Below are 228,264 nucleotides of genomic sequence, written 5' to 3'. Positions count from 1 at the left end.
GAGTGTATACGGATGTTCTTTTGGGAGAGTCCGTTGGTTTGGTGACATACCTGAAGAGATCCGTGCGGAAAAGTTAAAAGGCTTTGCCTGGGTGGTCCTTGGAAGCCAAATTGGTGGAAGTCCTTCCTAGGATTTACTGTGTAATTTCTGTGGGGTGCGGGCCAACTGAAGTGATGGAAAACAAGGGATGCTTCTTCCATCCATGCCTCGCTGCCACATTTATCAGCACTCACTCTCTGCCAAGTTCATGGGGGTCCAGCTTGGGAACAAACAAGATGCCCTTCTTCCTAAGCTTACAGTCTCTTGTGGGACAACAAATAATAAATAAATAATAATAATTTGAAATAATAATTATAAAGTACGATGAGCATTAAGTAGGTGAAGAGATTATAAGGAGGTTAAGTGCAAATGGCTAGGATAGGCTCGGGGAAAGCCACATTCATTGAGCTGGGGGTGGGGGTGCGCAGGAAAGGCTGAGCCTGGGGCAGTGACGGAGGACCTGAAGGTGAGAAGCCAGTGCTCAGAAGGAAAAGAAAAGAGATTTGTCATTTTCAAAGACCCTAAAGCAGGCCTCTCTGTCTAGACCTAGGTGACAGGAGATCAGAAGGCAGGGAAGGGTCTTCCCTACACCTGATGTAAGTGCCTCAGCCTAGACAGCCTCAGTTCTCAAAAAGCTCACCTCAAAGTTGCTACGCACCTCCTGTTGGCTTCCACCCCAGGGTGCATGTTCCAGAGGGCTCTGAAGAGGTTACTTAACAATTAAACCCCAGTCAATGGGGTGAGTTTGCCTCTGGACAGAGGAGTCACAGAGCTGCTTTCTAAACTTCTAATTGTCACCCCAGGGTGTGTTTTCTCCCTATCTCTGGCCTTTCGACTTTACTCAATTCAACCCTAACCTTTGTGTCTTTTTCTTTCTGACTTCAGGGCAAAGCCCAGCCCTGACTCACCTGTCTTGCCAAGCCTATGAAAAGCACCCAGGGCACTCTCTGCTTTAAGGGTTTTTTCCCTAGTGCAAACAGCCGGGGGACTAAAGGTGTGCTTGGAAACTAAAGAAATCTCAGTGCTCTTGCCAGGACGGTTACATACAATTCCCTTATAGGATGGCCAAATGAGAGGAGTCTTGCTGTGATGGGCAGTGGAAGCTCTCCTGGGCTTCTGCCCTCAATCTTCTTCCCTCCAGATTCTCCCATTGCACCCAGATCCTCCCTCCCCTAACCAGAGCTGGACACTTCACAGAGGTTATCTTATCTGGCTGTCAAAACAGCTTGTAGAGAAGGGGGTGCTGTGCCCATCACCCAGGCGAGAGCCTAAGACTGAGAGGAAGTGAGGCCAAGGCAGGCACAGACAGCTCAGGGGCAGAGCACGTCTGGTGTCACGGCACCAAGGCTCAGGCTGATTCCCCTCGAAGCCTCATGTGAGACAGACCCACTCAGTTCACCACAGTGGGTGCTGGGCAGTGTTTATGTAGAATGCCTGCATGTCCCAGAGGAGTGACTTGCATTTTTGAGTCTTCACTCCCCTCTCCCATCTTTATTCCCTTCTGAACTCCACAGCAAGTCTACCAAGGATGAAGCTGACCCCTGGGGGGAACCCAGAGGCCCTGGAGCTCAAGATGTTCCACTGTAAAAAGGGACTTCCTGGTCCCATCCCGAGGGGGGATTTAGATTCAGAATCTGCTGTCCTAGGCAGAGACCGGTGTACACAGTGTGCTACGTGTTTCAGATGAGGTCGCGAGCTGGAGTAGCGATTCTGTGTGTGTGCATTTACTCCCCACACGATGCCTGTAATAGAACAACTCAAAATAGGAGCTTCGCTTCTCAAGATGGTTCCAGAACCGCCAGGTAACAGAAGAGAGGGTGAAAGCCACCACCAACCATGGAGGTTGGGGAGGTGGAAAAATTAGGGACCTGATGATAAAGTAAAACTATGATGTCAATAAACCAAAATACTACCTTTCTAGAAATTAGGAGAGGTCAAGCCACAAGTTTTAAAAATAAAATAAGTAGGGGCACTTGGGTGGCTCAGTGGGTTTAGCCTCTGCTTTCAGCTCAGGTCATGATCTTAGGGTCCTGGGATCAAGCCCTAAATCTTTATTTAAAAAAATAATAATAATAAAAATAGAAGAAGTAAAAGAGAGGCCCACTTCCAAGCCATCTTATGTAATGGCTCCACAGCAATACACACATCCTTGATTGAAACCTGATCCTCCCATTCCCCAGCGCCTTCCTCTTAACATCCAAGCCCAAGGAAATGGGGTCTAGAGGTGGAGAGGCAATCAGATAAATCTGGTGATTTCTTCCTGAATCAAGCCTGAAACTAACCTCAGGTTTTGCGGCTAACTGAACTAGTTTGGATTGTCACAGTTTGGGGTAATTAAGATGATTGGGGATGTAAAGGTTTTCCTGAGGCTAGGAGGTGCAAGGTGAGATCTGAGGATGGAATCGGAGTTAAGCAGGCTTGGACCAGGAGGGAGGTGAGAAGCACAACTGAAGCAGGAGTAGCATGCACCTGGCCAAGGGGCCTAGAGCAGCAGAAGCTGGACAATGTTGGAACAGGAAAGCTTGGGTGTGGGAAGGGACAGATCACGTAGAGTCTTGGAGGTCATTTCAAGGGTTTGAAATATGAGATCAAGAAATGAGAAACCATTGAAAGCTTATAAGCAGAGAATTATCCAGGTTATATTTTAAATGTGTTTAGAATAAATACCTTTGTGTGCAGCATGGAACACAGCACTGGAGGCAGGTGGGAGAGAACATAGGGAGATTTGCTTATGAACCTTCGCAATATTTCAAGTGAGAGATGATATTGTGACTTCGACCAGGATGGTTATAATGGATTTTTTAATGATTGATTGATTGATTGATTGATCTGATACACATTGAGAGAGAGGTAGTGAGAGAGAAAGAGAGAGAAAGCACAAGCAGGGGTTGCTGCAGGCAGAGGGAGAGAGAGAAGCAGGCTCTCCACTGAGCAAGGAGCCTGACATGGGGTTTGATTCCAAGACCGTGGAATCATGACCGGAGCCAAAGGCAAATGCTTAACAAACTGAGCCATCGAGGCACCGTATAATGGATTTTTTTTTTACTTCATATTATTTTGTGAGAACTTCTCAACATCAATTTCTAATTTTTTTAAAAAAATGATACTTAGAGGACACAGAAATAGCCCATTCTTGGGCTAGTCATTTTATTTCCTTATAACTGATATATAATGAAATTCTTAGAGTCTTAAAGTCCCTACAACAAAATAGTGAGATTGCTACTGGTTTTTATTGGATTAATATCACAATGGAAATCTTGTACATATAGTTTTGGTCTAAGCTTCTGATAATATCAGGATCAATCCATAAGTTTCAAATGGCTGGTTAAAAGAGTAAACTGTTTTCTAGCCTGTCTCTATATAGGCCCGTCCATCTAGAAAGGTTGTACTAATTTACACTGATACACATTCCCAGCAGTAATAAACAACCTGTGTAACTTTTGAATTAAGAATATGCATTTCAGGAGAAAGGGGAAACCTCCTACACTGTTGGTGGAAATGCAAGCTGGTGCAACCACTCTGGAAAATAGTATGGAGGTTCCTCGAAATGTTGAAAATAGAACTTCCCTATGACCCAGCAATTGCACTACTGGGTATTTACCCTAAAGATACAAACCTAGTGATCCGAAGGGGCACGTGCACCCGAATGTTTATAGAAGCAATGTCCACAATAGCCAAACTATGGAAAGAACCTAGATGTCCATCAACGGATGAATGGATCAAGAAGATGTGGTATATATACACAATGGAATACTATGCAGCCATCAAAAGAAACGCAATCTTGCCATTTGTGACAACATGGATGGAACTAGAGCGTATTATGCTTAGCAAAATAAGTCAAGCGGAGAAAGACAACTATCATATGATCTCCCTGATATGAGGAAGTGGAGATGCAACATGGGGACTTAAGTGGGTAGGAGAAGAATCAATGAAACAAGATGGGATTGGGAGGGAGACAAACCATAAGTAACTCTTAATCTCACAAAACAAACTGAGGGTTGCTGGGAGGATGGGGGTTGGGAGAAGGGGGGTGGGGTTATGGACATTGGGGAGGGTATGTGCTTTGGTGAGTGCTGTGAAGTGTGTAAACCTGGCGATTCACAGACCTGTACCCCTGGGGATAAAAATATATGTTTATACAAAATAAGAAATTAAAAAAATATATATATGCATTTCACTACTGGGTATTTACCCCAAAGATACAGAGTGAAAAGAAGGGCTATATGTACCCCAATGTTTATAGCAGCAATGGCCACGGTCGCCAAACTGTGGAAAGAACCAAGATGCCCTTCAACAGACGAATGGATAAGGAAGATGTGGTCCATATACGCTATGGAGTATTATGCCTCCATCAGAAAGGATGAATACCCAACTTTTGTAGCAACAGGGATGGGACTGGAAGAGATTATGCTGAGTGAAATCAGTCAAACAGAGAGAGTCAATTTTCATATGGTTTCACTTATTTGTGGAGCATAACAAATAGCATGGAGGACCAGGGGAGATGGAGAGGAGAAGGGAGTTGAGGGAAATTGGAAGGGGAGGTGAACCATGAGAGACTATGGGCTCTGAAAAACAATCTGAGGGTTTTGAAGGAGCGGGGGGGTGGGAGGTCGGGGTAGCAGGTGGTGGGTATTATAGAGGGCACAGATTGCATGGAGCACTGGGTGTGGTACAAAAACAATGAATATTGTTATGATGAAAAAAATAAATTAATTTTTTAAAAAAAGAATATGCATTTCAATATAAACAGAGTTCCTGTTGACTTTAGTCGGAGAAAACTCACCACTTGGCTGGCCGGTCTCACTTTACATTTGTGCCCACAGATTTAAATAGGCCTTTTGGCCCACAGGCAGGCTCCCCAGTCACCTTGGGGCTCTCTCCTGGAGGAAGGATTTTCCACCTTCCCTTATCCTTCAACATCTCCTCCCCTTGCCTCCCTCTCAGCTTCTACTGTGCTGAGAAAATGGAAGCAATCAGAACAGAACTTCCTCATCCTTAAAACACCAAATGACTTCCTACTTCCAACACCTCTGCCACATGCTCGTCCCTCCTGTGACCACTGTGCCAGCCAGCCTGGCTAGTCCCCTTGGGCACAAGTACTCCTGCCCCACAGAGCGAAGGTCTTGTTCTGCACTGACCAGCCTCTTCTGTGTCCCTCCCCTCCTCCCCTTCCACAGGAGCACTCCCCTGCTACATGTACATGTGCAGTAATTCCAGAAAAACCCAAAACTTCCTTCAGCATCCCATTCCCTTCCAGCCTCCACCTGTGACTTGGCTCCCCTTGTTGGTCATCCTTGAACAGTTTGCTGTTACTCTGTCTTCATATCTACTCGTCCCACGTTCTTCTGAACCTCCTTCCATTTGTTTTTGGTCCTGCCAAGCCAAATTGATCCAGATCACCAATGAGCTCATCGTGCTCAACCCAGTGGAGGAGTTCTGATCAGCGTTCCGTTCCATCCATGCGCTGGATCAAACTGCTCTTGACCTCCTCCCAGAAACTGTGTCCTTGGCTTCCAGTACACCACTTTCTCGGCTCTTCTAACTCATTGGCCATGTCCTTTTTTGCCTTCACTAAATTGCCCCCACCTGCCAGTCCTCTGAGCATTGGCCTACTTGCCTTCACACTCACTCCCCAGTTTAGCTGAGATGTGGCATGAGTTCAGACAGTGGGGGTTTTAAAGCTGCTGATGGACCAAGTTTTGAAGGGCACTAGTGCCACTCAGCTAATTTATGCCTTACTTTTATTTATTTTTTTTAAAGACTTTATTTATTTATCTGACAGACAGAGATCATAAGTAGGCAGAGAGGCAGGCAGAGAGAGAGAGAGAGAGAAGCAGGCTCTCTGCTGAGCAGAGAGCCCAATATGGGGTTCTATCCCAGGACCCTGAGATCATGACCCAAGCCAAAGGCAGAGGCTTTAACCCCCGGAACCACCCAGGTGCCCCAATGCCTTACTTTTAGACAATGAAAAGTTACTGGGTTTTTTTTCCAGGTAGGTGAGAACATTGGGGCTGGGGAGTGTGGTGGGAAGGGTTAGTGTGTGTGGCTGGAACACAGCTGGGCTTGAAGGAAATTGACTTGAAAAAGTGTTTGGCTGCAGGGCATGGGGCAGGCCGCGCGCAGGAACTGTTCTAATAGCTCCATGCTCAATCAGGTGGGACCTTCAATATGCCTTTGAAGATTTGAGAGAGACAAGTAATTCTGGCCAAGAAATTTAGAGTGTATGTGTAACGTAATTCACACACATGTATGGGTGCCACATGCACACACACATAAAAAGACATGCCCACACACTCCTGCACACTCTCTCAGTTCCTTCAGGTTCTGGATTTTACCGCTTCTTGGAATCAATCTCCAGGGAAGGCAGTCCACAGCTGTCAAATTGTTTCCATTTCTACATGAACGTATTTCCAGCATGGCTTCCATGCAATGCGGATTTATGGAAAGAGGAGTGCAAACTGCAGAGCCAGAGCTGTACTGTGGGATAGAGACAGATCCTTAAAAAGGTGAGGGGTTGGGGAGCCAGCAAGTCAGATGCTGAAGATTTACTGTCACCCCCACATGTTCTTCTAGGCAGATACCTTGAGTAGGTCCCTGCCTCTTCAGGTAAGTCCCAGAATGCCAAGCCCTTTTTGGTCCATCCTTAAGCTAATTATGTCCATGGTCTCTAGAGACCACAAATTGGTTTTAAAAGCATCACTACATGGGGCGCCTGGGTAGCTCAGTCATTAAGCAGCTGCCTTCCGCCCAGGTCCTGAACCCAGGGTGCTGGGATCGAGCCTTGCATCGGGCTCCCTGCTCTGTGGGAAGCCTGCTTCTCTCTCTCCTACTCCCCTACTTGAGTTCCCTCTCTCTCGCTGTGTGTCTCTCTGTCGAATAAATAAATAAAATCCTAAAAAAAAAAAAAAAAAAAAGAAAGAAAGAAAAGCATCACTACATGCATAGTACCAAGAGTGGTCGGCCTGGCATCTCTTTGGGACATACCAAAGGATGCGTGCATACATGTCAAACCCTGAAGAAAGTGGAATAATCCCAGAATGAGACAAATATCCCTGCAGTGACCTGCTTGTCTGCCTTAGAGTTTCAACCATCTACCCAGATGACATATACACCAATTAACATGATTCAAATGTTATTTTATCACATGGTAGATGCCAGATTTTCTTTAGAAAAGACAAAGGTGTAAAGTATGCCGTTTTCTGTGTGATTGTGCAAAATGCTTCCTGGTGGCTATTGAATTCTGAACCATAATCTCTGTAAATAAATAAGACTCACTGATACCAAACAACATGGGTCAGGAAATGAACAAGGTCTTTCTTTCCATTCATAATGGTAATCTGGTTAAAGGCTAACTAAACTAAAGATAAAGAGGATGGGGAAGAGCAGCTCCCTGGGTGTCTCTTTTGATGAGTCCTGTCAAATACAAGCTACTTCAACAAAACAGGCTTGATGGTTAGCATTGCTACACCAAGAAAAAAGTGGAATGTGGAGGCATCCTGATGTTGGCTGGCAGTTACAATCACCACTAAAAACACAGAATAGGGAGCACCTGGGTGGATCAGTGGATTAAGTGTCTGACTCAAACTCAGCTCAGGTCTTGATCTCAGCGTCATGAGTTCAAATCCTGTGTTGGGATCCACACTGGGCATGGAGACTACTTTAAATTAATTAATGAATTAATTAACATAAAACAAAATAAAAATAAAAACATAGATTTTGTCGGTGTCATGGATAAGACTGAGTACCTCTGAAGCAACCAAAACATTTCATATGTAAGAAGTAGCCTTTGATTTGATCAGTCCTGTCCAGTCCAGTCGCTTTCCCCACTCTGGGTCCTGGTTTAAAAGGGTTGGCATCATTCCTGACAGCTGCATTCCACTTTTGTCTGATTTTTGCTACATTTCCTCACTACATGTATCCACCCACCTTTGGAATTCTGCAGATTCAAACAATAGCCACACCCCAGGCTCCTCAGCAGATCCAGGGATGATAGCAATGAATTCCCTAAGACACAGACATGATATTGAAGGCCCAGTTTAATAGGTGGGAAGGAGACATTCTTCCTGTGCAAGGGGCCTTCAGTTTGGCCTGAAACTTGATGCCACCTTGGTGTCTTACATTGCCAGCCCCTTATGGAATATGGTGAAGTCCCTGGTTGATATTTAAATTGCAACATCAACTAGAAAACTGTTGGCGCTGGTTCTCGGGATGAACAGCTGTCTTTGATTCTGTAGCTTTTAGCTGTGAGCTCCCCATATAATCTTGACGGTGCATTAGCTGAGCATAGAACAGAATCCTTCAGGGCGCCTGGGTGGCTCAGTGGGTTAAAGCCTCTGCTTTTGGCTCAGGTCATGATTCCGGGGTCCTGGGATCGAGCCCTGCATCAGGCTCTCTGCTCAGCGGGGAACCTGCTTCCCTTCCTCTCTCTTTGCCTGCCTCTCTGCCTACTTGTGATCTCTGTCCATCAAATAAATAAATAAAATCTTAAAAAAAAAAAAAAAAGAACAGAGTCCCTATTAAATGTTATTAAATGTAGATGGTGGGCAAGGAACTGGGCTTCTAGGCCAGTGATTCAAAATCTGGGACAGGAAGTGGGGAGGGTGATGAAGAACAGAATCCCCTAGCCCTCAAGTGAGTTGGGACAAGAAAAGGTGGAGACCAGACCTACCTGAGTGGTGGGATTGCCTCCTAAGAGGAGGTGATTCTGCAGTCAGAAGCTCTGAGGGCTTCTCCTATCCATCAGCCATGTGACTTTGGGCAAGATGCTTAACCTCATTGTGCCTCGGTGTCCTCATATGTAAAGTGAAGATGACCATTCTTATGCTCCTAAAGATGCTGCCAGGATTTAAAGTCAGTACTCAATAATTCTAGCCAGTCTTACTACCAGTAGTAAGTTTTCATTTGTGTTAACTTTATTAAAAAGGAGCCTTGTATACTCATGGACCAAAATACTTTTTCCAAAGCATATTAAAATGTGACTTCTTGTGCCTGTTTCAAAGCAATGGAGAGAGTGAGTGGGATGGGAGGGTAGCTTCATGGCCCCAGCAATCCTGTTCCCAGTAGTGCAAGCCACATGCCAGGTGAGGTGCACGAGACTCACGAAATAAGCAGAATAGTGATCTGCACACACACCCGGGGTGTGGGTGACCGCACGGCCTCGACGTTCTTTACGGTGAGTACCTTGAATGCATATGGCTGTTGGCTAAATCTGCAAAGGCAGAGATTGTCACCTGAGAAAACATCAGCAAGCCGTCTCCTACATTCAGAATTTTGGGTGGGAGAGTACTTTCTCTTCTTCTGTTGAGAGAGACGCAGAACATTGACTTCCATGTTTGTCCTTACAATATGGCACCATCATAAATATCCACTTACTTATTGGCTTTTCTCTAGTATGGGTCAGTATTCTAAAAACAGCATTCATAGGTAATCGATACTAGCTGTTAATCTTATCTCTTAAGACAAGCATTCTGCCCTTCTGATCTAGTATTCTGAGTTGAGTGACGCAAACAAGCACCAGGAATCCATTCCGCAGTGGGGGTTTTCCGAGCAAGTTCATCCCCCGCTTTATTTTTTTCAAGCACATTCTTTTCCTCTCTTAACTCTTGTTTCCTCTCTGGTCACACGTTTTGGGAAGAGATACTCCAGATGCATGGTGTAAGTCCTCACCCCTGTTGTATCGATGAGGAAACTGAGGCTCAGAACGGTTAAGCTTACGAAGGTTTCCTCACTTGTAAGGTGCAGAGCTGGGATTCAGATGGGTGACCTTGACTCCAGAGTCCACTGTCTTTACACTATGGTTATCTTTCAGCCCCCGCATGCTTTAGTTAGACTTTGACCTTTCCTTTATCTCGTCCTCATCCTTCCCAACTCTCTTTCCGCTGCATTTATTCTAGCCAACCCTCTCGGGATTTGTGAGTAAGATTCTAAAGACGGCTCTCTCTCCCGCGCACAGCAGTGCTCACGCTTCTCGACATGGGATGGGGTCCCTGTGATTAGAAAGGAAGACTCACACACCTACAAGAAAAGTCCTGCTGAGACTGTGGAAGCCATCAGAACCTCTAGACCCCCCTCACGAGAGCCGGTGGACCTCAAACTTTGGTGTGCACAGAATCGCTCAGAACATGCTAACGACAGGCACACCCAGCCCTGCCCAGAGAAATGCTGATTCAGAAGATCTCTTCAAGGGCTTCTAATGAGGGAGTTGCAAGTTCAGATCTACTACACGGCTCTGATTTAATAAGTGACCTCACTATTTCTTAAGTCTGCAACCTTGGACTGATTGTGCCTCAGTTTCCTTGACTGTAAATGGAGATGGTATCAACATGCAACTCATGGGGCTGTTGTGAGAATTAAACACAATGATAATACCCACAGATATTTACATGGCCCCTGTAGTAGTAAGTGCTTGATAAGGGTGAGCTGTTTTTGCTGATACCAAAGTTCAAGAACCTCTGCCATAGGCAAAAACAAACATCTCACTCAGACTATGTCTCCCCCAGGACAAGTAGAAGAGTAGTAAATGCAGATGATGTTAGTACACAACTCATAGGGTTTTTTTTTTTTTTTTTAAGATTTTATTTATTTATTTGACAGAGCGAGGGAGGAGGAGAGAGCATGCAAGCAAGAGTAGAGGCTGAGGAAGAGGGAGAAGCAGGCTCCCCGCTGAGCAGGGAGCCTCATGTGGCACTCTGTCCCAGGACGCTGGGATCATGGCCTGAGCCGAAGGCAGACGCTCAACAAACTGAGCCACCCAGGTGTCCCCACAACTCATAGTTTTGTGATGAGAATTAAAAAAGCATAAACCAGCACACCAACAAAAGCAGTAATAAAGCGTACCTGGAAACTGTAATGGGTTCCACAGTAGGTAGTACCAGGGACCAGGGATAAAGAAGGGTGGGGGATACACTTAGAAGGGGATAAAGGAAGGAACATTAAATCTGAAGGTTGAAGGGGATTGGGAGGATTGGACTAGATTCATCCAAGGAAGAGGATGGGAGAGGACAGGTAAGCAGGTGAGCGGCTGGCAGAGTAGAATGAATGCGGGTGAGGCAGGAGCGTAGCAGGGACCAGACCCCTCAAGGAGATCTTGGTTCTAGATGGGGCAGACCTTGCCGGCTCTGATAAAGACATGGTACTTTATTAGAAAAAGAACCTCCTTTTTTTAGCTTTCTGAGCAAAATGGCACTCATTAGTTCCCACTGTTAAAGAATTCATGAACAGAACACTGGTTCCCCTCTCGGAATCCTATGTTCCGCGGTGTTGTGCTTCCCCGGTCATGTCGGAGTGGCATCCACTTACCCGAGCGCCCCTGTGCCACACAAGAAGTCATTTGTCGTGGAATGGGGTGATGGAGAGCATTCCACATTTTTCACTGTTCCCACTGAGTAGTACTCAACATGTGCCTAGACAGTCCTCTCGCAGAGCAGTAAGTAACCCTTTCTATCCCTGCCAGGGTTAGAGACTAGATTCTAACCGTCTTAAGGGAGGTGTGATACGGCTTTCAAGGAAGACCAGAAAACTGAGCTAATTGAAGGCCAAGACATGGCAGTGGAGACCCCCTGTGTTCATTCTGAGTAATAACTACCTGCGTCAACACTTTTTTTCTCCCACCCAAAGAAAATTAAAGGTGTTAAGTGGAAAAATGTCCTTTCTGTACCAGGGTCGTTCTTAGGAATTTATTTATTCTCTGCCACCTTTCCAAAATCAAGTTCACCAACAAGAAGTCAGGTTACATTCAGTGGAAACAGCAAGCAGTGTCTTTTAATGTCACTGAGCCTGAGCGTTATCATCTGCAAAAATATGAAGTTTGTGGGTGCCTAGGTGGCTCAGTAAATTAGGTGTCTGCCTTTGGCTTAGGTCATGATCCCAGGGTCCTGGGATCAAGTCCTGCATTGGGCTCCCTGCTCAGGGGGAGGCCTGCTTCTCCCTCCCCTGCTCCCCCTGCTTGTGCGCTCGCTCTCTCTCTCTCTTTGTCAAATAAATAAGTAAAATCTTTAAATAAATAAAAAATATATATATGTATATATAACACAAAAAGTACGATCCAAAGTTTATACATATATGTATATGTATACATATACATGTGTACGTGTATATATATACATATGTATGTACATATATGCATGTATACATATACATATATACATGTATATGTGTATATACATATACACATATATGTGTATATCTATATATACATGTATATATACACACATATATATAGGTACATATATACCTGTATATATACGTACACATGTATATGTATACATATACATATATGTATAAACTTTGGATCGTACCTTTTGTGTACAAAAGTTTATACATATATATTATATATATTATATTATATATATACATGTATATATAATATATACATATACATATATGTATAAACTTTGGACATATATGTCCAAACTTTGGGCATATATGTATACATATGGACATACGTATAAACTTTGGGCCGTACCTTTTGTGTTCCAAAATCCTGGCAGCCTGTGATGAGACCTGGCGACCCAGGTTCTAACCTTGCTTTCACCTTACCTTTGGCTTGGGTGGTCAAATTCCAGGGTCCCAGAAGAGGTGCAGGATAGGATTCAGTGCTCTCTACTCTCTTCGGCTACTCGAAATGTGTAGCTTTCAAAACGTCCACCCAACTTCACAAGCTTGAAAGAGTCACCACTGCAACTTGTCTAAGCCTGTGGGCTCCCCAAAGCTTGGCTCTCAGGCTACAGTAGCTCCCCCACAGGCAGTCTCTGCCCCCAGAAGAAAGGACGTGAATGATAAAAACCGGTCAGGAACCAGAGAAGAACCAGAAACCATGGCAGGCAGGCTTTTCTTTTTCTTTCTTTTTTTTTTTTAAAGATTTTATTTTATTTATTTGACAGACAGAAATCACAAGTAGGCAGAGAGACAGGCAGAGAGAGAGGAGGAAGCAGGCTCCCCGCCGAGCAGAAAGCCCAATGTGGGGCTTGATCCCAAGACCCTGGGATCATGACTTGAGCTGAAGGCAGAGGCTTTAACCCGCTGAGCCACCCAGGCGCACCCCAGGCAGGCTTTTCAACAGCACCTTATCCCAAGCAGGGCTTGGAACTGGGTCTGGAAGCTGCTGAACACCCTCTTTGCCTTACAAGGATACCCAGACTCCACCTGCTGGGATGAGGGGCCTCTAAGTGCCTTGCAGCCCTCTGAGACTTCATTAGTCTTTGAAATTCCGATCTTCTGGCCCCTCTTGACATATGAAAATAGCTAAAATTTACCGGACATTGGATATGTGGCAGACAGAGTTCAAGATGCTTTGTACAGGGCTTCTGGGGGGGCTCAGTAGGTTAAGTGTTCGATTCTCGGTTTCTGCTCAGTTCATGATCTCAGGGTCCTGAGACTGAGCCCCCCTACTGGGCTCCCCACTCTGCAGGGAATCTGCTTCTCCTCTCTCTCCTTCTTCCCCTCCCCCTGCTCATGCACAGTCTCTCTCTCTCTTTAAAATAAATAAATAAATAAATAAATAAATAAATGTTTTTTTAAAACCACTGTGTACATATTAACTCATTTAATATTCACTACCACACTGTCTAGAGGTAATTACTCTACCTTGCTGGTAAGGAAATCTGAATCCGGAGATTAAATACCTGGTCTGGGACCACACAGCTCTTAGGTGGGATTTCAGTCCAGGTGGCCATTACCAAAGCCCATGCTCTTGGTCCTCCTCCAACACCCGTCAAACCCTATAGCAGCCGCTGCACGGTAGGTGCTCCGTGAATACACACCGAATGAACCAATGTCCAGCGAAGGTCTGAATGCATCAAAATAGAACTCATTTCAAATTCCCAGTGAGAAATGTTCCTAGGCAATAGATTCTCCTAGCACCTCGCCTTCCTTTCTAGACCTTCGGGGATTCTCAGCCAGCAGCTCTAAGTTCTTTTTTTAACTGGTAACAAGCGCCCAAGGAGCTGGGCCAGAGAACACTTGCATGGCACTGCCCAGTATCAGCCTTTCTTAAAAGCCGTGAACCAGAAACCCCAGATGGAATCAACCCACACATTTCAATGCCACCCAAAGTGAGCTTTACCTCAAGGGGCACATCCCACACAGTATTCTCTTGTCCATCAACTTCCCCAAAGCAGGTTCAATCCCTGCTTCATGTCTAACATTTCTAATTGACGGGAGGGAGAAGAAAGGTAGTACTCTTTATTATCTGCTATGGATATTAGTAGTAGATATAGTTACTACTATATTATATAATAAATTTTTAAAAAGATTAAATGCCTTAATCTTTTTTTTGAGATCAAGCCAGCAGGGTGGGGAGGGGCAGAGGGAGAGGAGGAGAGAGAATCTCAAGCAGGCTTCACACCCAGCTCAGAGCCCGAAGCAGGGATCTAACTCATGACCCTGAGATCATGACCTGAGCTGAAATCAAGAGTCAAACACTTAACTAAGTGAGCCACCCAGGCGCCCCTAAACGCCTTAATTTTTATACACCCGATATAATTGTGCTCATTTGACAGGTAATGAAAGCAATGAATGCCCAGAATGTTTGCATAACTTGCAAGTGTTAACTTGGCCCATGAGTAGCAGCCCTGGAATTCAAACCCAGATAAGTCTGGAGCCAAAGTCCACGCTCTTTCTACCTGATGCTGTCCTGAAGGTGGTTATTAGCACTTCCTGTTGGCCTCCTCCCAGGTTCTATGATCACTGTCTAGGGAGGGAGTGAGGGGGTGTGTTTTAGAAGCAGAAAATCTGGAAGCTGAGGACCATTTCTATAGAGAATTCTTAAAAAGATTAAATCAAGTAAGCCAGGTGAAGAATTTAGCACGTGGCTAGAACGGGTAAGTAATCGTCCTGATCAACCCGGGCCAGAACCAAGAATGTTCCAGAAGATATTCAAATGAAGACATAAATGAACAAATAAATGACTATTTATTCTTTTAGAAGTGGTTCTTCGATCCCCTACCTTTTAGTTTGACTTTGTCGAAATAACCAACTGGCTCTAAGAAACAACCTAATTTTCCTAAATTTCATCAGAGATAGCTAGAAAAATAATGAGACATATATTTTCATTGAATTAACTCTAATAAAGTTCCTGAGGCCAAAAGCTGGGCAAAGGCTGCCAGACTTATTCGAGGCACACACACTTTCGATATTTGATCTTCAGACACTAAGTGCAAATGCCGACATCCAGTCTCTAATGGTATATGATGTCCTGAGATGTACATGGCCCTCTGGATCCTGCTGTGAGTTGGTTTGGAGACTTAGGCCAAAATAAAACCAGCACCATGCACGTAATTAGAAGCTTCCAGTGCATTCATTAGGAGGCAGATAAATAGTTTAAATAGGAGATCAAGGAGCCATTAAAATGATTATAGGAGCACAGAAACAACTTTGCAACTAGGGGACTAGGTCCCCTAATGTTCCCTAAATGTGCAACTGCATTTTCAACATAACTAGGTACTTAATTGTGTACTACTCTCAGTTAATACATTTTAACACATAAAACATTGGATTTTTTTTAAAAAGCTACTTTTACTCACTGCTTTTGGAAATTAGAAAAGAATGTATGACATTTCCTTCTTACCCCCTACCCAACAAGTTGCTAAAGTTTTCATTGGTTCAAATTCACAAGTGTAATTTGCTTAAGTTGTAAACAGTTGTTTAAGTCCCTGTAAGAAATTTATAAAGAGCCATGTGAAAAAGTATACTTCACAAATTGGACTTGGCTCCATAATTAGGACTTTGAACTTTTTTTTTTTTTAAGATTTTATTTATTTGACAGAGAGAGATCACAAGTAGGCAGAGAGGCAGGCAGAGAGAGAAGGGGAAGCAGGCTCCCTGCTGAGCAGAGAACCTGATGTGGGGCTCAATCCCAGGACCCTGAGATCCTGACCTGAGCTGAAGGCAGAGTTTTAACCCTCTAAGCCACCCAGGTGCCCCAGGACTTTGAACTTTTTAATCAAAATTAAATATGAAGATTTGAGATAACATGCTGTAAATAGGTACACTTCTTCATTTCCCTTTAAGCACTTTCACCAATGGTGGCTTAAGTGTGGCCCAAAAAAGTCTTCAAATAATTCATGATAACCGAGCCACCGACGTCCAGGTTTCATGAATGTAGTTTTTCAGGGAGAGAGAAACACAAAATTGTTAGAGCACTCAGCACTCAAACAATAAAAGAATTCAGTCAAGAAGCAGGATATAATTTCCAAAGGCAAAATAAATAAATAAATAAATAAATAAATAAAACCACAAAACAAAACCCAATATCCTTCATCTGTACAATTTCCAATTAAAGGATATAATAGCAGGCAGACCTCCATTTACCACAGCAACAAAAATTTTAAAAAAACGAAAATTACCTGGGAATAAATTTAACACAAAATGTTAGAAACCTTATTTGAGAAAAACGAACATTTTCCTGAGAACCCAAGAGCAGACTTCAACAAAAGGGCACACATTCTCTATTTTGCATAGGATTACTCAACAGTATAAAAGAATCAGTTCCAATAAAATGAGAAGTCATCGTTTATGGAGCAGGACAAGTAGGAATCAAGTTGTTATGAAAAAATAAATGTGCAAGAACAACAGTCAGGAAACATTTAAAATGAAGAGCTGCAGCGTGGGACCAGGCCTATGGGACACGGCCAGGTACTGTAAGGTCTTTACAACTGTGGCAGCTTAGCAGGCCCAGAGGCGACCAGACCAGCAGAAGGGCGCACAAACTCTAGAAATAGACCCAAGTTCATTGGCACCTTCATGACAAAGCTGGTATCTCAAATATGGACAAGGCAAGGAGGGGGGTTTTAAAAAATGATGCTGGGATATTGATTTACTATTTGGAAAAAGATAAAATTAGATCTCTACCTCATACCACATAGATAGATGGTGTGAAACTCCACATGAATCAGGGATCTAAATCATGTGGTTTTTGAATGTGGGTGAAGTCCAGAGCCAACGGCCAAGAAAGACGTTTTTGATGCAAACAGTTGGTTTTATGAAAGCACAGGGACAGGACCTGTGGGCAAAAAGAGCTGTTGACCAGGGTTGTGAGGAGCTACTAATTACATATTTGGGAATGAGGGCGGGGTAAGGAAAAAGGGAGCCGTCTAAAAGGGCTTTGATATGCTGAAGACTCCCAGGATCCTGGAGGCCTATTGTCAAGCTAAGGTTGTTTAACATTCAGACATTTGGGAGTTTCCTGGAGGAAAGTTATACTTTGCCTGGCTCAAGTATTTGTTAATGGGCTGCTTGTTATAAGGAAATTTAATTTTATCTACATTTCCTTCTACATTTGTTTCCCACATCACTATGGATGGGTGGGTGATGTTCAGACTCCGGGCAATTGTGGCTATGGGTTTCTGGAAGTTAGGCTACGAATAAGAAAGCTTTTAACTTGTGAATCACTAAGATGTTTGTAAACTCCTGTCCCACAGGACCATGACCTCTATTATTTAACCATTTGTTTTCTTTCCTTAACTTTTACGGCAGCTGGGAGTGCCTGAGGAAGGTCACACATATCCCACCTGGGTGTGTGTGTGTGTGTGTGTGTGTGTGTGTGTGTGTGTATTGGGGGGACTGTTGCTCCATGTCAGCTTGTGCTTTGCCCTTAGCTTGCTTTCTCCTCCCTCATCACAAATGTTAAAAAAAAAAAAAAAAGGAAGTGAAGAAAATCATGTAAGTACTAGAAGAAAACATAAGTTCCTCTTCACCTGTGTCTAGGGAAGGGATTTCTAAAAACAGCTAGACTCAATCAGAGATTGATACATTTGACTCCATAATGTTTTTTTAATGTTATTACAGGAAAACAAACACCCTATGTCAAAGTCAGAAGGCAAATGAAAAAAGGGACAAAATATTTGCAACATTGGCCATAGATAAAGGGCTAGTTCTCTAACATACAAAGAACACCTTGGAATTAAGGAGGAAGAGGTCAAAATACCTGCTAGAAATATGAGCAAAAGGCACAGAGACACAGGTACAGGTGCACGCACAGGCGTGTACACCTGCACGCGAACGTTTTAAATGACCCTTAAACATATGAAAAGATGGGCGCCTGGGTGGCTCAGTGGGTTAAGCCGCTACCTTCGGCTTGGGTCATGATCTCGGGGTCCCGCATCGGGCTCTCTGCTCAGCGGGGAGCCTGCTTCCCTCTCTCTCTCTGCCTGCCTCTCTGCCTACTTGTGATCTCTCTCTGTCAAATAAATAAATAAAATCTTTAAAAAAAAAAAACATACGAAAAGATGTTCAACTTCACTCATAATGTGAGAAGTGCAAATTAAAATTACAGAGATACCATTTCTCACCTTTTCTGGTTAACAAGAATTAAGCAGTACGACAACAAAAATTAAACGGTGTAACCAAAATTAAACAGTATGAAAATAGCATTTCTGATTTTTAAAAGAACTTAAAATTCAGACAACTGCGTGAGCCCCTGCAAGTGTCGTCATGTTCCGTAGGCGCCGTGCTTTCTAAAACTACTGGATTAGCAAGCCCTGTTCATGGTAAGAGTTTACATTTTCATGGAGCTTTTTATATATAGTGTGATGGGAGAGGGGACTATTTCACGTTATTCACCTCGGTAAATAAATGAAGAAGATAGTTTCGATTATGAAAATACCAAGACAGTCTGGGTAATGTGACTCGGGATGGGGTTAGGGTGCAGCCTGTGAGTCTCTGAGGGCAGAAAATTTAAGGAGTCAGGCCACGCAAGTATCAATTTAATTAAATCATGATCAATTTTAATTTAAATTATAATTGGAAACAGGGAGCCAAGATTAAAAAGCCTTGAGGCAGAGTCGGAAGCAGCCGAGGTTTTGCATGCATCCCACAAACCAAAGAGCTTACACTACCAGCTGATGATGATAATGAGAAAGGAACCATGGATCGAAAATGGTGTTTGGAATGGCTCTTTCACAATGGGACAATAAAACACCTGCAGCCCCCTCTTCTCAGATGAAGGACCTAGGCATCTAACAAAATAGCCCGGAGAAGTCCCCACCCCCCACATCTTGCCTAGGGCTGGACATTCCAAGAGGCACAGGCATTTACACAACAGTTAACAATGATGCTCACTTTTTCCCATTTCACCAATTTCCTCCTTCTAAGGATTATCTGCATGTGACAGAAGTCTAGCGAGATGTCAAAATATAGTCATATCAAGCATTCCTAATTAACAGATCATTTGGCATCAGGTGAATCCACAGTATTTCAGAAATAAAATGATTCCCAAGTCAGCACAACAAAGATACAGAGAAACCATAGGTAACTCACATACCTATGTTTGGAAGCCATAAATACTTATCAATAATTAAAAATTGTGTATCAATAATTAGAAGACTATAGGTGGGACCAAAAGCAATCTGCCTTCAACAGACTTTGGCATCAATATGTTCAAGCCGTTTCAGATCATAAAAAAACAGAGGGCGATTCAGACCGAATAAACAGGGTAAAGGAAGTCTAATGGATTTGTAGGTAAAATACACTGAAGTATCTACAGACGCAGGAGAGGGGAGGTTTAGAAGGCAGTGATGCCCTTTGATCAAGAATTAATTTTGTCTTATACAACTGGGCAGTTAAGGAACATATTGTGAAAACAAACAAGCAAATAGTAACGAGTAACAAGAGAGAGGAACAAGTCTTGGGGATGAGATGGGGTTGCGTCCCATACCCTGCTTCTTCACTAGGCTGGGCAAGTTCAAACTTTTCTAAACCTCATCGACCTTTCGTCTCCACTGTGAAACCCAGATCCTGCCTCATTTGTGGAAGTGGTGTGAAATAAAGAAAAAAAATCATGTGGAGTAGCGGAGTATTGGCTTGGCCCTTGGTCGGTTCTGAATACGCTGTGTTATTTTTCTAGCGCAAATTTAGACCAGAGTTCACAGCATCGACAGGAGTAATTCTGAGCTAGATATACAACACTTCCTCCCTTCCAGGTGCTTGGGGCCAACCTTGGAGTCCCTGTTCCCTTGACGATTTCCCTCATACCTCCTCCCCTCCAAGGCAGGAGGAAGTCATGCTGGCTCCCATATGTCCAGAACATGACCACTTCTTACCCACTTCATCACTGCCCCTGGGGGAGCTGCTGTCATTTGTCCTGGGTTACCCCACAGCCTCTCCAGCAGCCTCCATGCTTCTATTCTCACCTCCACAGGGTACGCCCAGCAGAGCAGCCAGAGTGAGCTTCCCAGGGTGCAAATCAGATAATACAGCCTTCTGATGGCTGCCACCTCACTCTTAGTTAAAGCCAATGTCTTTGCAAAGGCCCGCCAAACCTCCATGACCCCGCCCCCACTGAGCTCTCTCACACCTGTGCTAAAACTCTCACTTTCCCTCACTCTGCATAGTTGCTCTGGGCTCATTGCTTTTCCTCGGACACACCCTAGCTCACTCCTGTCTTGCAGCATTTTGTGTAGCTGTTTTCTCTAACTGGGACCTCTTTCCTTGATTTTCACTCTATCTTCTTCAACTTTTTCAAATTCTTTGAGCTTGTATCACCCCACTCTAGCTGGCAAACTTGCCCCTACCCACGTGCCTTCTCCATCTGCAGAAACCTGCTTTTTCTTGTCTCCATGGCACTCTTAATACTGTAGTAGAATTTTATTTATTTATTTATTTATAAGATTTTATTTATTGGGCTGCCTGGGTGACTCAGTGGGTTAAAGCCTCTGCTTTCGGCTCAGGTCGTGGTTCCAGGATCCTGGGATGGAGCCCTGCATCAGACTCTCTGCTCACCGGGGAACCTGCTTCCTTTCCTCTCCTTCTGCCTGTCTCTCTGCCTACTTGTGATCTTGATCTCTCTCTGTCAAATAACTAAATAAATAAATCTTAAAAAAAAAAAAAGATTATCAAATAAATATTATCAAATAAAATCCTTTTTAAAAAAGATTTTATTTGACAGAGAACGACACAGCAAGACAGGGAACACAAGCAGGGGGAGTGGGAGAGGGAGAAGCAGGCTTCCCACTGAGCAGGGAGCCCGATGCAGGGCTCGATCCCAGGATCCCTGGGATCATGACCTGAACTGAAGACAGATGCTTAATGACTGAGCCACCCAGGCACCCCAATAAGGAAAATCTTAAAAACAAAAAAGGCTAATGGAATCATCCAGATAACACTGTACTGGACCATGGTAATAGCAGCTCAGTGGTGCAAAGGGGTCATGCTGTGATACATTTTGAAGGTAGAGCCCATAGGCTCATACCGAGGTTTGTATCCGCAAGCCCGCCCATGTTTTCAGCACACATGTGCAACTTGAGATCCATTTCATACAGTAACAGCTGCTAGGACTCCTGCAGCAAGATATTAGATGTCATGGCTGTCAGAGTTCTACTGGAACTCTTGGGTGTGCGAAAATACACCACACTGCCTTGCTAATGCTGTAATGAAATGTCTATCACTGTGGCTTTCTCCAGAAAATCAAAACTCAGGATCTAAAACTCTTCAAATATTAATGAGCCAGATCGGGTAAAACAAAAAGGAGCATGGGCCTTGACGTCAGAAAGAACAATCTTGAACCTTCAGTCTCCCACGTGGGTTTGACCTGCAAGGTTGTCTCAGTCCCTGCTTCTACACTATAGATGACAGCACTGAAGGTAGACCCAGAATGTGTTTCTCTGCTTTCATGAGAAATTGCATGTACCAATATGTAATGGGCTTTGTGAGAGATAGTTTGCATGTACAGTGCAAAGACTTAGAGAGAGAGAGATCTAACGTATAGCCAAGGAGATTCGGAAACTAAGGAGTGAAGAGAAGGAAGGCTGGAACTCTTAATACTTGAACTGCTCATCTGAGCATGTGTTTTACAAATCAGTGGTAAGTTGGGTGAAGTCTACAAAGGGAAGTCCAGAAACAACTTGCTCATGTGTTTCCACTGTTCAGAAACCTTGGCAATGAGCACATCAGACTGTCACGATGGCATCAGTCATCCAGCCAACTTTTCTGTGATCTTGGCTGCTAAGCAACCTTCCAATGGTGATTTGGGTTCTATGTGGACTGTCCTAAAGGTATGTGGCCTGGGGGCACCTGGTGGTGCAGCAGGTTAAGCGTCCAACTCTTGGTTTCTGCTCAGGTCAGAAACCTTTGGGTCATAATCTTGGGCCCCACATCAGGCTCTTCCCTCAGTGCAGAGCCTACTTGATATTCTATTTCCCTCTGCCCTCTTGCTTGTGCCCTCTAAGAACTAAAAAAATCTTAAAAAAAAAAAAAAAAAAGAAAGAAAGAAAAAAAAATGATCTGCTTGGCAGATAGAATTCTTACGGTAAATTAATAAACTGGAATTCCACATGTTAAGACATTAAGAGGTGCCTTTTTATTCCCTAGTCAAAGGAAGAAAATTCAAGTGTTGGCAATAGGGTGAAGATTCTAGCAGTAAGAATAAAAAACTTAAAATATGCATATTCTTTGACCTAGTAATTCCCACGTTGAAGTATTTATCCTATGAAAATAATCGGAAAAGTGGGCAAAGATGAACATACAGGCATGCTGAATTTAGCATTTCTGAAAGTATTTTAATTAAAATTACATATATTCTAAAAATATATGGTCTAGTTTTAACATGTTACTTGTAAAATAACTGACAGTTGAGCCACGTAATAGAACAATAAGATACCGCGGTCCAGACTAGGTGATGCCAGTGTGCGCGCGCGTGCACACACACACACATACACACACACACAGAGGAACACGTACACACACACACCAACCTCAGTGGATCAGAACAACAAAGATTTATTGATCTCCCACGCAAAGTCCACTGCAGGTCCAGGGCAGTCAGGCTTCTGATCTTCTCTATCAACATGCACTTCTGTGTTCCCTGTGGGAAACCCATGGAGGTTAAGCCTGTCCCCAGCCATTAAACGCTTCTGCCCGCACTTCACTGACTAAAGCAAGTCACGTAGCCTCGCTGACCCTCAAAGCCCGCAGCACAGTTCCTGCTGCACAGCGCTCGCATCCACAACTGTGAATGCTCCTGTGGAGCTCTATTTGTTGATGTGGGCAAAGGATCCATAGTACCTTGGCAGGGGTAAAAGTATGGCACTTTAACACTCTATCCAGAGGGGTCTTGTTACATATGCCTGCATGCATTTAACGAAAACACTGAAAGACAAACAGCCCAGGTTTAACAGTGTTTTCTCTGGGGGGTTCGGACAGAGGGCTTAAAGCACATCTTTTTAACACTTTTTGGTATTATCTTTTTATTTTCACTTTTTAAACTACATATTGTTTTATTACATATTATTTACTAAATAAAGCTATATGTCTTTGAAGACACACAGTGAACTGCCATGCTGGTTTCTAAGAAATCAACTTCCTATCACTGAAGCAGAGGAATCAGCTCTCCTGGGTCAGAAGCACCCCGTGTTTATTCACAAGATGGAGCTGCTTGCTGATGTGGAGAACTAAGGCACGGATGCCGGTGTGTCCCCATGCACCTCGGGGAGCCTAGACATCCAGAGCATTTGGACTCTGGGCCTTCACAAACTTGGAGAGAGATGATAATACCTAACCCCGAGCCCTTACAGGAAACACCCATGACAAGCTAGCACGTGTATTATGGAGAAGGCAGGTGCTTTCAAGTCAGACTGACAGGATCTTCTTAGCTTCTCCTGTGTAAAACAGGGACAGGAACACCCCTGAAGTGTCTCCAGGATGGAACAGCAAAATGCTGGCAGAGCAGCAACATATTGTGCTAAATACAGGCTGGCTAGTATTACTGCCCTGGGTCCGTATCAAACATAACAAAAGCTAAATTAAGCAAGAGAGTAACAAGCAAGGAACATTTTATTATGTATATTCTCAAAAAAAAAAAAAAAAAAAAACCAAACCCACAAAAACAGAACCCACAAACAGGAGCAAAGAACAAAGTTTTCTAACTCTCTGGGATTCACTGGGGCACCATATCTTATAGAAACACAGCTAGTACAAGACAAAATGTACTAATTGACACTGCCCTCTGCTTCCCCAGTCAAAAAGGCTATAGAGTAAAACACTTTAAATTGTATTCTAATATAAACTCATTGCACAAGGAGTTACTGTATAGTAAACTGCAGAAAATAGAGTAGGCATTCAATAATCTGCTCACAATTAACAATTAAGCAATAGACACTTGAATAAATAGAGCATGTATTACTTATTTGTTAAACCTCAGGTTTATAATGAGCAGATGGTTTATCATTAATAACTGGTTAACTGGTTCCTTACACTTTAGAAGACACCAGATCCAGTAACGGAAGTAGGAAGTAACTGAATGAAACCCAATTCAGAAAGTTATTTCCTTGGATCTGGGCCACCATGGAATTTATAACATATTTAGGCCAGTTGCAACAGTTTAAAAATGTAGGTACTAGTAAATTGAATTCTTTAGGGGAGAACCAAGTGACATGTTCTAGAGAGCTATTTTTTGTTCAGATCCTCCAGGCAGCAGGACAGAAAGTAGGACATTGTAAACAGAGATTTACAGTATAATGAATAATCTGTTTCCAGCTAATGCCATGGGGGTGTTTCTGTCATTTGCAGTTAAAAAAAAAAAAAAAAAAAAAGGAGGGCAATTTGAGAATACGTCTCAAATGAAGAACTGACATTTCCTTATCACAGACATACTAGATCTAAAACACAAGGATCTTCTCTAACATTCTGTACTTCTTAATCCCTAATTATAGGAATTAGCGTGAGTATTCAGGAATGGAAAAACCATGAACTGTTACTTGAAGAGCTATTTTAAATGACCCGTTTAAGAGTAACGCAGTCAAAATAAGGCAATAACTAGAAACCTAGTTGGATCTTCCTTCTGTGTCCGGTCAGCAGAACTGTGAAAATAATTTTTGCTAACCTCTATAAAAAATATTACCCATTTGCTCCCTAGTGTGCAGTAGAGACAAGACAAGCCTGCTATGTGTGTCCCTAAAATGAAAAGTGCTAATAGGCTCTGGTGGAGAGAAAAGTTAACTGAAACGTTCTTTCCTTTTGCCGTTACCCCTCTCTAATTGTCCCCTACATAATGCCTTTCCTCTTTGATTTACATTAGCTTAATCCCTTAAGAGGTGCTCTCACAACCTTATATATTCTCCATAGAACACTGTGTTTTTTATTCAGTTTTTAAAATAAAAGAAGGTTGAAAGCTACAGCATGATATTGTGCTCAGTCTACCACAGACATTATAAAATCACATTTTACAGAAGTTAAAGGCAAACAAAAACCACAGTTCGGTACTTGTCAAAATGGCAAGAAACAGATCATATCCTATTTTCCTTTCAGGACTTCATGAAATCCCCAGGATAGCACCTTTGTATGAGCTGGACCATTAACTGAACAAGAGCTAACATTCGAAACTGCCCTGTAAGAGCCCATCCCTCTAGTTTCCTTCTGTCTTAGTATCATACATTTTGCAAAGAGCTCACAAAAAGTTTTAAAAAAGCAAACACCTTTTCAGGTGATAGAACACAAAAATCATATGGAGCAACAAAACCCTTCAGTCTTATTTGTGAAAGCAAGTCAATTTTTAATGCAGACTATTCTAAATAATGAGGTACCTGATCTCCTTTCCCTATTATGTGTGTCACTTGGCCATAAGACATCTTAACTACCTGTCTTCAATATTACAGTCCCTCTCAGCTGTTAAAAAAAAGATTTAATCCCTTCCTCATATCACAGCAAACCACCATGCTGTCTTGATATGATCCCAACACAGTGACGCAGTATTGAGTTTTTAATCAATATCCACTAGAAGACTAACAAAAATACTGTTGCTGTCTACTTAAAATTTGTCTTTAAGAAAAGGAGGCCTCTCTCCACTCATCTGCATAGCCCTAAAGTAATAGGTACTGTACTATTGTTAAAAACAATCAAAGAAATAAATATTGGAATATTAAAAGACAGGCTCTCCCTTTCCCTCTCTCTTCCCCATCCTGATCCTAAGTGGCCAAAAACTTTTAAAATGCCATTTGATACAAGAGAATTCTCTAGTTGCTATGAAAGCAATTTACAAGTTAGGAATTACTGTGCAGGACCTGGTTAACAATTCCTGCTCTGGGTTAGTAATTTCCTTCTATGAGATGCTGATAGTATTCCTTACAACGAAAAGTCAACATAGTTTAAAAAGCTTTGGAGTTCTTTTCTGAGGTGTATTATTATTAAACTGCCACAGTATCGCAGGGGCCCATCTTGGGACTAGAAATAGAAAGTGTCTTTTTAGGAGGACTGGGCTGTTCCATGGAGCAGATGATCATCTCCCTTCATCCTCAAGCTGCCGGCAGGGCTGTTCTTCCATTTTCCGAGAGTCGTTACTGACAGCAGTATCAGGCGGCTTGTGTGACTCCCACATTAACAGCACCATTAAAAACGTTTTGTCTTCAGGGCACATTTGGGGGAAAGGGAAGGATGTGGGCTGCCTAGGTTAATACAGAAATTGCACAGCTCACTTGGTAACAACGGGGAAGGTTGGCACACCGGCTGGCTGGGAAGAGGAAACGGAGCGCTCCCGACACCGAGTGCAGGTAAGGGTGCTACCTGGCGAGAACAGAGATCTTTAAGAAGAATCACTACGTGCAGAGAATATTCACATACTGCCAGTGAGGAAGGAGAGATCTCTGGGTTCTTGGGGTCCTCCTGCACCCCTCAAGAGGGAGACAGCAAGTCCTCCTCTCCTAATCCCTGCTCTAACAACAGAGCCACAGGAGCCCGTGGAGGGCCGGCAAGTCTTACGGGAAGGGTGTTTGCACTTGGAACTGCTTAAACGCTTTTGTTCAATGGTTTTTCCTCTAAAACTCTCATTTGCCGAATGACTCCTTCAGCACACGTGAGCTCACGGCTCATGAGGAAGTCTCACTGAAGTCATTCCTTTCCTCAGGGAACCACAACAGATGAACTTTTTTTCCATATTTGTCCCTACAGGTAGTTCCGCAAAGGCCCCCAAACAGACCTTACATTTTTTTCTCTTTAAAAATGTTGCTTTGTTTTTTAGTGGCTACTATCCATTCACGTGACTGTGACCACGGAGCCACAGGGAAGGGCTGTGTTGGTGAAGGGTGCCGCGGGGAAGGTGCAGACCTTGACCAGCTCCTGGATCAACGTGGAGCAAAGCCAGTTGCCAGACTGCAGCCCACCACAGGTGTCATGTCCCATATCTGCAAGAGAAAGAACATGCTAGAGAAGGCTGCACTCATCACAGGGCCCAGAAACAGAGCTCACACCAAACAGTTATTAACCTGGAAAAGGGGAAACTCAATCTGTCATTCTTTTTTTTTTTTTAAAGATTTTATTTATTTATTTGAGAGAGAGACAGTGAGAGAGGACATGAGCGAGGAGAAGGTCAGAGGGAGAAGCAGACTTCCCATGGAGCTGGGAGTCTGATGTGGGACTCGATCCTGGGACTCCAGGATCATGACCTGAGCTGAAGGCAGTCGTCCAACCAACTGAGCCACCCAGGCACCCCTCAATCTGTCATTCTTTCACTACAAAACCTTCTCAAGATCTATAGATGAAACCCCTCAGTGCACTAAAATTTGAAAAAAGCTTGTGTTGAGATCCGAAAATGACATAATAATGATGTTTTATTATAAATCTAATTTCACTTTTTAATAAAAAGCCCATTGGGAAAATTCCCTATTTTTTTTTTTTTTTAAAGATTATGAAATAAAGTGTGTCATGGTTTCACAGCTCTGGAGTGGTAATCAGTATGAAACACTGGCTTTTAGTTTCTGTGTTAGTGACCTGAGGGATCTAGTGAAAGAACATCTGGTTATTTCCTACAACTAGGAAACCTGTCTGGGCCAAGGGGAACACCAGCTGGGGAAGGATGACCAAGCAGAGGGGCTGGCTAAGCCCTGACTGACTGGGGAGGCCAGAAACCCCCCCGGAAGGAGGGGCCACTGCATGCGGGACACTTGCAACCATGCAGTTTGTTCCTCAGGGTTGCACGGCTGCTACCGGCTGCACGGCTACAGGCTGCACGGCTGCTCATGAAAAGGGAAGGCAAGCCCACTGACGAGAGAGTGAAACCAGCCCAGCAGCTATCTGTCCACAGCACAGCCACTGAGCACTCCACACACAGACGCTCCTTGGGACACTTGAGCAGGCTACCTTTACGACGCGGTCGGTCCCACAGGTCACCATCAGTCCCCGAGCAATGTCCATGGACATGTGGGAAATGTTATGTTTTCCTTCATGAAAGGTTGCTAGAGAAGTCCGACTAACAAAGAGAAGAGAGAAAAGAGACCGCTGAAAGCTCACCTGTTTCCAGAGCTAAGGGAAGAGGTTTTTGTTGCAACGTAACAATGATAGTGTTAAAATTTATTCCTAAAAATGTGGCTACAGTTTGGAAAACTGTTTATAATTAGAGGACAAAAGGCAGGATAAGCTGACGATTATTTTACATAAGGTCTGACAAAACTCTCCAGATAACTGATTTTATTTTTTTAGTGGAAAGGCTAGTATACTCCTAGACATAGAACGAGGGCCTTAACTGTGCAGAGGAACTGCACGACGGGAGATCCTACCCCGTGGACAAGACCGTCATAGGGAGGCGGCAGGCCCCTGAAGACTCTGGGTCCTCCAGGAGCAGCTCGGGGCACCGGCTCTCACTCTGCTCCTGCACCCAAACCCCGGCCTCGTCACGAGCACACAGGGACTGACCCCAGTGATGCTGACTAGCCTTTCCACTTGGGCCTTGGCCAAGGTCTGCCAATGTAGCACTTTCTAAGATGATTCAAAGAGAAGGCAAAGGAAACGAAATTCCCAGACCCATGCAAGCCAGGGTTGGGACACTGGAGGGACAGCAACCTCTGCCACCACACTGGTGTGTGCTGGCCTTGACCCGGAGGGGCCTCAGGGATGTCCTGCCGCTCAGCAGCCCCACTCGTCTGAACAACACTATGCCTCAGAGTGCTGGGGAGAAATTTGTCTAAGGTCATACAGCGAGGACAGAACGCCCTCCCCAGGAACATTTAGGGAGCTGGGAAGAGACGAACGGAGGGCATCATTTCTCAGTCCTCCCCCTGCAGGTGCCTAGTAAGACGGAGACCCACAAACACTCACTCCTCGTCCTTGATGGAGTCGTAGCAGGAGTCGCACACCCGGACCTGGAACTCGAAGCCCATGACAGGGTAGCTGGAGCGCTTGCTGCTGCACTTCCCACATACCGCCTGCCCACATTTCCGGCAGTGATGCTTCAGGACCACCCGAGGGAGGAAAAGGAGGAGTTTAACTTTCGCTCCTGTTCCGCTTCAGGGCAGGAGGGTGGGAGTGGGGAAGATTCGCCCTGAATTATAATTGCCCAGTTCAACGTACCGTACCATTAACACAATGGGCAGACAGTGTCAACATTGGTCAAGGATTTCCAAAGATCCTTGTTTTATTGGTCAAATACTGCTTTTTATTCATTCATATTATCTGTCTAGAGGTCCACAAACAACACTATTAAAACCAACTTCAAGTTCATTTAGGAGCTTAAATGACTAGAGGTTTCAGGAAAAAAAAAAATCTATACCTATGTCAGAGAAAAGGTTTCAAATAAAGTAATATGACCTCATTAAGAAATAAATATTCATAATCATATGTTTTACCATCTCTTTTAATCCTTCAAACTGTGATTCTGGAAATAAGCTTTACGAACATTCAAAACAGTCTGGTTATTAATTGTGTCATATTTTTTTACCACTAAAAATTTAGTAACCCATACCTTTCCTCTCTCTTCTAGTAGTTAATTCGTAAGATGGAAATTAATGTCTTCACGTTTAGAGGTAGGGATTATCTCGCCCACCAACTACAATGCACTAGTTACCAGCAGACATGCATTGCAGGAAGCAGTCTAACCATGGAACTCAGAACTCGAGTTCCATTTCTGAGCATCAGAATGTTATAGGAATGCTAAGATCACCCCTGCACTGCCTGCCAGTCTCATAGCAGACCTTGTGGGGAGTAGCTTTGTAAGTGACACTAAAGAAAGTTTATTAACACACACAAACTTTAGGCCAATCCCTCACAGAGGCACAAAGAAATAAAATCAGCATTCTTCATTACTTACCTGCATCAATTCATAATGAATTCATATTCAATCTGAGTGGACTACCTTCAAGGTTGCTGTAGAAATATGTTTTTTGTAGAACTTTAGAATGAATACCTAGTGATAAGGGAGTCTTTGAAATCTATAGGCTATTTGGGACATGTTTCTCTTATCCAAAAAAAAAAAAAAAAGGAGAGAGAGAGAGTGTACCAGAAACATGCTTAATAAAAATGTTCCAGGTACACCAGGCACCCTTATATGGAACAATCTGTGAATAATTTAAAATTCTTAAGTGTCACAGTACTCCAGTGAGGGCCAAATTGTTACATTTTTAACAAACAGTGAAAGCGTAAGGTTTACAACCACATGACCTGCTTCATTCTCATTCTGAGCGTGGTTAGCACCGAACACTGACTTGAACAAGCCACACTCCTAGACTGAAGGATCTTTCATGTATTTGCAAATAGGCTCTCAGTGTTTTCCGTGCATCCATGCTTTTCCAACACTGGACAAGTGACGGAACACTTGGGTAATAATCTTGCTGCACCGGGAGAGCCCCACTCATGGTCTGTTACACAGAGATCGTGATCTCAGAAATGTAGGAGTTCATAGCACTTACAGAATAAAGTATGATTGCAAACAAAATGACAAATTAGTACCACAAAGAACAAGATACATGATTAATCCAGTAAGAGTTCAACACTGGCTACTCACCTGTCTCAACCCCAGTGTCTTTGTATCCCACATCTGCTTTATATTCCAGAAAAAGGGCTGCTCGCATTTCTGGCAAGAATCACTCTCTAACCACTGAGGAGCCTGGGGGAGAAGTCAAAGCCATCATTGGAACATCTCCTTGTTTATTAGGATTTCTCAGGGTTAATACCACAGTTTCAGACCTTGCTGGGTTGTTAGCATTTTTTTTAAAACTTCCTCATTTTAGCTTTTGTCATATTCAATATTATGTATTTTCCATAATATCTATCATTTTAGCAATGTTGACAAGATTGTTCCATTTTTGGGGCATCTCGGTGGTTCAGTGGGTTAAGGCCTCTGTCTTTGGCTCAGTCATGATCCCAGAGTTGTGGGATTGAGCCCCGCATCAGGCTCTCTGCTCAGCGGGGAGCCTGCTTCCCCCTCTCTCTATGCCTGCCTCTCTGCCTACTTGTGATCTCTGTCTGTCGAATAAATTAAAAAAAAAAAAAAGATTGTTCCATTTTTAATGTATATACACAGGAAGGAGTAATTCAGTTTTCACTGTGAACTCCTAAGGGTTGTCTTCATATAGAGACATGTGACAGATATTGTTTAATATCTATATCCAGTTGAGTGAAAGCCCCTTTCTTACAGAATCTAGTGAACTACCACTTGGGAAGTCTTGCGAGGTCACAGGGTGGCCAACAGGAGCGTTCTTCCGGGTATATCTTGTGTCAGACAGATTTGCCACCCCTACCCCTCCCCCCCGCCTGCCCCCAGCTCCTGGGAGCTCCTGTGTCTCACACCACCCTCAGACCTCTGCTCCAGCACTGGCCTCTCTGTGCTGTCATCCCTTCTGCCCATTTCCTTTCTGCCACTAACCTGTTATTCACCGGGCTCACCCATCTTTGTGTAGGGACAGCCTGTCACAGACTAGGTTCCTGATGAATTTTTATTAAAAGAGGATGACTAAAGTCTCAGCATTACTTTAAAAAGAGCTGAGAAAATATTTCTCTAAACAAACCATTACAAATTGTACCCGATTAGGGGCACCTGGGTGGCTCAGTTAGTTAAGCATCTGCCTTGGGCTCAGGTCATGATCTCAGGGTCCTGGGATCCAGCCCCACGTCATTCAATGGCGAGTCTGCTTCTACCGCTCCCCCACTCCTGCTTTCTCTCTCTCTCTCCCTCAAATAAATAAAATCTTTAAAAAAAAACAAAAAACCCCAAAACCAAATTGTACCCTATTACAAGATGAAACCATTCAAAGTTACTATTCAACCTCAATCACTTATCATTCTATAGGTGCACAAACAGAAAAACAAGCATTTCTATCAATTAAACCAAAGACTATGACAAAATAATCCTTTTTTGATCTTGAAATCGGGACACAAAAGAAAAATATCCGCGGTAAGGGGAGACAATGCTGGGAGAGCACACACACCGCATCACACCGACCCTTCTAACACAGGCAGGAGAGACAGAGGGCTTTCAACACTCAAACCCGGACTTCTGGGGGCTTCAAGGACCGGTGCCCTTACTTCCCTATTTTGCTTCCTATTGCATCAGAACTTTTGGCTTTCCTACTTCTTATTTTAGCGATGTCACCAGAAAGATTTCTACACATGACAGCCATGACAAAGGGGCTTCTTAGTGGGGGACAGGGGGAACACTCACAAATCACAGGAAATGTGCTGAGACAGAAGAGAGGTCCCTTTCAACAACGGAGGCGTGCTGGCAGGACGGACAGAGCAACAGGGACGGGAACCTCGGCGAGGAAGAGCACCGTCCGGCTGCAGAACCACCTCTGCTTCTATGGTCCGTGGAAGGCGGATGGAGGTCTGGGAACCGTGCTTGAGCACCCCGGCCCCCACGGAGGGCCCTGCCGCCAGCGGCACAGGGGAGGGCACGCAGGGGCCGTGGCCTGGTCTCATGGCTGGGACCCCCGCCGGCCGGACGCCCACAGCAGCACACGCGCGTGCAACAGAGCACGAGACGTGTTCAGGGCGGCGGGATCCAAGCAGGAGCAGCCCCGGGTGAGGGCGTGAGGAAGGTGTGAGTGAACCCTGGTGAAGTGCTCACAGGGCGCCCGGTAAGTGAAGCGTCACGCACGTGCCGGCCGGGTGCGGAGATCGGCTGTGCCTTATTTCTCCCGATTCTCCACACAACCGCAGGGCACACACGCAACACCGTCCTCACTGTGCCGCAGACGAACCGGGGCTCTGACCCCGGGAGACGCAGTGGCCGCAGCCTGAGCCCCGGTGCCTGTCGGCCGCACTCCACACAGCTGCCGCACGAGGGCCTCTGCTGGGGGGGCCTGTGAGGTCTCCACCCGCGGCTCTGGGGTGGCACCGCCATCGGAACCGGGTCCCTGCCCTCAGGAGCGTCGCTCTGTCTAGGGGTTTTGGAAAGAATATTACTACGCTGAGCTGCAGGAGAGAGCGGCTCGAAGGAAGAAGGGGAAGCCTGAAGTAGTCTGAGGTAACAAACCAAAAACATCAGAAAGAAACGGGCTTTCTGGAACAGTTTACTGCAAGAAATACCCATCACTGCTATGCTCTAGGCTGTCAGGAAGCAGCCGCTTATGCGCTTACTCCCTGCAGAGGAAAAACTCTTCTCCTAAGAAGAGCAAAAGGGAATATTACTCAGGAATTCTGCTCAAAGATGACACAAGAATAGTCCCTTGCACCACCATCACCGGCTGGGCAAGAATGCACACTGTACTAACGTATACCACACACACTAATGCGTGCCATCACACACCCTGGGATCTACTAGTTTAAAAGTTCTCTTTTAAAGAGGATCCATTCTAATGATTACTTGCTCATTTATATTTCATGCCTATCTCCAAAAAGGAGCCCTTCTAATTATGATCTGGCAGGGAAACAACTGCCCCAATCAGCATCTCCAGGTGACTCAGAAAGAGATTCCAAGCAAGCACTGTGGGCCTAGAGAATCTAGGACTAATTCTCTATGCCTTTGCCTAAGGAAGTCCTACAAATTATACAAACCCTAACTCAGAGCCAGAACCTTATAGATCACAGACTATTTCCCTTTGTGCCATACTAAGCTGCTTTAAAAAAAAAATACTAAAAATAATGCATTTTTAAAAGATTTATTGATTTACTTTAGAGAAAGACAGATATAGTGCATGGGGGAGGGGCAGAGGGAGAGGGAGAGAAAATCTCAAGCAGATTCCATACTAAGTATGGACCCTAATGTGGGGCTTGATCTCAGAACGCTGACATCATGACCTGAGCTGAAACCCAGGTGCCTGAATAATGCATCTTTTTGACATAATTTGGTTCCCCACCAACACTGTCAACTACTGGGAGAGAAGCTAGTCTAGCGCGATGTGCTACCAGCCAGCACGCAAGTGATCCTGGGTAATCTTCCATAAACAATTAAAGAGAGAACCACCTACACAGGAAGTGGCCTGAGTGATGGCACTGTATTTTCTTTCCCTAGACATACAGATAAACTCGATAATTGTGTAATCTTGAAGGGGAGGTGGAATCGTGCTTTATTTTGTCATTTTTTCCTAAAAGAATTTACTAAGGATAAGAACAGTGGATTGAAATCCAAGTGGGTAAGCCCTTAGGGTAACCACCAGCCACACTGGCCCCAGGGGGTATCTTCCCACGTGAACCAGGGAACACAGCTTCTGCGTTAGCTGTGTTCTCAACAAAATCAAAACAAAGAGACCAAGAGCTCAGGAAACCGAACAGTGTACTAGTTGTTCTTGACACCTGAATCTAGCAGCTATTGTAAAACACAGCGACAGTAAATCTTTGTAAGCAAAGTGTCCATAATTAATATTAAGCCAATGTTATATGATTTAATGAATTACCTTAAGACTTACCAAAATATCTTGCTGCACACAGGTAATCCAGATTTCCTACACTTATCTCCTCTTACAAAGTAACTAGAAAAGCTAGTGATCATTACTTCTCCACATATGGACTACATTTTATTATTTATGTATAGGTTAGTGTATTTCCTTCATGATATTACCAGCCTACAAAAAGCAGGCAAGAATCTGCGTAATGAGCATGGTAGCCATAAAACCTGAAAATGAGTAATGTCGCCTTGATTACTATTTCTGTGGTATGCCTAAGATGCAGGTTTATTTGGTGAAAACGAGACTCCCAAGTAATCAGGAGGCCCCACAAAGCAGACGGGTGCAGAGTGGGGTGGAAATGGTGCACCCATGCCCAGAGTCTGCTTCGAGGGGCACACGGGGCCTCTGCAGGACCTTGGTGACATCACACAGCCCGTGTGTAGTACCATGCAGTGCCACAATCCTCTATGAGGCAGATGCACCTGCCTCCAGACCTGTGAGCAACCCTGTAGGGGCTCAGAAGATGTCTGAAGTTCAACTGTAAGCCCTCATTCCTCACACTCTAAAATCTCTTCTGAGGCCACAAAGAGGCAACTCTTCTGCTATTTACATCCCAGGTTGGAAAAGACAGATAATAACCATGCTGGCAGACATGAGGATGGAAATCCTGCCTGGAAGTCAGCTGACACCATCTATAAAAAGCCTTAAGACATCTCCTTGTCCCAGAGGTCTATTTTCAGAAATCTGTCTGAAATAAATGAACAATCACACAATGACAAGGTCAAGAATGTTCACTGCAGCATTATGTAAAAGAGAAAAAACGACCAAGTTGCCCATGGATAAGAGAACCGACTGGTGGCTGCTAGAGGAGAAGTATGCAGGTGGGGGAAAGGGGTGAAGGGGTCAAAAGGGGACCCAAGAATCTGGGGGTCAAAGGGCCTACCCGCTTGGATTTCAATCCACTACTCTTACCCTTGATAAATTCTTTTAGAAAAAAAAATAAAAAAGGTTGCAAACTAAAAGCAAGATTCCCACCGTCAAGATTACACTGTTATGGAGTGCACGTTCTTCAATACAAGAAATTAAAGTTTTGAAATGAGGGGTGGTGCTGGATGCTAACCGGGCTCACCGTGGGATTACGGTCCAATACCTAAGAATGCCGAATTGCTATTTTCATACCTGAAGTTCACATAAAGATATATGTCAATTATTTCTCAATTTAAAAGAAGATGGCGAGGTTGTTTAGACAATCAGTGAATCTGCCTCAAGAACTAGAAGAGGCTTTGGAAATTGTGTCATTGAACGATCCTACTTGAAGGAGGGTGGAACTGACACTCAGAGAGACAATGACATTCCTCTGAACGAGGTCTCACAACTAGTTAGTGGCCCCAGCAAATTAGAACACAGGTCTCCTAAAAAGAATAATATGTCAACATGTGCTCACTGGAAAATAAAGCAGAGGACAGAGATATTCTTTCCCAGGAAAACATGAGGCTCCTGGCAAGGTCCCAGGCACTAGTCACAGCAGGCATCCCAGAGCATCGGGGAACAGGGATGCCGTGGGGCCGCCACAGTGCTTCCTGGGGCTGCACACCGTGCACCCCAGGCGACACGGGGAACGGTCTCTGGCGTGTTCTCAGTGCACGTCTGCAGACTGAAAACAGCCCACATCCTCAATCTGTGGGCAAGGCCTGTCACTGCGGAAACTCTCATGTGGGGAGAGGACAAGGGACAAACTGACAGGCAGGACCTTGTCAGATAATAATCCGTAAGTACAAGGGAGAGGGGCTGGGGCTGTCTGTGACCTGGTCAGCATCGAGAGCCCGCAGGGTGGGAAGCCAAGAAGCCAGGTCCTCGGGGACCTCTCCACATCAGCCTCGCCCTGCTCCTTCTCTTACCTCCTCTCTGCTAACATCCATGTTCCACACTGCAATCCCACCATCCGAGGAACAGGAGACCAGCTGCCTTGTGAGCTGAAGGTAACACAGCGACTGCACTCTGTCACTGTAAACAACACACATCGGTCACTTGTCTTAATGTGGAGAAACATAGATACTGTCTTCACTTAGGCACCAATCTCTCCCCTGGCTGGAACCAGCCACTGGCATTTTATCATTGACAATTTGGTATAATTTCCTAGCTTCTAGTCTAAACTTGGATCAGCGTTCTGTAACTTATTAAACAGCATAGTTGCTTCTATGAAATAAAAACTACTTTCAAGTCAGTCCCTCAGAACTGCAGGCCACAGATAGGACGATGGCTCTGTTTTCAGGACCAGTCGCTGTGGTCCATGCCTTTTCAGGTATACGAGACTCACCTACCTGCTCATAACAAAGAACAAAGGAGGGGTGACTCCCTTACTGGGACACAACCCATAAGAATAGGTGATGAGACGCCAGAGACAACGGACACACACACTTGCCCGTGTGCTCACTCATGCACACACATGCACACACAATGATGGAACGAAATCTGCCTCCTTCCCATGTGCTTGTCAGACTCCTTTCTGGATCCCCTACAAAGCAATCTCCTGCCCTGCAGACTTGTGTGAAGCATCTTTCTTGGGGCACCTGAGGGGCTTGGTCAGTTAAGACTCTGCCTTCGGCTGAGGTCATGATCCCAGGGTCCTGGGATCAAGCCTCGCATCAGGCTCCCTGCTCAGCAGGCAATCTGCCTCTCTCTCTCCCCGCCTCTGCACGCTCTCTCAATCTCTCTCTGTCTAATAAATAAAGAAAATCTAAAAAAAAAAAAAAAAAAAAAAAAATCTTTCCTTGGCTAATTTTCAATGTGATTCTGCTTACGGTAAGCAGCAACAGGCTAACCAATGGGGAGGAAAGGCCAGTGCCCCTTCCCTCTCAAAACCAGAAGGCAAGAGCCTGGGTATTATACTGTCCTAGCTCAGCTGACTGTGTCAAACCACACCCACATGTGACATTTCAGAATAAAAGAACAAATAGGGCCTCCAGTTCAAGACAGGCTCAGCACGGCATTCCACGCCATCTTCCACGGTCAAAGTCTCACCGGAACCTCCTCAACAGCCCCCCCCAGCAGGTAGTTCAACAGGGTGACTCCTTGGGAGAGGCAGGTGGCAAGTGCTCTTTGGACTAAGAAGGAAGATGACCCTGGGCTCTATTTTTGTTCTACAACATCAGTCAGTCAGGACTCACAGAAGAGCAGTTAAAAGGGACTGAGTGAGCCCCAGTAAATGGCTGTCTTAACAGATGGGGTTTGAGAAAGCAGGAGCAGACTACGAAAGCTGCCCTCCCGCCCCCGCAGACTCTGATTCTGTCCCCACCCCCACAAACAGTCACGCACTGATGGCCTTGCAGCAAGAGCGTGCGGCCCTTCCGTCCCCCGATGTCCCACATGATGATGCTGTTGTCAGAGGCTCCTGAGAAGAGTAACCGCTGAATAGGGTCCCACCAGAGGCAGGCGATGCTTCCTACAGGGCAGAGAGAGGGCGAGGTTAGGTACAGCCTTCCAGCTGCACAGCTGGACTGAACAAGGACCAGCTGAGCCCCGAAGTCAAAACGTCTCTTTGCTGTGTGAAAGGTCATTCAATACTTGATCATGAGTCACTGAGAAGACAGAGCACATCCATCCCCCAGACTTGTAAGATAATGATCTTTGGTTGGACATCAAACTACTTTGGACACAAAGATGTTCAAAGAAATATTTTTCATTCTGTATCAAAAAAAATTATACAATAGCCATATACATATATATATACACACACACACACACACACATATATATGTATATATATATAAAAACCTAACGCTATTTAATGAGAAAAGACGGTGAAGATTATTGTGGTCAACCTGGGTAATCTAAAAATCTAGATTATTCCAGGTCTCCAACCTTGCAGATGTTTTACCTTACGATGCATGTTTAAGAAAATTAAATTGAGGGTCTCAGAAAAAAAATAGTCTGTAGGTATACCACACAATTATGCCAAAGAATTTACGTAAAAAAGTCCAAACTTCACAATTTACATTCTCTGTTGGGCGAACTTATCAGATTCAATATCCTTGGGAAATCTTTCTTTCTACAGCTCTCTAATCTATTTCTCTCTCAACAGATTTCTCTCTTCATTATTCTACTGATTACTGCCTATCTTGAAAAATTATTAATAAACTTAATAAAACAGAACCCATCACACAAGTTAATAATATTTTTGGTGGTTATAGAGAAAACTGATGAAATCATATTCAAAAGCAAACAGTAACTAGTTTCTCACAGAAACTTAACGTACGTGAAAAGAAAAGTGTTCTGCAAAACTGCCTTCAGGGAACAATTATGCATAAATTTAAGCCTGTGCTCATACACTTCAGCGAGAGGCCTTACAGCAGATAAACATGGGGCTTTGCTATAAACACCATGAAGCAGTTACCAGAACCCGGTCTGTCCTTAGCAACACAGAATACTTGTGAGCCTGGGGATCATGAGATCATTAGTCATGAACATAAGTGGTTTCCTCAGGGGCTGTGCTTTCCTGCCCAAATACATTCTAATGTGCTATTCTCCTCTCTCCCCTTTGCTCAAAAAGGTCCCTGATCTGACACACTCGATTTCACCCAAACAGATCAGCTAGGAAGCACAGGGTACATTCAACTTGTTATACTAAAAACACTGTTTTCAAAAACAAGTTCATCATTAACTTTTTGAACAAATCCCCAATTCTTCGATCTAAACCAAACAGTGGCAAAACTTCTCATTTGTTATCCAATACAGCCAAATGAGTTTTAAAACCCTTCCACAGAACCTGGCCAACTGCGCTGGAAAAAGAGTAAAATTCCACCCATTCTTTCCCCTCAGTCCCTAACTGAGCAGAGGCAGAACCAGCACAGACATTTCTCCTAACTGTATTGCTCTATCAGGTCTTGTTCGGTATCCCAGAAACTGAACCCCACCTCAAAAAAATCTTCTAAAGTTCTCACCACTTACAAGAAATTTTCAAAGACCTTCTGAAAATAACTTAAAAAGGCAAACAAAAAGAAAGTATTACCCCCATGAGCAATCTGGAAAGGATTTTGATGACATGAAACCCAGCTCAACACCCTATCTTCACTTCGCTTTCAGTCTTTCAGATCCAAATCCCACATCTGGCCAATCAAACTGAAACTGTCAGGTCAGAAGAGTGGATCATTCACCAAGCTGCAGGGCTGAGAACTGAGTCTGGATGCCCAAATTAGGAGAAAAACCTGTGGGTGATCACAAAGCCTACCTTCATGACCTTTGAGGGTCGTAATGACTGAACAGGAGCTCTGTTCCAGCTTCAGAAGTGTGATCTGTCCGGAATAATCACCAACAAAAGCATACTGAGTATCAAAATCATATCTGTAGAGAAGCAGTCAAGGATATGCAACATAATCCATCTAGAAGTCATAAAACAGAAAAACGTGCATTTTAAAGACCTAAGCATAAAACTATGAGACAGGAAGTACCCAAATGAAATTCAGGCATTAGGTACATATTTAAGAAAACAAGCTTTCAAGCTGGTAAATTTTCTTGGGAAAATTAACATTCGTTCATTTAACAAGAATTCATGGAGTACCTACAACTATTGTAATCAATGCCCTAGGAATTAGGAGTAAAAAAGGTTAAGGAGTGACAGAGAAGTGAGACATGAAAACAAGTAATTATAATTGAATTATAACAGAGTTTAAAAAAGTAGGATAACAGCGAAAACAGCAAAAAAGAATTGGAACAAAATTGCTTTTTGTGAACGATCTCTGGAGATAATATAAAACTGATAGCAAATATGACATGCGCACCCATCTTTCTTTGGCCTAGATGATGCAGCTTTAAATGAAAAGCATGGTTTATTTTAAATTGCTGTGGAGAGTTTAATCATCCAAAAGACAGCTATTTGGGGCAGTGGTAAATTTAAATTTGAAAAATATACTAACTATTGATAACAACTCATTACTTTCTAAGTCACTTAATGGGCATAGATAGACCTTTATGGCCAGTGGCAATGTAAACACATCAGGATAACCACTGCTTTGATTCCAAGACACAGTTCAAAAGGAGCAACACAGGCTGGGCCATGACTCTGTGATTCTGTGCCATTTTCTATCAGTCCATATGAAAAGCCCAGCACATAACAGAAACACTTAATTAGCAAATTAAATATCTGAGTGTTTTTCCCTTATTTGATTCTGATTCTGATTTCCCTTATTTGATTCTGTTTTAATGCTTACTTTAAATATCTCATGCTGTGCATTGATTTGTAGCAAACATTTTTTTATAGAGGTTTTCAATGGAAAAAAAAAAAAAGAATTTACTATGCCAGACATCCAACTCTAAAAGAAACTAATGTGGGGCATCTACCTGTTGACAGCCTTGATCTTGCTGTCACTAAGATACATAGCTACCATGAGAAGTCCCTAGCAAGGGCAAATTCTACATGAAACAAATTCCATACAGTGGTAGAAAACTGTGAAAGCAGCAATTTAATTAACATTCTGGGGGATCCTGAGGCACTTCTGAGAATATGGAAAGGATTATGAACCCTTCCCACACATTCACACAAACTATGAAACTCCTATAATCCCATTTATGAACTCTAGGGTCACAAATCCTTACTATATTCTCTTTCAGGACCTGCCAATAAGCAAATAAAAGATCGGTTCCTTTCTATCTTTATTCAACAAAAAAGTCTTTTCTTTTACCTTGAAATGCAAAGGAATAAGGGGGTGGGGGTTTGCATTAATGAGGTTTAGGTTTCCAAGATTTTGTATTAAGAATGGATAGTATCTCCCAATAAGAACAGTAATTCACCTAATTCTTATTTTTAATACACCAATTTTATACCAAAGCAAAGCGGATACGGGAAGTCTTGCATTTCAAGTGAAATACACAGGAGTCACTCGGTCTTTGAATCTCAACGGACAGGTTATGAGCATACTCAAAGCCAACTACTGAGCCGAGGAGGTGCTGGGCAGGAGGAGGTCCAGCCCTTGGAAGGATACTGTAAGCACGAAGCCCAGGAGGTGAAGAAATGCCTCCCCAGCATGTTGCCACTGCGGGTGCACATCCAGCTGACACACTTGTCGTGGCCGGTGCTGATGACCCACTCGGCGGCCAGGCTGAAGATGATCGCAGACACCCGGTTCTGATGAGCTGCAGGGACAGAAAGGGAAGTCGGCACCCTTCGTGAAAGAACAGGACCTTCTGGATCAGAACCGAGCCCCACCTTCTCCAGCTGTTCAGCCGGGAGATTCAGTCTGAACAGAGGTACCAGGGAAACACCTGTGTGCTGAGAGCAGCGTTCAGCTAACTGCCCTAACTCACCTCACCAACAGGCTTTCCACGGCCCAGCCACCCTGTCTCCCCACCTGATGGACAATCGTGAGCTGCAGGTTACTAAAGACTGATGCTCAAGGGGGATTCCAATAACGCATCAAAGAGCAGACCTTTTTTCCCCTTTTTCTGTACTCGAGAACATTTTTACTTTGCTAGTACTATCAATAAGGTCCATATGGAAGGAGGTAGTATTTTCTTAAAGGAGCAATGTGTTTCTATAGCCTATCACTTCAGTACTTTGACCTTTTAGAAAACACTGGCATTGTAAGGGTGCCTGGGTGGCTCAGTTGGTTAAGCGACTGACTCTTGGTCTTGGCTCAGGTCATGATCTCAGGGTAGTGAGATGGAGCCCAGGTTGGGGAAGTGAGAGGTCTGCTTCTCTCCCTTGGCACGCCCCACCCCATGGCCCCAAACCCTGCTCAGGCACTGCTCTGAAATAAATAAATCTTAAAAAAAGAAAAGAAAAAGAAAACACCAGAACTGTAAACAAGAGAACTAAAATTTTCTGAAATTAAAAAAAATATAGTGTAAGCATTTTGTTTCTGGAATAATTTCTGCTTGTGTAACTTTTTATTATTTATAAAAACAAAGTACTTATAGAGTACTGTATTCCAAAATAATAGCTGAGAATGAGGAAAGTATTCTATTACTCCTGAAATGTTACATTTCCAGCTGACTGTAAACCACACTGGGACAGTGACCTGTCAGTCTACTTTATCTAGTGTAGGACCTGGCATGCAGCGAGTGTTTAATAAATGCCCAGTCTGATGAATGAAGTCAGAGGCTAAACAGAGAAACTTCTGACCTTGCTCTCAGCTGTACAGGTTGTTTTGGAAGAACCGAGGGACACTTTCTTATAAATTAATTAGGAAATACTACAACTCTGTGAGTACAGGGGTAAAATCATGAACAGACATTCATCAAACCTAACAAATGATCGCCATTAAGTAAAGCTTAAATAATTTATAAATTGAGAACTATTTTGATCATTAAACAGGCAAAAAACATTTGTAAGAGCAATGATGCACAGGCTGGATGAGCTAATACTCTCAACCACCACTCATGGGCCTGTAAAAGCTTACGCTAATGCAGGGAGAAGATTGCAAAATAAATCTGTGGAGCATTAAAACACTTTTTAATGTTCAACCCAGTTACTCCATTTTTAGGAATTTGTCTTAAATAGAAGCAACCAGGGTTACAGGATTAGAGTCAGAGTCAAGGACACGCACACACTATATATGTATATATGAAATATACACTCACACATATATACACACACACAGACACACACACATTGTCATATATATTAGTGTGTGTTATCAAAAAACGGAAGCAGTACATAAGCTCAAAAATAGAAGAATGGTTAAATTAAATCTGATAATGCACCCAATGGACTAGTAAATGCAAATTTAAACACTGATCAGCAGGTAAAGGATGGTAAATAACCCTGAAGAGTTGACAGCATCCTCTATAATTGGGGGAAACACATCTACAAAGTTAATGTGAAAACCTAATTCTGATCACAAGAGACAGAGCTCTCGTTTTGTGTCTATCTATATGCATGTGTATGCAAGTATGTGTTTGTATTATAATTACCTGGGTAGGTCTTGATAAAGTTCATTTTATTAAAATCCTCAGAAACATGAAATTCCTAAAAGTAAACATATGCAGTAAGAACACAGTTTTAAAAACAGGAACTTAACTTTCAAAATAAAGTAAAATCCAAGACTAGCTATCACCAGAGTAGGGACTCAAGATTAGCTGTAACAGAGTAATAGGGAATTGCTTCCTTCTTCAGACTCGTCCTCAGGCCACGATCTCTGTTGGGGGCCAGACGGAAGAAAGGTGTTGCCCATCAGCATGGCGTTTTTGTTCAGTTCTTCCTGCACAAGTGCAAGCTTTGTGGACCCTCTCCCTCTACTGCAAAGGAGGCATCTTGCTAATTCTGCTCCCTTGGCTACACTGAGTATTCCCAGGATGACACACATGAAGCAAGACTGCAAAGGTCCGTTAAGAGAATTCTCAGCTGCAGTGAAAATAAGGCATTGGGAACCTCAGCAACGTAAGGGGGAAATTATACACATGCCATAGAGAACACACACAAAAAAAGGGAAATTCAGAGACTGTGAGTGGCTTGCTTCTTTTAATATTCTTGTATTTTTCAAATACAAGTATTTGGAAATAAAGTATATAATACTTTATAAGTAGGAAAAAATAAAAGTATATGCTTTTTAATGAAAAAATCAGCTTCAAGATAAAAACCAAGAAGACAAAACTCTAAAGAAAAAACACTAAGAATTCTATTGATCAATGTTAACTGAAAAGTTCTTAAGACGCTAAGGAACATGGGCATTAAGAACTGTTATACACACACACACACACACACACACACACACACAGGAATACTGATTCCTTGCTCTCCATCTTGATATTGCGAAGTACAAAAATATGTAAGTATATGTAAGCATGTGTATATGTATGCATTAATATATACAGTATATTGTGTGTGTACATTTACACAGATATATACATACATACACACTGGGGACAGTATAAATGTATTATTATATAGATCATTGTACATTCGTACATATACTGATCTGTATTGGGTGGAAAATCGATAGATCAATTGTTAACAAATGACACACTGGGTTCGCACTGCCCCTTTGCACTGAACAGCTGTGAGTTTTTATACGCTGTTCTACAATCACAGAGTCTACCCTTGAACTGGGAGCCACAAAAAGCATCCCTAGAGAGACAAAGTGCAACCATTGGAGAAACTATTTGTGCTTTATGGTTTCTGGTTATAACCGTGTCTGCACACCACCATGATATACCTATAAAATTTCCAGAAGGAGGAATACGTGAACACTGACATCTACTCCTACTACGGTATTCAGAACAGTCCCCAGCTGATGGCAAAGACCTGGGAGAGCCCAACCCTGCCGCCCTCGCCATCTGCCTACTGCTGAGTGAACTGCTTGGGCAGAGAGCCCATCCTTTCCACCGGCTTTTTCCTTCCTGGCCCTTTAACACACACTCAAGGCTTCTTAGCCTTTAACTCTAAAACCAAAACAAGTAGACACAACAAAACACTTTTAGCAGTTCTACGACTTTCCTCAGATCCTTCTCTAAAAATCAGCCCACACTGATGACCCACCATGGCACACGGCATACGGCAAGGAAAGGGCTTCCCTTGCTCAGCACCAGCTGCTAACTGCTGCTTCCCAAGGTCATTCTCCAGGCCTGACCTCATCCTCTCCCCACTGCACCTGGCCCTGTGACTCACCCCTGCATGAAACTCACTGTCTCTCCGGCCTCCACGGTCACAGTGTCTTGGCTGGCTCTCCTCCCACTTTGCCCCTTCTGCCTCCGTCTCCCTCATGGGCTCCCAGTCTCTGAATCTCCCTTAAATACTGGTATTCCCAGGGAATATGACCTTGGCTCTCTGCTCTTCTCAGTCTACCTGCTCTCCCTAGTTGAGGCCGGTCACAGCCGTAGTTCCCACTAACACCTATGTCAGAGAACTCCCAACCCTACACTCCCACGAAACCCTGAGGTTTACGTCCATGTACCCAACTATAGTACTCACCTCATCACTTTTCCCTCTACATCACATCTTTCCTGTCTTAGAGCGTAGCTGACTACTCACCCCCATCATCCTGGCTAAAAATCTGGAAGCCACCTTCACCCCATTCTCTATAAAACACCCACATCCAACGAGACATCAAGTCTGCCACCCAGATAGCTGTCAAAGCCAACACCTCTTCTCCAGCGCTACCCCAGCATTTCAGTGTCACACTGGGGTCCTGAAACAGACTCTTAACTGGGACGCCTCAGTTTCAGCCTTGTCCCCTCAAACTCCACACAGTGGCACAGTAAGCTCAAAAAACCAGAAACCGACCATTCTATCCTCCGCTGCTTAATGCTCCTCAATGTCTCCCCCTCGTGCAGTGACTCCCTACTGCACCTGACCCTAAGGCTCACTTCTGAGAGAGGTCATGACCGCCAGCGGGCATGACCACCAGCCAGGCCCTGGCAGTCAGTTGTCCAAGGCTCCTCATCGCTTCCCCGTCTTTGGTATGTATGTCCCACTGCCTTCCCCATTCCAAAGGCTGTCCCAAGCGCAGAGACTGGATAGCGATGTGGTGTTAGGGCGATCAGGATGATATACAAGACTGAACCCAGCTCAGGCCTCTACATAAACTTTGAAGACCCTGGTGAGTGGGGACAGAGATTTACTCATCTTGCATCCACTCAAGACAAGCCTTGTACGTAAGCAACCCTGCTCATTAAAACTGCCACCCAGCAATGTGGAGTGACCTGCCTCTTTTTTCGGTCTCATCCGATTAGACCTACAAAAATATCTATCAATCTATAATAAACTGAATTTTTAACTATCTGGTCCTTCGCCAGGGTTAGCTTGAGAAGCACTGCCTTAAAGAGTTATAGGAATTGTCGGCTGGATAACTAGTCACTGACCTTGTTCTCGTCCCGCTCCGTTGTTGCTTATACTTTCACACACACACACACACACACACACAAACACACCAGCACCCACAGGCTCTCCACTGTGCCTGCCCTGCTTCCCTGTAGTTCAAGGACAGGGCTGCTGCAGACCATATATTCAGTGTATGAAGGCTGAGTACCAACCATTCTGAACTCCATGACTTGTGTAAAAAGAAGTACAAATGAAAATTAATCCATTTTTCAGCCTTGTATCTATACTGAATTAAACATTTTGTTATGCCAAACAATCAGGCATTCACTGTTCTTTATTAAAACTGTCCACAGGCATGAACACAGGGGGGTCAGTAGAACGAGAGCACTCTGCAAGCGACCTACCATTACGGCTCCATTGTCCTGACCCACAAACACCCGTCTGCTGTCGTGGTGGTAAGCCAGAGCAGAACAAGGAGCTGCCGGAAAGACAAAGACCATGTTACGAGCAAAGCTAGGCATTCTGAGTCATTGTTTAAAATACATTACTATATAATTTACATTTAAAACAAGAGGGTAAGACTGTTTTAGAGAAAATAATGATGTAAATGGAATATGTTATTCAAGTTCTTTCTGTTGTTTTAGCTTAAAATACCAATTCAAAAAATCTTCTACATTATTTTTCTGACTTTGAGGGCAGCGAGCCAGCATGAAGCTTCATCTGGTTGAAACTCCTACCTGGAGGCTGCAAGAGTGTGGGGGCCAGTGCTCAGAATGAGGAACCTGTTACCCAAACTCAGCAGGCCAACCTGGCCCCATGCCCCCTTCCCCATAACAGAGTGGTTACAGAGAGGCTGGATCTGTGGAAAAGGGCTTCCCAGCACCAGAATTCCTATCCCACTGTACATGGGAGCAAGCGGGGCAAGCCACTTTGGGATTATGTGCTCTCTTGAAGGGTCAAGAAAGGCTCCCCTTCCCGTGACATACACAACCTCAGTGTGTAGGAAGTGAGGTGTACATGGGAGGTATACATGTGAGTACACACATGTTCTTTGTCCGCAGCAGTGTTAAGTGCCTGGGACAGTACCTGCTTCTTCCCACGTCCATATCCCCCTCCAGGTTCTACCTGTCTTTCTTCCAGAAAGCTTGGGCCAGAGAATGAGTTTCAGAAAGGAGAAACTCTACAACATCTCCTTCTGCTCAAAATCAGACTGAAGTGATTTGGAAAATGGAACATGTGGAAAAAGAAATATCTGGGTTCATTTCAGCCTAAAGAAGTTTAACTGACCCCAGGAGAACCGCGAGGGAATACATACCATGAAACAAACCTGAGTTTACTTTAAGGTAACACTTCTTATAAAAAAGTACAAGAAAAAAAGGCTTATAAGTGACATGACCACTTGAAAACTGGTTCAAGTTTTCTCTCTACAAAGGGCTGACATTTTCTACTGAAGGACGAAGGTAAACTACAATGCTCCACTGCACCTGGAGGCAAAAACATGGTGAGCTGCACGATCAGATCACGGGAAGAGACTTTTTTCAGGTGCATTCAGAGAACTACCCCACTGGGAGGGAGGAGCTGCAGCTGTCTGCACACGAAGCAATTACACGTGACTGAAGCATGTACCCCTCACCCACCACACCGAAGCGGGAGCCTATAAAGAATCCGTGTCTGGGTGGCTCAGGAGGTTAAGCGTCCAACTCTTGATTTCAGCTCAGGTCATGATCTCGGGTCATGAGATAAAGCCCCGTGGGGGACTCCGCACTGGGTGTGGAGCCTGCTTAAAATTCTTTCTCTCCCTCTCCCTTTCTCTTTCTCTCTAAAAAAGAATGATCAAGTTTAAGAATTATAACCACAAAGGTGTAAGTATCTTTGTCATATAAAGTATTCTTTATTTTTATTTTTTAAAAAGATTTTATTTATTTATTTGACAGAGCTCACAAGTAGGCAGAGAGAAAGGTGGGGGGAAGCAGGCTCCCCACTGAGCAGAGAACCCGATGTGGGACTCCATCTCAGGACCCTGGGATCATGACCTGAGCCAAAGTCAGAGGCTTTAGCACACTAAGCCACCCAGGTGCCCCTAAAGTACTCTTTAATAACTATCATGAAAATATCTTTTGGGGGGGCCTGGCTGGCTCAGTTGGTGAAGCGTCTGCCTTCGGCTCAAGTCATGATCCCAGGTTCCTGGGATTGAGCCCCACATCGGGCTCCCTGCTCATGGGGGAGCTGCTTCTCCCTCTGCCTCCACCTCTCTCTCTCTCTGTTTCTCATGAATAAATAAATAAATTCTTTTAGAAAATAATAATAATAAAATTATCTTTGGCAAATAAACATGCATTGGTGATTTCTGATTCATTGTCACCATTTTGCTTACTTTTAGGTTGGTACAAAATCTTAATGCTTTAGTTTTAAGCTTCTCTTCAATTCTTTTTATGTCCAACCCTATAACAAACTATACATAAATATGTAACATCCTCTTGTGTAAAATTTACAATGTGCTGAGTAGTTTTATGAGGCTAGAGAATTCTCACATTGTGGGGGGAAGAAAAAGCTTCCCTAATTTATTTGCTGTGTATCCAAAGATGTCCTGGCATTTTTCCCTAGAAGGGAAGCTTCTAATGAGATAAGTGGTATTCATTAAAAAAAAAATTAGATATTCATAGTTGTATAAACACACAGAACACACATCATCTTTCAAATCAGTGACCTTTTAAAAAAGCATCATTGCAATCCAAAATCATAAGCTTAAAACTCGAGTTTCATAAATAAAGGTTATTTCTGTTTTTTTGGAATACAGCCAGGCTCCTTCGTTTATGTACTGTTTAAGGTTGCTTTCTCGCTATGATGGCAGAGTTGAGTGGTTGCCAAAGAGGCTGTTTGGCCCACAACGTCTAGATATTTACAGGTCGACCCTTTGCTGGCAGGCAGCACAGTTCTGGAGTCTGATGGGCATGGATAAAATTCCCACCACAAGCAACTGACTCAACCTCTGGCATCAGTTTCCTCACTCACCAAATGGTGAAAAAATCATCTACCTTGTAGAGCTGTGTGATTTCATAAAAATGGTATTATAAAAAATAGGCAGGAGTCATAACAGGAGATCACAGAAACTAGGGGTTACCATTTTTCTTCAGCTAAAGCATATTCTGGAATTTATTTTTGTTACAAGAAGTAAAGTTATGAAAAAACTCAATCACACAGAGCAGTACACTAAGGACTGGCTTAATGGTCATTCTATTAGATCACAAGAAAAAGTTTAAATTGGTAGACTGTCATTAAAATGTCCTCAACTGGATAATCTGCAGATAGTTTTTAGAACAGGTCACTTCGCATATTTTGAACTCATCTTCAATTAGAAGTCCCTGTAAAACAATCGTTCCTCATCATTCATTCACCCTGCTCTCTGCTGGAGGCATTCGTACAGTCCCAGCAGTGATGCAGTTCCAGATGGAGGGAAGCATCTGGAAGCCATAAGCTGAATATGTTCAGGTGCAAACATATGGAAGTCGGCCACTCACAGAGACGCTATGCCTGTTCTTTCCAGTTGTTGCTGGTCCTTCCAGACACAGCATTCGGGGAGCTGCCTTGGCTGGCGGGGGTGGGGAAGCATTTAAACCAAGTTAGCAAGGGACGGCAACTGAGATAGCCAAAGCCGTGAGCCCAAGACCTAAAAGCCATGGAAGAGTGCACACTTCTGCTAAATTCGGAGACAGCAAGTACAAAGCTGTACGAACTCTCTGGGATAAATATAAACCGAGGAGGAAGTGAACTGAACATAGGACAAAATCCATCTCTGTCTCTATTCCAGAAAGCCTGAACTCCAAGGTCGAGGACGCAAGGACATGAAGCTATGCCCAAAATGCGAAGTGCGGAGAAATGGAGGAAAAGGAGGAATACGAGCAGCAGTGTTAACAAGACTGTTCACAAAGATGACAGAACATTCCCCAACACTGGCAGCACTTCCTTTCCAGCTGTGAGACGCTTCCCTAGGCCGCTGAACGGAAGGGCTTATCAGTCTGAGAGGTGCTCTGCCCTGGTCCGAAACAATCAAACTCTGATTTGAAAATCTGTCCAACGGGCTCTATGAGTGCACATACTGAGACGTAGGGTCATCGTCATTGAGAGTTAGCAAGGTCACGCAGCTGCAGTCCACGTGGACGTGGGCAGCAAGTGCTACTGCTTGGCACAGTAAGTTGTGACTGGGTTTTCAGGGGGTCTTCTCAGAGGGGCCATACTGTAGAATTCTGGATCTTCCTTTGCAACAGTTATCGTTACAGCAGCAGCCCACAAAGTCTTCACATTCGTGGCGGAATTACCAAGACAGAGGTGCGCAGCCTGCCCAAGTTGTCCCGGGAAGGCAGGAAAAATCAAACTCCTGATCGACTTCTGATTTTTTCTGAGCGCGACCACAGGAGCCGAACAGTGCGCGCCCCGGGACAGATGCAGGAAGGAGAGCGTGCCGGCCGAGAAAGGAGGCGCTCCGAAGGACGACCCAGACGGATTCCTCGGAACTTGCTGAGGAACTGGCTGTTCTGTGTTTGTAACACACTCTACTGCCTCTGGAATGAACTCTTGAGAAAGCTGGGAACACTGTCCACAGTGTCTGCAAACAACGGCAAGAGCTCTTCCTCGGAGGATCTGACCACAGCCTTCAGAAGAACAAGCATCAAGCAGGCCCCAAATCCTTTCTCTTCCTCAGGGGTCTTCCGAACACCGAAACCATTAACGGAGGAAAATTCCTCATTAAGGACCAACATCACACGGGGGAGTGAGGAGCGATGATGCCTTCCATGTGGCCATTTGGGATAGCAGGGCCCAACTCCAGAGTGGGCCCAGGGGCATCCAGGACTCTGCCCAGGGCTTTCTTTCCAAGAAAGGAGGAAGAGAAGGAGGGGCAGGGACGGATGGCAAGGCTGCTCATATCCGCAGGAAGGGCTGGAACTTCGGTGTAATTTTATGTCACTGCCTCTCAGGGCTCTTTTAAAATCGCAGTGCAAAAGCTTTATCTTCTGGATTTATTTTGTGAACCTACTGAACTATTGAGAAAATTCTCCATGCAGAATGGATTATACTTCAGACGCAATCTCTCAGTATGGAAGTTTGTGAAAAGGGTGAGCAGAAGGCGGGTTATGAGGGCATGGGAGTACACAGCTCTTTTTTAGTGCTAGGCTCGGCCACGTCCAAGCACACAGTCATTCTGAACACAGGCTGGCAAAACAAAAACAAAGGAAAACCTGGGGGCGGTGAGGCAGGCCCCTCCCCGTGCCTCTCCTTGTTTTTCAGTTTTGCTCAAGTCAGCTTTAGGTAAGCCAGCAGACCTAACTTCCTTTGCAAAAGAAAAGGAGTCTTCCTGCAGCTTAGCACAGTCTGTTGGAGTATGAGGCAACTAAGAAACCCATTGTGAAATCTCGTAGCACTTTTTTAAAAAAAGATTTTATTCATTTATTTATTTTTGTTGGGGGGTGCAGGAGAGCAGAAGGGCATCTCAAGCAGACTCCCTGCTGAGCAGATCTCACAACCCTGATATAAAGACCTGAGCCGAAATCAAAAGTCAGAACCTTAACTGACAGCCACCCAGGCACCCCTCTAGTAGCACTTTTTAATCAAGCACTTTGAACTCTGAATCACCAAAGGCATTAGACATACTTCCCGCGAGTGGAACAGTTCTGCTACTCACAGGCCATGGTGTGGTAAATGCTGGGCCAGTACTGACCACTGTCTCTTTTCAGCCATACTCGGATGGTTCTGTAGAGAAAAGAATGGAAGAGCAGTCTTTAGCAACTTCATCCCATTTGTGCTCCAGGGAAATATAATTATTTACTTTATTTTCAATCCTGTTTCCCAACTGACCTTATAACATCGATCAGTTGGACAAATTAGGGACATACAGCAGCACCTGCAAGTACAGCACACAGTACCTTATATACAAACCATGCGTGCACGCACCTCACAGGCACACACACACGGACACACACACACCATATCTAGCTACACATCTATGCCCATATATGGCAAGTTACGTGGCAGCGATGAGTCAGAATTTCAAGTAATTTTAATAATATGGAAAATCTTATTATATAAAAATATACGATGAAAACTGCTGCTTTTCTTAGTAAAAAACAAACCATGCAAACTTGGTCGCCTGCCATCTGAGCCAAATAAGGGGAGCAGAAGACATAAACAGAAAGAGAACGCTTCTGGAGAACCGGGAGAGATGTGCAGAGCCCATACTGCTGCTGGTTCCCGATAATTCCTGGTCTTCCTGCCCCGGGGGAGGAAGTCATCCCACGCCAGGTCTCTGGGCCTTTCCTTTCATCAGAACCCGCATAGGGAGATGAGGAAATCCTGCACACAGGCAGGAAAATGACAAATGACCAAAATAGCCAAAGTTTAATATTCTGGCTTATCATGTCAGAAGAACAATAAGGAACACTAGGGCTCTTCCTACTCCACTCGCAGAAGCTCCTCAAAGCTCCAGGTCCCTTCCTCTTCCCAGTGCTGGGGATGCTCACTGCCTCTCCCCACACAGGCTGACTCTGCTTCTGTGCTGAGTCCCACCCATCCCAAGGCCCCTGACTGTTAGCTCCGTCACAGTCACGCTAGGATTTCTAACAGCAACGCAGATTCTCATACACAGTTGGCACTGATTAAATCTCCGCACCTTAAGTTAAAATACCCAAGTCTAAATGTTGACACGATCTGTCTTCATTTTGTTTGGCATTCAAGACAAGTGTGACTAGTCCATGAGGATAAAAATCAGAATGGTGTTGCTTCCAGGGGAGGAAGACAAAAGGGAATTGCAGCAACTTTCAGGGTAATGATAAGGGCTCTGGGGAGTTGGTTTCATGAGTACATGCATTTGTCAGGACTGACCCAACTACAGTTCAGATCTATACAGATTACTGTATATAATTAGATTGCAATAAAGACTAGATGTTGACCTTCATTCATCCAAATAAATAGGAGGACCTAGCAGCAGAGTGGGCAAATGACTACTTTGTATATGAACTGGATACAGGCCTCTGCGTAGGAGAAGCCATGTGTACAACACGCCAGCTGCCAGCCACTGCTGATTGGTCACAATGGAACCTTTACCAACTTTCTCCACATCCCACCCCTGATCACAACTGGCTAGACCAGAAATGGGGCGTCTGATCCTAGCTGGTCCAATCAGCTCCTCCCTGGGGAAACTGGGAACAGGGACAGAGAAAAATAGATCAGTATCTCTGATAGTTGAAACGACTGTTTCTCGTCACATACTGTTTTCTAATTTGGATGCAGAATGCTGCACATCAAAAAAAGGGAAAGAATGAAGTCAATCTATTAAAAGAAGCAGAAGCAATCTAAAGAGTGTCCAGGTAAAAGGCCCTCGTGCCCTAGACTGAGCTACTTCCCTAGTCTGCTGTTCTTTGAGGCAGATACCGCAGCATCCTTACCAGAAACACTCTCAATAGCTTAAGTCAGCCTGAGTTACTTCTGTTGTTGGCAATCAAGCAGATATTAATACAGGACATCTACCTGATGACACCAAGAATACCAAACCCAGTTTCTTCAGTTGAGCACCATTAAACAAGCTCCTATGTGTTGAGGTTCACAAGGCAGGATAATCAGGCAGACTTTCTTTCAAGGTACCTGTATTGTGACAGTAAGTTCTAAAAGTCTAAGTTCTAAAAGTCTAATTAAACGAGAGATAAGAAAAAAGCATATAGGAAGGGACCTTTAATTTTCGTAGTTTGTAATTTCATATCCTCACAAACACACAGGCAGCTCAAAGAAGGACTCAGTGGCACATGCTCTCTCCCTCATGGGAAGAAGAGCAAAACTCAGTAGCAGAGAAGCTGACCGTGAGTGCGAAACCCTAAAGGTCAGCTCTGCCATCCAGTCACCTAACCCTGAAAAGTCCAATTTTTATTTCATGAAGTTTAGAATGATATATAAAATAGCCCAAGGTCAACATAGAAACTACCCAGACACCAGCATCTTGGGAACACAGTATTACTTCCTTTGGAGGACAAACATTAGTACTACAATTTAGTCTGCGTCCAGCTGACACACCAGAAACTGGCAGGGCTTAAATTATCTCACATGATGTTTCGTTTGAAAATCGATTACACCCGGGCTGAGAGAAGACCATCCTTGCTTGAGAATCAAGTTCCAAAACTGGCACCTGACCTTGATAGTCCGCTCTACCTCTCCATATTCACATCTTTTACCTGGAATTCTGTCCCGTCTCTTTTCAAGCCTCGCTCTTCCCCCTCCTTCCACAACAACGCTAAAATCTCCCATTTCCAAGACTAAATCAAAACAATGTTAAGTTTAACACCTAACACTCCAGTACTCTACCCAGAACCAACGTATTAAACAAAGTTGTATAATTTCTACTAAATAATATAAGAATTTGTTTTGTATTGTGTTTAGAATGTCTCTTGATTGGGTAATAAATGGTTGTAATAGGCTTAAGTTGGGCTGCTTATTAAAAAAAAATCAACAAATTCGAAAGACAAAAAAAAATTACTATTCAGTAAACTGGAAGTAAAATCTAAGTTGAGAGCAACACAATAATATAGTTTAGTAACATTTACAGGACAAAACTATTAAAAACTCTAGTATGTTATTAATAGACTATATGATCACCAAGTATCAAGATCAGATTGTTTTATTTCTATTAAAAACCACTATTTTCTGCCTAGCTAAATGTCTAAACCAGTCTGAGTTAAATTAAAATATAACAGCTTAACTTTTCCTTTAATATTTTGACAAGTTTACACCCACTCACCTAAACTCGTTTTTTATGCTTTGCTTGCTGCTTATTTTAGCCATTTTTATAATGGATGGGTTTTTTTTGAGATTCTAAGACCATGCCAGTCTGAAAAAAAAGTCTTTCCTTAAAACCAAAACCTTAGAAACATGTTCACCTTTGCCAGGCTCTATTTTTAAGTTATTTTAAAACAATAGTCTGATAGTTTTCCAAAGGTACTTAGAAGGGAAATGTGTCATTTCTTTCAGAGCCTACATAAAATTTTTCCAGAGGTCTCCATGCTACTGTTACCTACACGGATCTCCTGTGCCCTCCTTGTTAGAGATCCTTGGGCTTACATGTAGCTGCAGTATTTCCCAAGGGTAGGTGAGAAAAGCTGTTTCTATGTGAGACGGTCATGTGATACATGTATGATCACGCCCGATGCCCACCGTGACCATCACTGTGGGCATCTGTCTGTCATCCTTCAGCTAGGTGGATGATCTGCTTGTTTTCCAGATAAAGGAGAAGCCAAAGCTGGATGGTAAATTTTTATTTTAGGTATTTCTGACTGAAATGTGTTTAAAATGTATCGCCATGGAGGGCTAAGCAAATGAACAAGTGAAATCAGTAACAGAAATGCCATTTCTAGGGCTCTCATAATTTTCTGCCAGCGCTGTAAATCAGAACTCACTCTTCGGCCAGAATTTGTTCCATATACTAAGAAAAACGATTCCTATCTAATACGGCTGCTACCACTCCTACTAATAGTAATGGCAACAGAAAGTGATTTAGGAATTCCACACTTGGCAAGTGAGTCTGAAGAAATTATTTAATAGGAAAAAAAGAATCACACATTACTAAAAAGTTCCTATGAGCATCATTCCAAGGAGTAAAAACTGGGGGAAAATGTTAAATAATGAAATGGATTAATGTCATATTAATTCAACAGTTGACATAACCATTACAATTAGTTCTGAAAACCATGAGTTCAGATAAGCTACTGAATTAGTATGCTTACGCAGTCATCAAAAATAGCTGCAAAGGGGTGCCTGGGTGGCTCAGTGGGTTAAAGCCTCTGCCTTCGGCTCAAGTCATGATCTCAGGGTCCTGGGATGGAGCCCCGCATCGGGCTCTCTGCTCAGCAGGGAGCCTGCTTCCTCCTCTCTCTCTGCCTGCCTCTCTGCCTACTTGTGATTTCTGTCTGTCAAATAAATAAATAAAATCTTAAAAAAAAAATAGCTGCAAAGACTATGAACCCATGAGAAAATGTTATGAAATGTTCATTTTTTTGTTAAAAAAAAAAGCATAATGTAAAATGATGTATCTAACTGTTGTAATTAGGCTGGGAACACGCCTTTGAAGCAGCCGATCGAGGCCTTCGGCTCCCTTTCGGGGAGAGGGGGAGGTCCTGGAGTTCGGAGAACTCGGAGAACTCCAGGGTCCCCAACCTCCACTCGGTAAGCAGAAGAACAAGCCAACCATTAAACAACTCTTCACGAGCCCTCAGGCACTCAAGGATGTTATCTGTTCAACTTCAAGGCAGCTATCTAAATGTGAAGACTGGGGACCCCTGGGGTGGCTCAGCCAGTTAAGCGTCTGCCTTTAGCTCTGGTCTTGATCCCAGGATTCTGGGATCAAGCCCTGAGTCAGGATCCCAGCTCAGCGGAGAGTCTGCTTCTCCCTCTGCCCCTCACCCCACTTGGGCTCTCTCTCTTTTAAGTAAATAAAATTTTAAAAATCAATCAATAAATAAACGCAAAGACTGTGCACTCCCTACGAATGCATCCGTTAAATCACTCCCAACAGGAGCTAACAAGGCTGAGGAGTGACACAGGCCTCGGACTGACGCTCCAGGGGGAGCGCAGGCTCTAGAATCCGAGGCATCTCCAAGCAGGCTACAGCCACTTCTCTTCAGTAAGGCAGAGCCTAAGAGGTTCTGGTCATCCCTCCCTGACAGTTCTTTTCTGAGGCGGATTCTGTCTTCAACAGACACTCCTGCCGCGGGTGAGGCCTTGAAGTCTGGAGCTTGTCGCACCCCCATCAAGTCTCGTCAGGGATCTGATGCCTGCAGGAGGTCCTTGCAGAGGGCCACACACACCCAGAGCTAAAAAGGAGACACGGACCCACGGACTGGGACTCAAGGACTAGAAGTGCTATGTGGACACAACCTTGAGAATGTCACCCCCCCCACCAGGAGAAGTGAGCAAGGGGCACAGGTGGGTGAAGGAATCAGACGCAGAAAGGCAGGAAAGAGAAGACCCCAAAAGACTCAGGGCCACAAGGCCTGAAAGACACAAGGCAACACACCGTGCCTCGTGATAAATGTGCCCCTGCTTGACTTCTTCTAAGTTCACAGCAAGTGAACTGTAATGGCAGATAAAGCTACTTCGTATATTCTAGAAACACATCGCGATCCAAGAAAGGCTACTGTCGGTTGAGAACACGATGTCATATCCTCACGGCAATGACGGCAGCTGAGACCTCCATTTTATACGTAGCAAAAGTAAGGAGAGTCAAAGTCCTAAAATCAAACAAACCAACATCCGTTTGTCTGGTTGTTTTGTCCAATTTTATTGCTCTTTTATCAGAGGATGATGAAAATTTCACATTTCAAAACATTACAAAAGTAAATAATTCAAAGCTGAGCAGCTTTTATATGGTAAATTAAGAACAATTTTTTTTTTAAAAAACCCTTTTTAGAAAATGCTACATTTTATCCTCCAAAGCAGTAACCTCTAAACAATAAGGAAACATGAAGAATTAAGTAACTTTTTCCCTCCAAGCAAATCTAGAGTGTGGAAAAGTCTAGGTCTAACTTTGAAGCTCTTATTTGGTACAAAGAAATCCTGACTTCCATGCTAAACAGGAACAGTGACTTAACAAAATTTCCCTTGACTAACACGTATTTTGGGTTTTGTTTCAAATTTTCATTTACATTCTAGCTAATATACAGCGCAATACTGGTTTCAGGAGAATTCATCCCTTACATACAACACCCAGGGCTCATCACAAGTGGGCCCCTTAATCCCCATCACTCATCTAGACCACCTCTCACCCCCTCCCTCCAGGCACCCTCAGTTTGTTTTCTATGGTTAAAAGTCTCTTACAGTTTGCTTCCCTCTCTTTTTTTTCCCTTTCCATATCTTCATCTGTTTTTTTCCTTAAATTCTACATATGAGTGAAATCATTCAGTATCGGCCTTTCTCTGACTTACTTTGCTCAGCGTAATATATTCTAGCTCCAACCATGTCATTGCAAATAGCAAGACTTCCTTCTTTGTAATGGCCAGTGTTCCGTTATATACATCATATGTATATAAAAAAATACACACACACACACACACACACACACCTTCTTTACCCATTCATCAGTCGATGGGCACTTATTTTTTAAGAGAAAAAGTTATTAAGAAAATCAAACTGGGGCGCCTGGGTGGCTCAGTGGGTTGGGCCGCTGCCTTCGGCTCAGGTCATGATCTCAGGGTCCTGGGATCGAGTCCCGCATTGGGCTCTCTGCTCAGCGGGGAGCCTGCTTCCTCCTCTCTCTCTCTGCCTGCCTCTCTGCCTACTTATAATCTCTCTCTGTCAAATAAATAAATAAAATCTTAAAAAAAAAAAAATCAAACTGAAAACACATTTAGTACTATACTATAAGAAATCCACACAGAAGTGGGCCTGCACAGTCCAAAGTCATGTTGTTCAAGAGTCAACTGTACTTGCTGTTTTAAGCCACTGAATTTTGAAGTGGTTTGTTTCATAGCAGTAACTTAGTGATACGATGCTATCTGTTCCAAAAATAGAATACCCTCCTTTTTTTTTTTTTTTTTAAAGATTTTATTTATTTATCTGACAGAGAGAGAGAGAGAGAGAAAGCAGGCACACACAAGCAGGGGGAGTGGCAGTCAGAAGGAGAAGCAGGCTCCCCACCGAGCCGAGAGCCTGACACAGGGCTGGATCCCAGGACCAGAGATCATGATCTGAGCCAAAGGCAGACGCTTACCTGACTGAGCCAACCAGGTGCCCCTAAATACTCTGAAGAATACTTAGGATTCTGACCTTAAAATGAAGGATAAAAATAGCATATGGCCTTTACTGAGTATCAAGGATTTAAAAGTACTGAATAAACACTCATTAAAAGCCAGTTGAAAATGTAGGAAATCACAAGCATTTATAAAACCTCATCTGCTTAAACTAGAAAGAGGAGGAATGAAGATAGATTCCAAGCAGGTTCTTGTGAAAAGCAATGGCTCTCCAACCCGAAAGCATCTTGTGGGAGTGCAGATTAGTATCACTTTTAAACCTAAAACTCCGTGAGATGGACATCTGGATTCAATACAGTTTATTTTCCAATATGATTACCCTGAAAATCAGGCCCACACTTTGATAAATAGATTGAAAAAGCACACCAGTGCTTTGGTAAAATCACAAGGCCAAATTCTGTCTAGACCGACACATCAGCATTTCTAAAACCAGTTGTTGTTTCATTTTGAAGTAGGCTTCGTACCCAGTGCTGTGCCCCAGGCATGATCTCATGACCCTGAGATCAAGACCCAGTCTAAACTCAGGCGTTGGACGCCCACATGACTGAGCCACCCAGGCGCCCCTTTTTAAATTTCTCAAAAAACACCCTAATTATCCCAAAACAGCTAAATGGAAGCAATTCAACCATTTTTACATTATAAACTGATAAACGAGGATTACTCAATTAACCAATTAAACACAGAATACAGAGGACAGCAAATGTTACAAATTAAGCCCAAGCCCTGATATTTTTAAACTCTTACACTAGTTACGTTTGAGGAAATCTGATTTCCCAGTCACTTTTAGGACTGCTGATACTATTTCATGTCTTGATAAATTACCAAACATTTCTGTTACTTTCAGCAAAGGATATTCTTCCCTACTCTAACTAAACTTCCAGGGCTACAGACACCAAATGTAACTCTGGAAGCCTCAGTGCTTTCTCTAACATCAGGATGCTAGCCTACAAGAGAAGGAAAAGGATATGGTCATCAGTGCAGTCTGCTTTTACCAAGTAAATAGCAGTTTCCTTTCAGCCAAGTCTCCTGAACTCTGCCCTCTTCATTCCTGCTGTGGAAAGAGGCCTTTCTCCTTTGGTAACAAAAAGGGGAAACACTAGATTTTTATTGAACTGACTATCTTAACAGAAAGGCAAGGAAACCACCTTCTCCCCCCCCCCCCAAGGAAAATTAGATTGGCTGAGAAAAATTTAAATTTCCATCTCCTTCTACAGTCTAGGAAAGGAATTCTGAACAGCTTTAACTCCCCGTGATGATGACGCTTGAACTCCTGACTTTGTCACAGGCAGATTTCTAATCCCAAGAGGAAGGCCACTTACATGGCACGTCCAGCAGCTCTTACATGAGGAATGCCTCTCCAGAAGTCAGACGGATGGTTTTCTACCTACACGTGTTTTCTTTTTTACTTGCGGAACCATTCCTGTCGTTATCTGCTCACTGTTAGCATCAAAATGATTGTTGGTGACCTCTGTGCTACCAAGAAGGCTAAAAAGCCATCAGAACCTCTAGCAGTAGAAGCGATCCAGGCAGGAGGCGTCAACAGAGGGTCCATTAAACACTTCAACTTAGGGGAAAAATAAAGTCCAAACTCTATCCAAACTCTATCCATTCTACACGTCTCGAAACACAAGGTTAAACTAACCCCCCAGGAGCAGAGTTTGAGGCACTCAGGAAGAGCAGCCTCATTTCCAATTCTGTTCCACGCTTCTTTCTTCCTACCAGGTCTGTTTATTGATTCCTTCAAACTAACAGCTGAGAGACCACTGCCCACTGGCTTTCCATCTGGGAGAAGTTTCTAAAAGCAGGGGTACAGAGTCGCTAATGAGCCTCCTGGGAGACAATACTTTACGTGTGTGGTCAGAAGTCAATGGTGGAGGAATGGAGCACTTTCTGCGTGACTCTACACAGGGTTAGGACTCCCAGAAGCTCAAGCCGCTTTTCTCTGGACTCCGCCCCTTACCTTTCCTTCACCTGTTCTATGTCCTTTCGCTGTAATAAACTATGGCCGTAAGGACGACCATATGCTAGCAGTCATCCTGATGAATCAATGAACTGATGGGTGGTCTTGGGGCCCCCGAACACAGCAGTGCAAAGATTTTATAACAGAAAACTCATGACTGAAATGACTCCTGACTAAGATGGAAATGATGAGAAGACATGACTCAAAGACAGTTACAAGAACTTGGGCTTGTAAGTGACTCCCCAAATTGTTATTGTGCTACTTCATATAGAATGTTTTTTATTTACACACATACACATGCAAAGCAAACTCTTTAGCTTTTGATGAGATTAAAATAATTCCATGGGAAATAATAACAGCCAACACATACACAGTGCCTTCCCTGCGCTGGCCACTGTTCAATGCACTTTGCATCTTAATTAACCCAGTTTCGAGGCAGATTCTACCCCCATTTTGCAGATGAGAAAACTATGGCACAGAAAGAATAAGCAACCCGCCCTGGGTCACACGGCTGGGATTCAATCTCAGGCATTCTGATCCAGAATCCGCTCTCGACTATGCTATAAAAAGAAAGTGATCCTCACAGTAAAGGGCCACCCTGACAACAGAGGAATAAATGCTTCCTGCCTTCTCGCTTCTTCATTTTATTTTCTAACACAAATCAAAGAGTCTACTTTTAGGCACTGTGTGACAACAAAAACACAGCAGTTAACACTCTGGGTTTCTGTAAAAGGCAACAGCTTCCAGCTATGCCAGGCTTTCTCTGAAGTGTAACGCTTAAAAATCAAGTTGTTGATTCAAAATTGCTTCCATGTGAACAGTCAGTAAATATGTAATTTTCCCCTCAAACTACCTTAATATGCTTAGAAGTTTCTAAAAGGAAGCAAGTACGTCAACATAACAGCAGTAAGAAACGTAGATGTACCCATATATGTTAAAAGTTGGATTTCTCTAATTGTTAGGGATTACCAGCCTAAGGGCAAAGTCCAAAACAGACGAGATCTGCCTTTGTTTGACTGTGGCCAGGAAACTGAGTTCCTAGCAGAAATCGATCATGGCCCCCAGACCCTGATGCAAGGGCATAAGCATGTCCATCCTCCAACTGTCTTCCAAATACGAACACGGCAGGACAGCAGCCTTGCCTTACTTCTAAGGCTTTATCATAAAGTTTTGTCTTTTAAAAATTCTACCCTTCCACTGACTCTTAAGAAATTTTTGGTGCAGTCCGTAGGAAAAGAAAAAGTTCAAAAGGCAAATGTGTCCAGGGAAAGCGTTTCTCGCCGTCTAACCACATTGCAGTTCTGTTCAGAAAGCTGAGTCTCGTTTTCTGTTCAGGAAAATGACTGCTGCAGTTCAAGTTCCTAAACTGACCACTCAGGTTAGTACTTTTACTTTCACAGTTTCCTGACTCGAGAGAGAGACAGTCCGTCCTATTTTACTGATTCAAGAATTTTTTTTATTATTATTTTTTTTTAAGCTTTACAAACGTAGCGTACTCGGCAAGCAGAAAAACAGCAGTTCCCAAGTTCAGGCCACTGCAAACGAAAGTTAAAAACACCAATTCAGGTCTAGTGTGACAAAGGAGTTTGGGGTAATTATGACTAACAAAATCTACATGAATGCACACAAGAGAGGAGGTCCCATTTTCTGTTAACCCTTTGTGGTACAGGAACTCCAACATTTCGGATCAGACCCCTAAGCTCACAGGCCAAACCATTTCCAGTGACTCCAGGTACAATGGAATTAGGCTCAGTGTTCCACATGAGTTTAACACTCTTTGAGGGGATTGTGTGTTTTCAGATTTGTTGTACATAGGTTGGTTTTATTTATTTTTTATTTTTTTAAAAGATTTTATTATTTGACAGACAGAGAGATCACAAGTAGGCAGAGAGGCAGGCAGAGAGAGGGGGAAGCAGGCTCCCTGCTGAGCAGAGAGCCTGATGCGGGACTCAATCCCAGGACCCTGGGATCATGACCTGAGTGGAAGGCAGAGGCCTAACCCACTAAACCACGCAGGTGCCCCCCCAGTTTGGTTTTAATGGGAAATCGATGGGTACATATAAATGACTCCAGGTAAATATAGCCCAGAAACTGACAGAAAAGAAGGCAAAGTATACAGTGCTCACCCCCAGTGGGCCTACACAGGCAAGCACCAGGACAAGTAACTCTGATAGAAAGTGGTTCTCAAAGTGGGGTTCCTGGACCAGCAGCATCAGCATCAACATCACAGGGAACTTGGAAAAAAGGCAAACTCTCAAGCCCCACCCCAGCCTCAGTGTCAGAATCTGATACAGGCTCAAGTTTGAGAACCACTGTCGAGAAAGACCAGATAAATAATTACACGAAGCCCAACCCAGGGTATCTCAAACACGGCACTACTGATATCTGGGGCTAGTAATTCTTTTCATGAGGTACCTGGTTTCCTGCGCTTTACAGGATGTTGTGCCCCATCTCTGGCCTCTACCCACTAGATGCCAGCAATACCCTCCTCCAGTTGCAACAACCAAAATGTCTCCAGACCCTGCCAAACTCCCCTGTGGGCCCAAACCGCCCTCTTTGAGAACCACTGGTCTAGTTTAGAAAACTGGACACTAACTTCACGTGACCCTCTCATCTTTCACTTTTCCTCTCAAAATGCTCTCAAGCCAGTTCCCGCTGCTTTCAGCATTTATAAAACGAATTAACTTTAGCTGGAACCTACTTTAAATGTTGAGTTAGTGTTCTGAGCATTAAAGCAGAAGTTATACAGAAAAGGTGTAAGCTTTGTCTAAAAAAAAAAATAATAAAAGAAGGAAGGATAATTGAATCATAGCAAAAGGTAGAATCCTAGCATTTTACACTTGCTGCTGGAACAGTCGATCCGTGACGGATACTGCCTGGATTCACTTTGCCCAAACACGCAGCTGGATGATGGCAGAAAGAACCAGAGCCTCCCAATCAAACCTGGGTTCAAATCTTCATCCAATCACTTACTAGCTATAAGGCCTTGGGGAGTGACTTCAGGATCCTTTATGTCTCCATTTCCTAAACGTTAAAGGCCCACCACAGTGGGATGCATAAACCCACTGTCTGTTCCAAAAACCCCCAGCAGGACCTGGGGACAACCCCTGAGGTTACATGCACGGCTGCTTCTGCAGGAGAACGCATGAGCACTCACACAGCATGGGATAAATAAAGAGTACAGTCTAGTCTCTTCAGGCCAAGTTTTTGCACCAGTGAGTTTTCAGGCCCAGTTTACAAACAAACAAACTAACCCACCTGTGACTTTTAGAATACACTGAATTTTGGAGCTACTGAAAAGGTTAAAAGGTTAGCCATTGTTATTTCCAAAGTATAAATTCTGATCACATCACTTGCTTTGCAATCTCATGGTTCCTCAATACCGGCAAACTGAAATCCAATTCCTAAGAGTGGAGCACAAGGAAGGCCCTTCCAAAACTGGACACTAGGCCCTCCAGCTCTCAGGACTCTCCCCTGCCATGGCTACTCATACACCTTTTGCTCTGGTCACCTAGATGTAACGGTGGTCCTTCATGGTGGTCCTGTTCTTTCCATCTGCCTGGTGCAGGGCTGTGCACCCTCTTTCCTTCACACAGCCCACTCCTCTATCCAGTGACATCTCTTCCGAGGCTTTCCTGGAACCCTGGCCCTCAAGGACACTCTTTCCTCGGTGTCTCCCCAGCACCCTGAAAGCTGAGAGCACAGGGCTACCTCCTCACCGGTCTGTCCAGCTCTTTGGAAACAGAGATTTTGGCATCACTGTCGCTCTACCCCACAGATCCAGCCCAATGTCTAATAAATGCTTGTTTGATGAATAAGGGTGGTCAGTATTCTGTTTCCCTAATATGCTGGTTCCATCAGGTCAAGGGCCATAAAAATCAATGAATAACAAGTCAGGAGGGCAGATGCTGTGACTTTTCACCCCTGCTCTACTACCCAAGCCTGGACTCAATAGGTACAGTATTTCCAAATCTATAAATCAATGAATATATGAATGTATGAATGAATGAATGAATGAACAGGATGGCACACATATATGACAATGTAAAGACGCAGCAGCACATCCAACAACAACAAAAACCCATAGCCAAGGGTTTTCATAAATTTGATAAAGTAAGGCACCTGCTCAAAAATGTCCTACCTTCAAGGAAGCTCCAGGGGGCCTGAAACACAAATGAAAAACACAAGACTCCAAGCATCATCTGGTCCAGTCATCAGCAAGGGCCCTGCTGTGCCCCAGTGAAAAAATGAGCTGATCTAAGGCTCCCCCAGAACATTTCAGTCCCAGAGCAGCTAAGTAATCACTTTCCATAAAACATTTATCAGCACTGCTCCTAGCCAGTAATCTCAAATATTCAGCAATTTATCCAACATGCATGAGTCACGATATTTTACTAAATAAGATAGCTAAGTTTTATAAAATGTTGTCTGCATCTAAGTTCATATCATGCAAATATCATTATTGTGTCCTTTGCCCCCCGCCCCACCACGTTCCCTTCTTCTCCCTCTGGCTCATGCTCCCACCCCCTTCTCCCTTTCCCTTACAGCTTCTGCACACCAACACCCAGGTCTTTCCACTGCTCCCCACCTCCTCTGAAGTTAGTTACGTGCATCTCCCTTTCCCTTACAGCTTCTGCACACCAACACCCAGGTCTTTCCACTGCTCCCCACCTCCTCTGAAGTTAGCTACGTGCAAATAAACTGGAGAGACTACTGCCTGCTTACAATAAAAGGCCTCAAAAAGCAAAATACAAAGGTCAAGTAGGCACTGGAGGCTTCAGGTTTTCTCTTCCCAATCAGGGCAGGCCTCTCAACAGTACTTCAAAAGCTATGACTGCAGAGGGCTGGACTATGCTGTTAGCTCTAAGGGGACAGCAAGTACCTCCCATCTTCCCGAAGGCCTTTATGACTTTTGAAATATCACCACTTAAGAGCACTCATTGTAGCAAGGAAACACAATTTCACTCTGCAAACATCTGTCATTTCCTCCAAATTCCCACCGTAAAGCCACAAACCTTTTAAACATTTAAGGTTTTAAAAACACTAAAGTTTTAATACAAATAATATGTCTTCAATCCAATCACACAGCCCTGGGCCGACCAATGAGCTGGAAAGAAGTGACTTGAGGTGCATAGAGACATGCTTTAGCTATGAGTTTAATTCTTTATGGCAAGTGATACTGGTTTTCCATTAACGGTGGAAAATAAATTTTTCCTTGAAATAAAAGCATCTAACCTTTTCAAAGATAAATCTCTTTTACAAAACAAAACAAAACAAAACAAAAACACCCAAAAAACTATGTAGTAAATAAGAGTTCAGATGGTAATAGCAGCTGTAAAAAAAAAAAGTAATAATAATTGATCTAGGGAGCTGGTGCTGTGCGAAAAGAGTTGTCAACCCCAGAGCAGAGAAGTAAGAGAGTGAAAGCCCCGGAGTTCTGCTGAGAGCAGGGAATCCCTGGCACTGCCGCCAGTGCTCCTGGCTCCAAGGCTTGGAACTGACCGCCGAGGTCCAAGCACCCCCCACCCCCACCCCATAGAGGTCGCGACGCTTTCGAGGAGCAAGCAAAACCCCACAAAGGAGAGCAGGAACGGGAGTCCCGCACTGGAAGGAGCGCGGTGGGACGGGGTTGCGAGGCTGGAAAGGGTGAGGATCCCGAGACAGACAGGCGAGGTGGGGGGGTCACTGACTGAAGGGGCTCAAGGGGACGAGGGTCCCGGGCTGGAGGGGCGGGTCCGGGGTCCGGGCTACAAGGGGGGGGAGGATCCCGGGCTGGGGGGTGCGGTGGGGGTTCCCGACTAAAGGGGCGCACCGGGACTGGGGTCCTGGGCTGGAAGGACGCCATAGGACCGCGGGGCGGTCGGGAGGAGCGCGGTGGGACCAGGGTCTGGAGCTAAAGGGTGAAGATCCCGGACTGGAGCGGCGCGGCGCAATCCCGGGGGTCGAGGACGCCCCCACGCGGAGAGGGAGACCGCCGACCCTTCTGCCCCCACACCCCGTCGCCTGCGGGAGTACGGGCCGCCCCGATCGCGTCTCGGCCGGCGCACCACCCGCCGGCCCTACCTGTCTTCGCTGGCGGTGATGACGCCGTCCTCCTTGGGGATGAGCAGCGCGGCCGTGACGGCGTCCTGGTGCCCCTCGATCTTGCTCAGCAGCACCGGACGGCTGCTCTGCGGCCTGGAGTGGATCTCGGCCGCCATGTTCGCGCGGCGGCGGCGGCCTCCCCGGCGGGCGGCCCATCAGCTGACGGCCGGGCGGGCGGGGACGCGCGGGTTCTGCTTTGGCTCCCGGGGCCGCGTGGGCGCTGCGCCGCCGTAAGCTCCCGAGTGCTGCCGCCCCGGCCCGTATTGCCTGGGGAAGCCGCGCAGCCCAAAACTCTCAAGGCCTGCGGAGCGCTCCAGACCGCGCCTCCTGCGGACGCGGGAAGTGATAAAGGTTGGAAAGTGAAGGCATTTACCCAGGAATGGATTGAGCAGTTGGAGGGGATGAGGAATTGTCTCCCAAACCAGAGTCTTCTGGAAATAATACTACTTTGTGTTTATTCTAAGAAGCCATTGTTTGGAAGACGTTCCAAGATACTGGAATTGTGAAAAAATATAGGGCAGTTTAGATTCCTTGAATGACAATAAGTGACACTCATTGAGTGGTGACTATATACCAGACACTATTCCAGTTTCTTTACACGGATTGTCTTACTTAATGCTGCTAATAAACTTTAAGAGATTGAGAGGTGAGTGTTCTTGTATTCTCATCTTAGAGACAAGAAAACTGGACCATGGAGAAGTTAAATCACTTGCTTAAACTCGCACAGTTATTAGAAAGAGGAAAGTAGCTAGCTCTAGAACTCCAGGAGTTGGCTTGGTACTCTGAGCCAGGCGCCTGCATTGCTGGAAGCTGGCCTGGTGCTCACAGCTGGTTCTTGCGGAACATAAACATTAGACAATGCCACTCTATAATCATATATAAACACAGCAAAACATGAAATTGTTCAAGCCATGAAAATGAACAAATATCCCTCTATTCTGGCCAATTAGAGCGACTCCTGTTTCTTTATCAATTACAGATTTAGCTTCTGCCTAGTCTTCCTCCCATTTGACCAAATTAAAACCTTCAATCATAGAATTATCCCCGTTTTTTAACAGCATCCAGCCCAGTCCAGAGGAAAACCCTTCTTCCTTAAACCCTCCCTGAAATCACCTAATACAAACCTAAGTCCCACAATAAGTTCTTTCATTCACCAATGCCTCATAGTTCTCATCATATGCCTTCTGCCAATTAGCAACCAACCCAACATGCTCAACTATAAGTGTGTTTCCGGTAGCTTTTGGCTGGAGTACATCAGTAGCTAAGTTAAAGGGTCATGATGGGGACCCAGAAAATCATTGACTCTGGAGACCTCCCCTCTTCAACCCACACTCCCCCCAACACTGTATTATTCTGACTAATGAATTGAAGAATTCCAATACAGTTGTGTGGTACACAGGGCTATCCAGCACTTACAATGTGACTAGTACAAATTGAGTTATGATATGGGGGCAAAATGCACACTGAATTTTAAAGACGCAGTATGAAACAGAACAAAAAGATATTTCATTAATAATTTTCCTATTGCCTACATGTTGAAATGATAGAATTTAGATATACTGAGTTAGATATTTTAAAAATTAATGTTACCTGTTTCTCACTATTTTTTTAAGATAGCTAATGAATTTTAAATTACATATGTTTCACAAAATAGTCATTCGTGGATTTATTCATTTATTCAACAAACATTTATTATACACCTACTAAGGACCATACGCTGGCAAGATTAATAAGACATGGTTCTTGCAAGGCTTTTACAGTATGATGATTAGACAGGCTACTAAACGACATTTTAAAACAACACGTATCTATTGAGTGCCTGCTATGAGCCAGGCACCATTCTGCATGCAGCTGTGCTCCGAAGACACAAAAATCACTTGTCCATTAGAACGTATACTCCAGTGAAAGAACCAGATAATAAAATAAATTACTAAGTTACATAGTATATTAAAAGGTGTTAAGTGCTGTGAAAAAATAAAACAGTGAAGGGTGATAAGGACGATTAAGGGTATTGCAATTTTAAACAGGGTGGTGTTGAAGATTTCAAGACACACTACACAGATTGCCTTCATAGAAGGGAGGCAGTCAGCAAACACTCTTGGCCTGCAGCTCACTCAGGGTCTGCTTCAGAAGAAGGGAGCCACCATGGCTTGGCCATGCCCTTCATGGCTCAGACAAAATTCAGTAACTAAAAGAGAAAGGATTATAAAGGCCTGGGCATGTTGGTATGGTGCAGGACACACTGATAGAGCTCTCTCCCAGGTTGGATGAGGTTTTGTCAGGCCTGTATTTCAGCAGACTTCTGCTGAATCCTGTTACATCTGCCTCTCTTCACAGCTATGAGAGCTTAATAAATATCCTGCACACCAATCTCTGTCTCAAAGCAGCTGGTGTGGCTGGAGCAGAGTGAGCGAGGAATACAGAGAGATGAGAAAGAAGGGTCACCAGATGGATCATGTTAAGCCCTGAGGTCATGGTAAGGACTTTTGCTTTTCCTTTAAGTGAATGCTTTTCCTTTAAGCCAGTGGAGGATTTTGAAGGCAGAAAACTGCCTTAATCTGCTTTTAGTCTTAAAAGGCAAGGATGTCAGTTGGGAGGCTAATAAAATAAGGCAGTTGAGAGTTGATGATGGTTTAGCACAGACTGCAGATGGTGAGAAGACAGCAGAGTCTATATATTTCTGGAAGGTGAAGCCAGTGAGCTTTGTTGGATGTGGGGTATGAAATAAAGAGGAGCCAGGATTTGTGGGATGACTAACCAGAGGAATGGAACAGTCTGGGGAAGGTATTTGGGCAAGAAGACAGGGAGTTTGGTTTTGGAGATATGAAGCTCGAAGGGCCTGTAGATGTCCAGGTGGAGGAGTTAGCGGATGATCAGGTACAGGAGTTTTGTACACACAACTGAAGAGCAGAGAGGCCTCTTCTGAACGTATAACATTGGAATTTGAAGGGGTGTAAATGAAGTGTACCAGGCCGCCCTAGGCGGGGTATGTTTCCTGGGCCTGGGTCCTAGAAACATGTAGTCTCATTTTGAATAACGGGACTATTATCCATTTATTGAATAAGTAAACAAATGAAAAAATAATAAACAAATTGAAAAAATAAATTCATGAATGAATTTTAAAAACTGGCTAATTCCTCAACTCTGTGACTTAGTGGTAAAAAGTCTCTGAGACCCTACATTTTTGGTTCCATAAACAATGTTCTCATTGTATTTACTGAGAAACTCTCCATACAGAGACAACTCATTTTAATATAAATTGTTTGCTTCAACTAGATTATTAGATTATTTCTCCCATTAAGTGGACCATTACAGAAATAAGTTTCCTTTGCTTATAATCCATTTATCTGATGAATGAATGTTCAGTGAACTTTTTTTTTAAAGATTTTATTTATTTGACAGAGAGAGATCACAAGTAGGCACACACAGAGAGAGAGTACAGAGAGAGAGAGAGAGAGAGAGGAGGAAGCAGGCTCCCTGCCGAGCAGAGAGCCCGATGCGGGACTAGATCCCAGAACTCTGAGATCATGACCTGAGCCGAAGGCAGAGGCTTAACCCACTGAGCCACCCAGGTGCCCTTCAGTGAACTTTTTTTTTTTTTAATTTTTTTATTTTTTATAAACATATATTTTTATCCCCAGGGGTACAGGTCTGTGAATCACCAGGTTTACACACTTCACAGCACTCACCAAAGCACATACCCTCCCCAATGTCCATAATCCCACCCCCTTCTCCCAAACCCCCTCCCCCCAGCAACCCTCAGTTTGTTTTGTGAGATTAAGAGTCACTTATGGTTTGTCTCCCTCCCAATTCCATCTTGTTTCATTGATTCTTCTTCTACCCACTTAAGCCCCCATGTTGCATCACCACTTCCTCATATCAGGGAGATCATATGATAGTTGTCTTTCTCTGCTTGACTTATTTCGCTAAGTATGATATGCTCTAGTTCCATCCATGTTGTCGCAAATGGCAAGATTTCATTTCTTTTGATGGCTGCATAGTATTCCATTGTGTATATATACCACATCTTCTTGATCCATTCATCTGTTGATGGACATCTAGGTTCTTTCCATAGTTTGGCTATTGTGGACATTGCTGCTATAAACATTCGGGTGCACGTGCCCCTTTGGATCACTACATTTGTATCTTTAGGGTAAATACCCAGTAGTGCAATTGCTGGGTCAATGGGAAGTTCTATTTTCAACATTTTGAGGAACCTCCATGCTGTTTTCCAGAGTGGCTGCACTAGCTTACATTGCCACCAACAGTGTATGAGGGTTCCCCTTTCTCCACATCCTCGCCAGCATCTGTCATTTCCTGACTTGTTGATTTTAGCCATTCTGACTGGTGTGAGGTGATATCTCATTGTGGTTTTGATTTGTATTTCCCTTATGCTGAGTGATATGGAGCACTTCAGTGAACTTTTTTAACATGCAGTGTACATTTATTGAAACACAAAGACCAGTCATGATCTTTTTTCATCCCTTCTTAGAGAATTTGCTTCACCCAGAAATCCATCAGCTCTGTTTTATGATATGTGCCAACCTGCTATTTCCTCCCTCCTTCCCCAAAGAGAACCTTTTTCTAGGCTAATGAACCATTCAGATGTTCCCTCTTGAAAGGTTAAGCTAAGAGACCGAATCAAGTTGTATGGTCTAGCAAAGAAAAACAAGAGCTAGACGATAGTTAAGAACAGATTTTATTCTGGAACTTCTGCGATAAGGGAAAAGAGACCTCTGTGTGGAACTGAGCTCAATTCCAAATACAACATGGACCAGGGCAAATTATAGCCATGGGGGCTGGGAGGTGTCCGAGAACACTGAACTAAGTGGAAGCATCAAAGGTAAGGGTGGGGGGCAGGATTCTAGCTAAACCAACAGGATTCTTCTGACGGCAGGCCAGGGTGATCAGGTATCACCAGGGGACAGTGGTGGGTGATGAATTTGGTTAGATATTAAGGGTAATCATATATTAAGGGTGGGGGAGCCTTTCTTTTTATTTTTTTCTTTTAGAGATTTTATTTATTTATCTGACAGAGATCACAAGTAGGCAGAGAGGCAGGCAGAGAGAGGAGGAAACAGGCTGCCTGCGGAGCAGAGAGCCCAATGCGGGCTTGATCCCAGGACCCCGGGATACCCTGAAGGCAGAGGCATAACCCACTGAGCTACCCAAGTGCCCCGTGGGGCAGCCTTTCTAAACTGACTTAGGGTTCTCGCTGAAAGCAGGCTATGCAGTCCCAACAGACACCAAAACCTAAGGTTGAAGCCTCGTTACAAAGAGGGCATAGGGGAGTCTGACTAAAGTTTGGTCAAGGGGAGAACCTTTGCCAGAGCCTAATATTAGAGATTCTTGAGCTAAGTAGTAACATCCATGGGTCTGCGTTCCAGGGAGATGAATGAAGATGAACAGAGTCTGGGGAAGAGAGGAAGGTGCAAGATGTGTTTGGAGGTCTGGCAAGGAGGTGAGGATCACCTCAGGTAGCCGACCGCTGCTAGATGTGACACCTAGACAAAAGTGGGTGTTTGTGGGAAAAGGAATAATTGAAGACATAGTAGTCCAAGCTGGGTAACTGTGGGGGGACACTGATGCCATGAACAAGTAGAGAGACCACAGAAACAGGTATCTTTGGGGGGCTAGATATTCAGCCTGCAACTCAAAATTGAAAATTCTGAGAAGCCCTCCTTTGTGAATTAATATTAGAGCAAAACATTTATATGAACAGTTGGGTAGGAAAGTTTCCACTAAAAAGTGGAATATAAAGGGGGGAAGAAACCCTTATAATCCCACTGTTCTCATTTTTATATATATTTTCAGATTTATTTTGGCGGGGGACGGGGGGATGCTTTAAAAAGTTTGTACTATTAGAAATCGAAATTTTGGTTAAGTCACTATCACTTCGTCTAGGGTTCCTGAAAAGAAGTTTTCTGGAGACATGTTGGGTAAATATTCGCTCCTAAATAGTGGCTGGGTTGAGGGTCTGTAACTCTTAAGACTAAATACACATACATTGACAAGAAGTGTTTTTATTTTTATTTACTCTTTATTTTTATTACTTTTATTAAGACTTTCACGTGTTTTCTTTAGACTGAGAGTGAAACAGGTTTTTGCGCTAATGAGAAAGGAAAGAACAAGAAAGCAACTGAGGGTGAAACAACTCCCACACATTTCCGGACCCAAACGCCCCTCACTCCCGGATCACCTGAAAGTAATCCCTGGGTTGGCAGGAACCAGAGCTCGCACATGCGTAGTAAAACTCTACGGCAGCCACCCCGCCTCCGGGTACTAGCCCCGCCCGGATCTCGCTCACCTCGCCCAATTCCGGGGGGACTGTGTTACCGAGACACTGGTCCGACTTCCTTCCTTCCGCCCTCCATTGCTTTTTTCCCGAGAAATGGCATCGGGCTTGGGGAGACTGCTTTTGCGGGGGCCTCGCTGCCTCCTGTCACCGGCCGCTCCCACACTCGTCCCGCCAGTTCGGGGCATGAAGAAGGGATTCCGTGCCGCCTTCCGCTTCCAGAAGGAGTTAGAGCGATGGCGCCTGCTCCGGTGCCCGCCGCCGCCCGTGCGCCGGTAGGAGGCTCCTCGGAAGGGGTCGGGGTGGTGGGCGTCGTGGACCAGGCGGCTGCCGGGACGGTTTTTCTCGTTAAAGCGCGCCTGGCTTGAGCCTCGGACGTTTGCCGTAGGGACACCGGTGGAACGTGGACGCGTGGGCTGAGGCCCAGGGAATGGGCCAGGGAATTCTGCCGCGGGGTGGAGCGCGGGGCTGTGCCCGACGCTTTGGAACTCTTACGTAGAGCCTGTCCACTGAGTTGTGAGAAACGACGCCTGCCGAGGCTAACCCACCTCTGTGTAGGCTTGGGGGTGTAGATTCTCTCGTCATGGCCGAGAGTTCCTGGGTCAGAGAGGGGAGAAACCGTCGCACAGCATTGCCAGAGCCAAAGGAAGTATGTGCAGCTCCACGTCTGTTTGCCAGAACAAAAGGAAAACGGTTGAGCTTTAGCCTTCTTGCCCCAGTTAATCTCGTTTCTTCTCAGTCTCGTTCCAGTAGTGTCTGGCATTAGCAGGCCAAGCCCAGTAGCGTGGCGTGAAGAGACCGCCGCGTAGCTCCCAGTGACGTCTGCTGTGCCTGCGGTCTTCAGTCTTGTTCTCTAACAATGTGACTTTGACGTGTAGTCGCGGCGATGTGAAATAGGACTCCTTCTGTAGGTGTCTGAGTGCCATGTTAGTGCTATTACAACCGATGGAACAGTGATTCGTTTTGAAGTTCTTACTCCTTGGGAAATGTAGTGTGACATTTTGATAACTACTTTAATATTGCTCCCCCCCCCCCCCGCAAGTTGAACCAACTTACACATCTGTCAGTAGGAATATAGATGTGTGCATATTCCTATACTCTTTCAAAACAATATTGTTATTTTCCTAATAGGCAGAAAATAGTATCTCTTAACTCCCGCTTCTTTGATTACTGAGAGCTTAGTCACTTTTGGCTTTTACAGTTGGGAGAAACTTAAGGATTGTGTAAGTTAATGTACATTTTAGGACATAACCAAGATCTTTACATTTTCTTATCCATTTTTACTTAAAAGAGTTTTATTTGGATTTCACGGTCTCTTTTTAGAAAGACCTTTTAGCATTCTTGGGAATGTTTATGAACTTTTAATCTACTTGTAATGATATTAGATTATTTAGATGCTAACTTAAGTGGGGGTTTTTAAAAGTTTTTAAAACTTAATAAAATATGGGAAGTATAGCATACTTACTGTTTAGAGTTTGAGCCTGTGAAGTTATAACTCCTATTTTTGTACCTACATATAAAGCACAATTCCATGGTTATAGCAGAAATAAAGACTCAAAAAGATAGGGTAATGGCTTAATTTCAGATGTTGAAGAACTTTAATTTGGCAGTTGGCTCAAAGGCAAAATGAATCCACCAATATATATAGCAAGGAACCAGGAGTAATCATCTGACTTCAATTTTAACTTTCAGAAAATCGAAGTGTGGTGTTAAAAGGAAACTCAGTCTTTTCTTTATTTCCTTTACGTAATCAATAAAGTTGCATCTCAGTTAAAGTTTTCACGTTATTGTAGCATCTTATTGCTCTCTTTACCATCTCTTACTGTCTCCTGTTTTACATTTTTAGTTCAGAGAAGCCCAACTGGGATTACCATGCTGAAATACAAGCATTTGGACATCGGTTACAAGAAACCTTTTCCTTAGATCTTCTCAAAACTGCATTTGTTAATACCTGCTATATTAAAAGTGAGGAGGCCAAACGCCAAAACCTTGGAATAGAGAAAGAAGCTGTTCTTCTGAATCTTAAAGACAATGAAGAACTCGCTGAACAGGGGACGTCTTTTTCAAAAACTTGCCTCACACAGTTTCTTGAGGATGCATATCCAGACTTGCCCACTGAAGGCATTAAAAGTCTTGTTGACTTTCTCACCGGTGAGGAAGTGGTATGTCACGTGGCCAGAAACTTGGCTGTGGAGCAGTTAACACTGAGTGCAGAATTTCCAGTTCCCCCACCTGTTTTACAGAAGACTTTCTTTGCAGTGATTGGAGCCCTGCTACAGAGCAGTGGCCCTGAGAGAACTGCTCTTTTCATCAGGGTAGGTAATGCTTAAAGTGCACATGCTAGGACCTGTTTGGGGTGAACAGTAAGGTTGTAATTCATTTCTTGAAGGTGATCTGTGGATTTTTCTCCCTACCAAATTCTGAGAAAGACCTAAAGCTTTTTTTTTTTTTTTTTTTTTAAATGTTTATTTGAGAAAAGAGAGTGTGCACATGTGTGCATGATAGGGGGTGGACAGAGGGAGAGAGTCCTAAGTAGACTCTGCTGAGCATGGAGCCTGGTGTGGAGCTCCATCTCATGATTCTGAGGTTACCTTGAGCTGAAACCAGGAGTCAGAGGCTTAACCGGCTGCACCACGCAGGCACCCCCCATATGTGCATTTTAGAAACTGTTCTAGGGAGATGGGATTAGAATAATTCAACTTGTGCTCCCACTGAAAGCTCTAATAATAAACTAAGAAGACCATTTTCCTGTGGGGAAAAATAGGAGGCATAGGTGATCACCCAAAAAAAATCTGGATTTCTTTTTATATTCCTACTAATATCTTAGGTATTCACATTGTTTTTCCTTTACCCTGCAGTTGGTTATTCTATATTGGAGGTAATCCAGTGATCCATACATAGTGTAACTAACTATATGTGTCTCATAAGACAACTCTAGATCTATATATTAGAAAATTCAAAGTCCCCTATTGAGGACCTATAAATTTAAATTTTTTTTAAAATTCCAGTATAATTAACATTCAGTGTTCTGTTAGTTTCAGTGATAAATATTATTTATTGACGAAGCTGAAATAGAGTTCTATTCCTTGGGCAGGTGTTGTAACGAAATTAACTATTTTGTGAACTAAGGTATTTTTCTTTTTAAAATTTCTCCCCTCATGTCTCCACATTCACCCATCCTTTATTATATGCTGGTTTTGTTAACATGAACTAATTGCAGTATATTGTGACAATTCATGTTCCCATATTTTCTGTCAACACTGGTAATTTTTTTTATTGGCAGATGAATTCTACCTTGAATGGTCATAATGTTTCTATTATTTTTAGTCTTATAAATTGAAAATATTATCATCTTTAATAGTTTTAAAAGAAAGTTATTGTGAAATTACTTAGATGATTTTTTTTTAAATCATGAATTTAGACAGTGAAGTACTATTATAGGAGTTTCTGTGAGAAGTTACCACTATTTATTCATTAATTCGTTTCTTTTAAAAATATTTTTCTTCCTGATAAAAATGTATTTCTAAGGTGTGAGATAATATTTTACCTTTATGAACTTCAGTGGTGTTTTTTTTTTTTCCAAGTTTTTATTTAAATTTCATTTAGTTAATGTGTAGTGTAATATTAGTTTCAAGAGTAGAATTTAGTAGGGGCGCCTGGGTGGCTCAGTGGGTTATGCCTCTGCCTTCGGCTCAGGTCATGATCCTAGGGTCCCGGAATCGAGCCCCATCGGGCTCTCTGCTCGGCAGGGAGCGCGCTTCCTCCTCTCTCTCTCTGCCTATTTGTCTGTCAAATAAATAAAATCTTAAAAAAAAAAAAGAGTAGAATTCAGTGATTTATCACTTACATATAACACATACTCATCACAAGTGTATTTGTTAATACCCATCACCCATTTAACCTACTCCCTTGCCTACCTCCTTTCCAGCAGCCCTGTTGGTTCTCTGTAGTTAAGAGTCTGTTTTATGGTTTGCCTCTCTTTTCCCCCTCCGGGTCCATCTGTTTCCTTTCTTAAATTCCACATATGAGTAAAATCATTTTGTATTTGTCTTTTTCTAGCTGACTTATTTCATTTAACATAATACTCTCTAGCTCTACCCATGCCATTGCAAATGGCAAGATTTCATTCTTTTTATGGCTAAGTAATGGTGTGTGTGTGTACACCACTTTATCCGTTCATCAGTTGATGGACATTTGAACTCTTTCTATAATTTGGCTACTGTTGATAATGCTGCTATAAACTTTGGGATGCATGTGTCCTTTTGAATCAGTATTTTTGTATGGTTTGGGTAAACACGTAGTAGTATAATTGCTAAATCACAGGGTAATTCTGTTTTGAGTAGCCTCCGTACTGTTCTCCAGAGTGGCTGTACCAGTTTGCATTCCCACCAGCAATGTAAGAGTGTTCCCCCTTTCTCCAAATCCTCGCCAACTTCTGTAGTTTACTGTGTTTTTAATTTTAACCATTCTGACTGGTGTGAGGTGGTATCTTACAGTTTTGATGTGTCTTTCTTGATGTTAGCATATGTTCATGTGTCTGTATGTCTTTGGAAAAATGCCTGTTAATGTGTTCTGCCCATTTCTTAAATGGATTATTTGTTTTTTATGTGCCGAGTTTGATAAGTTCTTTATAGATTCTGGATACCAACCCTTTATCAGATACATCATTTGCAAATGTCTTTCCCATTCTGAAGGTTGCCTTTTAGTTTTGTTGACTGTTTCCTTTGTTGTGCAGAAGCTTTTTGTTTTGATGAAGTCCTAGTAGTTCATTTTTGCTTTTGTTTCCCTTGCCTCTGGAGATGTGTCTAGTAAGAATTTGCTATAACCTATGTCAGAGAGGTTGCTACCTGTGTTCTCTTCTAGGATTTTGATGGTTTCCTGTTTCACAATTAGGCTTTTATCCATTTTGAATTTACTTTTGTATATGGTATAAGAAAGTGCCTCAGCTTCATTCTTTTGCATGTTGCTGTCCAATTTTCCCAAATTTATTGTCTTTTTTCCAGTGGACATTTTTTCCTGCTTTGTTGAAGATTAGTTGACTGACCATATCTTTTGGGTCCGTTTCTGAGTTTTCCATTCTGTTCCATGGATCTATATATGTTTCTGTGCCAGTATCCTACTCCTTTTAAAAATTTATTTATGTATTTATTTCATTATTATTTTTTAAATTTTTATTTAATTTTATTTTGGGGGTGAGGAGGGGCAGAGGGAAAGAGAGATAATCTGAGCTGAGCTGAGCTGAGCTTGATCTTACAACCCTGAGATCTTAACCTGAGCTGAAATCAAGAGTTGGGTGCTTAACTGACCACACCACCTAGGTGCCCCAGTACCATACTGCCTTGATCACTACAGCCTTGTAATAAAACTTCAAGTCCAGAGCTGTGATGCCTTCAGCTTTGATTTTCTTTTTCAAAACTGCTTTGGCTATCTAGGGTCTTTTGTGGCTCCATATAAATTTTAGGATTGTTTGTTTTAACTGAAAAATGCTGGTGGTATTTTGATAGGGATTACATTGAATGTGTAGATGGCTTTGGGTAGTATAGACATCTTAACAGTATTTGATCTTCCAGTCCATAAAATAGAATGTTTTTTTTTGTTTCTTTCTGTCATCTTCAGTTTCTTTCATAAGTGTTCTATAGTTTTCAAAGTACAGATCTTTTACCTCTTTGGTTAACTTTATTCCTAGATAGGGGATGTCTGGGTAGTTCAGTTGGTTATGCATCTGCCTTTGGCTCAGGTCATGATCCCAGTGTCCTAGGATCCAGTCCTACATTGGTGCTGCTCCCACTGCTTGTACATGTACTTGCTCTCTTCTTTCTCTCTCTCCGACAAATAAATAAAATCTTTTTAAAAAAAATGTTTATTCCTAGGTATCTTACGGGTTTTGGTGAAATTGTAAATGAGACCTATTCTTTGATTTCTCTTACTGCTGCTTCATTATTGGTGTATAAAAGTGCAACAGATTTCAGGACGTTGATTTTTCATCTTGAGACTTGACAACTTGTATTTCAGTTCTAGCAACTTTTTTGTGGAATCTTTGAGTACTGTTGTCAGAATATCATGTTGTCTGCAGCAACTATGACTTTTGTAAGAAAACTTACATGAAGAATTATATGGATATGAAAAGGAGTAATACATTTTGTCGTTTTCAATTCCCATTAAGTTTTAAATTCTGTTAAAAGTGTGCTTTGATTACAGTCCTTATTTTCTTTATACTACTTTAAATGTATAAATTGTATTTTTATATGCAGGACTTCCTAATTCCTCAGATGACTGGAAAAGAACTTTTTGAGATTTGGAAGATAATAAATCCCATGGGGCTACTGGTAGAAGAACTGAAGAAAAGGAATATTTCACCTCCTGAATCTAGACTTACCAGGCAGTCTGGAAGTACCACAGCTTTGCCAGTGTTTTTTGTTGGCTTATACTGGTTAGTAAAATTTTATTCTTAACTTTATAACATTGATTGGAAGCCTTACAACTGACTTTTCACAATTCTTAATACAAGCTCTAATTGCATTAACAGATTTAAAAAATCTCATTCCCATGATTTTTTTTTTTTTTTAAGATTTTGTTTCTTTATTTGACAGAGAGATCACAAGTAGGCAGAGAGGCAGGCAGAGACAGAGGGGGAAGCAGGCTCCCTGCTGAGCAGAGAGCCCAATGCGGGGCTTGATCCCAGGACCTTGAGATCAGGACCCTGAGATCATGACCTGAGCCGAAGGCAGAGGCTTCAACCCACTGAGCCACCGAGGCGCCCCACTCTCATTCCCACAATTATCTATTGATTACTTTCCTGCTGGTCAGTCTTAGGGGAAGGTAAATAATCTGTGGTTTGCTAATAGTTGCTTTTGTTAACCAACTGTACATTATAGAATTCCATTCATTTCAGTGAATAAGAATTTCATGTTAATTAAATATTTCTGTAGAAAAATAAAAATTCTGATTCATAAGTGTTAGAGATTTACCCTTAATCCACACTTGTAATAGCTTCAGCTGAGCCTAGGACTAGAAAAAGAAGGGACTAGTTATCCATCAAAATATATAAATCAGCCCACATTGAGAATGTTTTAGTTTTGTTAGTAAACAGTTGGCTTGCCTCACACTGATTGAATATTTAAGAAACCTAGATTAAAATTTAGGTCAGTATTTTTCTGATCTTTATATGATGTAGGATTTTATAGGTTAAAGGCATTGGGAGACATCACAAAGGAGAAAATGGACAATGTTGTAAAAAGTTTCAACTTTAGTTTTAATTGAAATACAAAGCAAAATAATGAGGTACTCTTGCTTATTAACTTGGTAAGTCTTAAGCATATCTTTTATCAGCAGTTCATATATCCCTAGTAGAAGAAAAGAGTGGTACAGTATTTCTGTCAGTAATTTTGACCAGACGCCAAGAGGTTTTAAATTCTTCATATCCTTTGACTTGGTATTCTCACTTTGGGTGTGTCTCTCCAGATTGCATCAAAAATTTGCATATTTGCAAGATATGCATTTGTTGTTTACTCTTCGTACCCCATGCCTAGAACAGTTCCTAGAACATGGTAGTCAGTAAACAGTTGTTGAACTAATATTATTTTTTTCAATTAGAAAATTAGAAATAACTTTGGAATCCAGTAAGAGAAGAATAATAAATGCACATGACAGAATATACTACAACTAGGACAGGTGATTTTTTTAAGAGACTTTTAGTGACATACAGAAATTTTGAAGAATGGCCTCTTATTTTTAAACAAAGCAGTTTGCCCTACTACTACCAGTGGTTGTCACTGGGTAGTAAAATTATTTAGTTTTTCCCTAGATGGTATTTTTAAAAAAATCATCAGTGATACACTAAGACCATCATTGGACCAGAAACATAATAAACATTTTGTAAAAGCTTGAAATTCACTCAGATGATTTTCTCATTCCATACTATTACAAATATGTATATGGAGAATTATTACTGTAAAGTTTAACTTATATGATTAATCTTTGTTTCATTTCAAATTACTACCATAGCAAATATTTCTTAGCAAATTCCTTCTGTATTGTTTTTCTTTTTCCTACATAGTTTTGCTCATTTTTCTTTAATTTGGTTCTATTCTTCCTTAGCTTTCAAGTCAACTTCTATTGAATCTGAGCTATTAAGTGGAATTGCTGCTCATGAGATTTTCAGAGATGCTTCTTTTATTTTAAAGGTTTTATTTATTTATTTGACAGAGACCACAAGTAGGCAGACAGGCAGGCAGAGAGAGGAGGAAGCAGGCTCGCTGCCGAGCAGAGAGCCCGATGCGGGGCTCCATCCCAGGACCCTGATATCATGACCTGAGCTGAAGGCAGAGGCTTTAAACCACTGAGCCACCCAGGCGCCCCCAGAGATGCTTCTTTAGTTAGTAAAGTTTGGGGTCAGGGAATTTCTAGGAAGTAGTTAAATGTTATTGAGAAGTAGCACATCCATGCCACACTTGTTCAGTGCACATCCTTTCCTCCTTGTAGGAACAGTTCTACATTTTTGGAGAAGAATTTGCCAGTTTTTTGTAATAGAAATATCAGTATAGCGGGAATACCCATTTTTGTTTAATTTGGCTTAACTAGAATACTGATACCCTTAAGTGTTCACTGTGTGACCTCAGTATCTTTTGGGAATAAATTAGAGTGGATTATAATATATAAAATAATGTTTTAAACCTTAGCAAGTTTTTAAGATCTAAAGCTCTTAATTTAAAGGACAGAACTGATTTCTTACTTGTTTTAAAGTTTAGATGAGAAACCAGAAAGGCAACAATTATTTTCCATAAAACTTTTCTCATATCACAGATTCAGGATGAATTAAAAATAATGTAGTTATATTTTCCATGAACATTTTTAATAGTTTCTTATAGCAACATTTGTATATATTCTTTAAATTCCTTCAACAACAACAACAACAGCAGCAGCAGCAGAACAAACTCATATTTACAATGTGCCTTGGTTTTTTTATTTGAAAAATACTGGATCCATCTTGTGAGTTGTTTGTATTTCTATGGAAATGTAAATATTTCTTTTCTAAATACTGCATATGATAAATTTGCAACAAAACTAGTTAATATCCAAAGCTCTTGTGTTATTTCTGGTAGATATTATTGCCAAAGTAAGATTTAGAAGCCATAACTGATTTGTGGACTGTCTTATGATCATGGGTAATTTCAGACTACTCTTGTTTTTTTTCCTAGTGATAAAAAGTTGATTGCAGAAGGACCTGGGGAAACAGTGCTGGTTGCAGAAGAAGAAGCGGCTCGAGTGGCACTTAGGAAACTCTATGGGTTCACTGAGAACAGACGGCCCTGGGACTATTCTAAGCCCAAAGAGAATTTAAGAGTAGAAAAGACTGTCACTGCCAGCTAACCTGTCAAAATTGTTGCAGCCTGAATTTTGTGAGCCAGAGAATGAGATAAATGTTGAAAATGTTCAAAGCTGGATATTTTTCCAAATTGTAAATAAATAGGTCTTATTTCTCATAATGAGTTCCTAAAAATAAATAATATTTATCAGGTCATTGATTTTTGGGGGCAGGTTCAGAAGTCTTAGATGTTTTTTCAGTAAGTTTTTTCTAAAGTCCTTGATTTTGTTATTTCATTTAACATGTGTAGTTAGATCTATTTTATTTTTGGCTATCTTTGCGGTATCACCATAATTTGAATATATGTTTTACATGAACTTTAATACCAACAAAAAAGGTACTCTTTCTCTAAAGATTTTATTATAGTTTAATTTGATATACCCACGTTGGTGAACTGTTTCCATAGTGGGATTTTAGCTAAAATAGTAATAACCCTCAACCCTTATAAATGTTAAAGTGCAGCTTATCACAATTAGACAGTTATTTACATGATCCCTAGAGTCTGTCTAGTTTTAAAATTCTGTATACCAATTCATAGTTATTCAATTTCTATAAAACAAATAAAAGATAAAGTTTATACTTTTAAAAGAAAAGGAAGTCAAAAGCAGCTAACTGAAAAAGTATGTATTTATCAATGTTATTGGAAAAACAAAGTATCAATTTAGTATTCCATAATTATAATCATAGCCACTGTGTACCAAACACTGTTTTTGGTTTTTTTTAAGTTTTATTTATTTATTTGACTGAGAGATTGAAATCACAAGTAGGCAGAGAGAGAAACAGGGAAGTAGGCTCTCCATTGAGCAGAGAGCCTGATGCGGGGCTCAGTCCCACGCTCCTGAGATCATGACCTGAGCAGAAGGCAGAGGTGTAACCCACTGAGCCACCCAGGCACCCCTCAAGCACTGTTCTAAATTTTATTTTAACACATTCAGTTTCTAGAGAACAAATCTTAACAGTATGCCCTTCTAGTTCTTCAGTCCTTCCTGTTGGATGCAGTATTTCTCCAGCTGCAATTTTTTGTTTGTTTCTTTGTTTCTTTGTTTCTTTTTAGCTTTTTGGCAATAGTGATCATTTTTAGTTTCAGTTTGTCAGTAGTCACTCCCAGGGGCTAATAAGAAAAATGGGACTTGGGAGTTGGGAATAGAAATGTTAGAACTGAGGGCCCTTGTGCTGTAAAATCTTTTTTTTTTTTTTTAATTGAAATATTTTTATGTTTGAAGAGCTAGCATTAAGCATATCCCGGATGACCCATTCAGGGAAGTTCATTTAATCCAACTTCCTGAAGCCTGCTTCCTTTTACTGATGGAGATGCTGGTGGTACTCACTGAGGCTGTATTTCCGGATCAGACCATGCTCCTTTGAGCAGGGGTGGCAAAAACAAGACCCCTGACTGAGTTTTCACAGATCCCAAAGAGCTGCTGGTGACCCATCTTGCTTTCTCAATGCAAGGAGGTGAAAGGCTTGCTGTAAAATCTTTTTAAGGGGAAATGAAGAGGACCTTTGGAACCCCTTTCCTGAAACTGGTCAGTTTTATCATATGTAAGGGGGCTTTCAATATCCCAAGTGAAGCAGAGGCTGTTTTTAGAGGGGGAAGTTTGAGAACGACCTAACTGGCCAAATTGGTAGGTTAAATGATTTCACCCTTTTTTTTTTTTTTTTTAAGATTTTATTTATTTATTTGACAGAGATCACAAGTAGGCAGGTGGCGGGGGGGGGGGCACCCCGCTGAGCAGAGAGCTTGATGAGGGGCTTGATCCCAGGACCCAGGGAGCATGACTTGAGCGGAAGGCAGAGGCCCAATCCTCTGAGCCACTCACGCACTCCAATTTTTGAGAGTTAACTTTCGAGAGTTAACTTTAACTCCTAACACTTGAACTCAGGGATAGAGGGCCAAACCCAGCAGTAAAAAACACCACACTTGTGTGTGTCATCCACAAGGAAACATGATTTGATTTCATGGATGCCAAAGAAGGGATGATACAAAGTTTCTGAGAAGCAAAAGACAGTAAATGTCCTCCAACCACTTACACATCCAGTATATGCAAAATGTCAGATTTCGCATTAGAGTATTACTCTAATTTTACTTTAGATGAACATTTTTTCCAAAGCTCTTGAGAGAATTCATTTGCAAACTTCCTGACAAGTAGTGCTGGTAACGTGATCCCAGGTTTCCCCTGTTCAAGGCATTTTGCAGGACCTTATCCTACAAGGTTGGAGGGGAACTGTCCTCATACTTTGTTTTTTAAGCTCCTGAACCTTGAATGATTCTAGATTTACATGTAGGACAGATCTAGCTCTAGTTCATAAAAGCTACTTTTTGCAAGTAGAGAGATCCAAATGCTTTATGGAGAATGGTTTCAACACATTTCTAAGTAAAGTCTTCTCTGAATTTAAGTTGTACTTTTAAAAAAGTACCCACTAAGCTATGATTGGCTGGAATGCAGAAAATGAAACACATATTTTCTCAGTTCCATATGAAATTGCTTGAAACTTGGAGCCAACCTCTAGGAAACCTTAATTTGCATTATAAGAACCAATAAATACTGTGTGAGTTTGATGTGCAGGCAAGAGGAATATAGGTGTAAGAATGTTGTCAAAGGGGTGTTGTGACCAAGAGCATTGAGTGACCCAGTGGAGCACTGCCTCTTGACTAACCTCTGGTTCATGTTGAGAAGACAGTCGTTATGACCATAAGGAAGTTGAAGAAATACAGTAGCACTAATACTTGAGCGTGGCCTCACATCACCGAAAGACGTTTAACTCTTTAATCTTTACTCTGAAATTGACATCCTTTCCCACCATTTCCCACTCACTTTCCCTAAGCCCAAAGTAGAACACTGAGCCAAAAATGCACGATAGATGTCTATAGACTCCATTACATAAACCTTATTCTTTTTAGTCCATACTGCTTTTTTATGATGTGCATATATAAAGCAGGAAACAATATTCTCAAAGTGTTTTATGTGGTCATGAGAAAGTGAATTATTACTAGAAAGTACCTTCCAAGTAAGAATGGGACAAATAAGGACTGTTTTCGTGTGTGTGAACCTGTTTTAATATTTGGCCACTAGATGGTGTGGTACTCCTACTCAATAGTTTAGTATGCAATGTGCCCATTGTGGGGAGCACTTTTCTCCCTATACAGGAAGGACAGACATTTAGGGCAAAGGATTACAGTGAAAAATGATTTCCTGAGGCCTGTTAGAGCTCTGACAGCCTATGAACGTGGGTGCAGAAACTAGCTCACCTTATCCCGTAAGATGTTGAGTCTGATATGTCAACAATTCACCGATGATGCCAAGGTATGGATGTTTGAGCTCTTTCATATTTTCTGAAAAGAGGGAAAGTTGTAGGGTTGCCATAGATTAAACTTTTAAAGACGTTATTGGCCCCTTCTTGCTATTCTTTCTTTCTTCCTTTCTTTTTTTTTTTTTTTTTGGTGATGGAGAAGATGCACTGCAGACTCAGGGCATCTTGAAGCTTTTAGCCAGCAGCCAGCAGTGGACATTTCTTCCCATGTGGGGGACCAGATCTCCCTGGCTGAGGGGTGCCCACTGAGAAGGCCCAGCTGGCAGCCTGTAAGCAACGTCTGTATCCCTAAGCCCACTTGGTTCTCTCCTCCCTTCAGTTGACTCTGGTGTCATCTACAAATCTAGTTTGTAAAGCCCCTCTACCATTGTCCCCGAGGACCCAAGCTGAGGCTTGTAAATTTGGTTGGCTATCAGAGCACTTGGAGGCCATGGTTCTCTCTGTAGAATACCAAGAATGATTGTTAGATTAAATCTCATCTGGCAAACTAGCAACAAGCCCCCCCACCCCCCAGGAGAAAATTCATGCAATCAAATATTGTAACCACAAGCACACATGCCCCTGAAAAAAGAGCAGTTTGACATTGGTAGAGGCTGTGCCTTCCATAGCATTCGTTTGTTCTTGATCAGGTCTCTCGTTGTCTGTTAGTGCTCACTCACAGCAAGACTAACAGTTTCAAGAAAACTTTCTGGGAGAAAAGCAATTAAGAGAATTAAAAACATTGATGTATTCTCCCTTCAACTGAGGAAGAACTCCATTATTTGATTGTTTGCGGAGTATCTTTTTTCCACATCTGTTATGTATCAGAATCATCAAATGAACTAATGAGTTTATACTAATGAGTTTTGCAGAAGAGATGAGTAATGAGGTCATTGAGTGCTAGAGAAGAATATTTCTAATCAGAGCAATTGCCTGACTTTCTGAAGACAATTCCTCTATGTACATTATTGATCAGCAAGACAACAAATCAGGGACAGAGATACTTATCAGTAGGCAATATAGTTAATAAGACAAATACAGTAAAATAAAATCAGCTGATCATCCTCAGATTAACCAACCGGATGATGTCTCTGGGGCTCCTGACAGCCTGCCTCCGGGACCGAGCTGTGCGTGCTGGCATTGTTCCCTGGTCTATGAAGGACAAGCACAAAGGCTGGCTACCCTTCTTTTCACCTTTGGTGGCTGGGATTAGAAACTTCAGATGAAGGGGAGGTATAGTGCTGAGAAATTTAAAAATTCACTTCCATTTCGGTACCTCCTATTCAGTAATTTAATCTGCAAACACTAATAATGTATCTGCTATTATATAAAAGCGATTTTTAAAAAAATTGTATTTATTTGACAGACACCCCGAGAGAGGGAATACAAACAAGGGGAGTAGGAGAGGGAGAAGCAGGCTCCCCCCTGAGCAGGGAGCCCGATGCTGGGCTTGATACCAGGACCTGGGATCATGACCTGAGCCAAAGGCAGCCGCTTAACGACTGAGCCACCCAGGCACCCCATAAACAGTGATTTCTCATAGCAAATTTTTCCTTTAAATCACATCTGTCTCCTTTTTTCTCCAAGATTTGGGAGAGGGTCAGAGGGGCAGTTGGGGAAACTCAGAATAAATGGGCTATAGAGCCAGTAGTGTCTTCCAATCTTGGGTGGCCTGAAGTGGGTTCTTGGTGGGACACGGGGTCTTTCAGTGGTCATGGGAGGCCAAGGCCTGAGACATCTTCTGCCAGTTAGTTGACTCCGTCGGTGCCTTTCCCCAGACAGCCACCAAAGACCAGCCCTCGGAAGTGGTGTTTGCTGCTCTGCTGGCTCAGGGCAAATCCCTGTTCCACTTCAATTTCTTAGACCCCTGAATGTGGAGCTCATGGGTCATTCAGTTTTTCACTTTCAGAAAAGCAGAGTTCCTGGGACAAAAGTCACTCCCTGTGTCTTAGGATTGGCATTATTTTCAAGTTATTTGTCATCTCCTTTTTAGGACAAAGACTCAAAGGCCAGTAAGACCTAGAGCTTTCGACTTATTTGGGTCAGTGCCTACTCTTTTTTGGGCAGAATGGAAGAATCCTCATTTCATTAAAGTGTCAAAAGAGTGATTTTACTGGTTGTTGGCCTCGGTTCTGTAAGTCTACCATTTTGTTACTTCTGGAAAATTGCAGCTTGTCTCCTACCCAAACTCAATGTGACATGTAATCTATGTGATAAATTGTTTGCTCAAATGTCTACATGCATAGCAAATAAAGATTCTGACACCCAATTCCAATGTGTGGGGTGCCCCCCACCTGCATCACCAATGCTCAGACACCAGCTGGATATCCTACAATTGAATTCAATTCTAACACCATCTACTGAGAGGGAGTATCACATCTCACTGGTTAAGGGCTCGGGCCCAAAAGGCTTCCCCTCCCCCACCTACTTCAGATGCCAGTTGGCACCCAGGTTGTCACCTCTCCTTCTGACCGTTAGGCTATAAATCAGAGGTTCCCAGGACCCCTCCTCAGCTTCTGTTAACTTGCTAGAGTGACTCACAGAACTCAGAGAAACATCTTGCTTACTGTATTGCTGGTTTGTAAAAGGATGTAACTCAGGAACAGCCAGATGGAAGAGATGCATAGGGCAAGGTCTGGGGAAGGGCGAGGAGCTTCCCTGCCCTCCTAGTGCACCACTCACACAAATCCCGGGGCGCTCATTGACCCAGAAGCTCTCAGAACCTGTCCTTTGGATTTTTATGAAGGCTTCATTACAAAGACAGTCGGTTAAATCATTTGGCCACAGGCCATGATTCAACTTAAAGCCGGTCTCCCCTCCCTAGGGGTCAGTAAGGGTGGAGCTGAAAGTTTCACATGGTGGGGTCTCCTAGCAACCAGCAACCAGCCTCCAATCTGTAGCCACCAAAGCTCTCAGGTCTCTCTTTGGAGGATACCCAGGCCAGCCCACCAGATCCAGCCTTGGCTGGCAGTCCAGATTACTGCAGGTCTGCCTTCTGCGGAAATAATGCACATTTGTGTAGGTTAGGGCTTAGAATTAGGTAGATGTCTTGTAACCTCAAGGGCTCCCTCCCATGACTCCACCTCTCTGGATGCTTGCATTATTTGGCCAAATGTTACTTCATTAACATAACAAAAGCTCTTTATAGCTATCACTTTGTAAATTCCAAGGGTTTGGGGAGCCCTGTGCCAGAAATGTGGATGAAAACCAAATATATATATCTCTTATTATAAATCACAGTGTCAGGGCACCTGGGTGGCCCAGTCAGTTAGGTATCTGACTTCAGCTCAGGTTATGGTCTCAGGGTCCTGGGATTAAGCCCAGTGTGTGGCTCTGTGCTCAGTGGGGAGTCAGCTTGTCCTTCTCCCTCTGTTCACCCCATCTTATGCTCTCTCTCAAATAAAATCTTTTTTTTTTTTCCAAGATTTTATTTATTTGACACAGAGAGAGAGTACAAGTAGAGGAAGCAACAGGGGGAGGGAGAAGTAGGCTCCCACCAAGCAAAGAGCCCGGCATGGGGCTCGATCCCAGGACCCTGGGTTAACAGATGCTTAACCCACTGAGCCACCCAGGCACCCTTCAAATAAATAAAATCTAAAAAAAAAAAAAAAGAAAGAAAGAAAAAAGAAAAAAATCACAGTATCAGAGGAAATGTGAACTTTATGACAGGTCTGCAGTTTTTTAAATTTATTTTTTATTATTTTTATTTTTTTAAAAGATTTTTATTTATTTATTTGACAGAGAGAGAGATCACAAGGAGGCAGGCAGAGAGAGAGGGGGAAGCAGGGAAGCAGGGGTAAGATTTGGTGGGCTGAGATCATGACCTGAGCTGAAGAGAGAGGCCCAACCCACTGAGTCACCCAGGTGCCCCAGGTCTGCAATTTTTTGTCTCCATATCTTAAATTTATTTCAGTTTCCCTCAAGTAAAGGAGTTTCTCTAAATTTTATCTTTTTGAAGATAAGACCTATAGACTCATTGACTGAAGTGTATCAAAAGATAAAAGTTGAATTCTGTAAAAGTAAGAAGTTGAGAACTTTCCTCTAGTCCAGAGATTATCAACAGGTTCTAGAGGCTACTAGAGTCAAGTCAGAATATGAGTGCTGATGGGTAAGAGAGGGTAAAGATGAGCAGGGAAGATCAAGTGAAACAGAAGAAACATAGTCTAGGAATCTTGATTCTACAATTCTTCCATGAGATTCTTCCAAGGTCTATATATCATAAATTTGAAACTTTACTATCTAAAATACTAAAGAGGCATTCAGAAATGGCACCAGATACTTCAAATTTTAATGTGCTCAGTAAAATGCGACCTGTTTCTATTTTGGAGGAGTAGACATATCTGTAACACATAACAGGGCCACACTCAACTAGGTGATATTAGAAAAGCAAACCCTTGGGGGTACCTGGGTGGCTCAGCCAGTTAGGTATCTGACTCTTGATCTCATAGCTCAAGTCTTATCTCAGGGTCACGAGTTTGAGCACTGCACTGGGCTCCACCCTGGGTGTGGAGCCTACTTGGGGTCAGGGGAAGCAAAGCAAACTCTCTGGTATTTTCCGTGGTGAGCACTGCGGAAGCCAAGAGCTTAGGGATCTAGTCTTGGTCCTGTAGCCACTTCTAGGCTTCTCTCTTATGGACTTATGCCCACTTGGTTCTACTTGTGTATCTTGTAAGTACACTTAATACAGGTTACGGATTTGGTCAAGCTAGAATTCACTCTCTCCCTTCCATGATTAACTTATCTATGGAAAGGACATATTTATCTCTGTACCCCCTAATGCTTGGTACCCCGTAGGTACCCAAATGAATAAATGTATAATTTATAAGTGTATATTTATAAGTGTATAATTCTTGGATTACTGCTAACACTATTTCTATCTTAAACTATTCAAAATAATGTAACAGAATGGGACAAGAAAATAAGTAAAACTGGTTGTAAAAGCATTAATAACTATACTAGCATGTTTCTAGAGTAAAAGTAGTTTGTGTTAACCCTTCAAAATAAATTTCTGGCATGTACCCTTTTAAAATAATTAATTAATTAGACAGAGAGAGAGCCCAAGTAGGCAGAGGGGCAGGCAGAGAGAGAGGAGGAAGCAGGCTCTTCATGGAGCAGAAAGCCTGATACGGGGCTCGATCCCAGGGTCCTGGGATCATGACCTGAGCCGAAGGCAGGGGCTTTAACTCACTGAGCCACCCAGGCGCCTCAGGCATTTACTCTTAATTAAGGAAAGCAATTCTCACCCTTTTTCTTTCTCTCTTGGCTAACCAAAGTATCCCCACTTAAATAGTTGCAAACAGCAGAGCTCAGCCCACTTGACAAATAAGAATCACCAACGGCAAATTGTTGGAGTGTTGGATGTAAAGTTTTAATGTATAAAGAAGGATGAGTAGAGCTCATGGATTTAAAAAAAAAGTTTTAAAATTTTGATACATATTTTAAACCAATTCTGGTATTAGGTGATTCAAGCCTTTAGGAGATTAGAAAAGTAACAAAAATGACAACAAACCAGGCAAATAAAAAATTATGAGGAGGTCTGCAAAAACAAAACAAAATAAAACAAAAAATCTTGCCCTATCAGGAAACAAACACTCCGGCCCATCACTGAAATTGTAACATGCACGGTTCACTCCGAGTTCAAAGTGTCTCAGGACCCAGCACCTTCCCTGTGCGCTTGCCATAGAAAAGCCTACTCTTTGCTGGGAATACTTGTGAATCCTGCCCTTAGCGAGCCACTGCTGAGATGAGGGCTGGGATTGCACCCTCTAGTGCTCAGCAGTGACTTAGAAGGGGTGGTGAAGCAAGGAACAGTGTCTGATTGCCAGGGTTAGAGGAAAAGAAAAGGTGGGAGGCTGTAGGTTTTCTGCTACTTGCCTGAGTACAAAGATTTAGTAGAAGAAGTTAAAGGATTTTTTTTAAATTAACATATAATGTATTATTTGCCCCAAGGGTACAGGTCTGTGAATCATCAGTCTTACACAATTCCCAGCACTCACCATAGCACACACCCTCCCCAGTGTCCACCACCCTGCCACCCTATCCTTACCCCTCAACCACCCAGGAACCTTTTGTTTCCTGAGATGAAGAGTCTCTAATGGTTTGTCTCCCTCTTGATCCCATCTTGTTTCATTTTCTTCCCCTTGAAGTTAAAGTATTTTTAAAAGGCTCTGTTTCTTTTGTTGTATTTTCAATCACAGAGAAACGGCATTTTTTTTTTTTTTTTTTACTACTCATAACACTTTATTTTTTACTTTGTACAAAATACAAAAATGCAAATCCAAAGAGTACAGAGCAGTAGTGACAGGCACACTGCAGAACAGCAAACCTTGTCTAGCAAGACATTCTTTTTTTAGACTTTATTTTAGTGAATACATGCATTATAGAAAAACAACAACGACAACAACAAAAACACCCAAAGAGGCTAGAGATTTTACTATTTCTACCCCCGAAATAATGCTTACTATCAAGACTTTGGATGAGACCAAAACAAAAGAATTTAAAAAGGCCAATAATATTTTTTTCATAAAAAAAGTAAAAGCTACCATAAAATGTGTTTTTGTGTTTTTTATTTTTTATTTTTTCCCCCATCACACTGATTCAATTTCTTCCGAAATGCCACACGTGTAAACAAAACAAAACTTCTGAACTGGACAGTAAATACTCAAGAGGGTTAGCTCAGTAGTTTAAAGGATTTTTTTTAGACATTTTGAAGCCTTTCTATTCACCTGTCAGTACAGTGCTCCAGCCATCCTGCCCCTTTTCCCTTTGATATACATCCCAGAACAGAAATGCTTGCATCATTGAGTCTCTGTTCCTAAGAACTAGTTTTGAAAAAGAAAGTAATGTACAAAAATATTTAACAGAACTATGAAAGATGTAGGAAAGGAGTCTTATTTTCATTGCAAAGGAACCTTAGCTTTGCCTGGTTTCTCCTGCACACTCTTCAGGGTTTGTGTATCTGCCCCATGAATAACACAGCACCTACAGAATTAGAAAGAAACAAGGCACAACTCTATAAAAAACATTTCTTAAAATAAGATATAAAGTGTGTTTAAGGGATAGTCCCTAGGCTGCGATTAATTGTTCTCAAGCAGTGCTATCCAATAGAATTTTCTGCAATGATGGAAACGTCTTTATTTCCATTGTTCGATAGAGTAGCCACTAGTCACATGTGGCCATGGAGCCCTTGAAACATGGCTAGTCTAGGAAACTGAATCTTAAATTATATTTCATTTTCATTATTGAAAGTTAAGGTTAAACAACCATGTGTGGTTTGAGGCTCCCATATTGGACTTTTGTGCAGGAGCACATGAATTATGACATTAAAGATACAAGACAAAAGGATAAGGAACTAGCCTGTGTTACTGATTAAAAAAAAAGAGTAAATGCTGAAATGTATGAGTTTCTACCCTGCACCAGTGTGAAGCCAACCTCTCCACAAAGACAATCTCACTTATTCTTCATAAGTGTACTGAAAGGTAAGAACTATTGTTGTCCACATTTTAAAGATGAAGCTAAAAAAACAGAGCTAACATTGAGCCCACGACTTGGGGAGCCAGTCTGTTATCAAATTAACAGCTCTCAGGCTATAGCAATAGAGGGGGCTTCCAGAGGTTGAGGACACATAGTTTCTTATAAAATTTAACTACTGTACTTACAAAAATGTGGACAAAAAATCAATAGCTGTCAAAAGTCCCCAAAAGGGCTGCTGTTTAAGAGATTCTATCACATTCTGTAAACACAGCCGAGGTTTTTTTAATCTCTTCAAGGTGGGTGGTCTATTACTCAAAGTGTTTGCAATTGTTGACACAAGGGAGACGGATTAAGAGAAGCAAGGCTGGGTTTCCCTATGATTCCGCATCCCTTTCTGAATTCTAACAGCTCGCGAAGGAGGAGGATGGAAGAGAAGAGTCGCTTACCTGTAGGATTATGTCGGATGAAAAACAGAAAAGGTCTGTCTACGATAAACCAGGGAGGCGACGACCTTGCAATTAGAATCGCAGCTACGGGGAGAAAAAGAAAATGTGTTGTACACCCCGCGTGAGGCCAGCAAGGATCCTAGATGCTGGAGTTCGAGGACACAATGCCTGTCCCATAGGCTGGCCGGGTCAGATTGGCCCAATGGTCCTCATTTATTGAACCCCTACCATGGGCCAGGCCCTTTCCACTCCATGTCTCATTCAGTCCATACAAATACCACCTTCTTTAATCAATGTACTCACACCATAGGGTTGTTAGGAGGATTAAATGACCTAAACATTATAAGCTTGGAGAATAGTGTTTGTCACTTAACACCTAGTGCATTCTCACTGTTATTATTAGCTGTTTTTTATTTATACCGTCTGCCTTGCCAATGAAGCCTCCCTGGTGCTTTTCGCTCAGCCAAAGCCTTCTTGTACATCAAGGCCCAGCTGTGTTTTCAACCATTTTGTCTGTGCCTTTTCCTTTGGTGGGTCCCCTCTGCACAGTAACGGAGACCTCTCCTCTGGGACCCCTACCCCACGCTGCTGTAGCCGCTGGACTCAGAAAGCAAACTTCCGTAGCCCACCGCCCTAGACATGCTTGCTCTGCCATGCTTCCCCATGGCGGCTTCAATTTCATAAGCCTGTGACAGGGCCTTGTGGGAAGGTAGGTGTTGGGATAAAACTACCACTCTTTCAGTAATGGCCCAGTTCTCTTCCTCAAACCCCAGGAAGTACCAATGACTCGGGCTTGATGTTGCAAAGGAACCATCTACAGCTAAACCTGGGGTTACTGAAAAGCAATCAGGAGTTAGCAGGTCAGGGCTAAACTGTACCCCCTCAAAATCCCTATGTTGAGGCCTTAAACCCCAAGGTATTTAAGTTTGAATGAGGGCACAAAGGCAGGGCCCTGATCCAATAGGACTGGTGTCCTTTTAAGGAGAGAAGAAGACACACGGGATATTGGTGCTCGGGGCGAAGGCCACGTGAGGACACGGGGAGAAAGCAACCCCTGGCAAGCCGCCGAGCAAGGCCTCAGGAGAAACCAGCCCTTGATCTTGGCCTTCCAGTCTCCAGAACTGATATAAACTTCTGCAGCATAAGCCCCCCTGCCCCATCTGTGGTCCCGTGCTACAAGCAGCCCTAGGAACTAAGCCAGCAGTGCTGGCTTCCTGGGCACATGGCCTGCTGGTCACACTCACGAGAGGCCCACCCTTGGTTCAGTGCTCGGCTACTGCTGTCTTCAAATTCTTAATAAGTATTCAGTGAGGGCTCCATCTCTATAGCGCCCTGCAAATTACGGAGCCAGTCCCGATAATTACACGAATTGGCAAAATTGGTCAATAATGGCAAAATCCAGCTCTCACTTACAAGTACCTCCTAGAAGAGACAAAAGGCATCTGAGAAATTTGAAGCGCTCATATTCTAGGTCTTTGTTTTTAATGTTATTTTAAAGGATTACAAATTAAATGTTTATTCTAGAAAGGCCATAAAGTGTCTATTTGGAGCATAAATGGTACTTTTTATGACCAGAAATATGTGACCCAGTTACAAGCAGAGCTGGGATATTCTCTTTATGAGTTCAGAGCTTGGCCAGATCCACCCAATCTCAGTTGGATAATTAGGGGCTACGAAAACCAACCTAAGATTGTTCTATTTTCTCCTTCGTTATGTAAACCACAAGGAGAAAGCAGATGTAGATGTTCTACTTATCAAAGGGGGTGGCCCAGCAATCCTGCCGTAATTCCACAGCTGCTCGCTCCTTCTTCGCTTTGTCCCAGATAGACCTGCCTAGTCCCTATCAGTAGTTGCTATTATTTTAGGTTGCAATCTGAAGATTGGGCTTTTCTGCCAATAAGAAGCGAGAATATGCTTTAACCTTCCGAGGGCAGGGGTCAGCAAACCCCTGCCTTCAGGCAGAGTCTGAGAGAGTCAGATCCTGCTTTTATAAATAAAGCTTTATTGGAACACAGCCACGTCCACTGGCTCCGATCAGCTCTGTGGCTTTCCCGCTACAGCGGCAGCTTTCCTGTTACAGTGGCAGAGTTGAGAAGCTCGGGTGGAGATAGTACCAGCCACAAAGCAGAAAATACACACTATTAACCTCTTTACAGAGAAAGCTTGCCAACTCTCGTCCTGGAGGAATGTCTCATACTGAGGGGCTTTGCTTAATGGAACAGACTCTGAGCCTTTAGAAGACATGTCCTCATTCTCTCTAAATTCACCCTTGTCACCCGGGGTGGGGCAATCCCCAGTTCCAGGCTGGGGGGTACTGGGTTTGCTACCAGTTGGCTAAGTGTCTGCGCAAGGGATAGCACACTCCCGCCCCCGCTACGTCAAGGACCGTCTGGCTCCTGACCCAGTTCTTACTTGTTGCTGCTGAAGCTTTGGTCCCATCTTCGCTGACTTCAATTTTTGCTTTCTGCAAGATGTGAGAAACATGCAGGTTTTCTGACCCTGTTTCCAGAAAATAAAACAAACACAGCATTTATCTGATACACAGGCCATCCATTTGGCTCAGAAAGTAACTTCAAATCCTTGGCAAATTCCAGTTCTTAAAAGGTGTCAGGAGAAGTGACCTCTTACAGTCCGGTGATTGAAGGCTGTTGGGTGACGGTCACCTGCCGTGAATTTCAGTCTCTGTTAAGTGAACTGTGATATCACTTCTGAGGAGGGATTCACCGACCCTGAATGTGTTAGTACCTCTATCAGTTCAACTCTCATCACTCAGCATTGCATAAAAAAATAAAAAGAGCAGAGCTTTAGTAAAGAAGTCCAGTTTTCCAGAAGAAGCAAGGCAACAATATGGTTTGTAAGGGACAAAATGTCAGATCCAGAAAGAATTTCAGATGGCATTTATGGAAGGGGAAACCGAGGCCCAGAGGGTTAAGAAATCTGCTCTCAGATCATATAGTTGGTGAGTGGTTTTTCACAGCAAAAGCCAGTATCTCACTGCCGTATTAGTGAGAAGAGTGCTGAGTGTAAGAAGAGTTCAGAACCAGACTCAGAATGGCAATTGTGTCTCTGGAACCTTCTAGTGAACCCATTTTCCTTCTCAGCAAAACCTTATCATTCCAGCAATACCCACTGGCCACAGCGTTGTAGGAGAATGCAAACAGAAGTGAACAGTAGCCTTGATCGGACACAGGTCTGGAAGCAAACTGAAAAAGTGCTCTCCAGGTCACCCGGTTTTCAACTGTCTGCACAGATGCTGGGCTCTAATATGACCAATGGAGAACGAGAGGGATGTCTGCAGGACAAAAGTCACCAGCAGGTTAACCATAACATCTAGGAGAATTTCAGGCACCTGGTTCTCCCTCTGAGCACCTGTGAACTACCCTGCCAGTGTAGACAGAGGGCCATAGAAGAGAACCCTGGAGGGGAACGTGCAGGCTCAAACAATGCCCTCTAATGTCACTGGACTGAAGAATCCTATTAAAATGATTCACCAGTATGTCTGGGTGAGATCCAAGACTGTGCCCCTCAGACAAGCTGTCAGGTGATACTCAGGCTGCTGTATCTGGGATGCATTGGGTTATCCAAGGATCAAAGGGCGTCAGAATATCCCTACAGCTGCAAGTTCACCAGGGATGTCATGTGTAGCCCCAGGACGGGCACCCAGGTGCTCACCTGCAGGCCATCGAGCTCAGTAATGAACTTCTCAAGGGGAAAAACACAAAAGGAGCATAAATAATGTTTAGGCCATGACTTCTCTTTGGAAGGAGGTTGCTGTGCTCCACATTAAAAGGACCAAGAGCGGAGTTATATTCAATAGGAATATAGCTCTAGGAAAAGGTACATATATTGGCAAATGTAGTGACAGAATACCAGCTGCGTCCTAGATGCTTTGGCAAAGAAAGGTTCCAGACAGACCCCTCTGAATTTATACTGTTTCGGATTAACGAGCATTAAATGCCAAAATACACATCTGCATATAGTGCATGCCTCTTGTTGCTAGATGGAAGCAAGGATCTGAGAGTTTAAAAATCTTCATTTTCCAAACACAGGGAGATAGTTTGCGTTTGAAAAAGAAAGACTGATATCTAATTAAGAGCTACATTTGAAAGGATTAAAGATGATACACGAAGGTCTTCTGGAACTGCAGAGTCACCTGGGCCTCCCATGAAATGTACGCATGAAACATGGGGATGGATGATTTCTGTTGATTTAGATGACTGACGATGAACAGCATCATTTGGTGATAAATCAGAGTAAATTGTGGGGAATTTCAGGGCAATACACTCCTAATTTTGATCTTTTCTTTTGTTCTTTTTTAAATTTTAAAGATGGATTTATTTATTTGAGAGAGAGAAAGAGAGAGCAGGGGGAGGGGCAGAGGGGGAGAGAGAGAATCCTAAGTAGACTCCCAGCTAAGTGCAGAGCCCAACACGGGGCTTGATCCCACGACCCTGAGATCATGACCTGAGTCAAAATCAAGAGCCAGGCACTTGGTGGACTGAGCCCCTCAAGCGCCCCTGATCTTTTCTTTCTGAACAAATCAGAGACCCAGTGTGTAACACAGTCTCCAAGTTTAAGAAGAAGTTTTAAATTGAACATACTTGTTATTTTTGCAAAATTTGCTTTCAATGGCTCGAACATCTCAGTGATGCCAAGAGCTTTCAGCGGCTCCTTCAGGTCTGTCTGTGCTACAGCTGTGAACCTGGCAGGAAAGGAGAAAATGAGGGGAAATCATCATACCATAAACGATGTAAAACGATATTATCAGTGCCGGTGCAGAAGGCTTGGTAAACGGATTCTTTGTGAAGTATGCTCTGGACACCAATCTAAACTGTATCTGAAACTATAGTTCCAAGATTGAAGCAGAGAACGACTCCTCTCTCAAACACCTAGCAGGCGAAAGGAGCAGGACCCCGTAGCGGCAAACGAGGGTGGTCTCACCCTCACGGGCTGCAGGCTCCCCCATTCCAGTTCTTAGGGAAGAAGCACTGCGGAAGCACTTTCCCTCACGCTCATGGGAGGATATCCATAATAGTGACAGGATTATCTACAGGTTTTCCCCATTTCCAACCAACCAGACGTCATGGTGGCTGCCGCACTGGGGATGGTCGAAAGAGAGGAGACACCTTCCTGCTCCTTCTTGAGGGGATTCTGAAAGCGTTTTACTAGGAAAATACGAACTAACAACAGGAATTGGTGACAAAGCATTCTATTTGGGTGTCACAAGAGTTTCTTGCGACCTGTCTGGCCTTAGAGTCACACTTACGTAAATATCAGCTATAAATCTATCATCAGAGGAAGGTTTTTTTTTTTTTAGGCTTTCTCCCATGTGGTGGAAGAGCAATCAGGGTAGGCGAGCAGATTTTCATCACAGATGGGCTCTAATGATAATTTACCATTATAATTGTGCTCTACCTATAATGTCATAAACCTTATTCATTTATAGCAAGCACTGCCTACATAGAGGCACCCTTCACATTAAAAAAATTCTTAGGAGGATTACTAATACTTATTATGAATGGACTCCTTGGATTATCCTTAACTCAGTGACCAGAGAAGTAAAAGCTATTAGAACTGGAAGGTGTCGTTCCCCCCCGAGACGTGGCTGCTAAAAAAGCTCCGGGAACTGGTGGCACGATCACAGACAAGGGAGGTTCACTGCCTCTTTCACAGGTCTGGGTATAAGGCATTCTCTCACCTGTTAGAAATTTGGGATTCAGGCAGAATTTGGGAGGATGGTGCAAGAAAGAACTGCCAATGTGTGATACTAATGTAAGAATTCTGCCTGGATGGTTTCAAAATGTTTCCTTACCACCTAGCTTTTGGACCTTGGTCTTCAGGAACTTCCAGCTAAAACTTAAAAAGACTAAAATGAAACTCCTTATCAAAACACGACCAACCTTTACTGTATGGTTACATGTGTTTTTCAGTCTTTTGGACAAAATTAAGTAAGTTAAAAGCCCTCAAAATGGTACTAAGGAGCTTGAGGTCTTCTGGAGACTCAGAGGTGAGGCTGCCTCCTTTGCTCCCCTCCTGATGATCATTATCCTGCCGCATGAGAGGCACAGGAACTGGAGGGGGGATGGGGAAGCTTCCGCAAAAGCAGAGCCTTGTATTTCCACCATGCAACTTCTGAAAAGTAAATCAGGCTTTAGGATTTAGGCTGTGCCATTTCCTAGCTTCATGCTGTCTGGTATTTGACACAACCACTCCAGGGACGGAGTACTCCCAATGTCTTCCCTTCAGGGAGAGGGACCACTTACTTGGGCAAGATGACCTGCACCCTCTTGGGCACCATGGTGCTCATCCAGCTGTCTATGGTCTTGGTGCTGATGTGAGGGATGATGGCCGACAACGGGGTAGAGCTCTCGGTTGGCAAGGCGATCAGCATGCTGATGCTTTCCCCGTGGTAGGGCAGTTCGATGAAGTTGTACCATAAATCATTGGGGGTGCTTGTAGACCCTAAAGAAATCAGAGGCAGGTTCAGGGTATCCCTGATGGCTTCTAGAAGTGGCCTGAATGTTTGCTGACCACATGGGTAGTAGCTTCAGAGGAAAGAGGTCAATTCAGTTTGAAAACTTCTCTTTTCTAAATATAGTTTCCTTAAAAGGACAAAGATAAAGACAATTATTTCTTCTTTCCCTGGTAAAGAATTCTTTCTTCAATTTAGACATGTCTTAACAAAATGCCTTTGGCGTCACTAAAATAACATTAATTCTGTTGAGTTGAATTGAACGAGATCATGAGGCACTTAGAATACAGTGCTTTGCAAGAAGCTGGCCCTTATCATGTGAATAAAGGAATGAATTTGAGCTGCCTGAGAATTGCTCTTTTGGCTGAGCCTATGTGAGCATGTGAAGAGAGGAGAAAGGGATGAACGGCTCCATTGTTTAGGGCCCACCCCAACCATTTCAACACATTCAGAAGCTGCAGCGCCCCACGAAGTAGTATTATAAGGGCCTATTTAGCCAGAGCGACTCCATCTTGGTTAAAAGCCATTTTGTTGTTTGTGCAGTAAAACTTAAACTGACCCTGCCCCACCCCCCACAGAGGAACTTACTTAGAAACAAGTCTGAGAAACCAGTAAAATATGGTCTGCCAGTTCCTAATAACAGAGCCCAGAATACAAGGAGGAGTTGGGCCAGGTGAAAACATCCAATCAGTAAAGCAAACATACTCTCTCCCTAACCACCAAAGAATGTAAATCCCCGCCTTTTGGGCGCCAAACTTGAGCGCCAATTCTGACCAGAGTAATAGGTTAGTTCAAACAGCTACTAAAGGGTAAATTGTAATTCGATTAGCTACCTGCGTGTGGCCTAACATGACTATGCAATGTTACAATCTCATTGGCCACCTATGTGTGGCCAGGCTTTTACTCTATAAAAGTTAGTCTGTGAGGCTGGGAGGGGTCGCTGACTTTGGAGGCGGCCCTGACCGGTCGGTCAGTCAATTCTTAAGCCTGAAAGCTGGGGGTGGTTGCTCTCTTTGGAGACGGCCCTGGCCGGTCAGGTTAGCATAGGATAAAGCTTAGCATAACTTTAACTTGTTTCAGTCTCGTTCCCCTGGCCAATCAGTCTGACTTCTAATACTTGGCATAAAATAAAGCAGTCCTATTTCATAGACCAGGAGGCTACAATTAGAGAAAGTAAGTAACTTGCCTAGAGACATGTGGGCTAAGAAGTGGAACACCAGGACTTGGATTTAGTATGTCTAACACCAACAATGACCTTCTGGGTCCACTACCCCAGTCCCTCCTCTCACTTCACCCACTCCAGTAACCGTCCTTACGGCTTTTAGATACCTTATAGTATCTGTACTTCCTAAAAAAACCTGACAACGCTTTAGACCTGCACTTCTCAAAATGGCGGCTGTCTGGAGAACAGATGCCCAGGAGACCTGCATGTCGCCCAGGAGACAAACAGATTCCATGCCCCAGTGAGTTTAGGAAACACTGGATTGATTCTTCTTGCAGATTCGTAATATATACCAGTGCTGTCAAGGCTCTGAGACGGTTCTGAAGGAAAGCTGTTTGGCTATCCCCAGGTTTCCTGAACTCATTTGATCCGAGAACCCTTTCATCCCATGTAAAACATTCAAAACATTCAGCAGCTGAGCAGCACAGCTGCGCACTGACTGATGGGAGCTGGTGTTACTGAGCTCAGGAAGGCACCAGCTGGAAGCCCAGCTCAGGGGCCCGGGGCCCACGGAGGCCACTGACTCCCCGGGAAAGAACCTCCCATGGAACATGCCTTAGGATCCCATGAAACCTTTACATCAGGCATGTAATGAGAGACTCATTAAAATTAACTATGTGAATGGAAAGCCAGCATTTCTAGATTTCTGGCGGATCTCTGAAATGGTTTATTAAGCACTTCAGACTTTTTAAGAACGGAGTGACCTTGGTGAGGCACTTAACCTCTGCATGCCACTTACTATGGAGAGTGGCGCTATCAGGGGCATTAAAAGTACGTCCCTCATAGGGTCGCCGTGATGATTAAATGAGAAAAAATATGTAAGGCGCTTGGCAGGGCCGGGCCCATGGCCGATGCCCACTGAACACGGGGCCCTCCACCTCCTCCCCCGGCTCTAGATGACCCAGAAGAATAATGCATTTAAGAAAAAGAGAAAAGAGAGTTTCTCTCATGATTTTCACTTGTCTTTTCTCTGGGGACGAACTCTGCCAGTCACCGAGTGTGAGACAGGGAACTTCAATGAGCCAGTTCTCCACAGGAGGGGGCTGGAAGGGCAGGAGAAAGGGAGAGACCTCGAACTTTCTTTGTCTTTGTTACATAATGAACACTTTTAGCTATAAAATATGATAAAGCATAGCAAAGCTATTAGAATATGTGACATGACAGGATGACATTCAAGTTTCTCCTTCAGGAAGAAAACTGTGGGCAATTCGGGAGGTGCTCAGGATATCCCCTGCCCATCCTGCTGCATTTGCTGGCGGGGCCGTTCAGCAACCTGTCTGGCTCCGGACGCCCGGGAACTGTCACTCAAGGCCAGTTCTGTCTCTGGGCTACCTAAGAACCAGAGATGGGATTCTTTAACTTTCCTTTTACCTTGAGTAATAAAATGGTCTCGACAGAACCTGGAAAATCAATGGGAGAGTCAGAAAAAAACCACCATTTCCTAATGAGCCCTTTAATCTTCAAAGAAAATACGAAGCCCTGATCTGGCAGAGCTCTTCTAGAAAGTGTGCGGTTTGGGGAGCAGTTAATGATCGCTTCAGGGCATGAAGTAAGGACCTGGAGGCATCCGCTAACCACTTCTAGAAACATTTACTGTTCTGATAAGAAGAATCAGGGTCACGCACGAATAAAGAAAAATTATGAGCTGGGGTGTGTTTTTCCAGCGGGGAGACGGCTTCTACCTCCACCAGTGAATCCAGCCTCCACTGGATACGTGTTTTGTTTTTAAGATGTTATTTATTTATGAGAGAGTGAGAGAAAGAGTGAGAGAGAGAGAGAGATCATGAGCAGGGGAAAGGGGCAGAGGGAGAAGCAGCCTCCATCCCAGGACCCCAGGATCATGACCTGAGCTGAAGGCAGATGCTTAACCGACTGAGCCACCCAAGCGCCCTCCACTGGATACACCAGTGACTGATCAGTTCTGTGAATAACCCCTAAGCATTCTGTACCCGGGCACTCACGTCCACCCAATGATTCCTTTCTCCCTGGCCCTGCTTCTGCTTCTGATCACAGATGCCTCTCTGCACACACCCCTTCCATGCTAATCTTTGCTTGGTGGCTTGAGGAGGTAGGGGACAAATTAACACCTCTCCTCTCCTCTCCTACCCTGATCACTCCAAGACTGCTTTCTCAGCATCGTCTTAGGGAGAACAAGGGCTGAGGTTAAACACATGAAATCTGGAGGTCTAGAATCTGGATTCAAATCCTGGCTCTTCTGACACGCTAGCTCTGCATCTTGGGCATGTGGCTTAATGCCAATCTTAGTTTCTTTATCTGTAAAATGGGATAGCAGTGCCTGGTTTATAGGATTGCTGGGAAGATTCAATCAGATGATACACGCAGCACAGCGCTGAGCACACAGGCTTGCTTGTACCCAGTAAAAACTTTCATCTACTGATGGAAGGAGCTTTATAAAATGCATTTCTTGTTGAGTGCTCGGTCACTGCCCAAAAAGCTGAAATGCAGCCTCAGTCCACCAAGAGCAACCACAGCGACTGCAGTGGGCGCAGCTCCAGGCCAGAAGGAATCAAGCAAGGAAGGGGAGCTGGAGCTTTGTGTCCTAGCAGGCAGCTTGTCTTTGTCCCAGAGCCTTTCTGTTAAAAAAGTCCCAGCCAGGCTCTCTGTGCTTTAACATCTGGGAAGTAGATGGAGTGTTCTCTAATGAGAACTGATGCTGGAGTGTAGAAAAATGTGAATGAAGCAGGTTCATTCATGCTGGAAAGGAGGAAACAGATTAGAAGGGAAGAGCAATCTTCTCTCTTCGATGAATGGGGATCAACAAAACCTTTAATGAGAAGTAACAAAGAACCAAGTATTAAAAACATAGAGATTTAGAACTTTCTGTAAATGGTATTTTGGGGATGATCCAGATATTCTGGAAAACCCCCAAAAGACTCTGATCCCTTCTTTAAATCCTACAAGGGAGGAAGTAACTAGGCTTGCTTGAAATGTTAAGAACTCCTCTTGGCCTCTATACTCAGAGAGAATATTTTAAATATTGAATATCAGGAAAACTTTATAGATGAAAATCCCTCCAATTACCTTCTACTACAAGCAGCTTTACGGATTTCCTGTGCTCTTGGGGAACTATTTCAGCTCTACTTCAGAGGAAACTGAAATACAGATCTGAAAGCAAAAAACAGAACCACTGAATGCAGCGTGGTCCATATTCTAGCTGAAATGCAAAGGTGGTCTGGGGAGAATTAATGGGGAAGAAAGTGTGGTTTAAGCAACTAGGTAAGTGCAGGTGACACTTGCTGAGCTAACGAACGTGGAGGGAGAACCAGATGGGGGAGGACAATAATATGTTTCATCTATGGAACTAAAACTTAATAGACAACCAGGTAGAGAGGTAAGGTGAATAGGTAGGTATGAGTTGGAAGCTTAGAGGAGAGTGAAAACGGGAAATATACTGTATATTCAAATATATTTATATATATACACATATATACATATATATTTGGAAATCTTTGTGGTCTTTTTTTTTTTTTCAAGATGAAGTCTTTAATGTCTAAATTCATAGCCATAAATCAAAAAAATTATAACAACTTTTGATTCAGCAATTCCTATCCAAGGAAAGTACCTTTATAAATTCTGACAGTTGCTAAGGATTTATGTACAAAAATTCTTGCTGAAGTGTTTACTACAGGAAAATGTAATAATATATACAATACTAATATCCATAGAATAGTATAATACATTTATGCCATGGAATATTATACAGCTGATTAAAGGATCAAGTAAAGCTATGTGAATTAACATAAAGTTTTCCACAATATACTATCTAATGTATAAAGCAGATTATAGAATAGAAATTACAGTATAATCTTATTATGCAAAAAAGTTTCATAAACATACTTTCTGTATCTCTAGAAAAGGCCTTAAATAATACACCTACCACTAAAGGGGTTCTTACGCTGGGAAACGGGATTATAGGAGAACATTTATTTTTTGCCTCATTGCAATGTTTTATTTATAGAGTTTTGCAATGAGCATGAAATACACTTCTTCTAAAAAAAAAGATTTCATGAACTTTTTTTTTAATTAGAAGAGTGTTTACCCTTAATGTGCTTCTACTCTGTGGGACATAGTCAGAAGGGGTCCCCTCATCTTTCATTATCCACCCTCTCTTCTTAATGTTACGAAGTGAATCTTCTCAGAGATCTTGATGGCGTCTTGGGCGGACGGTCCAGAGGGCCGATACATGGACTACCAATGTTTCTACAAAGTGATGGAGGGGGTGTGGTGAGACCCAGAACACCTGCGATGGGGGAGGGGGGGTGGTTTGCAGAGGTCATGTGAGTACGCAGGGCAGTCTCTGAGCTCAGCGGCAATGGCCCATCTCTGAGCACTGGCTGGTCGTGCCAGCCGGACTGGTGACAGGCAGCAAGGGGTGGCCAGCTAAGTGGTCTGTAGTCACGAAAACAAGTAGCTGCTGTGCTGTCTTCACAGATGTGACAAGTCTGCCCTGTGTCACCCCGAGAAGCAGCTGTGCTGGCCCAAGAGGGAAACCAGGGAACATAGGACCCCCGTGTGCTCTGTCACATGGCCCAGGAAGAGACTGGGTTCCACTTCCCGGTTACTCAGCAAACCCCCGTGAGAGGCACAGGGAGGAGGGCAGGGAGGACGGCGGCTGTCCACAGCGTTTACTGTGAGGGAGCGAGAATGGTGCAGAGGAAGCGGCTTTCCTTCTGCTCTGAATTCAGTGCGGATCAGTAAGGGTCTGAGAGGAAGAGACAAGATCACTGGGTCCCTGAAAAGGAGTTTAATGACAGGAGTATTTACAAAGCATGGGCAGAGAACAGAGAAGCCATTCCAGATAGTATCTTGGGCTACAAACTTTACCAAACGTAGGCTGGGGAGCGGGAGGGCAGCATGGTGACCCAGAGAGAACGCGCTCTTGGCCACACCCGCTGACAGGAGTAGAGACCTTTCTTACAGGGGAGCGGCCACCCTGGGGACCACAAGGAGGGCCTGGAAGTCAATGCCCCAAACCCTCTCCTCCTGCAACCCTACCACCTGCCAGTTTACCTCACAGCCAACGCAAGGGGAGGCAGGAGAGCCCCAGGGCAGCCTCCTGGGGCCTCAGAACAGGGGGGAAGAGGATAAGGAAGGGAAGGCATGACTCTCGGAAGGCGGAGAGAAGGCACCAGCTTACTGTGGTTCTATACGGTTAGAATCCTTGACAGCGAGAATGCATTTGTGCATTACTGTCTGTCATATACACACACTCTCAGACAAATCCGTTCTTAATGGAGAGGCTACCCGGATATGTAACTGCCTCTCTAGGAACATACTATATAATGAAGAAAAGATGTTCCATTCCTGTAAAAACAAGCATATTAGTGTTTCATGTGTCTTTCATATGGCTACAGGATCCCTGTGTTTTAATCTTTCACGACTGATATTTATTTTTCAGCAACAGAAACATACAATCATTGAAGGCCTTTCACTTTTAGCCTTTTTATTAGAACAGATAACGTGTATAAAGATTGACCTAAAATAAAACGGCTTTGCTTCGGATACAAGCTGGTGGCTTTGCTGGCGTTCCAGTGAGGTCTTCCCGGCAACAGCAGCAGGGAGTAGGGAGGGCTGGGCTACCACGAGAAAGAGGGGATGACTTTTGGGCAGAAAGAGCCTTTTATTATTCTCACTTGCTGAGCATGTTATCTTCCTGCAGGGCTTTTAAATACAAATTATCTTCTAAAAAAGAAAACATTTGAGGGAATGACAAAAATTCATCTAGAAGCTTCACGAAAGATAAGCAAGAAGGAAAGGGACTTTGTTCCTGTTCCCTTCTCGGGAGCCATTCCTTCACTTAGACAATTACGCAGATGGCGGACCCCGAGCAGCACCGGATGCTTTCAGCGACCGAATATGCAAAGGTCATACTCGGGGCCCATGTGTTCAGGTTCTGATGAGAGACACAAAGGCTAACTTACAGAGGAAAAAGATCAGTTTAAATTGGACGACAAATGCTTCCATGAAATCAGGATTAAAAAAAGAATCACCAGACTTCGTGTGTCAATGCTGTGGTAATGACAGCAGGGGCTGGTCACTGTTTCCTGGGTCGTGAAACTGACACAGGCTTGTTTTAAAAGACTTGCAGATTCAAACAAAGAAAAGTAATCATTTGAAGTAGTACCACTGTTCACATTTTATTGAACATCCTCCAAGACGTGTCTCTACAGATGGAGGAATATATAGAAAGTATTTTACGTAAATGAGATGAATCAGCATCTGCTGTTCTAGAACTTGTTTTCTGAAATCAACCGTATATTGTATCATCTTTCTACTTATGTAAATCTTAATCTATTTATCACATATGTTCCACTATACATACGTATCTGGGTTTTATTTATTTGCTAGGGTGAGAGGATCTTCAGAGCTTACGTTCCTTGGTGTGGGATCACTACGTGGGCTCCTAGGAAGTCCCCATCCCACAGCTTCTTCTGCCCACCACAATCGGGGTACCGACATCTCCTCCAGCCCCCACCAGAGCTACAACTGGGCTTTGTCGATCTTTGTAATGTTTGCAAATTGGTAAGTGGAAAGGAAATCAAATTTTTACTTTTATTTTTAATTTGGTAATGTAAGGTAGCTAATGATGATTTGATGAGGCTTTTGTAGGCTTAATGCCCGTTTATATTTCATATTTTATGAGCTGTCCTCTGTCTTTAAATGTCAACCTAAAAGCCTATATGTTATACATTAATACATAACCTCTGTGAACAATACAAAACTTTGCAGCTTTAAAAAAAGTCCTGCCCTCCTCTCTTCTGAGCTTTTTTTTTTTTTTTAAAAAAATCAGTCAGTTCTGTGCCTGGATGAAGTGAAGGTGCTGGCGGGGCGCACGGCCACGCGGACACTTACCGCATCGGAACACGGAGAGCTGGGCTAGCATGGGCACTTGATACGACTTCCCATCGGCTGCCACAAACGTACGTTTCTTCGTGTTCTCGGGTTGGAACCGTGATTTCCACAAACCCTTAAAATACACGGCATTGACCAGGACGAGTCTGGTGAGCGCACCATCGATGAGATCTGGGGAGAGCAGGCTGTCGATCATACCTAGAGGGTTGCAGAACAAGCACGGGAAGATCTCAGTATTGGCAGTCCACTGGAGGGCAAAAGGCAGTGTTGGAGCGCAGACAGTTTAAAAAAAAAAATGAAAAAAAATTTTAAAAGACTGAAAGGGAACTGTTTATAACACCCTTTTGGTCCTTTCTCATTTTTTTTTTCCTCACTATAAAATGAAAGCTGAGAAATTAAAGATAAAATCAGAGAATCCAAAAAGGACTTCAGACAGCCTCTATTTGAAGGTTACCAGAATTTTCATCAAAGTATTTTTATAACTGAAATGTCTGGGTGTGGCTCAGTCGATTAAGCATCTGCCTTCTGCTCAGGTAATGATCCCAGGGTCCGGGGATCGAGTCCTGCATTGAGCTCCCTGCTCAGGGGGGAGCCTGCTTCTTCCTGTCAGCCACTCCCCTTGCTTGTGCTCACACTCTCTCTGACAAATAAATAAATAAAATCTTAAAAAAAATAAAACAAAAAAGAAATTATTTTATAACTCATTGCCTGCAAACCCCATGTTTTAGAAAATCTTACTCATCTAAATAAGCTATACTTAATTAATGATGAATTTCCCTATCGCTGCTAATAACTGACAGGTGCGACTCCCAAGGAGGGTTTGCCATCAGCACGAGAGATGCAGTTGCTGTTTCAACCACCGAGTGGATTTAATCCTGGGCAAAAATGAAGCTCTTTGGCCTGCGCAATTTTATCAAGGATAAATGTTTAATTTCTCTGAAGGTTTTAGAAATGTCGGGCATTTGCTTGGCATTCCTGGTACCACAAGGCCTCACAGCTACTTACTGAAGGGCTGAAACCAAAAACTGGTGTATACATTTATGAGTTAGGGATCGAGCTAGGTGTAATATTATAGAGATAAAAAGAAATGGGGTCTGTCCTAGAAGCCCTCCGGAGTTGAAGGGACATTCGCTCCACAAAATGTCAAGAATGGTCCATCTTGTTTGTGTCAGGAGTGAAGGAGCAAACAACTGTGACAGTCTCAGAACATTCTCTGAGGCCACGAAGACCTTTCTCAAATGCAACCTGTGCTTGAAGGTTTGGGTTTTCATTAAGGTTCCTTTTGCTCGGTCTTTGAAGATTCAGCTCTATATGTGTTAAAAGAGGGATTACTAATACTCAAAGTGATAAAAAATTAGCTTACTAATTAATTAAACTAAAAATTAGTTTAACTATATAGCTTTTGACCCCAGCACTGAAAAAAGAAAATCATGGTGCCGTAATATAAACGTTAAGTTGTAATTCTTTAAATGGTTAGAGTACAATCAATAGTTTCTGAAGAAGCAAGACTGCTGAATTCAGGTGCGAGGGCTTTGAGTCCCTTTAGATGATGTTCAAGAAGTTGATGTCCAATAAACAAACGTTTGCCTACGTCATGGTCCGTCAAGACGCACACCCAGAGGTTGCTCAGACTCCAGTGTCCTCAGGAAGAGCTTCATCACTACTCCTTACTTACACAAGGGGGCACCAATGCCACCATCAGTCAGGGTCGGAAGGAAAATCCCCAAGCTTAAATGGCCATCATTCTAGGAAAGGGCAGCCCATGTCCTGTGTGCTTCAGCCATGGCAAATTCCTCACAGTTGGTTCCCGACAGTGGAGGTTGTGTCTTATCTTTGCTGGAAACATCACCCAATCCAACCCCTAGGTGCCTTTAAGACACAGGTCCACTCTCTATCTATAATAAACTTCCTCAGACCCTCCTCCCAAACTCCCGGAAGTTTCCATAAAGCTCAACACTCAGCACCACCATTATACATGTGGTTTTAGACCCATCTAATGTGTCTTTCTCTTCCACCTGGACCATAAACTGCACAAGAACAAGGACCCTGTCATTCACTTTCTGAAGGTCAAGTCTCTCTCTGTGTTGAGTGCACCGTCAGTGCTCAGTAAGTGTCTAAGTGTCTAAAAAGACGCTTATTGTCTCCACAGACTCCTTTTTGTTGTGGTAGATCAGGCCTCTGATTGACACTGTCAGGATCAAGATATAATAAAGGGGATGAAGAAATAACGAGAAATGATAAAAAGAAATGCATGGTTTAGAAGCAGTGAAGCACTTGGAGGCCCTGTCATCAAGAACTACGTACAGAGCTGTGCAGTAGACGTGCATTCACCTACCCACCTCCTTCCCACCCATCCATCCGATCACCACCCCACCATCCATTCTTGGATACCTACCTACCATGTGCCAAGTACTCTTCTAGGCAAGAAAATGAACAAACAAAAAATGAGGCCCACCCTCAGAAAGCTATGGACAAGAGAGAGGGGGAGGTTGGCATAAATGACTTAGGAAAGTGTATGCAATAGTAATAACTACCTTGAAGCAGAAGTACTCGAAGATGCGAGGGCAAATAAGAGAGGGATCCGATCTGGTCGGTGGGGTCAGGGATGGATGGGTTCCCTGAAGTATTACTTGCCCTGATAGCTATAAAAACAGCTCATGCCAAGGAAAGTCAATCAGAGAAAGATAATTATCATATGATCTCCCTGATAGGAAGAATTTGAGAGGCATAGTGGGAGGTTTCAGGGGTAGGAAAGGAAAAAATGAAACAAGATGGGACCAGGAGGGAGACAAACCATAAGAGACTCTTAATCTCAAGAAACAAAACTGAGGGTTGTCGGGAGGAGGGGGGTAGGGAGAGGGGGCTGGGGTTATGGACATTGGGGAGGGTATGTGCTATGGTGAGTGCTGTGAAGTGTGTAAGCCTGACGATTCACAGACCTGTACCCCTGGGGCTAATAATACACTATATGTTAATTAAAAAATTGCTTAAAAATTAAAAAAAAACCAGCTCATGCTTGTTGAACATTTATTAAGCGCTATGCACTTTGCTAAATGCTTTATGCATATTATTTACATTTCCATAAAAGCCTTAATGTTGTTATAACTTTTAGTAGATGCCACTGTCGTATCTCCACTTTACAGGTGAGGACTCTGGGGCACAGGGAGGTTAGGGACCTTGCCCCAGGTTACACGGCTAGGAAGCAGCAGAACTGAGATTCAAACTTAGCACCTGTACTTTTAACTGATGATGCCGTTCCTGTGTGGGTGGGGAAATAAACAGGCATTAGCAAGGGGAGGGAGGAAGAAAGGCAAGCCCGTAGCCAGCTGTGACAGGAGAGAGCCCGGTGAGCTGGAGGGACAGGGAGGAAGCTCGCATGGCTGGAGCATAGAGTAGGGGAAGGAGCAGCGGAGGTGGAGGTGCAGGCAGGGCAGCCCCGGCGGGGCCATCATCACCCCATCACATGGGGTCTGGCTCTCCCCCTCCGGAGGGGCAGGAAGGGGACTGGGCAGTCTTCCAAATGCGGACTGCTGGATCTCCAGGGTCCTCGTGGGCTCTGCCAGGTAGGTAAGTGCCCCTCAGTGGGGCTGATCGCTCCAAGGGGGCAACACGGGACCTTGTGGGGGAGTTGTCAGCTGCGTGGCAGGTGGCCCAAGAAGCTACCTGTCCTGCGATGCTCCAAATGGTCCCACGCACTAAAGAAGTGTCCTGCTTGCTGTGCGGCTTACTCACACTAGCGTCACACTGGCTTTGCACCCCCGGAGCCCAGAACCTCGCTCTCTCCTCCATGTAAACACAAAGTTACCTGTTTGGGGGCATGTTCTTAACGTACAGGGAACTTTCTAGGTGTGTGACTGCCGGGCATATCAAGTGGAGACTCTTCTTATTTTATTCTGAAATTTACCAAGAATTTTGCACCGTTTTAGAAAAAAGTGCTTCAGAGAAAGCGGAAGGCAGCTTGTGGTTTTCGTGTTACTGGCATGACAAAGCTGCCTCCATCTGTTTTTGTAGCTGTCAGTTCACAATTATTCTAAGAATATGACGGCTTTATTATGTTCTCAGGTGCAGCTGGTGCCCAAGGGTTTACCTACTGAACTACATACATAAATTAGTTTTGTTTTTCCTTGTATTACAGTTCAGCATATACTAATTTTTAAGAATTTTGTGTACTTCGGGGGTGTCTGGGGGGGGCTCAGTTAAGTGTCTGCCTTCAGCTTAGGTCATGATCCCAAGCTCGTGGGATTGAGTCCCACATTAGGCTCCCTGCTCATCGGGGAGCCTGCTTGTCTCTCTGCCCCCCGCCATTCGTGTGTCCATGCACTCTTTCTAATAAATAAATAAAATCTTGAAGAATTGAAAAAAATTTTTAAAAAGAATAAAAATTTTGTGTACGTGTGCACAGGTTACGTGAGCTATGGATTTCACTTCAGGACGGCAGAGCGAGTAGTAAAATCTTTGTTTATAAAATCTTATAAAATATAATCTTATAAAATCTTACAAAAAGATTATAAAAGATAATCTTATAAAATATAATTATATTATAATCTTATAAAATATAAAATCTTTGTTTATAAAGACGGGAGTGGGCCTGTAGGGTTGAAAAGCATGCCCAAGTCTTACCACACTCCCCCCTTCCCCAGAGGCAGTAAGCAACCGAGTCAGTGTGTGTCCAGGCAGTTTGAGTGTTGTCACATGCACACAAGCATGACTGACTATTCCCAGCACACTGGGAAAGAAGGCTAGCAGGGAGCATTGACACACCACCGTCAACCAGCCATCTAGCTCTGAGCACCAGGGACCTCTGTTCTTAGGCCTCTAGGCCCAGAAAGAACCACTAAACCCTTCACACTTGCAGGTCTCCTGATCGTTCTGTGGTTTTAGGAAGGAAGCCCAGATCGCGCTGTCCAGGACCCTGTGGAGAAGGAATGCCGTTCCGGCTCCCCTCTACCCTCCCTGGCCCTCCTGGTTCACCTCTGCACTAGTCTGCCACATGCTCTTGGACACTTGCGTCTACGAGTCTGCTGGAGGGTCGGGGGGCAGAGGCAGACTGGGCGAGCACGTGTTTCCATGCAGAAAGCCAGGCCCCCTCCTTCAGAGATTCGATACAGGAGGGGTCCAGGGATCTGCATTCAGAACAAATGCCCCGGATAATCCTGATGCAGGCGCCCCCGGAACCACGCTTGGAAACATACAACCCGAAAAGCCAGTTTCCTCATGTTCTGTCCTTGGGTCCCAATGGAGTCTTTGGGTCTCTTCTTGTGCCCTAAACTCAACCTCCTACAAAACAAGTTTCCCGGGTCTATATCTGCAGTCTTCCCTTTCCTCCATTGTTCTGGACCCATCTGTAGTCCAGAACATTTCCACATAGACCTCCAGTTTACAAATTAACAGGTTTTAAAACACCCACGTTAGACATCTCCTCGGTCTAATGAGAAGAGAAAGGCGTGTAAACGCGTAATCACGAAGCGGCGTGGAAAGCGCCGTCATAGAGGGGCACAGACCACGCATAATCACATGCCCATTGTAAGCCCAGAGGAGGCACCTACTTCCCGGAGGGGATGCCAGCAAGAAGGAAGGAAAGCAAGGAGGGAGACCGATCCCGAATCTCGCAGGGGGAAAGGGGCAGTCGCAGAGGCGCATGTGGGAAGGACTGAGCAGCTGAACCTTCCGAGCGGGCCTGGGCCTGCAGGCAAGGCCTCCAGGGAGGAGATGTAGCGAGGGAGGAAATGTAGCGAGGGCGGGGAAGAGTCAGCGCGGATGAATTCCACTCTGTTGCCAGGGCCGCAGGGGGAATAGTCCCGAACAGCACAGGGAGTGGTGGTGGCAAGAAAAGGGAAGGAAGGGCGCCTGGGTGGCTCAGTTAGTTAAGGGACAGCCTTTGCCTCAGGTCATGATCCTGGAGTCCAGGGACTGAGTCCCACATCGGGCTCCCTGCTCAGCAGGGAGTCTGCTTCTCCCTCTGACCTCTCTTCTCTCATGCTCATGCTCAAATAAATAAATAAAATCTCTCAAATAAATAAAATCTTCTTAAAAAATTAAAAATAAATAAATAAAAAAATAAATTTTAAAAAAGGGGAAGGAATATGGACGGAGTCATGAAACCTGCTTGAGTCCAAGCCTTTCACAATGGAATGGCCATGGGACCCATTAGAACCTCAGAGTCCCCCTCGTGTTTCCATTCACAAAATACAAGATAGTACAAAACCGTGCCCGGGGAACCAGGGCCACTCACCCCTGGTTTCGTTCTTAACCCACATGTTGATGGAATCACAGGCGGAGGCTGGATCCTCAAAGCTCACGTTCTGGACTTCACACTGAAACACGTCTTTGTTCCGGGTGACAAAAGGCACCTCCATCTTGAAGCCGTTCTTCACGAACACTGCATTGGCCACGGTCACAAGGTCCTTATTCTTCTTGGAGCTGATGGCCTTGTTGATCTTCTTTAACACTTTACCGACTCCTAGAGAAGAAATGGAAAGATGCAGCAATATTTTAGCGAGAATTCAGAAAAGCTATTTTTTTTTTTAAAATATCTTTCTTAGGATGGCAAATCAGAACAGTATAGATGAGCTAAGCGTGAGTAACAAGAGACCAAGTGTTGTGCTTCCTCAGTGGCCTTGTGTTAAGAAGGCAGAAGGGGGTAAATGATAAAATTAAGTAAAATTATTAGTAGTTCTTAAAAATCTGTGGTGCTTTTAGCACCAAAACAGCATATTCAAGGCACGTCAACATCTTCCCCACATAGAACTCTTCCTCCTGGGAGACTTTCTTGGTGCCAGGTCACTAGCAACACTGGCAAGTGCTTTCTTACATAGCCATGGTGGAATAAATCCAAGGAATCTTCCTAATTCATTCTTTTTCTTTCTTAACAATCTTTGGTGCTCTTTCCTGCCAAAGATTTAACACTGCGATTTCTTTTTTTTTCTATTTTGGAAAAAAAAATGAATAAAATGAGCATTAGAAAGACCATAAAAAATTACCAGGTGCCGCCATCCAAGAACAGTGTGATTTTTACCTGATCTCAAGCTCAAAAAGCACGGGGATTAATTTTATGGCACTGTAGCTTTATTTTACACGAGCCATTCATACATGCTCCATTTGGTTTTAGAACATGAAGAGGAAAATAAATTGTAAGGATGAAATGTGTTTCTGTAGTGAGCTCGAATTGCGGATTCTTGGGTTCCTCGCTTGGGGTCCTTTCAAAATGACACTGTCCTAAAACAGCCTGCAGGGGTCACGGTGATGGTCTCCTGGAGAGTCGACCTGGCACACGCCGTGCGTGTCTCTTCTCCAGACCCATTCAATAAGGGCACAGTGAGCTGGCCATGGGGCCCAGGGAGGTGACCCTTTGGCCCTTTGTTTGGCTTCTCATGACCCCATTTTCATGCTGTCCTGTGGGGCAGGTCCCCTTTATCAGTAAGGGAACAGCAGAGGCCACGACCCAGCACCTGTCCCTTTTGGCCACACCATCTCCTCCTCCACATGCCTTGGTCTCCCGCCAGGGAAAGAGTGGCGTAGTTCTTCCTCCCCTGCCCCAGACAGTTCTGCCTCTGCCCTCAGTAAGAGCATCGCTATCCTGAGTTCTCAGAAGGCCTGAGAAGCCACTTGGGCTCCCCTGAGCTCCCTGCAGCCCCATTCCACAACACAACGGCCAATAACTCAGAAGAACATAGGGGCAGGGGAAGGAAGCCACCCAAAGGCAACACTGCCAAAAATTTTAGAAATATCGCTTTGCATGAGTGTGGCTCAGTGTGAAACAAAGAGTCCAGTTGCTGAGCTGGAACCGTACTGGCTGACAGGGTCTGGATGGCGCTGGGAAGGGCTGTAAATCCTAGCAGTGATTCACTGTCAAGCTACAAATCACCAACTGTTTTCCGAGCGTCCAGGCAAGGGGCAGAACGGTGTGTTCAAGTACGGAGTCCTTCCACGCTTCTGACGGGTGATCCAACTGCAGACTCATGTGAAACTGAAGGCCGTGTAAACAGAGTGCGATGCTTATGCATTTGGTTGGCAGCTTGGGAGGTGACACTGAACACAGCCACTGAAGGGCATGGAGCGAGGCACAGAGTTCTTGAACCCCTGCCCGCCCCTCTCATCTTCCTCTTCCAGCCGAAGGCATCAATGCAGTCAAGATTCTTAGAACTTTATGAGGCTAGCAGGAGTGGAGGAACATGGAAAGAGCAAGTCCCTCATTTTCAAAAAAAGCAGCAAAGACTCAAGAGGTGCAGAGGAACTTGCCAGGCCCACAGTGCTCAAGGTTCTTCTCCCTCAGCGCGGCCCACGCACAAGAGGCCGGTCGGTGCAAGGTGGGTGCCGGGGGACGAAACCTGAGCTAGCGCCACGAGGCACCAGTGCTAGGAGATGGAGACTTTGAAGTGTATGCAGATCATTCAAAACAACAATTCAAACCTTCTCCATTGGGCCTGACTTCAAAAAAAGAAACATTTTTTTTTTTAGCTTTTTATTTTGAAATAATGATAGATTCACAGGAAGTTGCAAAACAATATACAGGGTGGCCCCCTGTGCCTTTTGCTCGGTTTCCCCAGTGGTAACACTGTGTAGGACTACAGCACACGACCTGGAGACTGCCACTGGTACAGTTCACAGTACTCAAAGACAATGCATGCCTTTTACAGGGATTCGTGTGTGTGTGTGCGTGTGTGTGCATATGCGTGTCTCTCTGCACTTTTCTCACCTACACAGATTCATGTGGTGACCAGCATAGTTAAGATACAGGACGGAGGGGCATCGGGGTGGCTCAGTCAGTTAAGCATCTGCCTTCACCTCAGGTCATGATCCTGGAGTCCCAGGATCGAGTCCCACATCGGACTCCCTGGCTCAGGAGGGGTCTGCTTCTCCACCCCCCCCCTCAAGTAAATAAATAAAGTTAAAAAAAAAAAAACTTGAAAAAAAAAAAAAAAGACACAGGACGGAGGCTCCCCTGTGTTGCCGTCCATGGCCACACCCACCCACCCAACTCCCCAGTTCCCAACTTTAAAAAAAGTGTGTTCACAACCATGATGCACCACGGAGGTGGGGCAGATGGGAAGCTTTCTTTTTAGAGATGAGTGAGGGGGTGTAGCAAGACCAAGTGACTGACCCAAAGCTCCAAGGCTATAGAACAGAGCCCAGAATCCAGGCCTCCTGACTTCCAGGACAGCCACGTTGGTCCTGGGTGCCAGAACGGAGCAGAACTCGCCCCAGGCCCCGGCGGCCAGAGCCCACAGGGCACGCACCATTCACGCTGTATCTCATCACTGTGGTGAGCTGCTTCTTGGTCCTGCCATCAGCTCCCAGCTGAAGCATCCCCAGGATGGACGCAATCCCGTGGGGGGACACGACCACGTTGTCATGAGGCCGGGATCTGACGATCTGATTGAAAACCTGGATTCCTGTGTTGGAGCCCAGTTCCTCCAGAGACAGGGGGTTGAACTGGGAGCACACATTGGGCAACGTCACTGTGGCCACAAGGAAGAAAGGAAAATGCCAATTCATGGTTCCTTTCGGCAAGGGCGACCTGAAAAAGCAGATTAAAAAAAAAAAATATGTGAATTCTTCATGAACACCTTTGCGGGGACTACTTTATATTCAATCTAGGTATGATTCACTGTACTCAGTGTAACTGAGTGTCCTGTTAATTTATTTAAAATAGAATAGCATAGATTAAATCAGTTTTTGCCATATTTTGTTAGGGGGCTGGGTGAGGAAGAGGAAGGCACCCTCCATGTAGTAGGCTCCCAACCACACGCCAGACCCCATTCAAACTTAACAACTACCCTTCATCCAACGGAAGTAGTATTTATGGAGAACTAGGGTGTGCCAGGCCCTTTTCGAAGCACTGGGCATACAACTATAAATAGATGGGCAAGACCCCTGCCTTCCTGTAACAGAGTTTACACTGTAGAAGGGAGACAGAAAATCAGCCAGTCAGCAATAAAGTAACTTCAGGGAGGGATCAAGGCCACGGCGATAGAACACTGTGCCTTCAAATGAAGGACAAGGCAGGGACGTGAGGAAGAGCAGGTCAGGGAAGACATCTGGGCCATGGGAACACGGGATGAGTCCTGAATGACAAAGAAGCATCCCCCCCCCAGCATGTGGCCACCAAGGAGGGAGTTGGGGGAGGACATGAAGAGGAAGAAGAGCCCAGACACCTAAGGCCCAGATACCCCAGTGTATATGGTCCTTGGATTTTCTTCTAAGGGTCACAAGAAACCACAGGAAGGTTTTTAAAAAAAAAAAAAAGAGAGTGAATCCCTCGGGTCGCTATGACTATCTTAAAACCTGTTGTCCTCAATTTTTTTTTTCACTATAAGCACATTAGTTTCTTAATTGAGGGCTTGTTAATTAAAATAAACTTAAATGGTATCCTTAAATCTACACTAGGGCAGAACAATTGGTCAATTTGTCAATTGTGAGAATGGTACTTCTCAATTACAGTGATTTGTCTGAAATATGCTTTCTTCTTTGATTACCACTTACTGAGCTTCCTTTGGCTGTGACAAGTAAGAGGTAGGAAATTTACATGTATTTACAGAAAAGCAAATACTTTCATTAAATAAGAGCTTAAAGGAGGCAGTCAGCAAAACAAAAGCAGAATTCCTGACGGGGCTAATTTGGTTCCTCCCTTGGAGACCCGAACTTTGCGAAGCACAAGTTCCCAGAGGAGTGCGCATGTACAAGTGGGAGACCCGTAGTGTCTTCAAAGAAAACGAAAGAGGGGAGCCTCTTAGGAAATGGGGGACCCAGAGTCCAGGGAAAGTAGGTGTCTGTGCTCCAAAGAAAAGGGTACCAGGACCATTAGGTAAAATTGGCTTTCCTTGTCTTTACCTTTCTATGCATCTGTCCTGCTTCCCACTCCAGGTCATAGTAGAGGTTCAATAAATACATGTGGGATTAAGCCTGATGGCTTATATATTTTCGGTTTTTGTTAATTATTTTTTAACTGCATCAAAATAATGTTTATTGAGCGTGGCAGAGAAAGTGATTGAGTTTAGTCCTCAGCTGCACAGTGAGCTTCAAACATTTTCAGTGCAGAGTCCCCCACTGCGCCCCCCACCCCACCCCAGGGCCACAAGGCGTATCACTAAGACCATCATTCAAGGTGATGTTGCAATTTTCTCATATGTTGTGAAACAACCACATTTAAAAAAAAAATTCAGAACATACAGAGCTTCTCCAGGACTTACTTGTCAAATCATTAATTGTGTTAAGACAGTCTGTCTAAATTCAAAACATGCAAGTGACCTACATACGCTCCTACTTGGGGCTTTCCCCTATGGCCAGCGTGGCCTATTTTGACTTTGGCACCTAGGACTGTCTCTAATACCATGACAATCCCCTGAGTTTCTTTCAGTCTCCTGGACATTGGAGAGCTTCCAAAGGCTGACTGTGAAGGCTTTACTCATTTCATCTAAAAATTAGCCTTCCTTCCCTCTGGAAATAAATTTCCTCTTTAAAACTTACTATGCCACAAAGCCATAAGTCTAAAACAATGTGCACAATCTTTGTTACAAATGGTCAAGTCCGGTCACAAGTGCCAGCTCTTCATCAATCTGAATTGTTGATTCTCGCATTAGAGTCCATTCCGACAGTATCCCGTATGCCTGCTCTCTACTCCCCAAGCCTCCCAAAGCAATCCTCCTGGATTAGCAACTGTTTGAATAAAATATTTGAATGTGCACACTCAGAAAGGACATCAAACTGGTTTTGCCTCTGATTGCTTCAAGCTGATACACCCACATGCTAAAGGTTTGTGTAGACAACTATGAAAGAGGCAGAGGGGATCAGCAAGAGAAACATTTAACAGTGCCAACCTCTCAGAGTCAGCAAAGATCGTCTCGCAAATAAAGAGCCATCTTATTTAGCAGAATTTTGCTTCGTTAGGACTTTTTTTTTTTTTGCTAAAAGAACAGTTTCATTATGAAGTGGGGGAAGACTGCTTTGGGTGTTTTTCTTGGATTCTTAGATTTGGGAAGTTTTTTGAGAGAGGTCTATGTGCAGTTTCCTAACAGTGCACCGGGACAGTGTCAGAGCTGTGCAGAACTTGGAATCGGAGCTATTTTTGATTGATGTTCTGGGCATAACTTCTTCTTGGCCTCAGTTTCCTAGGCTAAACGTTCCCTTGTTTAGGCCCACCTGGCTTATGTACATGTCTGAGACTAAGCTTTCGCTCCTCTCCAAAGTTCAGTAGCCAGGAGAGCGGGTGCTGATGCATAAATTACTTTGGCTTATGAAATTCTTAACTGATACATATTCATATCCAAATAGACACTCATTTGCATGAAGTATCTGCTGGAGTTAATCAGGCTCTAAAATGCTTACTCTCTACGATGAGGAGATTCTCATTATGGGAAGAACATAGTAACCTCCTGTTTATTTTTAGGAGAAATTACACTTGAAACTTTCAAATAAGAAAGAAGGAATAAAGCTGTTGCCCAAATGTAGAGCATTAGTACGGAAGATCATAAATCTGTTTAAATGTTTCCATTTCTTGAATAATCTTTTCATAACAGTAAAACACACACACACACACACACACACACTCCAAGACTCTGGTGGAGGCCATCACTGGAGGGAGATCATAAACCTATAAATAAAGCTGTCACCACAGGCATAACCTTTCAAATGCGGGATTCTCTTTCCCCGGGTACCGCCAGTGTCTCCTACTCCAAGCCTTTCCTTTCCAGTGTGGGGGATGTCTGGGCAGGAACTAGGCATGGCTCTGAGCTTCAAGTGAGATTCAGGGTAGTAAATGCCAGAGTTGGTGGTTTTACAAATGCCAGAGCCAGAGCATATCCTTAACGTTGAGCACCGTCTCCCTTCCCAAGGGCAGACATTAGAGAAACACGCCCTCCACAGACGCCATCCCTTCAACGGTCACGTCCACACAGGCGATGCTCAGATTTGCGGCTCAAATCCTCAAACCCTCCGCTGAATTTCAGGGTATGCGTTCAGTTATTTGCTGCCTGCGCTCACTCGACTGTTCAGGACATTATCCTGGCCTGAAAAACTTTTCATGGGCAGATTATGGAGAGTCACTGGTCTGTGAAACCTGCCAACTGTCTTCTTTTTTTTTTTTTTTTTTTTTTTTTTTTTAACTTTTTATTTTTTATAAACATATATTTTTATCCCCAGGGGTACAGGTCTGTGAATCACCAGGTTTACACACTTCACAGCACTCACCAAAGCACATACCCTCCCCAATGTCCAACTGTCTTCTTAAAGGGTCTAGGCCTGGGTCTCTTGGTCTTTGGTTCTGTCCCTATCTCGCCACCTGGTGACAGCCTGTGGTCCCCCAACTCTGTCCACAGCCTGTGGGAGGCTTCCCCAGATTGTCCCAGATGCTTCTATTTACCCGCTTCTTGGAATTTCCACAGTATCTCCTAACTGTACCTTCCATCTTGTTTTTCAAGTGTGCTTCTCCCTCCCAACTAGACTGGAAGCTCACAGAAAGTAGGGCCCTGGGACTCTAAAACCCTAGTGGCTATGGGGATTTCTTTAGAGCCTTATCACTGGTAGTCACTGAATCAGAGGTTGACGCATGGGACTAACCCAGCTGCTCAATGCCCACGTGTTTGGTTTGGAATAAAAGGCACTCTAAGAATATTTTAAGCAGCTACAATTTGGAAGATGTCACATGTGATCTAGATTTGGAGTTATTCTCAGGAAAAATGAAAACAAGTGGGACCTTGGTAACCCTGGGCTCTCCTTCCTAGGGCAGACGCCTTGCACAGCAACCAAACCACCGCTTGGGGCTGTGGTGCAAGCTTCCTCCACTCCCAGGCACCTTGTCCACCGTTGCCACCCCTCACATCACCTCTCCCGGCTGTGCAAGCTTGTGACCAGACTCCTGCACTGAATCGGTGCTAACTGATCCAACAATGGCACATCAATCCAGCAGGTCACAAAAGATGTCGCTTATGTTCACCCTAATTGTCTTTTTTACAAAATAAAATCGATTTTACATATAAGACATGAGCAAAAGATAGATAAAGTGATACTGGTCAGCTGATAAATAGTAGGCTGTCAGCTCTATTTAGTGTAACAAATAAGATGTATGTGAACACTTTTGGGGGGGAACACTGGAGGACTCCTCTGACGATTCACATCTGTTTTAGGAGGACCCAGGACTGTCTACTAAATTGGCAAATATTCCATCCCTTCTCATTCTCTAAAATGTTTCAAGTGGTATATTTCATAAAATCTATGTATCAAAATCTTTATGTCATAAAAGATTTTACATATATGAAAAAAAAACATAAATCCCCAGTACCCACCATCCTTTATAAAATAATGATCAACTTGGGGCACCTGGGTGGCTCAGTGGGTTAAAGCCTCTGCCTTTGGCCTGGGTCATGATCCCAGGGTCAAGGAATCGAGCCCCGCATGGAGCTCTCTGCTCAGCAGGGAGCCTGCTTCCCTTCCTCTCTCTGCCTGATTGTAATCTCTGTCTGTCAAATAAATAAAATCTTAAAAAAAATTAATGATCAACTCATGGCTTATTTTATTTCTTCTAAAATTAACAATTGTCTTGAAGCAAATTCTAGACATCATATTATTCAAAATAGCTTCAACACCTAAGGAATGAATACACACACACACACACACACACACACACACACACAGAATATCATTATCCCCCTCAAAAAACAGTAACTTTTTACGACGTTAATATCTAGCCAGTGTTTAAATTTTTTTTAATAGTTTATTTGAATCAGGATTGAAGTAAGGTCCACACATTGCAACTGGTTGATAGGTCTCTTGCCCTTTAAAAAATCTTACCTCAGTTACTTTATCTTCAGCTTTTTCCTCTGAACTTTATTTATTTATTTATTTTTTAATTTGAGAGACAGAGACAGAGAGAGAGAGCTCCAGCACTGGCAGAAGGGAGGGTCGGAGGAAGAGGAAGAAGAAGAAGCAGACTCCCTGCTGAGCAGACAGCAGGATGCAGGGCTCAATCCCAGGATTCCCAGGATTGTGACCTCAGCCGAAAGCAGAAGCTTAACCGACTGAGTCACCCAGCTGCCGTCCTCTGAACTCCATCGTTGAAGAAGCCAGGTTATTTCTCTTGTAGAGTTTCCCCCAGTCTAGATTTTGCTAACTGCATTCATGTGATGCTTGCTGGTTAACAAGTTGCTCTGCCTTCCGTACTTCCTGTAAGTTCACAGTTAGACGCAGAGTGGAGATCTGCAAACTCCTGGCCAGACCCTGTTCACACTTTTTGTTTTGGCTATGATTGCACTGAGCTCTTACAGCAAGTTGAAAAGAGTTGCCCACTTACAACAGAGACCATACAGCCACAAAAGCCAGAAACATCCACTACCTGGCCCTTTACAGAAGGTTTGCCTCCTCTGCTGTAGAGGCTGATTGGATTCAAGTATCTTTTTTTGCAAAAATGTTTCACAGAGGTGTTGTAGCGGGTGCTGGAAGCAGGAGAAAGTGGCCATATGTCTCTTTTTTGTGATGTTATAAGCTGCTCATGATCACTGCCTAAGTGCACTTATTAGGGTTGCCAAATGATGCTACTGTGGTTCTAACTTTATTAGTTGGAACACTTCTATAAAAAGACGTTTTCCATAACCAACCCATTCCCTTGTCCTGAGGTTCATGTATAACAAGGGCAGGATGAATGTGTGATTCATTTCTTAGACTCTTCTTAAAATGAGGATTTGGTTACCCTGTATCTCAGAGTTGATCAGAGGGTTTTTTTAGTTTCTTTGCTTAGTATAATTATGAACCTATGTTTTTCAACATATCATAAAGGGTCTTGATCCACTGAAATTTTATTATTTTTTCTGATGCTCACAATGAGCCTCTTCAGATGGAACTCATATATAACCTCATAGTCTCAAGAGCTTCCTTGTTTTCTCCTTTGACAAGATGTTCCGGGTTCGTTCTGCACCCTTCCTGCCCTAGGTAGAATCAGCCTCTTCCTGAAGGAGCTCTGGTTCCCCTCAGTGGGAGACAGAATTTAGAGACAATCTGAGTATCCTCACCAAATAAACTCCAAATTAACTGTGGGAATCCCAGGCAATGTGGAAAATCCAAAATCCACTGACAGCACTCTCTGGACCACAGCCAGATGTTAAAGTTCAAATTATGAAAGAGAGACTGCTTACTGGCCAAAGATGAGAAAAAGATGGGGAACAAAGCTGGACATTCAAAGCTGGGCTGGGGTAATAAAAATGGATCATCCTCATGTGAAGACAGTTTGTCTTCTGGATCAAACAAGCCATCCTGATGGCTTGTGGGAACCAAACAATGAGAGTACCTTGTCATCCAGCATGACAAGGAGAGTCCCCCAGTTTATCTAGGTGGGAAGGAGTGACAACCACCCCCTCTCTTCAATGAAGGCTGACCGCTGCTCTTGGACTGGGAAAGTGCAGAGATATCCCTCTGGTCTCTGTGTTTGTAGGCTCCTGATTCTTAGAACCAAGGCCCCATATTGTTCTGCCTTGGGGCCATTTCTTCTTCTTCTTCTTCTTTTTTTTTTTTTTTAAGCTTTTATTTGTTTATTTGACAGAGAGAGAGAGAGAGAGAGATCACAAGCCGGCAGAGAGGCAGGCAGAGACAGAGAGAGGGGGAAGCAGGCTCCCCACTGAGCAGAGAGCCCGACGCAGGGCTCCATCCCAGGACCCTGGGATCATGACCTGAGCTGAAGGCAGAAACTTTAACCCACAGAGCCACCCTGGTGCCCCTGGACCATTTCTTCTACGGGGGCTACAGCAGGCAGAGGAAAACTGCACATTGGGTTATATGGAATTGTGACATCTCCTGCCAGTTCTTCCCAGAGAAACAAATGTGAAGGAAAAGTGCCAGGTTGCCAAAGACAGCTGTCCAAGTGGCCTTAAGTCTGTGCCGCCCAGCCGTCAGGCCCAAATACTGCCTGCCCTTCAGTACTTTGCCAACAGGCACAGGTCTAAGTCTGAAGGGTGTTTGGCAAGAGGCCTTCTAGGGACTTGAGGAGGTGATCCCTGGTGATTAAGGCTGGATCTGCAAAGTAATAGAGGCTGTTATGTGCGAATAATTGACATTAAGCCTCAAATATGGTCCTATGAATGCAAGAGGACGACTCTGGTCTCTCATACTTCTGCTGATGTTACTGAAAAGGATTCCACATCAGAATCTGTCCTCATTTTACTAATATCTACCACATTCTCTTACGACAGATGATCAAGCGTCACTGAAGTGCATGGTGATGCCCTTGGAAGTGTGCCGAGTGTTAGCAGAATGAATCAGCATCTTTACAACTTAGGAAACAGGAAATGCCCACTGATTACCGCGACAGCAGCCTGGTGGTTCTAAAAATGTTCTTTCAGGTTACTGAGAGATGTTCACAGACCTCTGAGGAATTTTTTCTTAAATTTTTATCACACTTCAAACTGCTTGATTGATCTGTGACACTAATGAATTGAGCCAAAAGGAACCTAAAAATAGTCAGGAACGAAATTTCCAGCCAGTGAAATATACGGCAACAATGTTTAAATGGTTCCTTGGAAGAGACATTTTGTTAAGTACTAGCTGACATCTAAAAGTGCCTTTCCTCTACAGATCATTTATCTGAAATCTCTTGGGGTAAAGGGAAAGGCTAGGAGGAAGAATGCAATTGGGGCTTTGTTAGTTGCCTATCTTTTTAAAATACAAGATTGTGGAACATTTATTCTATTTTCCTATAAGTGTAAGGAGAAATTCATCCAAGGTTCAAATTCCAATTTTACCATCCACTAACCAAGACATCCAGGGCAAGTCACAGTCTTTCCCAACCTCAGCTTTCTCCTCCACACGACATTAGAAATCAAATTCCAGTACTGGCCAAGGGAATTCTGTAAGCACGAACAGAAACATAAGACAGTAACTAACATAATGGTACCCATCTCAGAGTGGTACCCAGTGAATGTTCGTTCCCTTCCCCTTGTCTTCCTCAATGCTCAAGACCTGAAATAAACTGATTTTTATTTCAATAGCAATTTAAAAAGTGTCAACAATCAAGCTAAGAAAATGCATCAGACACAAAATTTCCACTCTGATATAGCCCTGCCTGTATCTTTATAACATATTTTAAGGCAGAGTAAGATAATGCTAGCATATTTCCTGGTCTCTATAAGCGAATGGGGGCATTCCGTTATGATGGGAGGGGAGGCGGGTATGTTCCAAAAAACGTTTACTTGTTCTGAGATATGTTTTCCTGTCTGTTGTCTCAGGTCACTAAGTCTAATTTATTTATGGTATCAAGTTCTATACACTTTCTTATTAGCACATTAAGATGTAAGAGTTCAAATGGGTGATTTCCTGATTGACAGCCAAGAGACGATCTAAGATGTTACAGTGATGCTGACCAGCGGTTCTCAATCTTTAAAACAAGGTACCACCTTCTTTAGACATAAACAAGTACTACAAATATTTCTCAACTAATTATGTTTTTAAAAAGTACTTGTGAAACTACAGGATAAAAACTACTATGAATTCACAAACCGTTCAATAAAATACAGAATCTTTTTATCTATAACAGCACCTAGAAACATTTCCAAAAATCATATTTTGAGGTATTATTTATTCAATCTCTACTCAAAGCTGGACTACCAACATGACTTTTCTGACCCCTTAGAATAGCTCCAATGTTGTCTATAGGTCCTCAATTCATAGGTCAGAAATCAGTGCTCTCCAGGTTGTTGCTAGTAAAAAAAAAAAATGATCAGTAGGTGTTGGGAGTGTAAATCAACAAAACAAAACAAAGCAAAACAGCTTTTTGAAAGGCAATTTGGGGTATGCATAACCTTAAAAATGTATATACCTATCAGAACAGTAATACTCTTTCTTTTAATCAATCTGAAGGTAATAATCAAATAGGTTTGGGCCTAAAAATGTCTACTGTAGAGTTCATTCATTCATTCATTTTTTTTTAAAGATTTTATTTATTTATTTGAGAGAAATCACAAGTAGGCAGAGAGGCAGGCAGAGGGTGTGGGGGCAGGGGGAAGCAGGCTCCCTGCTGAGCAGATGCGGGGCTCAAAGCAGGACCCTGAGATTATGACCTGAGCCAAAGGCAGAGGCTTAACCCACTGAGCCACCCAGGCCCCCTGTGGAGTTATTTCTAAGAGCAGAATCACTGCAACAGTCTTTGCAATAAATAACTGGAGTAACAATGATCATTGCGATCTCAGTTTTCAATGAAGGAGACCCTGTGGGTGACCTTTTACCAGCTTTGTGTGCTTTGTTGCCAATATTTGCACCTGTTGCAGTAGCAGATTGCTTCTGGGAGTTGGAGCCCATTTTCCTGGCGGGCCTTAAGTGGCTGGGAGTTCAATACAGCATTCCTTTGCTACCTCCCCCACCCCCCACCCCCCACTCTCCAGGTGGCAGAGACCACCTGAAGGAGGACTGTGGGATTGTGCACACGGGATTGTGCTACTATCACTCCCTAGCCAGCTGTTTCTTCTGCAATTCCCACTTCCACCACCCTCTTACTGTTTCACCCCCGAGCACTTCCTCAATGAATCATTCACACTCTCTCCTTGGCTCAGGGCTATGTCTGCGAGAGCACAAGGGTCACTTCATGACATTCACCCAACAGGATATCAACCAGCTGCTGAGAAACTATACTGGAAAAAAATCTGAAGATACGGTAATAGACTCTGGATCTATCCTAATGGGAAAAGGAAAACGATGATACAATCAACTATGTAAAAATAATACACACCACAGGGGGAAAAAAAAGACTAGAAAGATAGATATCCAGATATTATCTATGTAATTATTCTGGTGGTGGGAAGAGGAGTTTATCATTCTTTTTTATTTTATTTTTTTAAATAAGATCTATTTATTTATTTGACAGAGAGAGATGACAAGCAGGCAGAGAGTCAGGCAGAGAGAGAGGGAAGCAGGCTCCCTGCTGAGCAGAGAGCCTGATGCGGGGCTCGATCCCAGGACCCTGAGACCATCACCTGAGCCAAAGGCAGAGGCTTAATTCACTGAGCCACCCAGGCGCCCCGGAGTTTATCATTCTTTATACTGTTCTGTATTTTTCAAAAATTTCTACAGTGAACACATCACTTTTGAACAAGCATCCCTTTTTCTGTTTATAAAACCACAGCAGTGGGAACTTAGATCAGCTGAAATGTATAGTAAGGGACAGCAGAGAAGACTACAGAGCATGAGAACAGTGGTTAAATCACAGGATCATAGAAAACTGAATTAAAATGGTAGTTAATGGAAAGGGAGAAAGTTGAGAAATACAGTGGGATCCCTTTATATACACTTAGATGCATGTCATACCCCATTCCAGCCCACAGATCACTGCACAGCGAGTTTTTTTAAGTAAGTGATGGCTCTATTTTGATGAACATGATTTGACACATTTATATAGCTGAATCTACCAATTAGGTACTTAAAGGCAGGGATTAACAGTTTATTAATTTTTTTTATTCCCTGCATTTACTATAATACCTGGCATAGAGCAGGAACTCAATATTTATGAAACACATTGTAGCTCAATGGAAATTACCTGTTCCAGCCACTATTTTAAGTAGCAGCAGCAACTGTTAGTGCTGATTAAAGAAAAAAAAATCCAGTTTGCTTAAAACGTGTAGAGTACAGGGGGTGGTCCAAGAGGTTCAGGCAGTTAAGCATCCAACTCTTGGTTTCGGCTCAGGTCATAATCTCAGGGTGGTGAGATCAAGCCCCACACTGGGCTCCACATCAGACATGGAGCCTTCTTAAGATTCTCTTTCTCCCTCTTACTCTGCAACCTGCCTCCGCACTTCCTCCCTTCCTCTCTTAAAAAAACAAAACAACAAAACAACTTGTGGAGTGCATTCTTACGTACTCAAGAATAATGGCCATCATTCAGTGAATGTCTCCTATACACCAGACACCCTACCTAGAATTTTACACATTCAACATCTAGCTGAATCCTCAACTTCATAGACATTAGTATTTATACTTTATAGAGGACAAAAACGGAAGCCCAGAAAAATTAAATAGCCTGCCCAGATCGTGGGTGGTGAAGACACATCTGAAAATGGACACACTCAGCCAATGTGTCACGCTGCGTCCTGTGATGGAGTTTAAAGGGTCAACCAAAGGGAAAAAAAAAAAAAAGAAGAAGAAAAACTGCCTTCTTTCTACCTCTCTGTCCTGCACTTAAATCATCAAATACTAGGAGTAAACAAGTGACCACAGCTTTACGAGGCACAAGAATTGAACAGAATGTTTGTTACTCTAATGCAGTGGTTTCTCCACTGGGAGGGTGGTGACACTACCCCCCCCAGGGGACATTTGGCAATGTCTGGAGACATTTTGGGTGGTCATGACTGGGAGGGGTGCTACTGGTATCCTGTGGTTGAGGTCAGGGATGTTGCTAAACATCTACCACGCTCAAGACAACACCCCACACAAGGAATCATCTGTGTGTGTTAGTGCCAAGGGGGAGAACCTGGCTAGTGCACAAGAAAGCACACCCCCCCCCCCCAACACTATCATGCCGTGACACACTTTCCTTCATTCGGAATCAAGGCTTCTGCCTGAAGTTAAAGATGGTTTCCTGTTACAGCAACAACTGCACGGACACCAACAGTCATGGCGGCTTTCCCGAGGATTCTCCATCTGAGCCTTTTCCATGTGGGAGAGGAGGGAATCCAGTGGCTTCCCTTCTGCGAATCCCAGTGGGGAAGGTTTGTGTTACTAGTATCTAAAGCTCTGGGTGGTTGGTCCATCCCATCGAAGCACCTTCACCTACAGCCTGTTGTACAGAAGTTCTGCAGCGGGAGGTGTGGGGACGCCCATGTCACGCCAAGCTTTGAGCCATAAGCATCGGGGAAGGCATTTCCACCAGGCACTGGCTCCTCCACAGGAGAAAGGGTGAGTCCCCAAGCTTCCTGATGCTGCACAGCCTCTGGGAGGCCCTGACAGCCACCCCATGAAGCAGAAGCAGGGAGCCAGGGTGACATAACCAGGCTTTGTCCTCCTCAATGGCTGCCTGCTTTCCCCCCAGCCACCCCCACTGCAGGCTTTTTGCTAAGCCACGGCCAGCTCTATCATTCAGGCTCAGGAAGCACAACTACCAGGTACAGAGAGAAAAACCTAAATCACTCACACATACCCTAAATTATTCTTAAGGACACTGTACTTACTCCCTGGGAACTTTCTGCACTAATTATATCTGGTTATGTGCTTTGCTAAGCAAAATGGAGCCCAAACCCCTTTTTTCCTCCCTTGCCTCATGAAAAGGGAGCAGGGCGCAGCTAGAGGAAAATGGGGCCCAGCAGGTGAATGCTGAATGGGTCTCCGAGAGTGCCCTGCGCCACATTACCCACAAATGCCACCTGTAGAAGCTCCTGTCCTGTCTGCAAGGACACCCTCTTTTTCTCAGAAGGAGGTCTAGAGTGAGTGGCTGTGAGGGCCCCTGCGTCGGCGGTATTAGGAGAGGATGTGGGCTTTAATCAGGCAGGAACTGGAAGACGCATGCATCCTCATCTCAGCCAGTGGGCAGAAGGACAAGGAAGCCCATATTCCTCTGTGTAGAGAGGACTCTAGTTTTCTACGGCTCATATTCACAACTTGGTTCTCTAACAGTCAGGGTGGGATTTCCAAGGCTGCCAGATAAAGAACGGTTTGACAGTAGCTACATTTTGTCCACTTACTTCTCACAAACATTATGGATACCAGTGTGACAGGCACGGTACCAAGGTGAGAACATGAACAAGACAGACTCAGCACCTACTCTCCCAGAACTGAGGGCTTGGAGCCAAGGTTCTCAGCCTGGGCAGGTGTGTCCCTCAGGGAACATCTGCAGACACTTTTGGTTGTCACAACTGGGGAAAGGTGATACTGACCTCTAGAAGACAGAGGCCAAAGATCTTGATTGACATCCTCCAAGGCTCAGGAGAGCCCTGCACAATAAGGAGTTGTCTGCTCCAAATGTCAACAGGGCTGAGGGGGAGCTCTGAGGAAGGGCCGCATAGTGGGGACATCAGAGTGTGAGATGGACATGATGGGACAAAGGGGGACACAAAGGAGGGCCAGAAGGAATATTCCAGACAGAAGATCTCAAGTGCAAAAAAGTCTTGTGCTAGGAGGTATCATAAATTGTTCTGGAAACTGAGACTCTAGAAATACCATTCTTTGCACACTATCATCCTCCTATAGTGTTTCTAAGACGGGGTCTACTCTGGGGCCATAAATGTGACAACCTGCTCATGACACACCAGAGACCAAATTAGACAGGAGCTGGAAGAAACATACATGCTCCAATGTCCATCCTGTCCCACTGCCTTCTTTCTCAACAATTAGACCACTGCATTAGGAAAGACGGGAATCAAAATTCTATTTGGACTTTATACTAAAAGAATGACTCAAAAAAGGAAAAACTGATAAACCAACCTCATCAAAATTAAAAATATTTGCTCTTAGACTCTATGAGGTTGATGAAAAGACAAGCTACATACTGGGAGAAAGTATTTGGAAACTGCATATCTGACCAAGGACTAGTATCTACAATACATAAAGAACTCTATCAATGCAACGTTAAAAGAAAAATCAAACAGTCCAATCAGAAAGTGGACAGAGAGATGGATAAATGTTTCACTGAAGAGAATATAGTGATGGTCAATAAGTTCATGAAAAGGTGTTCAACATCATTTGCCATTAGGAACATGCAAATTAAAACTACAATGGGCCATCACTAGACACCTATTAAAACAGCCAAAATAAAAGTTAGTAATAATGCCAAATGCTGGAGAAGAGGCAAAGAAACTGGGTAACTCACACACTGCTGGTGGGTATGTAAAATGGTGCAGCAAACTCTGGAAAACAGTTTGGCAGTTTCTTACAAAACTAAACATGCATTTAATCATACAATCCAGCAGTCTCGCACATTTATGAAACTTCATGTTCACACAAAATCCTGTACACGAATGTACATAGCAGCTTTATTTGTAATAGTTGCAAACTGGAAGCAGCCAACGTGGTCTTTACTGGGTGGATGCTTAAGGAAACTGTGGCCCATCCACACCAGGAGACACCACTCAGCTTGAAAGGAATGAACTCCTGGTACACTCAGCAATTTGGATGGCTCTCAAGGGAATTATGGTAAGTGAAAAAAAAGTCAATTCCCAAAAGGTTATATAACACATGATTCCATTTATAAAATATTCTTAAAATGAAAAAATTATAAAGATGGAGAACATATTAGTGGTTACCAGGAGCTAGGGAGGCTGGGAGTGTGGGGGGTGTGTGACATGCAGGGTCCTTATGATGGAGCTCTTTGCTATCACCCTGTGGTGGTGATACACGTGATAAGACTGCAGACAAGTAAGTGTGCACACACACAAATGAGTGCCTGCAGAAACCTGAGTAAGATGAATGGCTTATACCAATGTCGATTTCCTAGCTGCGGTATTTACCATTGTGTATAGTTATGGAACGTATTAGCATTAGGGGAACTAGGAAAAGGGTACAAGGGATCTCGCTGTATCATTTTTTATGACTGCATATGAATCTACAACTATCTCAAGATAAAAAGTAAAAAAAAAAAAAAAAGGGAAAGAACAAAAAACCTTACCTAAAAATGTTTGTCAGCAACAAATGCACCTGAAGACATCTTTTTTAAATTTACTTTAATTCTTTTCCCAACATGGCAAACATGCTAAGAAAAACTCAATATTCTACAAAAAAAAAAAAAAAGTTTTGCATGATTATGCCTTTTCACAGTTCTTTGATTAATCTTCTTGGCCTCTGCAGGCTCCTGAGACAAACCACCCAAGCTCAAATCCCAGCTCCGTTACCAATTAACTACATGACTTTTGACAAGTACTTCACATTACCGTGCCTCAGTTTCTTCATCTGTGAAATAGGTATGTATAATAGCAGTCTTGCCTTATGAGCTGTTGTGGAGAATAAAAAAGGGCGCACATCTCAGGTTCTTTAGACAGTTCTTGAAGATACTAAGGGCTCAACCAAAGCCGGCTTTGCCATTACTGCCACTTACTACCATCACCGTGGTAGCTCAAGAGTCCTTGGGTCTCTCCTCAGCCTCTTAAGGTCCTCATGCCAACCTATTTTCATAGTTCTCTCAATCATAAAATATCTCCAATTTCCAATTTTAAAAAATCTAAACAAAAATTTAAAAGCCGATGTTTCTATTTGCTTGTGGTCTTTTTTCAGTGGTGGGCTGTTTCCTTCATTTCTTTGCTGGAGGAGGAATTCAAAGGTCTAATATGTGACTTTATCAGAGCATGACAGCTGGTCACAAGTCCTCGGGGAAGGTAGCCCTGTGCTCTTGGGGCAGCAGCTAGGGTCCATGCAGCTTCCAAAAATGGCCCTGGTGATGGGGTCAGGAAATGACTGATGGTCACTGGGTGACTTTGACTGGGACTCAGGCTCTGGGGACTTTCCTTGTGCTCTTTCCAAGACTGCCAGGCTCAAGAATAAGATAAAATGTTTTCCTTCTGGCTAAAACTGAAATAGGGTGGGATTAGATTAAAACAATTTGAAAAATTCTTAGTGTGGTGAAGCCAGATGAGACCTGCGTTAGTGGCTGAAAGTCTCAGTGGTACAAGTCTGATGGTAAGCTGACTCTCCTCTCTGTTCCGCTTGCTTAGATAGAAAAACATCTAATATAGAAAATGCTTGATAATTTCCCCCAAAGAAGCCATTTAGACAGAATTCTGAGCTACAGTGGAAAGCCCATTATGATGGTAAGCAGAGAACAGAGGTACTACAGGAGAAATACCTTACATTTAGTAAGCAGGGCTGACTCGTAGTAAGTAAAAAGACACATAGAAGTCCCCTCACCCATTTTCATAGAAATTCTAAGATGGGAGGAAAGAGTACACACTCATTCCTAAACCTGCTGTACTTCCAGGTTCTAGAACCCAGTTGGTGCAGGACCCCATCCATCCAAGAATCTAAGCTGAAAGTGTGCGAGTTACCCTTCATCCTTTTCTTCCCCGTTTGACCCATCATCAACAAACCCTACCACTCCATCTCTGACACAGTTCTGAATGGTCTACTCTCTCCACCTCCTTTGCCTCCAGAGTCAAGCCACCAGCATTCCTGGAATAGAACATGAGTCTCTTATACTCAACTCATTGTACTACCCCAGTGACCTTGCTGACCAGGAACCTGGCCACGACCCTCAGCACCAAGACCAGCGTTAAACCCTCTAATGGCAGCCCTAACTCTTACAATGAAATAAAATTCCCTCCCACAGCCTAGGAGTTGACCTGCCTTGTTCAGATTTGGCTTTCTTCTAGAGAAACACTTTCCTCTTAGCTGTTCACGTGACCTGCCAGGCTCCTTCCAGCCTCAGGCCTCCATGCTCATGCTCCCCTGACTGGAACACTTGTCATCTCCCCTTCTCTTTGTGTCTGTGAGTGAGGGGAGCCCATGTCTGTCCTGTTCACTACTCTTCCCCATAGCACATAGCACATGGGGACACTGAGGTGCTCAATGTGTCAAGGCATTGATGAAAGAGCCAAGTTTTTAACCATGACCTTAACTCCCTTTATGTGCTAATGTTAATTACAGAAACCACCATGTTAGGAGCAGGCTGTATTCTAAAGTATTGGGGGAAGTCATTTTTTTTTTTTTTTTTTTTTAAGGAATTCTATCTAGAGCAAGGCTTCACAACTTGGGCACTACTGACACTTTGAACAGGATAATTCCTTGTTGGGAGGGACTGTCCTGTGTATTGTAGGTGTTCAGCAGCATCCCTGGCCTCTCCCCACTATATGCTAGTAACAGCCGCCACCCAAGTGCAACAACCAAATGTTTGGAAACACTGACCAATGTCCCTGAGGTGAAAGGGAGGCTCACCCTGGCTGAGAACCACCGATCCAGAGAAAAACTAAAAATTGGTGGTTAGGACTTTAATACTGATCACAAAATACCTAATAACCCATACTTCAAATCACATTGAGCAATAATGCATTCTAACAATCAGCTAATCACCATTTACAACATTATTTCAGTGAGAACCTGCATTCTAAATCCCCAGTAAGGTTTATAAACAACCACAGGGAGGTTGGCTGGTCCATCCTGAGCGTCAACTTAGCTTTCTGCATCAGCACTATAGGTGATGTCTGATACAAGATGGCTGGCAAAGCATGGTGGGGAAGGAATGGGAGGTAAGAGAAGAGTTGGGGGAAGGCTGGGGTTCCCTCTATCTGACCTGATCTGTCTGTGTCTGGTATATGCAAACAGAAGAGAGAAACAAGGTAATGCCTTCATGTTGGGGTCTTTCGTGAAAGCACAACCCACAGAACCCTCCAACAGTCAAGCACCCTTGGTCTTTTCATGGTGTGGCACAGCCCAGGAATGAAATGTGAAGAACTGAATCTCAATATTTCCTGTCCACCGCCCACCCCTCTGACTAACGTAATGCTTGAGCTTGGAGTACCACTTCAGGAATGCAAAATGACATCCTAGTTTTTACCTGCCACACTGCAACAATATTTTCAATTATTGGTTAAACTGCAAATGCCCCATGAGTCATTTAAATAAATCTCACATGTATGAAATAGTCAATTGTGTTCTCAGAGCAATTCCCAGCTGTAAAAATAGAGCCACACGGAACATATTTTTTCTGCAGCTAATTGAAAATACTGCACATATAATGCATGATTTAAAGCACCCAGGAGGAATTTCAATTTGCATTCCCTATTTTAAAATGTACAATCAAGAGCTGTCTTAAAGTGCCCTACACATTTAAGTCAATATTGCTTGCCTGAAGCCCCAACCACTTTTACATTTTCACACTACTAATTGATGACTGAGGATTTTAATGCTCCCAGCGACTTTAAAAACAATAGTTTTAATAGGGCTGCATTTCCCCGAGAAAACAAACACTCTTAGACTTGACTGGTTCAAATCTCTGCAGCCCAGACAAAACTCTCCACACGGCAGTGAGATGCCTGCCAGGAGCAAGGGACTGTGTAGAACATCCTTCACTCAGGAATCCAAACTGCAATCTCTTCAGTGCCCACAGCACTGCCCTGGAGTGAGAAAGGATGCTTCAATATTCTTGATGATTGATCAAATGGTGGCTAGCAGAGCATGTGGCCTTAATGAGAGGGGCTGTCAGAGTAACAGGTGCCAAAGAAGGAGTGCCCAGTCAGGGGAAAGGGAGTTGCAAAATTCGCGATCATTTTCCATTTCTGCACAATGTTCATGCGTTTCCTCAGTCCACAAGAGTTTCCTTGGTCCTGCGGCCTAAGTAAGTCACAGTGGTAGAAATGACAAAATGAAGGGAAAGCACAGTCTGACCTTAATAGCTACGGGCGAACCAGAGACAGAATACTTAATGGAGTAAGAAGCTAAGTGGACCTGGTATGTAGTATTGAGACTTCCAAGCAAATGAGAAAAGTGTTAGTTAGCCTTATTTTACATTCAATAGCACCGCATTTGACCATCAGTATCTCTCTATAGGGAAGATTAGTCAGACGAGATGAAAACCAGAAAAGCAGCCATAACCTCCCCTCTCAAGACAAGAGTGACCAGCAATGGTGGCAACCGACAAGTAATAACCAAACTATCAGAAAATCACAAGCACTGGAATTTAAAGCAACAATGGACACTCGATATATATTTATTCAATAAATGACAGCACCACTCACAAATTAGTGTTGTTCCTCAGGTATGCAAACTTTAACTCCTAGCTTTTGTTCTACAAAGTTAAACAATAGAATTTAGGAAAAAATGAAAAAATGCAAAAACGACCTCTTTTAATAACTTGTCACCAAGGGCTAACGTTTTATATCTTCTGTAATTAAGACACAGACGGCCCTGCTGCTTGAGAATGAAGGCATCTACTGTGGGGAACTGTGCTGACAATACTTAGCCTCCAGTGCTGACGGACTAGGAACTTCCCCACAGGCCATTTGGAACTGACCCAGATTGAGTTCTAGGACTTGGACCATCGATTGTCCCATGTGCAAAGAACTTTCCCACGGCAAGTGGGCTTTCTAGGAAGACTTTGTCAGAGTGGGGAGTAGGCTAATTAGCTAAAGGACCATCTTCTCAGTCTTCCATCTCTTATGAGTCTGATAACTGTGAGCCTCTCTGCTCTGCAACATTCCTGTGGCTCCTGACAGAATCTGAGCTTTTCCTTGGTGCTGCACACTGTGCACCCCCCCAAGCGAGGCCACCTCAGAGGAGCCCACTTGAGAAAGTCCGCCTCTCTGACATCATGGAAATAAAATACGACAACCTTCACTGACCCATCTTGTGTTTTCCTTATTCCTTTGGCACCACTGGGTACTTATTTATGATCTTTTTTTTCCCAAGCAAACAAGAGGAAGGTAGGAAAGGGCTGAATGTGTGCTGAGGAGCCTGAGAAGGAAGAAGGGGCGGGAAGAGAGCAGTATGGCTTCATCGGCCTCCAGAGCCACCTCCATCCCCTGGGAGGTTCAAGGACACAGTTCAGGAAAGAAAGGCTTAGGGAAAATGGACAGGCAGCATCTCTCCTACCCTCCCTCTAAATAGATTAATGATGTTGTATTAATGGGTTCGGTTGTGGACACAGAGCCATTAGGCTCCATTTTTCATTAGATGGCTCTGGGGCAGCTTTGAGGTAAAGTTTTGGGAGCCCCCAGAAGTGATCCTGTGACACCTGGGCACACTTTTCTCTCTCTTCCCTCAGTTCTGTATCTAGTTCTGGTGAGTAAGCCCCCTCTTTACCCAGGCGTGGCTTGAGAGACCCAAACAGGCTAACCCCATCTAAATCTCTCAGAACGAGTTTTTGGTATTTATTACAAATGCAATAGTCATGCAGGGGAGGTTGGGAATAGGTGTAAGCTTCCCTGGTCCCCTCATTTTAACTTCTGGGGGGAAATCATCTGAGGCAGACATCTTCTGAAATCAATACATGTAACTAGAGGCACAGGATCTGGAGATACTTCTGAATTAGGAGGAGGGAATAAGGGATGGGATAAGATAAGAGAAAATAGTTAATAACTTTAAGAAAATCTCTTCTGCCATGATCTCAGATTCTCTGCTCACTTCTTTCAGTACAAAGAGTTTATAAACAAACAAAATCCCAAAGTAATATTTTAAAAAGATGAACCCTCTATGTTTACATGTTTATATCCGGCAAGCAACCATGGAATGAGCAAAGTTCTGCAAAGCTCAGAAACCATCTGACGTGATGGGAAGCACGATTCCAAACTTGGCTTTAGCTACCCAAGTCCTGAGGTTCTTCCTTTAGCCTGACTTTATTTCTCTTGCTGAGCTCCCCGCTAATGCCTTCTGAAAGGATTTGGAAGGGGGTATGTTCAGCCAGTTCACAGCAGAAACCTGCGTCAGCATGAACACAATTGGGGGATGGGCCTACAGTCTAGTCCTGGGCCTGCCCGCATCGGACAGATTGCACTGGCTGAACTGCATAGACTGTGACTCAGTTTCTTCATCTGTAAAATCAATGACAACCCCCCTCTCCCATCCTATCCCTCAGAAGGTTGCTATGAGGATCACAGAAGGCTCCATCCTGGGCAATAACGTGACAGCTCTTACGCATCGCACAGCTTTTCCTCACAAGAGCAGCTTTTTACTTCCCCACATCCAGTGCTAAGGCAGAAGAACAAGGAATTCTGGAATTAAAAATCGGTGACATAATGAAAGTTCTCCTTATTTCAGCCTAAACTCTGCTGTAAGACATTGACTGCATGGAGGGATCTCTAGGGATGGGGGGTGCTGCACTTCTTTGGTTATGAAGTCACATTTTATGGGGGGAGAACCGAATCCCCAATATCTCATAAGCAGCTACGGAAACGACGTTCACTAACAACGGAGCCAGGGAGTAGCTGCACAGGAAATGGGTGGAGGGAAGGGCATTTATAGAGCTCCTACTGCGTTCCCAGCCCTGTGAACATGTCATCTCACAGAATCTCACATAAGCCCCTCCGGATACAGCTGAGGTAACACAGAGGCAAGAAGACTGACTAATCTGCCCACATCACACAGCAAAAAAACCACACGGATATAGCCCACAAGTCAGATGCTGCCAGAGGCTTCTCCCAAACAGGGCAGAGCTGCTCCTGTCGCCTGCTTCTTCCTTGTCCAATCCCTGGTCCTTTCATTTCCTGTCAGAGCTCAGCACTGGCACTGACCCCATTCCTGAGCTTTCGTCTTTCCTTTGGCTCCCATATGGTGTTCCCAGCATATCTGATGACCCTCTTCCACACTGGGAAGACACCCTGTCTCATAAGGTGAAAGTCTTTTCTTCTTTAAGTTCTAATCCCCATATGTGCTTGAGTTGATGGTTAGCTCCCATTTAAGACAGACCTCTTTTTCCCCAGTGAGAAGAGCCCCAACACCTCCCGTTCCCGCCCACTTGAGTTTTGGTCAACCTGACTAAATAAACTTCATGAACATGCGGAATCACGTATATTACGATCTAGAAATGGCACTTTTCTTTCCGGTCTCCCCTTCCATGACGCAATTTTACTCGGCGTTTTCCCAAACATCTTCTCCAAGCCTGTCATCACTCTGAGTTGTCTAACAACTTTCCCAAGCACATCCTCTTTTTGTCCAAGCTGCCTATGATACAGCACTTTTCAAATCTATGTGTCATGCTGTCACTGAAAAAAACCTCTCCTAAGCCATAAGAAGCTTTTCGTAGGCCTTCAGGACAGTTGCCTCTTAGAAGAAAATACATACAGGATTGCCATGTTACGGCATGTTACTGTGTGACTTTTTAAAGTGGCTTATAGTCTTCATGAAACTTCATTTAACTGAGAATAGCTATCTCCTCGGAAAACCCATTTCTTCTCCTTTCCAAACACAGAGCTAGGGCTACACTTCCTAGCCTCTGTTGTACGTGGGAGTGTCCGTGAGACTGAAATGTATTTGATGAAACGGGAACAGGAGTGATATATGCCATTCTCAGAGCTGGCCCACCAAGAGCCGCCATATGCAATCCTCCGTGATCTTTCTGCTTCCACCAGCTTGACGCTGACAAGCATCATGACCTTGGAAACCACCTGCTAAATCAAGTGGAGCCAGAAGGTGGAAAGAGGCTGGCTCCCTGAATCACCAGGTTTGGAACAGACGTGCCCATTTCGGGCATTATGCAAGTGGAAGTTTGTGCCACAGTACGTATTTGGGAATATTTATTATAGCAATCAGCATTATCTTAATGAACACAGCATTCAAAATTAGGCAATTGAGAAGTCATGACCTCAGGAATAATTACTAAATCTGTATTCTAATTCTGTGCCTTTTTTTTTTTTTAACCCTCTTGCATGGTACAACCTCTATGAGTCTTCAGAATAAATACTGATTAAAGGGATGGCAGGCTTATGTGCTCTTCTCCCTTTGTTCCCAAGACTCATTCATTAGTCTCATCCATCCAGGGCTTTTGGTGAACTCTGACTAATGAACTTATCATGATCTTTGCAAATGGGAGACTTTGAAAGGCCCCTAAAATCTAGCAACCCTGAGGAATGATTCTGGGGAAAATTTTTCCTTTTGTATTCACGCACAGAGTTCTCAAATTAGAAAACACTTCTTTTCACAGAGAAAAATTATACATTTTGATGCCTTTTAATGACTGACTAAGTAATCACTTTGGCACTTTTGCCTTGCGTGCCTGCCCCGGAAGAGACCCAGCTCTCATGCAGTTTTACATTCTCAAGTGTCTTGTACTCATGGGCATTCAATGAAAGGGAAGTTGTAATGCTTTACCCCTTTGCAAAGTTGCCCACTAAAATTCAATTCAATTCAATTCAATTTTTTTCTTTCTTTCTTTCTGAGAACTGATCTCTCCTCCATGAAGGAGTTATCTCCTTGTATTTACTCATGGAGAGCACCTGAGACACTAAATGGCCTACTCTTATTATTATTACAAATTAGTAAGTAGCAATCGACAAAATTTAGAGCAAAAAGGGATTTGTGGAGAGTAAATACAAAAGGAAAAAAATAAGGACTGCATTACCCATGAGGGCTATCTAGACATTTGCGTTTATCAGCTACTTGACAACATTTCACATTGTGCATAGACTTAACTCTCCCATGCATGACTACTGGCAGTAACTGATATTTAAGAACCTTCTATCAGTAAAGGGCTTTAGCATTAGCACTGCTGAGCCTCCTACACTCCCAGAAAGCTGGGCATTCCTACCTTTACTTCATGCAGAAGGAAACAGAGACCCAGAGACTATCCATCACTTGCCCTCATTCCCGAATCTCATGGACCCTCTGGATTCTTCATCTACAGAGAAGCCTTGGGTTGCCAGCCTTTCAAGGCTGTCAAGAGAAAGCAGGGGGAACACGCCTTTAAAGAGCTTCCACAGCCCATGACTCATGGTGGCCCCACAACTCGGCTAGTCATCGGGGTCACACACTGCTCTCCTGGAGTCCTTCCTCACAAAGAGGGAGGGGCGAGGGCTTCTGCGCAGCCTTTCCAGTGACTGACTCCACACTAACTCCCTCCGGTCTGGTCTCCTAGACATCTCATGCAAAGCACTCATTCTGGCTGTGTAGTACTGACCTAGTGCAGTACTGAGGGTCAGTCAGACTGATGGGTCTGCTCCAGGGGAAGAAGAATTGATCACCATGGTACTTGATGATATAAAAAGCTAAACAACTTTGAGATATTTTTACTGCTGCCCTGAAATCCTCTACAGAAAATGTACCGCCTTTTTTGCGTCTACCCAGGACAGTGTACCACAGTTTCTGAACTGTTAAAGCATCACAGATACACCCTTTCTAATGGAAACATATATGCCCCTCAAAGGTCAACTGATGTTGTGGAGACTTCTGCATCCCTCAGAGCACCTGGCTGAAAAACTAGTTTCTAAACCAAATGCACCCAAACACAATAGGGCTGCCACTCTGAAGTCTTGTGTGGGGCAGATGCATCAGGAATAAGTCTTGGGGAATCTCTTTACTCTCTGGGAATAATCCTCTTCAGGAAGATGGGGCTGAACAACACAGAGAAGAGGAGACATAAATCAGCCAAGTGGTTCTAAGGGATGGATGGTGAGTGTCCCTAAGTCAGCGGGGAACTCTGAGAGCTAATCAAGGGGAGATGACGGGTGATGGCAGTTCTGGTTGCTGTACCCAGACGTGGTGACTGCAGAGGCAACAAGGGATAGGAGCAGAGACCCGAGTTCTCAACCTGCCTCAGTTCTGATCTTGCCAAGTGATTTAAGTCACTATTTGTTATCTCCCTGTATGTGAAGGAGGGACAGTGCTAGCTTTCTCTACAAAGAAGGGAATAACCTCATCAGCTCCATTCTCCAGCTCTGGAAATGAAGCCCAGAGAGGAAAATACTTTGTGGACATCATATGACTAATTGTAGAGCTGGGGTTTAAATGCAGGTTCATCCAGTTCCCAAGTTCACCTTGTCCAGGATGCTCTGACCTCTCACGTGTGGAGCTCTGCACTGTTGCTCAGACACCACTGTCTAGTCTCAGTCACTCCCTGAAAACAATATTTCAGGATGAAAGACCTGCGGAGATACACAGACTTGGAGTGAATATCCCATGGGTCAGATTCTCAGTAGGGTGCTCCACATACGCTAATTTCTGTTTTCTTGCCTGCCAGCTAGGACTAATTTCAACCTTCCAAGGGTAGCTGAGATTCAATAAGCTCATGTATAAAATGTGCCGAACAGTACTTGACACACTGATGATCCACGCTCTTTCATTTATTTCCTTTTTCCCTTTTGGCCTCCTCGGAGTCAGGTACTGTGGAAAGAACCCAGGAGGATAAGAAAGACCAAAAATCCTCAAGGGTTCCTAACAGGGCAGATAAGACACAAAAAACCACAACACAAGACAGAGAGAAAGACAAAAAGCATGATTTTGCCACTGTACTTGGAAAAAATACACACTTATCCTACCCAAAAGAAATTGTAGGTTAATGAATAACACACATGCATGGAAACAACTATGTGTTCAGTACTTGCTGCATTAATTCACCATGAGTATGATCAGCACTTTGATAATCGTGATTTACCACTGTGCTGCCCAAGGACAGGCTGGCTATGCATACTTTGGCATCTCTGGCCAATCCTCTAAATTGCTGTTTTAATTAAGTGTCATTAAGAAATGAACACAGGTTTGGCATGAGATGATAGGAGTCTATCAGTAAATTAATTTCAAAGAGAAAATCCACACCTTTAGGGAAAGGAAGCTCTCTTTATAATTAAGTCATCACACAGAATCAGTCTCCCTGCCACCTCGTATTTCATTGTCCGAGCAACAATTCAGGTGTGGGCATACACTGCGTGCTGTACAAAGTCCCAAATGGCTACCTGCCAGTAAAATTCTAAAATATCTTATTAATGGCAGCAGAAAATATATTTCCTATCCGGGAAAGTTTGCTGGGGCTCGTCCAACATTCATAGAACTCTTCCGTATACAGAGAGAATCAAATCATCATTAAATGACTATGTGCTGAAAGTATAGTCAGTATGTGTTCAAAAATGATTATTTCTGGGTTTTTGGATATCAGTGGATATGAATGGATATGGGACTTTTTCACAGCCTGGAAAATAAGAACAGAAAGAGAAGACTCTGGGTACCACATTTGCAAAGACCCAGATATTAAACCAAATAGATTCTTTTTCTGCTGCAGAGACATTTATTCATTCTTCATAACTAACATACATATATAAAAGCATCCAAGCTGACAGGGCTAGCCTGCAGTGTGGCCCTAGAAAGACCTTCTGGTAACACAGCTGTTTACATTTCCTCACACAGGTTTAAGAGGGAGTTTATTACCGGCACTGGCCATTCTCGGCCCCACAGCCAGTACTGGAAGAGCCGGAAGGCTGGCGAAAGGACCGATGACCAGCTGATTGCTGGGAGTGCTCCCTACAGAGACCATTACGGGTCTGGAAACCAAACATATGAATACACACAGCAAGCCCCTCATTCACTGGATCAAAGACACGACAACAACCGGAGTGCCAGAGAAGAGAAATGCTTACCTGGACAACTGTGGCACAGAGAACCCCACCACCAGGAAGGCAGCTCTGTTCCGGCCCCTGGGCTCCGCACCTAAAGCATACATTCCGCTGCCTCCTTCCAAACTTAAGACACAGTTCCCTTCACGTCCAACTCACCAATGAAGAAACGGGGGCTCAGAGAAGTTTACAGCCTCCTGACCCCAAGCTAGTAACTGACAGAATCTAGATGCAGACCAGTCTATTGGCCTCCAAACCCTCCATACACTTAAGTACTATACTACACTAAGGAAGGAAAGGGACGGGGGATGGAAGGGAAAGTATACCATTTAGATACACAAATTTTGGGGGGGAAAAGGTAACTATTAAACAAACAAACAAACAAACTATAAAGGGTACCTGGGTAGCTCAGTTGGTTAGGTGCCTGACTCTTGGTTTTGGCTCAGGTCATGATCAGGGTCATGAGATTGAGCCTAATGAGCTGGGCATGGAGGCTGCTTAAGATTCTCTCTCCCTCTCTTCCCCTCTGCCCCTCATCCCCCTTCCTGTGTGCCTGCTGTTCTTTTTCTCACTCTCAAAAAAAAAAAAAAGTTATAAAAACAAAAATTAAATCTCAAACAATGTTCTAAGCTAAACCTCCACACCTTTGTGAAGTTCAAGTAGGTATTTTTTTTAAAGATTTATTTATTTATTTGAGAAAGCATGCACCACAAGTCGGGGGAGGGGCAGAGGGCGAGGGAGATTGGATCCTCAAGCTGACTCCAGGCTGAGCAAGGAGCCCCACCAGGAGCTTGATCCCAGGACCAAGATCCTGACATGAGCCAAAAATCAAGAGTCTGCCCCTCAACCAACAGAGCCACCCAGGTTCCCCTCTATCTTCTAAAAGTCATGTCACTGCCGTTGTTTGGTTACCTCGACTTTTACCCTCAGCCCAAGTTATTCCCTCCACTCTGGGTAAATGCACTCTACCCTTTCAGTTTAAAGGTCAGTACTAATTTTAGAGTTTGAGTCCTGGGGGGGGGGGGGAAGTGTCTAAGAAATAAACTGGGCAGGGGTGTGGGGCAGCAACAGGTCTAAAAATAATACTTCCAAGGGAAGGCAAAAATATTAGCTTCTTTCAGTGAGTTCTGGTTGTGTCACTGAAGGTTATCTAGCAGCCAAAGTGAGAAGATGGTCTTTTGAAAGGAGGCATGTTGTTTGACAAGCACTTATTTTGAAAAGCTATAGATATTGATGAGATATAAATCTTTGAAAATTCACGGTATCAGCTCACAGTTCACACAGTTACACACCTGGGCTCAGGCTCTGGCACTGACACATACAGGCTGGAGATAGGGCCAAGGATACTTCAGCTGCTGCCAACTCCTCTTTCCCAACTGAGCGAGCGGAGGATACTATCTGTCCTACGGGCACAGATGAGGCTCCAGGAGACAACAGAGAGTCTCTGGTCAACTGAAAACAAGTACTACTGGCAGTTGGGGTAACTAGTCTGCCCAGCACACCCCTCTCAGTACTCTCTCCCCTCCTGACCATAGGTTTGAACATGTGACTCAGACTCTGGCCAATCACAGTATCCCATTCCTCTTACCACAGCCATTGGTCCAGGGAAACGCAAATGACACCAAACTGAGCCAATCAGAATGCCTCCCTAGGATTTTTCTACCTGGAACTGGAAGGAAGCCCCTCTTCCCTCTTGGGTCATTAGGCTGGTCCCTGAGAGGACGAAGACCACCTGCAAAGAGACACACATGGAGAGAAGAGCACCCCAAAGCCCTGAGTCTCTGGTTTCAGTCACCTCCGGGGCCAGAGGCACCCCCACCATCTCAGGGTCTGTGGCGTAAGCCACTAGGTCCTCCCTTGCACCCCATCTTTTTGCATCACTTACACTGATTGGGTTTCTGCGCTTGTAACCAAAAGATAAGGCAGTCGTTAATAGCTCATATAATCGGAACAGTGACCAAACCAACATGATCGTTTCTTCCTAAGCAGATTCCTTATTTCAAGAATGAGAAATAAATTTAGTAGAAGAAGCAAGCACTGCCTTTATTTATACAGCATTTTCTCAAAAGAAAGGAAGAAAAATCCATTTTCATTTGCCGTCACCTTAGTCATTTTCAAGTGGGCTTCATGTTGGGTGTTAAACGCTCTCACATACCCACACCCACTTTCAAGATTTGGTCCATAAAAACTTAGAGGCAAAAACAAGTGGTTATTTTCCCTGTAGCTATATTAGTTGGCACTAAATAGAAAGGAAAGTTGGTGGGGGGGGGGGGCGGGGAGAAAGCACTGATGCTATTTTTGGTATGCTCTTAAGAGAAATTCCCCAGGTTACCAGAGTTCTCACTGCAGCAAGTGGGGGAGGGCATTACAACAACAAAACAAAGTACATTTCCCAAGATTTGCAGTTGCTACAAGAAACCCTTTCTGCCTTTTCATAGGATTTTTTTCTCTTTTATATTAAAATCTCCTCCACACTATCTTTCTCCCAAGAATTGACTAGCAAAAATAGAAAGGTACAGTGGGTTCTGATTCTGGAATTATCCCTCCTGAGGCAAAGGGCAACAATGTCTGAGGTCAACCTGAAGCGAGAGCACGAGGTGTTCCTGGGCTGACCTTGAACTGGGGTGTGCACCCCAACTTTGAAGGAACTCAAGGATGAAACAGGGGACATATTTGTCCAAATGCAGGAGTGGAATTGCAAACAGAGGACTTCTCAGGCTCAGTGTACATCCACATGCACAAAAAAGAGCCCCAGAAGCAACGCCAACTTCTCTGGACTGGGCTTACATCCAGACCTAGAAACCTAACAGCAGAATAAGGGGAGAATCATTGACTGTGTAAATAGACTTGCCCTGTTGGGTGAAAGGCAGCATTTCTCAAAAGAGAAATAAAATCCTACTACTCTTTCAGTGCTCTTAGACAAACTGTGAACTTAGAGATAAGAAATAAGCTAAAGATATAGTTTATTGCCTTTGCCTCTATTCTACACCTAAGGGTAATTTTTTTTTTTTAACCCAACATTGACTTTCAGATCAGACATGCCATCTACTAATGAGGAAAAATGGTTTGGGAAAGAGAAGATAGGCACATTCATGGAGAGAGACAGTGGTTTACAAAGAAGATCAAGTATAGGGAACCCAATTTATTTAACATTTTTAAACGCCTTTAAGTGGGAATATAAACTAAATCTCCATTTTGGCCCTTAACACTATTTCTGAATACTAAAGAGCCAAGCTGAATGATTTCATAAACTTAAAAGAGAAAGAGAGAGAGAGATGATAAGAATTTCATGTAGATAAATATAAAATAATGCATTTAAGAAAAAATTTCATCTAGATCTGATCTTTATGAGAAAGCTAGACCAAAAAGGAAAATAAGTTATAGATTGTCTTATTTTTTTTAATTTTATTTATTTTTTTGAGAGAGAGACTCCTCACTGAGCATGGAGCCCAATAAGGGAATTTACCTCACAACCCTGAGCTCATGGCCTGAGCTGAAATCAAGAGTTGGATGCTTAACTAGCTGAGTCACCCAGGCGCCCCAGGTTGGTTGTTCTTTTTTTTTTTTTTTAATGACATCTTTGATTTCATCACACCCATTGTATAGACAAAAGAATTAAGTTCTAGATGATTAACTATACAAATCATTGGCAGCACAGCCCAGACCTCTCCCAATGTAGGGCTCTTTCCATCCAACTTGACTGAAGATATTAGTCAAAAAACTAGCAAGGAAAAAAAAAAAAAGTCAGCTAGAGGGCATGCATCACATCCGTTAAAAGGTTAACGGAAGCCAGAGAGAATTCTTCTACCTTGTACAAGCCACAAAATAGGGAGTACAGCCCAACCAGTGGATCTCAAGGAAGACAGAACCAAGCCAAAAGAGGTTCAGATACGGATAACTGAAGTGACTATAGGGATAGAAGTACTCCTGGGTTAGACTTTTGCTTTTTTTCTAAGTACGTTCTATCTCAAAAATCATGACTGATCAAAAAGACTTTGATTTTTTAATTTCTTAAAAATTTTTCTGCTGTGAACCTATATATATTTACTGCAGAAGTACCAAAACAGAAGTAGAGGTCCTGGTGTGGTGGGGGCAGGGGGAAGTTCCCCTTCAAGTCCAAAAGACAAGTATTCTTTCGTAAAGACTTTAGTAAACTTAGGAAAAATATAAATATGGTTCAGTTCAGATAGCCATTAAGTGCCTTTGGATCATGCACCGCTATGAGACCAAATGAAGCTAAAACACAGACCCGTCTTCATTGCACTTAGAGTCTAGTGGGGAAAGCATGTAGCTACAACACGGTACCCACCATCAGAGAGGCCTCCCCGGGGTAGAACGTACATGTGTGCACACATGCCACACATGCCAGAGAGGGTTGGGGGTAGTGATTTTCAGGAAAGAGGTTATGGAACAGATGACTCCGGACCTGAGTCTTGAAAAGGGGGAAATTAGCCAGACAATGAATGCAGAGGATGGAGAAAGAGAATTCGAGGCCGAGGTCCAGTAGGAGCACAGGCAAAGAGGCATGGCAGCCCCACGGTGTGAGGAGCTTGCAGGCAGCTCGGTTTTGCAAGAAAATAAAGTTTGGGGAAGGGCACTAGGCGGGGAGGCGGGGAGGAGTGGAAGGAAACTTAGACATTGTTAGGTCATTGCAAACGGCCAACAGACCAAGGAGTTGCTGGAAGGATGGTGGGGCGCCGTGGCAAGTGCTCCGGCTGAATGTGGAGAAGTTCCGCGACACAAGGGTCCAAGGAGTGACCTCAGGAGCACAGTGTAGGACTCTGGGCATCAAGGGTTAACTGGAGCCTGCCATGTTCCATGGGTCTCCCTACTGTGGAATCCACTGCGTCCCATCTGCTCCCAGAGCGATTGCGAGGAGGCAGGAGGGTGGTGCGGTCGGTGGGAGGGGTTTACAAACAGCAGAGATGGCATCTTGGCACAGGTGAGGTAACACCGGAATTATGTACTCCCCATTCTCCCTACAGGAGTTTAAGGTGTGCTGAGAAAAGGAGGGACAGTACCTCGTAGAGACAATAGCTTCCCTTTGCACTGGAGCTACCAGACCAGATACAACACAGCCTCTCCTTCCAAGTCAGGGTTTGCCCCAAAGGCAAGAGGGAAGCTGAATCTTTATCAGGAGGGACCCCAGACGATTTGGATTTCGAGCAGCCGAGGGAAGTCACCCAGCATTGATGTGGGATACGGTGGAAAGGGGTACATATGGTAGGATGTAAGAAATCTGGCGGGAGGCTGCACAGTTAGGCACCAGGGTTTCACAGGTTGCTGCTGGCCTCCTGGCCTATGGCTGCTAACTCAGAAGCCTGTGGGAGCCGGGGGCTACCATAAATGAGGACCACGGGTCCAGGGAGAACTAGGAAGCAGGCAACAGCCAGGGGAGTTGGGTGCTGGAAACTCCATGCGAGCCAAGTGTTGCCACGTGGGAATGGAGGCCTTGTGTTCCAGGTCTTCTGATTTTTTTTTTTTTTTTTTTTTAGATTTTATTTATTTATCTGACAGAGAGAGAGATCACAAGTAGGCAGAGAGGTGGGGGTGAGGGGTGGGAAGCAGGCTCCCTGCTGAGCAGAAAGCCTGATGCAGGGCTCAATCCTGGGACCCTGAGATCATAACCTGAGCCAAAGGCAGAGGCTTAACCCACTGAGCCATCCAGGCACCCCAGGCCTTCTGATTTTTAAGAGAAGCTATAAATGCAAGTGGCATTTTAAATATTTCTAATAATAACTCAATTTCTCTATACTTTGTGCAGGCCAACAACACATCTGCCAACTGGAAATGGCACACTGGCCACCATTTTGCTGGTTCCAGACTTGGAAGCAGGGCCAGGCCACCATGACTACAGCAGAGGGCAAGGTGACTTCACAGCACGGAGAAGCAATATGGGGGGAGTGACTGCATGTGGGGAGCGCTGGAGATGTCCAGCCTTCCCAGAAGTTTTCTGCTTTAACATCCTGGTGACTAGCAGAGCCGCCACCAAAAAAAAAAAAAGAACAAAAAAAATATTTTTGGCTGATGATGGAATGGGTATGGGGAAGATGGTAAGAACTAAACTCAGTCAGTCTTGGACTCACTCTGGGATTTTTTTTTTTCCTACAAGGTGTGGATGGGTAAGCACTGGACTGCAGGTAACTTGCTGGACATTATTCTGGAGACAGCTGAAGCTTGGGAAAGTGCTTCACTGAATAACTCTATACAGAGCAGAACAGAGATCAGGACAGAGCCCTGGGTAACTCCGGGAGGTACTGGAGAGGCAATGGAGACAGAGGGAAAACCAGGCACTAGGAAAGAAAGAGAAAGTACCAGAAAGGAAGGAAAGGTCCATATCCAATGCCACAGGGAAGTCTAGAGAGAATCTGCAGGATTGCTGTTTAGGAATTGCGGGGTCTTCTACTCTGGGGAGCCCCTGGCCAGCTCACAGGGAGCTAAGAGAGCAGAGAATGGGGGAAATGTTAACTTATTTGAGAAGCTGGGGAGACCCAACGGTTGCTGGAGAGCAGGTGGGGGCACAGGGACAAGGGAGATCATGGCATTCTAAAAATAAATACTGTCCAATTAGAAAAGCGTTCATGGGGAGACACCAAGCAGTGCCCACCAAGGGAGGCCTTCTCTCTAATTTTCCCAGAGTTTCCTGCCCCAACTTGATTTTTCTTCTATTATTCTACCCAATTCATTTTATCATAGCATAATTATGTTTGCTTTTCATCTGTTTCCTCCCACAAGAATGATAGTTCCAAGACAGCAAGGATCTGCTGTATTTATCACACTTCAGGGCCAGGCAGGCACCTGGACACAGTAGATTAGTTGAAGAAAATGTCCTGGATGAGGGGGTAAATTTGGAAAAGTCTGTAGGAGGGAAATGGAGTAGGACATGGACAGACTTCAGTTCAGTGGCCCCTACTTTCCAGGTAGAGTGGGCCATGAAGCCACCTGTTAAACTGGGAGGAGGGAGGGGAAGAGGTCTCTTGTATTGAGGAAGAGTTGCAATAGGAGCACCAGTTGGCAACCTGGAAGGCAGGAGCTTGTGACTGAGACATTGAGATGCTGATGTTTCTGATTTCAGAAGATGAGCATCTCTGAGCGAGGACAAGATTTAGATATAGTTAGAGGACTCAGTTGCTAGAGTGGCTGGAGGTCACTGGATTTGAGATGGTCAAGGAAGTGGCAACAGACAGCATTCCCTACATGGACTTTGGGACCAGAGGGGGAGCAAAAGCCCAGGAGCCAAAGTCCCTGGAGGAGAACGACTGGCTGGCAGAGGATGGCTACACCGAAGGGTAGGTGGGACACGGTTCATTTCCAACTCTCTTTTTTATTTTTTTATTTTATTTTTTTTTATTTAAAAGATTTTATTTATTTACTTGTCAGAGAGAGAGCGAGCACAGGCAGACAGAATGGCAGGCAGAGGCAGAGGGAGAATCAGGCTCCCTGCTGAGCAAGGAGCCCGATGTGGGACTTGATCCCAGGACGCTGGGATCATGACCTGAGCTGAAGGCAGCCGCTTAAACAACTGAGCCAGCCAGGTATCCCCATTTCCAACTCTAATACCTCAGTCTCTCTCTGGTATTTATTCACCCATGTGAGGAACTTCAAAACTAACGTCCTTTGGAGACTGAGTCAGTTTTGTTCTTTTAAAATTACACTAATATATGAAGTCATAGGGGGCAGAGATTTTCTGCATAGATTCATTTTTGTTTAGCATAAAGGACGTATGACATCTTTATGACCTTCAGTAACTGCCCTACCCTGTACAATATTTTAAAACATCATTTTAATTTAGAATCAAAATTTGGGGGTTGAAAGGATCCTTAGATTAGTTAGGCTAACACCTTCATTTGCATAGCTGAAGATAATTTTTGCTGAAATACCGCAAACAGAAATACTCATTTAGATATGCAGACAGCATTGAAAGTATCTTCAATTTTTGAAGTGTGCTTTAGATATACAAATTAGCAATGCTTACATTCCTTCCAGTTATCTCTGCTCAACTTTGGATATAAAACCTCCAAAGTATAAAATTATCACGTAAATTGTTCCCAAACAGTTCAGAGAAGTAAACTGCTTCCTGGCTTAAAAGAACAGTCAGACCTTCAAACACCTTTTTATGTTGATGCTAAATATAAGAACGATCCCTGCAAAGTGGTCAAAGCAAGACACAGCAGCATTTCAGATTTTTCAAGAGAGACACACATGAAGATTATTTTTCGTTCATTAAAACACTAAAACCGTCAATAACATCTCCCATATCACCTGAAGATGGGGTGCTGTCTTATGTAATAGGAGCCTTCTATCCCCGATCAGTTCGTAGGCAAATGAAATACCTGATTCCGCCCAGAATTTCTGAGGACTTTCACCTTACCTGTAGCCACTAATCAATGTCTCGATTCCTATTTCTACAGATGATGAAAATAGCAAAATTCTGCTCCATAGGGTTGAACTGATCGCCAGAGGCCAATTTAAAGGCTCTCCCCCCAAACACCGGTCACCCCCACCCTGCTTGGGCAGCGGTAACGACAAGAGTCGGTTTGTCTTTTTCCCCATCGGGCAGCGCACACGCAAAGTACAGGGTAGAGGAAGCCTGCCTAGTACGTGGGTACCTCAGGTTCAGGGTCACCGGCGCCGGCAAGGATGCGCCGGTACAAGCAGCGCGGGCCCCGGGGCTCCCAGCTGCAGGCACACCTGGACGCCACAGCCGTCGCGCCCCCTCCTCACCCGGCCCGGGTCCTCCTCGGGCTCCCCGCGGGCCAGGTACAGAGCCGGGCGCGCACGCAGTCTCGGCCGAGGCAGCCCGAGGGAGACTGAGAAAGTTCCTCCGCCTCGACGTCGCCGCCCCGGGGCCCCGCTTGCCCCGCTTGCCCCCCACGCCCCGCAGCCTCCGGGCCGGGCGCAAGGTCGCCGAGCGGCAGGCGCGCAGAGCCCCGGGACCGTCGCCGGCGCAGGGGGCACGCGGGCCGCGCCCCTCCAGCCCCCGGGCGCCCGCGATCGGCCGCGGGGCGCGCAGCCGGTACTCACCACCCCTCGCACGATCCCCAGGTGGCGGCGGCGGAGAGCGCCCCGAGCCGGAACCGGAGCCGGAGCCGGGTGGCGGCGGGGCGGAGAGTCGGAGGACGGAGAGCGGCGGCGGCGGCGGCGAGGCAGGTCGGGGGAGCAGAGAGGCGGCGGCGCCTGCACTCGATGCGCAGCCCGAGCTGCCCGGCAGTCCCACAGCGCTAGCTGGGCGGCCGCGGCGGCGGGGGCTTTATCGCCGCCCGCCCCGCCCCCGCCCCTTCCTGCCGCCCCCGCCCCCGGCCCGCCCCGCCCCGCCTTCCCGCCGCCTCCTTTGTGTGCCAGCGGGCCGCAGCGTCCCCGCGCCCGCACGCCGGGACGCCCCCACTCCGGCCGCGGCCTCGCGGATGCCGCCCCCAAGGGCTCCACGTCGTGGGGTTGCGCCCGGAACGCGCCGGGAGACGCGCCGAGCCCGGGGTGCGGCGCCAGTCCCCGCCGAGCTGCACGTGGGTCGCCGGGGTCCGGGTGTGTGTGGGGACAGGGAGGGACCCAAGGGCTCACGGCGCGTCCCGGGGACGCAGGCAGGTCGTCTTGGCCGCCCCCTGGGGGAGATACGGGGGGAGGGGGTTGCCCCGGGACAGTGCACACCGGTCTGGGTGATGGGGATAACGGTGTCTGGTCGCGGCCCGGAAGGGGCAGACCACCCCTCGAGACGCTTCGCAGGGTGCCCCGGAGGGGCACGAATCCACACGAATCTGGATTCGTGTCTGCGGTGACAGCGTGAGGTACCCGCAGAGTCCTGGGAATCCGGCCTTCCCAGTCGGTAACTACAACGGATGGGACCTTGTGGGCAGAGGCTCAGATCCCAGAGGCGGGGGACATATCACCCTCTGGCACCCAGACCTCGTACATGCAGTCCTCCTTTGCGTCCACCCGGGTTTGTGGGGACACAACTTTAATGACATAATTTATGTTACCCTCAGTGCAGAACCCTCCCCGGAGGCCCCAACAGTGGTAAGGAAATGTGGTAAATCTCCTAGACACAACCGTGAAATAAGGTGGCATCTACTGATTAGAGCAACTTCATGATCTAGAATTGGTGTGTAGGCGGCCATGCTAGACGGGGTGTGTGTGTGTGTGTGTGTGTGTGTGTGTGTTGGGGTGAAGGAGTCACTTTTTTAAAAGTGTAAAATCTGGGCCAGCCTGAGGGTATTCACAGCCTCTCTTACAGGGAAACATGTTATGGGAGGGTTGGCTCCTCAAATAAAAAGGAAGCACAGTCCACAAAAAGAAAACCTGTTTCATTATTTTACAGTCATGCCTGATATTCATATTTAATTACAGGGCAGGATATAAATGCTTTTTCCTTGTTGTTCTCTCTGCCTAACATGCTCTCCCACGCTCCAGGATCGACCTATGACTGCCTCCTTATACGTCAGGTCACAGCTCGAATGTCACCTTCTCTAGGAAACATTCACTGACCGCTTGAACTAAAATCACTTCCAACTTTTTCCAACTTACTGTTTTCTTCATAGCACTCATCATCATTTAATTTTTTTTTCCTTCTACGTTTTTCTTGGCTAATTCTCTTCCACCCTTCCTCATTAGAAACTATACTCCCAGAAAGCAGGGAAGAGAAACCACTTCACTATGGTTCTCACCTCACCCCATCTCTAGTGCCTGGAGTCAACATGACACGTACAGTAGTTGCTCAATAAATATTTGTTGACTGGTGGGTGAACAAGGGCCAAGTGACTATTGACATGGTAAGTATTGCTCCAGGCAGCATGTTAGGGCTTACTCTAGACAGGGAGGCCCAGCTGGAGTTGGGAGGAATGAGGCAGAGGGGGAAGCTAAGAGCAGAAAAGCCCAGAGCTGTTTTTGAGAAGCTGGGAGTAGCCTCTTCCAGATGGAAGGGAGTCATTCAGGGAACTAGTGGATGGAGAAATAAATTAGAATGGAGAAGTGTGGGTAGATCCCGCTTAAGAAAGCCTGCCTGATTCCCTGCACCCATTTCCTCCCAAATCACTTTTATTTAATTGAAAATTTTTATTGAGATAATTGTAGGTTCTTGTGCAGTTGTAAGAAATAACACAGAGTTCCTGGGTATGCTTTGTCCAGTTTTCCCCAAGAGTAACATTTTGCAAAACTATTGCATGATATCCCAATCAGAAGATTATGTATTGATTTATATCTCAAACACTTTGGTTAATTTTCTGCAATTTGAAATTTAGAGTAAAGTTACTCTAAGTTTTTGAAAGAATACACAGATACTATTTTAAAGGGTTTTGGTCTCTTGTTTTAATGGAGCCAACATTTTTTTTAGGGGGAAAATGTTTTATTTGCCCAGTTAGGGCGTAATTAGGGTCCGAATTCTTCAGCTATAAAAGACAGTCAGAAGTCAACGTAGGTCTTCTTCCTTTCACCACCAAACAATGGATGTTGCCACCTGACCCCGCCCTCTTTTGTTTACATTTTAATGACTGCCATTCACTTCCCTGTCCTACCCAGTACTGTCGAAGGAACATTTTGAGCAATACTGTACATGACTTGTCAATTCTGAAATCAGACAGGATGCAGTGTTAACTAATCTGCTAAACTAAGCCCAACCACGAATGTGCCTTTCTCTCTCCTTGGACATTGGATGGGACTGCCAATGAGTGTCTCCCAAAGGGAAGTGATTCAAGACAAAGACCCATTCTGCCACTAGGATATGTGGGGAATACCAACTATGCTTGTTACAGAATGTGCATGGCTGGTGTTGGCTGGCCCTCCTGATGCCAACCAAGAGAATACAGAAGCAATCTCCTAAGCTTTCTGTGACATTCAAGTGACAAGGCACTTTGACACTCATCATTAGGGGGCTGCCCCAAAGCAGCTGTGTTCCTACCTCAGTTGGTGCCCAGAAACAGCCATTCTTCTCATATTTGGCCCTCTTTGAAGTTTATTTCTCATCGATGTGTACTTTAAGCGTGCGTTTCCCTCCTGTCCCTACCTCTGTCTTATTTGAGAAATCCAAATAGTTATCCTACCTTCCTCTTCCTTTGCGATTCACAGTCACAGCAGAATTTCACTTTGTCCTTCAATTGTGTGGCTTGCCTTAATCCTCAGATAGAGCTTCAAATTGTTTATTCCTTAAAAAAATTTCAAAAGTGACCTGGAATTTAGCCAGCTCCAGCCAGTCTCTAAGTTTGGCTTTGTGTCCATAAGCCGCAGTTGAGAGAAACACACGAAATGCCCAAACAGAATAAAACAAATGATCTATTTAGTCTCGTTTCCTCTCTTGGAAGAGATCCAGAGTTGAGTGCTTTGGAAGAAGATGAAAATCCCCCTGCCCCACCCCCACTGCTCCCCCACACACCCAAACAGTATGACCTTGTATTTAAGGAAAAACTGTCCCTACTTCCCAACGGGTGATGGTGTTTTGTCTGGAAGAGTGACCGATATCATGATAGTAAGGTAGTAGTCACTCCTCTGCTAGCTAACCCCTATTTAAAACACATTACACCACAAGACTACTTGTTACACAACATTATGGATGCAAATGTTGTTATGTAAGATTGTTTCAACTGGGGGAAAGAATACTTATAACAGTTCAGTTGGACAATTAGTTTCTGGGACTGTTGCATCTGTATGATTTTTTTTTTTTAAGCTTACAAATGGCATTTGTCTTCTTTGTTTCTCTTATTGGTTGGCTTTTAAATAAATCCAATTTTCTTTTTCTGTAACTTCTGAAACAGATGAAGGCAGAGCATCAATTCACACTTTCCCATTGTCACTGCTTTTCACAAGAGCTTCAGAGAAAAGATATCAGTAGTGCCACGCTGAGCATTATTTTGTCTTTATATTTGACCAAATGAGACGGAAAGCCCTCGGCGCCGAGGATCGCTGGAGTACTGCCCCCTTCAATTCCCAACGTAGGTCTTCTTCCTTTCACCACCAAACAATGGATGTTGCCACCTGACCACGCCCCTTTCTTTGATCTGCCTTCTCTCCTGCGTCACTGGGTCGTCTTCTACCTGTCTCAGCCCCTTCATCCTTCCCCCACTTGTCTCCCAAAGGTTACTGATGACTTCCAGGGATGGCAGTCCGAGCAGTGTTTCGCTGTTCTTTATCACCCTTGATCTCTTGGCAGCCTTGAACTCTGGTGTTTTGCCCATTTTCGAAACTCAGCCTATTCTCTCTCTTCCAGGTTCTTAGCCAGCCTTTATCTTTCCCTCATCAAATCCTCCTCCACCTTGCCTGTTGCCCTGCAAGCTGCTGGCAGCTCCCTTTCCTCTGCACACTCGCTCAGGGGAGTAACCATTGACTGGTTGTGGCCACACAACATCTATTCCCACCCCCATTTTTGGTAGCCGAATCTGGTTTCCTTTGGAAACTCGCTTCTCCTGCTTTCTGCGCCACATAGTTGGGAATGGAAGATGAAGTGTCCTTACTTCCCTTTAGCCCAGCGGTGGGTATATGTCCAAGCCAAGAGGATTCCCTCCCAGGACTTTGAATTCTGAGGAGTGGGGAAAGTAATTGGAGCTGACTCATCTCAGCCTGATGAGAGGGTTCCTGAGTTCTTCCCACTGGGGCCCCCAAAACCGTTGTTCCTGCCCCTTGTGGGTAGAGGTCTACAGTCGACCCTTCCTTTTTTTTTAGTCTTTTCCACTTTTAGCCAGGTTTTGTTTCTTTTGCTTGCAACAAGGGACCCCTAACAGGCATATCCTTGATGTGTGTAACTTTGCTTAGTTCTGAGTGCATTCCACACCCATATCTACAGATGACCTTGGCCTCTGTCCCCAGATCCTACATGCATATCTCCAAATGCCTGGTGGACACCTTCACCTAGTGTCCTGTTGTCACCTCCACTTAGTGAGTCTAAACCCGACTTACTCTCTACCTCCTCTAAGCAGTTCTTTCCATGCACTCCCTAAGCGTTTCAGAGGAATGACTGCCTTCTTGGTCACTGAGGCCAGAAAGATGGGTATGTGTTTTGACTTCTCCTCTCTCCTTTATTCATCCATATTCAGTCATTCCCCGGGGTAGAGTAACAGTTTTTCACCCAAATCCCTCCCATTCCCTCGCCTCTTTTTTTTTTTTTTTTTTACTAATTCAGTCGCTGATCATTTGATGCCTGGACCTCTCTCCAATAGCACCTAGCCATTCCCTCAGCTTTCAGATTCTACCCACCGTTGCCAGCTTTAATCATAATGCCCTGACTTAAAATGTGTCCATGTTTATCACTAAGGTCAAACTTCCTTGGCTTAGGCAATCTTCTGTAGAGGTCATGGTCACAGCTTCCAGAATTAAATTACCTGTGTTCAAATTCACTTCTCACCACTTTGTGATTTTTTTTTTTTTCAAGTAACTTAACCTCTGAGCCTTAGTTTCCTTATCTGTAAAATGGAGGAATGTAATAGTGTAATTTTAACATGGATTTATATGAGAAGTAGTTAATCCATGAAGGGGTTTAGTTGAGTGAGCTAAGTGCTCAATAAAAAATTTAATACAATGAAAGCTCCCCACAATTTAACTCCAGGTTACCTCCAGGTTACCTCTAGCTATATATTCTCATTTTCTCTAAGATGGTCCTAAAGTCTTTACTAATCAGAATTATTTACCTGAATCCATATTGTAGTTTTCTATCCCTGTACCATCATTCAAACTGTCTCCTCTGCTCTGTATACCCTTCTCTTGTTCCTACTATATTGATTACCTATTCTTGAACTATAAATTCTCCCGATCTTAATCGCTTAAAGTAGCCATTTTGTTTGCTCACAATTCTGTGGGTCGGTGGGGCAGGGTTCAGCTGAATAGTTCATCTCTGACTCACCAGGGTTGTCTGACCTCAGTCGTGCAACGGCAGGATTCAAGGTGGCCTCACTCGCATGTAGTGATGGTCTGCAAGGACGGCGGGAACCCACGGCCACAGATCTCTTCCAGAGTTTTCATCTTCCTGGGTCTCTCCCCCCTTGTATTTCAGACTGAGGGCACTCCCTCTACACAGATTTTCCAGCAGCCCTCAGACTCCTTTATGTGATAGCTCAAGACTCCAAGACGGTGAGAACAGGAGTTGCAGTACCTCCTAAGGATTAGCCTTGGGTTTAGCACAAAGTCACTTTGGCTGCATTCACAGCAGATCACAGAGCTATCTTAGGTTCAAGGAGAAGTAGATTCCCTCCTGATGAGAGATTTTCTAGGCACCTCAGGTTGCTATAACAAGAGACCACGGACTCAGGGGCTGATATAACAGATATATTCTCTTCAAGTTCTGGGGGCTAAAAATTCCGGACCAAGATACCATCAAGACTGGTTTCTGGTGAGACTTCTTTTCTTGTCTTATAGATGGTTGCTTTCTTACTGTGTGCATGCGTGTTGTTAGAGAGAGAGAGAGAGAGAGAGAGGCAGAGGGAGAGTTGGATCTTTGGAGTCCCTTCTTCCTCTTCTTTCCTTTCTTTCTTTCTTTTTTTTTTTTAAAGATTTTATTTATTTACTTGACAGAGAGAGATCACAAGTAGGCAGAGAGGCAGGCGGCGGGGGGTTGGAGGTGGAAGCAGGCTACTGGCTGAGCAGAGAGCTTGATGCCCGACTCGATCCCAGGACCCTGATATCATGACCTGAGCCGAAGGCAGAGGCTTAACCCACTGAGACACCCAGATGGCCCCCCTTTCTCTTCTTATAAAGACCCTAGTTCTATTGGATTAGAGCCCCACACTTACGTCCTTGTTTAACCTCTGTTGCCTCCTTGAAAGCCCTAGCTCTAAGCACAGTCCATTGGGGATTGGGACTTCAGCATATGAATTTTGGAGGAATATAGTTTAGTTCATAACAAGAAGAGTGGAAAAATCGCATGGCTAAGGCGCATGCAGGATGCGAGGGATGTCTGGGCCCACTTATGGACATCACCCACCACACTTCTCCGCCACTAAAATAATTTCCATCCTTCACAATTTCCTCCCTCAGCCTGGCCAGGCTTGATGGGTCCTCACTCAGCACTCCTGCAGCTCTAAGTGTGGGTTGCTTAGTTCACATGACCACATCCTGCCTTGGATGTAAGCATTTGGTTGGTGTAGGTTCTAACCTCAAGGCAATGGCTATAGTTGGTTTTTCTTTTTCTTTTTTTTTAAATATCTCTGAGTTCTCATACAGTGCCTGGCATAGGGAAAGCCACAGTAGATGTTTGTGGAAAGAATCAACAACACAATTAATTTTACTGTTTCAAAAAATGAAGACTACTCACAGACGAAGCAAGGTTTGGCAATTGAGCAGTTTGCATGTTCTTTTATCTTCCATTTCTTTCAGCTCTTCAAACCGTTGCATGCACGAAGAACTCAGAAGACGGCACAACAGAGGAGAGCCTGGGTTCTGGTCCCAGTGCTGGAAGCTCTACATTGTGATCCTGGGCAAGTCATTTGATTTCTCCTGGGCCTCAGTTTCTTTATGTCTGCTAGAAGAATAACAATCCTTTTATGGGCTGTGAGAAAGGAATATGATAATTTAGGTAAAGTGTTTTGTAAAGTCCCAAGAATTTCACAAATGTGAGTACTTGGATTATTCTGGCAGGGCTATCATAACAAAATACCATAGGCTGGGTGGCAAAATGAATAGAAATTTGTTTTCTCACGGTTCTGGAGGGTGGAAATCCAATATCAGCTTGCCAGCATGGTCAGTTTCTGGTAAGACTCTCCCCTTGAAGGACATCTGGGAGCCTCAGTCAGTTAAGCATCCGACTGTTGATTTCAGCTCAGGTCATATTCTCAGGGTGGTGAGATCACGCCCTGCATGGGGCTCCGAGCTGGGCATGGAGTCTGCTTAAGATTCTCTTTCTCTCCCTCTGCCCCTCCCCACCCCCTCTCTCCCTCTTGAACAAAACAAAACAAAACAAAACAAAACACAACACAACTCTCCCCTTGGGGGCTGCAAATGGCTTCCTTCTCAGTGAGTTCATATGACCTCCTTGTGCTTACGCAGAAAGCGGGAGAATGAGAGATGTGTCTTCTTGTACAGACAGTAATCCTGTTAGATGAGGCCCACCCTTATGACCTTCTTTAACCTTAGTTTCCTCCACAAAGACCCTATCTCCAGATTCGGTCCCACAGGAGTCGGGGCTGCAACAGATGAATTTGGGAGTGGGGTAGAAACAAACAGTCAGCCTATAACATCATTGTTGTTAATTCTGAAGCACACGATTGATCTTCATTAGTCTAGTTTGGTTCCTTGCTGATTCTGCTCCCTACCAGCACTTTCTGCACACGTTCTACAGCTGCTGGAACATTGCGGAAATCAATAAATGATCGCATTTGCTATTGTCCCAGTCCCTAAGGATAGATGTTGGGGGAAGGGAAAGTGAAACTAAGTGTTCTGCAATTAAGTAGAGGAAAGGGTCTACTCTCTTAGGTCCCTCCCTTTACACCAGGTTCGAGAGCTTTCTGAGCACTGTCTCCAAATGCTCAGGAAGACCCCTGAACCAAGAAATTACACTCAGACTGGAGAGGGGATATAACCAGCCTTCTCAGGAAGAGCTTCTGAGCAGGAGAGAAAAAAAAATGGACCTGGGTGGCTCAGTCAATTAAGCATCTGACTCTTGATTTCAGCTCAGGTCATGATCTCAGCATTTTGGGTTCAAACCCCATGTCAGGCTCTGCACCGAGCATGGAGCCTGCTTGAGATTCTCTCTCTCTCTCCTTCTGCCCCTCCCCCCTAAAAAAAACCCCCCAAAAGCCCCTAAGATCAAGACCTGAGCTGAAATCAAGAGTCAGATGCTCATAAAATCTTTAAAAAAAAAAAAAAAGAAAAAAAGGGACGCCTGGGTGGCTCAGTTGGTTAAGCAGTTGCCTTCGGCTCAGGTCATGATCCCAGCGTCCTGGGATCGAGTCCTACATCGGGCTCCTTGCTCGGCAGGGAGTCTGCTTCTCCCTCTGCCTCTGCCTGCCATTCTGTCTGCCTGTGCTCGCTCTCTCTCCCTCTCTCTCTCTGACAAATAGATAAAATCTTTAAAAAAAAAAAAAGAGTCAGATGCTTAAACAATAGAGCCACCCAAGTACCCCAAGACTGATTCTAATTAAAGAATAAAAGCCAATTATTAAGTGACACTAGACACAGAGACCCATGGTCACTTTTTAAGCAATAACTCCTAAAGGACCACTGGAGACACTCTTCAGCCTCTCCAGTGTACCCTCTGCTGACTTCTAAAGGATCGAGGAAGAAGCAACTCCACCGGGAGGTGGTCCTCATGAGTTTGACTCACTGCATCTCTTAACACATACTGTCAATGCCTGTGTTATCTTAGTATCTAACATCTTTTCAGCAATTCTAAGATGAAGAAGGGACCTTATAGATCCTCCATCCAGGATGTTTTATAAATGTAGTCCAAGGATAGTCTGCAAGATCATCTGAGAGACTCTTATTAAAAATGCACCTGGGAATCCATCCGAAGATCAAGTCATTCAGCATTCCTCTGAATCTGAATATTTTAAACAAGCCTGCCAGGTGTCACTTATACATACACATCTAACCACCAATGTAGTCCAAGCCCTTACTTCTGAAAGATGCAATTTTTAGATCCAGTGGTATCAACATCACCCAGGAGCTTGTTAGAGATGCAGAATGTCAGGCCTGCCCCCAACCTACTGAATCAGAATCTACATTTTAATAAGACCCCCACTTGAGTCATATGAATATTGAAGTTTAAGAATACTGGTCTAATCCACTTACCTAATATACAAGGTAGCTAGGGTCCAAGAACCCAAGTGACATGCCCAAGGCCACATAGGTAGACCAGGAGGCCATATGGATAACTGGGTAAGAGCCAGATAGACCATTGTTCAACTCCCGGCTCTCACCTTTATTAACTTAAAGTCTTAGGTAACTCCCTGCAAATATCTATAAATGCATAAATATATATATCTATATTCAGTTAGTTGTTGTTAAACAAAGTAGTAATACTGCCTCATAGGCTTGATGAGAAGATACAATAAAAAGCATGTAAAAAGCACTTAGAAACAACTTCTATGATCATTATCCTAACTGAGATGCTCTGATTCTGTGCAGGCTTATAGGCATCCCATATAGCATGCAAGAAATGAGAAATGGTGTTTTACATAAATTCAGTCTTTTTGAGATTGTTATGTCTAATTTAGATTCTAGGGTTTGAAAGAATGAGGACAAGGGTTCCCTCACTTTTCCAGAGTAAAGTAAACAGAACATGGTACACCTGGGATATTTCTCAGACTCCTGCTCCCCCAGGACCTTAACCCGGTTTCTCCATGATGACCTGTAGAACCAGCCAGTCCCTGGAGAAACATGCAGGTGGCCGAGGCTTTCACTCACACTCTTCTTCAGCTTTTGGGTGCTTCTTTGTCTCATTGCTGTAGGCATCCTCTGACCCCCAGCCCCAACATTCTTAGGTGGGACTCCTCACCGATTTCCCAAGTGGAGCTCTTCCTCTCTCTGACTCTTGGGAGGGCCAATAAACTCGGGCCCTTTCCTCCACACATCAGAAGTCACCTGCCCTGGGCTTCATCCCAGAGGACTGGCCAAGGAAGGTGATAAATCAAGTTCAACCCTCGCTTTTATTTGCATTTTAATGAGATATTTTCTTGTCATCAACCCTAAAATAGTGAGCAGTGTATCACCCCGTGGTGCAGATATTTTTGAGTGGAGTGACAGTGGGATCCTTTTGCTTTCCACAAATCCTGCCAGTCTGGCAATAGCCAGCAGCATGTTGATTAATACAGTCTCTAGAGAGCTTCCTTCTCTCTATCCCTCCCTCCTTCCTTTTCCTTTTTCTCTCTCTCTTCATTTTACAAGCCACACTTAAAAAAAAAAATAAACTTTTGCTGAGTGAAATCAGTCAAGCAGAGAGAGTCAATTATCCTATGGTTTCACTTATTTGTGGAGCATAACAAATATGGAGGACAAGGGGTGTTAGAGAGGAGAAGGGAGTTGGGGTAAATTGGAAGGGGAGGTGAGCCATGAGAGACTATGGACTCTGAAAAACAATCTGAGGGGTTTGAAGTGGCCAGGGTGGGTGGGAGGTTGGGGTACCAGGTGGTGGGTATTATAGAGGGCATGGATTGCATGGAGCACTGGGTGTGGTGAAAAAATAATGAATACTGTTTTTCTGAAAATAAATAAATTGAAAAAAAAAGCACAAACAATATAGGAAAATATTAATAAATGTTATTACCCTACAAAAAAAAATAAACTTTTATTTTGGAATAATTTTAGGTTTACAGAAACGCTGAAGAGATGACACAGACAGTCCATTGAGCATTTGTCAAAATCTAGAGATGTACACTGCCACAGTCATTAAACTCCAGACTTTGTTGGATTTCACCAGTTTCTTTTTTTCCTCTGAGAAAATGATTTAGCTGTCATGTCTCTGTAGCGTCCTCAGTCTGTGACAGATTCCTAGTTTTCCCTAGTTTTTCATGATCTTGACTGTTTGAGGAATGCTGAGCAGGTGTTTTGTAGAATATCTCTTGATTTGAGCTTGTTTACAGTCTCCCTTATGATTAGACTGGAGTGCTGGGTTTTGGGGAAAAGACCACAAATGTGAGGTTCCCTTGCCCTCACAACACATCAGAACTGCATCCTATCAATAACATCACTGGTGTCATTTACCTTGGTTATTTGGGTAAGCTGGTGTTTGCCATGTTTCTCCAATTTCCCCCTTCTCATGCTCTGTTCTTTGGCTACCTGCCCCTCAGTTCAGTGCACCCTCAAGGAGATTGAGCTCCACCTCCTGGAGGTAGCAATATCTACTTGAATTAAACGGGAGATCTTCCATGGGCAAAGGTTTGTCCCTTTTCCTCATGGATATACTTAATTCAGTTATTTGTTTATATGCCAATGGACTTATTTTTATTTATTTTAGAGTTGGGGTTGTAATACTCTAACTCCCTATTCATTTTGTTGCTCAGATTTGTCCAGAGTTTGCCGTTGGGATGTCCTCTTCCATCCCCTCCCTGCTCTTGTCTTTTGGTCGCTTTCTTGCTTTCTGGAACTCTAGGATGCGCCAGGCTCATCTTACTTACCTACCCAATCCTAGAATCAGTCATTTATTCAAAGAGCCCTGATTCCTGATGTTGCAGAGCAGCACTGAGAAACCAAGATATGGCCACTCTGGGTGTTTATTCATACTAAGACATGGAACAGTTTTGAAAGCTAAAGTTTTGCTATTATACACATAGGTATGAAATAATCCACATGGTCCCTCTTTAGCCCTATGTCTAGAGCTTACTGTGATTCACTCACGAGAAAAGGTTTTCATGTGTTCCAGTGCACACACCTTGGTAATATTTGATGTCCTCTTGTATCTTACTCATGGGAAAGTATTTCCTTTACCATACCACAGCAGTACGAACAGCTCAATATAACATTTCTCTCTAACGCCTATTAACACATCAAGTTGGGCATTCATATAATAAATCCAATACTCGGGTCAAAATCTGGAATATACTTGTGGAGAGATTATGATACTTGGCAGCAGATTGGTTGCCAACCATTATGTAGCAGGTATGCTTGTATAAAGTACGTAAGTTACCTAAACAATTCTTGTTCATTCATTTTTAACAAATACTTACAAATAAATGGCAGCAAAAGAGAGAGATATTGATTGAGTAATCATGAGCACATATAATGACATCTGCAAATGCCATCCCCCTTTCTTGCTCACAGAGATTGGATTTTGTTCAGCCATTTATTCATCTATCTCTCTGAGAGCTGTTTCAGAAGTAAACCCTGGTTAATCTTGGACAATCATGACAATTCCATTTTCTTTGCCAATGTTTGGTTTATAGGCAGAAATAATTTACAGGAAGTCAATTGGTGGGAGAGCTTCTGAGAAAGATTGCCTTGATAATGAAAAGAGATTCATATTGAAAGAAATCATGTCTACTTGCTGCGCAGAACTATACCAGCCATCTTCTGACCATGAGAAGAACTAAGGCAACACGTTGAGGACAAAGAGACAAGAGATGGAGAGAACCTGGGTCTGTGATGATGTCATTGAGCTACTCCTAACCAGCCCAAGGATGCCCCTACCTTGTAATGTCTTGTTATATAAGATAATAAGTATTCCTTATTCTCTTGGTAATTTGAATTATTTATTTTACTTATAGCTGAAAGATCATAATAATCATGTCCGACTTTAGAATATTTTAAAGCAATTATTAGCTTTTATTTAGATCCAAAGCTCTTTTCAGAACTCACCATCCATCCATCCATTTATTTTTAACAAACATTTAAGAAATGGCAGCAGAAGAGAGAGAGAGAAGGAGAGAGAGAGAGAGCACGTTATTGAGCAAATAATCACAGGCACATATAATGACAAACTATGATAACTAAGAAGAAGGGAAAGTATAAGGACCTATGTGAGAATAACTAATAGATATGATTTAGACTGGGAAGGGGAGGCATTAAGGTAAAACATCACTTAGCAGGTGATGTGTGAACTGAGATCTGAGAGCCATTGTAGGGGGTGGAAGGTATTAAGGAGGGAGTATTGCCTGTGCCATGCCTCCAGTTGGGATGCAGCATGATGCCTTAGAAGAACCTGCAGGAGATCTGTGGAACAAGGGCAAAGAGTAGCACATCTAAGACTAAAGATTTGGCAAGGTCTAGACAACAGAGGCTTGATCTTAGAGACCAAGTCTTAGAGACTTTTCTTTCTCTCCTAAGAGAAAAAGAGATAATGATGGGCTCTGAGAATCACGACCTAACCAGTACTTTCTGGGCACTTTTGGGCTCAGGCTTGCCATAGTCTTGCATTCAAATGCATAATACTGTCAGTGAGCGTTCTAATCATTACTTGGGCCTCTTAAAGGGGATCTTGACAGAAAGTATGAAAGCTCTCCCAGTATCTGTTGGCTCCTTTCCATTTTCCAGGTTTCTTTACGGTTTCTTTGGGACCATGAGACTGGGTTTCGCATTAATGATGTAAGTCTTTTCCAGGTTGGATTCTTAAAAACATGCCTATGATCTTCCAGTTCTTGCTTTACCTGCTACTGTGAACTTCGAGGTCACAGTAAGCAAGATGTGAAAGGGCTGTGGTGACCTGCAGAGATCCGACTTTGGGTAGGTGATTAAAAAAAAAAAAAAAAAAAAAAAAAAAACTCCTGCCTTTTAAAAAATTTTTTTAAAGTTTTCATTTATTTATTCAACACAAAGAGAGAGAGAGAGAGAGATCATAAGTAGGCAGAGAGGCAGGCAGAGAGAGAGAGGGGGAAGCAGGCCCCCTGCTGAGCAGAGAGCTTGATGTGGGGCTTGATCCCAGGACCCTGAGACCATGACCTGGGAGTGGGTAAAGACAGAGGCTTAACCCACTGAGCCACCGAGGTGCCCCCAAACCTCCTGCCTTTAAAGGTGTTGGGGTTTTAGTTTCTCTTGTTACTGTGGTATAAGTTAACTGTATTAGCTCCTTGGAGCTGCTATAATAAATTACTACAAAATGAGTGGCGACTGAAATTTATACTCTCAAAATTTTGGAAGCTAGAAGTCTGAAATCAGGGGGTCAGCACGGTTGTACTTTCTCCAAAATGTCTAGGAAATAATCTTTCCTGGCCTCTTCATAGCTTTTGGTCCTTCTGGCAATCCTGGGTGTTATTTGGCTTGTAGCTGCATCACCCGGTCTCTGCCTCCATCTTCATATGGGTTTCTTCTCCATGTGTGTCTGTCTCTGTCTGTGTCTTCAGATGGCCTTTTAAAGACGCCACTGCTGGATTTAGGGGCCAATTCAATCCAGTGTGACCTCATTTTAATGGAACCAATCAGATCTACAAAGACCCTATTTCCAAATAAAGTCACATTCTGAGGTTCCTAGTGGAAATTCATTTTGGAAAGACACTATTCAACTCACTGCAATAAACTAATCCAGGATATAATTTATAATACAGAGTGGTATTTCTTAAAACCACCACTTATATCAACCCCAATTGCAGGGCAGCTCTGGAACCTGTCACCTCTTCCTTGCCCATCCCTTCTTCTACCATTACTCTTTCCCAGTTCTCAGCCTGCAGGACCATGGTTCTATCTATCTACCCGCACCTTTCCTCCCACCTAATGTGTATCACCTCTCCATACATTCATCTTGATTTTAGATCACAACAGTCCTGGAAATTGGGCTGACAAAGGCAGTAAAACCATAGAGGGCAGAGAAAAGGTGAGGAAATTAAGAGGCAAAAGCCAAAATTTGTAGTGCATAAGTTACTTTTCCCATCAGATCTGTATTTCAAGAGATCATTCAGGCTGCAGTTGAATCTGATGATGGCGAGCATGCATAGGTCAGGAGGCCATTGGGAGGCTATTGTAACAGTCCTGAGAGCTTGGACCAGGGTGATGGTAGAAGAACACAGGTGCAGATAGAGTCCAGGGATAGTACTGATAAGGCATAAGAAGAGGGGTAAGGGAAAGAATTTGACCAAAGCTATGGTCCCTATTTTCAATGAAATTCACATTAAAAAAAAGTATTCTTTAAGATTGATTGATTGAGGGCGCCTGGGTGGCTCAGTGGGTTAAGCCACTGCCTTCGGCTCAGGTCATGATCTCAGGGTCCTGGGATCGAGTCCCACATCGGGCTCTCTGCTCAGCAGGGAGCCTGCTTCCCTCTCTCTCTCTCTCTACCTGACTCTCCATATACTTGTGATCTCTCTCTGTCAAATAAATAAATAAAATCTTTAAAAAAAAAGATTAATTGATTGATTGATTGATTTAGAGAGTGAAAATGAGAGAGAGGGGCAGAGAGAGAGAGAGAGAGAGAGAGGGAGAAAGAATCCCAAGCAGACTCTGCACTCAACAGGGAGTCTGACGATGGGCTCAATCTCCGGACCCTGAGATCACAACCTGAACTGAATCCAAGAATCAGATACTTAACTGACTGCCCCAACCTGTGGCGTCAAAAATTTTTATATAATCATAATGACTTTTGTTATAGACTCCTGAAACCTGTTCTCATTCCTGAATTTCAATCTGGTTCTCGGGAAGTAGTTTCAGACCACTGGAAAAACTGCCTCTTCATCCCAGCTTCTGATACCTGTTGAACAGCAGCCAGGCTGAGGTTATTCTTCGTGAGGGTTGTCTGGAGTGGTTCCATGTTGCCCTGAAAGAATGAAGCCATCAGCTTCAACAGCCCAGTGTTTGAATGAAGTAAGGCCCTAGCTGCCTGGAGATAGGCCAAGGGGATAGCCACAGAAAGGGCTTTCATAAATATTCTTTTCCAAAAACAATGAGCAGAGAATAGATGCAAAGTTCAAATGGGAAAATCCAGTGGCTATCCAGGGGAAACGTGGAGCATAGTTAAGAGGCAGGTCCATGGTAATAGAACATCTTGTATGGATGCTAAGAAATGGAAGTGTATGTGAGAAGGAGTAGGGCTGGTGGGCCCCAAGATCCCCATCCATACTTGTGTGGAGTCAGAGAGCTCACAGCAGCCCATCCTGGTGACTGCAACTGCAAGTATGTCCTGTCAGTCAGCACTCACCACAGCCTGCCCCTCCCTCTGTGGGACCAGTCAATAAAATTGGACTTCTGCTTTGCAACCTGTGTTGTGATGACATGTTTAATCTTTGTTCCTAAACATTTGGGGTTCCCACCCACAAACTCACAGGGAATGGGAGTAAGATGATTCAATGGGGCTGGGGTCACATTGACTAATACAATGGGGGAGTGGCCATTTGGGAGAGCCTGTATAAGAAAGGGAGAGAGCCATCTTAGAAAGGTTTAATGTGACAGGCATCAGGATCCTAGCGGTCCAGTTTGGGGACTGAGGGTACAGTAATAAGCTCTCTGAGGAGTAGTGGATAGTAGCATTTTCAATCCAGGGAGAATATATTTGGAATGGAACAGTGTTACTGACAAAATTGCTGGTAGGCTGAGGAACAGAGTTCCACTCACTGGAGAAAGAAGGGGACAGGAAAAAGCTGGGCACGTTCTTGGGGTTCTGGTCCAGCAGGGAATGGATCAGGAGCCTGGATGGACATAGTGACTGGGCACATGAAGTACTGAATCTCACATTCAGGGATTAGGGTAGGGAGTAAGTACATAGGTTCTAGTTCCAGTTCTGAAACTCTTGGGTGTTCATCTATCTAGGTTCAGGGCCAAACACTGAGCATGGCCCTTGTGGTTTGGCAACTGCTAATATATCACCAGGCATGTCTCTCATTGGCTCAGGAGCTCTGCTTGAATGACCCATCAGGTAACAGGTCACTGGTCCTCATCCTGGGCATGCCTGAGGTAGTCAGGGACTGACACTTCTTGGCTTACAGGTTCCCACTGTGGCTCCAGGCAAAGCCCAGGAGTCTTAAATGGATTTGCTATACCTGCCCTTCTACCTTCCCCCAGAACCTTCAGGCAGCTTCCCACCAGCCTGGGTTCTCCATCTCCACCTCCAGCATCGAGTATTGCCCCTGGGAAGACAGAAATTTCCAACTTGGGCCATGGAAACAGGTTACATGATCTGAATTCCAGGGTCTGATACTTCCCACCAGGGTGATCTTTTTTTTTTTTTTAAAGATTTTATTTATTTATTGGACAGACAGAGATTACAAGTAGGCAGAGAGGCAGGCAGAGAGAGAGAGGAGGAAGCAGGCTCCCTGCTGAGCAGGGAGCCCGATGTGGGGCTCGATCCCAGAACCCTGGGATCATGACCTGAGCCGAAGGCACAGGCTTTAACCCACCGAGCCACCCAGGTGCCCCCCACTAGTGTGATCTTTAGTACATTTCTTCACCCTCTAAGCCCTAGTTTCTTCATTTGTAGGTAAAAAAAATAAATAAATAAATAACCCTAAAGCAAAGGTGAATAAGAGAATTAAATGAGATCATGTATGTAAAGCATCTAATGCAAGGTCCAGCACATAGCAATATTACTTGATCATTAGTAATCTCGCAATTGTCTGATTTGATGGGGGCTCATCTGATAGCTGGGGCTGCTCACCAAGCTTGTCCTAGATCCTCCTTCTTATGGCTTTCCGCCCTTCCTCAGCATTCTGAGATGCTGAGATGCTAGTATACCTTCAGGTTGAAACTCTATCCTTATCTTTGTGTGAGGGGATGGTCACGTGTATATATTTGAGAGGAAGGAAGGGGATCAAACCCAAGTTAGCTCCATGTGATTGTTCCCTTTTAAAAAATAATTTCCACTCTGAATGGAGAACAAAGAGACGTCTGCCTCTTCTGGGAGCACAGTGAAATAGACACCTCTTCTTTCCAGAAAGCTTGTTAAAGTCAAAGTCCGAATACACAGGAGCAATGGCAGAAGATTGTCTAATCTTTCAGCTTGATTCATCGTGGGATCAGGGATAGGTTTCAGAATGGTAAGTATATGAGAAGATATTTATAGGAAGGGTAATGAAATCTTCTTCTACACCATCACTAGTAATAGTACAAGATTAAGTAAAATTCATTAAAAAAAGAAAGATTCAGTTGAGATACAAAGAAAAGAAGACAGAGATAGTTCTAGTAAGAACCAGCTTAGAAAATATAGAAATTGGAATTGTTCTAGGTATCCTTAAAATCACATTTCACATGGAAAATGCTGTGATGTTAACATAGACAGGCATCCATTCTGGGTCTATTTAGTCTGCATGGTTTCATAGGAAGTTATAATTATTATGGCATTTGTTAGTGATAATAGACTTACTTCCTTCTTTGCTTTTCATTATCCGTATTCATTTTCTCTTTTCCACACATGCTCTACTCCTGTTTTCCCATTACCTTAGTGATTATAACAGGATCTTCTTAATACTAATTAAGCTGAAAACAAATACCCTTTCTCCTTTCAAATTGCCCTTAAAACACTTTGTCTCCCACCTTCACTCCCAGGCCTTGTCCATGGAGTGTTTTTGACACTATTTGTAAGTCTGTACACCGAGCTGATAGAGTATGAGGGGAAGGAGTCTTTGCTCTCGGTTTTGTTCAGCTTCCCACAGTCTTCTGAGCTTGGATTTCTGTGTAGACTTCTAGTTTTTTATTCCCCAGCACTTGTTTTTATGAGTCAAGTTATGGAAACCCTGTAGCTGCGGGGAACCCTCTCCCTTCTCACATTCTCTGCCCTACTGGGAGCAGTCCTCTTGGGTCTGCCAGTTGAGATGGCCCAGCCCTCCCTTGGGCAAGATTGAGTAAGTGACATAAGGTTGGCCAAGTAGACGTTCTCTGCTGAAGATGGTTCATCATGACAATAACAACTTGAAGAGGTGACACATTAAATAGTTTCTAGCATCTCGTACTGGCGCTCTGCTATTCCTTATCTTTCTGGAGTCTGTCATGTTTTGTTTTCCTTTTAGCTTCTCTGTTGATTATGAGAGCCATCCCCTATCCTTCTCAGTGCGTTCCTTTTTGTTTAACTTAGTTACGGTTCATTTCTGTGTTGTAAGCAAAGAACCCCCAAAGACACGCCGATACACTGTTCTTTATGAGATTATCAAACACAGCAAAACAATTCCCATATGTCCTTTTAAATATTATCTTTTCTTGCTTTAAGGCTTTAATGAAATGTTGATTATTGGCATGGAGATAGTTGTAACATTTGGGGGGAGTCACCAGATGGTGACATTACATATTATTTCCTAATCCAATTTATCTCGAAATGTGTGTTTGTTAAATCTTGGGGAAATGCTTTGTCATCATGATTATATTATAGTTCTGCTGTCTAAAAACCTAGCTGTAGAGTGTCTTGTGGGGACAGGATTTGGGCGTGATGAAAACAGTACTTTGGCAATATCTCAGAAACAGGCACCCTGACTTCAAAATAATTTATGTCCAAAATGTCTGAAGGCAAACAAATATCCTCAGTAGGGGAATATTTCCTAAGTGGCTGCAGCCAATATGTAGATTTTATTATAGCTCTATCCCAGGAACCAATGACTTACTCACTGCTGTCACTTACACATAAACCTATCAGAGATTATGATAAATCCTTCTTTGATATGTAGGCTCTGCTCTCAGCAAAACCCTCAAGCACTGGACTCTGACCAGAGGCCTTGTGGGTGGTGGCAAAGGACCTTTTCTTCAGATTATAAGGGAGATTGCAGATTAAATTGTTATGATCATACAGGGGCTAGAAAATATTTCTACATTTACAATAGGAAGTCCATGGACATTTGAAAAAATTGACCAATGTTATTTCGATAGATCAGACTCCCCCCCCCCCCAAAAAAAAAAGAAGAAGAAGAAGAAAATAGGACTGAAACCAGTGCTATTGACTGTGAGAAACTCACTGGTAAGTATGAAAAGGAAACAAAACATATTTAAAAGAGAATATTTTCTATTTTGCTCAACTTTAGCTCTGGGGTTTCAAATAGCAAACATTAATTAGCTCATGAGTTTCTGGGCTGGCTGCTAGTTCTTCTTGTCTTAGCTGGGGTTGTTCATGAATCTGGGATGAGTTGAAGGGTAGCTCCTGACTGGCTTTGTGATCTTGACTCCACTCACATGCTTGGTGGAGGTTTGGCTATGTGCTGGTCTAGGATGTTCTTAGCTGGAACAACAAGGCTCTTCTCTACCCATCCTCCAGTAGGCTGGCCTTTTTTTTTTTTCTTTCTTTTTTTCCAGATTGCCATGTCAGTGTTCTGAGAGAAATGACAGGCAAAACATTTTTTTTGGAAGTCTAAGCTCGGAATTGATACACAGTCACTTCTCTCTCAACAAGAAGAGCTGTGAAATCATACTGCAAAAGGTATGGGTATAGAGAGGCATGAAACATTGTGGACAGTTTTAATTTTCCACACATAGGAATGCTGCAACTCTGCTAGCCTGGTATTTTTTGCAACATCAACGAGAAAAATGGGCAGAGAGGGGTAGTAAACAGAGAGGAGGGGGTGGAGGGGAGTGAGAGTTCATGTGGGTTGAATGTCAGAAAGAATTTTGGGGATTTGGCAAATGAGAGGCTTCAAACAACTTCTGTATAGAAAAGAAATGGGTGTGAGAGGAAATAGGGTTTGGATATGTGTTTACATGGTTTAGGAATTTGATCCCTTCTGATATTCTATAAGAGATGCAAATAAAGAATGGAATTTCCATTAAGTTACTTTTTTTTGGCTATTGAGCAATGCATTTTTCCATGCAACTGTACAGGAGCTATGTGGGGGTCCCAGGACTTACTTGGATTAAATATTTATATTTCTAAAGGAAGAGCTTAAGAAAAGAAAAAAGTCTCTTCCAAACTAGAGGAAAAGCAAAACATTGATTTCCTGCCTGCCAAGGAGGTCAATCAATCATATTTAGATATTTAATATTTTTTGAGCACCATCAGGTTTAGCATGTCAAAATTTTGAGCAAATATGGAGCTTTCTGAAGACTTTGTGATTTTAGTTTTTCCAAATATCCGTGGAAATGTAAAGAAATGATGTATTGACTAATTCCTAAGGGTATGATGCTGCCCGTGTATTTGAACATTGACAGCTCCACTGAGCACATACTTTTTTGTTCACCCATTTCTGTTCTAATGGTGTTGGTGCTTGACTTCTATAAAAATGCCTGTCAAATGAATGGGAGATGCCCTGGAAGCCAAAACCTGAGGGCTTGAAAGTTAGCCTATCTTGTATTCAAATCCTGATTTCAACTCTACTATGTGAGTTTGGGCATGTGAACTTGGGCATGTTTCTTTTATGAATAAACTTTTTAAAAAATCTTAACATGAGGTTAATAATCCTTTTACACAAGGTTATTTTGAGAATGAGGGATAATGTATAATCAGTGTTGAGTACATAAATGTACATCTATGATTCCTCAAAAAGGGGTTATAGATCAGCCTTTACTGAGACAGTGTCAAACTACTACAGCTTCCCCAAATTTGGTAAAATAACTAGTCTTATTTAGTCCAGGGTCAGGAAGCCGTTGAACCAAAAAGACCTTTCTTCTCATTATTGCTTGTAGGAGAGAAACAAAGGGATAGCTACCAATTTAGATGTTGGTGCTAGGTGTTAGTTACTGTGCTACTGGAACCATTGAAAAATAAATCAATAGATACAGATTTTTAAAAAATTTTCCATACAGTTATTCCAGATCTCAAGGCACTTGTAATTCAGCTGGGAGGAAAAGACAACAGAAAACTTTGAAATGCAGCAAGTATTCATCAAATGCTTAATTTGGAGTTTTAGGACTTTCAAGGGGAGATCGATAAAGGCTGAGTGGACACTGAAGGTGAGACAGTCTCAGGGTAGAGAGATGGCAAAGGGGGGGCTCTCTGGATGAATGCCTGGGGGTGGATGTAGATGAGAAAAGACGGTAGAAATTGGAGAGATGAGTGGGTGGGGAGTGGGGAGGTTGATGAGCTAGGAAGAAATTAGAGATGGAGGATTTTGAGAACCAAGCAGTTGACCCTTGACAGACAGATTACTAACAATTTCTAAATAAGTGAAAGAGATCATGAAAATCAGTCCCTGCAGGAGACCAGCAGATTCCTGAGCAACACCTGGAATCTAGTGTTGGTTGGCAGGGAGTCAGGGACATGGTAGTGGAACCTGGTCCAATGTGGTGTCGGCGGTGGTGGTCGGGATGGGAAAAAGTCACAATGACTCTCCACTATAGGAGTTTGGGAGAGCTATAGGTTCTTCTGAGCTCCACCTAGTCTAGGCTGACCAGTGCTATTCTGGCTCAAACCTCTGCCTTGGGCAAAGATGTAGAAGGCAAAAACTGTCATGTTGGATAGTGGATGAGTGATCTGAGATTCCCTTATTGGCAGCTTTGCAGAAACCAGGGTATTGCCTGTTAGATGCTCTCAAGCAATGCCTAGTCCTTTAAGTACGTGAGAAATGGGAATGAGAACAGCATGTCTCACCTGGCGCTCATACCACAGCTACAATTTTCTTTCTACCCAAACTCTATAATAAGAGAGAAGGAAATTTCTCTCCCTATCCCTGGGCAAGGGACAAATAGAAAAGTGGAACGTGGGATGGAATAACATGGGTCATCCCCTCAATTACTAATGTTTATTTTTTGCCTTCCCTGGATTGTCCATTACAGATAAACTGGCTCACACAACGCTTCAGTGAAAATTCAAGGTCAAACAAGTCCTCTGATTTAAGTGTCCGTGGGACTTCTATGCAATACTTTTCCGCTAACTAAAAGATGAAAACTTGAATGTTTTTCTGTGACTTCTAAATAAATGACATCTGTCTCCAAGCTGGCATTCAGCACGGAGCAAAGGAGGGAAAAGACAGAACCAGAGAATCCCAAGAGTCAAGGTAAATTCCTTTCTCTGCTGAGACGTTTTCTGATTGAGAGGGTCTGTCATGATGGATGAAGGGGAGAGGGAAGGGAGCGTTAATCTTGAAGGGGAGTGATATTGAAATTTAAAGCTTAGATATTTACCTTCAAATCCCATTCATAGGAATCAACAATGAAAAGCAAATTAGAAGTCCTTTGAATTTATTTATTCAGCAGGTAGTTACTAGGGGCCCACCCTGTGCCAGACTCTGTACTACAAATGAGGAATAATCTATCAGGGAAGGAAACAAGTCCCAGCTCATATGCGGTTGACATGTCAGTGGGGGAAGATATACAATAGCCTATAAAAATGTACTCTGTCAAGTTGTCATAAGTGCTAAGAAGAATTAGTCTGGGAATGGGGATAGGAACAGATTTGGTAAGGTGATGTGCTCTTTTAGACAGAATGTTGGGGCAGGCTTCTCCAATGAGGTGACATCTGAGGAAGTGAGGGACTAAGCCACACAAACACCTAGGGAAAGAGTGGCCCATGCAGAAGTATTAGCATATAGGGGTTCCAGGTAAAATATGGGATTCCCAGGTTTAATTGAATTATATATTTAAAAAAAACCCAAATTTTTAAGTGTAAGTATGTACTGAATAATGCATGATACACGTTTATACTAAAAAACACACGATTTACCTAACATTCAATTTGAGCTGGTCATGCTGTGTTTTCATGTCATGCTATATTTTTATTTGCTAAATCTGGCAGCCCTTGCCAAATCTTTTTTTTTTTTTTTAAGATTTTATTTATTTATTTGACAGAGAGAGATCACAAGTAGGCAGAGAGACAGGCAGAGAGAGAGGGGGAGGCAGTTTCCCTGCTGAGCAGAGAGGCCGATGCGGGACTCGATCCCAGGACCCCGAGATCATGACCTGAGCTGAAGGCAGCGGCTTAACCCACTGAGCCACCCAGGTGCCCCAGCCCTTGCCAAATCTTGAGGAAAGAATATGGTGGGTGTGTTTAAGGAACACTGACTAAACCACAGACAGGAGCAAGGGGAGTCTGATGGGAGTTGAAGACCTAGAGGAGGCAGGTAGTTGGGTTCCAGAGAGCCTACGGGCCACTGTAACAACTTTGGTTTTTCCTTTGCGTGTAATGGGAAGCCAGTGGGAAGCTTTGAGTGATTAATTGTTGAAATTCATTCATTTTCTTCCAAGTGCTTAATCAATTTCATTTAATAGTCATTCACTGAAAAACAATCTGAGGGGTTTGAAGTGGCAGGGGGGTGGGAGGTTGGAGTACCAGGTGAGGGGTATTATAGAGGGCACGGATTGCATGGAGCATTGGGTGTGGTGAAAAAATAATGAATACTGTTATGCTGAAAATAAATAAATTTAACTAAAAAAATAATCACTCAAACAAATTATTGAATATCTATTAGATTTCCTGAGCTAGAGCAGTGTTGGGGTTCTATTTTTGCTTTCCTGGTTCTCATCCACTATACAGGAGTGATAACACTTAACCACTACAGGACTGATAAAACTTAACCAGGTAAATGACAATATAAATGCTTGGGTCAGCTTGAGTGGTTTCACCCAGAGTACCACTGGTGGATTACTTGGGTTAGAAAAGTCTGGGAAGCATTCTGGAAGAGGCTGGACTAACTGGTCCAGGAAGGATAGGGGGAAAGGTACCTATTTTCCTTCTATTTCAAGGTTGCAGTTATTGTTCTTTAAGATATGGATGGAACTCTGGTGGGTATTTCAGCCTTTGCATCCAATTTGTCCAGGGATGGTCCTCCTCTTGTACACTGTGTCTAGATAGCACTTTCAGAACTGAAGGGACTGCAGGATGAACATCAGTCCCCAGCTAAAGGGTCAGAGGGTCAGAGCTCTGAACGGAATCAAAATGGATCTTCTCCACCCTGACACACCATATAGCCCTTGTCTGGAGTAGGAATATGGACTTCAATAAATGTACATTTAACACAACAACCATTACTTTTCCTGAAGGATTCTTGCCTTTGGGAAGTTAGCACCCAGAAAAATTCCTGCACACAGAGAACCTTATAAATGCTTGTGGAATAAATATCCAACTTTTGCATCAATTTTCAGAAAGCATTTTTGAAGTCTTTCTGATGGAGTAATCAGCTTCATCAATTAGCTTTAATTTAAATCATTTTCTTTCAGACTCCCTGAGTGAGCACAGAAGAGATCACATGTTCTGTGGCTTCATTGAAATGGCCTGAGAACCTCAGAGAAAGGCCATGCTTGTGGTCTAGAGCCAGAGGACCCGGGGGTCCAGAGCCTTGGTCTTAAGGCCTGCCTCACCTGTACCAGCCTGGGAATACAGTCAGTGTAGACTCTCCTTTCCCCAGTAAAAAGCTCAAATACTGTAATGGCTGGTGGTATTCTCTGAAGATGGGCCAGAAACAAATTCAGGGAACCTAATTTCATTTATTAGGCCTGTTATAACAAATTACCACAGACTGGGTGGCTTAAACCAGCAGAAATGGATTCTTGAGCAGTTCCAGAGGCCATGCCCTCTCCAGTCTTTCAGAGAATCCTTCCTTGCCTTTTCTATCATCTGGTGGCTCTAGGTGTTCCTTGGCTTTGGCAGCATCACTCCAACCTCTGACCCTGTGGTCAGATCGCCTTTCCCTCCTCTGTCCCAACATGCTCTCTCTCTCTCTCTTATAAAGGACAATTGTCATTGGATTTAGGGCCCACATGACTCAGCCCCACTCAAGATCCATAGCTTAATTACATCTGCAAAGACCCTTTCCCTAAATAAGTTTATCTTCACAGGTTTCAGGGGTTAGGATGTGGACATATCTTCTGAGGGAGAGGGCACATCCTTGAATCCACTACACACCCCAACACATAAAAGTAAGGGGCTCGAGAGAAAAGGAAAGTACATAAACATGAAAATATGTAAGACAATTGCTGTTGTATAGTCTGTGCATACACACACTGTAGCCAGGACTGTGACTTCCTTGTTCATAGCCCCTCTGTGGCGACGATTCCCAGATACACCAACACCTTCTACTTGCAAGCTTCTCTCATTCTGCCTAAGGGTTTTCGAAGCAAATATACCAAGGAATTAATGCACCAGGGAAAATAATTCAACCAATGATGGATAGGGTGTATCCCAGCCTCCTTAGCCTTCTGGTAGTACGACTTGAGGGAAGTAAGTCTTTTAGTGGTCACTGGTAGGACGGAGTTCTTACGGCTCATAGTAGTAACTTGCTCATTGTGGAATCCACCATTGCCTTCTTCCCTTTCTTCTTCATACTTCCATTCTCCCCAGTTAGTGCTTCCCAGAACCACCTCCCTGATCAACGACCCACACGCAAATACGTGGCTCAGGGTCTGCTCCAGCAAGAACCCAGCAGAAGACATTTAAATATATGTGCTTCCATTGACTGAGTACTTATTATGTCATTGTGTTAAGAACTATATCATGCAATATTCTATCAGCATAACCATTTTAGTGCCACATTATTATCAACGTAGAGATACAGAATCAGAAGCTCAGACGATGTAAGCACTGCACTTAAGAGTTCACAGGTTAGAGTTGATGGGAAGCTAGGATTTGAACTGGCTCTATGAGGCTTCAAAACCCGTGCAATACCTTCTTCCTTTATGAGGGCTCCTGTCTTAGTTTCCCCAGGAAAGAGACCCTGAGATGGAGATTGGTGTGCAGAAAATTCATTGGGGAAGTATCATTAATATCAATAATAATGGGAGGTTGATGAAAGCAGCCTTGGTCATAGGGAGAAGCTGAACTATGATGCACTTTTTTATTCTATGGGGAGCTCAGAAACTGCTATAGCCCTTCTGAATTGTCTTTGAGGCAAAGGGCCTTGTTCTGTATACCCTTCCAGGATCACCCAGTCATTGAGAAGTGAGAAAAAGTGAGTATGAGAAGAAGTCATTACCTTGGGTGAGGTAACTCTACTTAACATAGGCAATTTCTGAGGGAAACTAATCTGAAAGTTTTCTGTTATCAACATTCCCAACAAGTGGGGGAATGGCTTCTTTAATCTTGAGAGTGAGAATCTGAGTGTTGTACTAAAATGTGCTCTACTACTACCCTTTACACTGCTTACATGCAATTTTTAAAATATAATACCTTCTGAGAATAACTCCCAGAGGATTCTGTAATTTCTTTCCTTGGGCAAACTTATAAGAAAATAAATTACAAGGATGATCTACAGACCTCACCACCATAGCTGGTCTTAAAGCTGCAACCAATCTGCCCATTCTAGATTTCTTAATATATCTTAATAATATAATAATCTTAATAATATAATATATATATAATATATCTTAATAATATTTCTTAATATATCTGCTGGTTTGGGTGGTTTATTTGATGGAACAACTCAGAACCTCCACCCTGAGGTCTCTGAACACTGATAAATATGCTCTTCTCAGGCTGTGCTACCCTATATTTATCCATTCACTATCAAAATAAAGCAGGGAGTTCCAAGAGAAGCTCAGCTGGGTTGCCTGGGGGCCAAACAAAGTCTTCTCTACCCCTCCACTGTGTAACAGCAGCCTCACCTCCTCCTAATGATCAGAATCAATCCAATCAGACTGGAAGCAACTTGCTTTGCCTTCTTGTTTCTTACCATGAGAAGACTAAAGTGACTGGATGTAGCTTAAAGTTGAAAGGGACTCTTGCTTTATCCCTTGGTGCAAGTGTTTCCACTCTAGGAACTAGGATCTTTAAATCCATAGAAACTGAAATTATTGGGGCTAAAAAACCATCTTTGGGCATGATGGTAAATGGAACCACGCCTACTTCCACCCCTTGGTTCTGGATATATGTATTCACCTTCTATGGATTCAATACCATATAATGGTGAGTGAGTTAGAGTATATACTGAATCCTGGGTACAGGGGGCACCCTTTCAGGGTGTAATCTCCAAGCTGACACACCTTAACTGTACCTTCAAAATTCTCATTGCTCTATCAGGCTGGCAGTTTCTGAGTGGTCCAGTAAGTAATGGAACCAGTTGATCCCATGGTCATGTGACAATTTCCATATCTCTTTGCTGTAAAGTGAGTTCTTTGGTTCAATGTGATGTCATATTGGACTCGTATCAGTGGATCAGTAAGCCCTTTAAATGTGTTGCTGGCTAAAGCCTTGTGGGAAGGAAAGGCAAAACCTAGACCCTCTAAATGTGTTTATATGTCTACCAGAATCAATTGCCATCCCTTCCGTGGTGAAAAGAGTCTAATGTAGTCCTCACCAAGGCTGGTGTCATATCACAGCAGTTGCAACAGAGTCTTCAATCAATTCCACAGGGAGACTGGGAACAAGAATGGGCCATCAGGGTTGTCTTTATTTAAGGCAAGAGGGTTGGCACCTTCATATTCACTCCCCTGCCAACCAGTCATTGGATGATGGCTGTCCCCTGGAAGGCACAAGACTTTTGGAGAAGCAGCTTCCTTTAGCTGATGTGGATTTCCAAAGAGCAACTCAGCTGAGAGCCTTCAGCCCCCAGCTAGCTGGGCAGATGGGAAAGGATCTGGCAGCACAGTATCAACTGAGGCTCATTTATCTTCCATGAGTGGGACGATGTTTGCCATTGTTTTTCCTCCCTGGAGAAATGCATTGGCCCTGAATGGTCCTTACTCAGGGCAGTTAGCATTTGGTTGGTGGTTTCAGCAGGAATTATTTCAATGGAGTGTTGGGAGGAAAGAGGAATCCAGATAATTAAGAAGTAACTCTGAAATTAGGAAACTGAGCTAATGAGTCTAAACCTCTTTTGCAAGAAACTTTGCTGAGAAGAAAGATTCTGTAGATTTGGGCAGAATGAATTAAAATATCCTTTCTTCCCCAGTGAGCACACTTCCAAAATAATGGTTGGGGTGATAAGGGAAAATTGGAAGATTTTTTTTTTTCTCTGTGTGAATCTAATTAGTCCCCAGGGGAGCTGAATCCGTAGCTCCAGCTTCATTAGTATCATCCCAGCTGAATCAACTGGCTGGAGAACAACCAGGCTTCAGGCCGGCTGTAGCAGTCAAATCCAAGATTATCCAAGAGGTCAAGTTATTTACAAAGTCAGACAGATGGGGTGGGTTTATGTTCATGTTATCTATAAAACGGTTACATCATAGCTTGTGAGGTCTGACACTAGGGAGTCTACAGGCAGTTGGCTGAAACTTTGAGAAAGTATTCTTATTTATGTCCAAAACAGAAAATAAAGAACAATTTAAAAAAGGAAGATGACGATTAGTAGCTTGGGATATCTTGATGGGACAGATTTGAAGGTCAGTGGATTTGGATGTGAGCACAACTTTCCACGTCATCAAGTCAGCAAACCCAAGGCAATTGCACTTTCTGAGAATCATTTTGTGTGTAAAATATGGAGGACCAAGCTTATTATGTTATAAATATAACCAATGAGAGAGGTGGATCCTCTCATTCAACCACTCATGAACTATTTGAATCACTTCCTAAGTCCTATGTTTCATAATTTTTTTCACCTGCTTGAAAAATGTGTCCTCAGTCAGGCTTTCTTTCTTTCTTTTTTTAAGATTTTATTTATTTATTTGACAGAGAGAAATCACAAGTAGATTCTCCATCTACTAGGCAGGCAGAGAGAGAGAGGGAAGCAGGCTTCCTGCTGAGCAGAGAGCCCAATGCAGGACTCGATCCCAGGACGCTGAGATCATGACTCGCGAGCCAAAGGCAGTGGCTTAACCCACTGAGCCACCCAGGTGCCCCCAAAGTCAGGCTTTCTTGAGCAGGGTTAGGAGGCTACGAGGAAATGAACTGTTCCTTATCTTGTTCACGGCAGATGGATGGGGCAGAGGATGGGTAAGAGCGTGGGTCTAATTCTAAGTAACAGGAGGAGCTCCCTTCTTATGAATATAAGAAGCATTGTCTTCAGGTGAATGAAGAGTTGAACCAGGTATGCACTGGGGCCAGGCATGATTCATCCTTGGACAATGAAATATGTCCTTCATCAAAGAACAGTCTAGACTGCCCTCATGCTCAACAACATTGAAAGTACTTCTATGTGTCTGGAATCTTCTCATGCCCCTCCAAACTCCTCTCATGGCTATCTCTTTTGCATCCTTCAGATCTCTGAGCTTCAATGCCCCTTCTGCCAAAAGTTAGGAACTATCATTTGGCAGATAACAGCTATATCTAAAGTAGATATTTCCATTACTCTCTCTCAGCACATTGACTTTTTTTTTTTTTTGTAGCATATATCCCAGTTTGCAATTTTTTAAATACATGTTCACCTATTTCAGCCACTTGAATGTAAGCTCCATAAGGGCAGGGACCAACTGTATTATTTCACAGTCAAATCCCAATGCCTGGTACCTTGTGATCAATCAATAAATTTCATTGATTGAATAAATTATACTGAACAGATTTGGCCTGAAAAGGATCATAAGGTTATGGCAATACTTCATTTTATAGTCAAGGTATTGAACTTGGTCTTAACTCTGCCATTAACCTGCTCTTTGACTTTGGACAAGACCTTCAACCTCTCTGGGAGTCATCTATAAGATGGAAAGCTAGAAGAGGTTCATCCTAGCTCCAGAGTTATGTGACTAGAACTGAAACTGATTGGGATTATCCTGGAGTTCTGTGTGTTCACACAGTAGTCTTACTCAAGAATTTCTCTTTCTAATTGATTTATATACCTCATTTTTTATGGAGCAGCTTGTTTTGACCCAAGGCATATCTAAGCCAAAACTGAATAAGCTCTTATTGGAAAAATATGTCCATGTAATTAAATTCCAGTATTCATGATTTCTAAAACCACTTTACAGAGATAATATGGTCAGTCAGTCTAGAAATCCCCAATACAAATTAAATTAAGCAGTAGGGTTCATTCAAAATGATTACAAATGATACAGGAAACTCAAAGCTTTTGTGATCTTTTCAAAATATTTCAAATGTTTGAAGAAATAACAGTGTTTACTGGAGTATCAATTTGTTCTTTCATGCTAAGAACAGAGATATTGAAAAGTTGAGAAATATCCTTACAAGCTCATTGGTGAGGATAAAGGCATAAAATCACCACCATCTTTTATTTGACCACAGAGAAGTGTTCATGGAAACACATGACCCAGACATGAGTTGCCTCTTGAGCAAATGGCATTGCAGGTCCCTTCATACAGGTTGATGCCAGTTTTATCAGTGTCACAAGTAGAAGGAAGTCATGTCTGATTTTTTTAGTGTCTATGGTATGAGCAAGTCTTTTCTGGCACTAAAATGCTTGCTGGTACCCAGTTATTCATTTCATCACTCTTAAAACTCTAGTGGTTGGCGTCCAGAAGGAAAAAAATGGAAAGCAATTTCTAGCATCTATAATCATTAGTAGCAATATTTATATTTTCCTAAGTTGGAAATCAAGTATTTAGTTGACATGGAAATCTAAATACTACTCATAGGTAACAGATTGAAGGCAAGCTCAGGTGTAAGGGCTCAAAAGACCACCTCAGCTGAGAATGGCTTGTCTAGAAGTGAGAGGCCCTACACAAAGTGGCCAGACTTTATCCGTGTGACCACAGATGAACTAGTGCTTTTATTAATGGTGCACTGTGACAGGGCCTATGGTTTGGACTTACACCCAGAGAGAAATCAAATGCATTTCTGTGTTTTAAGGGAGATTAGAAACCTGTAAACCAATTGGACTTGTCCCAGAAGGAGCTGACTTCTTTAAAATCTGAATTCCATTGACATTGGCTAAGGATGGATTTATTCAAGCCTCAGCTTCAAGTCTCAGTAAGAACAACAACAATGACAAAAAATGTTCCTTCATGTAAGTAAACACAGTTTCAACCCTGGTTAATCTGCCCCAGGCAAAAAATATTTCTTTCCAACCACTCTCTTAGAACTCATTAAGAGGTCTTTTGTCCTCCTCTTCATCCTTCTCCTTTGCCTTGAGTCCTCTCTTTTCTTCACTCCCTCCCTTACCCCACAGCCTTTTTTGAAAATTACTCTAGAGTGTCAAACTCTATGCCCACTCTTTATTTCTAGTCAAGAAGACTCCAATTTCTCTCTGCCTCAGAGCTTTTTAAAAAATGTGTTTTAAAGATTCCCTTCCCGGGACGCCTGGGTGGCTCAGTTGGTTAAGCAGTTGCCTTCGGCTCAGGTCATGATCCCAGCGTCCTGGGATTGAGTCCCACATCGGGCTCCTTGCTCAGCAGGGAGCCTGCTTCTCCCTCTGCCTCTGCCTGCCATTCTGTCTGCCTGTGCTCGCTCTCTCCCCCCCAAGCCTGATAAATAAATAAAATCTTTTAAAAAAAATTCCTTTCCCTTCCCTTCATAAACATAATATATAAGAGATATATATATGTAAACCTATAATCAACTATGGTTAACTCTATGAAGGAATCTAATGGGGCTTTTTGAAAGTGAATAATAGGTGGGGCAAGAGAGCTTCTCTGTGGAGGTGAAAATGTAGGAGAGAAAGGCCTAACCACACAGACAGCAAGATGGGTGCTCTACGCAGGGGAATAGCAAGTATGAAAACCATGACTCAGAGGGCAAGTCAGAATTTTTGTTTAACTGTGCATCATTTATTCTACTTGAGTCTTCAGGGTATATCTTCAGGCATTGATGTTCATCATTAGGTTACTTATAGTTTTCATACCAGTTGACTTGTTGTTGGGCTACTATCCAGTAGGATAGTAAGATAGCATTTAAAAATATTTTTCCTAACTATAGGAAGAACCCAGATGTCCACTGACAGATGAATGGATAAAGAAGACATGGCATATAAATACATGGAATATTACACAGCCATCAACAATGAAATCTTGCCATTTGTAATGTTTGTGTGGAACTAGAGGGTATTATGCTAAGCAAAATAAGTCAGTCAAAGAAAGACAATTATCATATGATCTCACTGATATGTGGAATTTAAGAAACAAGGCAATGATCATAGGGGAGGAGAGGAAAAAATGAAACAAGATAAAACCAAAGAAGGAGACAACCATAAGAGACTCTTAATCATAGGAAACAAACTGAGGGTTGCTGGAGGGGAAGGAAGTGGAGGGATAGGGTACTGGGTAATGGACATTGGGGAGGGTATGTGTTGTAATGAGCACTGGGTATTGTATAAGACTTATGAATTGCAGACCTATATCCCTGAAGCAAATAATACATTATATGTTAATTGAATTTAAATAAAAAAAAGCATTTTTATTAACCTTATTTTAAGAAATTGCAAACTGGAGGGGGAATAAAGGAAGCTCCTGAGGTCTGCATGAAATATAACTTTCCAGGGGTACCTGGGTAGCTCAGTTGATTAAGTTTGGGACTCTTGATTTCTGTTCAGGTTATGATCTCAGGGTTGTGAGATTGAGGCCCCATCCGTCTCCATGTTTGGAGCTTGCTTAAGATTCTCTCTCTCCCTCTGTTCCTACCTCTCCTCTCCACGCCCCTAAAAAGAAAGAAAGAAAGAAAGAAAGAAACAATTTTTCTCTAAGTAAATTTAAAAATGTTTTCCTTGAATTCTAAGCATTGTGTCTCATTTATCTTCTTGTTCTTACTACATTTCTGAGTGCCAGGTTTCAAATGTCCTTTCAGCTAACATGTCAGACAGGAGTAATACTACTGTTTGGTATGAAAACCATGACTCAGAGGGCAAGTCAGAATTTTTGTTTAACTGTGCATCATTTATTCTACTTGAGTCTTCAGGGTATATCTTCAGGCATTGATGTTTGTCATTAGGTTACTTATAGTTTTCATACCAGTTGACTTGTTGTTGGGCTACTATCCAGTAGGATAGTAAGATAGCATTTAAAAATATTTTTCCTAACTATTTGCAAATGTGCTATGGGTTACCCCAACCATCAGGAGTCCTCAGGAGTGTCTTGTGTAGGAAAGAGGAGTCTAGCTGAGCTCTGAGCTTATCTTCAGTTCTTCAGCACCTGTGCTGGTCAAGAAGTTAGTGTCTTTTGTACTAGCCATCTCTGTGTATGCCTGCTAACCCTATTCCTTCCAGAAACTGCCCCATCATATTGCTAGGTTGTTGGCCCTGTTTGCCTTGACTCTAGAGTGGACTCATTACCTAAGATTGGCCAATCAGAGTAGACCATTACTCTGGCCATGATGATTGGTTTAGCCATGAACACATGACTCAAGCAAGGGCCACTAGAACTCTTCTGCCAGATTTGATATGTGAAAGCTGGAGGAGAGTCTTTCCTTCTAGGATTAGAAGCTTTAAAGACAAAATGGGTTTAGGATGATGGGCAGACACCTTGTTTCCAGGTAGAGAAAGAGGCTGACATTAACACTGCAGATGTGAGTGGGGAGATGGAGAGAAGGAGGAAGAAAGTGTAGGCATCACAACTTGGGCCCCCTGATTTCCCCATACCTGAAGCAAGATGCATTTCTCAGACTTTCCAGACAATGCTTTACATTTTGGGTTTAAGTGCTTGTTTGAATTGGATTTGTATCTCTTATAATCAGTAGGTACATACTTTCAAAGTAATATATATCTACTTCAAAAGAGTATATATATATGTATGTGTATGTATGTATGTATATTTCATTTCCACTAAATCTTACTGTACAAAGTAGATATAAATTCATGTAAAGTTTTCTCTCACCACCAAACATTGCCAATTTCTCATGTAGGATAGCTGAGTAGTTTTCTTGGACACACTCAAATTTGTAAGAGAAGACTTTCAATGCTTTAAGTACAGATTACCATCCAGAAGAAAACTCAAAGGGTATGTTTGCATCTGTGTTAAGAGCAAACAGTACCAAGAATGAGTTGCTTAATGGGAATTAATTTTCCTCTGAATGTACTTTATTACAGCCCTATTACATAATTGTAGGTATTATTTTCAGACAAAGCTCTGTTTTGATCTGTAAACAGAAAACTATCTCTTTCTTAGGTTGAGAAACAAGCAGAAATATTTTTTTTCTATTTCCTGGATTTATAAAAAAGAGTCATAAATTGAAGAGGTTGGTGGTCTGTACTTGTGACTTGTGCAAACTGCTTCCACAACTTCCTGAACCATCAAAAGACAAATCACTGTTGAAAATAGCGGGGTTGTTGCCAGGCCACTTAAGCCAATCTTGAAGATGAGTCATTATATTTAAGCCCCAGGAAGTAAAGACTCAGAAGGAGAGGAGATGTGACCATGACCTCCATTTCCATCCTCATTCACCACAGTGAAGAAAGAAAACTCAACACATGGATAAACTGGAAAACCTGGGTGGGGGTGGGGGTGGGGGTAGGGGAGCCTAGCTTCAGACCTACTTCTACCAAGGTTAGGAAATGAAAATGCATTATCATCTCTAAGTGTCCTTACTCAAGTAAGGCTATCTCAGGGTTCTGGTGAACCATAAAATATCTTGGATTAATGAAGCATCCAAGAGTAGAAATTTTTAGTGATTTTAATACTCAAGTCTTGAAATTCTACTTAAGGAAAATGCATTGAGTCTTTAGGAAAATAATAACCATTTGGCTTTGGAATCCTAATTGTATTTCTGCAAAGTCAAGTGGGTCTAGGAAGTCATGGAACTCTGTTTTATAGAGTAGTACTCATTGTTTGTTTGTTTGTTTTTCTTCTTCCTCTGTAGTCATTTAGTGAAAATGACCAAATACAATATTATAAAGCTCTGGGGCAAATAAAAAAATATTCAAGCTGGAAGAGAACTTAAACTGTTCACTTTCTAGATGAGAAAAGGGTGACTCACGGTGGTTGTGACATTTGCCCAAGGTCTCATAAAGGTCTGATAGTTTTTAGGGGTGACTCTGTCGCCAGATGACTCCATCAGCCTTTCTTAAAATATGTGCATTGGAATACTGGTGAATAGTTGTTCTATAAAAAAAGAATTTGCTAAACAAATGAACTTGGGAAATAACATACTGCAGCTCTTCTTGAAACATACTAACAACCCAAAATGTTTTACAGTAAAAAAAGAAAAGAAAGAAGTTCTCTATACTTATCAGAGAGTTTGCCCAATATATTTGACCAAGAAACACTTATTCTGTGTAATACCCACTAACTGGAGTAGATCAAATTTTCCATGCAGGAGAGACTGATGTATCTGTTTGGTGTTTGCCCTGCCACATGAACACAAGCTCCTGGATACATTTTTAACTTTTTGTGGGGGGGATTCATTGGGCTAGTTTAGATTTTATTTAAAATGCTAAATTAAAAAATTAAATTTTCTACAGAGGAAAAGTTTTTAAGCATATTGTTTCTGGTCCTTTCACAGCATGGCTTAGGAAATACCAAAGTACCATAACTCAATGAAATTCAGCATGTGGTTCTTGGAATCAAACAATCTGACAATTAACTGTCTGAGTAAGCTTGAAATATGAATCCATGAGTCAGCATGACCAAGCCGACTCTGCATGGGTGTGCCTACAGACCAGGAGTTATTAGTAACCCTGAATGGACCTGTTAGCTAACATCTTACTGAACATCTTCCAATGAAATTGCTAAATCTTTCTAGGGCTCACTATTTCAAAGTCCTGAAGCAAGAGCATAAATAGGTAAAAATGTAATATAGATGGGTAGACGTATTGAATTGGGAAGGACCCCTAAAAGTAAAAGAAAAAATTTTATACTATGTCTTCCAAATACAATTTATTTGGGGGCTGAATTAATTACAAGCCATGACAGTGTGTAATCCCTGTCTTGACCTTAAAAGGAAAAGCAAAAGTTCAGTAATAACAGCTAGGATGATCCTAGAAAATAGTGGCATATTCTAGCAAGAAGGTTAGAGAACTGAATAATTGGCTTATCAACATCATGTTTTATAATTTGTGGTTATAATCCAGCTTTATCTTACAAACAATATGCAGATTTTCCATTCCCATGAAATTGGCAAAGAGAGAAATATATTTAGCCTCCAAACTAGAGTGATCATTATCAATTATTCCAATTATTCAGAAGACACTGGAGGAGGCTGGCAATGTTTCTGGGGCATGATATTGGCCAAGAGTCATATTCATATTGTAGGGATTTTTTCACTTGATAGTGCAAGTGCTAATAGGAGGTTTGCTGTGGTGAGATTAGACCAATGGAATTTTCTGGGCAAATCAAAACACTATAACTTAAAACAAGAGAAGATTGCTGAAAAGTGACCAAATGGGTGAAAATCAGTAATCACCTAGAAAATTAGGAAGAGATGGGTTTATTTCATTTGTAGGAATTGCCAGAAAGCTGCTACAGAAAGCAAGTTTTCAGGAGAAAGAGGGTTGTTATTGAAAGATAATTTCTTTTTGGGAGAGGTTTTAAATTAGGATAAATGCCCATGATCAGTAAATGTGAAAGTGCATGCCTTCTAGACACAGAAAGAGCCATAATCCATGCAAGTTGCATTCTTAATCAAGAATATTACCAAACGCCTTCTAAGAACTTCAAAACATGGGAAAATCCATTTATGAGTTTTCTAAAGGCCCTTCTGTTTCTTCTTTGGCCTCAGGAAACTTCCCACAACGCCTGTTACAGTGTTCTACCCAGAGTAAGCACTCAACATACAACTGAAATGTGATCCCTAGCAGAACAATAATACTGGCTAGCATGGACTGAGCCCTTGCTGTGTATGAGCAGGGCATTGAACTGGGTGCTTTTTATCTCTGGCAACTCCTATTTTATAGATAAGGAGACTGAACTTCAGAAAGGGTATGTACTTCATCCAAGCTGCCATAAGAAAGCTAAAGTGACAGATCTAATGTCCATATGCTTTTCAATATACTGTGCAACTAGATATATGTTTGAGAAACAAGTGGGTTTTGGGGTGGGGGAGAGGCTACAATCTAAGAAATTATTGGTCTGTATTCAGGAAGGTACACATTGAGACTTGAGGAAAGAATGAAAGAGCTTTAAAGTGGCAAGAAGTTGCTACTGGTTAATATTACAAAGAGCTCAATGTCACCCATCCTATCTGTGCTTTGAAACCAGGTAATGCAGCTATTTGTAGCTATGAGCTGGGAACCTTTTGAGAACTTGGGTTAAGAGGGCACAGTGGGTCAAGTAGTAACACTCCTCTCCTGAAAAAAAGGTATGCCCAAGTTCTAAACCATGGAACATTCGAATATGATTTTAATTGGAATTAGGGTTTGTGCGGACATAATTAAGGTAAGAATATCCATAAGAGATCATGAAGCACTAGGGTGAGTCCTTAAACCTAATGACTTTCCTATATGATGAGCATCTATTATAATAGATGGAAAATAAGACACAAACGCAGAGGGAAAGCCATGTGAAGACAGAGGCAGATGTTGAAGTAATTTGTCCATAAGCCAGGGAATACCAAGGATTTCCAGAGCCACTAGAAGCTAGGAAAGAGGTGTAGAGGAGAGGTTCTCTCTCAACCTCCAGAAGGAGCCAACTAGTCTTTCTCATGCTTTGATTTCAGACTTCTGGCCTCTAGAACTATGAGAAGATAAATTTCTATGTTTGAGTCACCAAATTCATGGTAATCTGTTATGGCAGCCCTAGGAAACCAATACGGAGTGCCCATCACATGCGTGTCTGTGGACCTGCATTTTTGTCGCTCTCAGGTTTTTCTCAGGGGTTTATGGAGCTTCTTTAGAGAAATGATTTGGTAAGAGGGAAACTGAGCTGGCTATTCCAGTTTAGAACTAGAGAAGATGCATTCCTTAAAGTGACCTCTTAGGTGGTAGCTTTTATATTCTCACTGTGGAATGGTCTAAACTGGCACTAAAAACCAGATCGTTAGTTTGAATTTTCCAACTCCTCATCTTGATTCTTCTTTAATTCCTTTTGTGGCTTAACCTTAAGCAATCTAATCAATATCACTTTCCTGGTTGGTAAACAGGACTGCACCATCAGCTGCTTTATTCAGCCATTGGCCAGAAAGATCGAGTAGTCTGTATTTAGGAAATGTTACAGGCTTGAGATAAGCCCGAGGGACAAGTGTCACAGTTGCTTTCCAGTTTTTCTGTCCCAGAGATTGTTGCAGATTTGTCCTGTGGTGTTAAAGAGTTCTTGATGACACCCCACAAAGGGTTAATGTTCTGGCATCACAATATTCAGACTCATGATGCAAAGTCTCAGTGGGCACCAGCCACAAGCCTGCTATGGAAACGAACCCCCAGGGCTCTTAGAAGATGCACTGAGACACACCTTTAGTGTTGCCATAGATTCAAAACACACACCATGGGTCTGCAAAGAGCTGAAGTACTTTTTCCTAGTGGAGAGGTCTACCTAACTCATGCTACACTGACAGGATCCCGAGGGTGCAAGGCACTCAAGTACAACACAGAGACATGAACAAGTATGAAAACGAAGTATGTCCACCATATCAGAGTTTCTAGACTATGAACTGTCCAAAGTCATTTACCGTCTTCAGACTATTTTATTTCCTCTTCTACTCCATTCTCGTAAGTTTTAACTAAGGTGTTATCTCTGCAGATTCATCCTTGCTATCTTTTGAAAACTTCGGCTGTCTTTGCTAGTAATGGGGAGAAATGTGCTGTTTCCACTCTTACCAATGTTAAAAAAATAAAAAATAAAAAAAATCCAATTTACTCGTTCATTCTAGTTTCTAGCAAATATTTTTCAGTAGTTCTCTTTTAGGTATTAGAGAGAGGGCAGGGATTTCAACAAACCAAGTTTTTTCTCATAGAGAAGGCAGTCTGGTTTGGAGAGACTGGCAGTGTACAAATAAATAAATGTACAGTGGTTCAGATGGTAATAAAGGGCTATGAAGAAAAACCAGGTAAGTTGAGTGGGGGAGAGAATGTTGGTAGTGGTCTTAATTACCTCAGACTGCCATAAAAGATACCATAGACAGAGTGGCTTAAATAATAGAAATTTATGTCCCCAAAGTTCTGGAGGCTGAGGAGTCCAACATCAGGGTCCTGGCTGATTCAGCTCCTGATGAAGACTCTCTTCCTGGCTTATAGACAGATATTTCTTCACATAATGGAGAGGGGGCACTTATAAGGACGCTAATCAGATTGAGTCCCCATCCTTATGATTTTATTCAACATTAGTTGATACCTAACTCCAAGAATAGTCCTATTGGAAGTTAGGGCTTCAACATATAAATACTGGATGGACACAGTCTATCACATTGAGATGATGAAAGTTGCTATTTTACGTAGGATAGTCAGGAAAAGCTCCCTTGACATTTGATCTGAGACCCAAAGAAGTATGGGACTAAACCTTGTGGATAACCAGAGAATGCTTTCCAGATAGACAAAAGTGCAAAGTCACCTAAATAAGAATGTGTGTGGAGAGAGACTGACAATAGAAACAGCTAAGAGACCAGCAGGTGTGGTGTTCAATGAGCCAGTGAGAGAGTGCAAGAGTTGGACTCAGGAGAAACTCAAGTGTTAGAGCGTATCGTACACCACTTTGTAGATCATGGTAATACCCTGAGTGGAGGAGCAACATGGTCTGACCTAAGCTTTAGAAGGATCCTTATGGTGAAGGTGTGTGTACTTCTTTCTTCCTTCTAGTAGTTGGTCTCGATAAAATGGCTCACAGTTCTTCCCCAATCTGCACATGTACATTCGTCCTCATGACAAGAAGTGGAGCCTATTTTCTCTCTTCTTGAATCTGAATTTTTCTTATGATTGGCTTTGACCACAGGGATGCAAGGGAAGTAACATCATTGGATTGTTGAGTCCAGACCTGAAGATGAACTGTTTCTGTTTTCTGTCTCTTGAAACTCAGCTGCCATGCTATGAGGAACCCAAGGCATATAGAGATGCCACGTAGAGGAAAACAATGAAGCTGCAGTCAGCAACCCCAGGGGAGCTCCAAGATAGCAGTTAGTACTATTGGTCAGCTGCTCTCTTGAACTTGCCAGCCTAGCCAGTTCCCTTCATGCCTGTAGCTGCAGCCAATATCATATTGAGCTGAAGAGATGCTGACCTGAGCCAGCCAACCTCACAGAATCATGAGATAATAAAATAGCTGTTGTTTTAAGCCATAAGTTTTAGAGGGATTTATTATGCAGCAATAGGTAATTGAAACACTACTTCTCATTCCCCTTACCTTTCCCTCTCCCTCCCGCCTCCCTCCCTACCCCCTTCCATTTGTTTTCCCTTCCTTTCCTTTTTTTTTTCTCTTGCCTTTTTTCCTCTTCTGTCTTATATACCATCATCTATCTGTTCATTCAGTGCTCCTATGCTGAGCCCTTGTAGAAAAAATAAAAACTAATTTTTATGTCTAAAAAAATATTTAAGAAAGGAGGGAAATAGCTAATAAGACTGAAAGAGAGAGAGAGAGAGAGAGCGAGCGAGCGTGCACAGTACCTATATATCAGAGAATAGTAGAAGAAAGATTTGGGAAATATATAAAAATTGAAATAATGTATTTCTAACAGTTCTCTGAGATCAAGCTGGCTGTCCCAGAACCTACTTTTGCAACTCTCCCAAGGCTTGGGAGTGTACTTCAGTATCTCATCCTTCCTGGAGCAGGGAAAAGGACTCTGAACTGAGGATATCACTGCTATTTTAGAATCTTTACTTTAGTTTCCTGAAGAGTGATTAGTTTTCTACTGATGCATAACAAATTTCCACAAATTGAATAGCTTAAGACAACACCCATTTATTAACTCTCAGTGTCATAAGTCAGAAGGCACATGCTGGGTTTTCTGCTGAGTCTCAAAGGGCTGAATTCAATACATCAATCAAGCTGAATTCTTGTTTGTGGGGTCTAGAGAAGAATTCACTTCAAGTACATTCAGATTATTGGCAGTATTCAGTTTCTTGAAGTTGTAGGATTGAGGTCTCCATTTCCCACTGGCCTTCATCCAGGAGCTGTTCTCAGTTCTTTCAAGCCACCCATGTTCTCTGCTACCTGGTCTTCTCCATCTTTTTTTTTTTTTAAATATATTTTTTTAAAAATTATTTTCAGCGTAACTGTATTCATTGTTTTTGTACCACATCCAGTGCTCTATGCAATCCGTGTCCTCTGCAATACCCATCACCTGGTTCCCCCAACCTACCACCCCCCCACCCCTTCAAAACCCTAAGATTGTTTTTCAGAGTCCATAGTCTCTCATGGTCTTCTCCATCTTTTAACTAGCAAGGGTGTATGACCTCCTTCTTCAGCTCCCAATCTCCGACTTTCTTTTCTATGATGTGCTGGAGAAACTTTCTGCTTTTAAGGGGCTTATTTGATTAGGTCAGCCCTACCCTGATTATCTCCCTATCTTAAGGTCAACTGTGTCATATAATATCACCTAATCATGGGAGTAAAATCCACCATAGTTCACAGTCATATGAACTATGCAGAGAGTACATATTGGGCTTGGAGGTGGGGACCATCTAATAATTGTGGTAGACAGTACCAAAACTTGACAATTATTGGTATTTTAAAAGACTTCCCTCTTTGTGTAGCAGGAGGGTCAGACAATGAAGCAAAGGTGTATATGGACTATGTTTGAGTTTTATTTGAGTACATGAGCTGATATGCATAGAGACTTTTTTTTTTTGACTAAAGAAAGAAAGAAGTGAATCTTTGTTTTGCCTTGTTTTTGTCAATGGTGTCCACAAGTGAGGGAAGAGAATAAGAAAACAACCTGTACATTCCTCATAACCACCATGAACTAACTGACACTGAGCCCCTATAGAGAATGAGGAAAGAGCATAGGTAACCAGAAAATAACTGAGTTCAGGGAATCAGAAACACAAATTTTAGTAACAGAGTGTGGCGGACCTCAAACTTCCCTCATACTCAACAGCCCTCAACACCTATGTTAGCTTTAACCTTCAGTGTAAAAGTACCCAGAAGAAGCTATTTTGTCAAAGCTCCAGGACCTCACAACACCGGGGGAATGGTGAGGTCTAGGACAATCAATCTTGGTGATTATTCCACATTGAGAAGATAAGTTTGGGTGGCTTTTCTAAAATTAAAAAAATTAATAAAAATTTCATTTTTAAAGAAATATCAGTTGCATTTTCTAATCCTAGCTCAGAATGGGAATCATGAAATTAATTTCTATTTTATTATCCTTTGTTTCTAGAAACAGTTTTTCTAGAAATTGCGATGAAATGTTCACGAGCTTATTTTGCTTTGTTGCTCATAACATGCATAGCATGAAACATTTTCTTTGGATCACCCAGTTGTTTAAAGCCTTCCTGATTATATTACTTAAAGTTGTAGACTGCTGCCTCCCAGGTACCAGAGACCTTTATGAAGGCTTCAATTATTTCCCTCATTTTAGAGAATGTCCAGACAACAACAGAAGATAATTACCCCATGTTGTGTTTCCAGTAGTATATAGATCACATAAAAGTAGACAGGAATGATTTTTACATTACTGAGATCTAAGGGCCAAGGGTTTAATTATGTCAAATTTGCTTCTAGGTTGTTCTTTTAAAGAATGGCTTCACTGAGCATCACGTATCCCCACTTTTGCGAAGAGACGCTCTTCATTGTAGACTCCTTGGTAAATGAATGGTGTCATTTGGCTGGGAGATTGAGGATGGGAGTGTAGTCTTGCCTGCTCAGGCAAAATGCATGTAAGAAGCATTGGCGTTCTCTGTGTTTCTCAAGTTTACTCCTATTTCAGAATATGCTGCTTCCTTTGCTCAAAATGCTCTTCTCCCAGATCTCCAAAGTTCTTGGCAATTTCAGTCACTCCAGTGTGTGCTTGAATATCACCTGTCCTTGACCTTCATAGCTAAAATGGTTCACTGTTGCTGTTGATCACAGAGCCCTGTTTCATTGTCTGCATAGCATTTATAATTATCTGAACTTATTATCTTGTGAGTTTCCTTCTGTAACCTGTTGTTGACTGAAACCTTTTGTATTAAATGGCTGACTTAGGTTCAAAGCTGAGGACAAGTAAGTTGTTATATACCCCCGAATTCTAAAAATTGCCATGAAAGATCAGGCCCAGGTCCTTCCCTTGGATCTAACTAAATAACTGCAGATATGTCCCTGTTACCCCCAACATATTGGGAAGAGTTTTCTGGAAATGGTTGGGGATGGGGAGAGAGATGGGGGTTCAGGGTCTACTGGCCTTGTGGAATGTTGGGAAGTTACTTCCTCTACTCCCACCACCATCCAGCCCAATCAAGTGACCCCAAAGTCTACAAGAGATTTGTTCCTAGAGCTGGTGGATTTCACTGAAGAAAGGTTATTATCTGCTTCCTGGATAGATGATAGATGATTGACTAGCTACAGAATGGACAGTGTGGTGAAGTAGTAACTATAAGAGTTTAATGGGTTCTGGGGGGGAGTCTGGAGTCTATATGTTAAACACAAAGATTGTAAATTCCTTTTCACCTGGAATTACCTGAAGGTGGGATGATTAATGGAACAGATGGAGCCAAAGGAGTGAATATGGACTATGGTCTGGGGCACTTCCCACAGCCCCTAGAAAGCCTGGAAGAGAACCTCCAGGGTTCCTGATGCTCTAGGTCAAGGAGCACAGAGGCAGGAGGAGGGCACAGAGTTGTAGTCCTGACCAGGTTAGTAGGGAGGTGATGTCCCCTGGGGAATGTTGGAAGGGGCTCAGTGTCCCAACATACAAGCCACTGTCTATGTCAGAACCTCATTATTTGTAGACTATTCCATATTACAGATGATTTTCTAATGAAGATTTATCAAACCAGCTCAGCTCAGAAGTAAGATGGAATAGTGACAGGAGGGGTCAACACTACACCATCAGCTGCAAGCTTTGTTTGCCTACAGTAGGACTTCTGGTCACTTCATGGCATGCCTTAATGGCCATTTCATTGTTTGGGAGGAGTTTCAGACATAGGAAGATGTGTCTCCAAGATTTTACTGAGGCAGATATTTCTTAAATGTGAAGAAAGTGTTCTAAACAAGAGTATGACTCAAGAGGGAAGGGCATCAGTGAGAGTGCATAAGGCAGGAAAGGAAGTCTCTAAAACAGCCTCAACAGTCTCCCAAGGAGCTCTCCAGTGAACGTACATTTGAAAAGGTCATGTACACAAAAATTGAGTAAGAGATAACCAAGAAAAAAAACAAAGGAGTATGTTGTAAAAGCTAATGACTAGGCTCAATTTAACACTGTGAAAAGTCAAGAAAACAAAAGGCATAATATCTATTCTCAGAACAGAATATGAGAAAAATAGCTCAGAACAATGTTTTGCAAAATGGTGCAACATTAGCAGATAAAAGAAAGGTTAAAATTTCCTCGCTTCTGTCTTCTTTCTGTCTCTTTGACCGGGAAGAGTGGACATCAAACTGGGTGACTATGGGAGAGGTATTATTGAAAAACACATGAATTTTTCATAAATGGAAGGTCATGTTCCTGGATCAAAGAGGGTATAGATATTCAATTATTGCCACAGTTACATATAGAGTTAACAAAAATTCCAATTAAAATCCCCATAGGCATATGTTCCCAAAACATGTGCTCAAGAATGATTGTAGCAGCACAATTCAAGTGTAGCTGAAAACTGGAAATAAGACAGTAGAATATATAAAAAAAATTGTGTAATCCCAAAATGGAATTCTATACAGCAGTGGGAAAGAACAGCTACACTTTACTGCATGTATAAATTTTGCAAACATTGGGTTTAGAAAAGAAGCCAGACACAAAATAACGCATACTGTATGACTTCATTTGTATAAAATTCAAAAACAGGCAAAAGCTATCTGTACAGTTAGAAGTCAGAATGGTAGCTACTGTGGAGGAGTAAAGATTGGAAAGGGCATGAGGGGCTCTTGATTTGGAAACTAAGTAAGAAAGTACTCGTTTTGTAAAAATTAGGTGTACACTGATGACGGGTACTTTTCTGTAGGTATGTCTTATACTCATGAGATATGTACATCACCTGCAAGTAAAGAAATGGTTCCACGGGATTTTATTTTAGAACTTGACCAAACTCTTCTGAAGCTTATTTGAAAATTATAACAGTAAGTGCATTTATTAATCAGCGTTCCTCAGAGAAACAAAAAGAAAATGTTTATATATTCATTCTAAGAAATTGACGTATGTGATTGTGGAGGCTGACAATTCCCAAGATCTGCAGTCAGCAAGCTGGAGACTCAGGAACGCCAATGATGTAGTTGCAGTATGAAAGCTGGCAGGTTGGAAATCCAGCAAGAACTGGTGTTTCCATTTGAGTCCCAAGGCATGAGCAAAATGTCTTCCTCAAACTCAGCCAGGTAAGAACAGTTCCTTCTTAGCTTTTTTTGTTTTATTTAGGCCTTCACCTGATTGAATGAGGCCAACTCACTTATGGAGTGCCATCTGCTTTACTCAGCCTACTTATTTACAGATACCCTCACAGACACACCCAGAGTAATGTTTGACTAAATACCTGGGTACTCTGTAACCCGGTCAAATTGACACACAAAAATCAACCACCACAGTCCAATGCTTGTCAACTTGGCACCCATATGCATCTCCTTGAACCATACTTGATCTCCAAATAAAAACAATAACAAAGTCATAATTCCACCTAACATGATCCAACTATCCTATGTACAATTAAAAACACACTAACTAGTAGGAGAGGTATAGTCCTTGCTCTCCTCCTTGATGTCATATAATTTAAATACTATTATAAAAATTAACAATATTTAAATATGATATAAATAATAAATATAAATATTATGCTACATGATAAGGGAATAATAGAGGAAAGAAAATAGAGATATCCGTTATATACACACATATATGTGTGTATAGGTATACAAATACACATGTAGAGATATCTGCTATATTTGCACATACATGCATATATACATGTATATGTGTTTATATGTATATATGTTAAGAGACATACATATTCATCAAAAAATGAAAGAATACTCATGACATTTACAGTTCTCATCTCTGTAACTGATCATGTCATCAAGGCTGGTATTTATAGCTACCTTCTTCCACTACCCATTTTTTTAAAAAGATTTTTTTAAAAATTTCATTATTTGACAGAGAGAGAGATCACAAGTAGGCAGAGAGGCAGACAAAGGGGGGGGGGAGCAGCCTCCCTGCTGAGCAGAGAGTCTGATGTGAGGCTCAATTCCAGGACCCTGAGATCACAACCCGAGCTGAAGGCAGAGGCTTAACCCACTGAGCCACCCAGGCGCCCCTCCACTACCCATTTTGTATTACTTTTGCCTTCAGCATATGCCTCTGTTAGTTGTGGTTGTTTACCTAGTGGGATGACCCACACTGTCATTCCTGAAGGGTCTGGGCCATTAATAGTCCTGCCTAGATTGGGTTGTTATAATTTTCCATTGACCTTAATGGCAGAGCATGGCAGTACTAAGAGACACTGTAAGGGATCTCCTGTATTCCAGATGTATTCTTTTTTCCTCCATTGTGGAGTTGTGGTCCAGTTTCCCATTGGCAGGCAGAGTTGGTCTCCCCAGACAACAGTAACTCCCTTCTTTGCCTGATGATTCAGAAACCTGAGGAGGCCAGAGTGGCCGGGTGGCAGTCTTAATTTCCAGTTCAATGGAATCATTGTTGTATCTTCTTGTGGAAGCATTCCTCCCTCTGGAACTAAGACCTCTAGGCCAGCATAGCATATAGTCTGGAACAGGAAGCAAAGATTTTGCTAATGGGTCACTAGGGGTAATTGTGAATGGTGCCATTCTCATTTCCACCTCCAATTATGAGACTTTGGAATCCTGGCAATGGGGGTTGCCACACTGTATATTGGACACTGTTTCAGAGCATATACAGCCCTCAAAAGAACTTTGCCTTAGCTAGTGCCTCTTACTCAAAAGGCCATACTACTCTTCCACCAAGTCAGCTGCTTTAGGATGGTAGAGGAAACAGAGTTAGACCACTGAATTCCATCAGCACGGGCCCACTACCACACTTCATTTGCTGTAAAGTGGGTTCTTTGAGCAGAAGCAGTGCTGGGTGTTAATACTCTGACAGCAGCAAAGGCATTCTGTGAGCCTACATATCATAGTTCTGAGAGAAGCATTACATGTAGGGAAGACCAATCTGTACCTGGACTAAAAGTCTACTCCATCAAAAAGAAAACAGTGTCCCCTCCATGATGGAAGTGGTCCGATGTAATCAATCTGTTACAAGTCAACTGGCTGATCATCGTGGGGAATGATGCCATATTGGGGACACAGTGTTGTTCTCTACTGCTAGCAGCTGTACAGTCAGTGGTGGCCATATCCAGCTTGACCTTAGTGAGTTGAAGGCCATGTTCCTAAGCTCATGCCTAACCTCCATCCTTGTCACCATCCCCACTTTGCTCACAAGCTCATTAGGTGATCACAGAAGTAGCTGGGGAAAGAAAAGGCTGATTCATATCCACAGAATGGGTCACTTGATGATTGTGATCCTCCTCTGCTGAATTCACCCTTTGGTGAGCATTCACATAGGACACAGTTTGCTTTTTGCCACAAACTTCTTCCCCAAATTCCCTTGTCACCAATTTTCCAATCACATTCCTCCCAAGTCCTTGATCATCTTGCCAAACCAATGCATGTAGCCCATGAATTAAAATATAATCACACATCTGGTCATTTCTTCTTCCAAGCAAAGTGAACAACCAGGTATATTGCTCAAAGTTCTGGAAGGATTTCCTTTCACTGCTGACCTTCATAGATGTTCCAGCCTGCTGAAGCTGTCTGACTTTTAGGTGGTACCCACATACTGTGCAGAATAATCTGTCAGACATCTGAATCTTCTCTCCTTCTGCCAGCTTATCATAAGGAACTTCCAATGAAGTACAGGATGGGACAGTGTAACAGGAGAGACCATAGGAATTTTGGCCACTTCTCCATGTAACTTATTTGTGCCTGCAGGGTCTACTCAGACCTTGTCATGAATATACCACATCCATTTGATGATGGAGTGTGGCTGGTCACACCCAACTTTATGACTTAGTGGGTCCCACAACACCCAGTTCCTGATGGGTAGGCCAGGTCACGTGGTAACTTGGTGGCCCATGGTTATGTGTTCAGTCTGCGATGGCCCAGCAGCAGGGCACAAGCTCTTTCTCAAAAAGGGGTCATTATCTGCAGAGGATGGCAGGGCTTTGTTCCAAAATTCAAGGGGCCTCCTGTGAGTCACATATAGGGACCTAAGATGACAGCATCCCTCTCTGCCATTGATGCTTTAAGAGCCATTGGACCTGCTGGATTCTATGGCCCTAGTAACAGTGCAGGCTGCACCTATTGAAGAGGCTTCTCTTATTCTGGACGTCACCCCAAACTAGCAGCTTTTCAGGGCCCTCAGTAAATGGACCTGAGTAACACACTCAAGCGAGGAATATGCTGCCTCGAAGGTCCAGAAAGGCCCACTAAGTGCTGTGCTTCTTTTTCTTTCTTTCTTTCTTTCTTTTTTTTTTTTTTTTTTTTATGCAATCTGATGCACTGTGTCTTTTGATTGGGGCACTTAGCCCATTTACATCCAGGGTAGCTATTGAAAGATATGAATTTAATGCCATTGTATTCCCTGCAAGGTGATAGTTATATTGTCTCTGTTCCTTTCTGGTCTATGTTACTTTTAGGCTCTCTCTTAGCTTAGAGGATCCCTTTCAATATTTCTTGTAGGGCTGGTTTGGTGATCACAAATTCCTCTAGTTTTTGTTTGTCCTGGAAGCTTTTCATCTCTACTTCTGTTTTCAGTGACAACCTAGCTGAATATAGAATTCTCAGCTGCATAGTTTTCTCATTTAGTGCTCTGATTATATCATGCCAGTCACTTCTGGTCTGCCAGGTCTCTGTGTATAGGTGTGCTGCCAATCTAATATTTCTACCATTGTATATTACAGACCTCTTGTCCCAAGTTGCTTTCAGGATTTTCTCCCTGTCTCTGTTGTAAGAACGGCCAGAAGCAACAACTTATTCTCTATCTTGGAAGGGATATTTGGACATGTTCCTCACCACTGGACCCCTGGAAATTTCCCTGGAGTAGAAGTCTCCCAGTTTTTAGTTGGATTTGTGTCCCACCCTTTGACACACAAATGTCTTACCAGTAAGTCTAGAGTAGTTGCTACTCTTAGTTGGCTAGGTCCAATCAGCATAATGTCATCCATGTAAAGTCATCCAGATCCATGCTTCCTATAAGTCATTGATTAGGAGTATCAAAAGGTGATGTTTTGAGTATCTTTATTGTTAGATCACTGGCTGTCTTCACTACTGGAAATGGAGTCACAGGGCCACACAGAACTGAATCTTGAACCACTGGCTCCTTCACAGGAGCCAGTGAACTTAGAAGAGAATGCCAGACCTCAGATGAGAATCACAGCCTTACTGACACTTTAAAACCCTTTCAGTCTTGTGAAATTCTGACCTATAAAAACAGTGAGATGATAAATTGGTGTTGTTTTCAGCTACTAAATTTCTGGTGATTTAATCTATTGCAGAACACGAGAAAATACAGTAAGAATTGCTTAGAATGTTTTGAAAAAGAAGAATTTAAAAAGGCTTTGTGTGTAAGATATTAAAACTTACTTTAAGACTTTGATAATCAAAGCAGTGTCATTCTTTGTACCAAAAAGTGATGTAAAAAAATCATCAGAAAAAGCAAGTAGTTCCATAATCAACTGAGTATGTGCATATATAGATATCGTGTCTAATATAAAAGAATGATTTTCAACAACATTGTTGGGAATACTGACAAAATATCTAGAGGTAATATTAAATTTAAAATCTTATAGCTATGACAAAAATATGAAAGTTAAATCCAAGACACAAGATTATGAAAAAAGTAGAGTTGGAGAAAGATTTATAAATATAAAATACAGTGACATATCCCATAAGTCTTAATAAAATTCACATTCCCACTTCTAGGAAAACATCCTTAGAAAACTCATATATGAGATAAAGATTTTTGAAGAAAGATTTTTCTTTTAGCATCATTTATGATTCTCAAAAATATCCAACAGGGAAATGTTTATATAAATTATGCTGTAGTAATTTAATTTTATATACACAGTCTCCAAAAAACAAGAGTCTAAATGCATCAGACAAAATATTTTTACTAACAGCAGACTGTAATAAAACCCTTTAACTCATATTATGATGTTAAGTGGAAAAAAATCCTATAAGATCACTTAATAAAACATGTTTATATAGAAAATTCAGAAAAGACATTTTAAAAAGAAAGAAAATACAAGCTCTATATAATCTCAACATCCAGGACTAACTTTTTGTTGAATATCTTGTTAGACTTCTCGCAATGTGTATATACACATTTAAGTATAACTTTTAAATAAAAACTATCATAACACCTTATACTGTATTTTATAACTTATGTTTTCATTCAATAACATGATAGATGTATCTTCATGAAAAGAAGTATATTCTAAAAATGTGACTAACTTCATAGCCCATCCTTTTATGTAAGTGATTTACTTAATCATTCCCATATTTATCTTTTCCCCCACATTTTCCTTGTCATAATATTTGATGCTGTGAAAATCAATCTGGTAATCAACTCACATCCTTAAGAAGTTACTTTAAAGTATGTAGGGTTTTTTAAGGTTGAAGATATGGTAAATGTTATAATTCATAATTAATGTCAAATTATAAACGTGAATGGGAAATGAACTCTAAGATGATGGAGAATTTACTAAGAAAGTTAGTTTAGTTTTTAATTTTCAAATATATGAAAACAGCTTTTAAAAATGAAAAAAAATATATAATTAAAAAGTCAAATATGCCAGAAAGGTTTCTAAAGAAAGCAGCTCTATAGAAAGGGGTGAAGTTCGTTCTTTGTCTAATTTAGGTGAAAGAGCAGTATTCCAGTGGTGTTGCTCTTAAAACCTAATCTTAAAATGTACAGATCATCTCTTGAAGGTAACATCTCCCACAAGGGCCTTAGTTCTCTAGAATTTTCCATGTTTTGATTATGTTATGTTAGTCACCATACTGTGCATCTTTTTTTTTTTTTAAGATTTTATTTATTTTACACAGAGAGATCACAAGTAGAGAGAGAGAGAGAGAGAGAGAGAGGAAGGAGCAGGCTCCCTGCCTAGCAGAAAACCCGATGCAGGACTTGATCCCAGGACCCTGAGATCATGACCTGAGCTGAAGGCAGAGGCTTAACCCACTGAACCACCCAGGTAGCCCCATCATTTTTGATATAGTGTTCCAAGATACATTGTTTGCTTAAAACACCCAGTGTTCCTTATATGTGCTCTCCTTAATACCCATCACAGGGCTGACTGATGTCTCTCTCCCCTCTTCCCTCTATAACCCTCAGTTTGTTTCTCAGAGTCCATAGTCTCTCATGGTTCATCTCCCCTTCCCATTCCCCCTTTCATTTTTCATTTCCTTCTCCTAATGTCCTCCATGGTATTCCTTATGCTCCACAAGTAAGTGAAACCATATGATAATTGACTTTCTCTGCTTGACTTATTTCAGTTAGCACAGTCTCCTCCAGTCCCATCCATGTTGATGCAAAATCTGGGTATTCATCCTTTCTGATGGCTGTGTAATACTCCACTGTGTATATGGACCACATCTTCTTTATCTATTCATCTGTTGAAGGGCATTTCTGTTCTTTCCACACTTTGGCTATTGTGGACATTGCTGCTATGAACATTAAGGGTGCATACAGCCCTTCCTTTCACTATATCTTTATTTTTGGTGTAAATACCCAGTGGTGCAATTGCTAGGTTGTAGGGTAGCTCTATTTAGTTTTTTGAGGAACCTCCACACTGTTTTCCAAAGTGAGTGCACCGACTTGCATTCCCACCAACAGTGAAAGAGGGTCCCCTTTTCTTCATAGCTTCCCCAACATTCGTTGTTTCTTGACTTGTCAATTTTTGCCATTCTAACTGGTATAAGGTGGTATGATTTTGATTTGAATTTCTCTGATGGCTAATGATGATGAACATTTTTTAATGTGTCTGCTAGCCATTTGTATGTCTTCTTTTGAGAAGTGTCTGTTCACGTCTTCTGCCCATTTTTGGACGTTAATTATCTGTTTCGTGTGTGTTGATTTTGAGGAGTTCTTTTTAGATCTTGGATATCAGCCCTTGTCTGTAGTGTTATTTGCAAATATCTTCTCCCATTCCGTGGGTTGCCTCTTTGTTTTGTTGACTGTTTCCTTTGCTGTCCAGGAGCTTTTTATCTTGATGAAGTCCTAAAAGTTCATTTTCACTTTTGTTTTCCTTGCCGTTGGAGATGCGTCTTGAAAGAAGTTGCCATGGCCCATGTCAAAGAGGTTATTGACTATGTTCTCCTCTAGGATTTTTAAGAAGAGAACTCACCTTCCTGGAAGGGTAAATTCCTGCCTACTGGGACATCTGCTCCTGGGCTGAAGGTTGGACTGACCTATTAGTCTTTAGACTTCAGTTGTCCATCTTAACCCTCTGTTGCACTTAGAATCCCCAAATTCAAGCTTTTCTGTGGTTCCTGGAATCAAGGCAGGCTGTCTTCCTTCTCAGATGCTCACCTATCTCTGCCTATTTTTGACCACAAAGTGTTCTACTTGGATTGTTCACAGTGCCTGAATCAGCTTTCTATTTTTAAGAAATGTATTGACACCTTAAATCTACTAAGAACACCCTTTCTCTTCTTTGTTGAAAGTTTATACCTTCAAAAATTATTATTATTATTATTATTATTATTCTCCTTGCAACAGATTAGTGGAGGCTCAGGTAGGAGGGAGAGAGATATATGTTTAATACATCATTTTGAACCAAAGTTGACTATTTGTTTTAAGTGTACTTGATTATTGATTCTAGGATATGCAACCTGGGTATTTGGCAAGTTGGTATCACTGAACTTCAATGTGTTCATCTGTATAATTAAATTAATTAAATAAATTTAAAAAACGAGGCCTGTCTACTAAGATGGGATCAAAGGAAATTATCATATGCATGCAAAGGGCTTTATGAAACCCAAAAACTGCACACAGCTAGGGTTTATTTTATTCCCTCAGTCTTCTCCCATGTGTGAGATTGTTATTTCGTCTTACATAACCAGGTTCATAAAGGAAGTTTCTCACGAACTATAGACTCTTCCTCTTCTAACCTATTTTATGCTAAACAAAACATCATAGAACTTTTAAATTATCAATCATAATCTTTCAAAAAGGGGTTACTTTTTGGATCACCTTTATGGCACTATTTTCTTTTTATTATTTCAAAATGTCACAGGTCTTAGCCAAATATCACAATTGGTAAGACCATGTTAGGCTGCCTTTGTTTTTTTTTTTTTTTAATTTCAGTAAGAAAATCAATTAGCTGGTAAAAGGAGGATAAAAGTACTTGTGAAATCTTTAATCAATGTGCTAATTGAAAAAGTAGTTCGTTTTCCTTGCTGTTGTCCGATCATTAGGATCGTTTTGTAATTCATCAGCCTCTGAAGAAGGAGGAGGAATGTGAAATCGCTCAAGCACCTTGGTGCCTGGTATTTTTCCTAGACATAACTTTCCTATAATGTCTTGCCTTATCATTCCAGCTGACCTAAAGGCAAATTCAAAATGATCAATGCAACCAACTTTTATTCTCTCTCACTTGCTGCTGTGATTTCATACAGTTCACTTTTTGGTGATTAATAACTAGCTAAGGCAACTTGCCTATGGACACGCACAGCATTTCCTGTCCAGTCATCAACCATTAATCTGCATGTATCAGCAATAGGCATTCATCATTAATATTAAAATACAGCATTGTCATTAGGCAAGGGATTAGGAGTGTGGAATGTGTCAATTGCTGAAAAATAAAGAATTCAGTATCCATTTCCAGGCCTCCAAATTATGCACCTGAAAATCATTGCTATACATAACCTGTTACTCGAAGATTAACACAATTAAGCACCATTATTTGCTTTATATATCACTTCTGGGGATGGGGAGACTGAAATATGTGTTGATTTGTAATGATCGTATACCTGAGTACTAGAGGTTATTTCCATAACCTAAACCCCAAACCCACCCCCAGAAGTCATAATTCTTGTTTTTTTGATTTTACAGCTGTCAGTGGCTTTTTAAAAAAGCTACTAGAAGTCAGTATACATTTTTTTCTAATTATATTTTAATTTGTTTTCAATTAATGGGGCAGAAGAACCATGTATTAAGAGATTTATAGAAGCTGGAATGCAGACATTTCTTTATTCCAAGAAAGTTGCAAGTATCTTCTAGACTAACATTTCCTAAGCTTGCATGATTACACAGATCATTAAAAGAGTGCATTGGTGATCTACCCCAGAACTCAGTGGCTTAAAATAACCATCTATTATTGCCGTCAAGTCTGTGGGCTGACTGTGTGTCTGTAGTCAGTTCAGGTTGGCTCATCTTGGCCAGGCTCACCGTGTGTCTGCATTCAACTCCCACTCAGATTTGCATGGTCTCAGATGTCTGATGTCTGATTGGCTGTCAATTGGGTGTTGGGGTGACAGAGGTCATGGGTTTCTAATAATGCAGTAGACTGGACAGGCCCTGCTCACCTGGGAGCAAGCGAGTAAGAGAACAAGTGAAAATAAGCAAAGCCATTTGAGGTGTAGGCTCAGAACTGGCCCAGTGTTACTTCTGCTCCACTCTATTGGTCAGAGCAAGTCCAAAGACCAGCCCAGATCCAATGTGGGGACATAGACATTACATCTTCGCAAGAGAAGCTGCCATGCCACACTGCAAATGACATGGATATGGGGAAGGGCAGAGGGGTTTGAGAATCTCAAAGGAAAAAAAAATACACTGTAGGGATTGTTTAAAAATACAGACTCCCAGGCCCTGCCCCAGATAGCAATGTCCATCTTAAGACTACACAAGGTTGTGATTTCTATTCAATTCCACACCCATCAGGTACTCTCAGAAAAATCTACAGAACTTTCTAGTCTACTGGATTTCACTCACAACATCCTCCCTCTCTGAGATTGATGAAGTAAGTGAAGACTTCTACCAATCCTATTTTTTCTGCAAAATACACCAGGTTGAACCATTTAGTTCTTCCTTCAAAATATAGGACAATAACATCTTCTGGGAATGGACTGTAGCTCCATAGTGCTTGTATGCCAAGGTTACTGGCCATTTGGTCAGACTTAGCTTTCACAATATGATACTAATAACCTGATGGAAAAGTATCACTGAATTCATTCCTTTGATAAATATTTATTGAGTCTCTAGTATGTACTAGGTTCTATAAATATAAAGATATTAAATGCAACCTTTTTGGAAGGCAGCTATGCTCACCACTATACCACCAACGCCAAATGCAACCTTTTTGCTTAAACATTGGGTTTATTAGAAGAAAGGGGAGGGTTTTATTGTTAGAAAGCTTTCCAGGAATGTCTTACAATTAATGGTATTAAGCAAATGATATATTTTATTACATATACATTTGCTCTAAACATTGACAAAAACCATTATCTTGAAAATCCAGGTAAATTTTGGACTGCAGGAGTATTAAAAAAGATAATATGATGTTTAGTTTCAAAATTAACACCCTCAATTTCTGTATTCTTGTGTCGTTGTCATCTTCTTCTTCTTCTCCTCCTCCTCTTCCTCCTCCTCCTCCTCCTCCTCCTCCTCCTCCTCCTCCTCCTCCTCCTCCTTCTTCTTCTTCTTCTTCTTCTTCTTCTTCTTCTTCTTCTTCGGGACATATTGGTTATTTGACATCCAGGAGCGTAAGGAGTGGGATAAATCTTAACCTAAATTCACAGGGTGACTACAGGTTGAAAGGAACACTATGTCTCAGTAAGGACCTTGGTATAGATGAGACCACTTCAGTGCTCATACTTAACAAGTCATATCAGTGGGTGTCTCATATGTTTTCTAGTTTTTAATAATGGTTTTTAGATAAAGAGCCTTTTCCTTTCCTCTGTAAACATTTTCCTGATTGCCTATTAAATACACTTGGCATGTATCAGTGTACAAAACAAAGGGCCCTGCTTTTGTAGTATGCTGAAATCCAAAGGGTTCCCCAATTTTCAGGGATTATCAGTGTTGATAGCAGTACCCCGTGCTTAAAGGAAAAATTAAAAATTATGGGTGGTAGGACAGGTACCTCATTATAGGAGTGTTCATTTTAAAGACTTCCCAAGAAGGTTCTTTTTTTTTTTTTTTTTTTGGAAGATATCGATTTCACCTCCCCTGAAACACGATCTATCTATTTAAATTATGAAGTGTTGGACAATAAAGATAGGAAATGTTCTCCATGAAGATTAGGGATCTGAGAATGTCCAGGGAGGAGCATGGGAATTGGGGTATTCCAGGTTCCCAGAGAGGCCAGGCAGGACCTGAGCACAGAGGAGCAGGAGACAGCCCTTAGCCAGGGCCCACAGGAAGCGGAGGGCGTGGCTGGCTTGGGGGAAGGAAAATTCCAGAGCCTAGAGGCAGGGCCTTGGGGATGTCACAGTGTCTTCAGTCTGGGCTTCATTAAACAATAATAACAAAACAACCTAAATGACCCTTAGAACATAATAACAACAAAAATCACCCCAAAAGTGGGAGTCTTCAGAAATAAAACAAATAACATGGAAGAAGTTTATTTTGTTACAAAAGCACAAAAAACCCCGATTTCAGCCTTCAAACCTTGTTAATAAAGGAGGCTTCAGAACAGAGTGAATATCCTACAGGGGAAGTAGGCAGGATGTAAGGAACCCCAGGGAGCCGCTTCTGGGGAAGAGCCAAGTTTGGCTGATGTGGAGGCTGTGGAAGGTGGTCTGGGAGGGACTGGCCTGATGTTGTTGCCAGGAACTTGAGCAAAGGAGGTTCTGGGATGAATCTGAGAAGCTCCACTCGGTGTGTGGTTTGGGCCCAGGCACACGTAGCATCCAAAGAGCCAGCAGGGTTGGAAGCTCTCAGGTCCCCTCACTGCCACATGGTCAACTCTTCACGCCCTTGCAACCACCTCCTCAGAGAGCAGGTTGTGGCTCCAATGACTATTACTCAGTTCTTCTGCTCCTTTAGGACCCTCAGAGTTTGAACAGATGGAAAAACATTGAATCTGATCATTGGTGTATACATACACACACACTGGCCCTGGCACATATATCATGAATATAAAATTTATTACATATCCTGTCGGCCTATGCATGCAATGTGCACGCACCTATGGTGAGATAAACTTGTGAGGCTAGAACCGAACTGGGGAGAGGTCATGGAACTGGAAACGTTCTAACAAGAGAGTGCATTTGGCCAGTCTGAATGTCAGCGTAGCTCAGAAGTTGGGCATTGGGATTCCAGAATCAACCCTCTTTAGTTTTCCTTGGATTTCTGCCACTTACTAGCTCTGTGACCGCAGGCAAATACTGAATTTTTCTTGCCTCAGTTTCCCCTCTTATAATCTGTAGGGTGTGCCTCATGGAGTCCTTTGAGAGTTCAATAAGTTCATTCATGAAGAAACCTCGGTAGTGTCTGGCTCATCATGAACACTTGATAGGTGATGGCCATTACTCTCTGCTTTGGACAAGTTGTCAAAATGGTTGGAGCAGTTTGTCACTGATTTAAATTAGGGGAAGACAGGTAAATCCCATGAGTGAAATCAGTTAAGAGAATCAGAAATTATGTGACCAGTCCCACATGTACGGCTTTTCTGTCACCTGCCAAATCTTCTGATTTGTCAAGAGAAGTTGGATATCAGGATTATTATAGGAAACCTCCCAGTTTTTAAATACTGGAAACAATTTTCAATTTTTTTCCCAAAGTCTGGGCAGACCCATCAAAACTACCTGTGACCTGTATCCTGCCCATAGGCAAAATTTTTCTCACTGCTGATGAGCATGGTCTGAAACAGTCCCAGACATTTTAGAAAAGATTCCCTTGGGGGAGAACCAAGCAAACCTCATCGTCAGGGAAGAGTGTTACTGTTGCGTGTCAGATCTAAGCCCACTGCAAATGTCTCCTTCTTCTTCTAACAAAGAAAAGGATCGTTATCAGATACATAATCCTATATGTCATCGCACCTTAAAAATGAAACCCAAAGGGCTGCAGTTGTTCCTCTCCTCTTAAAACCAGATGGATTCACACCAGGCCACCCTCCTAACCACATCCCTTTGTAACTAGAGCAACCTCAGCACATTTCTATCCCGCTGCTGCTCTGCCCAAGGTCTTGTCCAGGGCCCTGAGATAGCTACAAAGAGGAAACAGATGCCTGCTTGGACCAGAAGGATCTTCCTGCAAAGGCAACAAAAGGTAGATCTAGTTCAGAGGTTTGGGAACTGATTCAGGCCCGAACTTGTGGTTCAGGGAACCCTTCCATAAAATTCAGTTCCTGGGGTTTTGGTTTTGGTTTGGACACATTTTCTTAAGTATGGCCTTTCTCCCAGTGCTTATTTATGATACTGACTCTTAAGTTTTGGGATTTTGCAGATGGGTGGTATGGCATAGGAAGTGCTAAGTCTAAGTATGAGAAACACCACTCTATGTAAATATATACAATGAAACACATTCTACATTTGAGAATTTACTATTTTAGTTGTTTTCTGGCTAAGGGCCCACTTTTGTACAGCTGCCTGAACCTATTCAAGTTATTACTACAGCTTCCTGTGAAATGAGTCAATATTAAAACCACAGAAATTCACACAAGTCAGGAGCTTCTCTAATAACCTAGGTCTCATGTTCCTTCTCTTCTAATTTATTGTTGAAACTACGTGTGCCTGTTCTTCCTGTAGCTTCCTTCTGAAGAATGTGTCTTGGGAGATTCAGTCTTTATTTTCACCTGCCTACTGCAGGGTCTCTGTCCTCCTGCTCACAATAGACTGGACCTCTGTTCTTTGCCATAACAGGAAAGAACTATAAGGAAATCCAGCCATGAGGTAGCTTGCTGGGATGTTGCCTTGAGTCAACTTCCATGGTGAAGGTGCCACACTGGTCCCAAGAGATTTACTCTCTGGGGGACAGTGAAGTGAATGAGATATTGACCAGGGAGAGAGAAAGGGAAGAGGAAGTATGCTTGGTCTGGGGGACAAGGTGGCTAAACCCCTTGGAAGATAATAGATGCTCAATTGGAACAAATAAGCCAGGATTTCTCAGAGGAGAGTGTCCCACTTATTGAGTACTCATTCATTCACACATCAGAATAGCTTGATTGTGTAACTGTCTGTTGATAACCATAGGCACTGTGGGAACATGTCCGAGCTCATACTTAAAGAATTTACGTCTACCTGGGCAGTGAGATAGACTTCAGTTTAGGAATTCAATAACAGAAAAAGAGTTGTGACTTCTTGACTTTTCCAGAACCAGCCTTTTTTCAGGTTTTTCAGATATCAAAAAGTACAGAACTGTTTTTGCGTCATCTCCAATTACTCTATTTTAAATGTAATCTGTCTCTCTCTTCCTGACTTTCATCACCCCTGCCCTATATTTCTTTCATCACATTTAACCCATGTGTTTGTTTACTTCTTTGCTGTATTCATTGGTTATCTCTGCAAAAAATTTAAGCTTCCCAAGGGCAGAGATTTTTGTCTTGTTTCCTGATACGTTTCAAGTATGGAACAGTGCCTGGAATGTAACAGGTGCTCAACTGGGTGAATGTAGAATGAAGGAAACTTAAAAAATCATAGATGAAAATGGTTCCAAAATCTTCCTAACTGCCTGCCTCCTTAACTATGATATTCTAGAAAAGAACGTAAACTGCTTTTTTTTTTTTTTTTTTTTTTTTTTTGGGTAGCAGGGAGTGTTATATTGAATCACTCTCATCTTGCTGAATTTTTAAGTTGTCCTCAGGGCCTACTGAGAAGGGTAGGAGCAGTGTCTCTGGCTCTGGGGTCAAACACTGCAGATGAATGCCTATTTGAGTTCTGGTGAGTCAGCTCTTCTTTGCTATCAGTTGACCACAGGTTCTTTCTCACCACCACATGGGGGAACCTCTTCCTGCTTCAAATTCCAGGCCTGCTCAGTGGTGGCCTTGAGAAATCCAGAGAAGGAAGTGTGCTATATTTGTGTTGGAAATAAGACTAAATAAGTAACCATTAACTTTGAGATCTTATTTTCCAACTCCTAATCACATCAGAATCTTTTAAGCTAAGTTTCCTATTGCCCATTGGTGGATGGAGGAAATGAGAACGCAGGAGAGGCCTATCCCCCAAAGTTGTTCCAGTTCACATGGTTTATCAGTGGCAGGGATGAAGATGGCCTGAGTTCTGTCTAGTTTTAGAGTTAGCACTCTTTTCTTACTGTCATTTTGCTTCAGTGAGGACCTGGAAATGTGTTCTTTCAAGTAATGTGTATAAAGTTCCATTCATGACACTTACACTGTGGCTCCTTACTGCTGATGGGACTTAATTTTCTGGTTCTCACTTTTCCTCTTCCTTCCTTCCTTCTTCCTTCTTCATCCCTCCCTCCCTCCCTCCCTCTGCCTTTCTTTCTTTCTTTTCCTTCCTTCCTTCCTTTCTTTCTTTCTTTCTTTCTTTCTTTCTTTCTTTCTTTCTTTCTTTCTTCCTCTCTTTCCCTCTACCTTCCTTATAAAGTTGAAATTTCAGGTGGCAGGTTTTTTGTCAAAGATACTTTATAGCATACTTTATAGCTCTTGTTTCTGGAAAGCAATGGGGTCCTTTTAGAAAACCAAAGAAGAAATTTCAGATTAGTGCTTGAGTCCGCAACAGCATGAAAGAGCAGATATTTGGACAAACAGCTCCCTTCAACATGGGACAGATGCTCATGATTATGCCAGTGACAATGGCTTTGACTAAAAATCAATAGAGGCCAGCTCTTTCATGCTTTTTCAGATTGGAAGGCAATGCTCTTTCCCAAAGGGAACACTTGTATATCTGCTCCTGGCATGACTTTAAGGGTTTAAGAGTAAATGAAATTAAATTCCTAGGCTCCCTGCATAGTGAATTAGAAAAATGAAAGAGAAAATGATTTAATGAGATCAGGATAACAATGACACTCTTTATAATATCAAAAATATAAACAAACAGTCCCTAAGTTTCCCCATTCTCCATGGAGACTCCTGCCTTCTCCCCTAGAGGTCTGACAGTGACAAATAGCCCTAAGGCTTGGAAGCAAGCACACACTTTGGGCTGGGAAAACAAACTTTTACTTACACAGAGCCCAAGGGTTCAGATTTCCTCTCACCACTTCTAGAACAGGATTATATTCTTAATAATTATGCCTGGCTTCTGCCCAAACTAAAGGGTTCAATGGCTGCCTTTTCTATGGCCAGAACCATCTTTGCATGGTTCCCACTCTTTTCTTTCATCTGTACTTCCTTCCTTTCCCCTTTCCTAATGTTGTCCTTATTTTTCAGATAATTTAGCCTCGGACTTTTGGTCTCAATTTCCAAAAGGCTGTTTTCTTACTGACTTCCTCTTGACCATCCTTTGGTGGCAGGTGGTCCTTTGGGATTGACAACTGAAACAGTTTTCCTTATCCTACAGCAGTGGGAAGAGGGGGTTTGACACCAGGCTAACAGGGAAGATCCAACAACTTTCAGATTAAATTCTTTGGCTGCTAACATAGAGGCCTGAGGCCATTCTCAGAACTCTAGCATCCCAGCTTATCATTTATTTATTAAATCCCTTACTCATTCATGCTTTCTATCTCCCAACAAATGGCTTCATGCCTCCATTCATCAGGGCTCATAGATAAATAAAAGCAGGGCTTTTTGTCTTCTTTGGAATGCTTCCTCCTCTCTTCATTTAATTAACTCTTATTCACATTTTAAGTTTTGACACAGTAATCACCTTCCCCCTCCAAATCCTCCTCCACCCCATAATTTTAGGCGTAAATTGAATCCTTTCCCTTAATTACACTCAACACAGTCAATGCTTTTATTTTTATATGGGATCTTTTGATTGCTGATTTTCTCCACTAGACTATAAGCTGGATGTTAGTTTTGCTCACCGTTCACTACTCAATATCTAGTGAGTACTCAAAAAACTATTTTGTGATATATGTAGACTGATGGGACAAGTCAGAAGATGATTACAATATTCAGTGTGATGGTAGTGTAAACACCCATGTTCATCTATTTTGGTTTGGGTTGTGGGGTAGGTAGGATAAGGAAAAACTTCCAGAAATGACCTTTAAATGGAACCCTCGATTATAAGGTGATAGGCCAACAAAGAACACAGGGGTGGAAGCTTATGAGGACAGCATTTCAAGTTGGGGTGACACCTTGAGCCAAACCTTGGAGATGGGAGAGCACATGGTTGACCTGCTTGAGTAAAGGCAAAAATCCCAGTGAGTCTGAGATGTAGGGTGCAAGCTGGGGAGTGGACCTTTGGCAGTTAATACTAGACATGTAGACTGAGGACATATCATGAAGGCGTTACATATTATGCTAACAAATTCTGACCTTATCCAGCAGGCGTTGGGGAGACCACTGAAGTATTTTATGTTGGGTGGAGGCTTGAGGCAGACATGCTGCATGTTTGGATGGGCATATGGATCCTGACCTGTGTCACAGGCTACTGGAGGAAATTCAGGAAGTTCCTGGTGCTTCTAGTTCTGGAAGCAAGTTGCCAGGAGAAGTAGGAGTCCCAGAAAAGATGGGGAGGCTGTTGCCTTAACATTCTGCAGATGTGAAGGAAGAAATCTGATTATGATTGATAAAGGAACAGTTTTTTTTTATATATAATTTTTTATTTTTTATAAACATATATTTTTATCCCCAGGGATAAAGGAACAGTTTTATTTCTACCTCAAAATCTAGGGTTTTAGGAACTAATCTTTCATTTTCTGGGGGGGAAATGTAGTCTGGGAGCTTGGATCGCACATAGAAGACAGGAACCTGGAAAGACAGGCATCACTACTCTTTTCTCCCTTGAAGTAAAGTTTGGTGATTATGCTTTGTTTCATGTAATGGTCAATGGGACCAGCCACTTTTTAATCTTGCCACGATGCTTGGTGTTTTGGGAAAATGGATACAAAAGAAATTCTAAGAAAATGATGCACGAGAGAAGGAAATACATTGTGTTTTCTCATAGAAATAATTTATGACTCAATCATCACAATTTAATTAGGATTCCCTTGAAGTTTCTCCTTCTGGGATGTCTGAACACTTGGTTTTCATTCTTTTGAAGGATTCTTCCCCTTTTACGTGTGGACTTTTAATTTTACCACTTGCCAAGCTGCCTCTTTCCTCTTAGCTCAGAATTACTCAAATCCTCCCACTCTGGGCCCAGGAACCCTAACCCTGTTTTGGCTTACCAGCCTCTCCAATTTCTTCAATGCCCCTATGCCTGCTTTGGGGGAAGGGATCCCAACCTGTAAAAGTTCTTGCCCAAACTCATTTCATTCTTAACATTCCCAAATGTCCCACCAGCCTCTACTAAAGGAGGGGTAACTCCTCACTGGGGCAAGAGTGTGCTTCCTGTGTTGGAATAGGATATCATGTAAATATGAAAGATATTGTTAATGGTAATACCGAAGCCTGGAATCTGCTGGACCACTTCTACAGCATTCGCCTATTTCTCCTAAATCACTACAGAGACACTAAGTCTGGAGAAAATTTCTCTGTCTTGTGTGCTTGTCCTTAATCTTGCTTCTTCCCCAAAGGGTCCCGTATGTATTTCCCTTAGGCTCATATTTTCTACTTTCAATACTGTACCTAGATATTCAGGTAAAGTTTTGCATGTCAATGAACTAGTAAAAAGAAGAAGATGGTGTGGTGTGGTATAGTATGTACATTGTGATAAATTTATAAATATTAGATAAACTTATATATATTAACGAACTATTAAGGGGAGGTATACCATGTGGTATGCTGTGTAAAGACTGTAGATTCATGTTTCTCCCATCCTCTGCTCCCTTACTTGTTCTGTGATTTAAGACAGCATTTCCAAAGGCATTATAAAGAAACAGAGAGATCCAAATGTGGGATATTCTAGGTTAAACAAAGTTAAATAAATTTCCTGATACAGGATTAATGTGGGAATATACTGGAAGGGGATTTATGTATCTTTTTTCAAACTTCTTTGATCAATGAATGCTTTTTTTTTCCTTCCAAAATGAAGTATCTAGGTGAGTAGTATTTTATGGTGTGTACTTAGGGCAAGTCTGCCTTTTGCAAGTTCTGAAAATGGAATAATGATCATTGCCCCCAAGGTAGCTATCAGGATTAATTGAAGTTGTATGTGAAAGTGTAAGCAAGGGCTTCAGGTATGGAAGACAATAATATTGTTTCAGCCTCTGAGAGCTGTTTCATGGTGATGCCTGAAAAATGTCTTGGTATCAACAAATGGGGAGCACAATCTCTGTTGGACTCTGAACACAAAGTGATTCCCTGAAAAGGGGCTAACAAAACTGTCCCATCATCCAGCACCCTGGGAAAGCCTCCCTCTGATCAGACCATGGAGGTCGTGAAATGCAGACAATATATCAGGGCGAAGAGCACAGGTTAACATAGGCTGAAGATTCTCTGTGATGATACTAAGGACTCTCAAGCAAGCAGGGGAGCTTAGGAGACAAAATACAGAACACTCAAGAAAGGATACAGATGGGATTCACGAAGAGCCTTAGTCACACTGGTTAAGCAGGAAACCAGCTCTTTTGTGAAAAGGAACAAAAACCCAATACAAAACCCATTGTCCCTCCTTTATAGTTTCTCATGTGTGACTGTGTTCAAGACCCTGGAACTTGTTTTCCTTTGGGGCATGGGGTCCGTCATCCTCAGTCTTCATCAATGGCTTTTATCTTTTCATAAATCTCAAATTAAGAGTCCTTCACCTGTGCTCAGAAGTGTGTATCTGGTATGAGTGGACCTGACTTGACCTTATAGAGTAAGATCCTGGAATCTTCAGAAGAAAAAAACAGGTTAGCAGTGCCCAGAGAATGTTGTCTTTAAATTAATAACACCAGGCACAGAAGGCATATACCAGATGGCATATCCTATATGCTAATGCATTATCTCATTCATTCATCTGTTTGCTTCACAATAGATTTGAGCACTGATTCCCTGATATTCTTTGAGCACCTCTTCTCTGACAGGCACTGTGATAAATGCAGGAAACGTAAAGTGAACACAACAGTTAAGGTCTTGACTCTCATGAGCCTATGTTCCAGTAATAGAAAATATTTTTTTATTTAATCCAGGAAGAAGGATGGAAGAAAAAACTTCCACCTTATCCAGGCAGCCTATGTCATTAATGTTATGATATTTTAAAGGCCTAACATTGATCCTCTGGTCAAAGTTCTGACTCCAGCTTAAAATTTCCAGACAGCTCCATGGGAGTGGACAGCAGCCCTGTGTCAGGCTTCTAAGGTGTTTGGAAAGGCAGGTCCTTCTGCACCACTCAGCTGTTTGTAGGTAAGTGTCTGTGGAAATGACTTGTGTGCAGTGAAAGATCACATTCACTTTTATTCTCCTGGAAATAGCATTTACTCTGGAAGACAAGGTTCCTCTGCCTTGATTTGAGTGGAAGCTTGGTCCAGATCTACCCAAGATGACTGGCTGATCCTAGACAAGTGGGCAAGTTGGATTGTGAGTCAGAGTCCCACTGAGGAATGTTCCTGGCACAGAATCTTCTCCCTCAGTTTACTTCCCATCTCTTGGTGTTAAACACAAGAGAATATTTGAGCTGAGATGTCTCTGAAGATTCTACTGATGACTATTGTATGACTAAAAACTCAAATGTTCTATTCTGTACTATTTATTGTCTTTCCTTTGTATACAAGTTTAGATTGTAGCAGAGATGAATTCACGTTTTCTTTATCAATTGTCATTGTTATTAGGAAGAGGACTTTAATAAATGGATGAAGAGTGATGCCAATAGTCCTTTAGAACTTCAAATATCACAGGGGAAAAAAAAAAACCACATTGTTTTAATTTTCTGGATGAAAGGGAAAACCAGATAAAAAAGAAAAGAAAATGAACTATTGCAATAGATGGCATCTTGACAAATGGTGGACATTTCCCATGAATTTGATCTTCACAGGGTTCAATGGCAGGCAATTGTGAAAAATTAAGGAGCTTGGGAAAATAATAAGAGATGCTCACAGACCTCAGGGATGTGCCTTAGTCTGAATGTGTTTTTCCTCATGCTATTCTAATACCAACTTCTATCAGCTTTATTTTCATGAATATGTAAAATACTGCATCTGTACAATTGCTTCAAGATCCTTCTGTCTGGTCCTTATTACTCTTCTTATTTTTTCATTTGTTCATTCATTCATTCATTCACTAGGTAGGAGAGTACCTCCTAAGCGCTAGGCACTTACAGCCAAGATTTTCAGAGTCTGCTTTCAAAGAGTTTATAATCTAGAAGGGGAAATAAAATATCCTTCTGATATTCATGAATACTTGATATATAATGAAAAATATATAAGGAAAGAGTAACTTGAGTATTGAGGAAAGAGAAACACATGTTTCACGCTCTGGTTCCTGCTCAAGTCCTTCCTCTGAGGTCACAGCCAGCAGAAGGGTTAAGGGCATGGTTTTGTTTGGGTTTGTCTTAGACATGGAACCCAACACAGCTGGATCTCACAATTTTGAGATGAAGACCTGAACCGAGATCAGAGTCAGACACTTAGCCACTGAGCCATCCAGTCTCCCCAAAGGCATGGGTTTGAGTCCGACAGTTGGGTTTATCTCTCAGCTCTGTCTTTGATCGGCTGTGTCACCTTCAGCAGATTTCTTACCCTCATTAGTCTCAATTTTCCCATATATAATACAGGGATGATAATATTAATACGAAGAATGGTATCTCCCTCTTGGTGAGGACTGAAAAAAGCAGTGGTTCTAAACAGCTAGTTGGGTGGCATATAGTAAATGTTGAATAAAATGAATTTCATATTTTTCATGACTTATCCTCCCTCCTGCTGTCCTGCCTACATCAGTGGCATTCCCATTTTCCTGGTCATAGAGACCTCAGGGATTTTCCCTCTTTTTTCTCTTTTGCCTTGTACATCTAACTGCCAAGCTGTGTGTGGATTGTCTCTGCATGAGGTGTCTTCATTCCCTTCCTTCATTTCCATGCTGCCACCTGATTTTGGGCATTGTTTAACACTACGAGCTAACATTTGGAGGGCACCTGTATTCTAAACTTATATTATTTTCTTTATCTATAATAACACCTGTATGAGGTGGCCCATTTACGCAAGGGAAACTAAAGCTTAAAGAGGAAAGAGGTTGAATACACAGCCCCAGATCACACTAGAAGTACTGGCACCAGGGCTGGACCACACCTGTTTGCTCAGTGTGTTCTGTGCCATCCCTCATGCCCCTGGCCTTGGAAGGGAAATCCTAATATCTTTACTTGCATAGCAAACTATCCTCCAGCCTCCAGATCCACTTGTCATTATCCTTTCCAAGAAGTAGGTATATCTATGGCCGCCTCAATGAGATAGGCATGCAGTAGAACACACTGCTTGAAAATCCAGCCACCAAAACTTGACTTTCTGAGTTCAAGCCCTGGTCTACCATCTACTAGCCATGTGACCCTGAATAAACAACTTGTCCCCAGTTTCTTCAATTTTGTTCAGCTTTTTGAAGTATAATTGACAAAAAACCATAAGGTATTTAAAATGTACATCGTGATGATTTTATATCATATATACATTGTTAAAATAGTTCTATTTTGAGTTACTACATTCATCATTTGACATATTTACTTTTGTGTGATGTGGGAGGAGTTAAGTTCTACTTTCTTAGCAATTTTCATTATACAACACATTATAATCAACTATAGTCGCCATATTATCTTTTAGACCCCAGACCATATCCATCTTATAACTAAAAGTTTGTACACTTTTACCAGCTTCTTCCTATTCCCCCCACACCACAACCCCAAGCAACCATTCTTCTGCTCCCTTGTTCTCTGAGTTCAACTTTTGTTTTGTTTTTATCTACTTACTTAACTACTGACAGACACTTAGGTTGGTTCCATGCCTTGGCTATTGTGAATAACCCTGCAGTGTAGTGGGAGTATAGATTTCTTTTTGAGATGGTGATTTCATTTCCTTTGGAATTATACCCAGAAGTGGGATTGTGGGATCATATGGTAGTTCTTTTTTTACTTTCTTGAGGAAGCTCCATATTGTTTCCTACAGTGACTATACCAGTTTACATTCCCACCAACAGTGCACAAGGGTTCGCTTTTCTCCATACCCTTTCCAGCGCTGGTTACCACTTATCCCTGCGATAAAAGACATCCTAACGGATGTGGGGTGATATCCCACATTGTGGTTTTGATTTGTCTTTTCCTGATAATCAGTAATGTTGAGCACCTTTTCAAATACCTCTTGGCCATCTATATATCTTCTTCAAAAAATGTCTACTCAAGTCTTTGCTCATTTTTTAAGTTAGGATTTTTTTAATATTGAATGGCTTGAGTTCTTTGTATAATCTGTGTATTAACCCCAAATCAAATAGATGGTTTGCAGATATTTTCTCCCACTACATAGATGAACTTTTCCTTCTTTTGATGGTTTCCTTTGTTATGCAGAAGCTTTTGAATTTGTTGTAGTTCTTCAACTTTAGAATGGAGATTAGGATTGGGTGCCTGGGTGACTCAGTGAGTTGGGCCGCTGCCTTCAGCTCAGGTCATGATCCTGGGGTCCTGGGATCAAGTCCCGCTTCGGGCTCTCTGCTCATTGGGGAGCCTGCTTCTCCCTCTTTCTCTTCCTGCCTCTCTGTCAACTTGTTATCTCTCTCTCTGTCAAATAAATAAATAAAATATTTTTTAAAAAGTTAAAAAAAAAAAAAAGAAAAAGAATGGAGATTAGGATCATCAACACTCCAGAGGGCTCTTGTAAAAATTCAAAGAGGCAAACTAAATAGTCAAGAAAATTGCTGGTAGGCATTTAATGTTTCTATGTTTGAGGAAAAGAATAGATTATTTTTTTTCTGTTTTTGCTTCGTCATTGACCTTGCAGTGATTTAGGCAGAATGGGTCCTGAAAACAGGTTGATTATTATGAGAGCCAGGACGTTTTTCTGAATAAATCAAGGGGATTATGCAATTAGTAGTAAGGAAATCTTTTCTTAAAAAAGATTTTATGTATTTATTTGACAGAGAGAGAGGGAGAGAGAGAGAGAGGAGCATGCACAAGCTCGGGAAGCTGGGGATGGACAAGCAGGCTTCCCACCGAGCAGGGACTTGGATCCAGAGCCTGATCCCAGGACCCTGGGATCACCACCTGAGCCGAAGGCAGTTGCTGAACTGACTGAGCTACCCAGGTGTCCCAATAGTGAGGGAATCGTACAATATCAATAGGAAAACTGTAAAAGCCTAGTAAGGGAAGCCATTTCAATTAATAGTGTTGTCTTTTTACTGGTTATCTCTTTGATAATGATTTTTTTTAAGTAGTAAATAAATGTAGTGCTAACTGGTCAGAGATTATGAAATTTAATCTACTCCAGGACTGTTTTAGTTGAATTGGCCCTCAGGCATGTGTTAGGGCTGCTAAGCAGCTAGAAAGGGGGAATTTCACCTGGAATGGAGGGGAAAGATAATATTACGATGATTTTCATGGTACCTTTAAGAGATTTGATTGTATTTCTTGCCTGACTGGAACAACTAGGTATCTTGTCCATCCCTGAATAGGTGTGAAATTGCCCAGGGAATGGTTTTAGTTAGCTTGCCTATTCTTAGGCTAACTAATGGTGGTCACCATCGGTAGTGCCTCTTGGAAGCTTGTTAGAAATGCAGCACCAGGACACCACCCTGACCTAAACAATGACTTGCATTTTTTAAATTTTGAATTTATTTTATTTCTACTCTAATAGAATTTATTATTGTAACACTTTTTTTTAATTTTTAATTTTTTATATACATATATTTTTATCCCCAGGGGTACAGGTCTGTGAATCGCCAGGTTTACACACTTCACAGCACTCACCAAAGCACATACCCTCCCCAATGTCCATAACCCCACCCCCCTTCTCCCAACCCCCCTCCCCCCAGCAACCCTCAGTTTGTTTTGTGAGATTAAGAATCACTTATGGTTTGTCTCCCTCCCAATTCCATCTTGTTTCATTTATTCTTCTCCTACCCAATGACTTGCATTTTAACAGGATTCCCTGGATGTGTAGTGTGCATGTAAGACAATGGTCTAGAGGCTAAGGGGATAATAAGATTAGAAGTAGAGTTTCTGTTATATCACACGTTGTTGGCTTCCCTGCTGCACATGGGGAAATAGTGATGAGACTATTAGAGATTACAGGGCTTTAGACAACTGTAATTTACCTATTGTGGATACATAATGTATGGCTAATAGAAATGATATTGAAATTTTCTTCTAATGCTATGGGGCTAGCCTGCTTGATGACTGAAGAATTCGTTGTGGTTAACATTTGAGCTAGGTGGCAAATGAAAACACAAAACACTCAGTTAAATTTGAGTTTCAGATAATCAGGGTTTAATTTTTTAATAGAAGTCTATCCCATGCATTCCTTGGGTCCTGTATTTTATATGGCTACCTTGGTTCCAGCTTATGGGGCTGCATGCTAGAGATTTACTTATCATCTTATATGAGAATTGTATTCAAGGAAAGTATGACACCCTCATGTTTTCCTTAAGGACCTGCATTTCTGGCAAGAAGATTACACAGCTTGTGTTTTGAACCAACCTTAGAGATCCTCAATCTTGTTTTTTGGAGTTTCAAATACATTAAGAGACTTGCCCAGGGAAAGAGGGCTAGTTATTTTGGGATCTACTTTCTTTGACATGAGTCATTTTGAATAATGGAAACTTGAACCTCAGGGTACAAAATTTGATGTAGAATCTGTTCTTACAAATAATCTACAAGTAATGGGGGGTGGGGAATGACAAGCAAAACAAAGTAAGGGAAGTAATAAAAGTGAGCATTGACTATATAGAGACAAATGTATTAAAAATTTTGAAATATGTGTTAAATTGAGGTTGTCATAAGAATTGAAGCATTTAAATTTTTTATGTTGAAATGAAACTATGAAACGTGATCAGAATTTTGTTGACTATTTAAAAAATGTTGTATTAATCAAATTGCTCTGAATGTATCATTGACTCACTGCATAAAAGATACAAGAGATTTGTAATTAGAAAAAATATTACAGAACCATAAAATCTGAGTTGCACAGAAGTGAATAACGTTAATCTCGGAGTGTATAAAAAAAGAGAAAAACTTTAGCTAAAAGCGTGACCTAAGATCCTAAGAAATAATTTACATGAACAATTTTAAATATATACAAATCAGTTCAACAGAAAGAAAATAACAGGAGTTGCCTATTAAAATTCCAACACTTTTGAGCGAGCCCTCTTCTGGCCAGTAAATGGTGACAAAAAATTTAAAACCAAATAACATCTGGAAAATAAAAAGGTGCAAAAATAATAATAAATGTATTTATTTTTGCAAATAAATACATTTATTTATAATTTATTTATATATGTATATATTTAATAATAAATGTGTTTGTGTTTGAAAAGAAAAATTTAAGCAAAACAATAATAAATGTATTTATTTTGTGGCACCTGGGTGGCTCAGTGGGTTATGCCTCTGCCTTCGGCTCAGGTCATGATCTCAGGGTCCTGGGATCGAGCCCCACATCGGGCTCTCGGCTCAGCAAGGAGCCTGCTTCCCCCCCTTCTCTGCCTGCCTCTCTGCCTACTTATGATCTCTGTCTGTCAAATAAATAAATAAAAATATTTTAAATGTATTTATTTATAAAAATAAATACATTTATTTATAATTTATTTGTATATATGATATATATTTATATACTTAATAATAAATGTGTTTGTGTTTGAAAAGAAAAATTAAAACAAAATTGTTTCACTGGATCAAATGAAAAATTTCTCTAACTAAAGGACTTCATTTTCTCCTATCTCCTGTCTGCTGTCTGCATAAATGAAGAGAAAGCATATAATAATCTTGAGAGATACTTCTAACCAATAAGTAACTTTTTTTTTCCTTCTGTGGCAGGAGGAGAGGAAGAAATGCATTTCTGTCTAAATACCAATAAAATCGGATGATATGAATTCCAGAAGCAATGTCTTATTGTTTGGCTTCATAAATATTTGTACTTTATTGGGTGTCATCTTGGCCCTCTCCCATCAAGGTCTTCTTTTTGCATTCCTTTTAAACACTAATTTGGGGGATTATAGATGCCAATGGACTTAACCAGTAGCCAGAAGCTCACCAATTTTGATCCTTATGTCCTTCTAAGAATCACCAGCCACCTAGAAACCACACCCCAAGTAATATCCAAGTCCGCCGGGTAGACTCACACAGAAGTTTCTGGAACTATTCAGCATTTAAGGAGTCCTCCACCAGGCAATGGTTTGTCCTGGCACTAACTCCCAATCTTGTGATCAGAGCGGGATGATAGAACTTGTGTTAGAGAGGTATGTCAGTGAAGATGTATATTTCAGTAAAGAAATGTATTAAGAATATTCTATGAGTAACATTGCCACAATTGTCTTTTGAGATTTTATGTCTCTGAATTTGAAAATACTAAAATCTTCAAATATTCTACTAAAGGCAGTGATACTGTGACAAAACAACTCCATTGTAAGAGCCCCACCTATGAATTTTTATGGGTTAAATTCAAGGAATTATTGAATTCTTTACTGCCTTTCAAGACAGATACCATAGAACAAAATTCAAAATGAACAGGTGAAAAAGACACAGCATCAAGTCAAGGCTTTTGATAGTTGGTTTGTAGCTGACACTTCTAATAAAACTAAGGAAGACATCAGAAATCATCAGAACCTGTACAATTTCACAGAGTGAAGAGAGAGAAAATAAGTCTGGTCTTTGACTCTGTTGATGTTAAACAATGCTTAAAATGCACAAACTTTACAGGAAAAAAACAAATTTGTGTCATTGTAACCAGAATAAGTTTAAATAGAACAGATTGTCCTTTGAAAGACCATTTGTTGAGATGAGTCACTTGAAAATGTGTGGTGAGAGCCCTTGAGATGTTATCTATGTAGATGATACTGTCTTTCACTGATAATTATCAATTTTTAAAAAAGAGAAAAAAATGTTCCAAAATCTAAGCATAAATTCAATTTAAAATATGATAGTGAAGAAACGTCACTTGAGAACGCTATGGTCTCCTCTGTCTTTACAGAGGTGGTGTTGACACTGGTTCTCACTCAGGATTACAATAGGAGAAAATAGTCCTTTATCATCTAAATTATGTAACAGAGTATAAACGAAAACAAGAATGGATTTGATCTTGGCCATATCTAGACTCTCAAACTGAATTATAAAGAGAAAGAAAATTCAGTTGAATCCAATCAAATATGCTTATAAAAATGCCCTGCTAGAAACATTGGTGCTTTGGGTGAGCGTGCCTGAGTGTGCGAATGTCTCAGTGTTAGAGGAATGTCAACAGAAAGTTAGAATAACATAATTTCATACCAAGTAGAAAGACATGGACTTGCACATAGGCAAAGGAAGACTTTAAGTTCTTCCAAGACTTGACATGGTTTTTAAAGAGTAATTATGTAAATGACAAATTCCATAAAGCTCCAGGTGAGCACCTGGATTTCTCTCTTTATTTAATTCCTTCTCTAAAACATCATACAAAGATCGAGAAAGGCCCAAATTTTCCAATTAGTTTAATTAAAAGTTGAATTTTTTTCAAAAGTCATCAGGCCTGAGATGTCAGGTCCTTAACCATGAACTTTATGTGGCCCACCTGATTGCCTTTGGATTTATAAAATATATTCTCTCTCCATACTAAAGAAACATTTCAAGAGAGACCGCTGGGTTCCAGGCACCATGGTAATTGCTATGGGGCATTTTTTGTTTATTTTTGGCAGAGTTGGTAATTCCTAAAAAGCTCTCCCCACAAATTCTGGCAATTTTGTTTTTTTAATGATCAATTTTGTTCTTTAATCTATCAACCTGATGGGAGTGACTAAGCACACCAGAAATTTAAGGTCTCAGACAACATTTCTATCTCTATTCAGAGCACCCCCAAGCACCCACAGCGTTGCAA

At 42.8% G+C, this 228,264-nt stretch overlaps 3 protein-coding genes across 3 annotated transcripts; 1 reads left to right on the top strand and 2 right to left on the bottom strand.

Annotated features, from left to right (window-relative positions):
• Positions 1-23,784: 23,784 nt before the first annotated feature.
• WDFY1 (WD repeat and FYVE domain containing 1) lies at positions 23,785-67,375 on the bottom strand. Its single transcript, XM_082690410.1, has 12 exons — positions 67,108-67,375; positions 51,983-52,050; positions 46,710-46,783; positions 43,461-43,515; positions 41,531-41,681; positions 39,781-39,893; positions 37,869-37,995; positions 36,452-36,557; positions 30,734-30,835; positions 29,053-29,183; positions 28,099-28,207; positions 23,785-27,143 (listed from the first exon to the last, which is right to left on the bottom strand). Exons 1-12 carry the CDS (start codon positions 67,242-67,244, stop codon positions 27,084-27,086), a joined length of 1,233 nt encoding a protein of 410 aa, XP_082546536.1. The 5' UTR covers positions 67,245-67,375; the 3' UTR covers positions 23,785-27,083.
• Positions 67,376-73,434: 6,059 nt separating this feature from the next.
• On the top strand, positions 73,435-82,908 carry MRPL44 (mitochondrial ribosomal protein L44). Its single transcript, XM_082690258.1, has 4 exons — positions 73,435-73,698; positions 75,270-75,738; positions 79,675-79,853; positions 82,621-82,908. Exons 1-4 carry the CDS (start codon positions 73,520-73,522, stop codon positions 82,790-82,792), a joined length of 999 nt encoding a protein of 332 aa, XP_082546384.1. The 5' UTR covers positions 73,435-73,519; the 3' UTR covers positions 82,793-82,908.
• A 9,511-nt stretch (positions 82,909-92,419) lies between these two features.
• SERPINE2 (serpin family E member 2) lies at positions 92,420-153,756 on the bottom strand. The gene is made up of 9 exons (XM_082690411.1): positions 153,498-153,756; positions 117,801-118,081; positions 114,797-115,024; positions 108,565-108,762; positions 100,261-100,459; positions 98,599-98,699; positions 96,410-96,496; positions 93,998-94,081; positions 92,420-93,059 (listed from the first exon to the last, which is right to left on the bottom strand). The coding sequence occupies exons 2-9, from the start codon at positions 118,057-118,059 to the stop codon at positions 93,022-93,024; spliced, it is 1,194 nt and encodes a 397-aa protein (XP_082546537.1). The 5' UTR covers positions 118,060-118,081; positions 153,498-153,756; the 3' UTR covers positions 92,420-93,021.
• Positions 153,757-228,264: the final 74,508 nt, after the last annotated feature.

This window comes from Mustela nivalis, assembly GCF_964662115.1.
Source record: "Mustela nivalis genome assembly, chromosome: 11".
Taxonomy (NCBI): Eukaryota; Metazoa; Chordata; class Mammalia; order Carnivora; family Mustelidae; genus Mustela; species Mustela nivalis.
This window is presented reverse-complemented; position numbering and strand designations above follow the sequence as displayed.

Coding starts and splice junctions, on each gene's coding strand:
- WDFY1 (XM_082690410.1), bottom strand. CDS start 67,244: ATGGCGGCCGAGATCCACTCCAGGCCGCAGAGCAGCCGTCCGGTGCTG. Junction 52,051..67,107: donor ATCACCGCCAGCGAAGACAG/GTAGGGCCGGCG, acceptor TTTTCTCTACAG/AACCATCCGAGTATGGCTGA. Junction 46,784..51,982: donor CATTTACCACACCATGGCCT/GTGAGTAGCAGA, acceptor TCTTTCCGGCAG/CTCCTTGTTCTGCTCTGGCT.
- MRPL44 (XM_082690258.1), top strand. CDS start 73,520: ATGGCATCGGGCTTGGGGAGACTGCTTTTGCGGGGGCCTCGCTGCCTC. Junction 73,699..75,269: donor CCGCCGCCGCCCGTGCGCCG/GTAGGAGGCTCC, acceptor TTACATTTTTAG/TTCAGAGAAGCCCAACTGGG. Junction 75,739..79,674: donor GAACTGCTCTTTTCATCAGG/GTAGGTAATGCT, acceptor TTTTATATGCAG/GACTTCCTAATTCCTCAGAT.
- SERPINE2 (XM_082690411.1), bottom strand. CDS start 118,059: ATGAATTGGCATTTTCCTTTCTTCCTTGTGGCCACAGTGACGTTGCCC. Junction 108,763..114,796: donor GGTTAAGAACGAAACCAGGG/GTGAGTGGCCCT, acceptor GCAACCCTCTAG/GTATGATCGACAGCCTGCTC. Junction 98,700..100,260: donor GTGCAGGTCATCTTGCCCAA/GTAAGTGGTCCC, acceptor CTTTCCTGCCAG/GTTCACAGCTGTAGCACAGA.